General features: G+C 41.7%; 8 protein-coding genes and 3 long non-coding RNA genes across 30 annotated transcripts; 6 read left to right on the top strand and 5 right to left on the bottom strand.

Moving 5' to 3' along the window:
* Positions 1-17,826: 17,826 nt before the first annotated feature.
* Positions 17,827-46,340, bottom strand: LYPD5 (LY6/PLAUR domain containing 5). 2 transcript variants are annotated; one of them, XM_031659410.1, is made up of 5 exons: positions 44,961-46,340; positions 19,942-20,070; positions 19,053-19,229; positions 18,695-18,841; positions 17,827-18,164 (listed from the first exon to the last, which is right to left on the bottom strand). In XM_031659410.1, the coding sequence occupies exons 2-5, from the start codon at positions 20,003-20,005 to the stop codon at positions 17,929-17,931; spliced, it is 624 nt and encodes a 207-aa protein (XP_031515270.1). In that variant the 5' UTR covers positions 20,006-20,070; positions 44,961-46,340; the 3' UTR covers positions 17,827-17,928. The 2 variants fall into 2 exon arrangements, with proteins under 2 accessions (XP_031515270.1, XP_021786847.1); XM_021931155.2 differs by lacking the exon at positions 44,961-46,340 and adding an exon at positions 33,976-34,130.
* Positions 46,341-54,384: 8,044 nt separating this feature from the next.
* LOC103880115 lies at positions 54,385-54,966 on the bottom strand. Its single transcript, XR_640997.3, has 2 exons — positions 54,760-54,966; positions 54,385-54,554 (listed from the first exon to the last, which is right to left on the bottom strand). It is a non-coding gene; the product is annotated as an uncharacterized LOC103880115 (long non-coding RNA).
* A 92-nt stretch (positions 54,967-55,058) lies between these two features.
* ZNF283 (zinc finger protein 283) lies at positions 55,059-71,711 on the top strand. Of its 4 annotated transcripts, XM_021931153.2 has the most exons (8): positions 55,059-55,217; positions 55,586-55,750; positions 56,016-56,096; positions 59,027-59,090; positions 63,144-63,231; positions 65,369-65,448; positions 65,544-65,613; positions 69,757-71,711. In XM_021931153.2, the coding sequence occupies exons 6-8, from the start codon at positions 65,422-65,424 to the stop codon at positions 71,454-71,456; spliced, it is 1,797 nt and encodes a 598-aa protein (XP_021786845.1). In that variant the 5' UTR covers positions 55,059-55,217; positions 55,586-55,750; positions 56,016-56,096; positions 59,027-59,090; positions 63,144-63,231; positions 65,369-65,421; the 3' UTR covers positions 71,457-71,711. The 4 variants fall into 4 exon arrangements, with proteins under 4 accessions (XP_021786845.1, XP_017807965.1, XP_017807966.1 ...); XM_017952476.2 differs by lacking the exon at positions 65,544-65,613 and having other exon boundaries at positions 65,369-65,495; XM_017952477.2 differs by lacking the exons at positions 59,027-59,090; positions 65,544-65,613 and having other exon boundaries at positions 65,369-65,495.
* Positions 71,712-82,801: 11,090 nt separating this feature from the next.
* On the bottom strand, positions 82,802-99,750 carry ZNF180 (zinc finger protein 180). 2 transcript variants are annotated; one of them, XM_031659397.1, is made up of 4 exons: positions 99,649-99,750; positions 89,497-89,592; positions 87,707-89,069; positions 82,802-83,839 (listed from the first exon to the last, which is right to left on the bottom strand). In XM_031659397.1, exon 3 carries the CDS (start codon positions 88,570-88,572, stop codon positions 87,733-87,735), a length of 840 nt encoding a protein of 279 aa, XP_031515257.1. In that variant the 5' UTR covers positions 88,573-89,069; positions 89,497-89,592; positions 99,649-99,750; the 3' UTR covers positions 82,802-83,839; positions 87,707-87,732. The 2 variants fall into 2 exon arrangements, with proteins under 2 accessions (XP_031515257.1, XP_031515258.1); XM_031659398.1 differs by lacking the exon at positions 82,802-83,839 and having other exon boundaries at positions 87,408-89,069.
* Positions 99,751-100,772: 1,022 nt separating this feature from the next.
* LOC116271646 lies at positions 100,773-124,696 on the top strand. The gene is made up of 2 exons (XR_004180254.1): positions 100,773-100,847; positions 124,567-124,696. It is a non-coding gene; the product is annotated as an uncharacterized LOC116271646 (long non-coding RNA).
* ZNF45 (zinc finger protein 45) lies at positions 111,912-133,745 on the bottom strand. Of its 4 annotated transcripts, none has more exons than XM_017952473.2 (9): positions 133,110-133,745; positions 132,302-132,602; positions 130,509-130,587; positions 123,832-123,990; positions 123,668-123,740; positions 121,679-121,725; positions 119,102-119,228; positions 118,401-118,493; positions 111,912-114,481 (listed from the first exon to the last, which is right to left on the bottom strand). In XM_017952473.2, exons 6-9 carry the CDS (start codon positions 121,691-121,693, stop codon positions 112,665-112,667), a joined length of 2,052 nt encoding a protein of 683 aa, XP_017807962.1. In that variant the 5' UTR covers positions 121,694-121,725; positions 123,668-123,740; positions 123,832-123,990; positions 130,509-130,587; positions 132,302-132,602; positions 133,110-133,745; the 3' UTR covers positions 111,912-112,664. The 4 variants fall into 4 exon arrangements, with proteins under 4 accessions (XP_017807962.1, XP_009192927.1, XP_017807963.1 ...); XM_009194663.3 differs by having other exon boundaries at positions 112,410-114,481; positions 132,302-132,569; XM_017952474.2 differs by lacking the exons at positions 123,668-123,740; positions 123,832-123,990 and having other exon boundaries at positions 112,410-114,481.
* Positions 133,746-142,156: 8,411 nt separating this feature from the next.
* ZNF221 (zinc finger protein 221) lies at positions 142,157-155,302 on the top strand. Its single transcript, XM_003915678.5, has 5 exons — positions 142,157-142,468; positions 150,273-150,355; positions 152,484-152,610; positions 152,757-152,849; positions 153,329-155,302. The coding sequence occupies exons 2-5, from the start codon at positions 150,341-150,343 to the stop codon at positions 154,882-154,884; spliced, it is 1,791 nt and encodes a 596-aa protein (XP_003915727.5). The 5' UTR covers positions 142,157-142,468; positions 150,273-150,340; the 3' UTR covers positions 154,885-155,302.
* A 14,780-nt stretch (positions 155,303-170,082) lies between these two features.
* Positions 170,083-187,649, top strand: ZNF155 (zinc finger protein 155). 2 transcript variants are annotated; one of them, XM_003915663.5, is made up of 5 exons: positions 170,083-172,961; positions 176,225-176,324; positions 179,331-179,457; positions 179,626-179,718; positions 183,894-187,649. In XM_003915663.5, exons 2-5 carry the CDS (start codon positions 176,310-176,312, stop codon positions 185,273-185,275), a joined length of 1,617 nt encoding a protein of 538 aa, XP_003915712.2. In that variant the 5' UTR covers positions 170,083-172,961; positions 176,225-176,309; the 3' UTR covers positions 185,276-187,649. The 2 variants fall into 2 exon arrangements, with proteins under 2 accessions (XP_003915712.2, XP_031515250.1); XM_031659390.1 differs by having other exon boundaries at positions 170,083-173,077.
* LOC103880120 lies at positions 186,096-208,594 on the bottom strand. 3 transcript variants are annotated; one of them, XR_004180252.1, is made up of 3 exons: positions 208,382-208,594; positions 208,165-208,286; positions 186,096-187,018 (listed from the first exon to the last, which is right to left on the bottom strand). It is a non-coding gene; the product is annotated as an uncharacterized LOC103880120 (long non-coding RNA). The 3 variants fall into 3 exon arrangements; XR_641004.4 differs by lacking the exon at positions 186,096-187,018 and adding an exon at positions 203,088-203,545; XR_004180253.1 differs by lacking the exon at positions 186,096-187,018 and adding an exon at positions 205,448-206,523.
* Positions 189,827-199,128, top strand: ZNF230 (zinc finger protein 230). The gene is made up of 5 exons (XM_031659395.1): positions 189,827-190,942; positions 194,480-194,562; positions 196,281-196,407; positions 196,575-196,661; positions 197,752-199,128. Exons 2-5 carry the CDS (start codon positions 194,548-194,550, stop codon positions 198,945-198,947), a joined length of 1,425 nt encoding a protein of 474 aa, XP_031515255.1. The 5' UTR covers positions 189,827-190,942; positions 194,480-194,547; the 3' UTR covers positions 198,948-199,128.
* A 13-nt stretch (positions 208,595-208,607) lies between the features above and the next one.
* Positions 208,608-224,291, top strand: ZNF222 (zinc finger protein 222). 9 transcript variants are annotated; one of them, XM_031659392.1, is made up of 6 exons: positions 208,631-208,744; positions 210,621-210,699; positions 212,037-212,117; positions 217,864-217,990; positions 218,238-218,330; positions 222,934-224,291. In XM_031659392.1, the coding sequence occupies exons 3-6, from the start codon at positions 212,103-212,105 to the stop codon at positions 224,142-224,144; spliced, it is 1,446 nt and encodes a 481-aa protein (XP_031515252.1). In that variant the 5' UTR covers positions 208,631-208,744; positions 210,621-210,699; positions 212,037-212,102; the 3' UTR covers positions 224,145-224,291. The 9 variants fall into 9 exon arrangements, with proteins under 9 accessions (XP_009192937.1, XP_031515252.1, XP_009192938.1 ...); XM_009194674.4 differs by lacking the exon at positions 210,621-210,699; XM_017952490.3 differs by lacking the exon at positions 208,631-208,744 and adding an exon at positions 210,012-210,374 and having other exon boundaries at positions 210,621-212,117.
* Positions 224,292-226,059: the final 1,768 nt, after the last annotated feature.

The raw sequence follows: 226,059 nt of genomic DNA, 5'->3' as shown, positions 1-226,059 counted from the left end.
TTCCTTCTCTCCCTGTCACTGTCTCTGTCATTATGTCTGTCTCTGTGTTTGTCATTGCCTGTGTCTCTGTCATCCCGTCTCACTCTGTCTCCATCTCTCGGTCTCTAGGACCCTCTGTTTTTGTCTGTCTCTTGCTGAATCCATGTTTCTCTCTGTCTCTGTTTCACTCTCTCCCTGCCTCCTGGTCTCCTTCTGGGTCTCTCTCTTCGGGCCTCTCTATGCTTGTCTCTGCCTCAGTTTCTCTCTGTTGTTCATTGGCACAGCTATGGACAACCTCGTTCCTTCCAGTTCTACCCCAGCCCCACTCAGAGGCTGAGGGCCAGTGACCCAGAGACTGCAGCCACCCGAGGGTCAGAAGCCACTAAATAGAGAGCGCTCCAGCTGCGGCCATGCCATGGCATCTGTGCCCCAGTTCAGGCACTTGTGAAAAATGGAGACAGAGACTGACACAGAGGGAGAGAGAGAATCAGAGACACCTCGAGTCGTTCAGCCCAGGGAAGGAGGGGGGCATGTGTTAAAAAAAATCAAACAGACCCACAGGTGCAGAGAAACCGGAAAATAGAATCAAGACACGGAAGTTAGAGCACAGAAATTTTGTCTCCAAAGAGACTATGACTGAAAGAGAAAAACAGCAAAGGCTGGGCATGGGCATGCCTGGGTGGCAGTGATGGGGTTACAGTGGGAAGGGCACCTGCCTTCAAACTGCAGTCCTGGGATGCAGGGGTCAGTCCTAGGAAACTGCTTTGCTCCACAGCCAGCTGCTTCCAGCCCAGGGAGGGGTTAAGTGGGGAGGGAGAGGTGACTCAGGGCCCCAGGGCTTCTAGTGACTCACCGTTGGTCTCAATCCTAGAGTGGGGAGTGGAGGCAGAGAGGGGTTTGTGTAAAAGAGAGGGAGAGGGAATGGTAGGGGACCTCAAAATGCCTAAGAAGAGGGGTCCAGGAAGAAGAAGCTGGGGGCCTGGACTCCTGGGTCTGAGGGAGGAGGGGCTGGGGTCTGGACTGCTGGTCTGAGGGAGGAGGAGCTGGATCTGGACTCCTGGGTCTGAGGGAGAAGGGGCTGAGGCCTGGACTCCTGGGTCTGAAGGAAGAGGATATGGGGTCTGGATTCCTGAGTCTGAGGGAGGAGTGCTGGGGCATGGACTGCTGGTCTGAGGGAGGAGGGGCTGGGGTCTGGACTCCTGGGTCTGAAGGAGGAGGGGCTGGGATCTGGACCCCTGGGTCTGAGGGAGGAGGGGCTGGGGTCTGGACCCCTGGGTCTGAGGGAGGAGGGGCTGGGTCTCATGTACTGGAAGAACTGATTCCAGAGTCTCCAGGATTTTTCCTTGGCCTTGTCCCAGTTGCACCACCTCTGTCGCGCCCCATCTCCGGGCCTGGAAAGAACCCAGGTGCCTCGGGGCCCAGCAGGAAGGGCCCAGGGACAAAGAGTTGTTTAACTGGGCAGGCTGGTGAAGGAGAGTGAAGCGGGTGTCTCAGGCGGAAAGGTCATTCATCGCCCAGGGCTTGTGCAGGGAAAGGCAGGGCTGAGCCCTGGCGAAGAGATCCTGAGAGTCAGAGGTCAGTGGCGGCAAATCCTCCACCGTCATCTCTGGGACCTTGGAGCCTGGAAGCTCCAGGGCTTATAAATACTGTCACCTGGTGTTCACTTAGGGAACTGCAGGCACTCTCCCTGTCCTTGCCAGCATATAGCAAACACCTACTGAGAGCCAGGCACTGCTCAAGGAGTTGGCGATATGTAATGAACAAAAACAGACAAAATTCTTGCTCTTGTAGAGCTTCCAGGCTAAAGGAGGGAGACGTCGTGGTTCCATCAACCTCAATCTCTTCTTCGCTCTCAGTCTTCGTTTTTCTTTCTGTATCTCATTGTCTTTCTTCTTTCTTTCTTTCTTTTTCTTTCCCTTCCTTCCTTCCTTCCTTCCTTCCTTCCTTCCTTCCTTCCTTCCTTCCTTCCTTCCTTCCTTTCTTTCTCTTTCTTTCTTTCCTTCCTTCCTTCCTTTCCTCTTTTTCTTTCTTTCTTCTTTCTCTTTCTCTTCTTTCTTTCTCTTTTTCTTCTCTTTATTTCTTTCTTCTTTCTTTGTCTTTCTTTTTTTTTTTTTTTTTTTTGAGACGGAGTCTTGCTCTGTCGCCCAGGCTGGAGTGCTGTGGCCGGATCTCAGCTCACTGCAAGCTCCGCCTCCCGGGTTCCTGCCATTCTCCTGCCTCGGCCTCCCGAGTAGCTGGGACTACAGGCGCCCGCCACCTCGCCCGGCTAGTTTTTTGTATTTTTTAGTAGAGACGGGGTTTCACCGTGTTAGCCAGGATGGTCTCGATCTCCTGACCTCGTGATCCGCCCGTCTCGGCCTCCCAAAGTGCTGGGATTACAGGCTTGAGCCACCGCGCCCGGCCTCTTTCTTTGTCTTTCTTTTCTTTCTTTCTTTTTAATTAAAAAAACTTTTTTTTCTTTTGTCATAAAAACAGGTCTCACTATGTTGCCAGGCTGGTCTCGAACTCCTGGTCTCAAGCCATCCTTCTGCCTCGTCCTCCTAAGGTGCTGGAGTTACAAGTGGGAGCCACCACGCCTTGTCTTGCTTCTCTGTTTCTATCTCCTGGTCTTAGTCTCCAAGTGCACATTTTTCTCCTTTCTCCCTTTTTCTTCCTTTCTGCTTTTATTTTCTTCTTTGTATCTCTGTGTTCCTCACCAGTTAAAAAAAGTATGTATGTTATGTTATTACACAGAGACATACACCCGAATACTATATATAGTGTATGCAGATATGTAGTATAGTATATGGCATAGTATACAGATGTGTAGTGTATACAGATGTATATTATATACAGATATCTATATCTCACAATATGGGAGTCTAGAGACCTTGGTTTAAGCCTCGATGTGACCATTGCCTTTATTTATTTATTTATTTATTTGAGACAGAGTCTCGCTCTGTCACCCAGGCTAGAGTGCAGTGGCATGATCTTGGCTCACTGCAACCTCCACCTCCTGGATTCAAGTGATTCTCCTGCTTCAGCCTCCCAAGTAGCTGGTACTACAGACGTGCACCACCACACCAGGCTAATTTTTGTATTTTTAGTAGAGACAGGGTTTCACCATGCTAGCCAGGCTGATCTTGAACTCCTGTCCTCAGATGATCCACCTGCCTCAGCCTCCCAAAGTGCTGGGATTACAGGGGTGAGCCACCATGCCCGGCCTAACTTTATTTTTGTATGGAATATATCATATGTACAGCCTGGTTTAGAGACAAACCTGAGTTCAAGCCTAGTTGCCATCCATAGTTGCGTGCTCTGTGAAACTTGTAAAAGAGGGATTATGTTTCCTATGTGACAGGGCTGCTTGAGGCTTAGGTGAGAGAGGATGTCTGAAGCCCTAATACTGGGCCTGGTCTATGTTAAACTCTTGTGATACATTGTCTCCCAAGTTGCCTGCCAGTGACTTCTCCCTTCCCTGCACTGACAGGTGAAGAGATACAGTATGTTCCTTCTCCTTCAGTCTATCTGGCTCATGACTTGCTTTGACTAATAGAATGTGACAAATGGGACACTGGACCAGTTCCACGTCCAGTTATTAAGGACTCTAGAAGCTTCTGCTTTTGCACCATTAGAACTTAAAAACCACCATGCTGTAAGGAAGCCCAAGCTAATCACACGGAAAGGCCATGCAGGGATGATGAAGCTATCTTGGCTAAAGCCCCCATCCCACAGTAACAGAATGCTGTGGCCATGTGAATGACTTCAGGAGAGACCAGCAGAAATGCCCAGTCAACCCTCAATCATGAGATTGTTTATTTTAAGACACTAAATTTTGGAGAGGTTTGTTACACAGTAAAAAGTAGATTATTATACCCTTCTGTTCATTTCTGCATGTTTGAAGTTTACCATAATAAAAAATTATATACATGGGCCAGGCACAGTGGCTCATGCCTGTGATCCCAGCACTTTGGGAGGCTGAGGTAGGCGGATCATTTAAGGCCAGGAGTTCAAGTCCAGCCTGGCCAACATGGCAAAACCTTATCTCTACTGAAAACACACAAAAAAATTAGCCAGGCGTGGTGGTGGGCGTCTGTAATCCTAGCTACTCAGGAGGCTGCGGCATGAGAATCACTTGAACCTGGGAGGCAGAAGTTGCAATGAGCCAAGATCGTGCCATTGCACTCCAGCCTGGGTGACAGAGTGAGACTTCAACTAAAAAAAAAAAGTATATATATGAATATGTGTGTATATGTGAATAGATAATAAAATAATAAAATGTATAATGCAAATTGCACTCCATACACTGCAACTAGCATCATTTTGCTCCTAATTTTTTGCCTATGAGCCTTTCTTGGTCAATCTTGGCTTGTGTCTCAATTTTCCTGTCTGTCTTTCTCTTCACTTTCTTTCTGTGTGTCTATTCCTATCTTGTCAAAACTCCTCCCACCACTTTCCTCTGCATTTACTTTGCTTTACCACATTAGCCTTGTTGCTAATTCTCAAACATATCAAGCTTTTTTCTGCCTCTGGGTCTTAGCATTTTCTGTTCCCTCTTCCTGAATGCTTTTATCTCCACTCTCCTCATGGACCATTCCCTCACTTCATTCAGTTCCATGCTCAAATATATATATAAATTATAATATATATTATAATAATATACAATAATATATAATATTGGCCAGGCGCGGTGGCTCAAGCCTGTAATCCCAGCACTTTGGGAGGCCGAGATGGGTGGATCACGAGGTCAGGAGATCGAGACCATTCTGGCGAACACGGTGAAACCCCGTCTCTACTAAAAATACAAAAAAACTAGCTGGGCGAGGTGGCGGGCGCCTGTAGTCCCAGTTACTCGGGAGGCTGAGGCAGGAGAATGGCGTAAACCCGGGGGCGGAGCTTGCAGTGAGCTGAGATCCAGCTACTACACTCCAGCCCGGGTGACAGAGTGAGACACTGTCTCAAAAAAAAAAAGTATATATAATATTATATAACATATATAATATATAATAAAATAATAATATATTAATAATATATAATAATATAATATAAATATATAGTATATTTATATATTATATGTATTATATAATATATAATTATAATTTATATATAATATCTAAAATTTATATTATATATAAAATATATAAAAATTTATATTATTTATATTTATATTATTTAAATATACTATATATAAATATAGTATATTTATATTATTTATATTTCAAATATATATCATATTTATATTATTTATATTTATATATATTATTTATATTTATAAATTTATATTATTTATATATTCATATATATGTATTTATATTATTTATATATAATTTTTATTTCCTATTTTATTAAATTTTTTTGAGACAGGGTCTTGCTCCATCACCCAGGCTGGAGTACAGTGGCGCGATCTTGGCTCATTACAACTTCTGCCTCCCAGGTTCAAGTGATTCTCATGCCTCAGCCTGCTGAGTAGCTAGGATTACAGGCGCCCACCACCACGCCTGGCTCAAGTGATTATCCTGCATCAGCCTCCTGAGTAGCTGGGACTACAGGTACAAGCCACCACGCTTACCAAATTAAAAAAAATTTTCTACAGAAGGGGTCTTCCTATGTTTCCCAGGCTGGCCTTAAACTCCTGGACTCAAATAATCCTCCTTCCTCAGCCTCCTGAAGTACTGAGATTACAGGTATGAGCCACAGCATCCAGCCACTCTGCTCAAATATAATCTCTGCCTTAACTACCTCTTTAAAAATGGTCTCTTCCATCTCCCTTAATTATCCTGAATCTTATTTCACTACTTTATATTTTATCATAGAACTTATGACTATGTAAAATGATCTTATTTTATCTGTCTCATTGTTTAAGGACAGGAACCTTACCATCCTGTGTTCAGTGCCTGGCACATAGCAGATGCTCAATGAATATTTGTTGAAGGAATGCTCTTGTTCAATGATACTGATGGGCTTTTTTCGACTCTAGCCTCTTGTCCTGTTCCACACTGTTCTGGAGGGGGGCGAGATGGCATTTCTTCATTTCCCTGTCTTTTGTCCTCCATTAGTTGAGTTGCTGTCTGTGGTTCTGAGACCCAATACTATGGATCTGTCCTTGGTGCTGACCTGGACTTCCACTTCCACTTAAGCTAGGGAGGGTGGGGGAATCTTCGGAAGGGGCAAGGTTGTGTGTAAAATCTAGTCGTTAGATAATCATTACCTGCATTACCAGGAGAAGAGAGATGTCTGAGTTCCCAAAGAAGTGGGTATATGGGTCACTGTGAGTTAAATGGGTATTAGTTCTATCTATCTATTATCTACCTTTTCATATACACATACATACTCATATATATGTACATATATATTTATTATGGAGAATTTCAAACATATAGAAGTGAACAAAAGAGTATAATAAACCTCCATGTATCCATTTAACAAATACCAATTCGTGGTCAATTGCATTTCATATATGCTTCCATTTACTTCCTCACTTCCTATGTTATTTCAGTGTAAATCCTAGATATAATACCATTTAATTATATGTGGTATTTTAAATTGTTTTCTTTTTCTTTTTAGAGGTGGGGTCTCGCTCTGTCACCCAGGCTGGAGTGCAGTGGCCCAATCAGAGCTCACTGCAGCCTTGGCCTCCTGCCCTCGAGTGATCCTCCTGCGTCAGCCTCCCAAGTAGCTGGGACTACAGGCGCACACCACTGTTACTTTTAAAATTTTTAGTAAAGACAGGGTCTCTCTATGTTGATCAGGCTTGTCCTGAACTCCTGGCTTCAAGCAATTCTTGTACCTCAACCTCCCAAAGTGCTGGGATTACAGGCGTGAGCCACCAGGACTGACCTAAGATTGTTTTCTTTTTGTTGAGGTATGGCTTACACATCGCAAGTCTGCAGATCTTAAGTGTATGGATCAATTCAGTTAAACCTGTGTACGGACATGAGTGATCACCATCTCGATCAAGCTATCTCCATCATCATAAGAGAGATCACCATCTCGATCAAGCTATCTCCATCATCATAAGAGACTCTCTTGTGACCCTCCCAACTGATACACCAGAGATAGCCAGTATTCTGAATCCCTATCACCAAAGATTAAAAAGCTCTAATATGGATGTCCAAAGACCTGAGCTCTAGCCTTGTCTTTGCTTTTGACATTTAAAAAAAAAAAAAATAGACCGGGTGCCGTGGCTCAAGCCTGTAATCCCAGCATTTTGGGAGGCCGAGGCAGGTGGAATACCAGGTCAGGAGATCGAGAACATCCTGGCTAACGTGGTGAAACCCCGTCTTTACTAAAAATACAAAAAAAATTAGCTGGGCATGGTGGCGGGTGCCTATAGTCCCAGCTACTCAGGAGACTGAGGCAGGAGAATGGCGTGAACCCGGGAGGTGGAGCTTGCAGTGAGCCAAGATTGCACCACTGCACTCCAGCCTGGGCGACAGAGCCAGACTCTGTCTTAAGTTAATTAATTAATTAATTAATAAAATATACCTTATATGTAGAAAGTGCATAAAACATAGTGGTACATTTTGGACAAATGATATAGTGTGAACCTCCATAAAATCAAAGGCACACCAAGAGAAAATATTTGCATTCCCTGGAATCTCCTTATGCACTCCTTTATGATCAGGAACCCCCAACCTCCAGAGGAAACCACTATCATCACTTAGAAGGGACTTCTTTTTTTTTTTTTTTTTTTTTTTTTTATTTTTGAGACGGAGTCTCGCTCTGTCGCCCAGGCTGGAGTGCAGTGGCGCGATCTCGGCTCACTGCAAGCTCCGCCTCCCGGGTTCACGCCATTCTCCTGCCTCAGCCTCCCGAGTAGCTGGGACTACAGGCGCCCACAACCGCGCCCGGCTAATTTTTTGTATTTTTAGTAGAGACGGGGTTTCACCGTGGTCTCGATCTCCTGACCTTGTGATCCGCCCGCCTCGGCCTCCCAAAGTGCTGGGATTACAGGCGTGAGCCACCGCGCCCGGCCTAGAAGGGACTTCTAACTCCTTGTAGACCGTAACACTCATACTCTGGTTTCTCAGTTCCTCCTTCTGCCTCCAGCCTTTTAATCCTAAATGGCCCTTGACTCTGGAAGCCAGGAGGCATGAGAGGCCCTCTAACCATCCACCTCCCTGGTCTCCCTGTCTCCAATCTCACTCCCCTGGGTCTGTCTCCTGCATGGCCACAGGGAGAGCCTCGTGTCACCTGGCTTTGACCATGCCTCTCCCCTTCTCTATATCAGTCCATGGCTCCCCATTGGCTGTAGGAGAACATTCAGAAAGTGTTATCCCTGTTTGACATTGTAAGCCCCTCAGGGGCACTGCCACCTCTTCATTCACATCTTCCTCGCTTAAAAAATAAAATAGAGGCCGGGCGCGGTGGCTCAAGCCTGTAATCCCAGCACTTTGGGAGGCCGAGATGGGCGGATCACGAGGTCAGGAGATCGAGACCATCCTGGCTAACACGGTGAAACCCCGTCTCTATTAAGAAATACAAAAAACTAGCCGGGCGAGGTGGCGGGCGTCTGTAGTCCCAGCTACTCGGGAGGCTGAGGCCGGAGAATGGCGTGAACCCGGGAGGCGGAGCTTGCAGTGAGCTGAGATCCGGCCACTGCACTCCAGCCTGGGCGACAGAGCGAGACTCCGTCTCAAAAAATAAATAAATAAATAAATAAATAAATAAATAAATAAATAAAATAGAGCCTGTAATCCCAGCACTTTGGGAGGCCGAGGCGGGCGGATCACGAGGTCAGGAGATCAAGACCATCCTGGCTAACACAGTGAAACCCCGTCTCTACTAAAAATGCAAAAAAGTTAGCCAGGCATGGCAGCGGGCACCTGTAGTCCCAGTTACTTGGGAGGTTGAGGCAGGAGAATGGCGTGAACCCGGAAGGTGGAGTTTGCAATGAGACTCTGTCTCAAAAATAAATAAATAAATAAATAAAGACTGGGTCTCACTCTGTTGCCCAGGCTGGATTGCAATGGAGGGAACACAGCTCACTCCAACCTCAAATACCTGGGCTCAAGCAATCTTCCCACCTCAGCCTCTCTAGTAGGTGGGACCACAGGCACACACCATCATGCCCCACTAATATTTTTAGTCTTTTGTAGAGATGAGCTCTCACCATGTTGCCCAGGTTGGTTTCAAAGTCCTGGGCTCAAGTGTTCCTCCCACCTTGGTCTCCCAAAGTGCGGGGATTACAGGAGTGAGCCACTACTTCTGGCCTTCCTCACACTTTACACACATACCAAGTCTTTGTGCCTCCCACCTTTCCTACCTGGAATGCTCTTCCTCCTGCTTCTTTGCCAATTCCTACTTGTCATTTATGTTTCTTCTCAGGGATTCATTCCTAGGAGGATCCTTCCCTGGTCTTCCTCTCTGGAGCTCCCTTAGTCCCTCACATCTCATGTTTTTTCAACTGTGAGCCTCCTGGTTTGTGATTGTCTCTTTCCAGCCCAGAAGGGCAGGGCTTGATCTAACTCATTGCTAGGTCCCCAGCATCACCAACCCAGAAGAACGGGTTATAACTGTTTGCTGGATATTTGTCCCTGCAGCTCTCTGTCTCTTATGAGTTCCTGCTCCTGTCCTGTGGCCTCTCTGCCATTTAACAAGTGTTTCCTGTGGGCTTGGGGTGGGCTTGTCCCTCTGCCTGCATGCTGTTCCCAAGTCTGTTCACCTGGCAACCTCCTACTCGAACTCCTGGCCTCAAGCGATCTTCCTGCCTCAGTCTCCCTAATGTGCTGGGATTACAGGTGTGAGCCACCACACCCCTCATCATTACATCTAATACTCACTTGGAGAATTTTGCTTCCTGTCCGCAACAACTCTGAGCTCTGCTGGTTTGGGTCGAGTCTCAAATAAAGTATGCCTCCACCAGGGGGCGCAGCGGCTGGTCCACTGAGCTGGACGATGAGACAGCCATCTGGCCACTTGCAGGTCCTCTTGCCACTGAATCAAGAGGTAAAGAAAAGCATTACTCTATTTGCTAGGGCGATTGATCTCAATTACCAAGAGGAAACTGGGTTACACAGTGGGGCCAAGGAAGGCCATGTCTGGGACCCAAGTCATGCTCTGAAGCACCTGTTAGAACATCTATATTCATTAGTGAAAGCAACCAACCAACCAACCAAACAAAAGGTAGGACCACTGAGGATTTAGACCCACTGACCCCATGGAGGATTTAGACCTTTCAGGAAAACTGTTTTGGGTCATCTTGTTCAATAAAGACCACCAGCCAACTGAGGGCAAAGGAATTACATTCCACTAATTCCATTACTTGGCATGAGTAACGGAAGAGGTTAAACTTATCAACTATGGCCTTGTGACCAATTACAGAAATGCAATTACAGCTATGCATATTTTCTTCTTCTTATTTTTTCTTTTTCTTTTTCTTTTTTTTTTTTTGCGGAGTTTCATTCTTTCACCCAGGCTGGAGTGAAGTGGTGTGATCTCGGCTCACTGCAACCTCTGCCCCCTGGGTTCAAGCAATTCTCCTGCTTCAGCTTCCTGAGTAGCTGGAATTACAGGCACCTGCCACCATGCCTGGCTAATTTTTGTATTTTTAGTAGAGACGGGGTTTCGCCATGTTGGCCAGGCTGGTCTCGAACTCCTGATCTCAGGTGATCCACCCATCTCAGCCTCCCAAAGTACTAGGATTAAAGGCGTGAGCCACTGCGCCTGGCCACATATTTTCTTCTTTGTTCTCTTTTCTTGTTTCCTCCTTCCTTCCCTCCCTCCTTTCCTTCCTTCTTCCCTCCCTTCCATTACATTCATGTATTATCCATCTACTAATTTATTTTGACCTTGCCTCATCTTTCTCTTTATCAAGTGTTTGTAAATAAAAACTTTGTGAGTAAAATCCATCTTACTTCTCCATTGCTTCCCCCACTCCATCAATATCAGATATTTCTTGTGCATTGCAACTAGAAGACAACAATAATTAATTGTTGAGTGAGTAGTAAAAAATGGCTAAATATTCAAACAGATGACCATAGATCAAGAGTACAAAGAGATGTGTGTGACAGGGTAGGCAAAATGAATGACATGCAAACTTAAGTCCATTCAATCACAAAAATGTTACACATAATTTGGATAATTCGGGACCAATAAAGGGAATACAGACTATATTTTCTGGATCTATTCATTTATTATTTCTTTTATGTTCTTTTATGTAATATGTTGCATAAAATGCCCCAGTTCATTTGATAAGGTGATTAACTGAAGTCTTTACTCTTTTGCTCATTGGTTATAAACAAATTAATACTTTTAAGAAAGAAGCAGGCTCTTGTTTCCTCTTTGTTCCCCTATCCCCTGATACCACCACCATTTGCCTTTTCTTTTCTTTTCTTTTTAGAGATAGGGTCTTGCTATGTTGCTCAACCTGGTCTCAAACCCCTGGGCTCAAGCAATCCTCCCGACTTGGTCTACCAAAGTGCTGGGATTACAGGCATGAGCCACCATGCCTTGGTTCCATTTGCCTTTTCTACCCCAAGAAAGTATTTTAAGATCTTTAAAATGTGCATTGGAAATCATATGCATATAGAAAGAGCATAAATGCCAAGTGAACAGCTCAATGAATGCTCAGATGAATAAACACAATGGTCAGGCTCCTAGATACTCCTTTACCCCTCTTCCAGTTGCAACCGCCCCCAAATAGTCACTACTGTGACTTCTGATTGCATATTTAGTTTTGCCAACTGTTGTGATTTGCTTAAATGGAAACATACAGAATGTTCTCTTGTGTGTCTTTATTCTTTTGCTCAACATTTGTTTGTGAGATTCCTCCATGCTATTACATACACTTGTAGAGTGTTCATTCTCATTGCTGTGTAGTACTCTATTATGCAAATAGGCCACAAATTGATTTATCCACCCTACTGTTGATAGGTACTTGGGCTGTTTCTATTTTGTGACTATTATAAATTGTTCTGCTAGTACACGTCTTTTGGGAAAATGTATACACTAATTTATGATGGAGAGCTCTATCCAGGAGTGGAAATGCTGGGTCACAGTGTGGGTGCAGAGTCTGGTTTAGGTAGGTACTGAAAGATAGTTTTTGCAAGGGGTTGTTCTATTTTAAAACACACATACTACCTGGATGTGAGAATCCCAGTAGTTCCACATCCTCGCTAATAAATGCAGCTTTTAATTTTACTTTTAATTAAACTTTTGAGAGAGACAGCCAGGCTGGTCTCGCACTCCTGGGCTAAAGCAATCTTTCCGCCTCTGCCTCCCAAATTGCTGGGATTATAGGTGTGAGCCACTGTTTCCAGCAGGTGAAGGTTTTATTAGGCGAGTGCAAAAGTAATGGCGATTTTTGCATTGTTGGAATTTGCCATTTGATATCGGAATACATTCTTAAATAAATGTGGTTATGTTATACATCTTTTTTTTTTTTTTTTTTTTTTTTTGAGGCAGAGTCTTGCTCTGTCACCCAGACTGGAGAGCAGTGGCACGATCTAGGCTTACTGCAACCTCCGCCTCCCAGATTCAGGTGATTCTCCTGCCTCAGCCTCCCGAGTAGCTGGGATTACAGTGTGCACCATCATGCCTGGCTAATTTTTGTATTTTTAGTAGGGACAGGGTTTCACCATGTTGGTCAGGCTGGTCTCGAATTCCTGGCTTCAAGTGATCTGCCCACCTTGACCTCCCAAAGTGCTGAGATTACAGTTGTGAGCCACCATATCCGGCCTGTTATACATCATTTTAATGGGCATTTCTTGCTTTACGTTTTTTTGCTAATGACTTATTACTTGATGTTTATGTTTATTTTAGACTATGGAAATTATATTAGACAAAAAGCAAATTAGAGGGACTTTCTTATTTGAGTTCAAAATGGTCATGAAGCAGAGTTTGTTGAATCCTGAAGCACGTATTTTTATACTACAGGAATCAACAAACTTATTTCTTGTTGGCAAAAATGTGTTGATTGTAATGGTTCCTATTTTGATTCTTAAAGATGTGTGTGAGCCTAGTTATAATGATTCAGAATTCACGGTCCAGGCTGGGCATGGTGGCTCACGCCTGTAATCTCAGCACTTTGGGAGGCTGAGGAAGGTGGATCAACTGAGGTCAGGAGTTTGAGACCAGCTGACCAATATGGTGAAAGCACCACCCCCAGCACCTGCCCCTATTTCTACTAAAAATACAAAAATTACCCGGATATGGTGGCATGCACCTGTACATTCCCAGCTACTCAGGAGGCTGGGATAGGAGAATTGCTTGAACCCAGGAGGCAGAGGTTGCAGTGAGTTGAGATCATGCCACTGCACTCCAGCCTGGGCAACAGAGCAAGACTCCATCTAAAAAATAAATAAATAAAATAAAATTTATGGTCCAAAACCATAATTACTTTTGAAAAGTGTCTCCCTCTCTGCTAAGCACTCACGAAGGCATCTGGGTGGCGATACCCAAGCAGCTACATAGCTGAGTCCACATTTTCACTTGGACTCCCCATACTATGAGTTCTAAGACAGTCAGTGCACCCCTGTCCTGCTTAGTGAGAGCTGTCAAGTATAAGCTTTTAGAAGTTTTTGAATCACTCTCATGGCAAAGAACTGCCAATTGCTCATGTATTGCATCTCACAGGAGTCCCTGGCCACCACACCTCAGGGAGAATCTTCTGTCTCAGAAGTACAGTCATACACGGCCTAACAACTCCTCTGCCAATGTCGCACTGCCTTTATCATCACTGTGGCACCATAAGATTATAAAGAAGCTGGCCGGGCGTGATGGCTCACGCCTGTAATCCCAGCACTTTGGGAGGCTGAGGCAGGCGGATCACTTGAGGTCAGGAGTTTGAGACCAGCCTGGCCAACATGGTGAAACCCCATCTCTACTAAAAACACACAAAAAAATTAGCTAGACGCGGTGGCTCATGCCTGTAATCCCAGCTGCTCAGGAAGCTGCGGCAGGAGAATCGCTTGAACCTGGGAGGTGAAGCCTGCAGTGAGCCGAGATCGAGCCACCGTACTCCAGCCTGGGTGACAGAGCAAGACTCTGTCTAAAAAAAAAAAAAGAAGAAAAAGATTACCATAAAGCTGAACAATTTCTTTTTTTCCCCCTGTTCCTCAGGCTGAAACCTAGGAGTCATCTCAAGTACACCTCAACCAATATATCAGCAAGTCCTGTCTTCTCCACTAATAAAATCTATTCCCTGCAACCTGTAAAGGAGCAGCTAAATTAAAAATCCATTCATTTTCCAACTCCTTGCACTACCTCTGCCATCATGGGTACATCATCTCTTGCCTAGACTGGTACAGTAGCCACCTCACAGGTCTAGCTTCTATTCTTGCCACAGGGAAGCTTTTAAAATGTAAAGCACGTACAGAAGAGCACATGCTGTAGATTCCATTTGTATGAAGTTTAAAATAAGCAATATTGATCTATGATAGAAGTTGGAGTCATGGTTATCTTTGGGGTGGGAAACTGACTCTGAAGGGCTGTGAGGGAGGCTCTGGGGACATAGGCTGGAAATTTTCTACATCTTGACCTAGGTGGAGGTTATTCAGGTATGGAAAAATTGCAATTTATGCATTTTATTGTATATATTTTATGCCTCAATGAAAGTGTTATATAACATATATTACATGTAATTATATGTGCATATAATTATATACACATACAACATATATATACACACCTATATATGATTATGGCAGTCTTCTACTTCTCCAACACTTTTTTTTTTTTTTTAATTGAGACAGTTTCAGTCTGTTGCCCAGGATGGAATGTAATGGCATGATCTCAGCTCACTGCAACCTTTGCCTCCTGGGTTCAAGCGATTCTCCTGCCTCAGCCTCCTGAGTAGCTGGGACTACAGGTCCATGCCACCACGCCCGGCTAATTTTTGTATTTTTAGTAGAGATGGGATTTCACCATATTGGCCAGGCTAGTCATGAACTCCTGACCTCAGGTCGTCTGCCCACCTCAGCCTCCCAAAGTGCTGGGATGATAGGCATGAGCCACCACACTGGCTCCAACGCATTCTGTATTAGCCTTGGATTAACCAGAAAAACAGAAGCAGTAGACGATCTATGATACAATATTTATTGCAAAGAATTGGCTTATGTGGCCTGGCTGGGCAGGTCAGAAGGAGCAAGCTGGAATCTTAGACATGGGCTGAAGCAGCTGTCCATTGGTGCAGTTTTTTTTTTTTTTCTTCCTCAGAGAAGCCTCATCTCTGCTCCGAAGACCTTTCAGCTGATTGAGTCAGGCCTACTCAAATTGTCTAGAACAATCTCCCTTCCTCAAAGTCAACTGATTATGAACTTTAATCGCATCTACAAAATATCCTCACATCAACACACTGATTAGTGTTTGATTGAATAACTGAAACTGTCACCTAGGTAAGTTGACACATCAAACTGGCCATCCCAACTTCAGACCACATTTGCAATAAAATCCAAAATCTGGCTGGGCATGGTGGCTCACACCTGTAATCTCAGCACTTTGGGAGGCTGAGACAGGAGGATCGCTTGGGTCCAGGGATTTGAGACTAGGCTGGGCAGCATAGTGGGGCTCCATCTCTATAAAAAATACAAAAATTAGCAGGGTGTGGTGGCACACACCTGTAGTTCCAGCTACAAGGGAGGCTGAGGTGGGAGGATTGCTTGAGCCTGGGAGATTGAGGCCGCAGTGAGCTGATTGTGCCACTGCACTCCAGCCTGGGATAGATTGAGACCTGTCTCTAATAAATACACAAACAAAATCCAAAGTTTGCTTTGGATTGCTAGCCCATCAAAAAGGCTAGCTCCTTGAAGGTGGGAATTTCTGCCACTTTTGTTCCCTGCTGTATGCCCAACAACTGGAACAGCACCTTGCACATAGTAGGTGCTCAGTAAATGTGAAGGATGAATGAAGACATCCAGCTCCCCCTTGTATGTCAGGGTGTAAAGACAGCTGAAGCCCTTGTCATGTTGGCCTTACAGAAGCATAGGAGCAGAGCATTTCTGAATTGCCCACCTTCCCCCAAGGCTGCTTGCTGACATGGAGCGAGAAGATTGCTATGCACTTACTCTGAAAATTGCTTTCTCATTGTGCTTTGGGCATCTTGTCTGTAAAACAGGAACGTGTCTAAGTCCCTTCAGGCTGCTGTAACAAAATACCATAGACTGTATGGGTTACACATAACAGAAATTTATGTCTCACAGCTCCGGGAGTCTGGGAAGTCTACAATCAATGCACCAGCAGATTCGATGGCCGGTGAGAACCCACTTTCTTGCTTATAGGTACCTGCTGGCTGTGTTCTCATGTGGTGGAAGGGGCAAGGCAGGTCTCTGGGGCCTCTTTTATAAGGGCACTAATCCTATTCATGGAGACTCCACCCTCATGATCTCCCACCTCCCAGTAACATCATTTTGGTGATTAGGATTCAAAAGATGAATTTTGAGGAGCACAAACATTCAGACAATAGCAGGATGCAACTTACTTTTTTGCTTCCCTCACTGAGTTGCTGGAAAGATCAAGTGGCAAAAAGCATGTGAAAGAACATAGTAAAGCATGTGCACAGAGAACATGCTGAAGGATCCCATCTCTATGAAGTTCATGCACTTATGAAAGTGTCCTAGGCCGGGCGCGGTGGCTCAAGCCTGTAATCCCAGCACTTTGGGAGGCCGAGACGGGCGGATCACGAGGTCAGGAGATCGAGACCATCCTGGCTAACACGGTGAAACCCCGTCTCTACTAAAAAAATACAAAAAAACTAGCCGGGCGAGGCGGCGGGCGCCTGTAGTCCCAGCTACTCGGGAGGCTGAGGCAGGAGAATGGTGTGAACCCGGGAGGCGGAGCTTGCAGTGAGCTGAGATCCGGCCACTGCACTCCAGCCTGGGTGACAGAGCAAGACTCCGTCTCAAAAAAAAAAAAAAAAAAAAAAAAAAAAAAAAAAAAGAAAGTGTCCTGTACACCCTGTGTTCCTTCCTCCCTCAGACCTTTGTCCAGGCTGTCTCCTCTACCTAGAATGCCCTTCCTCTTGCTTCTTTTTGCCAGCTACTATTGATCCTTTAGGATTTTGCTCAAGGGTTAATTCCTCCAGGAAGTCTTCCCTGATCTTTACAGCTTGGAGAATTTCACCTCGCTGAACTTTGCCTTTTGTGTTTTTCTGTGAAGTTAATTGGCACTCGTGTTTGGGAGGTGGTGTTGCTTAGCAGTTCATGGGGCTGGGAATCTGGTTCTTGATTCTCTACTCACTAGATACACAAGCTCAACCAAGTGCTTTTGCCTTTCAGTTTGTTGACCTGTGACTTAGAGCTTATGACAGTAGCCCGCTTATACTGGGCCACTGCTGTGTCCCAGTACTAAATGTTAATCTTGTTGAATCCTCACCACAACTACTGTGAAGCAGTTCTTGTCATTATTTATAGAGTTTATGTTCACCTCCACCTTATAGGTGAGAAAATATTGGCACAGAGAGTTCAAGTAACTCGTCCATGGTCTCTGCAGGCTGAATGGTGGAGCTGGGATTTGAACCCATGCAGCTTAGCTCCAGAGCCTGGCTTAAGTAACTTGCTCATGGTCTCTGTGGGCTGAATGGCGGAGCCGGGATGTGAACCCATGCAGCTTACCTCCACAGGCTGGCCTACTAACTGTTAGGGCATACTGCTTATTGGGCCTCTCATGATGACACTAATAAAGACATCATTGTATAGCTCCCTCCTAGAGCTGCGACAAGCTCTGGAGGGAGAGCACAGGAAGCCGTGTTACGGGGTGCCTGGTGCTCAGTAAGTAACAGCTGTGATGAGAATTGCTCTTCATCAGGGCAGGACATGGCTGTTTTGCCCTCCCCTGGGATGCTGGTAACTGTGTCCAGTTTCTTCCAGTCCTGTTGACCAGGTTGGGGGGCACGAGGGAGGGAGAGATGAAAGGCCAGAGGGACAGGAGTGTAATTCTTATTTTAACATCATTTTCCAGTGAGCTATGTGATAGGGGCTGAAGCAGCAAGAAGGAGGTGTGTGAACCCTGTCCCCAGCATCCTGGAGGGGCAGTCTATGAGAGCCCCACCAGCAGGAGGACCGGGAGGAGCAGGGCCAGGACCTGTACTGCTCGGGGAGGAGTGGTGGCCAAAGCACTGTTGAAGGGCTGGATCATGGATTTCCTGTTGCAGAGGTGCCCCTCACAGCAGGAGCCCTGGAGGTCGATGGCTGTCCAGGGGCTGGTGGTGCCCTCAGTGGTGCAGGAGGGCCGGTGGCAGGTTCTGATGTACACAGGGACTGAGAAATTGCCTGGGGGTGGGCGGAGCAGTGAGGAGCCATCAGAACTGAGGGAGACAGCTGCACCTGAACTTCCACCTTGATGGCTAGGGCCATGCCTTGGTCCTCAGACTTGCTTCAGGTTTTCCTCCTAAGACCAGGGCCAGGCCTCCTCCCTCAGACCAGGGCCATGCCTCTTCCCTCAGACCCCAGGGCCATGCCTCCTCCCTCAGACCAGGGTTATGCTTCCTCCCTCAGATCAGGGCATGGCCTTCTCCCTCAGACCAGGGTCATGCCTCCTCCCTCAGATCAGGGTCATGCCTCCTCCCTCAGACCAGGGCCAAACCTTCTCCCTCAGACCAGGGTCATGCCTCCTCCCTCAGACCAGGGCCAAACCTTTTCCCTCAGACCACGGTCATGCCTCCTCCCTCAGACCAGGGCCTTGCCTCCTACCTCAGAGCAGGGCCATGTCTCCCTGTTGGGCCTGTCTGGTGTCACTACCCTCATGGTTGCCCTGCCTCCATATGTCTTGTCCAGGCCCTACCACCCTTTCAGCCCCTCACCGACTGTCATTCTGCCATTGCCCTGGAAGCAGGCCGTCTGGTCCTGGTGACACTGGACCCGTCGGGACTTGCTGATAGCGCAGTCATCCTGATGGACCCCGATACAGGCGTAGCACTCGGCGCCGCTGAGCGTCGGTGGGTCGGGTGCTGGCAAGAGAGGGTAGACACACACTCAGGCAGTGGTACCCTGGCACAGTCGTGCGGGCTGCGCACTGCGCCAGAGCCCGTGCCTTAGCAAGTCTAGGGGGCTGGGATCCTAGCGCGCCAAGAGAAGGCGCTCAGCGGAGGCGACGCCTTCCCCGAGGCTGCCGGTCCTCTCATCGTCCCGCCCGGAGCCCAGCCCCGCTCTCCCGCTCACCTTGGCTCAGGTTGGGGAGGGCGTCATGAGTCATGAGGTGGGCGTTGCACTTGTCAGTTGTGCAGCCGCGCACCACCGAGTAGTCTGGCGGCAGCGCGTCGGGGTTGGATTGCGTCTGGCCGGCAGGCGGCCCGGTCCAGCAGCCCTTCCGCACCAGGGTCACCGGCGCGCGATACCCTGGGGGCGGGATCGGGGCTCGTGCTCTGCTTCCCGAAACCCTTCTCCAGTCTCAGCGTTCTTCCTCCTCCCTCTACCCTTTTGCTTTCAGCTACACCTCCTCCCCTCCCTCCTTCCCTGCTTCCTCTCACCCCCAGACCTTTTCCCCGAGTTCTCTTCCTCCGCTCTTCCTTCCTGTGCTCCTCTCCCACCTTCTCTTCCTTGCTTCCCCATTGTCTCCTCCCCACACTGCTCGTCTCGTCCCTCATCCACTTTTTCTTTTGTGGGGCAGAGGACGGAGTCTCGCTGTGTCGCCAGGCTGGAGTGCAGTGGCGCGATCTCGGCTCACTGCAACCTCTGCCTCCCGGGTTCAAGCGATTCTCATGCCTCAGCCTCCCGAGTAGCTGGGATTTCAGGCGCCCGCCACCACGCCCCGCTAATTTTTTTGTGTTTTTAGTAGAGAGGGGTTTCGTCTTGTTGGCTAGGCTGGTCTCAAACTCCTGACTTCGTGATCCACCAGCTTGCCTCCCAAAGTGCTAGGATTACAGGCCTGAGCCACCGACCCAGCCCTCATCCACCCTTTTCTTTCTCTTTCTCCTCTTCTTCCTCTCCCTCCCCATCTTTCTATCTTTATCTTTTCATCTTCTGCCCAATTCCCCTCCCTTTCTTCTCCCTTCTCCCCCCTTTTTCCTCCCTAATCTCTCATCCCTGTCCCCCTGTTCCCGCTCCTCACCGGTGTCCAGAGACAGGATAGCCTCAAAACACTCGTGAGGACAGGAGATGCTGGGCAGCTTCATGGCCCTGAGGTCAAAGGGGCCAAAGTAGGTGTGCTCAAAACTGTAGCACTGCAGGCCTTGGGACCCTGGGGAGAAGGACATAGCGGAGTCAGTAGGGCCACTGTGAGCCTGTCCCAGGAACTCAGAGCTCCACTCAGCCAATGACAGGCACATGGGCCTGGCCCCTCTGCTCCCAGGGAAGTCGCGCCTTGAGAGACCACGTGCTGCTATTGCAGCTGGTCACAGCTGTGTCTGTCTCATGGCAGAGTAATGACTTCTCTGCAGCTGACAGTCCAGTTTTTTTCCCTCCAGGCCACTCCAGGTCTCCACCCTCCTCCAGGAAGCCCGCTCCCTATCTATGATTTAGAATAGGAAGGAAAAGTGATTCATTCTCACTCTGCCCATCCTTCCCCACACTTAACTCACAATGTGGACAGCACAGTAAGTGACCCCTGACGGGCAACGTGCACTCCAGGACAGGCAGAGTGACGTGTGGTCCTGTAGTGCCCTGCAAACTCACGCATCGGCCCCAGCAACACACAACACTGACATAAACACACAATAACAACATATACACAGGTTCATCCAGGTCTCAAAAATATACACAGAATATCCTGAATGTACCCAGGCAGAGTTTTACATTCCCACATGAAACAAGTATGCCCCTAGACCCTGCAATATAAACCCCCCTAACTAAGGCACAGCACTTCACACATGGAAAATCACACAGACACCAAAGCGTGTGTCTGTGAGGATGCTTGTGCATGTGTGATAATCATATCAACACAGAGAGGGACCAGATGCACGGAAAATCATACCCAGAGAGGTCCCAAATCACAGAAATACTGAGCACACAGACATAGAGATAAATATAGGCCTACAAATCACAGAAATACATAAACACAGACCCAGATACACAAAATTACACATGCATCTCTTTTACAAAGAAAGCAAACTCAGAAACAGACCCACAAAAGCGTTTGCTCAGACTAAGACTTTGAAACCTATACAGAGAAACACACAGAAGCACAGTGACCCACAGGACGTGCTGCACGTGGACACATACAGAAATCAAACTCTCCCATTGAGGAGCAGAAACACACAGATTTAGTTGTGTGCAGGAATAGCCTCCTTTCTACCTTTCTAATTCCCTGTCTTTGTAACCACTTCCATTCTGAAATGAGTATGTTCCTGTCCTAGTCCACAATGGGGTGGAGGTTGCCGGAAGATAAAGCCAGGGTTCCTGCCAGTTCTGGAAAGAGTCCTAAGGGTTCCCTGGAAATACCTTTGAATTGGGGGGTTGGGCAAGGAAGAGAAGAAAGGCTGGGATGGTGGGAAGAGAGACACCAGGAAAAATGACTGATGGGAGAAGAACAAAGGCAGGGAAGAGAAATGAAGATGACATAGTCTCCAGGCTCCCGCCCACCAAGACCCAGGAGTCCAGGCCCCCAGCCCCCTCCTCCCTCAGACTCAGGAGTCCAGGCCCCCAGCCCCCTCCTCCCTCAGACCCAGGAGTCCAGGCCCCCAGCCCCCTCCTCCCTCAGACCCAGGAGTCCAGGCCCCCAGCCCCCTCCTCCCTCAGACCCAGGAGTTCAGGCCCTCAGCCCCCTCCTCCCTCAGGCCCAGGAGTCCAGACCCCCAGCCCCCTCCTCCCTCAGACCCAGAAGTCCAGGCTCCCAGTCCCTCTTCCCTCAGATCCAGGAGTCCAGGCCCCCAGCCCCTTCTCACTACTGGATTCAGAAGTTTGGGTACCTGTCAGGCAGAGTGCAGCCCCAAAGAGGCAGAGCAGAATGACTCTGGGGACCCCCATTGCCTTTGCTGAGCTCCGCCACCTGGGACAGCTCCTCCCGCTGTGATGTGCTGCCTGGCTGGTTCTCCCTCCTGAGTCCTAAGCATCCTGGCCACCCTGCCTGGCCAGTATTTCTCCATCCCACCCTCCCTATGTGGGCGGATCTCTTCCTAGGTAATCGTGATGGAACCAGGGTGATCCTCAGTTGCTGGAGGCCTGTACTTCTGGGTCTGAGGGAGGAGGGAACTAGAAGTCTGGAACCCTTAATTTTGAATGATTGGTGTCTTGCTGGCCTTCTTCCTACACCCCTCCCAACACTCTGCTCTAATCTGAGGGTGGCACATATGGCCTTTTGACTTCCCTTCCCTCCCCCTACCCCAACACACACCACCCACACAGCTTCCAATCCTGGGGCCACTTCTCCACACCCAAAGACACATTCATCATCCCCTCCTCTAAGACTTCTCTCACCCCCAACTCCCCACTCATCCACACATCCTCAGCCTCCAACACCTCCCTGTCTCCCAGCCCTGATCAAACTAGGCTGGGCTAGCGTCTGTCTCCCCTAACAGGCTGTGAACTCTTCGGGGGCCTCCAGGAATGTCTAAGATATTTTTGTATGAGTGAGCGAATGAATCAATGAATGAAGACACAAACAAACAGAAAGGCACCAAGAGACAAGCAGGGAGAGATAGACACAAAAGAGAAACAGAGAGAGAGAGAGAGAGCGCGTGCCTTTGAGGAAGCAATTACACATGAGATGCAGAAAGACAGACAGCCTGGTGTGAACAGATGTGACTGTGTAGTCACACAGACAAACCAGAGGTGAAGAGGGTCACTGCAATAGACATGACATGCCCCCAAGGTGTTTCAGAAACATTTATTAAATGAATGAAATCAGGAAGATGGAGATACAGCAGACAACCAGAGGGACACTGTCCCCCGAGGACACAGACAGACCCATGTGGATGCTCAGACACTCAGCAGATGAGGAGGTCCAGAGGAGGCCCCAGCAGGTAGGTGGTGCTGGAGCAGAGACCCCAGGTTAGCACCTGCTGGTTTGTCTCACTTCTTGCTGCTTGGAGATGCTGCCTACTGGATCGGGCTCATCCACTAGCCACAGAGTGGGTGCAGTCATGTGCGGACACCTAGAATCTCAGACCCACATATGGATGGCAGAGTCCATGTAACGCTGGTGACCAAAAGAGCCTTAATGGTCTCCTCAGATCGACTAAACTTTAGACAGGTTTCTTCCTGACTCTCGGCCCTGGATCACACTTTTTGTAGAGTACTTACTTTAGAAAACTTGTGCAGTCATCCCTCAGTATCTGCAGGGTATTTGTTCCAGAGCTCTTATTGATAACAAAATCCAAGGATGCTCAAGTCCCTGATATAAAATGGTGTAGTATTTTCATACAAGCTACGTGCACCCTCCTGTATACTTGAAATTATCTCTAGATTACTTATAATAGCTAATATAAACAATATGCAAATCGTTGTTATGTCATATTGTTTTCTATTTCTATGGTTTTTTTGTTTTGTTTTTTGGTTTCAAAATATTTTTTATCCAAAGTTGACTGAATCCGTGGAGGTAGAACCTGTGGATGCAAAACCCCATGGACACAGAGGGCCAAATATAATTGCAGATTCTTTCTTTGCTCCCCCCACACCCCACTTTTTTTTTTTTTTGAGACGGACTCTCACTCTGTTGCCCAGGCTAGGCAGTGGCGTGATCTCAGCTCACTGCAAGTTCTGCCTCCCGGGTTCAAGTGATTTTCCTGCCTCAGCCTCCCGAATAGCTGGGATAACAGGCATGTGCCACCATGCCTAGCTAATTTTTGTATTTTTAGTAGATACGGGGTTTCAGCATGTTGACCAGGCTGGTCGCGAACTCCTGACCTCAAGTGATCTGTCCGCCTCAGCCTCCCGGATTGTTGGGATTACAGATGTGAGCCACCGCGCCTGACCTTCTCTGCCCATTTGAAATGCAGGCAAATCTCCTGGTCTCTTGCCAGTGTTACAACCCAGGAATGTCTTTTTCAAGGACCTGGGAATTATCCCTTTGAAATCATCAAGGGAGATAGCACCCCTATCTCCGAGTCTCTGTGCGAGGGTAGGAGCCTCACTTTGATAACTGACAATCAGGAAACCCAGATGGCCCAATCACAGAGAAAAACGTTTTCAGACTCAGGAATAACTCCATGTGATGGACACATCCCATTGACCCACCTCCCCCTATTGTCCTCCAGTACTTTTCCATTAACTTACCTAGGGCTTAAACACCCTAGCATGTTTGTTTCAGTGGAGTCGAGTTCAGTCTCTTTCCCTATTGCTCACCTTGAATAAAATCTCCCTTGCCTGTGTAATTCTTCTTTGACAGCAGCCACTGTGAACACTCACCAGGCTATGTCCTCCCTTACCCTTATCTTGCCAAATCCCTCCTCTTCCCATCAGGCCTCACTTCCCAGAACCTGTTTTGCATCCAAATTATTCTTCCTTCCTGATTCTCCAGTTTCTGCCCCAGGCTCTCAGTGGGGGTCTATCCGGACCAGGGCAAGGTTGTGCTCAGTGTCTCTAGAAAGTGGAGTCTGGCCAGGAAGGAGGATGGGTTTTCTGAAGTCCCCGTGGAAGGTGAAGGCATTGGAGGTCTTCACAGCAGTTTTCAGTTTCAAGGATTGAGGCTTACAGGGTAGGCCAACCAGTCTGGTGAGTGTGTGAGTATGTGAGTGCTGTGTGCACTTTTGATTCTGGTATCCTTTAGGTGCTTTTGGAGACTTTGAAGTGTCAGCTCCCCGTACCTTTGGGAGCATCTGTCTGGCTGTCCTCATCTGCCTGGTGTGTGAGTGTTCACGAGTCTGTTGAATGCCTTAGAATTTTGAATGTCTTAGACTGTTTTCAAGGATCTTCTGTTGCATTCCATCAGTTTCCATGCATGGTTCCATTTCCAATCATGTTTGCAAACATCTTGCCTCTCAAGAATTTTTTTCCATATTTGATTTTCATAAGCAGTTTACTAAATGTGGGTAGCTTCTAGGCTTTGTGGCCCAAATAGTTGAGAAATATTTAGTACTTCTTGCCTTATTTGAAATGATTCCATTAATCAAACAAGTCATAATTGTAATGCGTTTTAAGATATTATTCCCTAAATAACGTGGGTCATCCCTTGCTTCCAATCTTCATGTTCTGCATGAATGTTCTTCCAAACATTATCAGAATTGTGAATTTTCTTTTGGAACTCTAGTCATTACCTTGTCAAAAATTGGATCATTCAGATTGTGTGCCAATATATTCTTTTGTTATTTTGTTATTTTTATTTTTTGAGACCCAGTCTCACTCTGTCACCCAAGCTGGAGTGCAGCGGCACCATCTTGGCTCACTGGAACCTCCGCCTCCCAGGTTCAAGTGATTCTCCTGCCTCAGTCTCCCAAGTAGCTGGGATCACAGGTGCCTGCCACCATGCCTGGCTAATTTTTGTATTTTTAGTAGACACAGGGTTTCACCATGTTGGCCAGGCTGCTCTCGAACTCCTGACCTCAGGTGATCCACCCTCCTCGGCCTCCCAAGGTGTTGGTATTACAGGTGTGAGCCACCACACGCGGCCTCTTTTGTTGTTTTCACATACATTCTTCCTGCAGCATCAATATTTCTTTCTTTCAAATCAGATCTTAATTTTCTTTTACAGTTCAGTAGTATCAGGTGTATTCATGTTGTGCAATCAATATCCAGAACTTTTCATCTTGCAAAACTGAAACTGTTTACCCATCAAACAACTCTCCTTTCTTCTATCCCTCCTCCCCACACTCCCTGGCAAGCACCATTCTACTTTGTTTCTGTGAATTTGACTACTCTTGATCAGGGATCCCCAACCCCCGGGGCCTGGTACCAGTACCTGTTAGGAATGGGGTGCACAGCAAGAGGTGAGCATTGGGCAAGGCAGGGAAAACTCATCTGTACTTACAGCCTCTCCCCATCACTTGTACTACCATCTGAGCTCTGTCTCCTGTCAGATCAGTGACTTAGATTCTCATAGGAGCGTGAACCCTATCGTGAACTGCGCATGCAAGGGGTCTAGGCTGTGCATTCCTTATGAGACTCTAATGCCTGATGATCTGTCACTGTCTCCTACCACCCCTAGATGGGACCATCTACTGACAGGAAAACAAGCTCAGTGGGTCGGCTGTGGTGGCTCACATCTGTAATCCCAGCACTTTGGGAGGCTGAAGCAGGAGGATCACTTGAGGTCGGGAGTTCAAGATCAACCTGGTCAACATGGTAAAACCCCATCTCTACTAAAAATATAAAAATTAGCTGGGCATAGTGGGTGCGCCTGTAATCCTAGCTACTCAGGAAGCTGAGGCAAGAGAATCCTTGAACACAGAAGGCGGAGCTTGTGATGAGCTAAGATCACACCACTGATCTTGTTGCGATACAGCAAGACTCTGTCTCAACAAAACAAAACAAAACAAAACAAACCAAACCCAACAAGCTCAGGGCTCTCACTGATTCTACATTATGGTGACTTGTATGATTATTTCATCATATATTACAATGTAATAATAATATAAATAAAATGCACAATAAATGTAATGCTCCTGAATCATCTGAAACCCTCCCCCACCCCCCCGGTCCATGGAAAAATTGTCTTCCACACAATCGGTCCCTGGTGCCCAAGAGGTCGGGGACCACTGCTCTGGATAACTCATATAAGTGAAGTCATATAGTACTTGTCCTTTAGTAACTGGCTTATTTCATTTAGCATAATGTCCCCAAGGTACAACCATGTTGTATGCAGCATGTGTCAGAATTGCCTTCCTTTTAAAGGCTGAACAATATCCCATTGTGTGGATATACCACATTCTATTTATTCATTCATCCATCCATCAATGGACACTGGGGGTGTTTCGCCTCTGGGCTATTGTGAGTGATGCTGTTATGAATATGGCTGTACAAATATCTGTTTGGGACCCTGCTTTGAATTTTTTTTGGTTATTACATCAAATAATTTTGAATGTTGCACACTCTTATGGAACTGCCCCTCATCTCATTTTCTTTCTTTTCTTCTTTTTTTTTTTTTTTGGCAGAGTTTCACTCGTGTTGCCTAGGCTGGAGTGCAATGGTGCGATCTCAGCTCACTGCAACCTCTGTCTCCCAGGTTCAAGCGATTCTCCTGCCTCAGCCTCCTGAGTAGTAGCTAAATTTATAGGCAACTGGCACCATGCCCAGCTAATTTTTGTATTTTTAGTAGTGACAGGGTTTCACCACGTTGGCCAGGCTGGTCTTGAACTCCTCCTGACTTCAGGTGATCGCCCGCCTCGGCCTCCCAAAGTGTTGGGATTACAGGTGTAAGCCAATGCGCCCGGCCCACCCTCTCATTTTCAAATAATGTATGATAGCTGTGTTCACCTGTGTTGTTGCAGGCTGGGCTCTCCTGGGAGGCAGATTGTGAGGCTGAGATTAGTGTGCAGGACCTTGGGATCAACAGCTGCGAAAAGGAGGCAAAGGAAGCTGGATTTTGAGCAGAGGGCGAGATTGGGTCCTGATTCAGTCAAAACAAGGGTTCAGGGCCGGGAGCGCTGGGGTGGCCTGCCTGCAATCCCAGCACTTTGGGGAGGCCGAGACGGGCTGGATCACGCAGGTCAGACGATCCTGGAAGCACAGTGAACCCCTGTCTCTACTAAAAATACAAAAACTAGCCGGGCGGCGGCGGGCTTCGTGGTCCCAGCTACCGGGAGGCTGAGGCAGGAGATCGGCGGAACCCGGGAGGCGGAGGAGCTTGCAGTGAGCTGAGATCTGGCCACCGCGACTCCAGCCTGGGGCGACAGGAGCCAGACTCTGGGGTCTCAAAAATAAGGGTTCAGTGCACCCCAGGGGGAGGTCTGGTACTGGGCTTGTGGGCTCTGGTCAGCTGAGGCAATGTCCAAGGGGCTGACGTCAGAAGCAGTTGTCAGAGTCCTTCATTCTTGAAGAGATCTTGGTGGCAAATCACAGCATCCACACCACATTCTACTCATTTCTTTGCCTTAGTGTATTTTTCTCCGCCTCTAGTGTATTTTTTCCCACATGTTTGAAATAAAGATTAATTACAGAATCCTTTGAGATTAAACAAAGTTACATGATCTGGTCATTTATTCCTCAGTTGAAAAAATTGATGTGAAACAACTTTTCCGTCTATCGTTACTGTCTTTTGGAAGTTAAATGTTCTTTTTTTTTTGAGACAGAGTCTCCCTCTGTTGCCTAGGCTGGAGTGCAGTGGCGTGATCTTGACTCACCTCTGCCTCCCAGGTTCAAGTGATTCTTACGTTTCAGCCTCCAGACAGGCTGGGATTACAGGTGTCCGCCACCACGCCTGGCTAATTTTTATATTTTTAGTAGAGACGGGGTTTCACCATGTTGGCCAGGCTGGTCTTGAACTCCTGACCCCAACTGATATACTGGCCTCAGCCTCCCAAAGCACTGAGATTGCAGGCATGAGCCACTGTACCCAGCCTAATTCCTCTTATTTAAGGCAAATAATTTTTAAGAGTTTAAATTTAAGGGTTTGATATTTAAATATTCACATTTAAAGAGTTTAATATTTAAATTAGGTGGCTGGGTACCTGGATTGATGAAAAGAACATGTAATTAAAGGGTTCATTTATTCTCCATTTTTCCTGTCTTTCAGTTATTTCTTGAATTTTCTTTTCTTGGCTTACACAAAAGTGGAAGGAGTAAATTCATGGTCTATTCTGCTCAATCATTAACGGATCTGTGCTACATTCTGCCAAAATAGCAGCTGTGGAAATTTTTTCCCTTTGCAACTTTGTTTTTCTCAAAAATTCATTCAATGATCCACTTTGTTTCATAATAGCTTTCCATTTTCTGGTCCTGATTATTTTTCGTCCTTGATAGACATCAAATAAGGTTAATATTTTATCTTAGAATTTTAGCATCTTTCAATACTGTGTAGGTAACAAACCATTAAATTTTCATGAGTTTATTTTTATACTCATGAAATTTCTAAAGCAATAATAAACAACTACTATAATAATATAATTAACAGACTTGCATAATACTCTTTAATTTCAACCCACACACATTCTTTGTGGATGATTAATGGTAACTGGATATTAGTTTGTTGTGTTATTGTTGTTGCTTTGAGTCAGAGTCTCGCCCTGTCACCCAGGCTGGAGTGCAATGGCATGGTCTTGCTCACTGCAACCTCTGTCTCCCGGGTTCAAGTGATTCTCCTGCCTCAGCCTCCCGAGTAGCTGGGATTACAGGCGCCCGTCACCACACCCAGCTAATTTTTGTATTTTTAGTAGAGACGTGGTTTCGCCATGTTGGCAGGCTGGTCTCGAGCTCCTGACCTTGTGATCTGTCCGCCTCAGCCTCCCAAAGTGCTGGGATTACAGGCGTGAGTCACCGCGCCTGGTTGGATATTAGTTATTATACAGTGATTTGTGCCAAGTGAAAGGACTTGTAGATTTATTTATTTATTTATTTATTTAAGACAGAGCTTCGCTCTTGTTGCCTAGGCTGGAGTGCAATGGCGCGATCTCAGCTCACTGCAACCTTCACCTCCCGGGTTCAAGTGATTCTCCTGCCTCAGCCTCTGTAGCTGGGATTACAGTGACTGCCACCACACCCAGCTAATTCACTGGGCTAATGTTTTGTATTTTTAATAGAGACAGGGTTTCACCATGTTGGTCAGGCTGGTTTTGAAGTCCTGACCTCAGGTGATCCACCTGCCTCGGCCTCCCAAAGTTCTGGGATTACAGGCGTGAGCCACCATGCCTGGTCAGGACTTGTAGATTTAAACATAGAATTCAACAATTCCAGTCTGGTAGAGTAAAGAATTAGATGAAAATATGAACTGCAATATGAAATACTAAATACAGACAATGTGCTGGCACCATTAGGGACTTTAAAAAAATGTTCTGCATATCAAGTGGAAGAGCAGCTCATTGTTTAGAAGCACAGGCTATTTTAAATGACATAAAATCAACAGGTCTTTCCATTTCAAAACCAATGTCTCCTTAGTATATGGAAGTAGAATGGTAGCTACCAACCCTTTTGGAACAAGACACTTTACTGCCATCTGCTGGAACATAGTTGCAATAAATTGTAAATCACTTTTGCAGCCGGCAATAGAATACACAATACACAATAATTTTCAAAAAGTTGTTTTCAAAATAGTAAAGATGTCTGTGAAATGAATAGCACCTCCTTAGGTGTAGTGCTCTTGTGCAGTGCCCAACATGAACAACTGCACATGGTGATAGGAACATGGCATCTGCAAATAAAACTACATTTTTCCTTTCCAATCTTTATGCCTTTTTTTTCTTTTTCTTGCCTTATTGTATAGTGAATCCCCGGAGAATTTGAGGGACGATAATAGCTTTGATCTGAAAGATTTGGCGGACGAGACTATGATGACCGAGTATTTGAGGATCCTCTTCCTTCCAGTTTCTGACCTTAGCGAAGCATTATGTCGACGACTCTGAGGACGCCTTCCTTCCACCTATTCTTCCCTTTTCCTTCCTTTTTCCCTCCTCTTCCTCTTTCCTCCTCTTCTCGACTCACCAGTTTTTGTTCTTTTGGCAGAGACAGGGTTTCATATCAGCACAGGCTGGAGTCCCCAACCTCCGATTTCAAGTGATCCACTATTTCCAGCCTTCAGTGCTGGATTACAGACATGAGCCACTGGGCCTGACCTGGATCTTCACTTCTTTATAGAGATGGAGTCTCTCGGCCCGCACGGTGGCTCACGCGATGCAATCCTGCAGCACTTTGGGAGGCTAGGGCAGGTGGATCACCTGGGCGTCAGGAGTTCACACCAGCCTGACCCAACATGGGAGAAACCTCGCCTCTGCTAAAATACAAAATTAGTCTGCACGTGTGGCTTACGCCTGTAATCCTACTCTACTTGGGAGGCTGGAGAGACAGAAGAACTGCTTGAACTCCGAGGCTGGGAGGCTGTAATGAGCCGCAGATCGCGCCACTGCACTCCAGCCTGGGCAACAAGAGTGAAACTCCATCTCAAAACAACAAGCAAACAAGGCCGGCTGGCTCACGCCTGTAATCCCAGCACTTTGGGAGGCCGAGACGGGGCGGATCCAGGCTTCAGGAGGATCGAGACCATCCTAGCTTAACACGGTGAAACGCCTCGCCTCTACTAAAAATACAAAAAATTAGCCCGCGAGTGGCGATGCCTCTGTAGTCCCAGCTACCGGGAGGCTGGAGGCAGGAGAATGATGCAGGAACCTGGGAGGCAGAGCTTGCAGTGAACCGAGATCGCGCCGCAGCACGACTCCAGCCTGGGCGACTGAGCAAGCACCCGCCTCAAAAAAGTTCGGGCTGGGCGGGGTGGCTCACGCCTGTAATCCCAGCACTTTGGGAGGCCGAGATTTGGCTGGATCACAAGGTCAGGAGATCGAGACCATCCTGGCTGGACACGGTGAAACCCCGCCTCTACTAACAGCAGCAAAACCAGCCGGCTAGGCATGGGTTTCAGTCCCAGCTAATCGGGAGGCTGAGGCAGGAGAATGGCGTAGGTCCCAGGAGGCGGAGCTGTAGTGAGCCGAGTGGGCCACTGCACTCCAGCCTGGGCTTACAGAGCAAAGACCTGGCCTCAAAAAAAAAAAAAAAAAAAAAAAAAAAAGTTCATAAAGAATTATTAAATATCCTTTTAATTTTTATTTTATTTACAGCGAACAAGGCTCCTAAATAAAAGGTGAGAGGTGAATATTTTGAATCAACTTGATGTAAGCAATGTTTCACAGATTAACTTTGAAATATAAATGACATGGGGCTGGGTGCCATGGCTCATGCCTGTAATCCCAGCACTTGGGAGGCTGAGGCAGGAGTATTGCTTGAGCCCAGGAGCTTGACGGAAAAAAAAAAAGGATAACATGGAATAATTGAGAAATGTGACATCATGAAAATAAAGGCGGTTTTTCTAAATTTTATTGTAAACAAATTTAAAGGTGTGAAAGTGTTGAAAAATTAGCTCACTGGCTGGGTGCAGTGGCTCATGCCTGTAATCTCAGCACTTTGGAAGGCCAAGGTGGGCAGATCAGTTGAGGTCAGGAGTTCAAGACCAGCCTGGCCAACATGGCAAAACGCTGTCTCAACTAAAAATACAAAAATTAGCCGCATATGGTGGTGGGCGCCTATAATCCCAGCTACCTGGGAGGCAGAGGCAGGAGAATCGCTTGGACCCGGAAGGCAGAGGTTGTAGTGAGCAGAGATCGTGCCACTGCACTCTAGTAGATTGGGTACTCAGTAGTGGCGGTAACTTGATTAGTTTTGGTGAGAGGGAGCCTCTGCGTGGTGCCCTCCCGCAGTAATGAGTTTATGCAAGATCTGGTTGTTAAAGAGTCTGGAACCTCCACCGTCTCTCTCTTGCTCTGTCTTTTGCCATGTGACACACCTGTTCCCCCTTCGTCTTCCACCATGATTGTAAGCTTCCTAAGGCCTCACCAGAAGCAGATGCTGGCGCTATACTTCTTGTACAGTCTGCAAAACTGTGAGCCAAATAACTTTCTTTCCTTATAAATTACCCAGGCTCAGGTATTCCTTTATAGCAATGCAAAATGGACTAACATACAGGCATAGCTTTCATCCTTGCCACCACGGCCGCTCTGTTCATGAGACCATTGAAGCAGCATGGGACTGGCTGAGGAGATGGACAAACTTACTTTCATGGGATGAATCATCACTGTTGTTAAGAGCCTTCTTTGTGGAGGATTATTGTTTTTATTTATTTACTTTTTAAGACACAGTTTCACTCTGTTGCTCAGGCTGGAGTGCAGTGGTGCAATCTTGGCTCACTGCAACCTCCGCCTCCTGGGTTCAAGTGATTCTCTTGTCTCAGTCTCTTGAGTAGCTGGGATTACAGGTGCACACCACCATGCCCGGCTAATTTTTGTATTTTTAGCAGAGATGGGGTTTCACCATGTTGGCCAGGCTGGTCTCGAACTCCTGACCTCAAGTGATTTGCCTGCATCAGCCTCCCAAAGTTCTGGGATTATAGGCATGAGCGACTGTGCCCAGCCAAGGATTATTTTTTGTAGGCATTAGGATGAGACACATACATGTACGCTTTTTGTGTGTACGCCCATCAATTTATCCACATACTTCTTCCTAGACCTACTTGCCCCTGAGCTTCCAGTCTCATTCCTTACAAGATTCTGACCAAATAGAAAGCCATGGGCCATTTCCCACGAGCCCATGTATATCTGCACATTGGGCCACATCTCACTCCAATTTAAGTGCAGGGGCCAGGTGTGGTGGCTCAGCCTGTAATCCCAGCACTTTGTGAGCCTGAGGCAGGAGGATAGCTCGAGCCCAGGAGTTCAAAATCAATCTGGGCAACATAGGGAGACTCCACCTCTACAAAACATTTAAAACAAATTAGCTGGTGTAGTGGTGCACACCTGTAGTCCCAGCTACTGGGGAGACTGAAATGAAAAAATCACTTGAACCCAAGAGACTGAGGCTGCAGTGAGCTATGATCCTACCACTGCACTCCAGCCTGGGTAACAGAGAAAGACCTATCTCTAAGACACACAAACAGATGAAGTGAAGATCTCCAATCACAGCTCTGTACACCAGGATTTACCTTCACCACTGCCTGTAGGACCCACCTCTGAGTAGTGGTCCTATAATACGATAATTCAGGTTCAGCTTCCAAAATATATCAGTCATACTGATCCATCTATGAGCCAGACCTTTTCTTCCTTAATTTTCTACAGTAAAATCTTCATATGATGTCATGAATGTGAATTAAAGGAACAACATAGCTGCAACCAAGGCCAATGACATGAGAGTCTGAGCTGTCTGTGTAACTCTTTTGTGCCATCTAGATCTCTTACAATGAATTACTGCTGTGCCAAAATGACACTGTGATTCAGTGGGTTAGATACCCAACTCGTGACAGGTAGTTTTAGTCATATAGATACTTGATGTCCCGTGGTCAAAATCACAGACTCTATTAGTACTCAGCAGCTGGTTTTCAAATTGAAAGCACTTACATGCTGCATAATAATTGGACTTACTTCAGAACCTTACGGGCTGTAATTTTGCTTTTGTATCTTGCCAGAGACTCCACATAACAGCTCCAACCATCACAGATAGAGCTGACACCATCGAAATTGCTGATTCATGTGGCTCAGGGACAGAGAGATTGCATCACAGGCTTTACCTGCTGTAGAGCTCTCACCTGCTTTGAAACTCAGCAGCCTTCAAGTTTATCTGAAAAATGAGTCAGAACAATATTCCAGGCCAGGCATGATGGCTCACACCTGTAATTCCAGTACTTTGGGAGGCCAAAGTGGGGGGATTGCTTGAAGCCGGAGTTTGAGGTCAGCCTGGGCAATAGAGTGAGAACCTATTTCTAAAAAAAAAAAAGAAAAAGAAAAAGAAAAAGCAGTTTGAGACCAGTGTGGGCAACACAGGGAGACCCCTTCTTCACAAAAAATTTAAAAAATAGCTGGGCACGGTGGCATGTGCCTGTAGTCCCAGTTACTCGGGAGGCTGAGGTGGGAGGATCTACTTGAGCCAGGGAGGTCAAGGTTGCAGTGAGCTGTGATCGTGCCACTGCACTCCAGCCTGGGCAATAGAGCGAGACCCTGTCTAAAATGAAAACAAAACCAAAAACCAGCTATAAAACACACCTAGAACTATTTAAAAAAGAGAAAAAAAGAACACTATTCTGAAGTGTGATTTATATATGAATCATATAAATCTATATATTATACATATGCACACATCTATATACACCCATCTATTATTTTACTTTTAATTTAATTTAATTTAATTGTATTTTATTTTTGAGACAGAGTTTCACTTTGTCACCCAGGCTGGAGTGCAGTGGCGTGATCTCAGCTCACCGCAATCTCTACTTCCTGACTTCAAGCGATTCCCCTGCCTCAGCCTCCTGGGTAGCTGGGACTAAAGGCATGTACCACCATACCTAATTTTTGTATTTTTAGTAGAGAGGGGGTTTCGCCATGTTGGCCAGGCTGGTCTCGAACTCCTAACCTCAAGTGATCCACCTGCCTTGACCTCCCAAACTACTGGGATTCTAGGCGTGAGCCACCACGCCCCACCCTATCTATCGATCGATCAATCGATCTATCTATCTATCTATCATCTATCATTTATCATATATCTATCGCTTTCAAATGTCAAAGAGCCCTACCAAATTATGTGCCTCTCTATCAGTTTAGGAAGTGTGAGTTGTAATAACTTATTCTTTACCTTAAGGGAGATATTATGGCATGTCCCAGATGATTGGACTTCTAAAATCTTCATTGATGTGGTAGGTTAGTGAACTTTCATGAGGTTTATCTCCCTCTTTCTGTCACTCATTTGCATTACTATGGTTTCTACAGTGATTGCCACTTCCTGATCACCAGGTCCAATTAGATGATGTTATTGGTGGAATGAACCAGTGCTATGTTCTTCAGAATGTAAAGATGATCAAGGCCTCTGTGGACTACAACATAATGGAGATTAGGAGGGTTATCAGGAACCTGGGGCAAGATAGTGCTGCAGTCCTTACCATGCACACATGAATGGCTTTTGATTCTCCTAAATGTCAGAGATCAAGTAAAATACATTTGTCAGATCACTAAGCACATACTAAGAACCAAAAACTAGGTTGGTCAACTCCAGTAAAGATGTCACATTTGACACAGCAGCTGAAATTGGAGCTGCTATTTGTTTACATTTAAAGTAGTCACTATAAATTAGCTTTGGCCACATAATCAGTGATATGGTTTGACTGTGTCCCCACTCAAGTCTCATCTTGAATTGTAGCTCCCATAATTCCCACATGTTGTGGGAGGGACCCGGTGGGAGATAACTGAATCATGGGGTGGGGGATTCCCCCATGCTGTTCTCATGATAGTGAATAAGTATCATGAGAGCTGATGGTTTTATAAGGGGAAACCCTTTTTGCTTGGCTATCACTCTGTCTTTGCTGGCCGCCATGTAAGACATCCCTTTGCTCTCTCTTGCTCTTCTGCCATGATTGTGAGGCCTCCCCAGGCATGTGGAACTATGAGTCCATTAAACCTGTCTTTCTTTATCAGTTACCCAGTCTCGGGTATGTCTTTATCAGCGGTGTGAAAAAGAACTAATACAATCAGTAACCCCAAAACTTAGAGGCTTGAAATTACAAATATTATTTCTCACAATTCTGGGGGCTTTATGAGCATTTCTTTTGCTCTGGGCTGGTTTGGCTGCAGCTGGATAGTATAGTCAGGCCTCACTCAAATTTCTAATGGTTGGTTGGTTATTGTCAGGCAGGTGGGTATGAGGATAACTTGGCCTTATGTTTCTCATCATCCCTCAGTCTAGTTCAGGCTTGCTTGAAGTCATGGGAGCTGGGTTCAAAATGCAACAACAAAGCCATTTCCATTCAGTGAGCATTTTTCTTTTTTTTTTTTTTTTTTGAGACGGAGTCTCACTCTGTCACCCAGGCTGGAGTGCAGTGGCCGGATCTCAGCTCACTGCAAGCTCCGCCTCCCGGGTTCAAGTGATTCTCCTGCCTCAGCCTCCCGAGTAGCTGGGACAACAGGCGCCCACCACCTCGCCCGGCTAGTTTTTTGTATTTTTTAGTAGAGACGGGGTTTCACTGTGTTAGCCAGGATGGTCTCGATCTCCTGTCCTTGTGATCCGCCCATCTCGGCCTCCCAAAGTGCTGGGATTACAGGCTTGGGCCACCATGCCCGGCCCAGTGAGCATTTTTCAAACCTCTATACATGTCACATTTACTAATGTCTCCAAGAAAATCAAACGTACATGCCCAGATTCAAGGAGTGGAGAAACTGACTCCACCTTTGAAGGGAAGACCTGCAAAGTCATGTTGCAAAGAATATACACACAGGAATGGGAAGAATTTGTGGATTTTTTTTTTCAATCTACCACATCCACTAGCTTCAGTCATGCAGGTTTTTTGCAGGGGCCAAGTGAAATGAATGGGGATATGATAGGGACAAAGAATCCTGCATCCTCTTACTTTTTGATGATGACGCAATCTCTGTAATTCCTCCCACAACACAGTATTGAGTTTAAAGGGTTTCCATTTGGCCCTTTATACCATAAGGACTCTTTTTTTTTTTTTTTTTGAGACGGAGTCTCACTCTGTCGCCAGGCTGGAGTGCAGTGGCGTGATCTCAGCTCACTGCAATCTCTGCCTCCTGGGTTCAAGCTATTCCCCCGCCTCAGCCTCCCAAGGAGCTTGGATTACAGGTGCGCACCACCACACTTGACTAATTTTTTGTATTTTTAGTAGAGACGAGGTTTCACCTTTTTGGCCAGGATGGTCTCAATCTCCTGGCCACGTGATCCACCCGCCTCGGCCTCCCAAAGTACTGGGATTACAGGCATGAGTCACCGTGCCTGGCCCGTAAAGACTCTTACTTCACAAGTTAGGAAGCCACTATAATAGGTTCTACCAGAAGATGAGCATATCTATCCCAAATATATGTTAAAGGGTAGAGGAAAACAACCAAAGGGTGAGTTCATGGACTCACCGAACTCACTGTGAGATCAGACTTGGGCCAAACGTGGATAAGTAACAAGCTTAAAATCCTATCACAAGGATCTTGAGGGTCTCTCCTGGAAACACTCCTCTTAGCTTACATTCCCTACAGGGAGGACCCTAAGAAGTTTCTGTGCTATTATTTTATCAGCAGGTACAATTCCAGGGAGGCAGAAGCGAGGGAAAAGTATAGTGTGGTAGGGAAGGAGAGAACACTTGTATGAAGGTCTTACTGAGCTGGCCACTGCTTGCTATCACGTGCAATTGATGTTTAATTTTGTATTTTAAGACCATCTAGCTGAGGAGAAGAAGGGAGGTGAATTCATCCACTGGCTCCTATTACCTATTCATGAAAGGTTTGTCCCACAGACTATTAACTCCACTGTACTTCCAGGTCGCGTGTGAATAGTTCAATGGGTTCTGTAACCTCTCACGCATCAGCATCAACAGGAAAGCCCTAGGGCTTCAGACAAGTGGTGTCCATTGCAGGCATGAGGTTAGGCTCTGCTACTGCTTGTGCCCATGAAGAGTTGTTCCAAGTTCACGCAGGGATGTTGCTGTAGCAGTGAGTCAAGAGAAACAAATTTCCAGAGGCCCCAGGCACAGGTGAGGCTGAGAGGATCTGAAGTGACACATACGATGTGTCTGAACTCTTTCCTAATTCAACTCCTGCATGCAATTATCTGAGCCTGGTGATGATTAGAATTTAAATTCTAAACTACTGATGCTGTATCATTAATGACAAATTGTCTATTATTAAAAGTTTCTGTCTCCTCTTGTCAATTCTTTAAGTTACAGCTTTCTAGGAAATTGACCATTTCATCTCTTTTCAGATTTATTCTAATTCAAAAAATATTTTCTATTCTTGTGTAGTCTTTTTCTTTCTTAATATTATTTGTGCCTGTTCTCTTTTTTATTCATCTTTTAAAATAATCTATTTTTTAATGAACTCAGAAGTGGATCACTTCAAATAAGCAGTTGTTGGCATTTAGCCTCTATTGTATCAGTGTTTTCTATTTCTTTAATTTGTGCTTATTGCTGACTTCATCCAACTTTCTTTGTGTTTATTGTTATTCTGTTTTCTAACTTCAAGTTGGACATAGCCTTCCTTCTTTTCATTTTTCCCGTCTTCCTTTTCTTTGAGATGGAGTTTGCTCTGGTTGCCCAGGCTGGAACATAATGGCATGGTCTCAGCTCACTGCAACCTCCACCCCCAGGGTTCAAGCAATTCTCCTGCCTCAGACTCCTGAGTGGTCTAGGGGATTAGTGATTATTAGTTCTAGTGGGTTACAGTGACCGGTAGAACAGGAGGGATTGGCTTCCTTTTTTTGAAGGTGAACCGGATCTTTTCTGTCCTTTTTCTAAGCAGCCTAAATAACACATAACCAATAGGCACAATTTTCGTTGGCCTCTAACTCATGACCCACTAATCCCCTAGACCCCCGTTGGAAAAAAGGAGAACGTGTAACCCTGGAGATCGATGGGTCAGGGTTAACCCCCAAGCTGCCATTTTAGTTCAAGGGGAGGTCCACAGGCGCTCTCCCAAACCAGTGTTTCAAACTTTTTATGATGAGCTGAATCTGCCAGCACCAGAGCTTCCAAAAAAGACAAAGAACTTCTTTCTGCAGTTAGCAGAAAGTGTAGCTCATTTCCTCAATGTTATTTTCTGATATGTATGTGAGGGAACTACTATGGGAGACTGATGACCTTGGGAAGCCTGAGAGTTGGTGCCCACTGATCCAGTTCCTGACACAATTCCAGTTCAGAAGGCCCAAACTAGCAACCTCTGGGTCCTAAAAACTTCAATTATTGGACAATACTGTGTAGCTAGAAAAGGAAAAGACTTCACCATCCCTGTAGGAAAGCTCAGTTGTCTAGGACAGAAGTTGTACAACAGCACAACAAGGACAGTCACTTGGTGGGGTCTAAACCATACTGAAAATAATCCATTTAGTAAATTTTCTTTTTTTTTTTTTTTTTTTTGAGACGGAGTCTCGCTCTGTCGCCCAGGCTGGAGTGCAGTGGCCGGATCTCAGCTCACTGCAAGCTCTGCCTCCCGGGTTCATGCCATTCTCCTGCCTCAGCCTCCCGAGTAGCTGGGACTACAGGCGCCCGCCACCTCGCCCGGCTAGTTTTTTGTATTTTTTAGTGGAGACGGGGTTTCACCATGTTAGCCCATGTTGGGATGGTTTCGATCTCCTGACCTCGTGATCCGCCCGTCTCGGCCTCCCAAAGTGCTGGGATTACAGGCTTGAGCCACCGCGCCCGGCCCATTTAGTAAATTTTCTAAATTACAGACTGCCAAGGCTCATCCAGAATCTCATCGAAACTGGATGGCTCCCGCTGGACTATACTAGATATGTGGGCACACAGCCTATACTCAGTTACCTGATCAATGGGCAGGTAGTTGTGTCATTGGCACCATGAAGCCATCCTTTTTTCTACTGCCCATAAAGACAGGTGAGCTCCTAGGTTTCCCTGTCTATGCCTCCCAGGAAAAGAGAAGCACAGCTATATGAAATTGGAAAGATGATGAGTGGCCCCCTGAGAGGGTCATACAGTACTATGGGCTTGCCACATGGGCACAAGACGGCTCACAGGGATACCAAATCCCCATCCACATGCTCAATTGGATCATACGGTTGCAGGCCGTCTTACAAATAATCACTAATGAAACTCGTAGAGCTTTGACTGTTTTAGTCCGGCAGGAAACCAAATGAGAAATGCCACCTATCAGAATAGACTGGCCTTAGACTATTTGCTGGCAGCTGAAAGAGAAGTCTGTGGAAAATTTAACTTAACCAATTGCTGTCTACAAATAGATGATTAAGGACAGGTGGTCAAAAATATAGTCAGGGATGGCCAGGCGCGGTGGCTCACTCCTTTGAGTGATCCCAGCACTTTGGGAGGCCGAGATGGGCGGATTATGAGGTAAGGAGATCGAGACCATCCTGGCTAACACGGTGAAACCCCATCTCTAGTAAAAATACAAAAAAAATTAGTTGGGCGTTGTGGTGGGCGCCTGTGGTCCCAGCTACTCAGGAGGCTGAGGCAGAAGAATGGCGTGAACCCAGGAGGTGGAGCTTGCAGTGAGCCGAGATCACGCCACTGCACTCCAGCCTGGGTGATAGAGCGAGACTTCGTCTCAAAAAAAAAAAAAAAAAAAAAAATGCTGGGATTACAGGTGTGAGCCACTGTGCCTGGCTCCAATGACCCTATTTCTAAATAAGCTTATATTATAAAGGCCTGGGGAGTGGTCTTCAACACATGAATTTTGAGGGGACACAATTCAACCCTTAACAATAACCTTTTAAAAAGACCAAGAAAAAACAGAATGAAAAATGAAAAATAAACCCCATATAAGACTTTTGCTTTAGTTTAGGATGTATAATGACACAAAAGACCTTCTACCCCGTTGTAAAAATAAGAAAAATCTGGACAAAATAAAAGTCACACTTTTCTATGAAGGTAGATAGAAGTGGTAGAGGCAAATTAGCCTTAAGGAACTGAATTCCAAGATAAATGAGTCCTTCACAGGGATACAGCTAACATATCTGGGGCTGGACACTTGATCTGTGTATCTCTGATAGGCTGGTTATAGACAGAGAAGTTTTTGTAGGATTAACAAGAAAATAAGTTGATATTTGGATTGTAGTGTGGGCTGGTGGGATAGATCAGGTTCTGGATGAGCCCCAGACTTAAACACAGATCACTCAGGCAATCTGTGTTTATGTTGCTCAGGCTGCTTTTGAACTCCTGACCTCAAGTGATCTGCCCACCTTGGCCTCCCAAAGTGCTGGGATTACAGGTGTGAGCCACCACGCCTGGTGTGTTCACCAACTCAGAAGCTTGCTGAACCCCATCATTCAAGGTTTTTATGGAGGTTTCATTATGTAGAAAGGAGTGATTATAGCACTGGCCATCGGTGACCGAACTCAGTCTCCAGCCCTTCTCCCCTCCCCAAGTTGGAGTTGGGTGAGGCTTAAAGTTCTGACTCTTTGATCATATGGTTGGTTTTTCTGGTGACCAGACTCCAACCCGAAGTTATCCAGGCCCCTCTTATCCCCTCAACATGAGTCATCTCACTAGCATACAAAAGATAGTAAGTTCCAAGCTGAGTTTTAATAGCTTTGCACCAGAACTAGGGCTTAAGACTAAATATATATATGTGTATATATATGTGTATATATATGGCTCTCTCTATATATATACACATACACACACACACACACACACATATATATATATATTTGGCTGCCTCACAGTTTGTCATTAATTCTTTCAGAAATAGAAAGCTATTTCCAAATTTAAAAAAATAACAGAATTGTGGGGGAAGACTTTTCTTACAGTCATTAAGTGTGAGCAAATACATTGTACTGTGGATGGAAAATCATTTGACTGGTTAACACCTCTAAGTTCTTGACATTCATTAATGCAACTGGACATTTCACCGTCAAGATTTGCTATGAATAGCCTGATTCTGGTAAGATGGGATGAGGAATATATGCAAACACAGAATACTGTGTGGTACACTGGATACTTAATACCTGTGGTTATATTCTCCCCTTATTCATTGAATATTCAACTAAAATATCACTTTGAATATATAATCCTCACAAAATAGCCAATGAAATACTTAGTAGATGTTATTCATATATAATTACATTTTTTTCTTGGTCATTATTATTATTTTAAATTTATTTTAAAAATCTGTAGAGATGGGGGTCTCACTGTGTTGCCAAGGGTGGTCTTAAACTCCTGGGCTCCAGTGATCCTCCCACCTTAGCTTCCCAAAGTGCTGGGATTACAGGTGTGAGCCACTGTGCCTGGCCATCTTGGTTATTAATAATCATAATTTTGAATATCATTTAATGTTATGTCATATCCATTTTTTATTAGCCATATAATGTTCCATCCACAGATATAATACAATAATAACTGCTCAGTCTTATGTCACAGTTATACATGACAAAGTCATACAAACCGCACTCATACTTGTGAAAGTTGATCACAGGAATTGGGTCATTATTGTTATACCCAACTAAAACAGAGTAGAAAAGCCAGAGGGAAAAAGCACTCAGGGCATGTAACATTGCTGCAAGAATGTAATTCTCTGCAAGCCTGGCTGCTGAAGCAGTCCGCTGCAACCTATAACCTGTTTTATCTAATAGAGTCACAGCCTCCAGTGACTCTAATAGTTTTACTCACTGCTATCACTTATCAATCAAAACTTGCCAGCTCCCCCAAATTTTACTAGTGCCAGTGAACTTTCTCAAAGAGCAATACATAACATTTCTCTTTTTCTTTTTTTTTTCAGATGCAGTCTTGCTCTGCCACCCAGGCTGGAGTACGTTGGTGAAATCTCAGCTCACTGCAACCTCTGCCCCCTGGGTTCAAGCAATTCTTGTGCCTCAGCCTCCCAAGTAGATGGGACTACAGGCATGCACCACCATGCCTGGCTAATTTTTGTATTTTTAGTAGAGATGGGGTTTCACCATATAGCCAGGCTGGTCTCAAACTCCTGACCTCAAGTGATTTGCTCGCCTCTGCCTCCCAAAGTGCTGGGATTACAGGCGTGAGCCACCGCGCCCATCCACATTTCTCTTTTTAAAAATAAAACCTCTAACCTTTTCTTTGTTCTTTGGACATACCAAAGACCCCCTGGTCTGCATGTATACCCCAATGCAATTCTTTCTACCCAAATAAATTGTTTTAATTTCAGACATTAGTCTATATTTTGACTTTGACATACTAAAAGATACATATTCAGTAAGTCACAAAGCACCTCACATGTCAGTCATAGCCTCATCACCATTCAATCTGTCATAGACATATGCCCAGATCCTGTCATATCCACTCTCTCTCTCTCTTTCAAACGTATATCTGTCACAAACCACAGAGACATATCTTTGCCCTGATAATCATACAGACACCTACATGTACTCCATGTCTGTAACACACAAATCCACTTCAGACCTGTCACTCGTATGCATGCAATATGTTATGTACAGTCACAAAGACTCACTCGGGAATTGTCATGTGCAAAGGTACTCACACATAAGTGTGTCAGCATAGTCCCAGAGACACATATGCTGACTAGTCAGATGCTCAAAGACACACAGAATTCTCTTTCTTACACACATACAGACACACACAGAAAGCTAGCCCCGGCTTGCCTAAAGATGCCGTCACACATAGTATTTGTCAAACTGTGTGTACCATGATTCACACGTACATAAGAACTGTCACATAGTCATGTAAATACATTTTGGCCCTGTCACTTCCAAAGACACACACAAAACATGCACATACAAAAGTCTTCTACATAACGTCACAGACACATCTGGCCCTGTAACATGCACAGGTGCTAACCTTTCACATACTTTTCATATACTGTCATATCCATACAAGCTACCACCCAACAAACATGCACAATGCCTGTCACAGTCACAGAGACATATCCTGACTTGTCACACGCATAGGTCATGCACACACACACACTCATACCACATAGTCACAGAGACATACCTGAGACCTGTCACATACCATAGGACACATTACACCATCATAAAACCCCACTCCAGCTGTCACTCTACACACAAACCCACACACTTGTGTCACAGTCACAGATTTAACCCAGTCCTGCCATACACCACTTTCTTCTCTTTTGCACATACACACAGTTCATCACAGAGTCACAGAGAAACACACCTGCTCTGTCATGAGCACACATGCAGTCATGACGACATACCCTGGCCATTTCATGTGCACAGATGCACACACACACACCCCATTCCATGTGTCACACAAGACATCCCAGCCCTGGCATGTGCACTCTCATGCAGATGCAACGTCACCATTCGCACTGTAGGGCACATCCCTGGCTCTATCACGCACATAATATTGCACACACCCCCTACACCATGTCTGTCACTGCCATGGATGGTCCATCGCACGCAGCCAGGGAGACGTCCGACCTCGTTTTGCCCACCTCTGTTGGGAAAAGGGCTTGGGGATGCCTGCATAAACTGGCCATAAAAATATGGGACAATAAGTTGTGGAAAGCCACAAGAGGCCTCTGAGGAGGAAAGCCTCCTAATTGCTATTATGTTCCCATGCTCAGAGCAAGACCTGCTCTCTTATCTGTAAACACTGTGTTCAAGGAGAAAGGCACTCCTTTGAAGCACTGGAATGTGGCCAGATACGCCGGCTCCTAGTTAAGCCCACTCCCCACAGCTGCTCTCCGGTAAGTTAAAGAATAAATCAGTAGTTAAGTTTATGCTGCTTCAGCACAAACACCATTTACCTAAACCGTCATTGCTATAGATTAGGTGTATGACACACCGCCCGCCTTTCACCGTTTCACCCCTGAACATCTGCTTCTTAGATCTAAGTGACTGTATTCAATAAATAGTGTGGAGACCAGAGCTTGGCGCCTTTGCAGCCTCTGATTTGCTCTAGCTCCCTGGTTCCCACCTTCACGAACTCTTAACCTGTCTCTTCTCATGCCTTTGTCGCCACCGAACATCGGGTACCCTACGGGTGGTGTTGAGGCTGGTCCCCCACACACCCCTCTCCCTCAATTCTTTATACCCAGCCACACTGTCACCTTCTTCAGCGGCTCGCATTCACCTCAGTGCCTCTCCCATTCTCACCTGCACTGCCGACTGGAGTAGGAGTTCGCAACGCCCTCTGCGCCTCGTCCTGCTTCGACGTCTCCTTCCGAAACTACTTGCTTACACGCGGAGCCCAAGAATCACTAGGATGCGCAAAGCGCCTCAGGGGCCCACGCTCATTCGGCCCGGTGGCCTGTGGGAATTGTAGTCCAGGGCCGGAAACTCAGGAGACGCCGGAAACCCAAGTGCCTTGGGACGGCACGGCCCAGGGGTTTCTGGAAGTTGTAACCTGTGCTCCGAGTGCGAGTGCGCAGGCGCAGGAACGCTTTTGGGGAATCCCTTTAGCAGGGAGCCTATATTGAAAAGTGCGTGGGGTGGTGAGAGGCAATAAATTGGTAACGGAAACAGATGACATACTTCGTTTTCAGTTATCAAATTTCAAAAACTAAAAATGTGGATGGTACACAATATTGTTGAGAATGTGGGGAAATGAGAGCTTTCACACATAGTGGGTGGAAATGACTACAGCTCTTTTACAGTTTTGTGTAGTAGCATTTACAAAGTGTGAAAGCAAACCCCTAAGCAACCAGCATTTTTACGTACAAGTATCTAGCCTACGAAAATGCTGGCATGAAAGACAAAGATGTGGGTACAGTAATGCTTACCAAAGCCATGTTTGTAATACTGAAGAATTCAGTTCGTAATACTGAAGAACCTCAATGTTCGTTTTTTGAGACATTGTTAGTCTGTGCTGGCCAATATGATAGCTATTTGTGGCTATTTAAAATTAAATTTATTGAAATTAAATAAAATTCAAAATTCAGTTTCTTACTCACACTAGCCGTGTTTCAAAGGCTCATTAGCCAAGACAGCTAGTGGCTACTGTATTGGACAAGAGGGATATAAACATTTCTAATATCACAGAAAGTTACATTGAACAGTGCTGGGTTAGGTAATAATTCAACATTAAAAAGAATTAAATCTATAACTGACATGAAATGAAATAGAAGAATGTGTTGAAGTGGAAACGGCAAATGGCAGAATTATATAGATAACATGATCCCATTTCTGTGCAAAATAGCTGTGTCTTTATACATACATTCAGTGTACAGAAAAATCTGGAAGAATACCTGAAAATATTAACTTTGGTCATTTCTGTAGATAGGGAATGAGTAGGGGGACACTTTCATTTCTGACATTATTTATCATCAGTTGTTTGAATATTACAAACTACAACAATTAACTGAATATTGCTAAATCCAAATAAATATTTTTATTACTTATTTTGAAAGATTTTTGGCTGCCTTCTACTATCTCAGCAATGTACTCTTTCTTGAAATACTGAACTACTTTAACTTAATAGACCTCCCTCATTTCTATTTTATTTATTTTTCTTTTTTGAGACGGAGTCTCACTCTGTCGCCCAGGCTGGCCTGCAGTGGCGCGATCTCGGCTTAATGCAAGCTCCGCCTCCCGGGTTCATGCCATTCTCCTGCCTCAGCCTCCCGAGTAGCTGGGACTACAGGTGCCCGCCACCATGCCTGGCTAATTTTTTGTGTGTTTAGTAGAGACGGAGTTTCACCGTGTTAGCCAGGATGATCTCAATCTCCTGACCTCCTGATCTGCCCGCCTCGGCCTCCCGAAGTGTTGGGATTACAGGCATAAGCCACTGCGCCCGTCCCCATTTCTGTTTTACCTCCTCACTGAAAAGCATTAGAACATGTCTACAGCCGTACCACTCTGAATGCTCCCAATCTGGCCTGAAAAGCATTAGAACATGGAAGTACTTGAGTGACTAAAAAGTAAAACAATAAGAAATTGATTGTGGCTCAGAAATAGTGAAATCAGTTGGATCAGTTTAAAATCTCATATACATAAGTATTTTTTTAAACGTTTTTCTTTTTTACTTTGTAATTACAAAGGCAATGCATGCTTATTACATAAAATAAGAATATAGAACAAGTGCAATAACAGAAAAGATCCCTGTAGCCCATGGAGTGGTTGAAAATGGATGATTGCTAATGGGTATCGGTGTCTTTTTGGGGCAATGAAAATGTTCTAAAGTTGATCATGATGATGGTTGCATAGCACTTTGAATAAACTAGAAACTACTGAATTCGGCCAGGCACGGTGGCTCACGCCTGTAATCCCAGCACTTTGGGAGGCTGAGGTGGGTGGATCACGAGGTCAGGAGATCCAGACCTTCCTGGCTAACACGGTGAAACCCTGTCTCTATTAAAAATACAAAAAATTAGCCGGGCGTGGTGGCGGGCGCCTGTAGTCCTAGTTACTCGGGAGGCTGAGGCAGGAGAATGGCGTGAACCCGGGAGGCGGAGCTTGCAGTGAGCCGAGATAGCGCCACTGAGCTCCAGCCTGGGCAACAGAGCAAGACTCCGTCTTAAAAAAAAAAAATTAGCCAGGTGTGATGGCAGGCGCCTGTAATCCCAGCTACTCGAGAAGTTGAGGCAGGAGAGTCGCTTGAACCCAGGAGACAGAGGTTGCAGTGAACTGAGATCCCACCATTGGGCAACAAAAGCAAAACTGTCTCAAAGAAAAAAACCAGAATCTACTGAATTGTACACTTTAAATGGGTGAATTTTAGAGTATATGAATTATATCTCAGTAAAAGTATTACAGAAAAGCAGTCATCTGTGTTAACTAGTTAACCACCTGGAAAAATAAAGTAACTTCCATCTCTCACACATTAAAACAAATAACATTGGCAACATGCATAACCTAAAAATAGACTACCAGAGTACTTATCAAATTACAAATTGATGTTATTGTAATTTTGGTCTATAGGCATGACAGCCAAAACACAAATTATGAAGTAAATAGTTAGTAAATTATAGAAAATATAAAGTATGTTTCAGTAAACTTCCCTCCCTCACTCAAATTTAAGTAGCAAATAAACTAAGGGAAAATATTTCAGATACAACAAATAGATAATCAATAAATTTAAAACAAATCAACCTATAGATGAATACAAAAATGTATAGAAATAGGTAAAGAATATAGACTCTTAAAAGGAAAAATTGAAAATGACCAATAAATATTTGAATGCATATCTAAGCTTATGAGGAATAAAAGACATGGAACTATTAAAAAATAAAATGTTATCATTGGTTTAAGGACTGGGAAAGGGTCAAAACAATTGTAAATTTTAAGAAGATATTGATTCACAATACTTTTGGTGGGGGGAATCCACTTACAACCTTTCTGAGAGTAACTTTACATAAATATTTAAGAGAAGCATCTCTTTTAATTCAGGAATCCATTTCGAGAAATGTAGTCCACGAAAATCATTGAAACAGTGAAAAATGTATAAAACATTCTGTACAGCAGTGTTACCCAACCTTTTTGGCATTAGGGACCAGTTTCGTGGAAGACAGTTTTTTCCACAGATGGGAAGTGGGGGATGGTTTTGGGATGATTCAAGCACATTAAATTTATTGTGCACTTTTTTCTTTTATTATTATTATATTGTAAAATATAATGAAATAATTATACAACTCACCGTAATGTAGAATCAGTCTGAGCCCTGAGCTCATTTTCGTGCAGCTAGACTGTCCCATTCGGGGGTGATGGGAAACAGTGAGAGATCAGCAGAAATTAGATTCCTGTAAAGAGTGTGCAACCTACATCCCTCACATTGCAGTTCACAATAGGGTTTGTGCTCCTATGAGAATCTAATGCCATTACTGATCTGACAAGAGGTGGAGCTCAGGCAGTAATGCAAGCAATGGGAAGTGACTGTAAATACAGATGAAGTTTTACTCATTCACCCACCATTCACTTCCTACTGTGTGGCCCAGTTCCTGACAAGCCATGGACCGCTACCTGTCCGTGGCCCACAGGTTGGGAACCTTGGTCTATAGAAATATTTATATCAGGTAAAGCAGCAAAATATCTAAAGAAAAAACAAAAACATACAGGTAAATTAAATTTGATAATCCGTAAAATAAGTAACCATGATAATGTAGAATTACCTTGCTCAATATGGAAGAATATTCATAAGCTATTAAGAAATGAAAAATACCAGTTACATGAGAATATGCAAGGGGTGATTATAATTTTTGGGAAAAAAGATACACAAGGATAAACATTGAAATTTTAAGTATTTAAAAAGTTATATTCTGAAACTAATCGTGAACTAATTTTAGCAAATAGATAAACATTTTTCAACTCAATTTTCTCACCTTTCAATGGGATAATTACTACCACCATCTGGATTTTTTTTTTTTTTTTTTTTTGAGACGGAGTCTCACTCCGTCTCCCAGGCTGGAGTACAGTGGCGTGATCTCGGCTCACTGCAACTTCCGCCTCCTGGGTTCACGCCATTCTCCTGCCTCAGCCTCCCAAGTAGCTGGGACTACAGACGCCCGCCACCACGCCCGGCTAATTTTTTGTATTTTTAGTAGAGACAGGGTTTCACCACGTTGGCCAGGATGGTCTTGGTCTCCTGACCTTGTGATCCGCCTGCCTTGCCCTCCCAAAGTGCTGGGATTACAGGCGTGAGCCACTGCGCCCAGCCACCACCTGGATTTTTTAACAGAATAGTGACTAAGCCCTGAGACACTGAAACACAACCATCTCAGGTCAAAGCCTTATCTTAGCATTTTAATAGCTGGGAGACCATGGGCAAGCTTCTAGAAATTTGTGTGTGTTTCATTTATTCTCCTTGGCATACTCCAGTAGAACAATAATACCATATACAGATTTTTGTTGTTGTTGTTTGTTTTGGGCTTTTCGCTTTTGCTTGAATTAATTAATTCCTATGAATCATGTGTCAATGGGTCTGGTACTCAGGAAGCTCATATCTCCTCCAGGCTGCTGGACCAACCATGATTCTGTCACAAAAGTAGAAGGAGATGGCTGTTGGGTGGGATCCCACCAGTGATTGTCACACTGGGCACAATATCCTTCAGAGTTGAGGGAAAAAGAAAGACATCTAGATTTGCAGGGGGGTCAGTAATTATGCCAATCATCTAAGCTGCCTCAGAGAACTCTTAGAGGAGGAAATCCAGCCAAGTGATATTTATGAATCAGAACTAAGCTTTCATATAAGAGGACATGAAGTGGACACCAGAAAGTGATGCTTCCACACCTTTGATCCTCTTTCCTTTCCTCTCAAAGATTTCAAGCACTTTCCCCTCTCCAGGCCTTTGCTCTTGGAATTCTGTCTTCCCTTAAGACTTTGCCCTCAGTATTCATTCTCATTTTTCAAATTTCAGCTCAATTATTAGTTTATTTTACAGGTCTTCCTTACATCTAAATTTAAATCATGGTTACTCATCACTGGCCCTTGTCACTCATCACAGTGTGTAATTTTATGTTTGTTTATATTTGGATTATACTGTCCATTGGCCAAACAAAATGTCCATTAGAGCTCCCAGCCTCTGATTATTTGTCTATCCCAGAGCAGGAAAACTATGGTCCAGGGGCCAAATCTAGCCTGCTATCTGCTTTTCACAGTGAATGAGCTAAGAGTAAGAATGGCTTGTGCATTTTAAAAATATTTTTTAAAAAGATGAATAACATTTTGTGACTGGAGAATAATGAGATTTAATAATCTGAGGTCGCATCTCAAGGAACTAGAGAAGCAAGGACAAACCAAACCCAAACCCAGCAGAAGAAAGGAAATAACCAAGATCAGGGCAGAACTAAATGAAACTGCAACAAAAAAATACAAAAGAGAAATGAAACAAAAAGCTGGTTCTTTGAAAGGATAAATAAAGTTGATAGATCATTAGCAAGATTACCAAGTAAAGAAGAGAGAAAAATCCAAAGAAGCTCAATTAGAAATGAAGCAGGAGATATTACAACTGACACCACAGAAAAACAAAAGATTGTTCAAGACTACTGTACCAACAACAACAACAAAAAACTCCAAGACCAGACAGATTCACAGCTAAATTCTACCAGACATTCAAAGAAGAATTGGTACCAATCCTATTGACACAATTCCACAAGATAGAGAAAGAGGGACTCCTCTCTACGAAGCCTGCATCACCCTAATACCAAAACCAGGAAAGAACATAACCAAAAAAGAAAACTACAGACCAACATCCCAGGTGAACATAGATGCAAAAATCTTTAACACAATATTAGCTAACCGAATCCAGCAACCTATCAAAAAGATAATCCACCATGATCAAATGGGTTTCATACCAGGGATGTAGGGATGGTTTAACATATGCAAGTCAACAAATGTGATACACCACATAAACAGAATTAAAAACAAAAATCACATGATCATCTCAATAGACACAGAAAAAGCATTCAACAAAATCTACCATTCCTTTATGACTAAACTCTCAGCAAAACTGGCATACAAGGGACATACCTCAATGTAATAAAAGCCATCTATGACAAACCCAGAGCCAACATAATACTGAATGGGGAAAAGTTGAAAGCATTCCCTCTGAGAACTGGAACAAGACAAGGATGCCACCTCCCAACACTTTTTTTTTTTTTTTAACATAATACTGAGTGTCCTAGCCAGAGCAATCAGACAAGAGAAAGAAATGTAAGGCATCCAAATCGGTAAAGAGGAAGTCAAACTGTTGCTGTTTGCTGATAATAAGATTGTTTACCTAGAAAATCCTAAAGACTCCAGAAAGCTCCCAGAACTGATAAGAGAATTCAGCAAAGTTTCCAGATACAAAATTAATGTACACAAATCAGTAGCTCTTCTATACACCAACAGCGACTAAGTTGAGAATCAAATCAAGAATTCAACACCTTTTACAACATCTGCAAAAATAAAATAAGATAAAATACTTAGGAATATATCTAACCAAGTAGGTGAAAGACCTCTACAAGGAAACTTCAACACGCTGCTAAAAGAAATTATAGATGACACAAACAAATGGAAACAAATCCCATGCTCATGGATGGGTAGAATCAATACTGTAAAGATGATCATACTGCCAAAAGCAACCTACAAATTCAAAGCAATTCCCATCAAAATACCACTTTCATTCTTCACATAACTAGAAAAAACAATCCTAAAATTCATATGGAACCAAAAAAGAGCCTGCATAGCCAAAGCAAGACTGAGCAATGTAGGCATCCCATTACCTGATTTCAATCTATAAGGCCATAGTCACCCAAACAGCATAGTACTGGTATAAAAATAGGCACATAGATCAGTGGAACACAGTAGACAACTCAGAAATAAACCCAAATACAGTCAACTGATCTTCAACAAAGCAAACAAAAACATAAAGTGGGTAAAGGACACCCTATTCAACAAATGACACTGGGATAATTGACTAGTTACATGTAGGAGAATGAAACTGGATCCTCATCTTTTACCTTATACAAAAATCAACTGAAGATGGATCAAGGACTTAAATCTAAGACCTGAAACTAAAAATTCTAGAAGATAACATTGGAAAAAAACCCTTCTAGACATTGGCTTAGGCAAGGATTTTGTGACCAAGAACCCAAAAGTAAACGCAATAAAAACAAAGGGCCTGGGACTTCATTAAACTAAAGAGCTTTTGCATGGCTAAAGGAACAGTCAGCAGAGTAAACAGACACCCCACAGAGCGGAGGAAAATTTTCACAATCTATAGATCTGACAAAGGACTAATATCCAGAATCTACAAAGAATTCAAACAAATTAGCAAGAAAAAACTAACAATCCCATCAAAAAGTGGGCTAAGGACATGAATAGACAATTCTCAAAAGAAAATATACAAACGGCCAACAAACATAAGAAAAAATGTTCAACATCAGGGAAATGCAAATCAAAATCACAGTATGATACCATCTTACTCCTGCAAGAATGTCTATAATGAAAAAAAAATAGCTGTTATTGAGGATGTGGTGAACAGGGAACACTTCTACACTGCTGGTAGGAATGTAAACTAGTAAAATCACTATGGAAAATAGTGTGGAGATTCCTTAAAGAACTAAAAGTAGAACTACTATTTGATCCAGGTATCCCACTACTGGGTATCTAGAGGAAAATAAGTCATTATACGAAAAAGATACTTGTACACAGATATTTACAGCAGCAGAATTCACAATTGCAAAAATGTTTAACAACTCAAATGCCCATGAATCAATGAGTGGATAAAGAAACTGTGGTAGATATAGACAATGGAATACTACTCAGCCATAAAAAGGAATGAATTAATGGCATTTGCCTGGATTTATTTATTTTTTCTTTCTTTCTTTTCTTTTTTTTTTTTTTGAGACAAAGTTTCACTCTTGTCGCCCAGGCTGTAGTGCAGTGGCACTATTTTGGCTTGCTGCAACCTCCACCTCCCGGGTTCAGGCAATTCTCCTGACTCAGCCTCCCAGATGGCTAGGATTATAGACACCCACCAGCATGCCCGGCTAATTTTTGTACTTTTAGTAGAGATGGGGTTTCATCATGTTGGCCAGGCTGGTCTTGAATTCTTGACTTCAGGTGATCCAGCCGCCTCAGCCTCCCAAAGTGCTGTGATTACAGGTGTGAACCACCGTGCCCAGCCTGGAGACTATTATTCTAAGTGAAGCAACTCAGGAATGGAAAATCAAACATCGTGTGTTCTCACTCATAAGTGGGAGCTAAGGTGTGAGGATGCAAAGGCATAAGAATGACACAATGGACTTTGGGGACTCAGGGGGAAAGGGTGGGAAGGGGGTGAGGGATAAAAGACTAAAAATTGGGTGCCATGTATACTGCTTAGGTGATGGGTGCACCAAAATCTCACAAATCACCACTGAAGAATTATTCATGTAACCAAACACTACCTGTTCCCCAAAAACCTATGGAAATAAAAAATTTTAAAAAATCAAAAGATCCCCAAAATATTCAGAATAGTACTTGTGGGAGCCATTGAGCAAGTAACATGGGAAGAGAGGAGGCTGCTCCCACCAGTGGTTTTGGGGGTGGAGCAGATGCTGATGATAATGAAGTCCCAGATGGGAAATGGGAGTGGGTGCCGAGGAAAGCTCAAGGATCCTGCAGATGAAGACTCAGACCCACGATACTGGATGCGGCATCTATGCCACCATGGGAGTCAACCAGGGTAGTGGCCTCAGCTGAGGCAGGGGAAAAGCTGGGATCCAGGTGCTCTAGTCTTCTCTTGATAAGCAAGAGAGACCAGGAGGTGAGAGATGGCAGAGGATGAGACAGGTGATACCAGTGACCAGAAAGAGCCCCTAAAAGGTAACACTTCATTTTCTTTCTGTTAATGTCAAATTTTGCTTTAATATTTTTAGGTAATTCTTTTTTAAAAAAATATTTATATCCAAAGGTTCTTACCACACCAACTTCAGGCTCAATCTTTTCTCCCTAACCTCAGAATCAGTTAGTTGTCTCCTTTAAAACCTTTCTCTCTCTCTCTCTCACACACACACACACATACGAGAGAGAGGGAATATATAGTACTGTTTTTGGTGTATGAGTGTGTGCTTCAGAATAAATGGTTTCATACCCTACAAAAAAAGAATGAGATGCAAATTTTATAATCCATCAAGTTTTATTGGAACACAGCCACGCTGGATTGCTTCTGTATTGTTTATGGCCGCCTTTGCACTGCCATAAGTCTCCATGGTCACAATATCCACTCACGACCACTTGTTGTCTTTCAACAGCGGCATATAAAATCTCTAACACAGTTCATCTCACACCTAATGAAACAGACACACACAGGCATAAATTTAGAAACCATCCTATGAACATAAAGAGGTCCACGCAGGGTCCCAGACACCGAATCGAACTAACGAACTCCCTCAAAGCAAGACACACCCATCTGTTCAACTGCCAGACACTGTTTCAGGCGCTCGTACCCAGGTAAACTGGTAGTGTCGCGCAGGTCATTTCCAGGGACCTTACCCTGGATTCCCCTGCTCGCTCAGGTCTAAGTCCCCAGACACCCCAGTCCCATCTTCGGCTGTTCTAGACTCCAGAATGCGTTCCTTAGCGAAGGCTGAGAACCTTTTAATTCGCTCTCAGTCAACACCAAAGACCCTCAAGCAAAGGCTGGAGCTCCCAGCCATCTTCGGAAAAAGCGCCTTTGACTGGTGAAGCCGAGTTGCATGCTGGGAGCATTCCCCCCGTCCCGGTTCCAACTTCCGGAGACTATCCCGCTGTGGACTACATTTCCCAGAAGTCTCCGGGGCACATGTCTTTTAGGGGCGGGGCGAGTTTGCCGTCCAGAAACACTCCCGGTGGCTCCTCTCGCAGCCTGCGAGCGTTTCCAGGCTCTTGTTTCCCATCAGCCTCTGGGTCCAAACTAACCACGGGTCTCCGGGTCCTTTTCCGGTGTCCTTAAGGTTCTTGGACTCTGCATGGTGAGTTGGTCGTGTCCGTAAAAGTATTCAGCCCGGGTGAAGCTGGGAGGGCTCGGCTGGCTTTACCGGGGCCCAATTGGAACCGGCAGTGAGGGTGAGGGTGAGGGTGAGGGTGAGGGTGAGGGTGAGGGTGGGGGTGGTGGCATCGGGGGCGCTGGAGATGGGGAGGGCTGGGTCACGGACAGGGCGTGTCGTGTCCGGCACTCAAGCCTGTGTGCACGCGAGCGGCCGAGGGATAGTGTGTCTCAGACGGCGTGGCAGGGCCGGGGCGTGTCTCCGCGGAGGTGGGTGCAGTTGTGAATGTGTGACGGGGTGATGCGGTGCGTGGCCGTATTTTTAAGTGTGATTTGCTTGACCAAATGCTCTAGGTTCCCTTTAGCCTGTTTTTGGGCCTTCCACGGTTAAATGACTGCAAGAAAGAAGTCTATGCTAAGCCCTGTAAGGAACGTTTCAAGCAAGAAGGATGAGAATTTTAGATCTGGAAGTGTCCTCGCGACAGGATCTTGTCAAGACCTGATGGGGAAGTTCTAGAGGTAGGATTCCTACAAGAGGCGCCTCTAGGAGCTCTTTGGTGGTGAGCTAGCTACATGTTTCAGAGCCACTGAAACCAGACCTCTGTCCCCAAGAATTGCCCTCAACACAGAGACAGACTCTAGCCTGCCTTTTCGTTCCATTTGGTTTTGTGTGGATGAAGGCAGAAGTGGCCCTAGAGGGTATTTTGCTCTTGTTTTTTCTTTTTTAATTAAGTCTGTGACGCTCTAGAAATGCTAATGTCTCATGTTACTTTTTTCCCCCCAGTGCTGCTAGGTTGCCAGATTTCTAAGAAGGAGCTCGAAGAGGAGAAAAGGAGTTTGCGCATATTTAGAAATCAAGGTTCAGGTGAGGTTTTTTATACATACTTTTTTTATACATATACCTACAACTACCTTTGATTCTAGGTCATGAGAACATTTTCTTTCTTTGGCTTGAAAGATCTTGACTGGGTCTTCCCAGTCACATGACCTGCCATGCTGGTACATATTTCCGCCCGGTGGCCCCCTATTGTTCTTCTCCTCAATTCCTACCCATCTGTTCACATGGCAAATTGTTCAGATCCTTCAGTGCACTGAAGAGTTATAGAAAGGCACCTCTTGTAGATTGCTATTAGAGCATTATTTTAAACTATGATTATTTGAAGAGATTAGTATTTAGGTGGTGCTATATACAAACTTTTTTTTTTAAGTTTTCTGTAGTCATAATTAAAAAAATTTTTTTTAACTTTTTTTAGAGACAAGGTCTCACTCTGTTGCCCAGGCTGAGTGCAGTAGTAAAGTCATAGCTCACTGCAACCTTGGAGTCCTGGGCTCCAGTGTTCCTCTGGCCTTGGCCTCCCAGTGTGCTGGGATTGCAGGTGTGAGCCACGACGCCTGGCCCATAATCATGATTCTTAAAGCAAGGCAAAGTATGAGGGATTTTAAGTAAGGGAACGTTTCTGGCAGTATATGACAATGTTGTCTGCTTTGTGAGGCTTTTAGGGGTGGAAATATGATTGAGCTTTGAGCATAGGGATTTGTGATTTGCACCAACAAGAGTGGGGACTTTCAGATAATCTTTAGATAGAAGTCTGTAACATTGTCAAGCATGGCTTGTTTCAAGTCCAGCTTTGTGTGGCATGTAAGAAGCCGAACTATGTTGTAGTTAAAATTAAGGCTCTGGGGTCGGGCATGGTGGCTCACGCCTATAATCCCAGCGCTTTGGGAGGCCAAGGCAGGTAGATCACAAGGTCAGGAGATTGAAACCCCTTCTCTACTAAAAATACAAAAAATTAGCCAGGCGTGGTGGCGGGTGCCAGTAGTCCCAGCTACTCGGGAGGCTGAGGCAGGAGAATGGCGTGAACCTGGGAGGTGGAGGTTGCAGTGAGCCAAGATTGCACCACTGTACTCCAGCCTGGGTGACAGAGAGAGACTCAAAAAAAAAAAAAAAAAAAAAATTAAGGCTCTGGATCCAAAGTATCTGAATCCAAATCCTGGCTCTGCCTGTTGGTAGCTGTGTGAACTTAGATAATTGATTCAGGCCCTCTGTGCCACATCTATAAAATAGGGACAGAATAGTACCTACCTAATGGAGTTGTGATGATGTAAGATGAGTTATTATGTGTAAAGCTTCTTAGAGCAGTGTTATCCCCATGATATGGGCTTACTGAATATCGAGTTGCTATTATTGGGCTCTTCTAGATTATTTCCTGTCAACTTTTTATAGATTAGAGTAAGAGAAATATGAAGTTGATTGTGACGGGTGCTTGCAAATTAACAAAAAAGTGGGGGCTGAGTGCGGTGGCTCACACCAGTAATCCCAGCACTTTGGGAGGCCAAGGTGGGTGGATCACAAGGTCAGGAGTTCGAGACCAGCCTGGCCAGCATGGTGAAACTCCGTCTCTACTAAAAATACAAAAAATTAGCCGGGATGGTGGCGGGTGGCCGTAGTCCCAGGTACTTGGGAGACTGAGGCAGGAGAATTGCTTGAACCCAGCAGTTGGAGGTTGCAGTGAGCTGAGATCGTGCCACTGCACTCCAGGCTGGGTGACAGAGCGAGACTCTGTCTCAAAAAAAAAAAAAAAAAAAAAGCGGCCTTTTGCTGAAGCTGGAGTACAGTGGCATGATCATGGCTCACTGCAGCCTTGGCCTCCCAGGCTCAAGCGATCCTCCCACCTCAGCCTCCCTAGTACCTGAGACTACAGGTATGTGCCATGAAGCCTGGCCAGTTTTTGAATTTTTTATAGAGAGGGGATTTTACTATGTTGCCCAGACTGGTCTCGAACTCCTGGACTCAAGCAATCTACCTGACTCAGGCTCCTCAAGTGCTGGGATTACAGGTGTGAGCTACTGTGCCCAGCCTTAGGACAGGAAGTCTTAACCTGAGGTCTTCTTGTTCCATTGACAAGCTTCTAGGTGACCAAAACCCCTTGAAATCGAGACCAAATTTTTGTAAATATATGTAAATGTGTTTTTTTAAGTGGGCAAAGTGTCTATAATTTCATGAGATTATCAAAAGTGACCATGACCCAAAAAGATCTAGCTCCATTGTTCTGGAAAAAAGACTGCAATTGCTGGGAAGGAGCTTGAAAAAAATGAGTCCAGCTGGGTGCAGTGGCCCACGCCTGTAATCCCAACACTTTGGGAGGTGGAGGCGGGTGGATCACTTGACATCAGGAGTTAGACCAGCCTGACCAATATGGTGAAACCCCAGCTCTACTAAAATTACAAAAATTAGCTGGGCGTGGTGGTGTGGGCCTGTAGTCCCAGCTACTCAGGAGGCTGAGGCAGGAGAATCAGTTGAACCCAGGAGACAGAGGTTCCTGTGAGCCAAGACTGCGCCACTGCACTCCAGCCTAAGTGACAGAGTGAGACTCCATCTCAAAAAAAAAAAAAAAGAAAAAAAAATTAGTGTCCAGTAGAATGGAAATAGTCAAGTAAATTGTAGTATATCTAGTGATGGAATGATAGGCACCTAATAAAAATTAAGTTTATAAAGAATCAAAGGAAGGAAAAATATAAATGATGCAATTTTAAGCAATCATTATAGTTATAAACAAAAGTGCTCAAGAATATTGTGTTACCTGTCAATCCCATCTAATAAGACAGGGTTTTGGAAGACATATTTCAAGAATTACATCTAAAATGTTACTTTAATTCGTCATTCAGTGAAGAAGTGGAGAGGTGCAGCCATACTTATTGAGCATCTACTATGTACCAAATACTGTTTTGTTTATGCACGTTTATTTTCTTCCTCAGACTTTGAAGGTGGTCTATCTAATTTGTGTTGATTTACAGGAGAATCTTGACAGTGAACGTGTCTCATTACATTGAATAACAGCTACAGGATGTTCAAGAGCTGGTAGGTGTGAATTGTTTCAGGCCCACTGATTTTCAGTGTTGGCGCCATTTGTTCAGTTTTCTTCATGACTGAAATATATCCCTCCTGTCACTCAGTCTTTTACATTTGGAAATGTCTTTATAGTTCCAATTATGGAATTAATGCAGTCTTGGTCCAAAAAAACCTCAGCAATCTAGGAGACATATCGAGAAGGAAGCTAAAAATCGCATCCTCTAGAGTTAATCATTTTTAATGTTTTTTTTGTTTTGTTTTTTGTTTTCTTTTTTGAGATAGTGTCTCACTCTGTCACCCAGGTTGGAGTGCAGTGGTGCAGTGTCAGCTCACTGCAACCTCCACCTCCCAGGCTCAAGCGATCCTCCCACCTCAGAGGGAAGGTAGCTGGGACCACAGGTGTGTGCCACCATGCCTGGCTAATTTTTCCTGTTTTTGGTAGAGCTGGGGTTTCACCATATTTCCCAGACTGGTCTTGAACTCCTGAGCTCAAGCAGTCTGCCTCCTTTGGCCTCCCAAAGTGCTGGAATTACATGCGTGAGCCACCACACCCGGCACTTTGGAATATTTTTGTTTAAATCCTTTTTCTTTTAGCCTATGGGTCTGTTTTGTTTTTTGTTTGTTTGTTTGTTTTTTTCCTGCAGAATAAAATTATAGTAATTGGTGATGTAAATGAATTGAAGACTCTTTAGTTCTTAGTTTGAAAAAGAAACAACCGAGATCTAGGTTGTACATTAATTTTGAATATTTAGGAATAAGAGGGAAGTGCTAGTGATTCCCTTATTTGAAAACCTTCAAATATGCACAACTTCTGGGATTATAGAAATGTCATTTAAAAATGAATTACCAGGCAAAAAGGAGTTTTAGAATTATATTATTTTAAAGGTTACCTCGCCAGACAATGGCAATAATCTCCAATATAGAGCCATCTTACAAAAAATACATTTTACAGATAATATTTCCAAAGACAGGTGTAAATACCAGAAGGTAGAACGAGAAGGTTATGGTTGTAAATGTTTAAACCACCAATTTGTACAGAAGAGTAAGACTGAGCCTCTGGTTAAGTTCTCAGCTTGATACCTAATCGGGTTGTATTTTCTGATGCAGCTTAATGATGCTGAATCTCTATGTATCTTCTGGGAGGAAGTGGTATATTCCTCTGCATGTTTCTGAGAACCTGTTTTTCTCACATTGTTATTTAGGAAGAGTACAGGCTCAAGGCTGACCTGTGAAATTTGAGTTCATGTTATAAGAAAGCAGGTCTGAGAAGGACACGTTTTACTGTGAGCAAAAGAGAGTAGCATTAAGTTTCTTTGTTATAACAGGATAAGGGACAGTAACATTCTTCATTTTCTTTTCTTTTCTTTTTTTTTTTTTTTTGTGATGGGGTCTCACTTGTCGCCCAGGCTGGAGTGCAGTGGCGCGATCTCGGCTCACGGCAAGCTCCGTCTCCCGGGTTCACACTATTCTCCTGCCTCAGCCTCCTGAGTAGCTGGGACTACAGGCGTCCACCACCATGCCCAGCTAATTTTTTGTATTTTTAGTAGAGATGGGGTTTCACTGTGTTAGCCAGGATGGTGTCGATCTCCTGACCTCATGATCCACCCGCCTTGGCCTCCCAAAGTGCTGTGATTACAGGCGTGAGCCACCGTGCCTAGCCATTTTCAATAATAATGATGACAATGTGGGCAAGCCTGCTGGCTTACACCTGTAATCCCAGCACTTTGGGAGGTCAAGACAGGAGGATTCCTTAAGCTCAGGTGTTCAAGACCAGCCTGGACAACACAGTGAGACCCTGTCTCTACAAACAATTTTAAAAAATAATAATTAGCAGGGCATGGTGGCATGCACCTGTGGTTCCAGTTACTGGGGAGGGAGGCTGAGGTGGGAGGATCATGTGAGTCCAGGAGGTTGGGGCTGCATTGAGCCGTGTTTCTGCCACATCATTCCAGCCTAGGCAACAGAGCAAGACCCTGTCTCTGAAGAAAAAAAAAAAGACAACTTATAAACAATTATCGTATACCATTCAGTATTTTGTATGGATTTCTTACTCTTCTATAGTGAACACTTTTCTCACCCCTCTTATTGATGGGGAAAAAGAAGTGTTGAGAAATTGGTAACTATCAAGCTCAAATTCACATCCTAAAGGTCTGACACCAGATCTTTTATCTCAATTTCAACAGAAAATACCTCCCACATTATGTTAGTCACAAACCTGCCTGCCTAAGGAATTGATCATATGTGTCTTTCTTCATCAATGAATATGAACCAACACCATCATAACCAATGAGGGTATGGTGGGTCGCAATTTATTAAACCTTTTGTTTACTATTACCTAGTTTCTCATTTTTAGTGATCAGAAGTTATTTTTGGTTGAATATCCTTGTGTATTCCTCTTGTGTGCTTCTTTGTTCTTTAGCAATTTCTTAAGGATACATTTCTAGAAGTGAAGTTTTGGGTGAAGAATTTGCCCCAAATGCCTGACCCTGTAATACTTGTACTTAGGGGGTAATACAGTGTTTAGAAGACATAGGTGTTACCTTGGAGACCAAATATGCCTTGGGGTAAGTGTAAGGCAGTCAGCAGCCAGCAACGAAGGCCAGTAGGCAATCCAGGGGACCTGCTTTAGGAACTCATAGGAAGGTAGTTATAAGCAATACTGTTGAATCATGATCAAGCATTTGGAGGCAAATGGAATTTATTCTATAAAGTTTATACTACTACTGTTAGTTGCAAAGTGAGCCTAATACGATCAGGTGATTCAGCAGTTATCTGAAGGATACCATGTTTAAGACAGGTTCAGATACAAAATAAATCTATCAGTCAAGATAAGAAAAGCAGAATCAAAACCTCATTAATGGAAGGGGAACAAAAAAAAAAAAAATAGGCTGGCCACGGTGGCTCATGCCTGTAATCCCAGCACTTTGGGAGGCCGAGGCGGGTGGATCACGAGGTCAGGAGATCGACACCATCCTGGCTAACAGGGCGAAACCCCGTCTCTACTAAAAAATACAAAAAATCAGCTGGGCATGGTGGCGGGCACCTGTAGTCCCAGCTACTCAGGAGGCTGAGGCAGGAGAATGGCGTGAACCCAGGAGGGAAGTTTGCAGTGAGCCGAGATCGTGCCACTGCACTCCAGCCCGGGCGACAGAGCGAGACTCCGTCTCAAAAAAAAATAAAATAAAACCCCCAAAAAACAGAAATGAAAAGATGAAATTCCCCAACTTATGCTATGGATATATTAGTATTATTACACTAATATTATTCTATTAATATATCCATGGCATAACTTGGGGAATTTCATCCATTTTTTTTTTTTCTAGGCAAGACATAGGCATATGTAGAAATTATACAGTTTGTGTAATGCATGGCCATGGTTACAATGATTATGTGGATTACCTAAACAAAAAACATGATCATAATGAAAAGATAAATGTTATTAATATATACAGATATGTAATTTTATTTTTTATTTTTTGTTTTTTCTTGAGATGTATAACTTTCTAAACACTTTTTATCTGTTGATGTGATTGTCAGTCTTTCTGTATTGATATGTATGTATTTTATAAATGTAATCATACCATAAATCTCATAACCTCCTTTTTCTATTGAGTATATCTTATTTCCCTAAGTTAGCATGTACTCATTGCATGATGTTCCGTGTCATGAATATTACTGATATATGCATTGGAAAGTCAGCTTTTTGGGTTCCCGATGAATTCTTTATACATCCTGTCCAGCTCCCCTGTCTTGATGAGGACATTCTAGCTTGGACCATGACAGGTATTCCTGAGAGGTAGGAATGGAAAGAGGATGATCTGATCTCCTGGGCAGGACTGAATCGTCAGATCCCAGGTCCAGATTCACATCCTCAGAACCAGATACTGCCAGAAACCTCCCTGCTGAAGAACTTTGGGGTTTAGGTGGAAGTTTAGATTCCATAAATGGCACGTGGGGTGTGTAGCAGAAGCAGGCATGGAGAAGATAAGATCTTCTATTAGCGTAAGTCAGGATGGGATCACTGAGGCACACCTGGTTTAACACTTCGTTTTCCCTCCCCAGTTCTGGCTTTTCTGGATTCTGTGCTTCACCAATAGAGGAATCCCATGGAGTATTAATCAGTTCTTGCAATTCCAGAACCATGACTGATGTAAGTTGGTATTTTTCTCTCCATGAAATACTGTGATTTTCAGGGCGTGTGAATCTTTTTTTTTTTTTTTAAATTTTCCTAAAGCCTTCTCTCTGACAGAACTCCATCCCCGAACCCGCTTCTCAGTTCTTCCTATTCCAGTGGAGGATGGTGCCAAATAGCTTAGTGTCCTCCCCTTGTACCCCTCCCCTTTTTAATCAATGTCATATTCATTGAAGATGTTACTTAACATCTCCTGTGTTCCCAGTCTTCTAGTAAGAGCAATGATAGAGCAATGGAGTCTTCTGAGGGAAATACTTAAGCTTCTGTTAAGGATAATTCAAAGAAATACAGTTAAGAACACACTTTTACTTGTATGCAAAGAAAACCAATAGTGCATTGATTTCCTCCATCAAAGGCACCAACGGGAGTCATATAAAGGAGGAAAGGGAAGACAATGAAAGACTGCAGGGATTTTGAACACAGCACTATTTTTTAATTTAGGTGGTGATTTTAAAAGGTAGCTACCAAAGACACTCTGTTGTTAGACAGCTGGATGGTCACCCGGAAGAGTGATGTTAGTTGTTTATACATTCTCTGGGAGCACTTTCATGTTTAACCATCTTGACTGTCTTGGGTGATGCCTTTTGGTATCACCTCTGATTGGCCACATCGGCACCATTTCCCTTACCCGAGTTTCTCATTCCCATGTCAGGTCTGCGTGTGATTAGTTAGTGATGAGGGTCCCATCGGACCACATGCAAAACCTTGGAACTTCTCCATAGACCCAAGTTTTCCATAGAGATAAGATGGACTTTGGGGTTTCTTGGTCTCAACCTCGGTTTATGTGAAGTTGCATGTGTTGGGAGGCGCTTCAGATTAGAAAGAGGGGAGTTAGTGGTTCTTTCCAGGAGTTTCCTAAGAGATGAAGACCAGTGGTCTCTGGAGTCACCAAAGGACTCCATCACCAGTGGATTTTGAACCAGTTGACTTTGAAGTCATTTTGTCATCAACCAGGATGTGTAGGTCATGAGTGACATTTGTGTCATGTGCAACATCCTATATCAGTGTCCTCATGTGTCCTGTATCAGCATCCTCTAACTCAGGAACAAGTAACGTACTAAGCGAGGGGTAGTTGATAGTAACAGATAAGATGATGCCTAAGGTCTAGATGATAATATATTTCCACAATCAAGAAAATCTACAGAAGTTTTGTTCAGCCTATATGTACAGATATAATTGAGTGATTAAGCTCATATATTGAGAGGATAAAATGAATTGCAGCAAATAAAAAAATTGTTTATTCATCATTAGAAAAAATGCTTATGATGTAATCTAACAGTGATGTATTCGAGTCTTGTTGATAGTCCCTAATTTAATGGGAATCGGTTTTATAAAATAAAGATTTTGTAGTACATTTGGGAAAAAAGTTTTCATGTTTTCCTATTTCTTTCTTTGTTTTTGAGACAGAGTCTTGCTGTCACCCAGGCTGGAGTGCAGTGGTGCAATCTCGGCTCACTGCAACTTCCACCTCCCAGGTTCAAGCGATTCTTCTGCCTCAGCCTCCCAAGTAGCTGGGATTACAGGCATCTGCCACCACACCTGGCTAATTTTTGTATTGTTAGTAGACATGGGATTTCACATATTGGCCAGGCTGGTCTCGAACTCCTGACCTCAAGTGATTTGCCCGCCTCAGCCTCCCAAAATGCTTGGGATTACAAGCATGAACCATTGCACCAGGCCTTGTTTTTATTTCTTAAAGGGGAAAGATGGTGAGCAATTCACTTTTACAAATAATTTATGAGAAAGGCACATAGCACATAGTAAATATGCATGATGTATACATACATGCACTTTTTATTTAACACAGAAGAAACTGAGATTTTAAAAATATATTACCAGACAGGTCTGGATAGCTGAGTTATCTTATAGTATCCGGGAAGTTTTTTCTGCTGTAACAGGATTCTTCTAGAACATGTTGACATTCTGCTTTAGTCACACTGATTTTCTTGCTTTTTCCTACCTATATCAGAGGCTTTCAGCCTCCTTGATTGTTGTATTTCTCCCCCTCTTTGTAGTTTATCCTTCATACCCTCTTTTTCCCTCTTGGAAATGTTTTCTTTAATTTCACAAGTAATACATGGATTTTTGGTTTTAGGGGTTGGTGACATTCAGGGATGTGGCCATCTACTTCTCTCAGGAGGAGTGGGAATGCCTGGACCCTGCTCAGAGGGACTTGTACGTGGATGTGATGTTGGAGAACTATAGTAACTTGGTGTCACTGGGTAAGGTCATCTGCCTGAAATAATTTAGTCTCCTCTTTGCATCATCAGTTTTCTGCACTGGAAATTCCAGGGCTATCTTTGAAGAAACCAGGTGAATTTCTTCTCCCTCTTCCCAAGGGTATGTTTTTATACTTGCTGGGTTAGAAATGGGTTCGTTAAACACATTGATCTTCCCCATCCCTCAGTGAGCTTAACACCATTCTCGGGCCCTCGCTACAATCACCTCTCTCCTTTAATGGCCAAGGGGCTGGATTTGCATTATAGGACATTTATTTCGTAACCATTGTCAAAGAAACCAGATTTCATAAATTCTGCAAATACTATATCGAATGTCTACTTCTGGCCAGCGTTGTGCTGAGCACTATTCATTGAATCATGAACAAGTTTTGATAACTTGCCTATTTTCATGCAGTTTACTTTGTAGTAAAGGAGAAACATCAAATAAGTAAGTGAATAAATAAATAGTGTGTAATGAACCAAATTCTTTGGAAAAGGTAAACAGTGTAAGGGAATAGAAAATGATGGGGACTGACAGGGCTAATTTAGATAAGATGGTCAAGGAACGCTTTCTTGAACAGATGTTCAAGAATAGAGATATTCGAGCTATGTGAATATGTGGGAGAAGAACAGATCAATCACAGTGAACAGCAAATGCAAAGGCCCTGTTGTTGGAAAGGAACTTTACCAGAACTCTAGGGTAGAGTTATTAAAGGAATATGTACTAAGAAATTACGCCAGGGAGATAGGAAGGGGCCAGATAATATATTGTTTTGTTGTTCTTGTTTGTGGAATTTGGATTGTTTAGTCTCTTTCAGTTTGAAACCGTTCACATGTCTTTCCTTTACTTGCACATATGTCTGTGATGCTTTTGAAGATTACAGGCCAGTTATTTTGTACAGTGTTCCTCAGTTTGGGTTTGTTTGCTCTTTCTTCATGATTAGATTTAGAGTATGGATCTTTGGCAGGATTATCACAGAATCGATGCTGCATTCTTCTCCCTGCATTTTGTTGGGTAGTATGAATGATTTGTCATTACTCATGTTATTCACTCTGAGTACTTGATTAAGGTGGCGTCTGCTGGCTTCCTCTTTGTGCAGTTGCTTTTTTTCCCTTCCATAAGTATTTTATAGGGAGGAACTTTGAAACTATTAAATATTGTAGAACTGGGCACAGTGGTGGCTCAAACCTGTAATCCCAGTGCTTTGGGAGGCTGAGACGGGTGGATTGCTTGAGGCCAGGAGTTCGAGACCAGCATGGGGCAACATGGCAAAACCCCATCTCTTCAAAAAATACAAAATAATTAGCTGGGCTCTGGTAGTGCACACCTGTAGTCCCAGCAACTGGGGAGGCTGAGGTGAGTGGATTGCTTGAGCCTAAGAGGTTGAGGCTGCAGTGAGCTAAGATTGTGTCACCACACTCCAGCCTGGGTGACAGAGCAAGACCCTGTCTCAATCAATCAATAAATAAATATTGTGTTCCTCTTCAAACTTTCCATTTATTCATATGTTGGATTTCTAGTCAATGGGCTATATTCTGTTTTTTCTGTTATTTATTTTGAAGCTCAAAGTGTTGGCGCTTGTTCCAGATTTGGTCAGTGGGAATCCTTTCATGATATGGCTTTTTGGCATACTCTTTAAGTATTTCCTGATTTTCTGATAAACAAGGTGTCAGAGGTTCATCTTGTATGAAATTTCCCTGCTCTAGTTTTATAATCAGCTATTGCTTTGAAATGCTGGGTTACTTTAAGACAGATTTATAGTTATTATTTTATGCATTTGTCTTTTAAATCAACAAATCAAAAGTACAATAATACTAACTTTTATATTTACTCATGTAGTTACCATTACCAATGTTCTTTATTTCTTCTTATGGCTTCTAATTACTGTTTTGTGTCCTTAGCCTGAAACACTCCCTGTAACATTTCTTCTAGAGTAGGTCTACTGGCAGTCACCTCTTTCGGCTTTTGTTTTTTCTGGAAATGTCTTAATTTTACCTTTATTCTTAAAGGACAGTTTTTGCTGGTGTAGAATTCTTGGTTGACAGTGTTTTTTCTTTTGGGACTTTTCAATATACCATCCTACTACTTTCTGTTCTCCATGGTTTCTGATGAGAAATTAGCTGTTAGTCTTGTTGAGGATTCTTGTATGTGTTAGGCTTCTGCTTTCTTCCTGTGTTCTGAAGTCTTTTTGTCTTTGGGTTTCCATAATTTGACTATAATGTGTCTAGATATGAGTCTCTTTGGGTTTATCCTGCCTGAAGTTGTTGAGTCTCTTGCATATGTGTATTCCTGCCTTTTCTCAGATTTTGGAAGTTTTCAGACATTCTTTCTTCACATTTTTTTTCTATACTTTTATCTCTCTTCTTTTTCTGGGACTCTTAAGATGTGTATGTTGGTGTACTTGATGGTATCCCATCAATCCTTCCGGCTCTCTTCATTGTTCATTATTCCTTGTTTTTTTTTTTTTTTTTATGGAGATGGAGTCTTGCTCTGTCACCCAGGCTGGAGTGCAGTGGCGCAGTCTCGGCTCACTGCAAGCTCCGCCTCCCGGGTTCACGCCATTCTCCCACCTCAGCCTCCCGAGTAGCTGGGACTACAGGTGCCCACCACCACACCCGGCTAATTTTTTGTATTTTCAGTAGAGACAGGGTTTCACCATGTTAGCCAGGATGGTCTCGATCTCCTGACCTCGTGATCCGCCCGCCTCGGCCTCCCAAAGTGCTGGGATTACAGGCGTGAGCCACCGTGCCCGGCCCATTATTCCTTTTTTTTTTGCTCTTCTAGTGCAATAATTTCAAATGACTCATTTTCAAGTTTGCTGAATCTTTCTTCTGCTGAATCCACTACTGAAATTTTCATTTCAGTTGCTTTACTCCAGAATTTGTTTGGTTCCTTTTTTTTTTTTTTTTTTTATAATTTCTGTCCTTTTATTGATATTTTCATTTTGTTCATACATTGTTTTCCTGATTTCCTTTAGCTCTTGGTCCATGGTTTCTTTAGGCTCATTGAGCATATTGGATAGTTCATTCAATGTCTAGGCTTCCTCTGGAATGGTTTCTGTCAGATTCTTTTTTTCTTGTGAACGGGCACCTTATTTTCCTGTTTCATTGTATGCTTTGTAATTTTTTGTTAAAACTGGGCATTTTGAGTATTATAATGTGGTACCTCTGGAGATTCAATTTTCCCATTCCTCAGGCATGGCTGATTTCTGCTTGTTGAGGGCTGGAGCTGTCAGACTTTTTCAAACTCTTTTGGCAAATTGTATATTCCTTATTGTATGTGGTCACTGAAGTTTCTGTTCCATCATCTCTGCAGTCAGTTAGTACCAGACAAAGATTTACTTAAATATCTGGCTATAAAAAGGGGGAGAAGAAAAGGTCCATTAGCCCTTTAAATCTTCCAATAGATGCTCCTGGGGAAAGCTTCTGTGATTGATGGAGCTAAAATCAAGGCAGTCATCTGTGCTGGTCCCTCAAAGTAACACAAAACCCACCAAACTGCACAACCCTGAAGTTTTTGGAAGACAAAATCACACTGCCCACCCAGGTCCCAGCTGGCTGTTTCAGGAATACAGGCTGCTGCCCTCCCCACAGTTGTGGTGGGGCTGAGGAGTGAGGGATGTGATTAGCTGGTACACACCATACCTGTGAACTTTTCATACTATGTTACATTAAAATCATTGCACTTTGAATAATCTTTTATCCATGCATAATTTTTAAACATCATACACCAAATCCACCTGTTTCTACAAATAAAGTTGTATGGAACATAGTCTTACCCATTTGTTTATATGTTTACATATTGTCCATGGCTGCCTCGATAAAATGACAGAGTTGTGACCATTGAGTTGTTAAGACAAAAGAGTTGTTAGACAAAACAAAATCAGCCAAAGCTCATTATGATAAGAATTTGATTCCCATTAAGATACATACCTAGCAAGGGACACTAGATAACCACAACTGGGCACATAAGGGCTTGACTGATGGAAGCTGACATTTGGTTTGAGGCAACATCAGCATGGGAAAATGAGGGACTTGTTGAAGTGAACTTTGTGGAATCCTCCAGAAAACTATAAAATCAGAACATTGAGATCACAAGAGCTGCAAAATCAAGGCTAAGTTTGTTATTTAATAGGGGAGTGCCTTGATGCTCAGGAGTGAGTTCAGTAAAGTCACCTAATTTGTCTTTTATTTCTACTGTAGTTTGTTTTTTTTTTTTCCTAGTGAAGGAAATAAAATGTGTGGTTTTCTTGTTTTCTTTCAGATTTGGAGTCAACAACATATGAGACCAAAAAAATATTTTCAGAAAAGGATATTTTTGAAATAAATTTTTCCCAATGGGAGATGAAGGAAAAAAGTAAAACCCTTGGCCTTGAGGCATCCATCTTCAGAAATAATTGGAAGTGCAAAAGCATATTCGAGGGACTAAAAGGATGTCAAGAGGGATACTTCAGTCAAATGATAATCAGCTATGAAAAAATACCCTCTTACAGAAAAAGTAAATCTCTTACTCCACATCAAAGCATTCGTAATACAGAGAAACCCTATGTTTATAAGGAACGTGTGAATGCTTGCAGTCATGGCTCAAAACTTGTTCAACACAAGAGAACTCATACAGCTGAAAAACACTTTGAATGTAAAGAATGTGGGAAGAATTATTTAAGTGCCTATCAACTCAATGTACATCAGAGATTTCATACTGGTGAGAAACCCTATGAGTGTAAGGAATGTGGGAAGACCTTTAGTTGGGGATCAAGTCTTGTTAAACATGAGAGAATCCATACTGGTGAGAAACCCTATGAATGTAAAGAATGTGGGAAGGCCTTTAGTCGTGGCTATCACCTCACTCAACATCAGAAAATTCATATTGGTGTGAAATCTTATAAATGTAAGGAATGTGGGAAAGCCTTTTTTTGGGGCTCAAGCCTCGCTAAACATGAGATAATTCATACAGGTGAGAAACCTTATCAATGTAAAGAATGTGGGAAGGCCTTCAGTCGTGGCTATCAACTTACTCAGCATCAGAAAATCCATACTGGTAAGAAACCTTATGAATGTAAAATATGTGGAAAGGCTTTTTGTTGGGGCTATCAACTTACTCGACATCAGATATTTCATACTGGTGAGAAACCCTATGAATGTAAGGAATGTGGGAAGGCTTTTAATTGCGGATCAAGTCTTATTCAACATGCAAGAATTCATACTGGTGAGAAACCTTATGAATGTAAAGAATGTGGAAAGGCCTTTAGTCGTGGCTATCACCTTTCTCAACATCAGAAAATTCATACTGGTGAGAAACCTTTTGAATGTAAGGAATGTGGGAAGGCCTTTAGTTGGGGTTCAAGCCTTGTTAAACATGAGAGAGTTCATACTGGTGAGAAATCCCATGAATGTAAAGAATGTGGAAAGACCTTTTGTAGTGGGTATCAACTTACTCGACATCAGGTATTTCACACTGGTGAGAAACCCTATGAATGTAAGGAATGTGGGAAGGCTTTTAATTGTGGATCAAGTCTTATTCAACATGAGAGAATCCATACAGGGGAGAAACCTTATGAATGTAAAGAATGTGGGAAGGCTTTTAGTCGTGGCTATCACCTGACTCAACATCAGAAAATTCATACCGGTGAGAAACCTTTTAAATGTAAGGAATGCGGGAAGGCCTTCAGTTGGGGTTCAAGCCTAATTAAGCATGAGAGAGTGCATACTAATGAGAAGACTTATGGATGTAAAGACTGTGGGAAGGCCTTTGGTAGTGGCTATCAACTTAGTGTTCATCAGAGATTTCATACTGGTGAGAAGCTTTATCAATGTAAGGAATTCGGGAAGACCTTTACTCATGGCTCAAAACTTGTTCATGAGAGAACTTGTAATGATAAACCCTACAAATATAAAGAATGTGGGGAAGCCTTTCTGTGGACAACTTACTCAAATGAGAAAATTGATACCGATAAAACCTTATGATTGAAAGTTGTAACAGAACATTTTGTGTGTGTTTACAGACAACTCATCATAATAAGAACTCTTACTCTTGAGAAACCTTGTGAATGTAAGGGATGTGCAAAAGCCATTCGTTTCTGTGTATGGACAATTATCTTGCTATCCAGCAATTCATACTAGTGAGAAATATTCTGAATATAACTAATATGAAAAGGCCTTTAGACTTCTGTACACTTATTGGATATCAATTTATACTGATGTAAAATCATTTAAATGTAAGGAATGTGTGAAGATCTTTATTAATGACACAAAGTCTGATAACATCAGATAATTGGTATTTGTTAAAAAGGTTTAAATGGAAGGAATGTGGGAAGGACCTAAACTTAATTCAGTTCTTGCTGCACATCCGAGAATTCATACTGCTGTGTAATCCTATGCACATAAGGAATTTGGGAAGGCTTATAGACATAGTAAATATCCTAGAGTACATCAGAGAATTCATCAAAATGAGAAATCATTTGAATTAGAATTAAAGGAAGGCCTTTAGACAGATGCCACTCAAATTATTATCCAGAGACTGGTGCAGTCATAAAATTGTCATCTGTCAATCATGAGATAAATGTGGAAAGTGAGTAAATATTTGGAACTTTTATAGCAATTTGACATTTCCATAACATTCTTATTCTATTTTACAAAATTATCAGTCCATAAATGATTGAGAATTGAAAACAAAGTTTGTTCTCTTCCAGAAATAATTTTAGAGACAAGACTCACATTTTTCAAGACATGAGACAAGTCACGATATAATTTAATTTAAATAAGAAATTCTTCACTTGCACCTCTCTGATTAGAATAGCAGGACAGTCATACTATAGCAAGATTTGGCAAATGAGGGAATCAAAATTTTCTAATGCCTGTAACAGCATAAGATAATTTATACCAGATATGTTAAATGTACAGAAGCCTTCTAACACTATTCAATCTTTGTTAAACTTCAGTAAATTCATCCTAGAGAATAACTCTGTTAATGTAACAAATGTAGGAAAACCTTTATCCATGGCATATACCATACTGTCATCACCATTTCACCTCCATACTACCTGTAGGATGGTGAGCAAAATGCTTATCTTCTCTGGACATGATGTTTAAAATGCTGATGGTAACTAATAATGCTGTGATAGAGATTAGATGGATTTAGTATGCATCGTATACTTGGAAGAGTATCTGGTATGTAGCCTATGCTCAAAACATATTAGCTATTGTTCATATTGTCTTTATTATTATTATTACTACTGGTGAATTCTTAGGAGAAGCACAACCATTTGGAGGAATGAATTCAGAAAAGCTTCCTATAACCACTCATCCATTTGAATTTCAGATAGTTCATTCTGGGTAAGATCTAGTACAGTATGAAGAATTTGAGGGGATTTTAATTTAGAGTTTATCCCTTAAGCTGAGCTAAAAATTGAGACGTGACAAAACCCAGACTTTTGAAGAGTTTAGGAAAGCTGTTTTATAGAATGTCACACATTAGTTTCTTTCCTCATGGTGAAATTTGATATGGGCCTCTTCTTCACATTTCTCATAACATGAAGTTGGAAATAGAGGCTTAAGCATTTTTTACCAGAACACTTCATAGATGGTGATGTGTACTTCATCTTGCAGTACATCACAAGCAGATAGGATCCATTTCCCCCACTAGCACCAGTGCCAAGTTTGATCACTTACGATAACTACTAGAGTTGTCCGTTGTAAAGATCTATTATATACCTAATAGGATTGGTCAACCTTGATCAATGATCTTTGGAAATGTGTGATCATATGGTATGTATTTTACTTTTTTTTTTTTTTTTTTGAGACAGGATCTCTCTCTCTGTCACCAAGGCTGGAGTGCGGTGATGTGATTTTGGCTCACTGCAACCTCCACCTCTTGGGTTCAAGTGATTCTTGTGCCTCAGCCTCCCAAGTAACTGGGTCCACAGGTGTGCACCTGTGTGCTAATTATATTTTTAGTAGAGATGGGGTTTTGCCATGTTGGTCCAGGCTGATCTTGAACTCCTGGTCTTAAGCAATCCACCTGCCTCAGCCTCCCGAAGCGTTGGGATTACAGGTGTGAGACACTGCGCCTGGCTGTATTTTACTATTTGGAAATCACAGTGCGTCTTAAAATTGATGGCTTCTTGTAACCACTTTCAACCAGGTGGCTGTCATGATTTAGTGTTAGCATCAAGGCAGGTTAGTTATGATGAAATAGAGTGTGTGTTTATATACTCACACAGTTAGAAATTGACCCTTTTAAAAATTACGTCTTTTAAAAAATGTTAGTTCCATCAGAACTAATGCATTGATAACTAAATGTCTGTGGTTCATTGTCATAAGTCTACACCTGACCTCTCTATTTTGTGCACATAGGGAATTCGTAATATCACTGTTCAATCAGTCATTCACCCTCTAGTGATCATCATTCTACATGATTGCACTTTTTCAAAGGCATAAAAAGCCAACAGTTGCACTTTTAATAATCAACTGTAACACAAAGCAGAGTACTTTGGGAGTTTTAACAGGATATATTATTGGTAATTGGCTACTATGCCACTCCCTCTGGGTGCCACATTTGCCTGTTAACTAAGAAATGTAGACACGGTGCCTTATCCCAACATTTCTGAAATTATATCTCAAGGAATCACCAGTGCTTACTAGTCTTGAAAATGAAGGAGGATTTTATAGTTAAAGAAGCTAAAGAAGCTTATAAAGTAGCATCTACTAAATCCCCTCTTAAGGAACAAGCAAAAGCACTTCACCAGCTTATCAAAAGACTAAAGAGAAGAGAAAAAAAAAAGACTATTCCAGTGAAGAAAATGGTTGAACTTTGTTTAAACTGGTGTATGGCAAACTTCACTGTTGAAATACTGATTCCCATGACCTATTATCTTTGTAGGTGGGTGAAATTGCATTGGGAAATGCTGCTATAACCAAAAGATAATTTCACTCACCATGTCTGGTTGTTAGCTATGATGGAATAGCAGCATCATGCTCTCAGTTACAAGTGAACATCTTTGTTGTAGCTAAGTAGGGGTGACTCCTGAGTTTAATTAAATGCCATTTCACTATCTCTTTCTACAGTTGTATGGTATTTAATTTGTTAATGTGATGATTTATTCTGACAGATTCACTGACTTTTTCCCCTTTCCTGGATATTCCAGTTAGTCCCGGTATCCTTCTGATGCATTGCTTGATTTCATTTTGCCATTTTATTTAGTATTTTTGCATCTCATGAGTGACATTATATAGTAGTTTTCTTTGTTATTGTATTTTTGTTTGTTTTGGTATTGCAGTAGCCTGTTCTTTAATATTGTATGATCCTGTTGGGTTATTTTGTTTGATCCTTGACTACTTTTCTAGTTCCATCTGTTGCATTTTTTCTTGTCTTTTAATTCCTACTTCAGACATAACAGATTTATTGAGTGTTCAGCACAGTTCCTTTAAGGAGCCTTCATAGCCATGTAGTACTAGCCAAGATCCACATAAAAGAAGCATCCCAACATGGCCCCTTGTTGAAAATCCTTCATTATGTGTTCTTAAGAATAATGTGTTGGGAAGTCAGAACTTCCTTATAGGGCTGTTATGTTCATACTTGTACGTGTCTTTTGGAGCACACGTGTACACATTTCTTTCTGTATACACGGGGAGTGGAATTGCTGGGGTGTGGTCATGGATACGTATCTGTTCAACTTTTTAGTAAGTTTAAGTTCTTCTAAACAGTTTTCCAAACAAATGAACTGACTTATACTCTCACTAGCAGTATATCAATGTTCTGCTTTCTCCACATCTTTGATGAATACTTGACATCATCAGTTTAAAGAATATTTTCATTACTCTCACAGGTAATAGAGTGGCATTTGATTGTTGATAATTGTGGTTTAATTTTCCGTTTTCTGATTGTTGCCTATTTGTATATTCTTGCAACTTTGCTCCTTGCTCCGGGCATTGGATACATTTGATGTGTCTGTTTTTTACAGAGCCTCTGTTCAGTTTGGAGGACAACAGTTAATACCTAGGCCATGACATTCTCTCTCTCTGTGTGTGTGTGTGTGTGTGTGTGTGTATTCCCCACCAGACAGTGAACTGGTTTTGATGGCTGTGATGGAATCAGCTTTATCTTTGCATCTCCAGTTCCCAGTATGAACCATGACCCTTAGATGTTTGATTCAGTTAGGATACACTCAGTAGAAATTAAAATACCACAATGGGGCCGGGAGTGGTGGCTCATGCCTATAATCCCAGCACTTTGGGAGGCTGAGGCAGGCAGATCATGAGGTCAGGAGTTCAAGACCATCCTGGCTAACACGGTGAAACCCCATCTCTACTACAAATACAAAAAAAAAAAAAAAAAAAAAAAATTAGCTGGGCATGGTGACGTACGCCTTTAGTCGCAGCTACTGGGGAGGCTGAGGCAGGAGAATGGCGTGAACCCGGGAGGCAGAGCTTGCAGTAAGCTGAGATAGTGCCCTGCACACCAGCCTGGTGACAGAGCGAGACTCTGTCTCAAAAAAAAAAAAACAAAACAAAACCCACACTGGCTAGAACAATGAGGAAGTATATTGAATGATATAACATGCTTTCAGAGGGACAGTGGGCTCCAGATATTTTTGATTCATCAGCAAAATTAAATTTTCAGAGGCTCAGTTTCTCTTCCATTTTCCACTCTGCACTCCCCACTGTTGGCTGGCACCATGATGGCTGGCAGGCTTCCAGATATTACAAACAGACATGACAACATCCACAGAAAATAATAAGGGAGAGCATCTCCTGTGACAGGAACAAGGAAACATTTCCCATTAGCCAGCAGTGTACATCTGCTTTTAGTTGCTAAAATGGGTTATATGTAATTCCTGAAATAATCATTGGTATTACTTTAAATTAACCATAGACTCTGAAAGGTTTTATTTAAATAAAAAATCAGACTCTTAAGTTTCATTAGCTTTTTATATATATGTGAGACATAACAAGTGATCCTTTATTTTAAAAAGTAAAATTACAAATATGTATAAATTTCATAAGACAATTTAAATTAAATGTATATATTAAGACCACCAAACATAATTTCAGCTTTTTAGAGATTAATGTTAATTTTTTTTTTTTTTTTTTTTTGAGACAGAGTTTCGCTCTTGTTGCCCAGGCTAGAGTGCAATGGTGCAATCTCAGCTCACCGCAACCTCCGCCTCCCAGGTTCAAGCAATTCTCCTGCCTCAGCCTCCCTAGTAGCTGGGATTACAAGCATGTGCCACCATGCCCGGCTAATTTTGTATTTTCAGTAGAGACGGGTTTCTCCATGTTGATCAGGCTGGTCTCGAACTCCCGACCTCAGGTGATCTGCCCGCCTCGGCCTCCCAAAGTACTGGGATTACAGGTATGAGCCACTGCGCCCCCCTTAATGTTAATTTTTAAAAGCAAAAATCCTGAAATATAAAGTCTATATTGTTAGAACATTTACTAGGAATTTTTTGTGATGTAGAATATTATCTGATTGTAGATGTAGGGGACAGGGAAAATATTTTTGGTCTAACATTGTTAAGTATTTTTTCTTCCAGACTCAGAGGAGTCTACGCTTAATTTCTGGAATTCTGTTAGTTAACCTGACTGAGAAGGCCAAGATTTACAATGTGGAAATGAAACCAAGGTGTAATTGGAATTCGGGTGTGAAGGGGGCCAGCCCCTCCACAACCTGTGGGTGTTTCTCGTCAGGTGGGATGAGAGACTGAGAAAAGAAATAAGACACAGACAAAATACAGAGAAAGAACAGTGGGCCCAGGGGACCGGTGCTCAGCATACGGGAGGACCCGCGCGCCGGCTCTGGTCTCTGAGTTCCCTCAGTATTTATTGATTACTATCTCTACCATCTCGGAGAGGGGGATGTGGCAGGACAACAGGGTAATAGTGAGGAGAGGGTCAGCAGGAAAACATGTGAACAAAGGTCTCTGTGTCATAAATAAGTTTAAGGAAAGGTGCTGTGCCTTGATGTGCACGCACACAAACATCTTGGTGCAATAAAGAGCAGTATTGCCGCCAGCATGTCTCACCTCCAGCCCTAAGGCGATTTTCTCCTATCTCAGTAAATAGAACATACTATCGGATTTTACACTGAGACATTCTATTCCCAGGGATGAGCAGGAGACAGATGCCTTCCTCTTATCTCAACTGCAGAGAGGCCTTCCTCTTTCACTAATCCTCCTCAGCACAGACCCTTTACGGGTGTCGGGCTGGGGGACAGTCAGGTCTTTCCCTTCCCATGAGGGCATATCTCAGGCTATCACATGGGGAGAAACCTTGGACAATACCTGGCTTTCCTAGGCAAAGGTCCCTGCGGCCTTCCGCAGTGTATTGTGTCCCTGGGTACTTGAGATTAGAGAATGGTGATGACTTTTACCAAGCATACTGCCTTCAAGCACTTTTTTAACAAAGCACATCCTGCACAGCTCTAAATCCATTAAACCTTGAGTCAACATAGCACATGTCTCTGCAAGTACAGGGTTGGGGCTAGGGTTACAGATTAACAGCATCTCAAGGCAGAAGAATTTCTCTTAGTACAGAACAAAATGGAGTCTCTTAAGTCTACTTCTTTCTATATAGACGCAGTAACAGTCTGATCTCTCTTTTCCCCACAGGGTGAACATATTTACTCATTTTTTTTCTTTTTTTGAGACGGAGTCTCTCTCTGTCACCCAGGCTGGAGTACAGTGGCGTGATCTCACTGCAACCTCTGCCTCCTGGGTTCAAGCGATTCTCCTGCCTCAGCCTCCCAAGTAGCTGGGACTACAAGTGTGCACCACCGTGCCCAGCTAATTTTTTCATTTTTAGTAGAGACAGGGTTTCGCCATGTAGGCCAGGCTGGTCTTGAACTCCTGGCCTCAAGTGATCCACCTGCCTCCACCTCCCAAAGTGCTGGGATTACAGGTATGAACCACCACACCCAGCCTCAGTTCATTTTTACAGCACACATACATAGCACTAAATTCAACAGAAACAAAAATCTTATCTCTCACCTTTTCTGAAGCTATAAAATCATCCATTTCAGAGACGACTACACTTTCCAGCCTCTTCTGTGTTCTTGAGCAGATAGTCCATGTAAATAGCAGAGTACATTGCCTTAGAGTAGACATTCAAGATTTGAAAGTATTCCTTTAATATCTCATAATTCAGTGTTAGTCATATACCAGTGTCATTATGGATTTCATCAATAAAAATTTTGGTTCAATTTATTTTCACTGTACCCAAGTGTTTACTGTGGAGGAAGGGTCTGCAGTGTCCTTGGCCACATTTTAAAAATACGGTTCATTCTGAACTGTTTGCCCAGATCTCTGCCTGGTGCACAAGAGATATTGTGGCCTCCACCACCATCACCACTGGGATTCTCTTCACCTCTCTCCTCTACTGAATTTCTTGTTTTCTACTCATTCATTTTGGTGGAAAACCCCTTCCACTTGCTTTCTTTGAAGAGGTGACTTGGAAATAATTCACGTGGTTGAAAGGATTTTATTCTACCTTTCAGTTTTTGGTATCTCCCTATTATTGGCCAGCAGGTTCCTAGGCATGTTCTTTTCATAGTAGATGGCAGAAACACAAGAGACTGAGCCAAAGCATGTTTAAAGTATCTATATCCATTGTAATCCACCCAAATTCTGTGGACTAGACACATGGCCAAGCCCAACACCAATGGGGCAGGGATGAGCTCTGCCAAGGGCGGAGAGTAAGGGAAGAATTGTGGGCAAATACTCTAAGCTACCAGATTCATACCAACATTACTGGCATCACTGTGAGTCAACACATTCCACTGTGGGGGGCAACTGAGAAATAGTTAATGGTTTCATTGAGAATAGTTTATTCCCATGACTTCAGTCAACTGGAAAATGTAAACCTTTACTATAAAAATGTTCCCGGTTGGGCCGGGCGCGGTAGCTTACGCCTGTAATTCCAGCACATTGGGAGGCCGAGGAGGGCGGATCACAAAGGTCAGGAGATGGAGACCTTCCTGGCTAACATGGTGAAACCCCCTCTCTACTAAAAATACAAAACATTAGCCGGGCGTGGTGGTGGGAGCCTGTAGTCCCAGTTACTCGGGAGGCTGAGGCAGGAGAATGGTGTGAACCTGGGAGGCGGTGCTTGCAGTGAGCCGAGATCGCGCCACACTGCACTCCAGCCTGGGCGACAGAGCGAGACTCTATCTCAAAAAAAAAAAAAAAAAAAAAGTTCCTGGTTGTTACATGAATATATAAAATTTATATCTACTTTGTACATGTTTAACAATAGCAAAACAGTTGAGTAAATGATTCTATATTAATATTGCTTAAAATGAGTCTTATGGCTTGTAGCAGAATGATTAAAGTCACGAACTATGTCTGTTCATGAATAATTGTGGGGATAAAAACAGGAAGAAAGGAGAAAATCTGACCATTTTGGTTTGAGTGAGAAGGAGAAAGATTTTAGGAGAACATGTCTTGTCTATGCGTGTTAGTTTTGGAATTATTTCTACAGCTGCAGACTTCTAGAGATAATTTACAGTGAATGTTGGGGTGGTCATTCAACAGTGGAAAATCTGTGCGTCACTGCCCCATCTCCATAGTACAGCTTATTAAACTAAAAGCAAAGCAGTGTGCTCAAAGCAAAGCTAATTTTCTGTCTGTGCAAACTTGGGCACGATGCCTATGTATTCTGTCTACATTTCCTCTTGGGATGTTACTAAAAGTTTCCAGTCTGCATCGGGGACTCATATTACAAAAACCACATCCTCAATTTCTGTAATTTGTAGGTTAATGTTTTGGGTGGGGACATTTATCCTGCACACAGTCCTGTGCCAGGACAGAAACAGTCAAAAGTCAAGAACTGTACAATGAGCAGAGATTCAGGATCAACTAGAGGCTTTTTCTAGGGGGAAAATGCCCTCCAGTCTCTGAGGGGCATAAATGGTACAGGAATCAGACTCTTTTCTAAAAGAAGTGCAGTGATGTGTGTACCAGGGAATAGTGTGCTTTTAAGCTGCAGTTGTGCTTAAAAATTACTTTGCAAAATTGCAAATTGGCATTTAGCAGGAATGGGAATCTATCTTCCTTATAGAGGCTCTCTGAGATGCCTTCTGTCTGTATACACTTGCATTCCTGTATCCAACTGAAAAACAAAATTTTAAAGGGATTTGAAATATCCTTCTTTCTGTCCTTGATCCCTTATTATCTTTACAGAGCAATGGGATGAGGATGAGAGAGTTGGGAGTAACGATGACTCTCTGCCCCTGGGATTCAGGAAACGAATAATGGGTAGGTTTAGCGAGATAAGGATAAATAGGTATATAGAGGTGAAATTATTTTTCCACATAATTTCCCATAGCAACAGTGGCTCCAGGCCTTGTGTTCTAGAGAGAATGTCAGTGGGTTTTTTTGGGGGGGGGGCACAAACTTGGGGGTTTCAAATTTCATGATGAGATGGAAGCAAGATTAACAAGCTAATTTTATATTGGTGCATTATTTCTTTTGTTAGTTATTTAAGTGTCTCTAGTGCTAAGCCCCTCCAAAGGCTTCCAATCACAGTTGGAATCAAATTTAAACTCATCATTAATTCCTACAGGTCATACATGGTCTTGAGTACAGGATTCTGGCATTATTTCTGACTCCCCTCCCCTCACTGCCTGCCATGGTCTACTATACTCCATCCAGGATGAAGCATTTCTGTTCCTTAAAAAATAGCAAGCTATCTATCACTTGCCGGCCACTCTGTTGGAATGCACCTCCTCGGTTCTTCACAGGCTTCTTGTAATTCAGGTCTCTGCCCAAATGCCACCTGATTGAACAGGTCTTTCTTGACCACCCACTTGACTAGCCCCACCCTTCTGTCAGTTACACTCTTTCGGATTATTTAAAAAATTTTCCTCATTGCACCAAACACTAAGTGACATTCTTTTGTTTTATGTATTTATTTAATTTTTTGAGATGGAGTCTTGCTCTGTTGCCTGTGTTGGAGTGTAGTCGCATGATCTCAGCTCACTGCAACCTCTGTTCCCTGAGTTCAGCAGTTTTCCTGCCTTAGCCTCCCGAGTAGCTGAGATTACAAGCATGTGCCACCACGTCCCGCTAATTTTTGTATTTTTAGTAGAAATGGGGTTTCACCGTGTTGGTCAGGCTGGTCTTGAACTCCTGACCTCAAGTGATCACCTACCTTAGCCTCCCAAAGTGCTGGGATTACAGGCTTGAGCTACCGTGCCCGGCCAGGCATTCTTTGATTTTAAATAATGTGTCAGAGAAAGTGACATTATTTGTCCCCATGCTGATTGTCTACATTCTTGGTTATAAGTTCCACAGGATCAGGGAATATGCTTCTCTTGCTATCATTGTATCTCCAGTATCTAGAGAAATGTATGGCTCAAAGAAGATGCTCAAATATTTGTTAAAGGAATAAAAGAGAAAATGGATTGATTCATATTTAGACTCTAAATAGAGGTGGAGTACTGCTGCCTACTTTAGAGAATAAAACTCAAGGCTCTGAATAGTATGAGTTTCTCATATTTAGGGAAGGAAAATATGTGAGGACCAAAGTGGAGTTAAATGCACTGAGGAACCTAATACTTATAAGGATGCAATTTGGAATAATATTACTTCCTGGATTTAATTAACTTCTGGTAATTTGAATGTAGTGTGAAGGAATCAACCCTTATTCTTTGGTTCTGGAACTCACGCCACACAAAATAGTGCAGTGGTTGAGGGCATTGTCTTAGAGACTAAACCTCCACCACTTACTAGTAGTTTAATGTCTTAATCTCAAGTCACTTAATCTTTAGTATCTATAATAGAGATATAACAATAGTATAACTATGTCATAGCACTGTGGAGGGTATTATATGAGTGAAAACATGTAGCATGGTTAATGCACTGCCTGTAAGTTCTGTATAAAGGCTTCCCACAAACCTCTAGATCTGGCTTGCCAAGACTGTAAGTGGCATCCAAAAGGCATGGGCAAAAGCCCTGAATCCATACCTTTTCTGAAGTCTCATATTAGTTCTAATAATTTATCTGATGATTTTTTGGTGTGTTCTTAATTATATTATCTAAAATATTAATTTTATCGTGTTCTTTTTATGTATTTTCTTTCTCTGGCTTTATATATTTTTTTGAGACAGAGTCTTGCTCTGTTGCCCAGGCTGGAGTGCAGTGGTATGATCATAGCTCACTGCAGCCTCAAATTCTGGGCTCCATTGGTCTTTCCACCTCAGCCTCCCGAGTAGCTGGGACTACAGGCACAGGCCACCATGCCTGGCTGGTTTTTAAACTTTTTGTAGAGACAGGGTCTCCCTATGTTGCCTGGACTAGTCTCAAACTCCTAAGTTCAAGATATCCTCCTGCCTCAGCCTCCCAAAGTGTTGGGATTACACGCATGAGCCGCCATGTCTGGCCCTCTTTTTATTGCTTTAAAGCAGAGGTCCCCAAGACTGTTAGGAAGTGGGGCACACAGCAGGAGGTAAGCAGTAGGAGAGCAAGCAAAGTTCATCTGTAGTTATACCCACTCCCCATCACTCACATGACTAAGGTCCCCCTTCTGTCAGATCAGTGGAGGCATTAAATTGTCATAGTAGCATGAACCCTATCATGAAATGTGCATGCAAAAGTTCTAGGTTGTGTGTTCTTTATGAAAATCTAATGCCTGATGATCTGTCAGTGTCTCCCATCACCCCCAGATGGGACTGTCTATTTGCAGGAAATCAAGCTCAGGGCTCCCACTGATTCTACATTAAGGTGAGTTATATAATTATTTCATTATATATTATAACGCAACAGTAATAGAAACAAAGTGCACAATAAATGTAATGTGCTTGAGTCATCCCAAAACTATCCCTTCCCTGGCCCCAGAGCATGGAAAAATTGTCTTCCAGGAAATCGGTCCCTGGTGCCTTTAAAAAGGTTGGGAACCACTGCTTTAAAGTGTTGGACAGGAGCTCTACTACTAATTTAAAAGAAGCAGTAAGGAAGGACATTCTTGCTTTTTTTCCTGGTATGAAGTGAAATGAAATAGATTTCCCCAGTATTAATTTTTGCTAAAGGTTTTCTGACTATAACCTTGAATAACTCTTGTGAATGACAGAATTTCATTCTTTTTATGGCTTAGTACTCCACTGTGTATATATATACCACATTTTCTTTATCCATTCATTTGTTGTTGGACACCCAGGTTGATTTCATGTCTTGGCTATTATAAATAGTGTTGCAATAAATATGGGGATGTAGATATCTCTTGGATATATGGATATCCTGTCCTTTGATAAATGTCTGGGTGTGATTGCTGGACCGTGTGGTTACTTCTCTTCATAGGTTTTTTTGAGGAGCCTTCATACTGTTCTCCATAGTGGCCATACAAGGTTACATTCCAATCTGTCAAAGAAAAATTTCTGTTAGGTATGAAAAAATATTTCTATCACAATAGATGATACACCAGCTGTATTAGGTTAAAAATCTGAATTCCTTGAAATTTTAATGCAAGAGACTGATGTCTCCCTAACTGCTTTGCTCTACTGTATAAAGAGTATACCTATGAAGTATATACATGTAAATATTATGAATCATGACTACTTCATGGAACTGTTAAAAGACATAGAGGCCAGGCGTGGTGGCTGACGCCTGTAATCCCAGCATTTTGGAAGGCTGAGGTGGGTGATCATGAGGTCAGGAGATCGAGGCCATCCTGGCTAACACGGTGAAACCCTGTGTCTACTAAAAATACAAAATATTAGCCAGGTGTGGTGGTGGGCACCTGTAGTCCCAGCTACTTGGGAGGCTGAGGCAGGAGAATGGAATGAACCCGGGAGGTGGAGCTTGCAGTGAGCTGAGATCGCGCCACTGCACTCTAGCCTGGGTGATAGAGCAAGACTCTATCTCAAAAAACATAACAAAACAAAACAGAAATAGAGAACAATTTATCTTATGTTCTTTCCCAATGCTCACCTGTTTAATGGTGTAAGAGATTTACAAAGATTTCTTGTACTTTGAACTCCAGTTCAAGACTTCCTTTAAGGAAAGTTTCCCAAACATTTAATAATCAAGGAAAAAAAGACAGTGATTTTTTTTCTCACCAGTATCACATTGCGTATGAATAAACAAAATCTGAAACTCCAAGGAAAGGAAAAGCTTTTTTTGTGACCTAGTCAAAATAATAGGAACATTCATTGAAATGAAAACTTTTCACAGTGTAAGTTCATAAAAATGATTTTATATATTTTTCTAGTATGAATCAATATATAGAGGATTTTAACAGGACTCAAAAGCCTTGTGAAAAGATGCATGCAATGAAGAAATAGGTAATCTTAGTAAAGAAATAGGAACTATAAAAGTACTAAAGGAAAATTCTAGAACTGAAAAATGCAATATCCGAAATTAAACAATTTGATTGATAGGTTTGGCAGCAGAACTGAAATGATAGAAAAAAAGAATAAGTGAACTTGAAAATAGAGTAACAGAAGTTGTCCAAGCTGAAGAACAGGAAAAAATTACTGAAGATAAATAACAAAGACAGTGACCTGTGGGACAGTACCAAAAGACTTAATGTATGAGTAGAGTAAATGCAGAAAAAATATTTGAAGATATAATGGCCAAGAATTTCGGAATTTGGTGAAAGGCACATGTGTACAAGTTTCAGAGGCTCAGAGTATCCCAAGCAGAATTAACACAAAGAAAACCATACCTAGGCACATCGTACTCAAACAGCTGAAAACCAAAGGTAATAAGAAAATCTGGAAAGCACCCAGAGAAAAAGGACACATTACATACAGAGAAAAAACAATTCAAATGACTTCTTCTTGCAATCTATGGAGACCTGAAGACCGGAAGTCAGTGATTTATATATATATGAAACAATATATATCTCTTTACCTTTATAAGTATATATATGTGTGTGTATTCTTTGTGTGTGTGCGTATACACACATATATATTCATATATCTCCAAAAAACTGCCAACCTAGAATTCTATAGCTAGAAAAAATCCTTAAAAAATAAGGGCATTTCAATAAAAGAAACTATGAAAATTCATCACCAGCAGATATTCACTCCAAGAAATGCTAAGTTAAGTTCCTCAAACTGTAGGGAAATGACACCAGAGAAAAAGTCAGATCTCTGGAAAGAAATAAAGAGCATGGGAAATAGTAAATATATGGGTAAATATAAAAGATGAGGATTTTCATCTTAATTTCTTTAAGCAACTGGATGTAGCACTGTGTGCCTATAGTCCCAGCTACTCCAGAGGTTGAGGCAGGAGGATTGCCTTAGCCCAGGAGTTCAAGGCTATAGTGTGCTATATCACATCTGTGAATAGCCACTGAATTCTAGCCTGGGCAACATAGCAATACCCCATCTCTAAAAATAGAATACAGAAGACTGTTTAAATTTCCAACATGACTTTCCATGGATTACTTATTTAATTGCAAAGAAAAAATTCACCCATACAATGGAAGGAGCTGGTGGTCAATACATGAATCAAGGGATAAAACATAGTTTCACTTGTAGGCCACCTGACATTTTACAATATTAAGTACACAATACTATCTATGAAGTAGTCTTTTAAAAATATTTAATCTGAAACCTAATCAAGCCTCTAATCATAACCTCCAGGTCACAGTAAATATAGAGGACAAAGAAACAAGTTAATCACACCTTCGGAAACAATAAGACAAACACAGGATGTGCAACACTATTTAGGTCAAATCTAAAGTCTTTAAAAAGTCTATGTCACAAAATGATGAAGGGTAGGCTCTTGACTAAAACAGACTTAATAAGTCATAATCATATAAAATATATGAGATTAGTTTAGTTCTTGGCTTGTAAAAAAGCCAGTCTAAAAGTCATTATTTTAAAAATTGAAGAAATTTGCAAATGGAGTAAATATTTTAAGACATTATAGGGTTACTTAATTTTTTATGACAATAGTTAAGTAGACATCTAGAAGATTAATTTTGATCCTAGCAGTTGTACGTTGCTTTTTAGAGGTGAATGATACCTAAAACATTCGCTCAAAAAACAGGAAAAATTATGTATGTAATATATATATTCATGTGTAATAAGTATGATATATATGTCTATGTATATACATAGATATGAGACATGTATGGGTATATATGTATTTGTGTGTATATATGTGTTACTATATACATATAAAAAAGAGAGACATCAGATGTACTAAAACTAGGTGAAGGGCAAACAAGCCTTCATTGCACCACTGTAAACAGTTACCTTTTCTCTAAGTATGTAAATCTTAACATTTTCATAAACTTGGGGAAACTTTTCCAAGTTAATATCCGTCTTTTGGCTACCTAACTGCTCATTTCTAATTTATTTTAATTGTAGAGGATGTCAAATGTATGTTATCTGTATTACAAAATTTGTGAAAAAATTTCTTTAAACCACTCTCTATTTTTCAACAGCTATACTTTCATTATTCAATAAATACACAGTATTTATTCCAGCATTAATCTTCAGGGGTATGAATTTTGAATTTAAAAATTTCTCATTTAATATATTCTACAGGATTTTGTCCAGAAAAAATTATATGAAGTGATGATAGAACATTTTCAAAATATCACGCTCATAGGTCTTCCTTCTATAAAATTTATTTTTAGTAATTCTAACAATTATCATAAAAATAATATATTTAGTAAGCAAATACTATGTGCCAGATGCCTTTCCAAGTGTTTATATCCTATATTAACTAGTTTAATCTTCTCTATAGGCTGGGCGTGGTGGCTTACACCTGTAATCCCAGCACTTTGGGAGGCCAAGGCAGGTGGATCATGAGGTCAGGAGATCAAGACCATCCTGGCTACATGGCAAAACCCCATCTCTACTAAAAAAAATACAAAAAATTAGCCAGGCATGGTGGCGGGTGCCTGTAGTCCTAGCTGCTCTGGAGGCTGAGGCAGGAGGATGGCGTGAACCTGGGGGGCGGAGCTTGCAGTGAGCCGAGATAGTGCCGCTGCACTCCAGCCTGGGCAACAGAGTGAGAATCCGTCTCAAAAAAAAAAAAAATCTTCACTATAGCATCATAATAGTGACAACGGTAAAAGATGTGCCATGGCTAAAGGCTTTCCCTCTTATTACATTAAGAATCTCTCACCACGGTGAAATCTTTGATGTTGACTAAGTTGATAGCAATGACTAAAGGCCTTACCAGATTCTTTGCATTTGTGTGGTTTCACACCAGTATGAATTCTCTGATGTTGAGTAAGTCGATCACTACGATTAAATGCCTTACCACATTCTTTACATTCATAGGGTTTTTCACCAGTATGAATTCTTATGTTGAGAAAGATCTGAGATAGAACGAAAGGCCTTCTTACATTCTTTACATATATAGGGTTTCAAACCAGTATGAATTGTCTGATGATAAATTAGTTGAGAATTAAGTCTAAAGGTTTTTCCACATTCCTTACATTCATAGGGTTTCTCCCCAGCATGAATTGACTGATGTGTCTTAAGGTCTCTAACATGACTGAAGGCCTTCCCACATTGCTTACATTCATATGGCTTCAAATCAGTATGAATTATCTGATGTTGAATAAGATATGAATGAAGCTTAAAAGTCTTCCCACATTCTTTACATTCATATGGCTTCTCACCAGTATGAATTCTCTGATGCTGTGTAAGTTGAGAGCCTCTACAAAAGGCCTTTCCGCAATCCTTACAATCATAGAGTTTCTCACTACTATGAATTCTCTTATGTTTAAGAAGGCTTGAGCCCCTACTAAAAGCCTTTCCACATTCCATGCATTCATGAGGTTTCTCACCAGTATGATTTCTTTGATGTTCAACAAGTAGATAGCTGCGAACAAAGGCCTTTTCACATTGTTCACATTTATATGGTTTCTCACCAGAATGAATTTTCTTATGTTGGTAAAGACCTGAACGATGACCAAAAGCCCTTCCACATTCTTTACATTTATAGGGTTTCACACCACGATGAATTTTCTGATGCAGACACATATGTCGATATAATCTAAATGTTTCCCCACATTCCTTACATTCAAAGGGTTTCCAGCCAATATGAATTTTCTGATGTTCTGTAAGGTGAGAATAAAGTCTAAAAGACTTCCCACATTGCCTACATTCATAGGGTTTCATACCAGTATGAATTATCTGATGCTGAATAAGCTGTGAATAAAACCTAAAGGCCTTCTCACATCCATTGCATTCATAGGGTTTCAAATCAGTGTGGATTTTTCAATGTCTAATCAAATGCTGGGAAACTACAAATGCTTTTCCACATTCATTACATTCATAGGGTCTCACACCAGTATGGTCTCTCAGGTGTTCAGTAAGGTGTGACTATTTTCTAAAGCCCTTCTTATATTCCTTACACGCATATGATTTCTCTTTTGTGTTATTTCTCTGATGTAGGGGAAGGGATTTATGTTTTTTGAATATCACTTGACTAAAACATCCCACTTTAGGTCCCTATTGTCTCCCAAATTCAATTGTGTACCGTGGGTCATTTCTGAAAATAAACCTCATAAGGTTGAAGGTTTTCTTTCTTTTCAGTGTCTCCTGATGGTATGCATTTACCTCATAATTTCTTTTTTCTGAAGACAACTTGTCACTTTCAGTTGTGAAATCAAGGTCTGGAAGAAAATGAAAAAATAAATGCTATTTTCCAATAATAGGGGTAGGGAGAGGACATCTATATTAAAAATAGTGATAAACTAAAAGTATATCTGTTAGTAGTAAAAGAGTTTAGAAAATTCTAAAATACTGCCATGCAATTTTTAAAAGGCAAGAAGGGCTCAGAAAATTATGAAAGTGCACAGGAGGATGCAAGATTTATGAGTAGGCAAAGAAAAAGTCATTAGTTCACTGCTCTTGAGAGAAGACTGAACATACAGAAGATTGTGAAAATCAGTTCAAAAAAGGAGGGCAAATGAGGAGGAATGTGAAATAGGTTCCAAGAGACAGCTTTCTGAGATAGGAGGTTTCAGGATAAAAAATGAAAATATTACATGAATTAAAAAATCACAATATGTCAGAAAAGCAAAAGAGACATCCACTCACCTGGGCCATGGTTTTAGAAATGCTAGATCTCTTCAGGTATCCTCTACCAGAGAAGCAGAGTTCAGAGAAGCCAAAGCTAGGTAATCAAGGCATCACCTGCCAAAAGATACGTAACTTTACTGAAGAGATGATGTTTATAAGCAATAAGATACTGTCATTTTGCAGGCATTTAGTTGTCAGATTTAAAAGGTTGATGATGTACCACATATTAGTGGGGTTGTAGGGCAAAGTGCATTCTTATGGTGTCCTGTAGACTTGTGAAAATCAAGGGCATTAATACATGTAAGCAAATCTCCGCATAAGAAGAACTTAACCATGTAAGGTCATTTCTGAGACTCTGTCCAAAGGAAATAATTATAAAATGTGCTTGAAGATGTATAAAGGAATGTGATGATACATATTAGTTGTAATGAAAAAAGCTGGAGAAAAATCTAAAGACACATAGATGGGTAGTTAATTAAATAAACGACTGTGTATTCACATAATGGAAAATAAGGTAGATATTAAAAACCATTGTGTAGATCACTGGTTCTGAACAGGCAGTGAATTTGTTCTTAAGAGAACATTTGGCAATGCCTGGAGACACATTTGGTTGTCATAATGTAGGCAGAGGTGTTAAGGTATCTAGTGGGAAGAGACCAGGGATGCTGCTAAACAATGTACAATGCATGGGAAAGTCCCTAAAACAAAGAATTAGGTAGCCAAATATGTCAGCAGTGTCAAGGGTGAAAAACCCTGACGTAGACTCATTAAAGGAAGATAACATAATCCAGAGTCTCTATAACATATAATAGATTATGCCAACACATGATAACTGCTAAACATGAAAAAAACAGGAAAAAGTTACTAATGAGCAGGAGAAAACAAAATATCAACAGAAACAGACTCACAAAGAATCCAGATATGGGAGCTAGCAGACAAGGGCTTGAAAATGTGATTAACATGCTAAAGAAAAGAAAGGAAAAGATGAGCAAAATGGAGTAAATCAATAGAGTATCAGATCTGAAAAGACAATCACATGAATATTTTAGAATTATAAAATTAATTAAGAGCTTATTGGGCTGGGTGCAGTGGCTCATGCCCGTAATCCCAGCACTTTGGGATGCCAAGGCGGGTGGATCATTTGATGTCAGGAGTTTGAGACCATCCTGGACAACATAGTGAGATCCTGTCACTACTGGAAATACAAAAATTAGCCAGGTGGGCGGTGGTGGCTCAACCTGTAATCCCAGCACTTTGGGAGGCGAGGCAGACGGAGTACGAAGGTCAGGAGATGAGACCATCCTACAGAACCACAGTGAAACCCTCTACTAAAAAATACAAAAACTAGCCGAGGCTGAGGTGGCTGAGCCTGTGGTCCCAGCTACTGCAGGAGGCTGAAGGCAGGAAGAATGGTAAGCCAGGAGCTTGCAGTGAGCCAAGATCTTTCCCACTGCACACTCCAGCCTGGGTGACAGAGCCAGACTCCGTCTCAAAAAAAAAAAAAAAAAAATTAGCCAGGTGTGGTGGCACTCGCCTGTAATCCCAGCTACTTGGAAGGCTGAGGCAGAAGAATCACTTGAACTGGGGAAATGGGGGTTGCAGTGAGCTAAGATGGTGCCACTGCACTCCAGCCTGGGTGACATAGGGAGACTCCGTCTCAAAAAAAGCGCTTATTATGCAACATTAAGTCAAATTTACAATGATCTTTCTTTCAAAAAATCCTCTATGTTTATTATTATTATTTTAGAGATGGGGTCTTATTCTGTCATGACTGGGAAGTGCAGTATGATCACCTCTCCTGCAGCCAAGCACTGAATGAAGTGATCCTCACACCTCAGCTTCCCAAGTAGCTGGAATTACAAGTCTGAGGCAATGCACTGCGCCTCAAATTAACAACAATCTTATGCAGAGAGGGGAAAAAAACAGAACACAATTGAAAAGAAAAATTCAAGGAACAGTGAAAATGTGACACTGAACATCTAGAAGAAAATAAGAGAGAATGGGACAGAAAAATTATTTAAAGAAATAATGAACAAAAACATTCCAAAGCTCAGGAAATACCTTGATATATAAATAAAAAACTTGTCAAACCTAATCAAAATAAAATGAGGAAATTCACACCTAGAGATATCATAGTCAAACTGTTGAAAAACAACATTGAAAAACATAACTTAAAACCACATAGTTTTAAAAAAAAAAAGCTGTCAGCTATAAGAAAACAGTAAGAAAAATGGTTGACTTCTCAACAGAAACTATCATAGCCTAAAGAATGGAACGTATATCTTTAAAGTGCTGAAAGAAAAAAACTGAGAACTCTGAATTTTATACCCAGAGAAAAATTTTTCAGAAATAAAGGTGAACTAAATACTTGTTGAAACAAATGCTAAGAGAATTCTTTATCAATAGATCCACAATATAATACTAAAAGAAAGCATTAGGCTAAAGGAAAGTAATCCCAGATGGAAGCATGAATATGCAAACAAGCAATGAACAGCTGTAGATGGAGTAAAGACATGACTGATATGACTAAACAAATGAATTATTTAAAGCAATGAAAATAATAATGTTTTATGGGGCTTGTAATATAGGATCAAGGAATGACAATAAAAGCAAAAATGATGAGCAAGGAGGTTAATGGAGTTAACATATTAACCTCCATTAATGACTACTGAAAGGTCCTTGCACTATGGGGACTCTGTTAAAGACACATATTATATTATAATATCTCAGCGGCCAGGAGTGGTGGCTCACATCCGTAATCCCAGTACTTTGGGAGGCTGAGGTGGGTGGATCACCTGAGGTCAGCCTGGCCAACATGGTGAAACCTCGTCTCTACTAAAAACACAAAAATTAGCTGGGCTTGGTGGCATGCCTGTAATCCCAGTTACTTGGGAGTCTGAGGCAGGAGAATTGCTTGAACCTGGGAGGCGCAGGTTGCAGTGAGCCGAGACTATGCCACTGCCCTCCAACCTGGGCAACAGAATAAGACCCTGTCTCAAAAAATAAATACATAAAACAAAAGAATATACAAACATGTACAATTGAAAAACCTGATAGACGAGGCCAGGCATGGTAGCTCATGCCTGTAATCCCAGCACTTTGGGAGGCCGAGGAGGGTAGACCACCTGAAGTCAGGAGCTCGAGACCAGCCTGGCCAAGATGAGAAAATCTCGTCTCTTCTAAAAATACAAGAATGAGCCAGGCATGGTGGCGGGTGCCTGTAATCCCAGCTACTCGGGAGGCTGAGGCAGGAGAATTGCTTGAACTTGGGAGGTGGAGGTTGCAATGAGCCGAGATCGAGTCATTGCACTCCAGCCTGGGCAAGAGCGAGACTCCATCTCCAAAAAAAAAAAAAAAAACCCAAAACAACAACAACAAAAAATTGACAGAGGAGATGAAATGGAATAAAAAAAAAAAAAAACTGAATTTATACAAAAAAGTCAGGAAAAGAGCAATTTAAAAAATAATGAGACAAACAGAAAACATATAGCAAGATGGCATTCTTAAACCAAAGTAATTATAGTAAATGTAAATGAACTAACCATTGCAATTCAAAACCAATATTAGCAGATTAGGTTAAAAAGAAAAATAGGATCAATTAGGCTGCTTACAAGAAACGTTCTCTAAATGTAAAGACACGTGTGTTTAAAAACATGGAAAAATCTATCAAACAGTATTCAGAAGAAAACAGACATAGCTATACTAATAACAGATAAAGTAGATTTTAATGCAAGAAGTATTGTAAGTAATAAAGAGGGTCATATTCTGCAATTCAGCAAGAATACAATGGTAGGCCTATATTTGTATGTACCTAATAACATAGTTTCAAAAAATATAAAATAAATGTCAACAGAATTAAAGGAGAGACAAATTTGAAATTAAAGTTAGAGATTTCAACACTCTCTATTGGTAACTATGATAGGAACACCAAAAATAAATCCACAAAGGCATAAAAGTTTGAACAAGATTAACCAAATTAAACCAAATGAACATTATACTCCCAAACTGCAGACTACACATTCTGTTCAAATGATTACATCATATTTATCAGAATAACATTCTGTGCTATAAAGCATCTATAAATTACAAAGGATTAATGTAAAACAATGTATATTTTCTGAGCCTTTACAATTAGCTTAGAACTCAAAAAGAAGAGGTTCTCAAATATTTCCAAATACAGACAGACCATGGAGATATTGCTGGCTCGGCCCCAGACCACCACGATAAAGAGAATACTGGAGTAAAGTGAGCCACATGAATTTTTTGGTTTCCCAGTGCATAGAAAAGTTATGTTTATACTGTACTATTAAGTGTGTAATAGCATTATGCCTAAAAATTAAGGTACATACCTTAATTTAAATATACTTTATTGCTAAAAAATGCTAATGGTCATCTGAGCCTTCAGAGAGTCATAATCTTTTTGCTGGTGGAAGGTAATGCCTTGATGTTGATGGCTGCTGACTGATCAGTGTTGCTGAAGGGTGGGATGACTATGACAATTTCTAAAAATAAGACAGTAATGGGCCAGGTGCAGTGGCTTATGCCTGTAATCCTAGCATTTTGAGAGGCCGAGGTGGGTGGATCACGAGGTCAAGAGATTGAGACCATTCTAGCCAACATGGTGAAACTCTGTCTCTACTAAAAATACAAAAATTAGCCGGGCACGGTGGCTCATGCCTGTAATCCCAGCACTTTGGGAGGCCGAGGTGGGTGGATCACAAGGTCAGGAGTTCAAGATCAGCCTGGCCAACTTGGTGAAACCCTGCCTCTACTAAAAATACAAAAATTAGCCAGGCGTGGTGGCGGGCACCTGTCATCCCAGCTGCTTGGAGGCTGAGGCAGAGAATTGCTTGAACACGGGAGGTGGAGGCTGCAGTGAGCCGAGATCGTGCCACTGCACTCTAGCCTGGGCGACAGAGAGAGACTCTGTCTCAAAAAAAAAAAAAAATTAGCTGGGCGTGGTGGTGCACAGTTGTAGTCCCAGTTACTTGGGACGCTGAGGCAGAAGAAGTGCTTGAACCCGGGAGGCAGAAGTTGCAGCGAGCCGAGATCACGCCACTGCACTCCAGTCTGGGTGACAGAGCAAGACTGTCTTAAAAAAAAAAAAAAAAAAAAAAATAATGAAGTTTGCCACATCAATTGACTCTTCCTTTCCAAAAGATTTCTCTGTAGCATGCGATCCTGTTTGATAGCATTTTACTCAAAGGGAATCTTTTTTCAAAACTGGGGCCAATCTTTTCCAACCTTGTTGCTGCTTTATCAACTAAGCTTGTGTACTATTCAAAATTATTTGCTTTCATTTCAACAACATTCACAGCATTTTCACCAGGAGCAGATTCCATTTCAAGAAATCACTTTAGCTGCTCATCTATAAGAAGCAACTCCTCATCCATTAAAGTTTTATCATGAGATTGCAGAAATTCAGCCACATCTTCAGGCTCCATGCCTAATTTAAGTTCTCTTGCTATTTTTGCCACATCTGCAGTTACTTCCTCCACTCAAGTCTTGAACCCCTCAAAGTCATCTGTGAGGGTTGGAATCAGCTTCTTCCAAACTCCTGTTAAACATTTTGACCTCTTTCTATGAATCAGGAATGTTCTTAATGGCATCCAGAATGTTAAATCCATTCCAGAAGCTTTTCAATTCACTTTGCCTAGATCCATTAGAGAAATCACAATCTATGGCAGCTAGAGTTTTATGAAATGTATTTCTTAAAAAAATAAAACTTGAAAGTTGAAATTAATCCTTGATCCATGGGCTGCAGGGTGGATGTTGTGGTAGTAGGCATGAAAGCAAAATTTATCTTTTCCATACATCCCCATCAGAGTTCCCGGGTGACCAGGTGCAATGTCAATCAGCAGTCATATTTTGAATCTTTTTTTTTTTCTTTCTGAGCAGTGGGTCTCAACAGTGGGTTTAAAATATTGAGTAAACCATGCCATAAACAGATGTGCTGTCATTCAGGCTTTGGCACAACAGTCCCATTTCTAGAGCACAGGCAGAGCAGATTTAGCACAATTCTTAAGGGCACTAGGATTTTCAGAATGGTAAATGAGTATTGCCTTCAACTTACAGTCACCGGCTGCATTAGCCTCTAACAAGAGAGTCAGCCTGCCCTTTGAAGCCAGGCATTGACTTCTCTCTAGCTATGAAAGTCCTAGATGGCATCTTCTTCCAACAGAAGGCTGTTTTGTCTACATGGAAAATCTTTTGTTTAACGTAGCCACCTTCATCAATTATCTTAGCCAGATCTTCTGGACAACTGGCTGCAGCGTATACATCAGCACTTGCTGCTTCACCTTGCACTTTTATGTTATGGAGATGACTTTTTTCCTTAAATCTTATAAACCAAGCTCTGCTAGCATCCAACCATTCTTCTGTAGCTTCCTCACATCTCTCAGACTTCACAAAATTGAAGAGAGTTAGGTCTTTGCTCTGGCTTTGGCCTAAGGGAATTTTATGGCTGGCTTGATCTTTTATCTGGACCACTAATCTTTCTCCGTATCAGCAGTATCTCCATATGACTCGAGTAGCACTTTTCATTTCCTTCAAGAACTTTTCCTTTGCATTCACAACTAGACTAACTGTTTGGCACAAGAGGTCTAGCTTTTGGCCCATCTTGGCTTTTGACATGCCTTCCTCACTAAGCTTAATCACTTCTAGCTTTTGATTAAAAGTGAAAAATGGAGGACTCTTCCTTTCATTTGAACACTTAGAGGCCATTGTAGGGCTACTAATTGGCCTGATTTCAATATTGTTGTGTTTTAGGAAATAGGAAGTCACAAAGAGAAGAAGAGAGACAGGAATAGCTGGTTGGTGGAGCAGTCAGAAGACACAGAACATATATTCATTCAGTTCACCATCTTATATGAGTGTGGCTCATGGTGTCCCAAAGCAATTACAACAGTAACATCAAGGACCCTGATCACAGTCACCGTAAAAATAATGGAAAAGTTTTAAATACTGCTAGAATTACAAAAATGTGACACAGAGACAGAGCGAGCACACACTGTTGAAAAACAGAGACAATGTACTTGCTTAATGCAGGGTTACCACAAATCTCAATTTGTAAAAATTGCAATATTTGCAAAGTGCAATAAAGCAACATGCAATAAAATGAGATGTGCCTGTGTAAAACGGATGCTTCTAAATAGTTACTGGTCAAATAATAAATCAATGGAAGCTAGAAAATATTTTGAGTTAAATGATAGTGAATGTAAGATATATCAAAGCTTGGGAGATGCAGGTAAACCAATGTTTATGAAAACATAAGCTTTAAATATATGTTTTATCAAAATAGAAAGGCTGAAAACCAGTGATATACATCAAGAAGCTTGAAAAGGAAAAGCAAATTAAACCTATAGAAAGTATAACATACCAAAAGTAACGAATAACAGAAAAAACCCAGATATCCAATAAAGAAAAATCAATAAAGCCAAAGCTATTTCACTGAAGAGATTAATAAGAATAATAAACTTCTAGTTACACTGATCAAGAAAAAACTGCTAATATCAGGAATATAAAAGAAGATATCACTACATATTTTACAGGCATTAAAATCAGAATTGTATGAACTTCATAACTTTTTAATAAACTTGAAAATGTAGATGAAATGTTAAAATTCCTTGAAAACACAATTTGAACTGATATAAGAAATTGAAAATCTAAATATTGTTTTATTTATTAAAGAAATTAAATCTGTATTAAGGATCTTCTCACAAAAATGTCAGGCCAAGAGGATTCAGTGGCGAATTCTCCCAAACATTTAAGAAACGAAAAATGCCAATCATACTCAACTAGATTCCCCAAGTTTCCCCTACTCTCTGTGTTTCATAGAGTGCCTTGACCTCCCTGTGACCTGTTCAGTTGCATGTTTTCCCCTGTAGGTTTGAACCCAAGGCAAGGCCTTGAACATTCCTAGGCACTGGTGAAGTTGTGTAGGTTATGACCTGAAACAGTGAAAGATGAAAATGTGTTGCAAGCTAGCTGTGATCCTGAGCCAAATTTCTTAAGCCCTCATGTAAATTTCATAACCCAGCCCATTTATTGTGGACATACCTAAGCAGATAGGTCTTCGTTAAAATTAAGAACATCTATTTATAATAAGACATGATTAAGAAAGTGAATAAGAAGCCACAAGAACTCTTTCCTCTCTCCCTCTCTACCTCTCTCTCTCTCTCTCTCCCTTCCCCCTCCCCCTCCCTCCATTTCTCTCCTCCTCCCCGCTCCTTTTTATGTCTGTATACACACACAAAAGACTTGTGTTCAAAATACATTTATAAATTCCTACAAATCAATAGGAAAATGACAAATCAAATTTTAAAATGGGGAAAATAGTTGATTGACCCAAGAGTATATAAAAATAGGTAATATCATATGAAAAGATGTTAACATCATTATCAGGAAAATGTAAATAAAAATAACAATGAGATACCACTACACATGCACCAGGTTGGCTAAAGTTAAAATGTCTGACAACACGAAGTATTGGCAAGTTTGAGGAGCAACTGGACCTTATACACATTGCAGTTGGAATGTAAACTAGGTAACACGCCCTCCCTTTGGTATGTACCCAAGAAAAACAAAAACATATGTCCACACAAAGACTTGTAAAGGATGTTCACAGAAGTTTTATTCATAGTAGTCAAATACCAGAAACAACCTTATTTTGTCCAGCTGAACACTCAGCTGGAGTCACCCCATCATTCTCATGATGATAGGTTTGTAAATATGATTACATTTATAAAATATACGTATTTATCAATATAGAGAGAAAAACTGACATCAATAAGTTGAAAAAAGTATGGAAAACATAAACCTGTATATTAACTTACTTAATATTTATTTTACAGTCCTGGGTTTCTGCCTTTTCCTAAAAGTATATTTCATAAAATTAAACCTTTTCTTAAAAAAGCAACTATCTTACTTATTCCTATTTTTATTTATTCTTCCTTACTGGATACCAAGTCATTTGAGGATAGCAACTATATCTTTTTGTCTTGAGACGTAGTTAGATAGATTTCTGAATTTTTAACAGAGCAATCTTCTCTCTGAACAGGTGGGAAAAAATCCTCCCCGCCTTACCTTGTAAATATCTTCTGATCCGGAGGAAAAAGCTTAGAATACTCTAGAACAAAGGTCCTCTAAATATAGTCCCTGGGAACTTGTTACCAATGCAGATACTCGGCTGTACCTCAGACCTACTGAATTAGAAACTCTGCCGCTGGGGCCCAGCAAACTCTGTTTGAACAAGCCTGCAGGTGATTCTGATGCATCCTACATTTGAGAACCAACGCTGCTCTAAAAACTGCTGCTGTGTTTTATTGAAAGCTTTTACTTTATTTTCATCAGTTCCCATTACCTGAATCCACCCTATGATTCGTTTGCCTGTAGAAAAGTTATGTCAGTGTAAATCGGAGACTCTGATATTTTGTATGCATTACTGGTAGTCTCAAAGCTGCTTCCTATTATATATTCCTGATAGATGGGTTTATTTTACTTCTGTATCTATCCTCCTAATCACAGTGTCCTGCAAACAGTTGTTAAGACATCTTGTTCCATTTAATGTCACTTTGCATTTAACATCATTAGAATAAAAACTCTAAGGTGTAAGACCCATTTTCTTTCACTGAATTCTCACAGTTTGATCATATCCTGACAATGCTGCTATAGTCAGAATAATGTCTCTTCCCTGTGAACTCCCAAGACAGGTCATCTGAATTTCTCTAGTGGCCTTTCACATCAACTATCTTTCTTATCCCTAGTCTGATTTCATTTTCCTTACTGGATACCAAGTCATTTGAGGATAGTAACTATATCTTTTTGTCATTGTATCCCAACAAGTACAAGCATATGGTAAATATCTGATATTTGACTCACATTTTGAAACTAGGATTTATACTTAGGGAATGGCTATAAAAGGATGCAAAGATCTCTGCAAAATGGTGTTCATTATAGACTAGTTTTTAGTCAACAATTAGAAATATAATAGCTCGCAGTAGGCAAAATGTTAAATTATGAAGAGAAGGGCTTAAGGGCCCTGAAAGGAGGCTGTAATGGCATATTCACAGATATGTCACTGTTAGACAGGACATTTCCAAAGAGAAGAAAGGGTCTCCTGTCTTTAAAATTAAAGAGCATTTTACCAGTAATGAGGAAATATAAACTCACCTGGACTTTAGCTTTCAGATGTGTAACAAAAATTCTTTCCTCTTTCAGGATCTTTTTTTTTTTTTTTTTTTTTTTTTCAGAAGGGCAGCACTGGAAAAGAGAAGGCAATCATGAGACATCTGGGGTTTCTTGGATAGCACAGTAAGTTAGGAAATACCCTCAATGATCATACCTGCTCAGCTACTTCACTGAGCACAACCAGATGGGAAGAGAAGGGAAACTGGAACAGTGTTGACCTTCCCAATACGAGAGAGGCCAAGGTCATTGATGTCTAGGGTGGAACCTGTCTCTAATTCACAGCAGGTTCCTGGGCTGGAGCTTTAGAAAGGCTATAGTTACAAACATAGCTGGCTTCTCGGAGCTTCCAAGGGGGAAATATCCAGGAGGGATTCCCATTGCTGAGAACTCGTTATCAAGTCTTCTCAGAGCCTGCCTTGAGGCCGCAGCCAACTTCAAAAATCTCATCTCAAGATCAAGTCTGTGTTTTCTTGCTGGGATTCTTCCTGCCTCCATGGATTTGGCTTCTCTCTTTTATCTGCTGCAGATCCCAAGTGTCTGTGAGGCGACAGGGCTGAGGAATCTGCAGAGCCTAGAGCCTGGAGTCACAGTGACAATTCACACAGGTACACAACCCTGTTCATTCGTCTAACACATACACACACATACACAACACTATTCGTTCATCACACCCACCCCCCCACACACACACAACCACACAGTCTCTCACAGGCACACACAATCTCCTCCTCTGCTGCTCAAGAAGACAGGCCTGAAATTCCACTGAAACTCCAGGCATGACACCCCCGTCCACGCCCTGGGTCTTCCGGTCTTCAGCGCCTCTCACCCTCATCGCCGGTTCCATTCCAACCAGGGACTGTGGAAGCCTCCGCTGATTTCTTTTCTTTGGACACGATCTACTCACCACATAGGGCCTACAACCGCTCGGACACCGGAAAACGACCTAGAGCTCGAGGGCGATCCAAGCACGGTGACTTCTGGGAAATGTAGTCCATCTGGAATAACCATGTCCACGGCGCCCGCCATTCTGTAGACTATGCTCGGAGGGCGCATGCGCAACAGCTTGGCCCTCTGGACCGTTGGTTGACTTGCACTGTTAAGGGCTATGATTTCAGGTCGTCCTGCGTGTTTAGAGGAGGCGAGTGGAATCTTGAGTCTTGGCCGGAGAATGCAGAGCACGGGTATGCAGACCTCAAAGCCTCAAACCTGCGTGTGAGAGAAGGTGGCGAGCTCCAGAGTACGGTCCGCGGTTGGTACTCTAGGTGCGAGCTCTCTGAGAACAGGGGCTTTTGTTTTTCGCGCTCCCAGGTAGCGCCAGCGCCTATAGTAGCTCCAGGAGCACAGCAGGCGTTAAGTGTGCATTAGTTTTCCAGCAAGAATGCCTGTGTGTTTTGTATTTTCACTCTGTGACATTGTGGAATTCACTGCGTGAGACCATGAATGGGGTTGTATTCCTGATTATGGTTTATTTCTAAGTGTGTTACTTTGGACATAAAATGGTTTGTTTCAGACTTTGAGATTATGTAAATTTTTAAAGCCCTCTCCCTTCACTCCAACTCCCACTCTGAAATTTCCCATGCCCATTTGCCATCCTCTCACTTAAAATACGAATCTGGTTGATTTGTCTAAGGTGCATACTACTACGGCCTACTTATCCATTAGGCAGAATGGGCGAAGTACCAAGAGCCCACAGAAATGTTTTCTTTCAAAATAAGAAAATGAATTTTAAGGTCAAAGAAACTTAATATCGTAGTTTACTGGCGAGTGTATAAATTGATACAATCACTTTGGAAAACTATTTGGCAAGATCTGTTGAATTCGAATATATGCATTTGCTATAACCTAGGAGTTCCATTCTTTAACCCAAAAGTGTGTATACATATTCACCAAAATACGTGAATGGGGATGTTTGTGGCATTGTCATTTTAATTGGAATTGCATTCAATATATGGGTACTTTTCAGGAAACTTGGTATTTTAAACGTTGTGAAAAGGCTGGGTGTGGTGGCTCATGCCTGTAATCCTAGCACTTTGGGAGGCCAAGGTGGGTGGATCACTTGAGACCAGGAGGTCGAGGCCAGCCTGGCCAACATGGCAAAACCCCATCTCTAGTAAAAATACAAAAATTAGCCAGGTGTGGGGGCACGTGCCTGTAGTCCCAGCTACTTGGGAGGCCGAGACAGGAGAATCACTTGAACCCAGGAGGTGGAGGTTGCAGTGAGCCAAGATCGTGCCACTGCACTCCAGCCTGGGAGAAAGTGTGAGATTCTGTCTCAAAAAAAAAAAAAAAAAAAAAAAAGAAAGAAAGAAAGAAAGAAAAGAAAAAAAGAAAATTGAGAAGGGACTTCCAGGAAGATGGAATAGATGTACTTTTTTCTATTCATCCAATGAAGTACAATCAAAACCCTGGGCATTGGTTATTTAAAAAAAAAAAAAAAAAAAAGAGAGAGAGAGAAAAAGAAGACTGAGTGGTAGAGAAAAGGTAGACTGGTGCTGAGTTCCCTTGGTTTTCTTTGTGCCTCCTTTGTGCCAGACTTAAAGCCAAAGAAGCCAGCAGTCCCAGTACACCAATGGGCACAGACAAAAAAGTCCCAGCAAAAGCTTGCTCTCTTTAGCCAAAAGACAAGGAGGAGGGCAGCCTAGCAAGAAGGAAAACTTTTAGACAATTACTGCCATGCTCTAGTCAAACACCACAGGAAAAACCTTCACCACTATCCCCAGCATGCAAGCAAAGACCCATGCTTCCACTGTTGCCTGGAGAGTTAGGACTTTCCTCACCATACAGTGAGGAATGAGGCCACTCCCCACCCCTTAACCCAGTGCTAACAGTAGAAACCACATGGAGTGCAGTAATAAGGCACTCCGTTCCCTCCAAAGAAAGGTATCAGTGGAGGTCTAGTGGGAACTCCCATCCCTGCAACTAGTAATAAGCATCCCCGTGGGTATCAATGGAGGCTGAGTGGGAAATCTGGATTTCTGTCACCACTTCATAATAATGAGGCAGGACCCAATTCCCCTACCACAGTGATGTCAGAGGAGAGCAGGTGATATAAACTGAATTATGTACTCCACTCCCTGAGTTCATATGTTGAAGTCCTAACTCTCAGTACCTCAACATGTGGACTGTATTTGAAGATAAGGTCTTTAAAGAGGTAATTAAGGTTAAATGAGGTCTTTGGTATGGGCCCTAATCCAATATGATTCGTATCCTTATAAGAAGAGGAGATCAGGACACAGATACTCAAAGGGTGTGTGAAGGTAGCACGCCTCCCAGAAGAATATGGCCATCTACAAGCCAAAGAGAGAGGCCTCACAAGAAACAATACTGCTGACACTTTGATATCAGACTTCTACCCTTCAGAACTGTAAGGAAATTAATTTGTGTTGTTTAAGCTGCCCAATCGGTGGTACTTTGTTAGGTATTATCCAAAGCCTCACATCATAAAACCAAAAATGTTCAGTTCTAACAGAAAATCACTTATCACACCAAGAACTAGGAAGATCTCAAACTGAATGAAAAAGACTCAATAGAGGCCTACACTAGGATAGAAATATTAGAACTATTTGACAAGAATTTTAAAGCATCCACCTTAAAAATGCTTTAGACAGTAATTATGAACATGCTTGAAACAAATGAAAATATAGAATGGGTCTCAGCAAAGAAATCAAAGATATAAAGGAACAACAAGGAATTCTGAGACCTGAGAAATTTAGTAACCAATTAAAAACTTATTGGATGTATTCAGCAGAATGGAGAGAACAGAGGACAGAATCAGGAAACTGGAAGACAGAACAGTAGAAATGACCCAGGATGAACAACAGACTGGATAAAAGACCAAAAACACAAAAATGTGTAAAACTACACAGAAGTTGAAATAACAATTATAGTCAAACATAGCAACATTCTGCTGACACTAATTGATAGAATAGATGAAAAATGAATAAGGACAAAGAAAACTTGAACAATATTATCAACCAATTAAATGTAATTGACATAACATTCTGCCAAACAACAGCAAATTGCCCAATTTTTCCAAGTACATATGTCAAGATAGGCTATAACCTGGACCATACAACAAATCTCAAACGCTTTATAAGGATTCAAGTTATATAGAATTTGTTCTCTATTCCACAATGGAATTAAATTAGGAATCAATAACAAAAAGACAGCAGGAACTAAATAACCTTTTTTTTTTTTTTTTTGAGACAGAGTCTCGCTGTGTCACCCAGGCTAGAGTGCAGTGGTGCAATCTCAGCTCACTGCAACCTCCACCTCTTGAGTTCAAGCGATTTTCCTGCCTCAGCCTCCTGAGTAGCTGGGACTACAGGTGTAAGCCACCACACCCGGCTAATTTTTGTATTTTTAGTAGAGACAGGGTTTCACCATGTTAGCCAGGCTAGTCTCCAACTCCCGACCTCAAGCGATCTGCCCTTCTGGGCCTCCCAGAGTGCTGGGATTACAGGTGTGAGTCACCAGACCCGGCCAGCATTTCACAGTCAATAGGTCAAATACAATGAAATTAAAAATAAAAACAACATATGAAAACATATAGGATGTAGATAAAATAAGACTTCAAGGAAAATTTATAGCATTAAATGCCTGTATTAAAAGAGAAGAGTGTTTCAGTGACTAATACGGTTTGGGTTTCAGATGATATTCTTTTGCTTTTGTTTCTTAAGATAAACACTATTAGTCCATCAGTGACTGATATGGTTTGCATCTGTGTCCCCACCAAATCTCATGTCGAATTGTAATCCCCAGTGTTGGTGGTAGGGCCTGGTGTTAGGTGAATAGATCATGGGTGTGGAGTTCTCATGAATGGTTTAGCACTATCCCCCTTTGGTACTGTATAGTGAGTGAATTATCAGGAGATCTGGTTGTTTAAAAGTGAATGGCACCTCCTCCCTCGCTCTCCTCCTCCTGCTCCAGCCATGTCACTTGTGCCGTAAGAGCTCCTTGAGACCTCCTGAGAAGCAGAAGCCACTGTGCTTCCTGTACAGCCTGCAGCACTGTGAGCCAACTAAAACTCTTTTCTTTATAAATTACTCAGTCTTAGGGATTTCTTTATAGCAGTGTGAGAACAGACTAATATAGTGACCTAAGCTTTTACCTTAAGAAACAAGAAAAAAAGAACATCTGAAACCCAAAGTAGGCAGAAGAAAGGAAACAAACAAACAAACAAGACAGCGAGAGAGAGAGAAATCCATGAAATATGCATACCTGTTCATGATAAACAACACATTCAACAAATTAGAAATGGAAGAGAACTTCTTCAACATGATAAAGGGCATCTGTAAAAAACCCACAGCTAATATCATACTTAATGGTGAAAGACAGAGTACTAAGATCAGAGACAAGACAAAGATGTGCACTCTCACCACTTTTTTTTTTTTTTTTTGAGATGGGAGTCTTGCTCTGTTGCCCAGGCTGGAGTACAGTGGCGCGATCTCAGCTCACTGCAACCTCCACCTTCCAGGTTCAAAGGATTCCCCTGCCTCAACCCTGCCTACCCCTCCTGAGTAACTGGAATTACAGGCGCCTACCACCACGCCCGGCTAACTTTTGTATTTTTAATAGAGATGGGGTTTTACCATGTTGCCCAGGCTGGTCTTGAACTCCTGACCTCAAGTGATCTCCCTGCCTCAGCCTCTCAAAGTGCTGGAATTACAGGCATGAGCCACCATGCCTGGCCAACTCTCACCACTTTCATTTGATACACACTGGGGGTTCTAGCCAGGGCAACTAGGCAAATAAATGAAATAAGAGATATCCATATGGAAATGAAGAAGTAAAATGAAGTAAGGCTATATTTGCAGAGATGATTTTATACACATAAAGTCCTAAAGAAATAACAAAAAACTAGTAAGACTAGTAAATGAGTTCAGCAAAGTTACAGGAAGATAATATGCAAAAAAAATTGTGTTCTTACACACTAGCAATGAATAATCAAAAAAATGAAAGGAAAACAATTCCATGTACAATAGAATTTAAAGGAAGAAAATACTTAGGAATAAAGTTAACAAATGAAGAGGAAAGTTTGTACACTGAAAACTATAAAACATCATTGAAATAAATTAAAGATGACCTAAATAAAAGGAAAGACATCTGTGGTTCATGGATAAGAAAAGTTAATGTTAAGATCCAATCCCTCCCAAATTGATCTATGGATTCAATGCAATCCTTATCAATATCCTAGCTGGCTCCCCCCGACCACCACCACATCCAGAAATTGACCAGCTGATCCTAAATTCATATGGAGGCACAAGGGACCCAAAATAACCAAAACAACTTTAGAAAGGAAGAACCAAGTTGGAGGACTCAATTTCCCAATTTCAAAAGTTACTAGAAAACTACAGTGTGGTACTGGCATAAGGGTAGACATACAGATGAGTGGAATAGATTTCAAAGTCCAGAAATAAGTCCTGAAATTTATTGTCAATTCATTTTCAACAAGGGTGCTATGGCCATTTAGTAGGGGAAAGAATAGTCTTCTCAATAAATGATGGTAAGACAACTGGATATCTGTCTGCAAAGAAAGAATGAAGTTGGAATTCTACTTTATACCATACACAAAAATTAACTCAGATCACTGACATAAACATAGGAGCTAACACTATAAAACTCTTCAAAGACAACACAGGGGCAAATCTTCGTGAGTTTGGAATGGGCAGTGATATTTTAGATACACCAAAAGCACAAGCAAAATAATAAATAGGAGTATATCAAAATTAAACCTTTTTACTACAAATGATACCATAAAGTGACAAGATACCCACTAAATTGGAGACAATATTTGCCCATCATACGTATGACAATGGACTAGTATCTAGAATACAAAAACTCTTAGAACGCAACAATAATAATTAAAAAAAAAAACCAGATAATCCAATTTCTGGAAGTCAGTCCGATTTCTGGGAGGATCACTCCCATCCTCACAACAACAAAAAACTAAAGAAATTAATTTTTTCTGGATCTGTCAGATAATAGAGGTCAAAAGGCAAACCACAAGCCCTAAATCTGGAGAGAAAAGCAAATAGAGATCAGCTTACTTGGAGCAGGATCAAGTAAGACCATTTAGGCAGGGAAAGAATATTGGTAACTAAGTGTTACCAATAACACTGCTAATTAAGTATTACCAGCTAATTGGTAATATTTATTAGCAGTTTAATTAAGTATTACCAGCTAATTGGTAACTAAGTGTTGGTAACTGTTACTAATTAGCTGGTAACAAGTAATTAGCAATGTTATTGGTAGGAATGCTTAATTGGTAATTTAGAGAATTCATTGGAGGCTAGCTTCAAAAATCTTCCAGGGACCCAGTCTTAGGGGGAGCTTCACATTTTCATGGAATTTACCTCCAGTAATGCTATTAGGTTCTCATGGTGAATATACAAGAAAAATCTCATGTTTTGGAGGAGGATAAAAGTAACTATTTTGAAATACACTGAGAGTGTTCCATGTAACAAAGGACTGCTCTCCAAGGGAAATGACTTTATCAAATACTTATATAACTTGGGAGAAAGGCAATATGCCAACTCCTGCCCTCTTTAGCCTTCCTGTCTCACCTAAGGGGAAAACAGAAAGACTAAGAACTGCGTCTAAAGGTCACAGGCCAGGGACTCAGGCCTACTAAAAGACAGATTAAATCGTATGATTGTAGAACACTTCCCCTCTCCCCACACTTTACCACATATCAATAGGATTCTTGTGTAACAACAGGATAATAAAACTGAGAAGGCTGCAAGACACAGATTCTGTTTTTAAACTTCTTAGGGAAATTCAAAGACAACAGGGAGGGAAAAAGAAGGGACATGAGAGAAAAGTAAAACTGCAACCTCTGACACCTTCAGCTAAATCAAACATTAAACACAGCCCAACACCTAGCCAGATTAACATAAAACCTCACACTTAACTGAAGCTTCCACACTGCCTGCTATATAGCTGTCTACAGTCATGTATTTTCCTGTCCTGCACAATGTAATCACACTCTGCAAGAAGCTAAAGCTTACTGGCAGGCCCTTACTTATCTAGGTATATCCAAACCCTGATGAATGACAGCACACAGGGACCTACCATTGCCAATGACCTACTCTGCTGCATCAAGGAACTGCAGTAGATTTGTCCTTGTCCCATTCTATTGGCTCCTCATGTGATGCCCTTTTGGTGTAAGCCAATGCCCTATAAACTAGCCAACTTACACCCATTGGTGCCCCACCACTTAATTTCATCCTTTGGGTGAAATGACCCCCACACAAAAGCCTTTAAAACCATACCTCCCTTCATGCTTAACGCTTGGGACCTGGACATGATAACTACTCCCTATGGTCTCCACAGTGACCTCTACCACTGCATTAGCACCAGTCCCATTGTCCAGCAATCCATGCTTCACTCTGCACTATTCCTTCGTCATGACACCACATCCTACTTTCTTCAACTTGCCAGATAATACATGTGAAACAGCAACAGAACATGTCATCCAAGAAATAAAACTCCAACAACGCTGGGCCTGCCAGCAGGCGTCCCAATCTGGGTAACCACTCGTACAACTAATTTCCACACTCTTGGGAGGTATTTGATATCCATACTACTATCTAGTTGCCATCTTCTCTGGTCACCCTCCAGCTCCTTTACTTCCCCAGGCACTCCCTCAACCTCACCAAGGTTCTTCCTCATGAAATTTCCCTTCACAGTCCCACCTTTCCTGCCCTCTATCAACGATAGTATATAAAGCCATTGAAAGTACAAGGGTCTCACACGTATGCACTGGTGAATGCCCTTCCCATAAAAGGGGATACCAGGCCACCTTTTTATATATTATAAATTGGGCCTCGTCACAATCTCTGGTATAATAGGCATAAGTCTAGATCTTTTCAGTTCTGTAGCAGACTTCGTTCTTAGAGCTGCTAAATAACGTCACAATTCCTGGCAGACCATATATACCAAATAGCCCAAGATTTAGAAGCCCTTAATGAGATAAAGCTCTGTAGCTGTCATGGTAGTTGATAAAATACTGCATTAGATGAACTAGTGGCATCTCAGGGTGGCCCTCTGAAGGGAACCTCTGGCTGCGTGTAGGTCAATAAAAACAGGAAAGCTCTCCAGAATCATTCAATAGATAAACCAAAACAGTCAACGATGTTACTCAGTTACTAAAATGTAGCAAGAGTTTCTGAATCCCCATTTCTTCTCCTGACTGCCTCCTTCTGCCTGGATTAACATCATCTGGTGCCACATTATCTTACAGGGAGCTATCATCGTTGTTGGCCTAATTTTATTGGGTCAACTTTGCATATTTGGCCTCTCTCAAATGCAAGTTTATTTACAGGAAACCTGGGAGTTTGCTGCTAACCCAAACATCAGGGGTGAATTGTTAAGATTGGAGGAAACTTGGAGTTTGACTTAGTGCAAGCCACCTCTAGGCATCTCTTGCCTATGTCCAGTCTCCCTCACAATCCTGATAACGTTCACTTACTGCTCCACAAGTGCATATGCCCTCCACCACCTCTTTTAAACTCTGTGCTGGCAGGACATCCCCCTTTATAAACTGACTGAACACTGACTATTCTTTCTCTCTGTTTTGGACCTTTTTCTGGGCAGCCCTCCCACCCCTGTAATCATCTTTCTTTGATCATTCCAAAGGACTACTGTCAGGAGTTTTGACATACAAACCTAATCTTGGAAGGACTTTTGACATTCAAACCTAACCTTGGAAGAAGTTTCCCCATATCATAGTAGAGGGGTTGTAATAGGCATATAAATTGGGAGGGAAAAGCACATTTTTTTTTCCTTCTTTTTTTTTTGCAGATGACAGGATTGTCTACACAGAAAATCCCAAGCAATCAATAGAACAGCTACTTAAGGCCGGGCGCGGTGGCTCACGCCTGTAATCCCAGCACTTTGGGAGGCCGAGGCGGGCGGATCACGAGGTCAGGAGATCGAGACCATCCTGGCTAACACGGTGAAACCCCGTCTCTACTAAAAATGCAAAAAATTAGCCGGGCGAGGCGGCGGGCGCCTGTAGTCCCAGCTACTCGGGAGGCTGAGGCAGGAGAATGGCGTGAACCCGGGAGGCGGAGCTTGCAGTGAGCCGAGATCGCGCCACTGCACTCCAGCCTGGGCGACTAAGCAAGACTCTGTCTCAAAAAAAAAAAAAAAAAAAAAAAGAACAGCTACTTAAACCAATAACTAAGATTGGCAAGATCACAGGACACAAGGTCAACATAAAACAATCAACTGTATTTATATATATTGAAAAAGAACAATTGAAATTTGAAATTTGAAAAACAGTACTAAGTTAGAACCCCCAAAAAAGGAATGTGTAGGTATAAATCTAACAAAGTATGTGCAGGATCTGTAGGTTAAAACTACAAATTACTGAAGAAATAAGGGAGTCCTAAACAAATAGGCAGATACTGTGTATATGGTTTAGAACATTCTCAGTATTGCTAAAATGTCAATTGTCCCCAAACTCATCTATAATATTCATTGTAATCTCAATAAAAATCCCAGCAAATTATTTTTACAGATGACAAAGCTGATTCTGAAAATTATGGTAAGGCAAACAAATTTGATAGCCAAAATAAAATGAGTTGGAAGACTCACACTATCTGGTTTGAAGACATTATATACAGATACAAAAGTCAAGATGTGCAATATTTGGCAAAATGATAGACACATAAATCAATGAAACTGCACTGAGGCCAGAAAAAGACCCATACACGTATGGTTAGTGGATTCATAAAGGTGCCATGGCAATACTGAAAGAATAGTTAATTGGATTCTCATATGCAAATAGTGGACCTCCGTTATATAAAGGTTCACATCTTACATAAATACTAACTCAAATATATCATAGACCTAAATATAAAACCTGAAAACATAAAAGTTGTGATAAAAAAAGTGGGAGAAAAATCTTTGTGACCTTGGATTAGGCTGAGTTCTTTTATTTGAAACCAAAAGCACAATCTACCAAAGACAAAAAAGGAACTTCATTAAAAAAAAAATTTCTAGTGTGAAAAATACTGTTAATGGAATAAAAACACAAGTCACATAATGGTATACAATATTTGCAAAACACATAACTGACAAAGATATCTATCCAGAACATATAAAGAACTCTCAAAAATCAATAACAAACAACTCAGGTTTTAAAAAAATGGACAAAAGATTTGAACATATTTCACAAAAGAAAATAGGCATATGGGTAGCAAACAAGCAGTAAAGATGCTCAATGGCCATTAAGGAAATGTAAATTAAAACCAAAATGAAATCCCAGTATAAAACCTTTGAAATCCTAATAACAAAATAAAAACAAAACAAAACCCTGACATACCAATTGTTGGTGAAGTTAAGGTACTGGGACTTTCATACACTGGTAGTAGGAATGTAAAATGGTACAGTTATTTTAGAAAAGTCTGTCAGTTTTTCATAAATATACTGTTACCATACAACCCAGCAATTCCACTCCTATTTACTAAGACAAAAGAAAATGTGGATACACAAAACTGTTTGCAAATGTTGACAGCAGCTCTCTTCATAATCACTACAAACTGAAAACCCAAATATCCCACCAGTGATAAATGGATAAACAAACTGGCACATCCATATGACTACTATTCAGCAATAAAAAGAAATGACTTCTGTACTGATACATGCAACAAGACAGATGAGTCTCAGAAGCATTAAGTGAAAGGTGCCAGACTCCAAAGGAAACATACTCTAGGATTCCATTTATATGACATTCTGGTAATGATATAAACTATACAGATGGAAAATAAGTCAGTGGTTGACAAGGGCTGGTGATGGGGAGAGGGACTGACTAAACAGAACAAGCAAGTTTCAGGGCAGGGGGTGCTAGAACTGTTGAATGTCTTGATTGTGATGGTGGTGTTCATATGACAGCACTTGCCAAAATGCATAATGATACACTAGTCAGTTTCACTGTATATAAATTATTCCCTAATAATGTAAAAAAAGTCAGTTTCACTGTATATAAATTATTCCCTCATCTGTAAAAAAATAAGGTTAGCTTGTATGATTTTCATGGATGCCTTTTATGAAAAATTTTTTCATCATGAGTGGATGCTGAATTTTGTCAAATGTTTTCTCTGAATCTACTGAGATCATCATACATTTGATCATAAGAATCTAGATATAAGAGTACATACTAAATCCATAGGAAGCTCAGGAACAGACCTAAGTAATTTATGGTATAGAAATCATAATACTTGGCACTGGAGGTGGGATTGACTGGAAATGGGCACAAGAAAACTTTTTGGTTTAATAGACATTGTATACATGGATCTTGGTGATTATTACATTTGTCAAAATTCAGGAAGCCATAAACTTGAGACTTGTGCATGTTACTGCATGCAGATTACACCTCAATAAAGTACTGTTAACATACAAAATTTCTAGTTGCTAGCCAGAAACTGATCTCTGGACCCACTAACAAGCTGCAACCTTCTGTTTGATAAACACTCATCCACGAGACCTGCAAAAATGGGAAAATCAGGCCATATGACTAACTTATATATCTTCCAAGCATTGCAGAATTCTTCTTCTGAGTACAATTTTATAGAAACTTTTAAAGATAAATGTCAAATATTACTGAATTTCAAGTATGACAGTAATTTCAAATATTACTGAAAAATTACAATGTGTTAGGCACTGAAAAGGCAGAGTAGATTTGGCAGTCAACAAAGTCCCTACCCTCTTGGACCTTATATTCTAGTGGAATAGCGTTCAGCATTCCCATCTTAGTACTTCTGGTTTACTCCAGATCAGACTCATCCTTCCTGATCCTCTTGTCTGCATGTATCAGCTAATGGTCAGTGTTCTGAATGCAGTCCATATGTCTCCACTCTTGTGAGGTTTCTCTGCTGTGTGGTCTCCCAATCACTCGGCCGAACTACTGACTTTATAAAACAAATGTTTTGTCTATGATAGCTCTGATAATTAAAATATTTCAGCACCCATCTGAGATAGTAAAACATATTTTATCGAGTTTTCCTGTGTGAATCCTCTGATGAAGGAAAGTCCTTGTCACCCTCATCATCAGCATGGACTCGCTGATGAATGATAAGACTTGAGCTCCAACTGAAGCCCTTCCCACACTCCTCACATTTGTATGGTTTTTCTCCAGTGTGAACTCTTTGATGGGCTTGAAGGTATGAGCTCCAGCTGAAGACTTTCCCACATTCCTCACATTTGTATGGTCTCTCTCCTGTGTGGACCCTCTGGTGGGCCTGAAGGTACGATCTTTGCCTGAAGCGCTTATCACACACATCACATCGGTATGGTTTTTCTCCTGTGTGGACTCCACGATGTGCCAGAAAATTTGAGGCCCGACAGAAGCCCTTCCCACACTCCTCACATTGATAAGGTTTCTCTCCAGTGTGGCACCTCTGATGGGCTTGAAGCTGTGAACCTACACTGAAGCCTTTCCCACACTCTGCACACTGATATGGTTTCTCTCCAGTGTGGACTCTCTGATGCACCTGAAGGCTGGAGAACTGACTGAAGGCCTTACCACACTTCTCGCATTTATAGGGTTTCTCTCCTGTGTGGATTCTACAGTGTACATTAAGATCTGAGCTCCGACTGAAGCCCTTCCCACATGTACCACATTTGTAGGGTTTCTCTCCAGTGTGGCCTCTTTGATGGGCCAGAAGATTTGAGGCCTGGCTGAAGCCTTTGCCACACTCCTCACATTTATAGGGTTTTTCCCCTGTATGGACTCTAAAATGAATGTTAAAATCTGAGCTACGACTGAAGCCCTTACCACATGCATCACACTGATATGGTTTCTCTCCAGTATGGCCTCTTTGATGGTCCAAAAGATTTGAGGCCCGGCAGAAGCCTTTCCCACACTCCTCACATTTGTATGGTTTCTCTCCAGTGTGGCTTATCTGATGAGCCTGAAGGTGTGAACCCACACTGAAACCTTTCCCACACTCCTCACATTTATAGGGTTTCTCTCCTGTGTGGATTCTACAATGAATGTTAAGGTGTGAGCTGTAACTAAAGCTCTTGCCACAAGCATTGCATTTGTATGGTTTCTCGCCAGTGTGGATTCGCTGATGAGCCTGTAGTCGTGAACGCCAACTGAAGCTCTTCCCACACTCTTCACACTTATATGGTTTCTTTCCAGCGTGAACTTTCAGATGAACCTGAAGATACGATCTCTGACTGAAGCCTACCCCGCACTCCTCACATTTATAGGGTTTCTCTCCCGTGTGAACTATCAGACGAGCTTGACAATGTGAGCTTTTCCCAATGTTCCTCCCACACTCTTCATATTTGTATGGATTCTCTCCAGTGGGAACTCTCTGATGATGGTGAAGATGTGACCTCTGACTAAAACTCCTATAAGCTGCATCATCTGTGTATGATTTTGCTCTACTGTGGACTCTCTGATGGGCTTGAAGACTTGAAAAACGACGGAAGGCATTATCACATTTTTCACATTTGTAGGGCTTCTCTCCTGCATTAGCCCTTCGGTTAATTTGAAGATGAGGGCTCCAGCTGAAACTTTTCACACAATGTTCTCCTTTGTAGGGTTTTTCATCAGTGTGGACTCTGTGGTGAACTTGAAGATGGGAACTTTGATTACTGAATCCCTCGTCTTTATAGTGCAAATCATCTCGTTTTTCCAACTGACAGCCTGTTCTTTGAATGTTTACCACAGAATCTTGATACTTGGTTAACTCTCTTGTAATCTGTTGCCAGATCTGGGAGCAGAAAAATTCTTCATGAGACAGGTACCTTAATCCTACTTCTTGAAGAGTCTCCATCTCTTTTAGATTCTTGCCTCCTAAAAGGATAAAGAAAATTTGGAGATGGGAGCATGTGAATAATGTTTTGTTCCAAGATGTCAAGTTTATAAACTCAGGCCCACAGCCTAAGGCTTCATTGAACCAGGAGAAGGTTCCGTTTCTCATTATCATCATGTACATGTACCAAGACACCAAGAGGGAGTCATCAGGTTCTCATTCACTACACATTGATGAGACCTGCTTAGAATCACACTAAATTTCTGTGTGAGCTACCAGGTAAAAATGTGGTGGTTGCAGAACAGGAAACATGTTTCCTAAGAAATCTTTACCAAGAAACTGCACCTTACTAAAAGCCTAATTTTTTGCTATAGCAGATGTCTAATGAATAGCTTCCACAAAATTTGCCTACTGCATAGACATCTGAACAAAGTGGCCCTGTTCAAAATGTCTAGCAAAACTCCTACCATAAATTATCAAAAACCTTTGCCTGGGATTATTTCATTGGAAGTTTATTCCAAGATTGGGAGATTTTGAGGCACTGTGCTAGTTAGAAAGACATACATTTTTCAGAAAATACCTTATCACCTAAGTTAGGGTCCCCAACCCCTGGGCCGTGCACCAATACTAGTCCGTGGCCTGTTAGGAAATGGGCCACACAGCAGGAGGTGAGCAGGAGGCAAATGGCCATTACTGCCTGAGCTCCACCTCCCATCACATCAGTGGCGGCATTAGATTCTTATGGGACCGTGAATCCTATTGTGAACTGTGTGCGTGAGGGATCTGGGTTGCGTGCTCCTTTTGGGAATCCAACTGAGGTCTGATGATCTGAGGTAGAACAGTTTCATTTCAAAACCATCCCCCCGACCCCAGTCTGTGCAAAAACCATCTTCCAACAAACCAGTCCTTGATGCCAAGATTGGGGATTGCTGACCTACATACCTAAAGTTCAAGTGTAAACAGATAGTGGTCCTTTACCTCTTGCTAGGAAATATCCTCCATGAGAACACCTGGGAGAAGAGGTTTATGGTAATAACATACATTATTCTAAAACCTAATAGCAATTAAAGTTTCCATAACCACCAGGGGAGTTTCACCATGTTGGTCAGGCTGGTCTTGAACTCCTGATGTCGTGATCCACCCGCCTCAGCCTCCTAAAGTGCTGGGATTACAAGTGTGAGCTACCGTGCCTGGCCCTTTTTGTTTTTTTGAGACAGGGTCTCACTCTGTCACCCAGGCTGGAGTGCAGTGGCGTGAACCTGGCTCGCTGCAGCCTCAACCTCCTGGCTCAAGTGATTCTCCTGCCTTATCCCCCCAAGCTGCTGGGACTACAGAGGCACACCACCACACCTGGCTAATTTTTGTATTTTTTGTAGAGCTGGGGTTTCACCATCTTGCCTAGGCTGGTCTCAAGCCCCTGAGCTCAAGCTATCCACCTGCCTCCGTCTTTCACAGTGTTAGGATTACAGTTGTGAGTCCCCATGCCCGGCCCAGTGAGGCCTCTTTCCCACTCAATATGAAATAGTAAATTCTCCCCATCTACCTTACTCCCCTGGCAAGTTCCATTCACGTGTTTTGTTTTGACAAAGCACGTATTACCCTCTGACAAACTAAATATGTCCTTTATTATTTTTTATGTCTCTGTTGAACGGATGTTGCCATCCATGAGCACAAGCATTTTATATCATTCACCACTTTATCATCACCCAAGAGCTCCGCCTGACACACAGTGTTCAATAGATGTATTGAATAAAAGAATTCCCACTTGTCTTCTCTAGGAGACTTTGAGCCAAATTACAAAAGTGAAAGAACTTTTTCAAGTAAACTATGCCTAATGGGAAAGGGACTGGAAAGAGCGATTCTTCTGGGAGGTTTTAAGGTTTTACTGGATGCAGGGCTAAGCTAAGTGGATAGTGCTGATGAGAAAATCATGCTGATCACAAAATCATGGTAACAATTACCTAGGAAAAAAAAAATCGTAAGGCAGAAAAGTGGCCAGGGTATCTAGGGATTGATTGCTTCTAAAATTTTTGTTCTCTCATTGTTTTTGAAATTTTTCCTTTTTCAAGTAGGAGTCAATATTTAGAGCCTCGGGAATAATGTTGTCTCTGAAAGCAGACTATGAAAATGGATGGATGTAAATACATTTTTCTGTATGGATCACGCCATTGTTTTTCAAACTGAAGGCTAGGACTATTAGTTTGAAATAAATTCAGTAACTTGTGACAAGCATTAACAGAATAGAAAAATATTAGATGTGTTTTGTAAGCAGTAATGTATTTCTCTGCATAAATTATTGTTTAAGGCCACACACACACACATCTACCCATATGTGAATGTTTATATTATTTATGATATAAAATATATTTCTTATTGTAATTCATACTCAAAAGTTTGACACCTCCTAGCCTAAATGATTAAGAAAGGTATTAATTTCTTAAATAAATTGTTCAAATAGAAAGTTATATTGTAATAATGGAAATTTGGAAAACAGATAAATGTGTTTCCTTTAAGTTGAAGCCTACTTAGTTTGTCATGTCTGTATATATTTTGCAAGTTTTGACTTTTATGTTTATTTATTTTTTTTGAGATGGAGTTTCACTCTTGTTGCCCAGGCTACAGTGAAATGGTGCGCTCTAGGCTCACTGCAACCTCCACCTCCCAGGTTCAAGTGATTCTCCTACCTCAGCCCCCCGAGTAGTTGGGATTACAGGCGCCCGCCACCATGCCCAACTGAGTTTTGTATTTTTAGTAGAGACGGGGTTTCACCATGTTGGCCAGGCTGGTCTGGAACTCCTGGTCTCAGGTGATCCACCCACCTCAGCCTCCCAAAGTGCTGGGATTACAGGCATGAGCCACCATGCCTAGCCGCAAGTTTTCACTTTTAAATGTGACTTTTTTTTTGTTTTCCTGAGAATGTGTCAATTTGAGTAGGGCAATTTCCCTATTTTGCCCAGGTTATAATGTTTCTAATTGAAAATGATATGTTAGCCCCTTATTACAATGAAGAGAAAACTAAAATCTACCTTCTTTAGAATATGTTTATTTAATGGCTATCTTCTATAACATTTATTTGCTTAGTGGCTAATTTTGTAGATAATAAAGGCATTGCCATACATACCATATTTGAATAGGGATGTCTAAAATGAGAAGTAACATTCTTTTCTGTAACTCTCTTTGGAAGAGGGGGATGGTTGCCACAAAGAAAACTTTTAAAGGGAAAGACTTAAAAGCTATTCTCTAAATATTATTTTTTCCTTGTGTAAAGTGATTTTCTTTTATAGAGACTTGCCTCAAAAGTGGCTATGAGAATCTTTATTCTACAAAGTAGTTCTTCACCAAGTGAGCAAGATTCACTATTAATGGCTACAGGAAAGCCACAAGGGGGAAATGATACTCAATTTGATTACAACTAAAGCTAAGCTTTCATTAGATGTGGGTGCTGTGGTCTCAATGTGTGTGCCCTTGCCATTTGTATGCTGAAATCCTAACTCCTAAGGCATTAGGAAGGTGATTATGTCATAAGGGCAGATCTTTCATGAATAGGATTAGTGCCCTTATAAAAGAGGCCTGAGAGAGATTTCTTGCCCCTTCCATTTAAGGACGTAGCAAGAAGGTGCTGTCATTGGATAAGGAAGTGGGCCCTCAGCAGACATTGAATCTGCTGATGCCTTGAACTTGGACTTCCCAGCCCCCAGAAATGTCAGAAATAAATTTCTGTTGTTTATAAATTCCCCAGTCCATACTATTTTGTTTTAGCATCCTGAACAAACTAAGTGGGTTAATGAATACAGATCTTCATATATCCAAAAGCACCCAATAAATTAGAATTAGATTAGATATTCATCAGGGGGAAAAAACTGTTCTAGACTATGCCTTCATCACATATTTTTGTTTACCAACCTTGGAATATCTCCAAGACTAATAGAAAAAAGTCCAGCAGCCCCAGCCCCTCCTCACCTGAGGAGTTATCTCTCTGGGTTGCCATGTTCATCATCCACAGCTTTTCTTCTCTCTCTAACTGAGTTAGACCATCTGGTGTGGACTGATGCCCTGTGAAAAGGCAAGGACATAGGTTTATAATTAATACATTAGAGGCCAAAATTACTAAAAATTCTTGTCCTCATTTCATCGTCTTCAGGACATCAAAATTAGTGTTTTCCACACTTCTAATCATGACCCATTGGAGGAAGTATATTTCATGCAAAGACCCAAGATATGCAGATAGAAGTATAAATTACTAGAAAAAAAATATGTTTTCATCATACCCTCTCCATTGTCTCTCACATTCTTCTTGGCAACAGGACATAGTCTTTGCTGCAATGTGCAGTTATTGCCAAGTGCTCTGACATTTTCTACCCCATTTTATTTCATTAAAAAAACCAATGGTACAATTCATCAAATGTATATCATGACCCATTAATTGGAGATGACCACAATTTGAGAAAGTATAAAAGTGTATAGTTGTCATGCTGTCAAGTTATAGTTCATTAACAAAATACACACTTTTGCCAGGGGGAAAGACTAAAAATTCCAAATCTGTCTTATGATGGATGATTAGAAAACTGAAAACCAGTTCAAGAGCTCCAAAGCCCTGTATACCCAAGGACAGAGAGACACCAGAGGGAGACAATGTTCAGTCAGAGAATGCCTGTCCTCACCCACTGAGACCACATTCCTGAAGTTCTCCAGCATCACATCTCGGTACAACTTCCTCTGGGCAAGGTTCAGCAGTCGCAGCTCCTCCTCAGAGAAGACCACAGCCACGTCCTTGAATGTCACTGGCTCCTACAACATCAAACACACTCCACCTAAATCTTGCAATATAGGTCCGCTGGAAGACAGATAGCACTGAGAAATGTGAAAAAGATGTGTAGGGAAAGGTGCCAGATTCTTAAGAGACCATACTCAACTTTACTATCATATAGTTAACCATTCCATATAAAGTGTATTATATTTTAGAGATTTTTCCTTTTTATAATAAATGCTGTAAAGAACAACTTTTTACATAGATATTACCCACCTATTTTCTTAGGTAAGTTCCAAGAAGTGAAAAATCACAATGTCAGAGAATATGCAACTTCCAAATTACGATATATGACAGATCTTCTTTTCAATTTTTCCCTATCTTATCCTATCCCCAAGAGAAAGTAAATATCATTGATTCTCCATACCATATATAACATTGACTATAACTGACTTTTCCAAAATCCTAGGCACTCTGTTCAGTAAGAAACAACTTGGTTTTTTGGTGTGTACTTAATTAGTAAGATCATATTTTCATATATTTACTGGACATTTTTATTTTTCTTTGGTATCTTGCCTGTTACTGTCCTTTTATTGATATTCCATTTAGAGTTTTATCTTACAACTCTGTAAAATTTCTAGTGATGATTTTAAGTCTGTTTTTTTTAGCATATACGTTGTTGTTCACCTACATTTTGCTGGTGTTGTATAGCTTTGTGTAGAGGAGGGTTTCTCAAACTCAGCACTATTGCTTTTTCAGGCGGGATAGCTGTCTGCTGTGTGGGGGTGTCTAGGGCACTGTAGGGTGTTTTGCAGCATCCTTAGCTTCTACCTACTAGATGCTGGTAGCACCCCTGACCTGTGGTACCAAAAATGTTTCCAGATATTGCCAGGGGGTGGGGGCGGGGTGGTAAAATCACCCATGATAAAGAATCACTAGCATATCGTATAGTTTGTTTGTTTGTTTGAGACAGAGCCTTGTCTGTTCCCCAGGCTGGAGTGCAGTGGTAGCTCACTGCAATCTCTGCCTCCTGGGTTCAAGTGATTCTCGTGCCTCAGCCTCCCAAGAAGCTAGGATTACAGGCATGCACCACCATGCCAGGCTAATTTTTGTATTTTTAGTACAGATAGGATTTCGCCATGTTCGGCCAGGCTGGTCTCGAACTCCAGACCTCAAGTGATCCACCTGCCTCGGCCTCACAAATTGCTGGAATTACAGGTATGAGCCACAGGGCCCAGCCAGCATATCATATTGTTTTAATCATATAAACACTGTTCATCCCTGGAGCCCTGCACATTCAGGTGCCCTAAATGAATGACAGTGATCATAGAGAAGAAGAGGCCACTGGAGAGAGAATCAAGTAGAGGCAGTATTATCTGAGGCATCTTCCACTAACCAGGACAAGCTAGGCACCCACACAAAAAGGGCCAGGTCTGCTGAGTGAAGAGTTCTTTTCCTTTGCCTCTCTCTCTTCAATTAAGTAAAAATCCTGGAGTCTTTTGAAATCAGTTGGATCTCTGGTATCCTAAGTGAAACTAAACAACTTTCCACAATTCTACAATCTTGTTTCTTTGTAATTAAAATGCGCATGAGACCAAGTACTGCCTCATAAAGTTGGTATGAGGAATAAATACAGTAAGAAAAGTATCTGGTAAGTCCTCTTGTACTACTGGACTTCTAAAATTAAGTACATTATTACTTGAATAAAATAAGTTAACATAAGAGTAAAACAATACAGATCAGTAAATAAACATACATAGGGTACAACTCAGGCCTGGGTAAGAAAAATCTAGCTTTCTTACATGGAAATACCTAATAATGTTTTCTCTGATCAGAGATATCATGTTGCACGATGTCACATTTGAATCATTGATATACGAAATACCCAAAGTACCACATATCAAAAGTACTTTTTCAATATAGTGTTTCTATAACATTAAAAGTAAATAATAGCAAAACTCCTTCAAAGTGCTTTTTGGAAAAAAATGGTTATTTGTGGGAAAACTGGAGTAACCGTTTTCAGTAAAAATTCTAAACTACCTAAATGTTGATGAATGAGGAGAAAAGTTATTTCACACACACACCACAGAGTAACATCAATTCAAGGGACTATAAAAATATGCGGCAAATAATATTAATTAGAAAAGGTGTAACTTGAACATTTTATCTATACAATGCTTACAAATACACAGAATACATCTGAGGAAAAGAACATGGAAAATCAAAACAGTTGTTTTGTAAGGGAAATAGTAGGAAAATGAGAGATTTGTATTCTGTTACTGACTTTTCTATGCTTATTTATCAAATCATAAAGTCATAAAGTGAAGCAAGAAAAATTAACACAAAAGTAAAAAGCAGCAAGCATCTGGCACACAAGAGGTTCTTAAATGTCTACTGTTCTCCTTCATCTTCCTAACAAAAAGAATAAGGTGTGTGTAATCTTTCAGAAATGAGATGACAATTTTTATGGAGAAAGGGAGGTCCAACTCACCTTAGACTTCGTCATTTTGTCCTCCTCCTTCTGGAGAAGTGCCAAGTCTTAAGAGGGAAGGAGAAAACAAGGGGGAAGGAGAAAAAAGCCATGAGAGTTTGGCCAAGGATGTCACTAACCCACATAGCTGTTTTTTAAACATGAAATAGCAACAGTGTTCCTTCCTCAGGCTGGCTTGATGAACAGAGACTAGGCTGGATTCCAGATACTACTTGTCCCTCTGACTGTAAGACTCTGGCAAGCGAGTGACCTGCCTGACCACACATAGTGTGCCCCTAACATAGTATCTCCTTGTGGCTCTCAGGGTATGACTGATTCTAGGAAGAGTAGAAATTGAGAGTAAAATGCTCAGATTAAGAGTAACCTCTGGGGCCAAGTGCCTAGATTTATGGCATTGTTATTTGCTATGAAATCCTGGACAAATTATTAATATCTCTGTGCCTCAGTTCTTTCACGCATAAAATGAAGAGATTAACAATGAGAGAATTAACCTCATAGGATTGTTTATGAATTAAATGAGGGGAAAAGCTCAAAGAACATTTTCAGAGTACCTTACTTCTTAGCTGCAGAAAAGCATATAACATTCAGTAACATAAAACCTGTCCTCATTAATGGTTTCTACCAATATTTTTTTTTTTTTTTTTTGAGACAGGGTCTTGCTCTGCTGCGCAGGTTGGAGTGCAGCGGCACAATCATGAACTCATACCTGGGCTCAAGCGATCCTCCCACCTCAGCCTCCCAAGTAGCTGGGACCACAGGTGTGCACCACCATGTCCAGCTAATTTTTTGACTTTTTGTAGAGATGAGGTCTTGCTATGTTGCCCGAGCCGGTCTCGAACTCCTGAGCTCAAGTGATCCTCCTGCCTCAGCCTCCCAAAGTGCTGGGATTACAGGTGTGAGCCACCACACTCAGCCAATGAATTTTTTAGTAGAGGTTTGTGCTTTAACCTTGCCTTTAACCTCTGAAATACCTGTTATTCTCTCTTGGTTTCCCACACTTAATTTGAGGCTTTTGCAATAATACTTAAGATTACAGAGGTCCTTCCTATCCATAGTTTTGCTTTCTGTGGTTTCAGTTACCTGAAGTCAACTATGGTCCAAAAACAGGTGAGTAGAGTGCAGTAAGATATTTTGAGAGACAGAGAGACCATGTTGATAGAACTTTTGTTACAGTATTTTATCATTATTCTATTTTGAGTTATTGTTAGTCTCTTACTGTGCCTAATTTATAAATTAAGCTTTATCATAAGTATGTAGGTAAAGGAAAAACATAGTATATTGAGGCTTCGGTAATATCCGAGGTTTAAGTCATTCACTGGGGCTCTTGGAAGGTATTTGCTGTGGATAAGGGGGGACTACTGTACATAGATGACTGCTTTTTTGATAGTAAAATACGTAGCATAAAATTTACCATTTTAACCATTTAAGTGGTTACGTTCGGTAAGTACATTTACATTGTTGTGCAACCATCACCACCATCCATCATCAGAATTTTTTCTGTACCCATTAAGTAATAATTCCCCATTCCCCCTCCCAGCCCCTGATAACCACATTGTCTCTATGAATTTGACTATATGGACTGGTTTCTAAAAGGTATAAGACCCTGAAAAATTTGGCTGTGCATGGTGGCTTATGCCTGTAATCCTAGCACTCTGTGTCCAAGGTGGGAGAATTGCTTGAGGCCAAGAGTTCAAGACCAACCTGGTCAACAGAGCGAGACTCTATCTCTAAAGAGAAAGACAAAATCTAAAAAAAAAAAGACCTTGCAAAATTTACTTTAACAGTACGGCCTTAAAAAGATTATCACAGAGACAGAGGAAATTGAATAAAAAATCGTGACTCTGCAAGATTTATGCAGCTATAAAGTAGATAATCAATGTCACTGAAATTAACAAGCTACAGTAAGTACAGTAATAACAACAAAAATGGCGATGTTTAACATATGAAGAAGCTGGTCCATGATGTTTCATTAAGGTACTTCACACATACCTGTGAAGAACCTACTGTTGCATCAGTTGTGTGACCTTGGTCCAACCACCCAAACCTCTGTGCCTATGCTCAGCTAAAAGAAAGGAAATGAAAACAGGATGTTAATCATAGGATTACTGTGAGGAATCAATGAGTGAATTTATGCAATGCCCTTGGCATAATACCTGGCATTTTAGGGAGTTCTCAACAAATATGATGATGGCAATTGTATCCATTTAACAGGCGAGGAAGCTGAGGCTCGGTGAGGTCAAGAGGCAGGAACAGTACCTGAATCTGGCTTTCATACAAGAGCCACTATTCCAAATCTTGTCTCTCTGTTGCTTCTAAAGACAAAAATAAGCAGATGGGAATCTAAGGTTTCATGGAAGGAGAAATGAGGGCTCCAGAGTTAGGGGTAAAAGGCAGAGAAATGGAGATTGGACTCTGAAGCCAAGGGAGCTGCTTAAGGGAGTAGAGAACAGAGTTGTGAACAGTCTAGACTCCAGAACCAGCCCACCAGTACTGGAATACGGGCATCTCCAACTTGCTAGTACTTTGTGCTCTAATGTCTAATCTATAAATTGGATATAATAATAATAACTACCTCATAGGAAGATCAGTGAAAGTGACTAAGTATACATAAAACACGTGGAACAGTTTCTGGCACCTTAAACAATCAATAGAAGTTATGCATAAACCCATGCAGCTGCTTTACATGAAACAGTCAAGGAGCCCCTCCCTTGCTGCTGTGGACCAACGTCTGTGTCCCCTCAAAATTCTTATGTTGAAGCTCTAATGTGATGTTATTGGGAGGTGGGGCCTTTAGGAGGTAATTAGGTCATGAGGGTGAAGCCTCCATAATGGGATTGCTGTCCTTGTAAGAAAAGCAAGTAACCTAGCTCCTTCTCTCTTCCCCGCAGGAAGATACAAGACAATAGCTTCTGCAAACCAGTAAGAGTGGCCTCATTAGACACTGGATTTGCCAGTGACTTGATCATGGACTTCCCCGTCTCCAAGACTGTGAGTTATAAAGGTTTGCTGTTTAAGCCACCCAGTCTATGGTATATTTTGTTATAGCAGCACAAACAGACTAAGACACTCAGGGAGTCTGCAGCTTCACATGGCTTGATGATGGGGAAACATGGGCTGGATTCCAGATTCCACTTGACCCTTCAGGAGAGAGCCCCTGCACAGTGAAAAATGGAGTTCTCCTTGTAGCTCTCAGGGTATGATTCTGATTCTATGGAGGGTGGAAACAGAGTAAAATACCCAGATTAAAAGTTTAGTATTAGTTAATTACTGCTTCATTTATTAGTAAATTATTCTTAGTTCTCTCAGTTCAGATAGAAGAACCCTTACTACGGAAACGGGAAACATAAAACCTTCCAATCTTAGAAGAAATATTTATTTATTTTTCTGAAATGGAGTCTCACATTGTGGCCCAGTCTGGAGTTCAGTGGAATGATCTTGGCTCACTGCAACCTCAGCCTTCTGGTTCAAAAGATTATCCTGCCTCAGCCTCCCCAATAGCTGGGATTACAGGCACCCACCACCATTCTTGGCTAATTTTTTTTGTTTCTTTTGTTTCTTTAGTAGAGATGAGGTTTCCCCATTTTGGCTAGGCTGGTCTCGAACTCCTGACCTCAAGTGATCTACCCACCTTGGCCCCCCAAAGTGCTGGGATTATAGGTGTGAGCCACCACACCCAGCCTGAAATACTTTTAGAATTTGTAATTCACTTTGTTCTAACTCTATTATTTGCCCAGCAACCTCTTCTCAATAAGAATGTTTTGCAGGGGGTATATTTCCATTGCCTTGGGGAAAAAAGTGATAATAGCACATCAACCATCTGTCTTGTGATGAATGCTTATTCAGCTTTATATCCCAAGTACCTAAAACAGTTCCTATACAAAGTAATTGCCCAGCAGAAATGACTGAAAGAATGAATGAACCCACCATCAGACATGGAGATGCACATAGGAAGACTAGACTAGTTGGTCTAAGGTCTCTCTGAGTTGTATAATTCTGAGACTGACTCCAGTTGGGAGGATTTGGAGAGCAGGGATTTTATTTCCAAGTTTTTCCTCTAGGTCTTTCACAATATTTGCTGTCCTTGGGCAAGATCAAAGTCATTTTTGGAAGGAAAAGCATCTCTGGATTTTGTTAAATACATCTTAGGACAGTACTCTCTGCTCTTCAAAGTCAATGCAGCATGAGTCACTGTTACGGAACCTACAGAATGTGTCCCTTAAAATACTGAGAACGAACACTGTTTTACTGCCTGCATAATTAGCACTAGGCAGGTGAATTTATTACTACTTCATTAAATAGATGAGTTTATTAACTCAATGAAGACTTGTGGGAACCTTACTAAAAGAGATGCAATTCTCCAGCCTCAAGATGCTCACAGTCTAGTGATGAGGAAACTGGCAATTCCACTACACATGGCTAAATGCCAGAGTAGTGCACAGCATCCTCTGGCAGCATGAGGAATGGGCTCCTAAGCCCACACTGGAATGCAGGGGGTTCTACGCAAACGTGGCTTAATCTGAGCCCTGGAGGATGACTGAGCTGTATTAGCCAGAGAATCCAAATCACTATAAAACTCCCAGAGAACAAATGTCATGATGTGAAGACAAATAATAGGCAGAAAGAGATGGGACAGGAAGGCAGAATTCAAACCATGATGATGTTCAAGTCACAATATTATCTGCAAGTCAGCAGGAGAGCACTGAAGGACTTCCAGAAAGGAGAGTAAAAAGATTCCTTTTGGGTTAGAAACAGATTACTCTCTCAGACAGGAGGAGGCTTGATGGGGAGGAGGCTAGGGCCAAAGAGACTATTAGAAGAGCCACACTAAGAACCTCTTCCTTCTTTATTCAAATGTCACCACCTCAGAGTCTCTCTCTAGCCATCCCATAGATAATTTCGGTCTCCTAACTGCACCCCAACACTTCCTATCCCTCATCTCTGCTTAATTCTTTTCTCTAAGCCCTTATTCCTCTCTAACATCCTTCTAGATATTTACTTACTTATATGCATTACACCTGTCTAATGGGGAGTTTTGTTTCCTGCTCCATCCCCAACACCTACTATATTGCTACAAGCATTTGGAAGGAACTCAAAGATCTGCACAATGACTACTTTAATGATGTAATGAATAGTTGATAGATACACCATGTGATCAAGGCCTCATTATTTATCACCTGAACCATTCATTCCACATATAATCGTTGAAGGGTCTACTCTGTGCCAGCCAAGGGTCCTAGATGTGAAATATACAGCAGTGAACAAAGACCTTGATCTCACAAAGCTGATATTATAATGGGCCACGAGGGCATAACAAACCCCCAATATATAGTGAGAGACACTTTTAAGAACAAGAAGGCAGCGTAAAGAAATAAAAAGAGATGAAAGGAGGGGCTGTCACAGAACAAGTTTTTGTCATGAAAGATTTCTCTTATATTTGAGCAGAGACCTCAAATATAGGAAGAGAAAGCCATGTAGATATCTGATAACTGAAGGCATGTAATTCAGCCCTGAAGAACATAGAAATTTTTTTTTTTTTGTTAAAAAGCCATAGGTCTGGTATTTAGCAAAGACATAGAATCAACCTAAATGCCCGTCAACAGCAGTCTAGATAAAGGAAATGTGGTGCATATATACCATGGAATACTATGCAGCCATAAAAAAGATATCCTGGCTGGGTGCAGTGGCTCACACCTGTAATCCCAGCACTTTGGGAGACTGAGGCAGGTAGATCACCTGAGGTTAGGAGTATGAGACCAGCCTGACCAACATGGAGAAACCCTGTCTCTACTGAAAAAAAAAATACAAAATTAACCAGGCAAGGTGGTGAATGCCTGTAATCCCAGCTACTCAGGAGGATGAGGCAGGAGAATCGCTTGAACCTGGGAGGTCGAGGTTGTGGTGAGCTGAGATGGCACCATTGCACTCCAGCCTGGGCAACAAGAGCAAAACTGTCTCAAGAAAAAAAAAAAAAAATGTCCTTTGCAGGAAGATGGATGGAGCTGGAGGGCATTATTCTTAGTAAACTAACACAGTAACAGAAAACCAAATACCACATGTTCTCACTCATAAGTGGGAGCTAAATGATGAGAACACATGGACACATAGAGGGGAACAACAGATGCTGGGGTCTCCATCAGAGCGTGGAGGATCAGAAAAAATAACTAATGGGCACTAGTGACAAAATAATCTGTACAACAAACCCTCATGTCACAAGTTTACCTATATAACAAACCTGCACGTGTACTCCTAAACTTAAAAGTTCTGAAGGATGGGAAGTCTAAGATCAAGGCTCCAGCAGGTTGTGGGTCCAGTGAGGGCCTTTTTGCTGTGTTCTCACGTGGCAAAAGGGTAGGGGAAAAGGGGGACGGGGGAATGCTGTGTCTTCACATAGCAGAAGAACAAGGGAGGTGAACTCTCTCTCTGAAGCCTCTTTTATAAGGGCATTAACTCCTTCATGCCCTCATGACTTAATCATTTCCCAAAGGCCTCACCTCTTAATAACACCACAATGGGTATTAAGTTTCAATGTCTGGGGGACTCTTAGCCAGTAGCAGTTGGGGAATCCCTCCTTTACCAATGGGGTGAATAGGTGACCAGAACACCTGAATTACTAATAAAGAACACAGAGGTTCAAGCTCACAGAAGCAGTCTAGGGCCTGGGTCTTGTGATTCTGATGTGACCACAGTTCAAGAACCACTGCCATTATTCTACATTGCCTCTTAAAGAGTTGACGGAACTGTCCACGGGCACCCGGGAAGCTGGGGGCATGGCTCTGCCTGGCACTCAGGCCTACTGATTATCAGCTCCCTGCTTCTCTCCAGTGTAAGATGCCCCTCGAGCTCTCTCTAAGAGGAAAGAGCTGCAGAATGACTGGTAATGCTTCTGGAGGCAAATTCTCAGAGTGAAAGGGGAGGCTTCCCTTTCTCTTGGACCAGTGCTGTCCAAGAGAAATATAATGCAGGCAAGCTATTTGTGTAATTTAAATTTTTCTCATAGCTACATTTAAAAAGGTAAAATGAAGCAAGTGAGCTTAATTTCAACAATATATTTTCTTTAACCCAACATATCCAAAATATTATCCCCTCAACTTGTAATCAGTATAAGAATTACTGAGGGATTTTACATTCTTTTTTTCATAGTAGGTCTTTGAAATCTGTTGTGCCTTACGATTATAACATATCTCAATTCAGACTAGTCATGTTTCAGGTGCCAATAATAATATGTAGCTAATGGCTACACTATTGGATAGTGCAGGCGTAGACCTTTTTATTAAGGCAATATAGACCATAGAATCATCCCACAGGGACTCGCTAAGTTCAAAAGACAGCAAATTAGACTTAGTTATAGGTTTCAGCAATCACTATCATAGAAACTATACACATTTGTTTAAATATATAACAGAATTAAAGCATCCATAGAAAAAGCAGAAAGTGGGGAAGAAAAGAATACTTAAAAATATACCTTTGAGGCCGGGTGTGGTGGCTCACGCGTGTAATCCCAGCACTTTGGGAGGCCCAGGCAGGTGGATCACGAGGTCAGGAGTTCAAGACCAGCCTGGCCAAGATGGTGAAACCCCATCTCTACTAAAAATACAAAAAAATTAGCCAGGCATGGTGGCGGACGCCTGTAATCCCAGGTACTCGGGAGGCTGAGGCAGAGAACTGGTTGAACCCTGGAGGCGGAGGTTGCAGTGAGCCGAGATTGTGCCACTGCGCTCCAGCCTGGATGACAGAGCGAGACTCTGTCTCAAAACAAAACAAAACAAAAATATATATATATACACACACACACACACACCCCTTTGCTCCTTCAATAACTTGTTGCATTTTTCAATTTATCTGTAGAAGATGAAGGCCAGCTTTATAATACACAGAGGACTTACTACATGCGAGGCGCTACTTCAAACATTGTTACATATCTGTTCACAGAAACTTTACGAGGTAGTTATTAATATCATCCCTACTTAACGGGTAAGAAAACTGAGGCACAGAAAGTTCAAGTAACTTGCCCAAGGTTATTCAGTTACTGAGTGTTCCGACTTGCTACTGAAGTTTGATTCTGGCTCTGCCCCGCTGACTATGCCACCGGGTCATCTGTATAGTTAACTTGTCTGTGTTTGCTCTTCATCTTTAAAATCAGAATAAAATAGAACTGCCATAAAAAACAAATAAGCTAGTGCATGGAAACCACTAGAAATTCTCCAAGTCATAAGAAACACCCAACAAATGTCAGCAGTCCTTACCATAATCTCCATGTGATAAATATTAAACCTGGCCAGGCATGGTGGTTCATTCCTATAATCCCAGCACTTTGAGAGGAAGAGGCGGGCAGATCACTTGAGGTCAGGAGTTCAAGACTAACCTGACCAACATGCCAAAACCCCGTCTCTACTAAAAATACAAAAATTAGTTGGGCATGGTGGTGCACACCTATAATCCCAGCTACTGGGGAGGCTGAGACAGGAGAATCGCTCAAACCTGGGAGGTGGAGGTTGCAGTGAGCCAAGATCACACCACTGCACTCCAGCCTCGGCGACAGAGCAAGACTTTGTCTCAAAAACAAACAAACAAAAAAGACTGTACCTTAACAGTGGTTTGATTTGTCTTTAAGGCAGTTTGTTTTAGATATTATCCACAATTGTACAATATTATCCACAATTGTACTCAACTTTTGAATACTCTGAAAAAGCTGATGGATTCTACGGCCCATCAAACGTGAGATAATGGACAAGGACTATGGGTAATATTTCTATTTTGTTCTCTAATTGCAAGCTGTAGAACCCAAAATCCAGATGCCTGTTGGAGAGCTACATGAATCACAGTTACTCACTGAATAACTCCTCTTTGCAAACCTCTTGCTGGGTACTCTGAGAATATGATAATGTCCATGAAACAGAGGTCCTTGAAGTCTAATGGAAGAGAGATAAGAAACCAAGAGTTATATGCCAGTGGCAAGTGCAACTCCAAAAAAGCAAAGAAAATCAATCTTCTTCCTTTTCCTAAATTGCAACTCTTTCTAGCTTTCTCACATAAGTAGCATTCTCCTAGCTGCCAGAAGTCAAAAACCTTAGAGTTGCTGCTAATATCTATTATGGGCTGAATTGTGTGTGCCTCTCTCAAAATGTTAAAGTCCTAATGATCAGTATCTCAGAAAATAACTGTCTTTGGAAATAGGGTCTTTACAGAGGTGATGAAGTTGACATACAGCAATGGAGCTCAAGCACACAGAGGGGAGAGGCCTTATAAGATACCAAAACTGGCGACACCTTGATCTTGGACTTCTAGCCTCCAGAACTGTAACAAATACATTTCTGTATAATCCAACCAATTTTTAGTATTTTCTTATGGCAGCCCTGGCAAATGAATAGAATCTCCCCTCCCTTGGCCTTCATATATAAACAATTAATGAGGCCCGGCATGGTGGCTCACACCTGGAATCCCAACACTTTGGGAGGCTGAGGTGGGTGGATCACTTGAGGTCAAGTTTGAGACCAGCCTGGCCAACATGGAGAAACCCAGTCTCTACTAAAATACAAAAATTAGCCGGGCGTGGTGGCGGGCATCTGTAATCCCAGAGGCAGGAGAATTGCTTGAACCCAGGAGGCAGCGGTTGCAGTGAGCCAAGATCGCGCCATTGCACTCCAGCCTGGGCAATGGAGCAAGACTCCATCTCAAAAAAAGCAAAACACACAAAACACAATGAATGATAATTATTAGTTTTTAAGCCTTACTGACTGAACATCTGGGTTTGTTTTGAAATACTCAAGGGAAAAAAAAAGTTGGTGGGAGAGGCAATAAGATTAGCAAGGATGGAAGCAGGGTGACTGTATGTAAGAGTTCATTATATTTGGGTATGTTTGGATATTTCCATAGTCAAAAATAAGGGAGTAACAACCCACTATGAATAGTGTGATAACAATTTCATAAAACAGACAAAAACACATTAAAAACTGCTAAACAGAAATGCATTAAAATGTTAATAATAATCTATATCCTAGTATTAAGAAAATTGGTAATATTTTATATTTCTGTATTTTCTGCATCCTGTACAGAGAACATGCATCTCTATGATTATAATATGAACTACTAATATTGCTTAAAATTAAATTAAATGAGAATTCTTTCAAAATTTTATAAAGAAGTCCAAACTCAACCTTTCTTTCAAAATCTTCTACAGTAAAATTCCAACCTCCGTCCCCAACTTGATCTCAAATGGCTCCTCTGTAGCCAGTTTCCTATGCTTATTTATATAGATTATTTTATTTCCTAATTCTAAATTGGGATTTCAAACTGTGGGACCAAAGGTATTCAGATGTAAGGAACCCAATTCTAGGACACAAATCCCACTGTTCTTACTAGCACTGTGACATAGGAAAGTAAATTAGGCTCTCTCCATTTCCTCGTCTGCAAAATTGGTGTAACAACAGTACCCACATCACCTTTGTAAGGTGAACAGAACCCACAACACAAAGCCTTTGTGAAGGTTCACTGTGTTAGTTTTTATAAAGCCCTCAGAGTGATAGCACCCAATGTTTAGTGTGACTAATATTCATGTCACATTTTCCCCAATTACTCAATAACGGGACACTTCTGTAGCAGAAACATTTGCAATGAATGAAATACCTTCTTCCACTCGGAACAGAAGAGAAAGGTGAATGCTAGGTCCTGTCACAGTGGGGCTCTGCTGCTAGGAGCCAGGATGCTCTCTTTCCTCCTCTCCGCAGCATTCTTTCAGAAGCCAGAGCAGGGGAAGGAAAGGAGGCTGGGAGATTGCACGATCTTGTCTGAGATCCTGGAAAATCCACAGAAGATAACTCCAGATGCCACCTGTTGAGTGATGCACTCTTTCTTAAAAAACAGGTCAGAAATAGTCCAGGAACAGCCTCCTCTCCTGCAGGAATCAGAAAGGAGAGCCAGGCGCTTGCTGAAAAATGAATATTTTTAAGGTTGTTACCATAGTTTTAATATTAATAGCCAACATGTTGCCACATTCCTGTACTATTCTATACACATTTTACTTGTACTATATTACTAATTGTCAAAACAGATACATAAGGTTAATATTCCGTTTTGCAGAAGAGGAAACTAAGACCAGAAACTAAGCACCAAAAGATTAAGTTCCCACCCAACGTTATACCGCTAGGAAGCGACAGAGCTGTGGGAGGTGAGGGCAGGCGGGTCGGGCCGCTGAGAGCCCAGGAGACCCTCAGACGCCGCCCCATCCAGGTCCACTCCCAATCTGGGGACTCTCGAACCGCCCCAAACGCAGCGGCTCCGGATAGAGTAAGGCAATCAGCTGCCCTGCCATTCAACTCCGCCCTCCGCTGCTCGCCGCAGTGTCTTTTCCTGCTGACCGAAGAGCGAGCCCCGCTGATCCTACGACCAAGCCATAAAAGTTAAAACAGGTCGCGGGATCCCAAGGCTCACTCACCTCCACGAGAGGAATGAAGGCCGCGCTCTCAACCTCTTGCAGCGGAAGTGCCTGGGACGGCAGGGAGCTCTGGAACTACACTTCCCAGCATCCCCGGGAGGAACGGCAGCCGCTGCCCCGCCCCTCTAGGCGGAAGTGCCGGCTTCAACTCCCACGGCCGAATCGTATTTCCCAGAATCCCCGAGGGGAGCAGGCTTCGTGTTCTCGTCCTCAAGTAGCCGAAGTACCACCGAACCCACTGAGCACTGGGTTCCTATTTCCCCAGTAGAGCAAATAACAAAGCCACGCTTTCCCAGAGCGGAAGTGCCCCCAAAAGTCTGGACTACACATCCCAGAATCCTCTGTAGGGCTGAGCTTCCCGCCAGCCTGCAATTTTCCTTTTGCATTAGCAGGTGGAATCTAAGTCACTGCTTGTAGAGCTCAGCTTGCGTTTTCCTTTTGCCATTGTTCTCTTTTATACGTGACAGAAGTTGCAAATATGAAAAAAAGGAAATTGCAAAGGAATGGTATGTGTGAGCTAAAAACAGAGCTAATAAAAGAGGTGGCCAGAGCCGCCCTGAGCAACAAGCCTTTTTATTATATGGGTCTGGATTCATCTGTTATTAAAAATGCTCAAAAAAGGAGATGCAATCGTCCAGCAGGACATGAAACAAAAGCAGCAAAATTTTCCACTTTTCTTGCACTTAGTTGTCTTTCATTCTCAGGATACTGAAGAAAGTATATAGTATTGAATAGGGTCTACCCTATATAAAATCTTGAAAAAAATCAGATTAAGGAATCACATCACTTCTTGCTCTCAAAATCAGGATCTGTAAAGATGTCCTATGATTTGCCAAAGTGTCTATGTATATTCACTAAGGAGAGGGAGGTCAAGTGAGGGATTAAGACATGAAATGCAAAAAATACAGAAAGCTATACTATTCACTTTTCTCCTAGGTAGAAACTAAATATTTTTCTAACTTTATTATGGAAGGGTAAAAAACAAAAAATAGAAGTTGACTACATAGGAGTAGATGTAAACATTTGAACAATGTTCCATTTGGGCTGAGACAGGGGACCAGCAGGATGTGATTCCAAGACCAGATAAGAAACCTGCTGAAACTGGCAAGTGATAGAAAGCAACCTGTAAGTTCTCTTTGCTAGCTATCCGTATAAGACACTCCCACCAGCGCCATGACAGTTTATAAATGCTAGCTGTGGCCTGACCACTTTGGGCATATGTTCTCAGGGTCCTCTGAGGGTTATGTCCTGGGCCATGGATGCTTGCATTTGGCTCAAAATAATCTCTTCAGATATTTTACAAAGTTTCAGTCTTTCCATTGACAGAAGCTTTACTGTTACTGAAGTCAGCCTCCCTAAAAATTTGGAGGGTGGGGTTTTTAAAAGATAGTTTGGTGGTCAGGGGGCTAGGGAATGGGTGCTGCTGATTGGTTGGGGATGCAATTGGTTGGGGATGCAATCACAGGGATGTGGACCTCTTCTGGGTGGATGCCGCATGACTGGTAGAGTCAAGAATTGTGGGTCTGGGTGGGGTCATCTGGTCATCAAAAATGCAAAAACCTGAAAAGACATAGCAAAAGGCCAGTCTTAGGTTCTGCAATAGCGATGTTATTTATAAGGATAACTGGGGAAGTTGCAAATTTGTGACCTCCAGAATAATGATTGGTAATCATTTATCCCTACATCTTAGCAGAATTCAGGCCTCTCTCATAATCCTAAACTTGTGGCCTTTTATTAGTGCACGTGTGAGCAAAGGCTGCTCCTTTCCCAAATAATGCAAATCTAAAGAAAACTACCCTGAACATGTTTCTCCTATAAGTGTGTCTATATGAGATTTAAATATGTTACTTAAATTCAGATTCGAGAAAATAACCTTACTTAATCTTTGGATGTCATTGGACATTTGACAAACTCAATTTCCTCTAACATTATTACTACTAGAGGTAGTGGTACTGCTAATATCTTAAAATCCACTTTATTAAGTATAGTTTATCTTAAAACATACCCATTTTAAATAATAAAGTTCAATACATTCAATGAACGTGTACATTTGTGTAAAGCCACCACACTCAAGATATAGATATTTGCATCACACACCAAAAAGTTCTCGTTTGCCCTGCTATGATTGTTCTATCATGTCCCCAGCCCCAAGCATTAATCTGCTTTCTGTTATGAAAAATTGTTTTCCTGCCAAAGAATCTCATGCAAATGAAATCACACAACATGTACTCTGATGTGTCAAGCTTTTTTGACACAGCTTTTTTTTTTTTTTTTTTTTTGAGTTGGCCTCTCACTCTGTCACCCAGGCTAGAGTGCAATGGCACGATCTCGGCTCACTGCAACCTCTGCCTCCCGGGTTCACGCCATTCTCCTGCCTCAGCTTCCCAAGTAATTGGGACTATGTATGTTTGCCATCACATTCCGCTGGCTTTTTTTTTTTTTTGTATTGTTAGTAGAGACGGGGTTTCACAGTGTTAGCTAGGATGGTCTCAATCTCCTGACCTTGTGATCTGCCCTCCTGAGCTTCCCAAAGTGCTGGGATTACAGGCGTGAGCCACTGCACCCAGCCGCCACAGCATGTTTTTGAAATTCATTCGGGTTGTACTACTTGTTCTTACTGTTGAGTACTCTTCAATGATATGGATATGTCACAACTTATTAATCCATTTATTTCTTGATAAACATTTGGAATGCTTTCAATTTTTTGCTATTATGAGCAAAGCTGACGTGGACATTTCACAACAAGGAAATTCCCCTTTCATTCCTCCAAGATTTTCTTTCTTGGCTCAAGGTTTACTCTTTCAACAATACTGTAATAATTGGACACGTTTAGTCTTCCAGGACTTTTGCCTGTGGACTATTTTGTCTGTGGACTATTTTACCTACAGAACGTAGCAGAGGGTAATTCAGGATCTCAGGGTAGGAATTCACATTACCACTCCTGAAGTCGGGAACGTGAACTTTGCTATTCAGGGGGATGTTGGAGACGGTAGTCCAAGAGCGTGGAGGGGTCTTAAACATCTCCAACCCAAGACGGCGAGACAGTGGGAGGGGCTCTCCCTTGGCTTTCCAGGAAGTTTCCACAAGTTCCCCCGGCGTCCGGGGCACTTCCGCTCAGGTGGCTAGGGCAGGGGAGTTCTGGGAAGTGTAGTGCGCACGCTACTTGGAGTCTTAGGAACTTCCGCTCCTGGAGGGGAGGTTGCAGCCAATTTTTCCCTTATTGTGGTGTGTTGGTACAGCTTTTTCTACTCTTCCGAGGTTTTCCGGTAGGGCACAGCCATCAATTTAGGGGAAAAGAGTCAGGGGCCTTGGGAGGCGTTCCCCTTAACTGAACCTCTGAGCGTTTGGGTCGAGGCAAGGTCGTCCATTCCCTGGTGTTAAGGCCTCCCGCGTGTGTTGCTTAAACTCTGTTCCTCTGACTTTTTTTTTTCAATTCTCCTACCATCTACTCAGAGTGTTTTCACTTCTCCGTGGCCCTAGGAACTGTCTCCTTGTTATATTTGAGCTCTGGGATATTGCTGGTGATAATCTCAGTACTGTATATTTGTTTTTGGTTTTCTGTGAGGAGGAGTGAAACCGCATAGTGGGATGATAGTAGTGCCTTCCTAATAAGGTGGTTTGAGAATTAAAAGAGAAAGTACAAAATTTTTTTTTTTTTCCTAAAGCAGTCCTTGGGATGTGGTAAGTGGTTGTCTCTTTAATTTCCTGGGAACTGCTTAGTTTCCTGAACTCTGTGAACGTGACATTGCGTGAGAGGTCCATGTGTATTTGACTTGGCCTTTCTCTTTGATTCCTGTAGAGAGCGGAACAGTGTCTGACCCTTTTTTTTTTTTTTTTTTTTAATGAAGAGAGTTGCTCCCCGCATTGTTTGGGGGAGTAAGACGAAATGGGGGAGTAGAGATGGGAGAATATTTCTGTGTTTTCTCAAGAACAGAAGTCACTGTATTTCCCTGCTTTTTTTTTCTTTTCCTGACCTAGCTTCCCACAAGGGCTGCATTTCTTTTTCTACCATTGTCACTGAATGGTTCTGTTTGATAATTGTTAATGTTCTAGAAATTATGATGAGATGAAAACACCAAGGACTAGCCACTGCTAGCTATCAGATGTTGTGGGCTTTTTTTCCCCTCCACACTTTTATCATATCTATATCTTTATTTTTCCCCAAAGCATTGGAAATTAAGCCATAGAGATGGCATTTCCTTAGCCCTTAAAATTTAAGTATATTTTCTAAGAACAAGAACATTCTCTTTCATAATCAGTTTCATGATCAAAATCAGAAAATGGGTTATATTGATAACATATGTTATTTAACCTAAACTCCATGTTTAAATTTATTGTTTTCAATTTAATTTCCTTGTAATTGATTTTCCTCCAGTTTAGCCCACTTTTATGAATCGTTTTTAACTGTCACGTTTCTCCTGTCACCATTAATCTGGCATGACTCTTCAGCTTTCTCTTTTTGCTCATAGTGTTTTTGATACTATTTTAATGTATAGATATACTGCATTTTCTATATCAATAGTTATCAAAAGTAATACTATTTTTAATAGCCACACATAAAATCAAATACCTAGGAATCAACCAAAAAAGTTAAAGTTATTTATAATAAAAACTATAAAACACAGATTTAAAAAATTGAAGGGGACACCAAAAAATGGAAAACTGTCCCATGTTTATGGATTTGAAGAATCAGTAATGTTAAAATGTCTATACTACCCAAGCAATCTACAGATTCAGTGCAATCTATTAAAATACCAATGACATTCTTCATAGAAATTAAAAAGCCTCAAATTGATATGGAACCACAAAAAAATCCCAGAATAATCAAGGCTATCCTGACCAAAAAGAACAAAACCAACTTCAAATTATACTACAGAGCTATAATAACCGAAACAGCTTAGTACTGGCATAAAAACAGACACAGAGACCAATGGAACAGAACAGAGAACACAGAAACAAATCCACACACCTATGGATAACTAATTTTTGACAAATGTGCCAAGAACACATATGAGGAAAAGACAATCTCTTCAAGAAATGATGCTGGAAAAACTGGATATCCATATGCAGAAGAATGAAACTAGACCTCTATCTCTTACCACATAAAAAGCAAATCGGAATGGATTAAAAACTTAAATCTAAGATCTCAATCTATGAAACTAATAAAAGAAAACTTTGGGCTGGGCGCAGTGGCTCACGCCTGTAATCCTAGCACTTTGTGAAGCTTAGACGGGTGGATCACAGGGTCAGGAGGTCAAGACCATCCTGGCTAACTTGGTGAAACCCCATCTCTACTAAAAATACAAAAAATTAGCCGGGTGTGGTGGCGGGCACCTGTAGTCCCAGCTACTTGGGAGGAGGCAGGAGAATGGTGTCTGAGGCAGGAGAATGGTGTGAACCCAGGAGGCGGAGGTTGCAGTGAGCCAAGATCACGCCATTACACTCCAGCCTGGGCGACAGAGCAAGACTCCAACTCAAAAAAAAAAAAAGAAAAGAAACTGGGGAAAATCTGCAGAATATTGATCTGAGCAAACATTTCTTGATCTGTACAGTGCAAGCATAGGCAACCAAAGCAAAAATGAACTGATGGCATCACATCAAGTTAAAAAGTTTCTGGAAAACAAAGGATACAATCAACAAAGTGAAGAGGTAATGCACAAATGGGAGAAAATGCAAACTACCCATCTGACAAGGGATTAATAACCAGCATATATAAAGAGCTCAACTCTACAGAAAAAAATCTAATGATCTGATCAAAAATGGGCAAAAGATCTGAATAAACATTGCTCAAAAGAAAACACACAAATGGCAAGCAGGCATATGAAAAGATGGTCAGCATTATTGATCATCAGAGAAATGCAAATCAAAACTACCATGAGATATCATCTCACCCCAGTTAAAATGGCTTTTACACAAAAGACAGGCAATATAAAATGCTGGTGAGGATGTGGAGAACAAAAGAGCAAAAGGTATAAAACTCTTAGAAGAACCCATAAGAGTTGCCGAGACCAGCTTGGTTGGGGAGACCCTAACCCAGCGGTGCTGAAGGAATTAAAAACACACACACAGAAATATGGAGGTATGGAGTGGGAAATCAGGGGTCTCACAGCCTTCAGAGCTGAGAGCCTCGAACAGAGATTTACCCACGTATTTATTGACAGCAAACCAGTGATAAGCATTATTTCTATAGATTATAGATTAACTAAAAGTATTCTTTACGGGAAACAAAGGGATGGGCCGAAATAAAGGAATGGTCTCTGGCTAGTTATCTGCAGCAGGAGCATGTGCTTAAGGCACAGATATCTTATGCTATTGTTTGTGGTTTAAGACCACCTTTAAGTGGTTTTCTGCCCTGGGTGGGCCAGGTATTCCTTGCCCTCATTCCGGTAAACCCACAACCTTCCAGCGTGGGCATCATGGCCATCATGAACATGTCACAGTGCTGCAGAAATTTTGTTTATGGCCCGTTTTGGGGCCAGTTTATGGCCAGATTTTAGGGGCCTGTTCCCAACAGAGTAAATCTTGATTTTTTTGGCAATAAAATTTTAGATAGAACTATAAGCACAAGCAATAAAAGAAATACATAAATTTGACTTCAGTAAAATTAAAAACTGTACCCATAAAAGAACATTGTTAAGTGAAAAGACCATACAGTATGATGTTTAGTATTCAGGATATATTAAAGAAAACTTTTATGCTCAACAACAAAAATATAAACCAGCCAATTAAAAAATGCAGAAAACACGTGAATAAACATTCAGATATACAAACAACCAACAAGCATATGAAAAGACGCTCAACATTGGCCGGGCACGGTGGCTCACGCCTGTAATCCTAGCACTTTGGGAGGCCGAGGCAGGTGGATCACGAGGTCAGGAGATGGAGACCATCCTGGCTAACACGGTGAAACCCCGTCTCTACTAAAAATACAAAAAATTAGCTGGGTGTGGTGGTGGGCTCCTATAGTCCCAATTACTTGGGAGGCTGAGGCAGGAGAACAGCGGGAACCCAGAGGCAGAGCTTGCAGTGGCGGAGCTTGTGCCATTGCACTCCAGCTTGGGTGACAGACCGAGACTCCATCTTAAAAAAAAAAAAAAAAGATGCTCAACATCATTAATCACTAGAGAATGCAAATCAAAATAACACTGTGTTATCACTTCACAAGTACTATGATGTCTATCATTTGAAAATGGAAAATAAATATGGGCGAGAATGTGAAGAAATTCTCACATATTGATGGTTGGAACATATGGTGTGGCAATTGCAGTGGCAAACGGTTTTGTGGTTGCTCAAAAAGTTTAACATAGAATTATCATATCACTTCACTAATTCCACATCTAGGAATATATACAAAAGAAGTGAAGGCAGGTAGCGTAATAAATATTTGTACATCAATGTTCATAGTAACATTATACACAACCCAAATGTACATCAATGAACAATAAACAAAACGTGGTATAAAACATAACAGTATTGCCGGGCGCAGTGGCTCACGCCTGTAATCCCAGCACTTTGGGAGGCCGAGGCGGGCGGATCACAAGGTCAGGAGATCGAGACCACGGTGAAACCCCGTCTCTACTAAAAATACAAAAAATTAGCCGGGCGCGGTGGCGGGCGCCTGTAGTCCCAGCTACTCAGGAGGCTGAGGCAGGAGAATGGCGTGAACCCGGGAGGCGGAGCTTGCAGTGAGCCGAGATCGCGCCACTGCACTCCAGCCTGGGCGACAGAGCGAGACTCCGTCTCAAAAAAAAAAAAAAATAAAACATAACAGTATTATTTATCTTTAAAAATAAATTACCGATACATGCTATGATGTAGATGAACCTTTAAAATATGCTACTAAAGCAAAGTCAGACACAAAAGGTTACATATTGTGTGATTCCATTTATATGAAATATCCAAAATAGGTAATTCAGTAAGATGGAAAGATTGGTGGTAGCCAGTTGAGGCTTAGGGGCAATGGCAATGACCTGCTTACTGGGTATGGGGTTTTCTTTGGGGAGATGAAGATGTTTTAAACCTTAAGAGGTGTTGTTTTCACAGTGTTGTGAATGTACCAAATGTTACAGCCATTGAACTGTCCATTTTTAAATGGTTTGTTTTATGAATTACATCTCAATCAATAAAAATATTTAAAAAATTATAGATTACATTAAACTATTTTTTTGTGGCAAAAAAGCCATAAAACCAAAAGAAAAAATAGAGGGGCCGGGCACGGTGGATCACGCCTGTAATCCCAGCACTTTGGGAGGCTGAGGCGGGCGGATCACGAGATCAGGAGATCCAGACCATCCTGGCTAACACCGTGAAACACCGTCTCTACTAAAAATACAAAAAATTAGCCTAGTATGGTGGTGGGCGCCTGTAGTCCCAGCTACTCGGGAGGCAGAGGCAGGAGAATGGCGTGAACCCGGGAGGCGGAGCTTGCAGTGAGCCAACATCTGCGCCACTGCATTCCAGCCTGGGCGACAGAGTCAGACTCCACCTCAAAAAATAAATAAATAAATAAATAAATAAATAAATAGAAAAGATTTGCAAGAAAAATAATTATTTTACAAATGTATAAACAATATTTAAATAGTGAGGGAAAAGGCCAAAAAGCCATTAGTACAGTAGGCAAAAGGTTTGAACAATTTACCAAATAATAATAATGGCCTTTGGAAATATGAAAAGATGTTCTATTTGATTTACAATACAGGAAATGTAAATTAAAATTACATTGGCATACTATCAGTTTTAATCTCACATCATCAGGTTATACAAAATATTTTCCTCCTTTCAGTTCTCTACGATCCTCAAGCAGTAATTTCTTGTTAGTTCCTTGAAGATTTATCTCCACATTTGTTCACTCTCCAGTAATACTTCTGCAATAATTGGGGATATTTCGATCAGGAAATCATTGTTTATGTAATATTTTTGCTCGAAGACTCAAGAGAAGCGTAAGGACGACACTCAGTGCAGGCGTCCATATTACCACACAGGCGTTCGGGATGAGGGATTCCCTTCTCTGGGGACTTGGAAGAAGTGTGGTCAAGAAGCTCTGTATAGTTGCAACACTTCCCCCTGGAGGGTAAAACTGTGAACGTTTACTCCTTGGGCATTCTGGGAAGTGTCCAAACGGTCGGTGGAGTTGCGGGCACTTCCGGTCAGGCAGGCGGATCCGGGGAATTCTGGGAAATGTAGTCCAGCCGCTCTGTGGAGTCGCGGGAGCTAAGGCTGCGAGAGTTACCCTTTATTCTGTGATAGTTTGAGCTGTTCTGCGTCTCGCGGGCCCTACTGAATTTCCTGGACCTACTCGCGGAACCCTCAACGAGCTAGCGATAGATTTAGAGGAAAGGAAGCGCCGTCGGAAAGCAAAGGTTTGGAAGGGTGAGGGCGGCGGTTTGCGGTCCCAGCGGCAGAGGCTTCTTGCGTTTAGGGCTGTCCTAGCGTCCTGGGGGAGTTTGGGACTCGGTCCTGTCACGTTTCGCCTTATTTGGGGGTTTCTTGGGCTCTCAGCTCGCCCCATCCGCCTCCCTCCACTACTGGTGCGGGGCCGATTCTCCCGGTACAACGTTGGGGTGTTACTTAATCTCCCTGGGCCTCTCTGCTTTTCTTTAAATGGGGGATATTAAGACCTTCCTAATAGAATTGTCTTGGAAATTGAAAGAGGTAATATAAGAGCCTTAAAACAGTTTCTGTTACAGTGAATGGCGATCTCTTGTTAATTTCCTGAGAAATGGTCAGGTCCCTGGGGTGGTGTCAGAGCTCCAGCTGGCTCTTCTCTCTGATCCCTGCAGAACGCTGGAAAATTCTGGATATTCTCTGACCTCTTATTTAGGAAAAGAATGGGTATCTCCAATTTCCACAGAAGGATGGGAGGGTCTTGACTGTTTTGTCAAGAATGGTGACACAACCATGATATTTCGCAGCATTGTTTCCTCTTCCTGACTTCTCTAAAAGGATTGCTTGGAGGTAGATGGAGTAATTCCTTGACTACTGACAACAAAGTTCCACGCGAGTGTGACTTATCATTTTTCTTTTACAGTGACGTTCACATCTATTGTAGGATACTGTAATCGGGCATGGGCATTGATAAGAAAGTCTTAATTGCTATCTTCAATTCTAAGGGCTTTATACAAAGAAATTCATGTACACCACATGGTAGCTCTGTGGAGAGGTACTGCCATTTCGTCTATTAAAGATAAGAGTGAGACAAAGGGAGCAGGACTTATTTGCCCATAGTTGCCCAAGTAATAAGAAGTGGAGCTGGGGTTGGAACCTTTGCAGTCCAGGTCAGGGCCCAAGCTGATAATTTCTTGGATACATTCTCACTGAGGCAGAGGAACTAGCTGGAATCAGGTGGGGAAAGCAAGTTAGGACTTGATTGAAGGGACTTTGAGAGCAAGGCTCATGGACTTGGACTTCTCTAGGAGTCTTTTAAAACTTTATCAACTATTTTGTTTCACTTATTACACATATTTTGTATTTTTCTAGAACCATATTATGGAGCATTTAGAAATTACAGAAATATGACAAGAAAAAATGTTTAATTACCTCTGAATGCAGGCTATAAAGATAATAACCATTAAGCTTATTTTTATTTATTTATGTAATTCATTTTTTTTTTTTTTTTTTTTTTTGAGACGGAGTCTCGCTCTGTCGCCCAGGCTGGAGTGCAGTGGCCGGATCTCAGCTCACTGCAAGCTCCACCTCCCGGGTTCACGCCATTCTCCGGCCTCAGCCTCCCGAGTAGCTGGGACTACAGGCGCCTGCCACCTCGCCCGGCTAGTTTTTTGTATTTCTTAATAGAGACGGGGTTTCACCCTGTTAGCCAGGATGGTCTCGATCTCCTGACCTCGTGATCCGCCCGTCTCGGCCTCCCAAAGTGCTGGGATTACAGGCTTGAGCCACCGCGCCCGGCCTTATTTATGTAATTCATTTTTAAATTTTTTGAGACAGAGTCTTACTCTCGTCGCCCAGGATGGAGTGCAGTGGCACGACCTTGGCTCACTACAACCTCTGCCTCCCAAGTTCAAGTGATTTTCCTCCCTTAGTCTCCCAAGTAGCTGGAACTATAGGCGCACACCACCCCGTCTGTTAGTAAAGACGAGTTTTAAAATTTCTCCAAACTGGAGTAAATACAGCAAACTTATTTGAAACCCTTTAATATTGGGGGATCAGTAGAGGATCCCTTTGGTCCACCAAACCTTCAATATTACTGTGTTCAGACCTTTGTTTTAGCCTTATCAATTTCCATTTTATTTATTCCATTTCTTAATAAAACTGTTAAAAGTAAAAAATCTTAGATAAATCAAAGAGTTTAATTGAGCAAAAAACAATTTGCAAATCAGGCAGCCCCTGAACCAGAATAGATTCAGAGAAGCTTCAGTGCTACGGTGTGGTTGAAGAAGATTTGTAAACAGAAAAAGGAAAGTGACATTCAAAAAGTGGAAGTGAGAAACAGAAACAGCCAGTTTGGTTGCAGCTCAGCTTTTGCCTTATTTGATCCCTGTTTGAACAGTTGCCTCCATTTGATTGGTCAAAACTCAGTGATTGGCACAAGAGTAGGTTACAGTCTGTTTACTCTTCCAGTTAGGTTACAGTTCACTATATATGGATAAATCTTTTTTAATTTTTATTTTTGTTTTTTATTTTTTTGAGATGGAGCCCTGCTCTGTCGCCCAGGCTGGAGTGCAGTGGAGCGATTTTGGCTCACTGCAACCTCTACCTCCTGGGTTTAAGTGTTTCTCCTGCCTCGGCCTTCCGAGTAGCTGGGATTACAGGCACACACTACCACATCTGGCTAATTTTTAGTAGAGACGGGGTTTCACCATGTTGGCCAGGCTGGTCTCGAACTCCTGACCTCAGGTGATCCACCCACCTCGGCCTCCCAAAGTGCTGGCATTACAGGCATGAGCCACCATACCCCGCCTGGAGAAACCTTTATACCTAATTTAAAGTATGTAAGAAAGCAGCTTTAGGCTAAACTTATTTAACATAATGATTTGAAGATTTTCACCCTGTTGGAAGGAGTCCCATGACACTCTCTCTTTCTTCTTAGTTTCACCTTTATCATTGTTTCTAAATGACCTTTAAAAAATCTCTAGCTTTCTGGGATGAGTGCTTTGACGCTGCCCTCTGTCTTTTTCCTCTAGCTAATTAATGTAATCTTTTTGTTAACATCTTTAATATCCTTAAAGGGAAACTGAGACAGCAAAACTGATAAGGCTTCTAGGACTGTTGTTCAATTTTGCAAGAGTTAAGGTGTCAACCAATAAATAAAATCAACACTGAGCCACAAACAAAAGAAAAGATATTTTAAGTGGGGTCTTGTGAATTGCAATCAAGAAGTACAAATCTAGCAGTCAGCTAAATCATTTCCTGTTCTATCCAGGCAAGGTTGGGCAGGGGCTTATAAATGTTTACCGTAAGTTTATATATCTGGAAGGTCTTAGTACAGTCCATGATTCATGTCAGTTGGTTAGCAACTTAGGATGTCTTTCGTTGATGATCAATCTAGTTCAGCATAGCTGTTTCCCCAAGAGGTTCATGATCAGGCCATGTATAAACAATTCCAATCACATGCAGCTGGTTTTACAATTTGACCCAGTTACGTTAAAATCCATCTGGGTGTGTACATAACTGGGGTCCAACTCCACATGCCTCTTTTTATAAACTTCTGACGTAACCGTCTCCAATTTGGATTTTCTTTTTACAAAAGTCACATGGGGTACCCATGCAAAAGGGGCCCCCTTAGCCACAGCATTTACCATGACCTGGGTAAGAAGCATATTCAGAAGATGAATATCCCAGTCATCATATATTCAGTCCCACGTGGCTTGCATGCAGTGTATCGGCTGCATCATCTGGAGTATCCCACCCAGCATTTATAGGGTGAGTTGAGCAGTCCCCCTTTTCAGGGCAAGAAGACCTTACCATGCCTTTTATCCAGTTGATCAGGCTGGCTCTTCCCTTGGGAACAACCTGTTAACATTGGTAATGAGATTCAGGCAATGTGGTTAAATATTGAGTTTTTTCAAACACAAAATTTGAAGATGTCCACCTGGGAGGACACGGACTTCAAAAGATTGGATAAATGCTCTGAAGTGGAAGGGTTTGAGAGTCATTATGTAGGCAGGGTCTAGGAAGCTTAACAGGATGTCAGCATTTTCTATACAAGATTAATGCATAGTTAACAACAATTCGATAGCAGTGTTTCCTTTTATTGGGAAGAACGGATTTAACATTCTGCATTAGGGATGTAATAGTCAAAGGGGTCTTTTATCTCAGACAAAGAATCTTTTATCTTAGATGCTATCTGGTCTGAGCCAGGAACAAGAAAATAAAAAAGGAAGTTAAGAGGTCGAGCTCAGTGACTCAGTTTCCTTGGGGCCTACCAACTTTTAGAAGCCCCAAATAGATAAGACTATTGGTTTTCTTTTTTTTTTTTTCACATCTCCTGTGTGTTTGCATCAGATTTCACCATTTGTAATTGTTGCATCATGTATCACCATCTGTAATTGTTTCATAGTGAACTGTGGGTCCTACATAAACCCAAACATGCTCTTCGACTCTGCAACATTTAAAACCAAAGATGCTACTACTTAGTTTCTCTCACAATCTAGTTGAATAAAGGTTCCTTAGGAAACTACAAAATAAACAATTCTTTCACACTGTACACTGTAGTTTCAGTTTCTTGGTTTTACCCTTCCCACACATTGATTGACTTTTGGTAACCACAGGTCTTAGAGGTACTTACTGTTGTCCTGGCATAATTTTTCCCTTAGGGACAGCTTTGAGGCAAGTGGCTAAAGCTTAGATTCACTAAAATTCGAGCTTGGTCAAGCATCAGAATCCAACCCAGTTCTCTCTTTTAATTACATTTGATATAGTTTGGATGTTTGGTCCCTCCATATCTCCAGTGTTGGAGGTGGGGTCTAGGGGGAGGTGTTGAATCATGGTGGCAGGTCCGTCATAAATGGTTTGGTGCTATCCCCTTGGCGATGAGTGAGTTCCTTCTCAGTTAGTTCATGTGAGATCTGGGTCCTCCAATTTCTCTCTCTTGTTCCTGCTCTCACTTTGTGACATGCCTGCTCCTGCTTCACCTTCTCCCATGAGTAAAAGCTCGCCGAGGCCTCACCAGAAGCTGAGCACATGCCAGCACCACACTTCTTTTCCAGCCTGAAGAAATGTGAGCCAATTAAACCTCTTTTCTTTATAAATTACCCAGCCTCAGGTATTTTGTTACAGTGACACAGAAATGAACTCATACAGAAAATTGGTACTGAGGTGCAGTGCATTGCTATAAAGATACCTGAAAATGGGAAAGTGGCTCTGGAACTGGCTAATGGGCAGAGGTTGGAAAAAGTTTGGAGGGCTCAGAAGAAGATGAGAAGATGAGGGAAAGCTTGGAACTTTTATTTTTTTATTTTTTTATTTTTTTAACTTTTTCACTGAGCCATGGGAACTTCTTTCAGACTGATCAAGTGGTTGTGATCAAAATGCTGGTAGGGATATGGACAATGAAGTCCAGGCTGATGAGATCTCAGATGGAAATGAGGAAGTGATTGGGAACTGGGGTAGAGGTCACCCATGTTATGCCCTAGCAAAGAACTTTGCTGCTTTGTGTTCATGCCCTACAGATTTCTGGAAGCTTGAACTTAAGAGTGATAACTTAGGGTACCTGGCAAAAGAAATTTCTGAGCAGCAAAGCATTCAAGAAGTGGCCTGGCTGCTTCACTGCTTCAAACAGCCTACAGTTATATATAGAAGCAAAGAAATGACTTAAAGTTAGAATTTATATTTAAAAGGTAAGCAGAGTATAAAAGTTTGGAAAATTTACAACCTGGCCATTTGGTAGAGAAAGAAAAAGCATTTTTAGAAGAGTGATACATGTGGGCTGTGGAGCAACCACTTGCAAAAGAGATTTGCGTGACTAACAGAAAGCCAAGTGGTAATATGTAAGATAATGGGGGAAATGCCTGGAAGACATTTCAGAAGTCTTCAGGAAAGTCCCTCCCATTACAGGTCCAGAGGCCTAGGAGAAAAGAATGGTTCCAAGGGTCAGGCCCAGGGCCCCACTGCCCTGAGCAGCCTCAAGACACTGTGCCCTGAATCCGGCCACTCTGTCTCCAGCCTCAGCTCAGAGTGCCCCAGGCACAGCTTGGGTTGCAGCTCCAGAAGATTTAAGCCTTGATGGTTGTGGTGGTTTCCACATTGTGTTAAGGAAATGCAATGCATGATGCTCAGAATGCAAGCATGAAGGAGGCTTGGCAGCTTCTACCTAGATTTCAGAGGATGTATGAGAAAGCCTGAGATCCTAGTCAGAAGCCTGCCACAGGGGTGGAGCCCCCACAGAGAACCTCTACCAGGGTAGTGCCAAGGAGAAATGTGAGCTCCCCACAGAGTCCCCACTAGGGCACTGCCTAATGGATCTGTGGGAAGGGAACCACTGCCCTCTGAGAAGTGGTCCTGAAACCACTGCTCAGTCATGTCACTTGGCTACCCAAGGCTTTGGGAGTCTATCCCTTCTACCAGGATGTGGGACATGGAGTCAACGATTATGTTGGAGCTTTAAGAGCCTTGGCTGGAGTACAGTAGCACAATCCTAACTCACTGCAGCCTTTAACTCCTAGACTCAAGCTATCCTCCTGCCTCAGCCTCCCAAGTAGCTGGGATTACAGGCTCAAGCCACAGCACCTGACTCTTCATATGCTCTTTACCCAAATTTTCCAATTACTTACTTTTTGTATTTTGCTTTGTTAACACCCGTCAGCCAAATACCACTGGGAACAAACTTATAATGAGAAACAACTTATTGTAGCTTTCTGCAGCAAGGAAGCCCATATGCCAAGGTGATCATGGGGTGTCTTGGTAAGAGGCATTTAGGAAGGGCAGGCTATAGAGTTTCATATAACATGCTAGGTAATATTAGCTATAATATTAAATAATATCACTATTAAATACTAGATATCAATTAAAAGACCACCAATATTAGTTAATTCTGTTACCTATTAGGTATGGCTAGACACCATCATCTTTTCTATCCAAAGTCCCATATTTAAATTTGTTGTGCTTTTTAAAGTTCTTATAACTGTTTTCCCCCATCCCCCAATCCAAAGTCCAATTTTATGTACTGCTTTTAGGTGTCACATTTCTGTAATCTTCTTTAATCTAGAAAGATTCAACAACCTTTGTCTTTTTATTCTTGACATCCTTGAAGTATATAGGCAAAGTATTTTATAGAAAGATACTCATTTGGGATTTATGTATTTCATGTTTGGGTTCAGATTATGCATTGTTGGTGTGGATACCACAGAAGTGTTGAGGTGTCATAACAGGGGCCACATGATATCTGTTTTCCCTTCATTGGAGGTCTCAACTTTGTTCACTTGGCCAAGACGATGTCTTTCAGATTTTTCCACTGAAAGGTTGCTTTTTAATTAAATTTTGAAAGTAGAAATGTTTCTTATGGGAGATACATTATTAGTGGGCATTCTCCTGTAAAGATTAGCTTCCACTTCTCCCCAATTTATTCATCAGTTTTTTCAACTATAAATATTCTATCAATATGGACTCAGAATCCAGTTAAATAACATGTAGATTAACCATTATTATTTCCGACTTTATCGAGGTGTATTTTACATATCATAGAATTTACCCATTTCAGGCTTACAATTTAATAATCTTCAGGAACTTTGAAGAGTGGTATAACTATCATCACAATTCAGTTTAGATCATTTTTGCCCCCCAGTTGGACTCCTTATGCTTATGTACAGTTAAACCTCATTCTCACCTCAAATCCGGAGCAACCACTAACCTTTCTCTATATATACATTTGCCTATTCTGTATATTTTATAAAATTGAATTTTATAATCCATGGGGTTTTGTGACTGGCTTCTTTAACTTAGCATAGTGTTTCCAAGGTTCGTGCATGTTGTAGCATGAGCCAGTTCTTCACTCCTTTGAATTTCCAAATAAAATTCTGTTTGTATTGATATGCCATGATTTGTCTATTCATTTACCTATAGGAGGGCATTTTGCTTATTTGCAGTTTGGAGATATGAGTAATGCTGCTGCGAACATTCATGCACTAATTGAAAATACTTGTCTGTGTTGGTGGGCAGCATTCCTAGTCACCCTTTCATGTCTGTTTTTCTGCCTTTCCTGGCACTTTCTAGGCACGATTTCACCTTCATTTGAACTGCTTCATTCAGGACTCTGCAAATTCCCTGAAGTAGAAGGAAAAATGACCACATTCAAAGTGAGTAGGGCTTGCCTCTCTTGCTGTTAAAATTCCATCTTACTACTCATATTGTCACATTTTTATCTGTCTTGGGAAGACTCAAGGAGAACAACAAGGATTTGAGGGCATTTTGTTTGCCAGATGCTTCCTTTGTTGCTTTTGAGTTGACTTTCTATTTGGTTTTAGTTCTTGTTTTCTTATATAATTTCTTTTCCGCAGTAGAGAAAATAGTAGGAATGGATAATTCTTTCACTTCACTTCTTCTCTGATCACAAATTAGTTGTTATCTTATATTCTTCATCATGTACATTCTTAACTGTATTTGTGTTGATGACATACTTCTAATTTTAAATTGTGCTCATTTTACATAATATTATATAATTGGCATCATAGCCCCACTGAATTAATGTACCTTCTTGTTTTTAACTACCTCACACTCATAGACATTTAGGTGGTTTCGGAATTTTACTGTTTTAAGCAATACTGCTGTGACAGCTTTCCTATATATAACCCCTTCCCCCCAAAATTAATTCTGAAAACAAGATAGGATACTTTTGACATGTATCACACTGGCTGTTTTATAGATGATAGATTATTTCAACAGGGCACAGCACATCAGGCTCTGACTGCCACTTCCCACAAATATTGTTATTGGAGCTTTCACACAGGAAGGGCTAGATTCTGTGTTTGCCATACCTCAATCATACCTTGTATGCATGTTATTTATTGGTCTCTTCTTATTCTTATTCCTTTATGGAGTAAGCAGTTTTATCAAAGTAGTAGGTACCTTCATTTCAAATGTCCAATGATACTGGAAGATTGGCCAGTCACTGTGTTCTGTTACTATATTTATTCAGAGAAGCAGAATGCAGGTTTTGGTCTCTTGTTCCTCTTAAACTCATCAAATATGAGAAATCTGCTCAGATTCACACAGGCAACCAAGGTCAGGAATGTTAGCCATTCTGCTCATTTATAATCAAATAAGTGAGAATGATATTAATACAATGAATTCTTCTTCCTAATCAGATTACCAAAACCATGGGAATATTTACAACCTGCTCTGAACCATTATAAGGAGATTAAGGGTACTTGTGTTCACTGGAAAGAGTGGGAAGTAGGTAAAAAAATTTGGAAGAAAGTATGAAATTATGTGATCAAATTTTAAATGTATTTATTGACATTCTAATTTTCATTTGACATTTTAAATCAGGAGAATAAAGAGTATATAAAATTATTTTCTTTACAGGATTGATAATGAAAAATGTTTAATATGAAGTATTCATTATTTAAATAAAAAGAGATAATTTTTGCCCTGGAATACTATGCAGATATGAAACAAGATGAAATAAATAACAATAATGACAGTTATAATTAAAAATAATAAAAATAGATAATATTTATTAAATACTTAGTCTTTGCCACACAGTTTTCCCAATGCTATATATATTTCCTTCTTTAATCCTTGAGAAAACTATACCAGGTGAAAATCATTATACAGACAGGAAACTAATGCATGTAGGTGAGCTTGTCCAAAGCCACACGTCTAGGAAGGGACAGAGCTTTGGGATGTGCTCTGGGCATGATGGTTCCATATCATGACATTGAATGCTGCAACTAATGTATGTAGTTTGTGCCTTGAGAGTATAAAGGATGCACTGCATAGCTGTCCCACACAGGTCACCATAAACTTGTTAGTTTGACAGATATTAAAGAAAAGTTACAGCATCTACAGTTTGAGGATGAAAGGAAGACAACACAAGAGAGGAAGACAATGGACGTTATCAAAGTTGGGACTAAATTGCTAAATGTTACTGGGGCAATTGGCAACTCACTAAAACCTAAATACCTGAAGCCCAGGAGGCAGCATTTAGAGTCCTAGAGGGCTGGTTACAAGTAGACTCAATGAGTGCACAAAGTAAAAGTACAGGACTTCTTTTATATCATTGCACTTCTGATGGATCTCATGAAAATCAGTGTGTGTCATTGTCAGGATATAGGCAGAATGAGTGGGAAATCTGTATGTTGACCTACATCCCTCAAGATCTAGGACAACTTACCACACCTGTCCCCTTTGCCTACTTAGTGCCACCCTTCTTTGAATAATCGTTGGTCATAAGATTTAGGTTTTGTATGTTGGATATTTTAGGAGGCAGTGACCTTCAAAGATGTGGCCGTGGTCTTCACTGAGGATGAGCTGGGGCTCCTGGACCCTGCCCAGAGGAAGCTGTACCGAGACGTGATGCTAGAGAACTTTAGGAACCTGCTCTCAGTAGGTGAGGACAGACACCCAATGTTAGGCCCCAGGAGTGACTTTGTATTCCAAGTTTGAGTATGCATTGGGAATCTAAGTTTCCAGTAAATTTTCCCTAGATATTACCTACAATGGGTTGGAATTAAGCATGTCACTGCATGTTCACAGGGAATCAACCATTCCACCAAGATACTTTCCACTTCTTAAGGAAGGAAAAGTTGCGGATTATGAAGACAACAAGCCAAAGAGGAGGGAATTCAGGTCAGAACCAAGCAACTGTGCATCCTTGTACATGATTCTTCCATCTGTTTTACTTCTGTCCATGCCTATTTCTATCACCCTGGTCTAAATTCCCAAACTGCTTTCCTGAATTATTGCAACTGTCTTTCTTCTTTAAAGTTCCTTTGGGTTCATTATTCATGTTCATATTTTATTAGTTCCATAATTTATTATGCAAGATTTTAGACTGGGAAATTTACCAGAATTAGTAACAGGTTAAATATGTGTATGTTATTAATTATTTAATTCAGTGTTTTATTTCTACCAAGGATTTTATGTATGAGATGTGATGTGGTTCTAAATTCGTCTCTTGAAAACCAAAGACCATAGTGCACTCGGAAAACATGAACTTAATGTTTCCTGTATTCATTAAAGTTTAATGCCGTGTCCTAAGTGTGAAATCTTGAAAACATTGAATAGGGCTTCACTTGCCCACATATATTAATTCTGTGTCTTTTTAGGACGGAAGATCCAAATTGAGATGGAGACTGTTCCAGAAGCAGGACCACATGAAGAGTGGTCCTGTCAGCAAATATGGGAACAAATTGCAAGTGACCTAACCAGGTCTCAAGACTCCATAAGGAACAGCTCTGAGTTACTCATAGAAGGTGACGTCCTCTGCCAGATTGAGGCAGGACTATCTATAAGTCATGTGCAACAGAAATCTTACCAGTGTAATGAATGTAAACAGTCCTTTGGTGATGTTTCTGTCTTTGATCTTCATCAACAATTACACTCGGGAGAGAAGTCTCATACATGTGATGAGTGTAGAAAAAGCTTCTGTTACATCTCAGCCCTTCGTACTCATCAGAGAGTCCATATGGGAGAAAAACACTATAAGTGTGATGTGTGTGGTAAGGAATTTAATCAGAGCTCACATCTTCAAACTCATCAGGGGGTCCATACTGGAGAGAAACCATTCAAATGTGAGCAGTGTGGGAAAGGCTTCCATAGTAGATCAGCACTTAATGTTCATTGCAAGTTACACACAGGAGAGAAGCCTTATAATTGTGAGGAATGTGGGAAAGCCTTCATTCACGATTCACAGCTTCAGGAACATCAGAGAATCCATACTGGGGAGAAGCCATTCAAATGTGATATATGTGGTAAGAGCTTCCGTGTGAGATCAAGACTTAATAGGCATTCCATGGTTCACACAGGAGAAAAACCATTCAGATGTGATATATGTGGCAAGAACTTTCGTCAGAGATCAGCACTTAATAGTCATTCCATGGTCCACATAGGAGAGAAGCCATACAAATGTGAGCAGTGTGGAAAAGGCTTCATTTGTAGGCGAGATTTTTGTAAGCATCAGATGGTCCACACAGGAGAGAAACCATATAATTGTAAAGAATGTGGGAAGACCTTCAGATGGTCCTCATGTCTTTTGAACCATCAGCGAGTCCACAGTGGACAAAAACCCTTCAAATGTGAAGAATGTGGGAAGGGATTTTATACAAATTCACAACGATCTTCCCATCAGAGATCCCACAATGGAGAAAAGCCATATAAGTGTGAGGAGTGTGGTAAGGGCTATAAAAGGAGGTTGGATCTTGAGTTTCACCAGAGGGTCCACACGGGTGAGAGACCCTACAATTGTAAGGAATGTGGGAAGAGCTTTGGCTGGGCCTCCTGTCTTTTGAAACATCGGAGACTCCACAGTGGAGAAAAACCTTTCAAATGTGAAGAGTGTGGAAAGAGATTTACTCAGAGTTCACAACTTCATTCCCATCAGACATGCCATACTGGAGAAAAGCTATACAAATGTGAGCAGTGTGAGAAGGGGTACAACAGTAAATTTAATCTTGACATGCACCAGAGGGTCCACAGGGGAGAGCGACCCTATAATTGTAAGGAATGTGGAAAGAGCTTTGGCTGGGCTTCATGTCTTTTGAAACATCAGAGACTCCACAGTGGAGAAAAGCCATTGAAATGTGGAGTGTGGGAAGAGATCTCAGAATTCACAGCACCATTTACATCAGAAAGTCTATGTGGAAAAAAAGCCATACAGATGTGAGAAGTGTGGGAAGGGCTTTGGCTGGGCCTCAACTCATCTGACCCATCGATTTTCCACAGCAGAGAATAACCATTCAAACGTGAGAACTATGGAAAGAGCTTTGAACATAGATCCTATCTTAAAGACCAAGAAAAAAGTCCATGGTAGAGATAATCCATACAAATGTGAGGAGTATGGGATGTACTACCACAGGCACTTGACTTGATATGCATCAGAGGGTCCATATTGTAGAGAAGGCATGGAAGTTTGGGGAGATTGCCATGTGCTTCAGTTATGCCTCAAAGTCTTCAGCTTCATGAGTGTTCACTTTCAAGAGAAACCTTAGTAATGCAATGTCTGTGATAGTCTTCTCAACTACAAGCTCACCTGAGAGTTAACAATGGGAGAAACATTAAAAATTTGATACATTTGGTAAGCACTTCAGTTTGAGTTTGTATCTCATAGCTTATTACAGAATCCATGCTGATGATACATTTCATACAGTCTCAGGAGGGAAAATAGTTAAAGTCAGTGTTTCAGCCATAGTTCAGCATACCCATGTGGTTTTAGAACCACTGTAGCACAGAACTTTTGTAAGTTGGGGCTTCATTCAGAAGTTTGGCAATTGTAGTTATTCAAGAGACAGGCCTTAGAAAGAATAGGAGTTTGTTCTGGCATTTACAAATCTCTAATGATGGACATGTCAAAATTGATGTCAGCTAGAATGTAAACTGTATGTATCTTTGCTGCAGAATCTTCACAACCTTAACACTGACTGGAACTTTGTATGTGTGTTTGGTACATGTAAGAGATGTAGAAAGAGCTTTAGCTGGGCTTCATATCTTAGAAATGTCAGAGGTATGATATTAAAGGATCAAAAGGAGAAAACATATTTCAAAATTGTATCTAAAAGAGGAAACCTGAGATGGACCAAGATGGCCAATTAGAGGCAGCTGTGGTTCATGGTACTCATAGAGAGGAATGAAAATAACAAGTGAATTCAGTACCTTCAACTGAAATATCTAGATTACCTCACTGGGACTGACTAGGCAATCAATTCAGCCCACAGAGAATGAAGAAAAGCAAGGTGAAGTGATGGCCCACCTGGTGTGGCATGGAGCCAAAGGAACCCTCACCCCACCCAAGGGAAGCGGTGAGTGATTGTGTGACCCTGCCCAGGAAACCATGTTATTCAAAGATCCTTGCAACCCACGGGTCAGGATATGTCCCTGTGAGCCCATGCCACCAGGGCCTTGGGTTCAATACACAGAGCTGTGTGGAATTTTGGCAGAGCAGCCTCTCAGCCATACACAGAGACCCAGGAGGTTTACATGCTCCAGCCCCAGAATTCCTGGCAAGATGGCAGATTCATCTTTATACTCCTGTAGGAAGGGGGCTGAATCCAGGGAGTCAGGCAGCAACATTCTGTGGGCCCCACTTCCATAGCACCTCACAAAACCCACTGACTTGGAATTCCAACCAACCAACAGCAACAAGCTTCGGCCTGAAATAGGAGGGAGCTCCTGAGGGGAAGACTGGCCACCATTTCTGTGGTTCAGTCGACTCAGTGTTCCAGCCTGCCAGCTCTGGAGAGACCAGGTTGTCTGGACAAGGAGAGGATCCCCCTGCCAACACAGCACACATGCTTTGCCAGATCATGCCGAGACTGCTGCTTTTTTTTTTTTTTTTTTTTTTTAGCTAGAATATCACTCCGTTGCTCAGACTGGAGTGCGGTGGCATGCTCTTGGCTCTTGGCAACCTCCACCTGTTGGGTTCAAGCAATTCTCCTGCCTCAGCCTCCCAAGTAGCTGGGATTACAGTCAGGTACCACCACACCTCGCTAATTTTTGCGTTTTTCATAGAGACAGGGTTTCACCGTGTTGACCAGGCTGGTCTTGAACTTCTGACCTCAGGTGATCCGCCTGCCTCAGCCTCCCAAAGTGCTAGGATTACAGGCATGAGCCACTGCACCTGGCCCAGACTGGTTCTTTAAGTAGGACTCTGACCCATTCCTCCCCACTATATGGTGCCTCCCTTTGGGGGGGCTTTCAGTCACTTCAGCCAGGCTTATACTGACAGAAATCTAAACTCTGTCTGGGATGGAGCTCCCAGGAGAGAGGCAACCACTGTCTCTATGGTTCAGTTGACAAAGCTGTTCCAGCCTGCTCGCTTTGGAGAGTTCGGGCAATCTGGATGAGGAAGGGTCCTCCCCCAGCACAGCACACCTGCTGTACCAAAAGCAGCCAGACTGCTTCTGTAAGTAGGTCCCTGATCCTGTTCCTCCTGACTGGGTGAGACCTCCCAACAGGAGTCTCTAGACACCTCTTACAGGAATCTTCAGGCCAGCAACAGGTCAGTACCGCCCTGGGACAGAGCTTCCAAAGGAAGGAGAAGGCTGCCATCTTTGCTGTTTTGCAGCTTTCACTGGTGATACCTTAACACACAGGAAAAACCGAGGCAACTAGGGTCTTGAGCAGACCCCAGCAAACTGTGGCAGCCCTACAGTTGCTAACAGTCAGTGGCTTGACTGTTAAAAGAAAACAGGCAGAAAACAACAACAAGAACATCAACAAAAAGACCGCACAAAAACCCCATTCAAAGGTCACCAACCTCAAAGATTGAAGGTAGATAAGCCCACAAAGATGATGAAATCAACACAAAAAAATGCTGAAAACTCAAAAAGCCAGAATGCCTCTTCTCCAAATGACCGCAGCACCTCTCTAGCAAAGGCACGGAACTGGGTGAGGCTGAGATGACTGAATTGACAGAAGTAGGCTTCAGAACGTGGGTAATAATGAACTTTGCTGAGCTAAAGGAGCATGTCATAACCCAATGCAAAGAAGCCAAGAATCAATGATAAAACAATACAAGAGCTGATGACCAGAATAGCCAGTTTAGAGAGGAACATAACTGACCTGATGGAGCCAAAAACAACACAAGAACTTAACAATGCAATCACAAGTATCACTAGTAGAATAGACCAAGAAGAGGAAAGAGACTCAGAGCTTAAAGACTATCTTTCTGACATAGGCAGAGAAGAATAGAGAAAGAATGGAGAGTAATGAACAAAACCTCCAAAAAAATAATATGGAGTTATGTAAAAAGACCAAACCCCTGACTGACTGGGGAACCTGAAAGAGATGGGGATAATGGAAACAAGTTGGAAACATACTTTAGGATGTTATCCAGGAGAACTTTCCAAACCTAGCATGACAGGCCAACATTCAAATTCAGGAAATGCAGAGAACCCCAGTAAGATACTCCATGAGAAGATCAACCCCAAGACACATAATCATCAGATTCTCCAAGGTCAAAATTAAAGAAAAAATGTAAAGGGCAGTCAGAGAGAATGAAAGATCAGGTCACCTAAAAAGGGAAGCCCATCAGACTAACAGCAGACCTCTCAGTGGAAACCCTACAAGCCAGAAGATATTGGGGGTCAATATTCAGCATTCTTAAAGAATTCTTAGCCAGAATTTAATATCTGGCCAAAGTAAGCTTTATGTGCAAAGAAATAAGATCCTTTTCAGACAAGCAAATGCTGAGAGAATTCATCACCACCAGGCCTGCCTTGCAAGAGTTCCTGAAGGAAGCACTAAATATGGAAAGAAAAAAAAAATTACCAGCCACTACAAAAACACACTGAAGTACACAGAACCAATGACACCATAAAGCAACCACATAAACAAGTCTGCAAAATAACCAGCTAGCATCATGATGGCAGGATCACATTCCCATGTAATGATACTAATATCAAATGTAAATAGGCTAAATGCCCCAATTGAAAGACACAGAAGTGCAAGCTGGATAAAGAGCCAAGACCGATTGATATGCTGTCTTCAAGAGACCCATCACATGTGCAAAGACACACATAGGCTCAAAATAAAGGGATGGAGGAAAATTTATGAAGAAAATGGAAATCAGAAAAAAGCAGGAGTCACAATCCTAATTTTTGACAAAACAAACTTTAAACCAACAAAGGTAAAAAATAAATAAATAAAGCAAGGCATTACATAATGGCAAAGGGTTCAACAAGAAGAGCTAACTATTCTAAATATATATACCCACCCAATAGCAGAGGACCCAGATTCATAAAGTAAGTTCTTAGAGACCTACAAAGAGACTTAGACTCCCACGGGGTAATAGTGGGAGACTTTAATACTCCACTGACAATATTAGATCATTGAGATAGACAATTAACAAAGATATTGAGAACCTTAACTCAGCTCTGGATTGAGCAGACCTGATAGATATCTGCAGAACTCTCCACTCCAAAACAACAGAATATACATTTTTCTCATTGCCACATGGCACTTAAAAATTGATCACATAATTGGAAGTAAACACTTCTCAGCAAGTGCAAAAGAACTGAAATCATAACAGTCTCTCAGACCATAGCACGATCACATTGAACTCAAGATTAAAAGTTCACCCCCAAAAATTAAAATAAAAATTAAATTAACTCAGAACCACACAACTATGTGGAAATTGAATAACCTGCTTCTCAATGACTCCTGGGTAAATACTGAAATTAAGGCATAAATCAAAAAATTATTTGCAACTAATGAGAATAAAGACACAATGTATCAGAATCTCTGGGATGCAGCTAAAGAAGTGTTAAGACGGAAATTAATAGCACTAAATACCAACATCAAAATGCTAAAAAGATCTCAAGTTAACAACCTAACATCACAACTAAAATACAGAACCAAAAACAAACCCCAAAGTTAGCAGAATACAGGAAATAAGATCAGAGCAGAACTGAAGGAGATAGAGACACAAAAAATCTTTCAAAAATTAACAAATCCGGGAGGTGGTTTTTTGAAAAAAAAATTTAATAGACTGCTAGCTAAACTAATAAAGAAGAAAAGAGAGAAGAATCCAACACAATCAGAAATGATAAGGGGGATATCACCACTGACCTCACAGAAATACAAGCAACCATCAGAGAATACTATAATACCTCTCTGCACATAAACTAGAAAATCTAGAAAAAAAATGAATAAATTTCTGGACACATACACCCTCCCAAGGCTGAACCTGGAAGAAATTAAATCCCTGAATAGACCAATAATGACTTCTGAAGTTGAGGGCAGTAATAATCTACCAAAAAAAAAAAAAAAAAAAAAAAAAAGCCCAAGATCAGACAAATTTACACCTGAATTCTACCAGAGGTACAAAAAAGAGCTGGTACTATTTCTACTGAAACTATTCCAAACAATTGAAAAGGAGGGATTCCTCCTTAACTCATTTTTATGAGGTCAGCATCATCCTGATACCAAAACCTGGCAGAGATAAAAAAAAGAAATACATCAGGCTAGTATCCCCGATGACTATCAATCCAAAAATCCTCAAAATACTGGCAAAGTGAATCCAACAGCACATCAAAAAGCTTATCCACCACAATCAAGTTGGCTTCCTCCCCAGGATGCAAGGTTGGTTCAACATACGCAAATCAATAAATGTGATTCATCACATAAACAGAACCAAAGACAAAAATCACATGATTATCTCCATAGATGCACAAAAGGCCATTGATAAAATTCAGCATCCCTTCATGCTAAAAACTGTGTATACTAGGTACTGAAGGAACATACCTCAAAATAATAGGAGCCATAGATTACAAACCCACAGCCAATATCATACTGAATGGGCAAAAGCCGTAATCATTCCCCTTGAAAACTGGCACAAGACAAGGACCCCCCCACCCTTTCCCCACTTCTATTTAACACAGTATTGGAAGTTCTGGCCAGTCCAGACAGACAAGTGAAAGAAATAAAGGTATTCAAATAGAGAGGAAGTCAAAATATCTTTGTTTGCAGATGACATGATGCTATATCTAGAAAACCGGATCATCTCAGCCCAAAAGCTTAAGCTGATAAGCAACTTCAGTAAAGTCTCAGGATACAAAATCAATGTGCATAATCACTAGCATTCCTATACACCAACAACAGGCAAGCAGAGAGCCGAATCATCAATGAACTCCCATTCACAATTGCTACAAAAAGAATAAGATACCTTGGAATACACCTAACAAGGGAAGTGAAGGACCCCTTCAAGGAGAACTACAAGCCACTGCTTAAAGAAATCAGAGAGGACACAAATGGAAAAACATTTCATGCTCCTGGATAGGAAGAATCAACATTGTGAAATGGCCATACTGCCCAAAGTAATTTATAGATTCAATGCTATTCCCATTAAACTACCATTGACATTCTTCACAGATTTAGGAAAAAAACCTATTTTAAAATTCATATGGAACCAAAGAATAGCCCAAATAGCCAAGACAGTTCTAAGCAAAAAAGAACAAAGCTGGAGGCGTCATGCAACCCAACTTCAAACCATACTCCAAGGCCACAGTAACCAAAACAGCGTGGTACTGGAACAAAAGCAGACACATAGACAAATGGAACAGAACAGAGAACTCAGAAGTAAGACTACACACCTACAACCAACTGATCTTTGACAAACCTGACAAAAACAAGCAATAGGGAAATGGTTCCCTGTTTAATAAATGGTGCTGAGAGAACTGACTAGCCATGTGCAGAAAATTTAAACTGAACCTCTTCCTTACACATTATACAAAAATTAAGATGGATTGAAAACTTATAAAGCCCAAAACTAAAAAAACTCCAGAAGAAAATCTAGGCAATACCATCCAGGACATAGAGACAGGCAAAGTTTTCATGATGAAAACACCAAAGGCAATTGCAACAAAAGCAAAATTTTACAAATGGGATCTAATTAAACTAAAGAGCTTCTGCACACCAAAAGAAAGTATTATAAGGGTGAACAGACAACCTACAGAATGGGAGAAAATATTTGCAATCTGTCCATCTGACAAAGGTCTAATATCCAGAGTCTACAAGGAACTTAAACAAATTTATGAGAAAAAAAATTAAAAAGTGTGCAAAGGACATCAACAGACACTTCTCAAAAGAAGACATACATGCAGCTGACAAACATGAAAAAAAGCTCAACATCACTATCATTAAAGAAATGCAAATCAAAACCACAATGAGATACCATCTCACGTCAGTCAAAATGGCAAGTATAAAGTCAAAAAGAAGCCAGGTGCAGCGGCCCAAAGTGCTGTAATCTCACACTTTTGGGAGGCTGAGGTGGATGGATCACTTGAGGTCAGAAGTTGGAGACCAGCCTGGGCAACATGGTGAAATGAACCCGTCTCTACTAAAAATACAAAAATTAGCTGGATGTGATGGTGCAGGCCTATAATCCCAGCTACTTGGGAGGCCGAGGCATGAGAATTGCTTGAACCCAGGAGGCAGAGTTTGCAGTGAGTCAAGGCCATGCCACTGCACTTCAGCCTGGGCAACACAGTGAAACTGTGTCTCAAAAAAAAAAAAAAAAAAAAAAGTATAAAAGCAACAGTTGTTGGTAAAGTTGGGGAGAAAAAGGAATGCTTTTACATTGTTAGTGGGAGTATAAATTAGTTGAACCATTGTGGAAGACAGTGGGGCAATTCCTCAAAGATTTAGAGGCAGAAATACCATTTCACCCAGCAATACCATTACTGTAATATATACCCTCAAATTATAAATCATTCTGTTAGAAAGATACATGCACTTGTATGTTCATTACAGGACTATTCAAAATAAAGACATGGAGTCAACCCAAATGCCCATCAATGATAATCTGGTTAAAGAAAATGTCATACATATAGACCATGGAATACTATACAAACATAAAAAGAAATTAGATCATCCAGGACATGGATGAAGCTAGAAGCCGTTATCCTCAGCAAACTAACACAGGAACAGAAAACCAAACACTGCATGTTCTCACTTATAAGTGGGAGCTGAATGATGAGAACATGTGGACACATGGTGGGAAACAACACACACTGGGGCTTCCGGAGGGGTGGAGGGAGGGCGAACATCAGGAAGAATAGCTAATGGATGCTCAGCTTAATACCTAGGTGATAGATTGATCTGTGCAGCAAACCACCATGGCACACACTTACCTGTGTAACAAACCTGCACATCCTGCACATGTACCCCTAAACTTAAAAGTTGAAGGAAAAAAAATAGTATTAAAAAGGAGAAACCTTGCAAGACATAATTTATGGAAACATGAGTTGAAATGCAGGGTACACTCAGCACTGCCATCTATAACTTTATTTTGATTATTATCTTATTCCACTTGGCTCCTGGCTTCCCCTCATCCTCTGTTCTCAAGTCGGATTCTTATTATTTGGGACTCTGTCTAGTGTTCCATTGATTGTATACAGTATAAATTTAACAATCATTTGTCATTTTTTCTCACAATACAAGGTGAAAAGATTTTGTAATAACAGACCACTGCACATTGTACAATTAAATTTTTTCAACAGTTTTAAGGCAGGATTCAGAGTAAACTTTTTTTCTTTTTATTTTTAAGGAATAGAGACAGTCTCACCATGTTGCGTGGCTGGTCTTGAACTTCTAGGCTCAGGCAATCCTCCTACCTCAGCCTCCCAAAGTGCTGGAATTATAGGTATGAGCCACCACACCCAGCTCACAGTAACACTTCTAATGTGGCAGATGTAGTTACATTGACAAAAATTTTTCTAGTAAAGGCCAGGTATGGTGGCTCACTCCTGTAATCCCAGCACTTTGGGAAGCTGAGGTGAGTGGATCACTTGAGGCCAAGGGTTCAAGATCAGCCTGGTCAATATGGTGAAACCCTGTCTCTACTAAATATACAAAAATTAGCTGGTGTGGTGGTGTGTGCCTGTAATCCCAGCTACCTGGGAGGCTCAGGCATGAGAATCGCCTGGGCCTGGGAGGCAAAGGTTGCAGCGAGCCAAGATTGTGCCACTGTACTCCAGGCTGGCCAACAGAGCGAGACTTCATCTCAAAAAAAAAAAAATTCCTAATAAGTTTTGAATTGATCATGATTTGTGGTTCCGTGTTTCTATGCAGGCTTTAATATGACTGCCTTCTAATTGCTGTAGTATTTCTTTTATCAGACTTCTCAGGTAGAAGCTTTACCAAATTTGAAGGAAAATTTTTGGCAACCTTATTACTCAGTCTTCCCATCTCTATGAACTACCAAGAAAATTTGTTGGAGGTTGGTAATTTCATCATATGTATTCATTATTTGAGCAGGAGTAACATTTACATACTCTTCTTCATTGTTGGCCAGAAGAATACGTCTTTTGGAAAGTGGTATATGGCAGTAAGTATAAGGTACAACTGTTCGACCTGGAAATCATAGGATAGAAAATTACAACATTAAAACTCTGAAAATTAGTAGACTACACGGATGATGTCACTTCATTTTAAAATGGAAAGAACAAGTGTTCAACCACAGGAATTTGTGTGAAGTGCATTTATGCGTATAATAACACAAAGCCAGTAAAGTGATGAAATAGATGTACAATAAAAAAAGAAGAACATAATGTATGCCTTAGGAAATCCAATTGTAGTCTTCTAAGTGTCTTTGTGTTTTTGGGTTTGTTTATTTGGTTATTTTTAGTGTGTACGTACATCGTTTGTGAATGAATATTCTGACATTTTCCCTGGCAATGAGTATTTGCTGGAATTTTTCATTTTATAATTTTACACATTTTAAAATTTCTCATTGAACACCAATTTTACCAAAGCAGTTATGTGAACAAAAATTTGAAAAATTATTAATATTAATCACTTACCTATAAGGACTCTGAATAAGATTGCTCTACATTGTCATATGACAGTTCAAAATTAAGGAATAGGGATGTGGAAGTCATATTTCAAAATTAAAAAAAATGTATCTGGTCATTTGGATATACAGATTGATGAGTGTGGTCAACTGCCTTCATAACTAATGTGTGTGATTCTGCTTTAGGCATAAGTCAGGAAGCAAGCAAATCCTAGTGATAGAAATAATGCGGGTATATATGGTTATGGAGGTTAAAAAAACAGATTCTTTGAAGAACAGGTGTACATGATCAGGGAACTTAACACAACAGCAGCAGTCTCTTAGTGTGTGGAACCAGCTAGGACAAAGAGCTGATTTGGGTGCCAATTCATAGTTATACACCATGGTATAACTTAACTGTATTAGGTTAAAAGTCATTCTTCAAAGTGTCTAGTTGAGATTCATAAGCTTTTCATAATTAGTTTTCTAAATAATATCTTTTCATGATGCTGTATTCATGCTGTGCCAGTTTGGATAATAGATTGGAGGTCCCTAAGACTACTTCTGGGTTCTGTGATTTGCTAAAATAACTGAGAGTATAGTTGTACTTATAACAATATTACAGTGACAAGATACAAAACAGAATCTGTAAAGGGAAATGGCTCATCAGCAGTTGTCTAGAGGAAACCAGAAGCAAACTTACCAGGGTCCTCTCTGCATGGTGTTACATAAGACTTAACTCCTCCAGCATTGAATTGTGATACTACTTGTGAAATGTCTACAGTGGAAGCTCATTAGCAACCAGCAGCAAAGGTTCTTATTGAGATTGATTATATAGGTATCTGTCTAGTGCATACCAAGATTCCCAACTCTAAGAAGAAGAGCAAGTGTTCCCAATAAGTTGCACTGTAGAGTTTAGGCATGGTGAACCACTCTTACCCATTATTGAAAGGTGCTAACTCTCAAACCCCATGTTCCTTGACGCCAGCCAAAGGCCAGTGTTGTGAACAGCTCTTTTTAAAGTTAGCAGTCTGACTTGTGCCTGCTCTGTTAACTTTTTGTGCACATGGTATCAGAACAGTAGGGCCTGCAGTCTTGTGGGGTTTCCTTAAACTATCACCAGATAACATAATAGTTCATCTCTAAGGTATTTGTGAAAGAAAACTCATCAGATTACATTTTTAAATATTTGTTATAACAAAAAATATCATAGGTAGGCCTTCCATCTACCCTCTTGTGTGCCTGGGTCCTCAAATTGGTCACAAGATGACATTAACACCTGGGAGCAGTTGATTTTTTTTAATTGTTCATATTTCTGTCTCACACAGTGCATGAGTATTTGACTCCCAATAAAACTGAATATTGAATACCTAGCTTCATATGTAGTACCTGAGCTTTTGTGTGGCCAGTATTTCTTGCCACTTCTCAGCATGGACTGGATCCCTTTTATGTGTGTGACCCTGGCGAGTTGACCATGTTAACTTTGAAATTGGGTACACTGTTATAATTGGGAATAATTGCAGAGTCTCAATCTCTGTGTTTGAAAAATGAGGGACGCTTCCCAAGTTATTAATCTCTGACCATATCAGTAGGATATGCATTTAAAGGTTTGAGTTAAATGCCACAACATTTGTGGATTTTTTTTGATACACTATGACAATAACTTCCTGGATAGATTTGTTGTTGTTTTAAATTTTATAGTAAAAATACACTGATTTTACTTGCAAGAATAATGCCTAGACATTGGAAACAATCACGTTGGTACAGAAAAGTCTAAAAAGGAAAGTGGAAGATAGGAAGTATGAATATTTTGGTAAGGATAATTCAGCATATATATGCACATAGGTAACAATTGTATAGAATTTTACAAAACTAGGAACACACTAAGCATACTTGCTCCTAACAGGATTGTCCTAATTTGACACTAATGTTAAAGGCTGTATAAATAAATTGACCTCCAACCTCATTTCTACTCATTTCTACTGCCTGCTGTATCCTGGTGTACTGAATATTAATTTTTCCTTAAACAGTTTTCTGCTGATGAGGATCTGTGTGGTATCAATTTTAATTACAACATGCCTAGACTTCAGTCCCTAGTTATTTAATCAAGCACTAATATATATATATGGAATGCATTTTGTAGATACTTAGCCCATAATCAGTTGGCTTTGAGTAGGGATATTATGTGAGATAATGTCGGTGGGCCTGATGAATCGCTTGAAATTATTTAAAAGTAGAGCTGAAGCTTCTTTGAAAAAGAAAATTGCGCCTTTTAGTAGCATCTTCCTCCCATGAGTTAGTGTTCCATCTGAGCCATCCTGGGGTACAGCCATTCGGTTTTTGCAATTGCTTAGCCAGTCCCACAGTGGCATAAGAAAGTTCCTTGCAATAAATCACTTGTATATGTTATATTGATTTTATTACTGTCTTTCAACGCTGACCAAAAGATACTTTGTTCCAGAAATGGTTCTAGAGGAAGAGAATCTTAAGAATGAGTTTTCTAAATTAATTGTGTGTTTTCTCAAATTGGATTTCTCATCTGTTTTAGTTTAAAGGCACTATTGACTTTATTTCCAGTGGAAAATAGGGCATTGGTTGTTAAAACCACGACATGGTGATAAATATATGCCAAACATATTGGATAATCCCAAGCATATACCTATAGAAGGCATGATTCTGGATGACTATGAATTTGTTAGTTTAGGACATAATAGTCAAACAAAGGACTATAGTGGTATTTACTAGTTGCTTCTATTTGTGTTTCAGAAAGTGGGACAGAAAAAGATGAGGTCAAGGCATCAAATTGCAGCTCAACCAGAATAACCTGAAAGCTTCAGCCATTGTGCATGGCTTCTTAACCTTGTGTTGTTGATCTTGGCATTCATAGTAAATAACTTGATGGGAATTCTATTACACTGTTACTTGATTCGTACAGGCAGGAAGATTCTATTGCAGGTAAACAGAAATCCAACTGGAATTACCTAACAGAATCACATCACCCAAATCAATTCTAAGACATGTCCAGTTTACAAATCCACAATTGTTTCAATAATTGGGAGGTCAGTTCTGAATTAGGATGGACCTTGGTACATTGCAGAGTAATTCACAAGGCCCTACAACCATTAACCGGTGTGACTATGTAGTCAAAAGGAGAAATATTCAAACATCTTGGCAATGACTAACTCCTTATTGTGAAATGGCACATTTATATTTCGATGATTGGGCCTGGTGAGAAGGAAACAGGAAGGAATCTAGGCGTATTTGTAAGATACATACGTATCAGAGGGAAGAAATAAATCTTATAATAATTCATGGGTCTTTTGACTTGGTGAAATTTCCACAAGTTCTCTGATGTAGGCCTATTGAGATATCCCTTCTGGGTGTAGGTCAAGTAGCATATAGCCCTTCCTACAACCAAAAAACAGCATCACAACACCTAGTGGGCCACTAGAGCTATTGTATGCTACTTAATCCTCATTGAGGTGTGCTATTTTGCCTATTTTGTGTGACCTGAAAACATTTTGACTCACCCAAGATAAGTCTGTGCAGTGTGTCCCAGCTGCCATGTAAGTTTCTCTGCCATCAGGACCCTATGACCTAGAAGAGTCAAAAGTGATTAAAATGTTAATGAAAGATAGTGATGCTTGAGCCTTTGGCTGGCCCCACTTAGTAAATCAAAACACAGATACATAGGATTTGGGGGCAAAGCTCTGCCATTCTTAACATATACTTACAATTATTTTGAGATGCAGCTTTTGGTTTTGCTAGTGGCTTTAGTGGAGACAGAGCAATTAATCATGGACTACCAAATTAGCATGTGAGCAGAGATTTCCATCATGAATTGGGTGTTGTTGGCCCCTCCACGTCTTTTTTTAAAATTTTTACTATTACTTTTTTTTTTTTTTTTTGAGACAGAGTCTCACTCTGTTGCCCAGGCTGGAGTGCAGTGACGCGACCTCGGCTCACTGCAAGCTCTGCCTCCCGGGTTCACGCCATTCTCTGCCTCAGCCTCCTGAGTAGCTGGGACTACAGGCACCAACCACCACGCCCGGCTAATTTTTTGGGGTTTTTTTTTTTTAGTAGAGATGGGGTTTCACCATGTTAGCCAGGATGGTCTCGATCTCCTGACCTCGTGATCCACCTGCTTCAGCCTCCCAAAGTGCTGGGATTACAGGCGTGAGCCACCACGCCCGGACTGGCCCCTCCATGTCTTTAAATTGCATGTGCACATCAGCATTCCATTTGGAACCGGTATACATGAGATTGAGTTTGAGCAGTCCCCGTAGCTTCAGGTAAGTGATTCTAAGCCCATGGTCCCTAATCCTTTTACATTAACTTCAGAATGAGTGAACATGATAAGTTATATGAAATTATTGTTTTAGCAGCAAAATTAAAATGGAATTAATAAAAGTGAACAAAACCTAAGGGACATCGTGGACACCATCAGTTGGACTAATGTATGCATGATAGAAGTTCCAGATGGAGAGAGAGAGTCAGAAAGCTAATTCAAAAATAAATACATAAATAAAAAAAGGCTAAAACCTTCTCAAATTTGAGCAATATGAATCTGCAAATCCGAGAAGCCTAACGGACTTCAAAATGGATTAACCCAGATACACACACTGAAACACCTATAATAAAACTGTTGGAAGCCAAAGACAAAGGAGAACCTTGAAAGTAGCAAAACAGAACTAATTTGTCATGTACAAGGAATCTTCTACAAGATAATGAGTGGATTGTTCAGCGAACCTTTGAGGAAATGATATGTTCTAATATGCAGAAGAAAAAAAGTCTACTGAGGATTCTAAATTCAGTGAAACTGTCCTTCAAAAATAGGAGATAAATTAATAATCTGCCAAGAAATATGGTTTGGAACTGTGTCCTCACCCAAATCTCATGTTGAATTGGAGGAGGGACCTGGTGAGAAGTGATGGGACCATGGGCGCACTTTCTAATGGTTTAGCACCATCCCCCTAGTACTGTCTCATGATAGAGTTCTCACAAGATCTGGTTGTTTAAAAGTATGTAGCACTTCCCCCTTCATGTGCTCTCCCTTTCTCTCTCCTGTTCTGCCAAGATAAAGACATGCTTGCTTCCCCTTCATCTTCTGCCATGATTGTAAGTTTCCTGAGGCCTCCCAGTCTTGCTTTCTGTTAAATCTGTGGAACTGTGAGTCAATTAAACTTCTTTTCTTCATAAATTACCCAATCTCAGGTAGTTCTTTATAGGAGTCTGAGAATGGACTAATGCTACGCTATAGGACAACTGTAGTTAACAGTATATTATATCGTTTCAAATATCTAGAAGGAGGACATTGAATGTTCCCAATACAAAGGAATAATAAATGTTTGAGATGATGGATATGCAGATTACCCTGATCTGATCATTGTACATTATATGTATCAAAACATCATTATATGTCTCATGAGTAGTTATAAGTATTATTTGTCAATAAAATATACTACAATAAAAACTTTAAAGGTGTTAACATCTTAAATAAATAATAATTAAAAATTGAGAAGAGGCCAGGTACAGTGACTCATACCTGTAATCTCAGCACTTTAGAAGACTGAGGCGGGAGAATCGCTTGAGCCCAGGACTCCAAGACCAGCCTTGGCAACATAGCAAGACCTCGTTCTAAAAAAAAAATTGAGGAGAACAGACCAAAAAAACTCAACATAAAAATGGGTAATAGATTTGAACAATTTACAAGAAGAAAAATAATACTGACACAGGAAATATGCAAAAATGTTCCATGTTATTTAAAAAACAAGAAATGTAAATTAAAACTAAATTTAAATACACTTCTTACCATTTAATTGGCAAAACTTAAAAGATGCCGTAATAACACATTTTGTTAGCTAGTTTCAAGGCAAGAGTATATTTATACATTACTTCTGGAAATGAAAATGGTATGAAAAAATTAAGGCAACTTGACAATATGCAACAAATTATATTTCTATTAACATCTTCTCTTTTCAGTCCTGCTTTTTGGGATGTACTCTTCTGATATATCTTCAACAGGGATAATATATACATGTACAAGTGTATTTACTACAGCATTATTTGTAATAATAAAATATTGGAAGTCACGGAAATGCCCATAAATTGGAGCCCTGTTAAACAAACCACTCAATGGAATGTATTCAGTTTTAAAAATAAATTACTCTATATGACATGATTTCCAAGATGTTATTATGTGAACATAGAAGAGTTAGAAGTGTACTATCTTAACATTTAAGTAAAAAGGGAAAATAAGAAACACATCTATTCTGTTAAAAAAAAGCGATAATGAAAATAATAAAATTAGTTACATAAAAGTGTTAGGTGGCAACACCATGGAAGTGGTTTAGGGGTAGGAGGGAGGGGAGTGGCAGTTCTCTGAGAGTAATATGTGGTAGAGCATTGACTTATGGGAACATGTTAATGACTGACATACCCAATAATATAAAATCAAGAATGAGATTTCTTTGTAGATAAACGAGGAAAGTTAAAATCATAGAATAACAAATTAACCTAAATGTATTTCAAGTCAATGACATAAACAGTCTAAAGGTGAGGGCAAGAAGTAATTTAAGCAACTTATTAAACAGTACAGTATTTGACTATATATCCTCAGTCTAAACACAAAAAGAACTATAAAAAATGTTGAACTCTACTTTTGAGTTATTTTTTACAATGATATGAATTAGTAATTCTGACACTACGTGATGCATATGCAATGGTCTTAATGTTTGTGGCCTACCAAAATTCATATGTTGAAATTGTTACTCTCAATGTCATGGTAATAGGAGGTGGGGCCTTTGGAGGGTGATTAGGTCATGAGGGAAGAACATTCATGAATGGGATGAATACCCTTATAAAAAATGCCACAAGGAGCTTGTTTGTCACTTCAACCAAATGAACACAGCAATATGGTGCTACGTATGAACAAGAAAGTGGCCTTCTACCTGACACAAAATCTGCCAGTGCCTGGATCTTGAATCGCAGTTTCCAGATCTGTGAAGAATAGATTTCTGTTGTTTAAAAGCCAGGCAAGCTATGGTGTTTTGTGACTAAAAATATTGGTACTGTAACAAATACCTAAAAATGTAGCAGTCTCTTTGGAACTATGTAATGGATAGAGGCTAGAAGAGTTTTTACATGCATGCTAGGAAAAGCCTACAGTGCCGAGAATGGACTGATGAGGACAATTCTGGTTAGGGCTCAGAAATAGAGAATGAAAATGAAAACTGTAGAGAAAGCATCGATCTTGTTAGAGCATACCTAGGTGGTCACGATCAGAATGTTGGTAGAAATATGGACAGTAAAGGCCATTCTGAAGACCTCAGTCAGAAATGTTGAACATGTTACTGGAAGAGAAGAGAGCTTCTTGTTATAAAGGGAGGAAGAATTTGACTGAATTATATTCAGGTGCTAGTGTTTCATGGCAGGTAAAATTTGTGAATGATATAATTGAAGATTTATTCGAATTAATTTCTAATCAAAGTGAAGTTGCTGCTTGAATAATCTTGACTACCCATAGTAAAAGGCAAGAAGTGAGAAATGACTGAAATAAGTATTAATTAAAAGGGAAACATAACTAAAATTTATAAAAGTTTACAGCCTATCTACTTTGGGGGAAAAAAAAAAAAAAAGAAGGAAACCTGAAGGAAACAAGGGTATGGTTAAGCAACTAATTCATGAAATTAGTATGGATTGGCCATGTCAACTGAAGCCAGGACCTATTGTCCAAGACAATGGAAGAATGACCCCAAAGGCATTTCACAGATTATGGCAGCTTCTTTTCCCATCACAGGCCCAGAGTGCAAGGACCTGGGGGACAGAAAGGGCCTTTGATGCCAGATATACCCTAATATATTAGGCACAGTTTCCTGCCTACTACGATTGAGCGTGTCAATAAATTTTTGTCTCTTGTGGGGGCAGAATAGAGCAAGGATATAGCTGTATGTAACTGGTATAGAAATAGCATTCACTCAATTTTCAGAGAAGTGTTCCTCATACTGCTGTAGTCACTTTATCTAAAGAAAACCATGAAAAGTCTTCTTTTTTAGTTCAGAAGAATAGATATAGAACATGAGACTCCATTATTTTAAAATAAAAATATAGGTTGAAAGGCCAGAATTCACAGGTCCACCTGCTCGAGCCAAAATTCCCACGCCTCCACAGAGCAAATGGACTCCATTTCCCAAGATACACGCGAAACGCCTGCGAGAGTCCAGTTGCCCCGTGAATGCGCGGGAAATTTGACCCCCGCAGGCCTTTCGCGAGTATATTGAGGGGCGTGGGAATTGTGGCTCAGGCAGGAGGACCTATGAATTCTGGGAAGTGGAGTCCATTTGCTCTGTGGAGTCGTGAGAACTTTGGCTCAGGCAGGAGGATTCGGGGGATTCTGGGAAGTGTAGTCCAGACGCTCTATGGCCTAGCGGACACTTCCGGTCTCCGAGCAGGACTTTACTACTTTACTTAACAAGGTGGTTCGAGCCAACTCTGTGTCTTGCGGGTCTTTGTGAAAGTGAACTGTTATTGGGGGGCGCCTAACGACCTGGGGGTCAACTAAGGGGGCAAGAAGCCCTGGCGAAGACCTGAGGTTTGGAGATGCGGGGGACGAAGGGGGGTTTCGTTGCGGTCGATGGAGCCTTCTGGCGTTGGGGGCTGTACGCATGTCCACCGGAGGAGTTGTCGGGGGTTCGGTGGGCGGGGGAGAACCCTGTCTAGTCTTGTGTGCCTGTTTAGAGGGTTTTCCAGGTCTTTGACCTCGCTCAGTCCGCCTCCACCTTAAGTGTGCAACCTCTTTCTCGCAATATAACGTGGGGTGTTAATCTCCCTGCACCTCCTATTGCCGTTTTTTAAATGAGGATTTTAGGACCGTCCTGATAGAATTGTTTTAGGAGTTGAAAGTTGTGGTATAAAACAAAGCCTTAACAGTCCCTGTCACTTGGTGTCCTGTTAATTTCCCGCGAAGTGGTCAGGGCCCCGGGTGGGGTCAGAGCTCCAGCTGCCCTGGCCCTTCTCTCTGATCCCTGTAGCTGGATGGTCCCTGACGCCTCTGACCTCTTTTTAGGAAGGCGAGGGTTGCATCCACCTTTCACGAAGGGAGGGGAGCATTTAACTTGTATCCGGGACGGCGACGCAGTCAGGGTGTTTCACAGCTTTCTCTTTCCCCAGCCTGACCTTTCTAAAAGAACTGCAGGGAGGGATTTGGCTACTGAGGGCAAAGCTCTCTACACGAGTGGTCCTTGGCTTTTTTTCTTTTTAAAACAGTGTTATTTATTTTGTTAGTCTGTTGTTATTATTATTATTATTATTATTACTACTTGAGAACGAGGTTTGCTCTGTCGCCCAGGCTGGAGTGCAGCAGTGGCGCGATCTCGGCTCACTGCAACCTCCGCCTCCCGGGTTCAAGCGATTCTCCTGCCTCAGTCTCCCGAGTAGCTGGGATTACAGGCATGCGCCACCATGCCCAGCTAATTTTTGTATTTTTAGTAGAGACGGGGTTTCACCATATTGGCCAGGCTGGTCTCAAACCCTTGGTCCCAAATGATCCGTCCGCCTCGGCCTCCCAAAGTGCTGGAATTACAGGTGTGAGCCACCACGCCGAGCCGGTTTTTTTCTTTCACAGAGATGTTCACCTCAACCAAGAGTGTATAGGATGTATCCTTGGGCATGGGTGTTGATAATAATTAAGCCTTAATTGGTAACTTCATTCTAAGGGCTTTATGCCAATAAATACATTTACACCACACCGTGGCTCTGCGAAAAGTTATTGCTCTTTTCCCCCCCTTTTTTTTTGGAGACGGAGTCTCACTCCGTCGCCCAGGCTAGAATGCAGTGGTGGGATCTGGGTTCAATGCAATCGCCACCTCCCAGGTTCAAGCGATTCTCCTGCCTCAGCCTCCTGAGTCGCTGGGATTACAGGTGTGCACCGCCATGCCCGGCTAATTGTTGTATTGTTAGTAGAGACGGGGTTTCACCATGTTGGTCAGGTTGGTCTCGAACTCCTGACCTCGTGATCCGCCTCCCTTGGCCTCCCATAATGCTGGGATTACAGATGTGAGCCACCAAGCCGGGTCATTCTTTTCCATTTTAAATATGGGAGTGAGACACTGGGTGCATAGTTACCCAAGTAGTAAGAGGTGCAGCTGGAGTTGGAACCTAGGCAGTGTGGGTCAGAGAGCCTGAGTTGATCATCCCTTGGATACATTTTCATTGAGGTAGAGGAACTATCTGGAATCGATTGGGAAAAAAAGCTAGGACTTGACTGAAGGGACCTTGAGAGCAAGGCTCATGGACGTGGACTTCTGTAGGAGCCTTTTAAAATTTGGTCAACATTTTGTTTCACTTTTTATAAGGATTTTGTATTGTGGAACCATATCATTGTGGAACAGTTTAAAGTTAGATAAATATGTGGAGAAAACATGTTTTAAATTACCCATGAATCCAAGATGTAAAGGTGGTAACTGTCTGATACAAGTTATAGAACTTTCAGTTCTCCCCCATTTCCTTTTAGTCTGTCTTTATGTCTATTTGTATATTTATTTATAAGCATTTGAAAAATTGTTATAATATCTTATTGTGTTTTCCCATGTTTCTTTAACCATGGAAATTTTTTTTTTTTTTTTTTTTTGAGACGGAGTCTTGCTCTGTCGCCCAGGCTGGAGTGCAGTGGCCGGATCTCAGCTCACTGCAAGCTCCGCCTCCCGGGTTCACGCCATTCTCCTGCCTCAGCCTCCCGAGTAGCTGGGACTACAGGCGTCCGCCACATCGCCCGGCTAGTTTTTTGTTATTTTTTAGTAGAGACGGGGTTTCACCATGTTAGCCAGGATGGTCTCGATCTCCTGACCTCGTGATCCACCCGTCTCGGCCTCCCAAAGTGCTGGGATTACAGGCTTGAGCCACCGCGCCCGGCCAACCATGGAAATTTTTAAACACTGCTAATGGAGAATGAACTAGCAAACTACCATATTATGTCATGCTTATCCTTATTATTCCCATTGTTACCGTTCTTATGACTATTTCCTGATAGTTTAAAACCTTTCATTTTTGTATCATTTCAAAGCTATAGAAAAGTTGCAAAAATAGTTTAAGGAATTCTCATATACTCTTTACCCAAATTTGCCAATTGTTTACATTTTTTCCTGTTTTGCCATCATCACGATTCAGTTTAGACCATTTTCATCTCCCAACTGGGCTCTTTGTGCCCACTTAGAGTTAAAACTCATTTTCAGGCCGGACATGGTGGCTCATGCCTGTAATCTCAGCACTTTGGGAGGCCGAGGTGGGAGGTATAGCTTGAGCTCAGGAGTTTGAGACCAGCTCAGGCAACATAGCAAGACCCCATCTCTTAAAAAGTAAAAACTCATTCTCACCTCAAATCTGGAGCAACCACTAACTTATTTTCTCTATATATAACTGTTATCTGTTCTAAATATTTCATATAAATGGGATCATATAATCCATGGGTTTTGTGATTTTTATTTGGCATGATGTTTCCAAGCTTTGTGCATGTTGTAGCTTGAGTCAGCACTTCATTCCTTTAAATTTCCAAATAAGATTCCATTGTATGGCTATGCCACCATTTGCCTATCCATTTACCCAGAGGAAGGCATCTTGGTTGTGTGCAGTTTGGGGTTATTATGAATAATGCTGCTGTGATCGTTCATGTGCTAATTCACAACACACATCTGTATTGTTGGGTGTCATCCGTGGCAACCCTTTCATGTCTCTTTTTCTGCAGACCGTGGCATGTTTCAGGCAGGATTCCTCCTTCCTTCAAACTGCATCACTCAGGGGTCTGCAAATTCCCCAAAGTAGGAGGAAAAATGACCACATTCAAGGTGAGCGGGGCATGCCTCTCTTGCTGTTAAAATTCCATGTCACTACTCATATTGTCATGTGTTTTTCTCTGTCATGAGAAGACTCAAGGGGAAAATAGGCATTTGGGGACCTGTTGTGTGCCAGGTGCTTCCTTATCTCTTTTGTGTTGACTGCAGTTGTTTTTTTGTTTTGTTTTGTTTTGTTTTTTACCATTATTTATTTTATGGAGTATGAAAATTAGTAGAAATGAACAGTGCTCCCACTTCCTTACCTCCCCTCTCTCAAATTATCGATTTTTATCTTCTCTTGCTGTTTGTCACATACATTCATAACTGTATTTGTATTGATGATACACATCTAACTGTAAACTGTGCTCTTTTTATATGTTATATAATCTTCAATTTTTATGGTTACATCATATTCCTATTACATTGATGTATCTTTATAACTACCTCACGCTCATAGAATTATTTTAAGCAACAGTGCAGTGACAGCTTTCCTATCTATAACCTTTTCCCACAAAATTAATTTTGACAACCATATGCCATGTTAGCTCAATTTTGAAAGGGTATTTTTGATATGTACCACATTGGCTGTTGTACAGATAGAATATTTTAACTGGGCACAGAACAACAGGATATAACTGCTGCTCCACACAAATATTGTTGGAGTTTTCAGACTGGAAGAGCTAGATTCTGTGTTCTCCTTGTCTCAGTCATACTTTCCGTGTGCTTCATTTACTGGTCTCTTCTAATTCACTTATGTGGTAAGCAGTTTAACCAAAGTAGTGGAAAACCTTCATTTAAAATGTCCAGTGATACTAAGATTTGCCAGTCACTTGTGTTCTGTTACTACGTTTACTCCTCAGAGCAGCAGAATGAGGAGGTTCCCGGTCTCTTCTTCTTCTTAAACAGGTGAAATATGAGAAACCTGCTCAGGGGTACACAGGCAACCAAAGGTCAGGAGTGTTAGCCATTTGGCTCAAGTGAAAAAGAGAGACAAGGAGAGAGACAGAATTCTCCATTGAGCAACCTGTGCCCTGTGGTGTGGGTGTCAGGAGTGCCCTGTTGAGTGATGGTGTCCCTAGTGGTGCTGCTCCTCCCTGTCCCTACTTGGTGTGACTTCTTGTCACATGTCACTCTGACATGGCATCTACTCCAAGCACTGAAGTACACTGATTACCATAGTTGTTATAGAGAATCTTTAAATCCCTTATGGCAAAAGATGCCTCACACAATGTTACCAGAAGAAATAATGACCTGGGGCAGAAATGTTTGCCACATGGACACCTAAAGAAAATAAAATTCAAAATCAAAACCTTGAGCACAGAATAAAGGAAAAACTCCAAACAGATAGGAACAAAGGACACTAAAAGGCCAGTGTAAAAGGAAAACTAGCGATGTCCAATAACGTTCAAAAGTGATGGTTTTCATTTATAATAAAATAAATGAGAATAATAGAACGAATTGTTCCCCCAATCAGATTACCAAGACTGTGGGAATATTTATAACCTGCTCTTGGCCATGATAAAGAGAAGCAAAGTACTTGTATTCTGTTCAAAAATTATGGAGGTAGGTAAAAAACTAGGAAGAAAGCATGCAGTTATATGATCACAGTTCTAAATGTGCTTATTTTTTGATGTTTTAATTTTCATTTGAAATTATTATTTTAAACAATAAGAGAGGAGACTAAGATGTTCTTACATCTTACTACATCATTACTTAATGATCTCTTCACAGGATTGATAATGGAAAATATGTAAAATTAAATATTCTTTATTGTAGCTAAAAGCAGGTCATCAGTTCTCTGGAATAATATGCAGCCATGAAATAGATAATGCTAGTAACAACAGTAAAAATGATTCTAGCTAATGTTCATTAAACACTTAGTCAGTGGCACAGATGTTTCCAAATGCTATGTGTTTCCTTGTTTAATCCTTTAAAATACTGTGCCAAATAAGGACTATTATTTAGAGAGGAAACTAGTTCTTGTAGGCAAACATGTCTAAGGCCACACAGCTAGGAAGGGGCAGACCCTTAGGATGTGCAATGATGCATTCTGGCTTCTGATCAGGACACTGAGGGCTGCAATTAACATTTGTGGTTTGTACCTTGAGAGTAGAGGACACACTACATAACTGCCGCACACAGCTGTCCACACAAGTACTGTGGAGTAGGTTCACTGTGCACTGATTATCAACTTGTGTGAGTCCTGTGAGACAGAACACGATCTCATTCAACAGATTACGTGAAGCAGATTTGTTACCACAGATTGGCAGCAAGGGAGCACAGAAGTATAGGACATACTGTGAGGTGGCCATCCAAGGCTGAAGAAAACTTCCTGGGGTGGGTAGAATCTTGACCCCATTTCCACCAGAGCAGAGGTACCCCAGAAGGCAGCCCACCCCAGGTTATATACCTCAGGGGCAACACGACTTACTGGGCACTTTCTCTCTAACTCAAGACGTTATCTTCCATAGGAAGGACAGGAACATTACATTACTAGCATGTTCTATGTTTATTCTTCAGAACTATAAGCAAGAAAGAATGATTCAAGGCCACCCTGAAAATTACCCACAGTTACCTAAAACTTGTTAGTTTAGCAAATACTAAAGAAAAGCGATAGCAACCAGGGTTTGAATATAAGAGAGGACAATAGGCCTTACCCAACAAGGTTGGAACTGAATTGTTTAATGTTGCTGGGGCAGTTGGCAAGATTTGTTGAACCTATATATGGGAAGCCCAGAATGCAGCATGTAGAGTCCTACAGGGTTACACACAAGTAGACTCGATGAGTGCACCGAGTAAATGTACAGGACTTCATCATTGCACTTCTGGTGGAGTTCAGGTAAATCAGTGTATGTCATTGTCAGGATATAGGCAGAATGAGTGGGAAATCTCTAAGTTCACCTACTTCTGTCAGTATTGAGAACAGCTTTCCACTCATCCCCTTCCCTTGCTCAATGCCGCTTCTCCCGCAGTAGTCCTTGGTCATAAGATTGAAGTTATGTCTTCTTGATGTTGTAGGAGGCAGTGACCTTCAAGGATGTGGCTGTGTTCTTCACTGAGGAGGAGCTGGGGCTACTGGACCCTGCCCAGAGGAAGCTGTACCGAGATGTGATGCTGGAGAACTTTAGGAACCTGCTCTCAGCAGGTGAGCACGGGCATCTTTTGTAACAGAACATCAGGCCTCAGGAGTGGCTTTGTACCTTAGAGTGTTCAAGTTTGAGTGTGCATTGGGAATCTAAATTTCCAGTAAATTTTGCCTAAATATTACCCCAGAATGTGTTGGGATTCAGCACGTGACCTTACCTATTCACAGGACATCAACCATTCCACCAAGATACTTTCCACTTCCTAAGGGAAGAAAAGTTTTGGATGATGGAGACAGTAACCCAAAGAGAAGGGAATTCAGGTAAGAACTAAGCATCTGTGTGTCCTTGTACGTGACTCTCCTACCTGTCGTGCTTCTGTCCGTGCCCATTTGCATTGCTCTAATGTAAATGACCACATCTCCTTCAGGATTATTACAACTGCCTTCCAGTTGGTGGCCCTGTTCCCACCCTTCCCACCCTAATATCTATTCTCATGGCAGCCAAAGCGATCCTTAGGAAATGGAAGTCAGATTGTCATTCCTTTCCTCAAAAGCTTTTATAACTTCTTATTTTTATTAATGTTACAACCTCTTTAAGTGCATCTTAGAGACCTATGTGGTCTGCTCTTCATCCCATTCTGCCTCTCTGACTACATATGTCCTTTCCCTCTTTCTCCATCATTTCCAGCCACATTTCTTCCCTGCTGTTTCTGTCCTGCCAAGGACACTGTATTGCCTGTTGTGGTAACCAATGGCCACAAACTTAGTGGGCTAAACAAAAATATTTATTATCTCTCTGTTCGTTAGGCCTGAAGTCTGATACATTTCACTGGGCAAACATCAAAGCATCCCTAGGGCTTTGTTCCTGCCTGGATGTTCTCGCAGGGAAAGCTTCACTTTGGTTTACCAGCGTCTAGGCACTGTCCACACTCCCTAGCTCTTGTTTCACGTCTCCATCTTCAAAGGCAGCTACTTTGCATCTCTGACCATTCTTCCATAATCCCATTCCCTCTGCCACTCTTCCTAAGCCTCTGCCCTCTACCTTTCAGGTCCCTTGTGATTGTATTAGTCACTCCTGCATAATCCAGGATGATCTTCCTGCCTTCTGCTTAGGTGACTGATGACCTTTATGGCCTCTGCCATTTTAATCCCCCTTGCTGTGTAACATAATAGGAAGGCTGACTGTATGTTGCTCAACAGATTTTTTGGCCTGCTGATTGCTGCTTATCCAATTCTGACTTTCTTAGGTTCCCTTGACATGATTGGTTTTAGGTGTGTACAACTGACCCACGTCCCATGGAAACTTCTAAGCATTGTTTTTATGACCACATTGAGTAAGATGCCTTCCTTGAGACTTACACTGGAACTTTCCATAGGGAGCATATTTATATCTGGGAAGAAATTCTTTTTGAATGAGGGTTTCCAGCTACATTTCGTTCGAAAGATTTACCCATCTGCAGTCCATTTGCCTTTTCCAAAGTCTATATGCACTTCACTGGCCCCAGATTTCTCCTTCTTACTAGAAGGGGGAAGAATGAGGATGAGGGGACACAAGTCATGTAGCTGAACATTTACTTTATTTCTGGCCCTCTTTCTTCATAAATATGTATATTTCTGCATCTTTGTGTCATACAAATTTTGTCAAAAACATTAAAGGATAGATTTTACACAATTTTTTCTTGGTTTTTATAGATTTAGTGCTGTATTTTGAACTGGTGAACTTTATGACCTGGTAGGAATTGGGAAACTGCCTTCTCAAACTAGAAACATCCTGAAGATTCTCCTTTCTCCCTAAAGACCTCTTATTTATTTAATTTATTTTTGAGATGGAGTTTCGCTCTTGTCGCCCAGCCTGGAGTACAATGGCGCGATCTTGGCTCACAGCGACCTCCGCCTCCTGGGTTCAAGTGATTCTCCTGCCTCAGCCTCCCAAGTAGCTGGGATTATAGGTGCCCACCACCACACCTGGCTAATTTTTGTATTTTTAGTAGAGGTGGGGTTTTACCACATTGGCCAGGCTGGTCTCAAACTCCTGACCTCAGGTGATCCGCCCGCCTCGGCCTCCCAAAGTGCTGGGATTACAGGCGTGAGCCACCATGCCCAGCCAAGACCTCTTATTTATAAGTGACAGTGTATTAAATATATCCGTGTACTACTATATACCAGTAGGTACACGCGTACCTATTAATCCTTTCCAAGATTCAACCTTTGCAACTTGACTTTCCCTTGGAAGAATTTACTTAATTCAGGACTTGGTATTAGCCTGACAAATTTTTGAATGTTTTTGTGAGTATGAGCCATAGTAAGAAGCACATGTTTCCATATAACCCGGACAAACATTTTTCATGCCTGTAGATGTGTACAAGTGACTCTAGGAGGCATTTCATGGAATGATCACTTTCCTGCTTGTCATGATGCTGTGATAATTTACATTCTAGTTCTTTTTTGTAAACGTTTATTGCAGAGTTTAACTGTATTTCATAGCTCACTAATGTGTAGTCTTCAATATAAAAAGTTATAAAGTCCTATTTATCTGCATCATAGGCTTTCTTTTCATTCCATGTGATTCTTCACATTTTTGATTGTCTGATCAGGAACATCTCCTTTGTGGACCCCTGGAAGGACAGCCTTTCAGATTCCCCTCAGAACTGCAGTTGTCTGTCCCTGTACTCTTTGAGATAACCAAGTTACTGTCCATATCAATACAGAAAAGTAAGATTAAGCATTTTACATATGCTGTGCAAAATTCTTGTGCAGGGATACTATTTTGAATATGTACATAGAAACACTACAAGGTGTTTGATGTTTAACATTGTGAAGAGTTCAACCAACTACAAAATTTACTGAGACGTTTTACAGAGAACTGCTCTAACTTCACACCAACTGCAAATTTGGGAGGTTTTCAAAACTACCTTCACATTCAATAATTTTCTAAACTCTCAGAACTCACTGAATACTTTTATTCTCACTGACTGATTTTTACAGGGAAAAGATGTATATTATACTTAGAGAAAAACCAAATAAGACAGGGTCCAGATGAGAAGAACCAAATGTGGACCTTCTATTGTATTCTCTTGGCAGAGTAGGATGTGTTACATTCCCAGTATTAAGGTATGACTTAGACTCAAAGTATTGTCAGTCACAGAAACTCACCTGAGTGCTGGGATCCAGAGTAATTATTGGGTCTCCATTACAGAGCCATTATTGGTTGATTGATTCCTAGGTGGTTAATCAGTCTCCTGGTCTGCTAACTCTCTGTGACCTAAAGCTCCACCTTAAATCACATTGCTGTTATTTCTGACATGGAGAGGAGCATCTCCCACCCCCAAGCCCCCAAAGGATTTGCCAGCTATAACCGTAAATTATATTGTTTCACTATGCAGAGTGATCCATTGTTTGCCCTCAAGCCAACCAAGACACTCTCCTGAGGTATGACACTTCAGGATCCTAGAGATTACCTCTCAGATGCTGAAGACGAAGTCCCAACTTCTTTTTGGTTAGGTTAATTTTTTTTTTTTTTTTTTTTTTTTGGGCAGAGTCTCACTCTGTCTCCCAGGTTGGAGTGCAGTGGTACGATCTCAATCTCAGCTCACTGCAACCTCTGCCTTCCAGGTTTAAGCAATTCTCCTGCCTCAGCCTCCTGAGTAGCTGGGACTACAGTCATGTGCCACCACGCCTGGCTAATTTTTGTATTTTTAGCAGAGACAGGGTTTCAAGGCCAGGCTGGTCTTGAACTCCTGACCTCAAGTGATCTGCCCACTTCAGCCTCCCAAAGTGCTGGGATTACAGGTGTGAGCCACTGCACCCAGCATTTTTTTTTTTTTTTTTTTTTGAGACAGGGTCTTGTTCTGTCACCCAGGGCTCACTGCAACTTCCACCTCCCAGGCTCAAGCAATCTTTCCACCTCAGCCTCCCAAGTAGCTGGGACTACAGAGTATGCCACCACTCCTGGCTCATTTTTGTAGTTTTAGTAGAGACAGGGTTTCACTATATTGCCCAGGCTGGTCTCAAACTCCTGGACTCAAATGATCAATCTCAAAGTGCTGGGATGACAGGTTTGAGCCACCGCACCTGACCTAGGTTAACTTCTTTATAAGGATATACAGCATAAACACAAATATACAAAGTATTGATTATGTTATTGCTTTTCCTTAAAGTTCCTTTTGATTCATATTTCATTATGTACATAAATTTTTATTTTCATAATTTATCACGCAAGACTTTAGACTAGGAAATTCATTAGAAATAGTAACAAGTTAAATGTATATCATATTTTAAAATTAAGTCTCTTGTTTCTATCAAGGATTTTACATGTGAGACATGATGTGGTTCTGAATGGGCCTCACGCAAACCAGAAATCAGGGTGTACTTGGAAAACACAAACTGAACGTTCTCTGTATTCATTGAAGTTTAATGTCATGTCCTAAGTGTGAAACCTTGAGAGCACTGAATAAAGGCTTTATGTGCACACATCTCTTAAATCTGTGTCCTTATAGGAGGCAAGATCCAAACTGAGTTGGAGTCTGTTCCAGAAGCAGGAACACAGGAAGAGTGGTCCTGCCAGCAAATCTGGGAACAAATTGCAAAAGATTTAACCAGGTCTCAGGACTCTATCATACATAATTCTCAGTTCTTTGAAAATGGTGATGTCCCCTCCCAGGTTGAAGCGGGACTGCCCACAGTTCACATAGGACAGAAACCTTCCCAGGGTGGGAAGTGTAAACAGTCCTTCAGTGATGTTTCCATCTTTGATCTTCCTCAGCAGTTATACTCAGGAGAGAAGTCTCATACATGTGATGAGTGTGGAAAAAGCATCTGTTACATCTCAGCTCTTCATGTTCATCAGAGGGTCCACATGGGAGAGAAACTCTTTATGTGCGATGTGTGTGGCAAGGAATTTAGTCAAAGCTCACATCTGCAGACTCATCAGAGAGTCCACACTGGAGAGAAACCATTCAAATGTGAGCAGTGTGGGAAAGGTTTCAGTCGTAGATCAGCACTGAATGTTCATCATAAATTACACACAGGAGAGAAACCTTACATTTGTGAGGCATGTGGGAAGGCCTTCATTCATGATTCCCAGCTTAAGGAACATAAGAGAATCCATACTGGGGAGAAGCCATTCAAATGTGACATATGTGGTAAGAGCTTCCATTTTAGGTCAAGACTTAAGAGCCATTTCATGGTTCACACAGGAGAAAAACCATTTAGGTGTGATACATGTGATAAGAGCTTTCATCAGAGATCAGCACTTAATAGGCATTGCATGGTCCACACAGGAGAGAAACCGTACAGATGTGAGCAGTGTGGAAAAGGCTTCATTGGTAGGCTAGATTTTTATAAGCATCAGGTGGTCCACACAGGAGAGAAACCATATAATTGTAAAGAATGTGGGAAGAGCTTCAGATGGTCCTCATGCCTTTTGAACCATCAGCGAGTCCACAGTGGAGAAAAAAGCTTCAAATGTGAAGAATGTGGGAAGGGATTTTATACAAATTCACAACTGTCTTCCCATCAGAGATCCCACAATGGTGAAAAGCCATATAAATGTGAGGAATGTGGGAAGGGCTACGTTACTAAGTTTAATCTTGACTTGCACCAGAGGGTCCACACGGGAGAGAGACCTTATAATTGTAAGGAATGTGGGAAGAGCTTTAGCCGGGCCTCAAGTATTTTGAATCATAAGAGACTCCACTGCCAGAAAAAACCATTCAAATGTGAGGACTGTGGAAAGAGGCTTGTACACAGGACATACCGTAAAGACCAGCTGAGAGACTACAGTGGGGAAAACCCATCCAAATGTGAGGATTGTGGGAAACGCTACAAGAGGCGCTTGAATCTAGATATACTTTTATCGTTATTTCTAAATGACACATAATTATTCATATTTATGGGGTACAATGTGGTTTTAATGTGTGCATATAATTTATAGTGATCAAATCAGTGTAATTGGTGTATCTATCACCTCAAATATTTACCATTTCTTTGTGTTGGAAAATTCAAAATCCATTTAAGAGGAGTTAGTAGACAGCAAGGGAAGGGTCCCTGGAGAGCCCCCACCGCATGGGTCAGTGCCTCATCCCCACATAACATAAAAAGCAGCCTGGGGAAGAAAATCAAGCTACAGGCACGGATAAGGGAACTAGCACAGGGGATTGTGCCTGGAGACACGCCCATGGCTGCACAGATAGAAGAACCTCCAGCTCACTCAGGTAAAAACTCGCACAAACCTCCGGCTCACTCAGTTAAGGGAACAAGACCTGACACAGAAATGCCTTTGTCCTTTGTATAATCAGCAGGCTCCCAGGAAAAAGTTTCTTCTTTTATGGGCATGAACATAGTGGGTTTCAGTAGGTTCAGACTGGCACTTTCCTTTGTGGAAAAGGAAAAGCCCAGCCTCTATAAATCATCGCTTCAGCTCCTGATTGGTCCCAGGCCAAGCTGAATAGCCCTTATGAATCATCACTTCAGCTCCTGATTGGTCCCCGGTCAAGCTGAATAGCCCTTATGAATCATCACTTCAGCTCCTGATTGGTCCTGGGCCAAGGTCCCAGACCAAGCTGAATCACACTTTCTCCAGGACAGCCCGCAGGCTAAGCGCATTCCTTCCCCTTCTCAGTCCATAAAAACCCCAGATCCCAGCCTCGTAGTGGGCAACTTATTTGGGTCCCCATCTCCACTGTGGAGGGCTTTTTTTCTTTCACTTTTTAAACTTTCACTCCAATTTCACCCTTGTGTCCGTGCTTCTTAATCATCTTGGACATGAGATTAAGAGCTCCGAGTGATACATCACAAGAGAGACTGCTACAGTGTGGTGCATTTGTGAGACTACAACACATTATTAGCAATTTGTAAATAATTGTTGATGATAGTCACCTTTAGTGCTGCAGAACAGTATAAATTCTTCCTCTCTACCTCTTTTGTATCTGTTAGCCAGCCTTTGGCCATCTCACCTACCTCCTACACTTCCTTGCCTCTACACCCACTGTTCTACTCTGTACTACGAACTCAGATTTTTTTAACTTCCATATGAGTGAGGTCAGTATTTCTCTTTCTTTGCTTGGCTTATATGACTTAATGATGTCCTTGAAAACTCATCCATGTTGCCACAAATGATAAAATTTTGTTTCCTTGTTATGTCTAAAGAGGATTCCATTGGGTATATATGCCACCTTTTCTTCATTCATGTATTGATAGACACTTAGGTGGATTCCATATCCTGGCTTTTGTGAGTAGTGCTACAATGAACCTGGGAGTGCAGCTATCTCCTCGACATACTGATTTCCTTTCATTTGGATATACCAATAGTGGAATTGCTAGATCACTTGAATTTATTAGGCTTCAGAAGCTCCACATGGGAGAGAAACTATAGAAGTATGGGGAGGGTGGTATGTGCTTCATTCAGGCCTCAAGTCTTCAACTTTAGAGTGTCCACATTGGCGAGAAGCCTCAGTAATGTATGTAATAAAGTTTTTACTCAGTTTTCATGACTACAATCTCACCTAAGCATTCACAAAGGGGAGAAACATTAAAATCTAAGGCACATAGAAAGCAGTTCCCTTTGAGTTCGTATCTTGTAATTTATCACAGAATCCATGCTGATGATACATTTCATCCAGTCCTGTAGGAGAAAAACATTTAAGTTAAAACCTTTTTCAGCCATAGCTCAGCATACCCCAGTGGTCCTGGGACTGTCATAGTGGAGAACCCTTGTTAAGTTGTGCAGTAGGGCTTCAAACAAAAGTTTGACAGTTACAGTTATTCAGGAGGCCGGCCTTAGAATAAGAGTTCATTCATGCATTTACAAAACTCTAATCATGAACATATCAAAGTTGATTACCACTAGAATGTCAGCGACATGTGTTTTCTGCTGTATCTTCACAACTTTTAACACTGATTATCATTTTGTGTTCACTGTGTGTTAAATGAATCAAAAGGAGCAAACATGATGTTTTAAAATTGTATCTAAGAGAGGAAATATACAAATAATTCAGGGACACCTGAGTTGAAATGCAGAGTACACTAAATACTGCAGTTCACAGCATTATTTTGATAATATCTGTTCCCACTTGGTTCCTGTCTTCCCCTCCTCCTCTATTCAGAAGTTGCATTCTTAGTATTGTGGCTTTGTGTAGTGTTCCATTGGTTGAATACAATATAAATTCAACAATAATTTGTATTTTTTCTTACAGGCTGAAAACATTGTAATAAATTCAATAAAACATCTTAATAATTTCAAAAGTCTAATACCATAAAAGTCTTTTCCAATTATAATCTAGATCGCAAAAACTGAAATTCAGTCACATCATGAAAAGTGGAAAATTCACAAGTATGTGGAAACTAAACAACACACTCTTTTTTTTTTCATACTTTAAGTTCTAGGGTACGTGTGAACAACGTGCAGATTTGTTGCATACGTATACATGTGCCATGTTGGTGTGCTGTACCCATTAACTCGTCATTTACATTACATATATCTCCTAATGCTATCCCTCCCCTCTCCCCACACCCTACAACAGGCTCCGGTGTGTGATGTTCCCCATCCTGTGCCCAAGTGTTCTCATTGTTCAATTCCCACCTATGAGTGAGAACATGCGGTGTTTGGTTTTCTGTCCTTGCAATAGTTTGCTCAGAATGATGGTTTCCAACTTCATCCATGTCCCTACAAAGGACATGAACTCATTCTTTTTTATGGCTACATAGTATTCCATGGTGTATATGTGCCACATTTTCTTAATGTAGTCTATCATCGATGAACATTTGGGTTGGTTCCAAGTCTTTACTATTGTGAATAGTGCCTCAATAAACATACGTGTGCATACAACACACTCTTAAATAATATGTCAGAGTAAATCAGGAGTGAAATTAGGAAATACTGGAGACAACTGAAAATGAAAACAATGGCCCAAACTTTTGGAATGAGGCAAAAGCAGTAGAAGGAGGGAAATTTATACCTACAAATGCTTATACTAAAAAAGGAGAACTGACATCCATAGCCTAATTTTATTTTCATGAACGAGAAAGAGAATCTTACAGAAAGTGATTAGGAGGGAAATAATAAAGATTAAAGTATTAATAAATAAAATAGAGAAGAAGAATACAAAGAAAATCAACCAAACCAAGAGTTGGTTATTCTGAAAGACTAACAAAATTGTGAAAACTTTAGCAGGACTGACTAAAAAATAAAGACTCAAGTAACTAAAATCAGAAACAAAAGTGGGGACATTATTACCAATTTTTACAGAGGTGAGCCACAGCGCCCAGCTGGATGTTTGTATATGGTGTAAGGGAGGGGACCAGTTTCAATCTTCTGCATATGGCTAGCCAGTTATCCCAGCAGCACTTATTGAATAGGGAGTCCTTTCCCTGTTGTTTTTGTTAGTGTCATCAGTGACATGGTTTGGATGTGTCCCCACCCAAATCTCAGCTTGAATTGCATCTCCCAGAATTCCTATGTGTTGTGGGAGGAACCCCACAGAAAGTCAGAATTATTAATTAAAAGGGAAACAGAACTAAGAATTTTAAAAATTCACAGCCTATCTACTTTGGAAAAAAATTAGAAAGCCTGTTCTGGATAAAACAAGGATAGAGATAAGCAATTGATTTATGAGATTAGTTTGGATTGGTCATGTCAACTGAAGGCAGGACCTGCTGTCCAAAACACTAGAAGAATGACCCCAAAGGCATCTCAGAGATCATAGAGGCTGCTTCTCCCATCACAGACCCAGAATGCAAGGACCTGGGGAGCAGAAGGGACCTTTGATACCAAGTGCCCCTAGGCTCAGTTCCCTGCATGCTAAGATTGAGTGTGTCAATACATTTTATCTTTCGGGAAGGCAGAGTAGATCAAGGATACAGCTATAACTGGCTTATGAATAGTGATCACTCAATTTTCAGAGACTGGATGTTTGGCATCATAAGGTTGGCACAGTCACCTTGTTTTTGTGTCTAAACAAAATTATGAAAAGTTTTTAGTTTAGAAAAATAGATAAAAAACAGTAGACTCCATTTTTTTAAAAGAAGAATACTGATTTATAGGCCAATGTATGTTTATAGGGAGAAAAAATCAGGTTACCTTCAAAAGAACAGGTTTTTAGATGAATTGTTTCCTAATTTAGCTTTATACTATTATTTTTTAAACCAATGCCAGTTTTTAAATTGCTAACTATAATAAAGAAATTATGTTTCACCAAGAAATAGGAAGAAACTTAAGAAAAAAATTTTTAATTATTGAGGTATCTGTTGCCTAGGCTGGAGTGCAGTGGTGGCCTCATAGCTCACTGCAGCCTCACTCAAACTCCTGGGCTTCAGCAATCCTCCCACCTCAGCCTCCTGAGTACTTGGGACTTGTAGTCCCAAGATCAGGCCACCACGCCTGGCCACTTAAAAAAAAAATTATAGAGATGAAGTCTCCCTGTATTGCCCTGGGGGGTCTCCAGTTCCTGGGCTCAAGGGAACGTCCTGCCCAGGCCTCCCAAAGGGTTGGCGTTACAGGTTTGAGTCACTGCACTCGGCCAGGAAGAAACTCTTAATAAAACATGCTCCCTCACCTATAGAATTTTCCCGTTTTACTGCATTTACAATTTCAATGTAAGACTGATATCAATGCCTAGCACTTCATCAGTCATTATTGCTCTGAGGTACTGAGCAATTCACTACATTCGCTGAAATTTGATGTTTCTACATCTAAGGAGAAATATGAATACCATGAAAAGTTTATGGGAAGATAGCTATTCCATGACGACACCGCTTCTCCACTGGTAGTTGTGATCTCAAATGGGGGTGGCTTTTCCTGCCAAACCAGTGGTCCCACAGCTTCTGGAGTAGCGGCTGGTGTTTTCATGCTCCTCATTGCCCCTGCCAAACCATTCCACCTGGCTCATCCTTTAAACCCTTAGTTTTAACCTCCCATCGTCAGGTTATCCTAATCCTTGAAGACTTGATCTCCTCGTTTGTTCTCTTCCCAATAACACTCCTGTCATCGTGGGAGGCGTTTAGACTTCAGGAATTCCTGTCTATACAATATTTTGGTTCAAAGACTCAGGGAGAGAGAAGGACGACTCACAGGGTCACAGTCCACATTCCCCTCCAGGCGCTCAGAGATATGGGATACGTTTCCGGTGGGCATTGCGGTGTGTGTAGTCAACGACCACCGCGGAGTCCAACACTTCCTGCTGAAGAGTGAGCTTATAGACATTTTCCATTCGCATTGGAGGAAGTGGAGTCCAGACACATTCTGAGCCGCGGGCAGGTTGGCGCAGGCGGGTGGACGAGTGAATTCTGGGAACTGTAGTCCATCAACTTCATGGAGCGGAGGTTTGACGCCGGCGGTTGAACTGGGGAATTCTGGGAAGTGGAGTCCAGACGCTCTGTGGAGGCGCGAGCAGTTCCGGTCTGTGAGCCTGCGGTTGCTGCTTAACCGCGTAGTTTGAGCCATTTCTGCGTCTGGCTGGCCCTTCTGAACTTGTCACCTTTGCCTGGGGTCGCAACGACCGGATGATCGATGATCCAAGCAAGGGAAAAGAAGCCTTGGCGGAGAGCGGAGGTTTGGTGGGGCGGGGAATGGGGTTTTGTTCCCGTCTACGAAGCTTTCTGGGATGGGAGTGCTGTGCTCGCATCCCGGGGGGTGGAATTGGCGGGATCCTCTGTGCCCTGCTCTGAGCGTTTCCAGAACTTTGACCTCGCTCAGCCTGCCTCCCTCCACCCTACGTGTGCGACCTCTTTCTCGCAGTATGACGTGGAGTGTTACTCAATGTCCTTATACTTTCCATTGCTATTTTTTGTAATGGGGACCTAGAATCGTTTTTGGGAACTGAAAGAGGTAACGCAAATGAGAACCTTAAAGCAGCCCCTGTCACTTGGTGACTGGTGGTCTCTTTTTAACTTCCCGAAGAGGTCAGGTCCCCGGGTGGGGTCATAGCTCCAGCTGCAGGGGCCCTGGTCCTTCTCCCTAATCCCTGCAGGACGCTGGATGATCCCAGGAGGCCTTCTGACCTCTTTTTAGGAAAGCCAGAATTGCGTCCGCCTTCTGCGAAGGGCGGGGAGCATTTAACTTTTATGGGGGACCGCGATGCAGTCAGGGTATTTCACAACTTTCGCCTTCCCCAGACTGACCTTTCTAAAAGAGCCGCAGGGAGGGGACTTCTTGGCTACTGAGGGCAACTCTCTATGTGATTGGTCCTTGACTTTTTTCTTTTACAGAGATGTTCACCTCAATGGAGAGTGTGTCCTTGGGCATGGGTGTTGATAATCATTAAGCCGTAATTGGTAGCTTCATTCTAAGTGCTTTATGCAAATAAATTTAGGCCACACTGGGGCTCTGTGAAGTATTGCTTTTCCCAATTTTAAAGATGAGAGTGAGACACAGGGTGCATAGCACCCAACTAGTGAGAGGTGGAGCTGGGGTTGGAACCTAGGCAGTCCAGGTCAGAGCCTGAGTTGATCATCTCTTGGATACATTCTCATTGAGTCAGAGGAACTAGCTGGACTCGTGGGGAAAGCAAGTTAGGACTTCATTGAAAGAACGTTGAGAGCAAGGCTCATGGGCTTGGACTTCTAGGAATTTTAAAAATTTTTTCTCAACTATTTTGTTTCACGTTTTCCAAGTATTTCGTATTGTTGTGGAACTGTATCATTGTGGACCAGTCTGAAATGCGAGAAATGGGAGTAGAAAAAGTTTTTAAATTACCCATGAATCCAAGATGTAAAGATAGTAATTGTTAAGCTTCTAATTGATTTCTTTTTAGTCTTTCTTTGCATCTATTTCTCTATTTGTTTATAAACATTTTTAAAAATTGTTATATTTTAATGTATGTCTTTATAGAAAATTTTAAATACTGCTAATAGAAATAAACTAGTGAGGCTGGTTGCGGTGGCTCATGCCTATAATCCCAGCATTTTGGGAGGCCAAGGCAAGTGGATCATTTGAGGTCAGGAGTTTGAGGCCAGCCTGGCCAACATAGTGAAACCCCATCTCTACTAAAAATACAAATATTAGTCGGGCGTGGTGGCACATGCCTGTAGTCCCAGCTACTCCAGAGGCTGAGGCAGGAGAATTGCTTAAACCCGGGAGGTGGAGGTTGCAGTGAGCCAAGATCACGCCATTGCACTCCAGCCTGGGCAACAGAGTGAGACTCAAAAAAAAAAAAAAGTATAAACTAGTGAACTGCCATATTATATCATGCTCAATTTTATTATTCCCATTATCCTTATAACTACTTCCTGATATTTAAAATATTTTCATTTTTATATCATTTAAAAGCTATAGAAAAGTTGCAAAAATTGCATAAGGAGTTCTCATATACTCTATCCAAATTTGCCAATTGTTTACATTTTTCCTGGTTGCTTTGTTGATGACCATCAGCCAAATACCACCAGTAACATAACTAACCAGAGACAGCTGACTATAGCTTTCTGCAGCAAGGAAGCCCACATACCATGGTAAATGTGGGGTGTTTTGGTAAGAGGTATTTAGGAAGGGATGGTATAGGGTTTCACATAACATGCTAGATAATATTAGATATTAAATAATATTGTTATCTATTACATATCAGATCTGTTAAAAGACTACTAGTAGTTGTAGTGTTACTCATTAGATAGTGGTTGGATAGCATATTACCTGACATCCTGTTATCTAATTTGTAGTTACATATTTAAATTTGTTCAATTTTTCATTTAAAGTCCTATGCCAGGCACGGTGGCTCATGCCTATAATCCCAGCATTTTGGGAGGCTAAGGGGGTGGATCACCTGACGTCAGGAGTTCGAGACCAGCCTGGCCAACATGGTGACACCCTGTCTCTACTAAAAATATAAAAATCAGCCGGGTGTGGTGGCACACGCCTGTAATCCCTGCTACTCGGGAGGCTGAGGCAAGAGAATCACCTGAACCCAGCAGGCGGAGGTTGCAGTGAGCTGTGATCACACCACTGCACTCTAGCCTGGGTGACAGAGCAAGACTCCATCTCAAAAAATAAAAAAATTAAGTCCTTATAACTGTCCCCTGCTCCACCCTTCACCTGCAATGCCATTCAAAGTCAAGTTTATGCATTGTCTTTAGTAGTCACATTCCATAGTTTCTTTAGTCTGGAAAGATTCCACAGTCTTTGTCTTTTATAAACATGTTTTTTTTTTTTTTAATAGGAAAGTTATTTTGGGGAAAGTTATTTTGGAGAAAGATGTTCATTTGGAGTTTGATATATTTCATGTTTAGTTTCAGATTGTGTATTGTTGGTAAGGATATCGCACAAGTGATGAAGTTTCCTCTTTATTGCAACATAACATGATGTTGGTTTGTCCCTTCACTGGTGATCTCAACTATGTGCACTTGGCCAAGATGATGTCTTTCAGATTTGTCTGCTATAAAGTTACCTTTTTTTAAAAAACTAAAGTTTCTTATTGGAAGATACATTATTAGTGAGCATTCTACTAAAGATGAGCTTCTGGTTCTCTTCATTTATTCATTTGTTTGTTTAACTATAAATCTGCCAACAATATGGACTCAGAATTCAGTCTTATGAAGGTAAATGACATGTGGATTAGCAATTTTTTTTCAACTCTGTTGAGGTATATTTTACATAAAGCATTCACTCATTTCAGGAGTACAGTGATTTTTAGGAACTTCGTAAAGTGGTGTAACCATCATCATAATTCAGAGTCCCCCAGTTGGACTCTGTGCCCATTTACAATTAAACCTCATTCTCACCCCAAATCTGGAGCAACCACTAGCTTACTTTTCCTCTATGTATACATTTGCCTATTCAGACATTTCATATAAATGGAATCATATAATCTATGGATTTTTGTGACTGGCTTCTTTCTCTTAGCATGTTTCCAAGGTTCATGCATGTTGTAGCATGAGTTGGTCCTTCATTCCTTTTAATTTCCAAATTAGATTCCATTATATGGATATGCCATGATTTTTCTATCCATTTACCCAGAGGAAGGCATTCTGGTTGTGCACAGTTTTTGGGTTAGTATGAATAATGCTGCTGTGATCATTCATAATACATGTCCATGTTGCTACACAGCATCCCCAGCCACCTTTTCATGTCTCTCTTTTTACTGTTTCTGGCATTTTCCAGGCACGATTCCACCTTCCTTCATGCTCCATTACTCAGGACTCTGAAGATTTCAAAAAGTAGGAGGAAAAATGACCATGTTCAAGGTGAGTAGAGCTTACCTCTCTTGCTATTAAAATTCCATCTTATTGCTCATATTGTCATACATTTTTCTCTGTCTTGGGAAGACAAGACAGAGAAGGAGGAAAAGGGCATTTGGGACCTGTTATGTGCCAGTTGCTTCCTTTGTCTCTTTTTTGTTGGCTTCGCATTTGGTTTTTGGTTTTTGGTTTTTGTTTTGTTTTTTACCATTACATTATGGAGTAGAAAAATTAGTAGGAAAGAACAGTGCTCCCACTTCTTTACCTCCTTGCTCTCAAATTAGCCTGTTTTTTCTTCTTGTGCTGTTCCTTGTAAATTTGTAACTCTATTTGTATTGATGATGGAGTTCCTTGTGTCAAGAGTATGCTATACACCAAGATAACATGTCCTTCTGGTTTTATTCATACTTGTCCATCAGATAGTTAGTCCCCCTTTCTGTGGAGGCCTGTATCACACATGTTGGCTCCATCCCTCTTAGATGCCCCAGGGACCCTCTGACCCACTTCACCCACTTCCTGAGTCCTCTGGCCCTAGGAATGAGCTATTACTTAAGGTGTCTCAATCAGCGGATCATGCAGCAAGCTCCTGTGTTTCCATATTCTGTCCTCTCTGTCTCAGTCCATGCAGCCAGCTCACATCTGTGGAGGGGTGGCCTGTGTCCCGCTTATCATTCTGTCTTCTTTATAAATCATCAAGCTGCTGTCCAGCCAGCGTGTACCCCCAGGCTGCCATCACTGCACTGGGCTAATTGCCCAGGATATAAGTGCTCCCCCTTTGCCGGTCCAGAGTTCTGTCAAATTGGACCCTGCTGGCTGCACCAATTCCATGGAACAGGTTCACTAGTTACAGACTTGGCAAGCCCACCATGAGAGAGCACACTCATATATGACAAATTACATAAAGCAGATTTATTACATATAGGTAGCAAGGGGCAACAGAAGCCTATGATCCACTGTGAGCCAGTCCCCCAAGGCTCAAGAAAGCTGCCTAGAGTGGGTGGAGTCACGACTGCACATGCCCCATTTGCACCATTACTGAGCCACCCCAAGAGGCAGCCTGTCCCAGGTTATATGCCTCAGGGGCAACATTACTTACTAAGCAGTTCCTCCCTAACTCAAGATACTATCTTTTATGGATTGGACTAGGACCAAAGAAGGTATAAAAATAAAAAATAAAAATAAAAAGATGTTATCTTCCCTAGGAAGGACATTGCATAACTAGCATGTTTATGGTTATTCTTGAGACCTGTAAACAAGAAAGTGGGGAGAATGGATCCAAGGCCACTTTGAAAATAGTTACTTAAAACCTGTTAATTTGGCAAATACTAAAGAAAAGTGATAGCATTCAGGGTTTGGGTCTGAGAGAGGAGGACAATAAGCCTCAACAAACAAGGCTGAGACTGAATTGCTCATTGTTGCTGGGGCAACTGGGGCAATTGGCAAGATTCATTGAAACCTATATAGGTGTAGCCCAGGATGCACCATTTGAAATCCTAAGGGGTTACTTACAAGGAGACTCAGTAAGTGCACAAAGTAAAAATACAGGCAGTCTTTTTCATGATTGCACTTCTGGTGGAGCTCAGGAAAATCATTGTCAGGATACAGACAGAATGAGTGGGCAATCTATAAGTTGACCTCCACTTCTCTTCTCCGCCTGCTTGATGCTGCTCCTCCCCGAGTAGTCCATGGTCATAGGATTGAGATTATGTATCTTGATGTTGTAGGAGGCAGTGACCTTCAAGGATGTGGCTGTGTTCTTCACTGAGGAGGAGCTGGGGCTGCTGGACCCTGCCCAGAGGAAGCTGTACCAAGATGTGATGCTTGAGAACTTCACAAACCTGCTGTCAGTGGGTGAGCATAGGCACCCTCTGTAATGGAACATCAGGCCCCAGGAGTGGCTTTGTATCCTAGAGTATTCAAGTTTGTGTATGCAGTGGGAACCTAAATTTCCAATAAATTTTACCTTGATATTACCTAGAATGAATTGGGATTAAGCACATGACTTTGCGCATTCACAGGGCATCAACCGTTCCACCCTTTCCACTTCCTAAGGGAAGAAAAGTTTTGGATGATGGAGACAGCAACCCAAAGAGAGGGAAGTTCAGGTAAGAAGCAAGCAACTGTGCATCCCTGTACATGACTTGCCCATTTGTTTTACTTCTGACTGTGCCCACTTACATCACCCTGATCTAAATTGCCCATTCTCTTTCCTGGTTTATTATAACCCCTTTCTGGCTGTTTTTCCTGTTCCCTCCCTTCCACCCTGACATCTATTTTCCTCAAAGCAGCCAAAATGATCCTTGGGAAATGCAAGTCAGTTTTCCACTCCTTGGTCCAAAAGCCTGTATGGTTTCTTAATGTTATTAAAGTTACAACCTCTTTATTGGCTTTTAAAGACCCTGTGGTCTGTTCTTCATCCCCTGCTGCCTCTTGACTACATCTGTCCTCTCCCCCTTGCACCATCTTTTCCAGCCATGTTGTCCTCCCTGCTGTTTTTCTGTCCTGTCACGGCCACTATATTCCCTGTTGCTGGTAACAACAGACTTCACAGATTAAACAACAAACATTGTTGTTCTTTCTGACATGGGAGGATGGTCTCCCACCCCTCACCCTGGAAATGAGTGGCCAGCCACAACCCTAAATCATATTGTTTCACTATCCAGAATGATCCAGAATTGGCACCCTAACAAAAAAAGTCACTCTCCTCCAGCATGATATGTCAGGATCCTAGAGATTACCCCTCAGATGCTGAGGACAAAGTCCTGACTTCTTTTTACTTAGGGTAACTTCTATATAAGGATATATAACATAAACACAGACATATAAACTATTGATTTTGTTATTGCTTTTCCTTAAATTTCCCTTTGATTTATATTTCACTATGAACATTTAGTAATTTATCATGCAATTTATCACGCAAGATTTTTGACCAGAAAATTCCTTAGAAATTGTAACTAATTAAATGTATATATTATATCAATTTTTTAATTGAGTCTATTACTTCCATCAAGGATTTTACCTATGAGATATGGTGGGGTTATAAATTGGTCACATACAAACTAGAAAACAAGATGCATGGGGAAAACATAAACTGAACATTCATTAAAGTTGAATGCCATATCCTAAGTGTGAAATCTTAAAAACAGTGAACAAAGGCTTCATTTGTCCACATCTCTTCATTCTGTGTCCTTATAGGAGGCAAGACTGTTGTGGAAGCAGGACCACATGAAGACTGCCCTTGCCAGCAAATCTGGGAACAAACTGCAAGTGACTTAACCCAGTCTCAAGACTCCATCGTAAATAATTCTCACTTCTTTGAACAAGGTGATGTCCCCTCCCAGGTTGAGGCAGGACTATCTATAATTCACACAGGACAGAAACCTTCACAGAATGGGAAGTGTAAACAATCCTTCAGTGATGTTGCCATCTTTGATCTTCCTCAGCAGTTACACTCAGGAGAGAAGTCTCATACATGCAAGGAGTGTGGAAAAAGCTTCTGTTACATCTCGGCTCTTCGTATTCACCAGAGAGTTCACTTGAGAGAGAAACTCACTAAGTGTGACATGCGTGATAGGGAATTCAGTCAGAGCTCATGTCTGCAAACTCATGAGAGAGTCTACACTGGAGAGAAACCATTCAAATGTGAGCAGTGTGGGAAAGGCTTCAGATGTAGAGCAATACTTCAAGTTCATTGCAAATTACACACAGGAGAGAAACCTTATATTTGTGAGAAATGTGGGAGGGCCTTTATTCACGATTTCCAGCTTCAGAAACATCAGAGAATTCATACTGGGGAGAAGCCATTCAAATGTGAAATATGTGGTAAGAGCTTCTGTCTTAGGTCAAGTCTTAATAGGCATTGCATGGTCCACACAGCAGAGAAACTGTACAAATCTGAGGAGTGTGGAAAAGCCTTCATTGATAGGCTAGATTTGCATAAGCATCAGATGATTCACACAGGACAGAAACCATACAATTGTAAAGAATGTGGGAAGAGTTTCAGATGGTCCTCATATCTTTTGATTCATCAGCGAATCCACAGTGGAGAAAAACCATACAGATGTGAGGAGTGTGGGAAGGGCTACATTAGTAAGTCAGGTCTTAACTTGCACCAGAGGGTCCACACTGGAGAGAGACCTTATAATTGTAAGGAATGTGGGAAGAGCTTTAGCCGGGCTTCAAGTATTTTGAATCATAAGAAACTCCACTGCCGGAAAAAACCCTTCAAATGTGAGGATTGTGGAAAGAGGCTTGTACACCGGTCATACTGTAAAGACCAACAAGGAGACCACAATGGAGAAAACCCATCCAAATGTGAGGACTGTGGGAAGCGCTACAAGAGGCGCTTGAATCTGGATATAATTTTATCATTATTTTTAAATGATATGTAAGTTGTACACATTTATGAGATATGGTATGAAATTTTAATATGTGTATATAATGTGTAATGATCAAATTGATGTAATTACTGTATTACCTTAAACATTTACCATTTCTTTGTTTTGGGAAAATTCAAAATCCGTTGTTCTAGCGATTTGAAAAGAAACAATAAATTATTGTTGATTATAGTCACCTTTGGTGCTTTAGAACACTAGAATGTATTTCTCCTATCTAGCTGTACTTATGTATCGTGTTACCCAATCTTTGGCTATCTCACCTAACCCCTACACTTCCCTGCTTCTAGAACTACTGTTTTACTCACTACTTCTATGAAATCAACTTTTTTAGCTTCCATATGTGTGTGAGGACAGTTGGTATTTATCTTACTTTGCTTAGCTTATATTGTTTAACATAATGTCCTCCAAAGCTCATCTGTGTTGCCATAAATGACACAATTTTGTTTTTTTTTAATGCCCAAAGTGTATTCTATTGTATATGCCACCTTTTCTTCATTTATCTATTGATGGATACACAGGTGGGTTCCATATCTTAACTGTTGTGAAGAATAGTGCTCCAATGAACATGGGAGTGTACATATCTGTTCCACATACTGATTTCCTTTGCTTTGGATATACTCAATAGTGGGATTGCTAGATCACTCAAATCTTATGCTTCAGGGGCTTGACATAAGAGCAAAACTATGGAAGTGTGACTAGGGTGGTATGGCCTCATACCACCTCAGGCCTCAAGTCCTCAACTGCACCAGAATGTCCACGTTGGACAGAATCCTTAGTAATAAGGTGTGTGATAAAGTCTCTGCTCAGTTGTCTATAATCTCATCTGAGAGTTCACAAAGGAGCAAAACATTAAAAAGCGGCATATGGTAAGCACTTCAGTGTATGTTTATATCATAATTTATCACAGGCCATAATGGTGATATATTTCATCCAGTCTTGCAGGAGAGAAAACATTTAAGTTAAATTCAGTGTTTCACCATAGCTCAGCATACTCCCATCATCCTGGGACCATCGTAGTAGAGAACTCTTGTAAATTGTGCAGTAGGGTTGCAAACAGAACTTTGACATTTACACTTGTCATTCAGGAGAAAGGCCTTAGAATAAGTGTTTGTTCACACATTTACAAAACCCTAATGATGAACATGTCAAAATCGATGACCACTAGAATGTCAACTACAGGTACTTTGTTTTCTGCATCTTCAGGACCTTAACACTGATTAGCACTTACGTGTTTAGTATGTGTTAAATGACTCACAAGGAGAAAATACAATATTTTAAAATTATATCTAGGAGAGGAAATCTACAAAAAATAATTCAGAGACACCTGAGTTAAAATGCAGAATATACTCAGTACTGCAATCCAAAGCATTATTTTGGGTAATATTACCCTATCACGCTTGGCTGCTGGCTTCCCCTCATCCTCTGTTCTGAAGTTGGATTTTTACTACTCGTGGCTTTGTCTAATGTTCCATTGGTTGCATACAATATAAATTCAACAATCATTTGTAATTCTTCTCACACTACAGGCTGAAAATGGTTTGTTAACTTGGCAATAACAGTCCACTGCATATTTCACAATTACATTTTTTCAACAGTGTTAAGGCAAAATTTATAGTAATTTTACATGGCAGATGTAGTTACATTGGAAAAAACTTCCTCAGTTCTGAATTCACATGATTTCTTGTGTATTTTCATGCAGGCTTTGATATGATGGCCTTCTAATTGTGGTAGCATTTATTTTATCAAACAACTCAGGTAGAAGCTATGCCAATTTGACAATTTTTGGAAACCTAACCTAATATTCTCTTCCTATCTCTATGAAATACTAAGAGAAACCTATGAGAGTTTGGTAATTTCATCAAATGTATCCATGATTGGGGTAGGAGTGACATTTACATGCTTTTCTTTATTGTTGGCAGTAAAAATAAGTCTTTTGTAAGCAGGGTATATCAGAATGTATAAGGTACAAGTGTTTTACCTGGAAATGATGGGATAGGAAATTATCATTATGATGTTAAAACTGTGAAAAGTAGAAAACCACATGGATGATATCACCCCATTTTAAAATGGAATAAGTATTCTACAAGAATTTATGTGAAAAGCATTTATTCCTATAACATGAGACCAATAAAATGATAGCACCAGACATACAGTAAAAGGAGAAAAACATAATGTGAGCTTTGTGAAATCAGACTGTAACCTTCATAACATAATCAAATATCTTTGTGTGTTTCTGAGACTTTTTAATGTGTATATACGTAATTTGTGAACAAATATTCTTTCCTCTGGCAATGAATATTTGCTGCTGGTATTTTTCCATTTTATAATTTTATGCATTTTTAGATATCTCAGTGAACATCAGTTTTATCAAAGCAGTAAATTTTGTTCAATAAATTTGCAAACTTATTAATGTTAATCACTTAACCTATCAGGACTCAGAATCTCAGAATAAAATTGCTCTATATTGTCATATGATGTAGTTCACAATGACTACGGTCCCAGAAGTAATTTCAAAATGAAATATTCTCTAGTTGAGCCAGGCGTGGTGGCTCACGCCTGTAATTCCAGCACTTTGAGAGGCTGAGGCTGGCGGATCATGAGGTCAGGAGATCGAGACCATTCTGGCTAACACAGTGAAATCCCATCTCTACTAAAAATACAAAAAATTAGCCAGGTGTGGTGGTGGGAGCCTGTAGTCCCAGCTACTTGGGAGGCTGAGGCAGAAGAATGGTGTGAACCCAGGAGGTGGAGCTTGCAGTGAGCTGAGATCATGCCACCACACTTCAGCCTGGGCAACAGAGCTAGACTCCATCTCAAAAAGAAAAAAAGAAAGAAAAGAAATATTCTCTGGTTCTTCGAATATGCAGATAAATTGATGAAGTCTGGTTAACTGTCTTGGTAATTAATCTTTAGGGATAAGTCAGGGAGTGTGCAAATACTGGAGATCCTGCCCAGTGCCCAGGCACAGCTGATTTATCAAGACAGAGAATTCACAATAGAGAAAGAATTTAATACACAGAACTGGCTAAATGGGAGACAGGGTTTTATTATTACTCAAATCAGCCTCCTTGAAAATTTGGAGGCTAAGGTTTTTCAAAGATAGTTTGACAGGCAGGGGGCTAGGGAATGGGTGCTGCTGATTGGCTGGGGATGTTAAAAATGGTCCTTGGGCACTAAGTCCACTTTTGGATGGGGGCCACAGGACCAGTTGAGTCAAGAATCATGGGTTTAGGTGGGGCCATCAGGTTGTCAGAAATGCAGAAGCCCGAAAAGACATCTCAGAAGGCCCGTCTTAGTTCTACAATAGTGATGTTATTTACCGGAGTAATTGGGGAAGTTGCAAATTTTGAGACCTCTGGAATAACAGCTGGAAATCAGAATAATGGCTGGTAATCCTTTACATATATTATCTTAGAATTCAGGCCCCTCTCATCCTCCTAAACTAGTGGGGCCTTTCAATCGTATTACAAAGGCAGTTTAGTTTGGGGGGAGGGCTATTATCATTTAAACAATAAACTAAATTCCTCCCAAAGTTAGCTTAGCCCATGCCCAGGAATTACCAAGAGCAGTTTGGTGGTTAAAAGCAAGATGGAATTGGTTAGATGAGATCTCTTGCACTGTCATAATCTTCTCACTGTCAAAATTTTTGCAAAGGTGATTTCAGAGATTGAAATAGATATACGTATGTTGTGAAGGTTGTTTGTTTTTTGTCTTTTAAAGCAACAGATCCTCACCTGAGGTCAGGAGTTCGAAACCAGCCTGGCCAACATGGTGAAACCCTGTCTCTACTAAAAATACAAAATTAACTGAGTGTGGTGGCACATGCCTATAATCCCAGCTACTCAGGAGACTGAGGTGGGAGGATCACTTGAAACCAGGAGGCAGAGGTTGCAGTGAGCCAAGATCATGCCATTGTACTCCAGCCTGGGTAACAAAACTCCATCCCAAAAAATTAAAAACAAACAAACAAACAAAAAAAAAACCAGATCCTTTGAAAACCAGAGGTGTATGGGCAGGGAACATAGCATGACAGCAGCAGAGCTTCTGTTGCTATGGATCCAGTTAGAACAAAGACCTGGTTTGGATGCCAATTCAGAGTTATACACCATGGTGTTGACAAAAAGAGTCAAACTCTATAAAATATAAAGAGATTTATTCTGAGCCAAATATGAGTGACCAAGGCCTGTGACATAGCCATAAAAGGTCCTGAGAACATGTGCCCAAAGTGGTTGGGTTACAGCTTGGTTTTATACATTTTAGGGGGACAGAAGTTACAAGCAGACATCAATCAATACATGTATACATTGATTTGGTCTGGAAAGGCGGGACAACTCGAAGTTGGCCATGGAGGTGCTTCCAGGTCATAGGTGGATTCAAAAATTTTCTCATTGGCAACTGGTTGAAAGAGTCATCTAAAGTCCTGGAATCAATAGAAAAGAGTGTCTGGATTATGATAAGGGGTTCTGGAGACCAAGGTTTTTATTACACAAATGAAGCCTCCAGGTAGCGCTTCAGAGAATAGATGGTAAATGTCTCTTATCAGGTGGAAAACAGTGCCAGACTCTTTAGTGAATTCTCTTCTAGAGAGAGACCTGGAAAAGGAAGAGGAATGTAGATTTTACAAAATGAATATACTAAGTATGCTAGATTCTAACAAGATTGTTCTGATTTGACAATATTAAAGGTTTTGTTAATAAATTGACTTCCAATCTCATCTTTAATATCTGTAGTACTCTTGTGTACTGAATATTATTTTTTTCATTAAACAGTTTTCTGTAGATTCTGAGGAAAAGATACAAAAAATTTTTGAAAAACTCAAAAGGCAGTTTTCTGCTGATGAAGATCTGTGTGATAATTGATTTTAATGGATTTATAGTGCATATAGTCCCTAGTTATTTAATCAAGCACTAATATAGACATTGTGATGGTATTTTGTAGATATTCAGCCCATAATCAGTTGGTTTGAGTAGGGATATTATGCTAAATACAGGTAGGCCTTATCCATCACTTGAAGATCCTTTAGAATAGAGCTGAAGCTTCTCTGAATGAAAAAATACCACACCTGCTGGTGGCATCTTCCTCTCATGGGTTAGAGTTCCATCTTCACCTTTCTGGTGGCCAGCCATATGCATTTTGGAATTGCTTAGTGATGTGGTTTGACTCTGTGTCTCTACCCAAATCTCATGTTGAATTGTGATCCTGAGTGTTGGAGGTGGGGCCTGGAGGGAGGTGATTGGATCATGGGGGTGGTTTCTAATGATTTAGCATCATCCCCCTAGTGCTGTCTTTTGATGGAATTCTCATGAGATCTGCTTGTTTTAAAAGTGTGTAGCACCTCCTCCTGCTCTCATTCTCTCCTGCTCTGCCATGGTAAGATATGCTGGCTTCCCTTTCACTTTCCATCATGATTGTAAATTTCCTAAGGCCTCGTAGCCACGCTTCCTGTACAGCCTGCAGAACTGTGAGTCAATTAAACCTCTTTTTTTCATAAATTACCCAGTCTCAGGTAGTTCTTTTTTTTTTTTTTTTTTTTTTTTTTTTGAGACGGAGTCTTGCTCTGTTACCCAGGCTAGAGTGCAGTGGTGTGATCTCGGCTCACTGCAACTTCCGCCTCCCAGGTTCAAGCAATTCTCCTGCCTCAGACTCCCGAGTAGCTGGGATTACAGATGTGTGCCACCATGCCCAGCTAATTTTTGTATTCGTTGTAGAGACGAGATTTCACTGTGTTGGCCAGGCTGGTCTCAAACTCCTGACCTTAGGTAATCCACCTGCCTTGGCCTCCCAAAGTGCTGGGATTACAGGTGTGAGCCACTGCACCTGGCCAGGTAGTTCTTTATAGCAGTGTGAGAACAAACTAATAGACTTAGCCAGATCCACAGTGCCAAAGGAGAGTTCCTTGCAATAATTGCTTGTATATGTCATACTGATTCTGTTTCTCTGGTTGAATGCTGACCAAAAGACATTTTGCCCCACAAGAACTTCCAGAGGAAGAGCACCCTAAGGATGAGTTTTCTGAATTGATTGTGTTTTCTAGAATTGGATTTCTACTCTTACTAAATTTAAGAGCACTATTGACTATTTCCAGTGCAACATAGGGAACTGGTTGTCAAAGGCATGGTGTGATAATATGCCAAATATCATATTGAATAATCCTAATAAAATGCCTATTGGAATGATTCTGGTTACCATGAATTTGTTAGTTTAGGACACAGTAGACAAACTTTTCAGTATAGTATATTTCCTGGATGCTCCTACTGGGGCTTCAGAAATTAGGAAAGAAGGCCAGGCACCGTGGCTCACGCCTGTAATCCCAGCACTTTGGGAGGCCGAGTAGGGTGTATCACAAGATCGAGACCATCCTGGCTAACATGGTGAAACCCTGTCTTTACTAAAAATACAAAAAAATTAGCCAGGTGTGGTAGCATGTGCCTGTAGTCCCAGCTACTTGGGTAGCTGAGGCAGGAGAATGGTGTGAACCCGGAAGGCAGAGCTTGCAGTGAGCCAAGATCACGCCACTGCACTCCAGCCTGGGTGACAGAGCGAGACTCTGTCTCAGAAAAAAAAAAGAAGAAGGAAAGAAGAAGATGAGGTCAATCACTTTGCAGGGCTTAACTTCGCCTTGTTGATCTTGTTATTCATAGTAAATAAATTGATGGGAAATCTATGATACTGTCACTGGGTTTGTATTGGCAGAAGAGTTCTATTGCAGGGGAAGAGAACTCTAACTGCAACCACCTAACATTGTCACAGCTCTCAAATCAATTCCAAGACATGTCCAGTTTACAAATCCACATTCACTTATATAAAGGGGAGGCCAATGTTAGATGAGTATGGGCCCTGATACATTTCAGAGTTTTCCACAGGAAACCATGGCTATAAACCTGTGACTGAGTATATAAAAGGAGAAATAATCACTCTTTTGGGCAATGACTGAATCTTCATTGTCAAATGGCACATTGATACGATGATCAGACATGGTGAGGAGAAAGTAGGAACTACTAGGCATATTAGTAAGACACATGCATGACAGAAAGAAAGAATAAATCCTATAAATATTCATAGGCCTTCCATTTTGGTAAAATTTCCATAGGTTCATTGATGTGGGACTATTGAGATATCCCTTCTAATGTATAGGGCAAGAAGCATATGGTATTCCTACAACCAAAGTGTCACAATGTCTAGGGGCCCTCCTTGGCTACTGGATGCTACTTATTCCTCATTGGGATATGCTACTCTGCCTTTTTTGTCTGACCCCAAAACATTTTGCCTCGACTAAGATACGATAAGACTGTGTAATGTGTCCTAGCTGCCATGTAAGTTTCTCTACCCCTAGGACACTATGGACCAGGATTTTCAAAAGTAATTGAAATATCAGTGATACAGAATGACGTTTGGAGCCATCAACTGGTCACATTTGATGAATCAAACCACAAATGGATGAGATTTTGTAGCAAAGCCCAGTCATCCTCTACATATACTTACTCTTTTTCTTTTTGGTAGAGACAGGGCCTTGCTTTGTTGCCCAGGCTGGTCTCAAACTCCTGGCATCAAGAGATCCTCGTTCTTCAGCCTCACAAAGCAATGAGTACAGGTATGAGCCACCAACCCCAGCCTACTTACTCTTCTTTGGAAAAGCAGCTTGTGATTTTGCTAGTGGTCTTAAAAGAGACAGAGCACTTAACCATAACCTACCAAATTAGCATGTGCGCCAAGCTTTCCATCATGAATTGGGTGCAGTTGGTCATTCCTTGTCTTTAAATTTTATGTGCACATTGGTATCCCATTTGTAAGTGGTATATATATGATTGGGTTTGAGTAGGCTCTGAAGCCACAGATAAGTGTATCATGACCCCTACTCCTACTACATTACCTTCAGAATGAGTGAACATGAAGACAAGTCCTATGAATTACTGTGTCACAGCAGCAAAAAGAAATGAAGTGATTAAAAGTAAACAAAGCCTAAAGGACCTTATGTGCATTATAGGTGTCCCGGATAGAGAGAAAGAAAGCCAAGAGAGCTTATTTACAGAAATAAAAGCTGAAAACTTCTCAAATAAGAAAAACACATTATTCTGTAAATCCAAGAAGTTCAATGCATTTCAAGTAAGATAAACACAAAGAGACCCAACTGAGGCATATTATTAAAAAATCATTAGAAACCAAAGACAAATGAAAAATTTGACAGCAGCAAGTCCAAAGTCACTTGTTATGTACAAGACGTCCTTAACGAAGATGTCAGCAGATTTCTCAGCAAACATCTGAGACGAGATGATATATTCTTTGCTAAAAACACATACACACACATACACACACACACGTCTATTGAGAATTCAACATTCACCCAAACTGTCCTTCAAACTTGAGAGATAAATCTAGTGAATGGGTAGACAATATGTATAGACATAATATATGACATCACTTGTACAAACTGGGGAGAGGGTGAAGCTGTGAATGAGTAGTATTTTGCACGTGATTGAAGTTAAGCTGGTATCCATGGGCGACAGAGTGAGACACTGTCTCAAAAAAAAAATTAAAGAAGGCACAAATAAATGGAGATATATCCATTATTAATGGATTGGGTGACTTCATATTGCAGGGATGTCAATATCTATATCTATAGATTCAATGCAATCCTTAATCACAATAACATTTTTCTCAGAAATTAAAAAATCCACCTAAAATTCATGTGAAATATCAACGGATACTCTCTCCTCTCCCACGGTCATATCTTAGACCTCGTCATTTTCTAGCAAATATTTCTCCATACTAATTTGCAGCACTACTTTTCAACAACTTTGTTTTTTTTTTGTTGTTGTTTGTTTGTTTTTTGAGACGGAGTCTTGCTCTGTCGCCCGGCCTGGAGTGCAGTGGCCGGATCTCAGCTCACTGCAAGCTCCGCCTCCCGGGTTCACGCCATTCTCCTGGCTCAGCCTTCCGAGTACCTGGGACTACAGGCGCCCGCCACCTCACCCGGCTAGTTTTTTGTATTTTTAGTAGAAACGGGGTTTCACCATGTTAGCCAGGATGGTCTCGATCTCCTGACCTCGTGATCCACCCGTCTCGGCCTCCCAAAGTGCTGGGATTACAGGCTTGAGCCACCGCGCCCGGCTTTCCAACAACTTTGACTTGTATTTCCACCTCGTCCCACCAGCATGCTAGCATCAGTAACATTAGAACTTCGCCAATACCTACAGTCCACTGAGATGATTACCTTTTTACTCTTGTAACTCCTTCTCTCCTCACAGCCTGCCAACCACATCTCTTGTCAGGAGAGGAGCGCTCACTTCTCCTAATGTCTCACTTCCCAGAATTGTGTCCCATGAAAATTTTTAGCTAGATGAAGGCAGAGAAAGGAAATATTTGATTTCTTAGGCTTTATGGAAGCGATAGGAATGGCAATAGGGGTTTGGAATGGAGACTGCACGCACCAGTCAACAGGGTGTGTCCTCAATAAGTAGTGGGTAAAGGACATTTACTGAGATGCTATCTCCAACTCCTCTTCAGGAAAGTTTGCTGCAGAGTTAGAGTGACAGAGTCCAGATGCTCTGTTTGAGTCGCGGGCCCTTTGTCTCAGACGGGCGAGTCCGGGGGATCCTGGGAAGTGGAGTCCAGACGCTCTGTGGAGGCTCGAGCACTTCCGGTCCCCAACTGTGACGTCGTTATTTCACTTCCATAGTAGTTTGAGTTATTTCCATATCTTGTGAGTCCTTCCGAATGAGTCTCCTTTGCTCGGGGCTCGCAACCACCCAATGATCGATTCAGGAGAAAAGACGCCTGGGCGGAGAGCAGAGGTTTGGAGGGGCGAGGGCGGGGATTGCCGCTCCAGTCCGCTGAGCCTTCTGGTCTCTGGGGGCTGTGCTAGCGTCTCAGGGAGTGGGATTGGCGCGGCCCTGTGTGCGCTGCTTTGACCTCGCTCAGACCGCCTCCCTCCTCCCTGCTTGTGCGGCCTCTTTCAGTGTGGCGTGAAGTGTCACTTAATGTCTGTTTATCTTCCATTGCTGTTTTGTTGTGTTGTTGTTTGTTTGTTTTGTAACGGGACTTTTCGGACCCTCCTAGTAGAACCGTTTTGGGACCTGAAAGAGGTAACACAAATGAGAGCCTTAAAAGCAGTCCCTGTCCCTCGTTGTCTGATGGTCTATTGTTAATTTCCCACGAAGCCTGTCAGGTCCCCGGATGGGGTCAGAGCTCCAGCTGCCGGGGCCCGGACCCTTCTCCCTGATCCCTACAGGACGCTGGACGATCCCTGACGCCTTCTGACTTCTTTTTAGGAAAGCGAGGGGAGCATTTAACTTTTATGGGGGACCGCAGAACGGTCAGGGTGTTTCACAGCTTTGTTTTCCCCGAGCCCGACCTTTCTAAAAGAGCAGGAAGGGGACTTCTTGGCTACTGAGGGCAAACCTCTACGTGAGTGATCTTTGGCTTTTTTCTTTGACAGAGATGCTTACCTCAACCAACAGGGTGTAGGATTTGTCCCTCGGGCATGGGTGTCGATAATAATTAAGCCTTAATTGGTAACTTTATTCCAAGTACTTTATACCCCAAAATACATGATCTCCACAGTGGCACTGTGGAGAGGTACAGCCTTTTTAATTTTAAAGATAGGCGTGAGACACAGGTGGAGCAGGGGTTGAAACCTAGGCAGTCCAGGTCAGCCTGAGTTGATCATCTCTTGAATGCATTCTCACTGAGGCAGAGAAACTAGCTAGGAACAGGTGGAGAACATACCTTAGGACTTGACTGAAGGCACCTTGAGGCAAGGCTTAGGGGCTTGGACTTCTGTAGGAGTTTTTGTTTGTTTTTGGTTTTTTTTTTTTTTTTAGTCTTATCTACTATTTTCTTTCTTTCTTTTTCTTTTTCTTTTTTTCTTTTTTTGAGAGGGAATCTTGCTGTCCCCCAGGCTGGAGTGCAGTGGCGTGATCTTGGCTCATTGCAACCTCCGTCTCCCAGGTTGAGCGATTCTCCTGCCTTAGCCTCCCAAGTAGCTGGGATTACACGCGCCCGCCACCACGCCCAGCTAATTTTTTTTGTATTTTTAGTAGAGATGGAGTTTTACCATGTTGGCCAGGCTGGTCTCGAACTCCTGACCTCAGGTGATCCACCCGCCTTGGCCTCCCGAAGTGCTAGAATTTCATTCACTTTTTAACTAATATTTCATATTGTTGTGGAGCCATTTTATTATGGAGCATTCAGAAACTACAGAAATTGGAATAGAAAAAAATTTTTAAGTCCCCTTGAATCCAGGACATAAAGACAGTAAATGTTATGTTTTGAATGCATTTCTTTGTAGCCTTTCTTTTTGATCAAAATTATTATTTATATTTTATTTGTAAACATTCTAACAAAATTCTAATATTATAAATGTGTTCCCCTTATCTGTTTAACTATGGAAACTTCCAGACACCACCAAGACAGAATTCACTAGTAAGCTTTCAAGTTGTGTCATGGTCATTCTTATTAATCTCATTGTTATTATTCCTATGATTGTTTCCTGATATTTCAAAACATTTGATATTATTTTAGAGCTATAGAAAAGTTGCAAAACAGTATAAGAAATTCTCGTGTACTCTTCTTTTTGAGGGGGGTGTGATGGAGTTTTGCTCATGTACTCTTTAGCCAAATTTGCCAAGTGTTTACATTTTTCTTGTTTGCTTTTTTCATGTCCATCAGCCAAATACCACCAGGAACATACTTGCAACTAGAGACAGCTGATTGTAACTTTCTGCAGCAAGGAAGCCCACATACTTGGGTAATCGTGGGATGTCTTGTTAAGAGGCATTTAAGAAGGGCTGGTGTAGCATTTCATATAACATGCTAGATGATAGTAGATATTATATTAAATAATATTGTTATCTGTAATTTATCAGATCTGTTAAAAGACTACTAATACTATAGCGTTATTTTTTACATAGTATTGGATAGCATATTATCTAACACCATGTAATCTAATCTGCAGTTCCATATTTAAATTTGTTCAGTTTTTCATTTGAACTTTTTATAACTGCCCCCTTCCCCACTCTCCATCTCTATCCCCAAAGTTCAATTTTGTGTATCATCTTTAGCTGTCACATTTCCATAGTTGTCTTTAGTCTGGAAGGATTCCACATCCTTTGTCTTTTATGTGCATTGTTGTTTGAAGAGTATAGGCAAGTTGTTTGGGAGAAAGACATTCATTTTTAGCTTGTCTGATATATTTCACCTTTAGATTCTCCATTATTGGTGAAGATACCACAAAAGTGTTAAGGTATCCTTTTCAATGGAACATAACAGGGTCAAATGATATTCGTTTGTCCCTTCTTTGGCTTTTCAACTGTGTTGGCTTAGACAAGATCATGTCTTTCAGATTTGTCCACTGTAACGTTACTTTTTAAAAAATTATTATAAAGTTTCTCATAGGGAAATATATTATTAGTGGACAGTCTGCTGTAAATAGGAGTTTCCATTTCTCCTTCATTGATTCATTCATTTGTTGAACTATAAATATTCTATCAATATGGATTCAGAATCCAACCTTATTTATTTTAATGATATATAGATTACAATTATTTTTTCCAACTCCAGTGTATTTTACATATCATAGCATTCATCCATTTCAGGTGTACAATTCAGTGACCTTTAGGGACTTTGTGGAGTAACTATCATCGTAGTTCAGTTTAGATCTTTTACATCCCCCAGTTGGACTCTTCATGCTCATTTAATTTAAACTTCCTTCTCACCTCAAATCTGCCTCAACCACTAATCTACTTTCTCCATATATACATTTGCCTATTCTGGACATTTCATCTGAATGGAATCATAGAATCCATGACTGACTTCTTTCACTTGACATAATGTTTCCAAGCTTCATGTATGTTGTAACATGAGTCAGTATTTCATTCCTTTACATTCTAAATAAGATTTTGTTGTATGGATATGCCAAGATTTCTCTATTTACCCATACAAGGGCCTCTTTGTTGTGTGCAATTTTGGGTTAGTATGAATAATGCTGCTGTAAGCATTCATGTGCTAATTCACATCCATATTGTTGGGCAGCATCCCTGGCCACCCTTTCATGTCTCTCTCTCTGCCTTCCATGGCACGTTCCAGGCACAATTCTTTCTGCTCGAACTGCGTAACTGAGGACTCTGCAAATTCCCTGAAGTAGGCGGGAAAATGATCACATGCGACGTGAGTATGGCGTGCCTCTCTTGCTGTTCAAATTTCATCTCACTACTCATACTGTCATGTGTTTTTCTCAGTCTTGGAAAGACTCAAGGAGAACAACAGGCATTTGAGGATCTCTTCTGTGCCAGGTGCTTCCTTCTTTTCTTTTTTTTTTTTTTTTGAGATGGAGTTTCGCTCTTGTGGCCCAGGCTGGAGTGCAATGGCGTGATCTCAGCTCACCGCAACCTCCGCCTCCCAGGTTCAGGCCTCAAGTAGCTGGGATTATAGGCATGCACCACCATGCCCGGCTAATTTTGTATTTTTAGTGGAGACGGGGTTTCTCCATGTTGGTCCGCCTGGTCTAAACTCCCGACCTCAGGTGATCTGCCCGCCTTGGCCTCCCAAAGTGCTGGGATTACAGGTGTGAGCCACCAGCCCAACCACTTCCTTTTTCTCTTTCGTTATCATCAGTGGGACACCTCTCATTCAAGTAGTCAAATGAGTGTGGTGCAGCAAAGCACCAGCCCACTATGGCTTTGTTTGTTTAGGTTGTGTGATTATGCTGCCATGTACCAGTTACCATAGGGCACCTCCAGCTTGCTCTCATGTGGCAGGTGCCAGGTCCTCACTTGGTAAGCCAGGGCTTGGGTTCTGTTGGCGGACACTGTGATGTGACCAATGCTGGTGTGGTTTACCATAGTCAAGACCGGAGGGTCACTGTGGTTGGTGACAGAACAAATCCAAAGCAGATCAGGTGACCTGAAGTGGCCACAGCTTGGGAGAACCTGAGTGTGCTGTGCTCTGCCACCACATCCTTGTGGAAACAACAGATTGACAGATGTTGGATAGGCGGAGGGCTGAGGTGGTGCAGTGACCCAGTCTGTCTGTCCCTGCCCTGAGGCTACTACCACTGCAGACATCCATTCCCCTGGTTGCTTGGCCCAGACCTTCGTGCCTCAGTTGTTCAGTCAGGAAGGGAGCCCATGTCCTGTACAAAAAGACATGCCTGCTAGTGACACCCACCCAAATGGAAAGCTCAGTAATCTTCAGCACCATTAGAGGGACCCTAACACCCTGGTGTTTCATGGTCTCATCCTTCAACCCTCTGAGATCCCACAGAAGTCTGGGATTTCTAGGGAAGCATTGCCTCCAGATGAGAGTCAGGGAGAGCTTTGTCTGGTACTGTGGTGACCTGAATTGCGAACCATACCAGAATGTGTACTCTAAAAGGAAAAAGAATGGATGAGAACACTGAGATTGGGGTCTCAGAGGCACAGCCTAATCAGGCTGCTGCCATGTCTGCCTCCACCTCCGCTTCCACCAAGCTCAGTATTTCTAAGCACACGTGGCAGTGAGTTGTTTCCTTGGGACTGGTGTGCAGAGTGTAGTGTCCATGTTACCCTAGTCAGACAGGAGTACTGTCCTACTAGCAGGCCATGGGAATGTCTGTCCCTTCAGTGATTTTATTTTATTTTATTTGTATTTATTTTTTTGAGTTGGAGTCTCGCTCTGTCGCCCAGGCTGGAGTGCAGTGGCATGATCTCAGCTCACTGCAAGCTCCGCCTCCTGGGTTCACGCCATTCTCCTGCCTCAGCCTCCCGAGTAGCTGGACTACAGGTGCCCGCCACTACGCCCGGCTACTTTTTTGTATTTTTAGTGGAGATGGAGTTTCACCGTGTTAGCCAGGATGGTCTGGATCTCCTGACCTCGTGATCCGCCCGTCTCGGCCTCCCAAAGTGCTGGGATTACAGGCGTGAGCTAACCATGCCCGGCCTTTCAGTGATTTTATGAGCCACCTGTTCTATGGTTCAGTAGCTCCATTGGCCTGCAGGTGACAGGGTGCATGCCAAGTTCATCATATTTCATGAGAGAGCACCCATTGTTTTGCATGGTCAATGAAGGATATTCCTTGGTCAGAGTGAAATTCCATGAGGTGTTCGAAAACACAATATCAGTTCTTCTCAAGGACAGCTGTGGTAGTCCCAGTGTTCATGAGTGACATATATTTATCCCTCCTAGGCAGCAAGCTATTGCCATGCTTTTTGTCCACACACAGTGTACCCAGTCAGTAGCCATACTCCCGACCAGATGGCTGGACTGCTGACAACAACCCAGAGTTCATGAAAATGTAGCAAGATATGGTAGTAGCAGTTGCCTGCATTGCAGTCACCACTGCATGTAGTTTGGTCCATCAGGCAAAAGGGCCATGTTCAGTCTCAGCCTTAAGATAGCCATTCACTGGCCAGATGCTGGTCACAGCCGAGTGGAGCCTGTCTCCTTGTTGTTTCGCAGAGCTGTCTGTAAACCATACTGTACCATCAGTAGGCACATCTGAATCTGGGGCCCCAGGTAGCCCCAGGAGGTGCCAGAACCCCCCTTATGGGTCATTTGGTCTCTGCTGTTAAGCTAGCCATTTGTTCATACAGCCTCCTGGGTCTGATCTTAAATGTACCATTTCCCCTTTTTTTTTTTTTTTTTCCTGAGAAAGAGTCTCGTTCTGTTGCCCAGGCCGGAGTGCAGTGGTGTGATCTTGGCTCACTGCAACCTCCGCCTCTTGGGTTCAAGCGATTCTCCTGCCTCAGCCTCCCCAGTAGCTGGGATTACAGGCGCCCACCACCACACCTGGCTGATTTTTATATTTTCACTACAGATGGGGTTTCACCATGTTGGCCAGGCTGGTCTTGAACTCCTGACCTGAGGTGATCATCCGCCTTGGCCTCCCAAAGTGCTGGAATTACAGGAGTGAGCCACCGCACCCAGCCGAATGAACCATTTGCCTATGATAGTAGAGCTTTACCACGTATCAAATGGAGCCTGCCCAACTTTATGTGTAGGGTGAATAAGGGCCCAGGTTGAGAATGGGCAGTTTACGTCACATGTGTACTCCAGCGATAAGATGCACTGTCCCCATCAGTGCCCAATAGCAAGCAAAGAATTGCCATTTATACAAGCATCCCTTGTGGCTGCCTTAGGCAACATATCCAAAATTTCAGAGACTGGTGCACCTCAGTGTCAACGTTTTGTTTTCACAGACTCTAGTCAGTACACATGCAGATTATGGACCTTGTACCTTCATTGGACTAGCATGTTCTGAAGGTGTAAAGGCATGTCTGGGCCTTGGCTAGTTGAATGGCTTCCAAGGCCTGCTACTACAAAGGGTCCCATTCAAAGTTGATGGCTTTGCCACTCAGTGTCTATGGGGCTAAATGAACACCAAGTGAGCTATGTGCTTTCTGCAGTACCCAAAGGCCTATCGGCTGATGAGTCTCCATTCCATTAGTGGGTGCTGACACGGTTAAGACTTTTTGCTTGCCTGTATCTGGGATATTTGTTTGGCTTCCCATCCATGTGACACTGGCATTCAGCCTTCCATAGTCGGCTGTTCCTCTCCATGCCCTGGAGGTCTGTCTGACCAGCTAAAAAAGTAGGCTGTTAGTTACATTTTGACCTGGTTGGTGTAACATTTTTCTCTGTGGCAAGTAATTCCTGAACTAATGAAGTAATGTGTTGTTCTCCACTAAGCATGCAGCAGTGCTTTTGCTGAACCCACCGGGGCTTGGGTGGCTTAGGTGGTAGGCAGGAGTGGATATGCCCCACTGTTATGGTTCAAAAATTACATGCAAGGACACATATCCCCTGAGGCAGCGGTGATGTTCTGTGTCTGAACAGCCCAAATGCCACCGCTTCTAATACACTCAGCAGTGGAAACCACAATCACTGACACCTGAAGTAGCCCAAAGGATTCACCCCCAAACATAAGCACCACAAGCAGACAGGCATCATGAGTCACTGAGTTCTTCCTAAAAGCTTTGATGTCATTAGTTTCATTTTTCCCCTAAGAAATATTAATATTTGAATTCCTCCCTCTCTTTTTCCCTCTTTTTTTTTTTTTTTTTTTTTTTTTTTTTTGTGAGGCAGAGTTTCACTCTTGTTACCCAGGCTGGAGTGCAGTGGCGCGATCTCAGCTCACTGCAACCTCCGCCTCCTGAGTTCAAGCGATTCTGCTGCCTCAGCTTCCCAAGTAGCTGGGATTACAGGCATGTGCGACCATGCCAGGTTAATTTTGTATTTTTAGTAGAGATGGGGTTTCTCCATGTTGGTCAGGCTCGTCTCAAACTCCCGACCTCAGGTGATCCGCCTGCCTCAGCCTCCCAAAGTGCCAGGATTACAGGCATGAGCCACCGCACCCGGCCTTCCCTCTTACCTTGATAGGAATGGTGAAGACCCAGAGACCGGGCTCCATCCCTAATTGTGCTGTTCTTTTTGGGATAGAAAAATCTGTCGTCCCTCACCAACAATCCGGGATAGCCAAAATAGCATGTCCTTATGATATTGCCTATACCTGTCCTGCAGATCGTGAGTCTCTCTTTCTCGGAGGCCCACATCATGCTTACTGGCTCCCTTCTTCTTAGCTGCCTCAGAGACTTTCTGATAACCCACTTCACCCACTTCCAGAGCCCTCTGGCCCCAGGAATATGCGATTACTTAAAAGGCCCACAGTCAGTATATTACACGCCATGCTCCCCTGTTTTCATTTGCCATCCTCTCTTTCTGAATCCATGCAGCCAGCTCACATCTATAGAGGGGTGACCTGTGTCCCACTTATCACTCTGTTTTTTTCCATAAATCATGCAGCTTCTTTCCAGCTCCTGTGCCCCCAAGCTGCCATTACTGCCCTGGACCACAAGCTGGGGGGCATTATGCTCCCCCTTTGCTAATGCATGGTTCTGTTGGACCAGACCCTGCTGTGCCAATTCTGTGGAGCAGGTTCACGGGTTACCAATGTACATGAGTTCAGTAGAAGAGTACACTCAATACATGACTAATTACATAAAGCAGATTTATTGCTTACAGGTAGGCAGCAAGGGAGAACAAAAGCCTGCAGTTCCCTGTGAGCCAGTCCCCCAAGGCTCAAGAAAGCTGCCTGGAGTGGGTAGAGTCTGAATTGCAAGCGCCCCATTTGCAGCTCAGCCGAGGCACCCCAAGAGGCAATGTGTCCTGGATTATGTGCCTCAGGGGCAATATAGCTTACTGGGAAGTTCCTCCCTCACTTGAGATGTTATCTTCCCTAGGAAGGACACGTACATTGCATTTGTAGCACATTCTATGGTTATTATTGAGAGCTATGAGCAAGAAGGTGGGCAGAGTCAATCTAAGGTAATACTGAAAATTGCCCAGTTACCTAAAACTTGTTTGTTGGGCAAATAGTAAAGAAATGTGATCGCATCCGGGGTTAAAATATGAGAGAGAACAATGAGTGTTATCAAACCAGGTTGGGACTGAATTACTAAATGTTGCTGGAGCAATAGGCAAGATTCATTGAAACTTTTATATATATATATGAAGCCCAGGATGCAGCATTTAGAGTTTTAGAGGGTTACTTATAAGTAGACTCAATGAGCGCACAAAGTAAAAATATAGGACCTCATTTTCTTTCTATTCTTTTTTGTCTGTTTGTTTTTGAGACAGAGTTTTGCTCTTGTTGCCCAGGCTGGAGTGCAGTGGTACAATCTTGGCTCACTGCACCCTCTGCCTCCCAGTTTCAAGTGATTCTCCTGCCTCAGCCTCATTTTCATCATTGCATTTCTGGTGGAGCTCAGGAAAATCAGTCATTGTCAGGACACAAACAGAATAAGTCGTAAATCTGTAAGCTGACCTGTGTCTCAAGATCCAAAACAACTTTACACTTGTCCCTTGTGCCAGTGCAATGCTGCTGTCTACCAATAGTCCTTGGCTATAAGATCGAGGTGACATCTGCTTGATGTTGTAGGAGGCAGTGACCTTCAAGGACGTGGCTGTGGTCTTCACTGAGGAGGAGCTGGAGCTGCTGGACCCTGCCCAGAGGAAGCTGTATCGAGATGTGATGCTGGAGAACTTCAGGAACCTGCTCTCAGTGGGTGAGGACAGGCGCCCTCTGTAATGGAATGTCAGACCCCAGGAATGGTTTTGTATCCTAGCGTTTTCAAGTTTGAGTGTGCAGTGAGAACCTACATTTCCAGTAAATTTTGCCTAGCTATTAGGTTGGTGCAAAAGTAATTGTGGTTTTTGTCATTGGAAGTAATGGTACACCGCAATTACGTTTGCACCAACATGATATTACCTTGAACGTGTTGGGATTAAGCATGTGACTTTGCCTGTTCACAGGGCATCAACCATTCCATGGAGATACTTTCCACTTCCTAAGGGAAGAAAAGTTTTGGGTGATGGAGACAACAAGCCAAAGAGAAGGGACTTCTGGTAAGAACCAAGCAGTTGTGTGTCCCTGCATGTTATTCCTGTCTGTTTTAGTTCTGTCCATGCCCATTTCCAGCATTTTGGGGTAAATGGCCGAACCTGTTTGCTGGATTATTACAACCTCCTCCTGCTGATGCCCCTGCTCCAACCCTTCCCACCGTGCCATCTGTTCTCACGGTAGCGAAAGTGATCCTTAGGAAATGGAAGTCACATTGCCATTACTCAGCTCAAAAGTCTTTCTGGCTTCTTGTTTTTATTAGTGTTACAACCTCTTTAAGTGGCTTTTGTAGACCCTGTGATCTGCTCTTCATCCCACACTGCGTGACTGCATCTCCTGTCCTCTCCCACTTGCTCCATCTTTTCCAGGCACATTGTCCTCCCTGCTGTTTCTCTATCCTGCCAAGGACGTCGTATTGCCTGTTGTGGCCAGTGATGTAAAACTCAGCAGATTGAACAAGAAACACTTATCTTTCTCTTTTGTAGGCCTGAAGTCTGACACATCTCACTGGGCAAAAATCAAGCTGTCTTAGGGCTTTGTTCCTTTCTGGATGTTCATGGGGAGAAGACTTCATTTTGGTTTACCAGTCTCTAGGCACTGTCTACACTCCTTGACTCTTATTTCCTTTCCTCCATCTTCAAAGGCAACTACATTGCATCCCTGACCATTCTACTATAGTCATGCTCCCTCTGCCACTCTTCTTATGCCTTCCTCTTTCAACTTTCAGGCCCCTTGTGATAGTATTCATCAATCCTGCATCATTCAGGATGACCCTTCCACTTTCTGCTTAGCTGGCTAGTGACCTCAATGACATCTTAATCTCCCTTGCTGTGGAACATAACATGTTCATAGGTTCTGAGGACTGGATGTAGACATCTTTCAGGAATGATTATTTTCTCTACCACAAAAGATTCTGCCTCCAAACCCTCACTTGCTCTTCTCTCTGATTGGAATACACTGTCCCCACAAAACTTACTGATCCCTCTTTTAGTTTATGCAGCTCTCTGCTCAGTTTTAATATCATAGGAGAGGTCGTCTCCAAGCACCTTATTGAAAATACTATCCTATCTTTACTCTTCTTGGCCTGCATGTGTTGCGTCTCATGTATTTTTGTCTACAGATAGATCACCTCTCCCCTTTACAATGTAGTCTCCTGAAGGTATTTATCTGTTTCTTTCTTTCTTTTTTTTTTTTTGAGACGGAGTCTTGCTCGGTAGCCCGGGCTGGAGTGCAGTGGCCGGATCTCAGCTCACTGCAAGCTCCGCCTCCCGGGTTTACGCCATTCTCCTGCCTCAGCCTCCCGAGTAGCTGGGACTACAGGCGCCCGCCACCTCGCCCGGCTAGTTTTTTTTTTTGTATTTTTAGTAGAGACGGGGTTTCACGGTATTAGCCAGGATGGTCTCGATCTCCTGACCTCGTGATCCGCCCGTCTCGGCCCCCCAAAGTGCTGGGATTACAGGCTTGAGCCACCGCGCCCGGCCATTTATCTGTTTCTTTATGACTGCGTCTTCAGCACCTAGAATACTCCTGGTACATGGCAGGTATCTGTAAATATTTGGTATTCTTGTGAATGAATTAATGGATGAGAGGCCTTGACTGTCTGTAAGAATCATGGAGATAGCTAATAAGTGACAGATATACCAGAGTGAATGTTATATAGTCATGCCTTGGTAACCATGGGGTTTTATTCCAGGGCCCCCTTGTGGATACCAAAAGCCAAGGATGCTCAAGTCCCTTCTACATGTAAAGTATTTGTGTATACCCTACGCACATCCTCTCATATACTTTAAGTCATGTCTAGATTAGGTATAACACCAAATGCAACGCCTACCCATTGCTTTATTCACATGGATTCAATGTATAGGACTCAATGTGAGAAATTCACGTTTTGCTGTGTGGAACTCTGTGGAATTTTTTTTTTTCCAAATACTTCTGATGCACTGCTGGTTGAATCCATGTATGCTGAACCAGCAGATATGGAGGCTGACTGGATGTTGCAGGACAGTTTTTTTTTTTTTTTTTTTTGTCTGTGTATGGCTGCTTGTTCAATTTTGACTTTCTTAGATTCTCTTGACATGGTTGGTTTTCTGTGTGTTCTGTTGACCCACATCCCGTGGAAACTTTCAAGCATTTTCATGACCACACTGAGAAACATGCCTTCCATGGGGCTTACCCTGGAACTTTCCTTAAGGACCATGTTTATGTCTGTGAGAAATCCTTTATATCTGTGAGCTGAATGTTGCTTATATTTCTGTATGTTTTTCTTCAAAAAATGTGGTGTCTATTTCTATATCTTTATACAAATTTAATTTTACAGAAATTTTTATTGATATTTACAGAGGAATATAAATTTTACAGAAATTTTTATTTATATTTACAGAGATAGAGTGTTGTATTTTCATCTGGTGAACTTTATGACCTGAAAGGAATTGGGAAACTGCTCTCAAAATAGAAACCTCCCAAAGGATACTCTCCCTTCTCTTTAGAGACTGCTTATTTATAAGTGACAGCATATTAAATATATCCATGTACTACTGTGTGCTGACAGGTACATACTTACCAATTAATATTTTCCAAGATTCTTTCCATTGGAAAAATTTGGAAGTTATCTTTCCGTTGGAAAAATTTACCTAATTCAGGACTTGGTAGTATCCTGACAAAGTTCTAAACATTTTGTGAGCATGAGCCATAGTAAGAAACACACCTTTCAATGTAACCCAGACAAACATTTTTCATGTGTGTAGATGTGTGTGAGTGGCTTTAGTAAGCAATTCATGTAATGCTGCAATAATTTTCATTCTAGTTCTTTTTTTGTAAATGTTTATTGTGGGTTTTAACTTTATTTCAGCTCATTGAGGCATAGTCTTGAGTATAAAAAGTTATAAAACCTGTTTACATCATAGGCTTTCTTTTCATTCCACGTGATTCTTAACAACTTTGGTTGTCTGCTCAGGAGCATCCCCCTTTGTGAACCTCTGGAAGGACAGCCTTTCAGATTCCCCTCAGAACTACAGTTGTCTGTCCCTGTACTCTTTCATATAACCAAGTTACTGTCCATATCAAAACAGAAAAATAAGATTAAGTGTTTTTATACATGTGTAAAATTATTGTGGGGGAATACTTTGAATGTATAGATATTAAACACTCTGAGGTGTTTGGTGTTTAGCATTGTGAACAGTTCAACCAACTGTGAAGTTTAGTGGGACATTTTACAGAGGACTGCTCTCACTTCACATCAAGTGAACATTCGGCAGCTTTTCAAAACTATCTTCATGTTTAGTAATTTGCTAGAAAGACTCTTAGAATTCACTGAATGCTTTTATCCTCACAGTTACTGATTCTTACAGGGAAAACATGCATATTATAGTTAACTAAGATGAGAAACCAAATAAGACAGAGTCCAGGGAAGTACCAAATCCTTATTTTCTATTGTATTCTCCCAGTAGAGTGGAGTATGTTACATTGCCAGGATTAGCATGTGACTTAGACACAGATAACTCCCAATCAGGGAAACTTACCTGAGTGCTGGGATCCAGAGTAATTATTGGGGCTCCATTACATAGCCATAATTGGTTGGTTGATTCCCATGTGGTTATTTAGTCTCCTGGTTCACTGATTCCCTGTGAGGTAAAGCCCCTCCATGAATCACACTGATGTTCTTTCTGATGTGAGGAGGACCACCCGCCATGCGCCAAAGGAGTGGCCAGTCACAACCCTAAATAATATTGTTTCACTATCCAGAGTTACCCAGGTTTTACCTTCAAGCAAAGAGACTCTCCTCAGGCATGACACTGCAAGATCCTCTCAGATGCTGACAACGTCCTGGCCTCTTTCAAGTTAGGTTAACTTCTTTGTAAGGATGTATGACAGACAAATATATAAACTATGTATTCTGTTATTGCTTCTCCTTAAAGTTCCTTTGGATTCATATTTCACTACGTATGTAATATTTTAGCTTTATGATTTACCACACAACATTTTAGACTCACTAAAAAATTCACTAGAAATAGCAATAAGTGAAGTGTATATATTAATTTTTTTAAACAAGTATTTTATTTCTATCCAGAATTTTACATATGAGACATGGTGTGGTTCTAAATTGGTCTAATGCAAACCAGAAACCAGGGTGCGTTTGGAAAACAGAAAATGAATGTTCATTAAAGTTAAATCCCACATCCTAAGTGTGAAGTCTTGAAAACACTGAACAAAGACTTTACTTGTCCACATGTCTTGTTTGGTGTTTTTTGTTTGTTTGTTTCTGTTTTTTGTTTTTGTTTTTTGGTTGTTTTTTTGAGGCAGAGTCTTACTCTGTTGCCCAGGCTGGAGTGCAATGGCCTGATCTTGGCTCACTGCAACCTCTGCCTCCCAGGTTTAAGCAATTCTCCTGCCTCAGCCTCCTGAGTAGCTGGGATTACAGGTGCATGCCACCATGCCTGGCTAATTTTTGTATTTTTAGTAGAGATGGGGCTTCAACATGTTGGCCAGGATGGTCTCGAACTCCTGACCTCATGATCCACCTGCCTCGGCCTCCCAAAGTGCTGGAATTACAGGTGTGAGCCACCGTGCCCGGCCTACTTGTCCACATGTCTTAATTCTGTGTCCTTATAGGCAAGATCCAAACTGAAATGGAGACTGTTCCAGAAGCAGGAACACATGAAGAATTTTCCTGCAAGCAAATTAGGGAACAAATTGCAAGTGACTTAACCAGGTCTCAAGATTCCACCATAAATAACTCTCAGTTATTTGAACAAGATGACGGCTCCTCCCAGATTGAGGAAAGACTATCTACAGTTCACACAAGAGAAAAACCTTCCCAAGGTGGAAAGTGTAAACAGTCCTTCAATGATGTTTCCATCTTTAATCTTCCTCAGCAGTTATGTTCAGGAGAGAAGTCTCATACCTGTGATGAGTGTGGAAAAAGCTTCTGTTACATCTCAGCCCTTCATATTCATCAGAGAGTCCACATGGGAGTGAAATGCTATAAGTGTGATGTGTGTGGCAAGGAATTTAGTCAGAGCTCACGTCTGCAAACTCATCAGAGAGTCCACACTGGAGAGAAACCATTCAAATGTGAGCAGTGTGGGAAAGGCTTCAGATGTAGATCAGCACTTAAAGTTCATTGCAAATTACACACGAGGGAGAAACCTTATAATTGTGAGAAATGTGGGAAGGCCTTCATGCACAATTTCCAGCTTCAGAAACATCAGAGAATTCATACTGGGGAGAAGCCATTCAAATGTGAAACATGTGGTAAGAGCTTCTGTCTTAGGTCAAGTCTTAATAGGCATTGCATGGTTCACACAGCAGAGAAACTGTACAAATCTGAAAAGTATGGAAGAGGTTTCATTGATAGGCTGGATTTGCATAAGCATCAGATGATTCATATAGGACAGAAACCATATAATTGTAAAGAATGTGGGAAGAGCTTCAAATGGTCCTCATATCTTTTGGTCCATCAGCGAGTCCACAGTGGAGAAAAGCCATACAAATGTGAGGAGTGTGGGAAGGGCTACATTAGTAAATCAGGTCTTGACTTCCACCATAGAACCCACACGGGAGAGAGATCTTATAACTGTGATAACTGTGGGAAGAGCTTTAGACATGCTTCTAGTATTTTGAATCATAAGAAACTCCACTGCCGAAGAAAACCATCGAAATGTGAAGACTGTGGAAAGAGGCTTGTACACCGGTCATACTGTAAAGATCAACAAAGAGACTACAGTGGAGAAAATCCATCCAAATGTGAGGACTGTGGGAAGCGCTACAAGAGGCGCTTGAATTTGAATATAATTTTATCATTATTTTTAAATGACATATAAGTTATACATGTTTGTGGAGTGTGAAATTTGATACATGTATATAATGTATATAAATGTATGCTGATTAAATCAGTTTAATTTGTGTATCACCTGAAACATTTATGATTTGTGTTGGAAAAATTAAACATCTGTTTTTTGGATTTGAAACAAGTTACTGTTGATTATAGTCACCTATAGGGCTGTAGAACATTAGAAGTGAAGTAGTGAGGAGTTTTTTTGTTTTTGTTTTTGTTTTGTTTTGTTTTGTTTGAGATGGAGTCTCACTCTACGCCCAGGCTGGAGCACAGTGGTGCAATCTTGGCTCACTGCAAGCTCTGCCTTCCGGGTTCAGGCCATTCTCCTGCATCAGCCACCCGAGTAGTAGGGACTACACGTACCCACCACCAAGCCCAGCTAATTTTTTGTATTTTTTAGTAGAGATGGGGTTTCACTATGTTAGCCAGGATGGTCTCAATCTCCTGACCTCGTGATCCGTCCGCCTCATCCTCCCAAAGTGCTGAGTAGTGCGGAGTTTTGAATAAAGTTACAGGATCAAGGGCCAGGGTTCTAGAGAGAGGAAAAGAGAGGGAGAGAGATTTTTCTTGGGACTGGAACCCGAATGAACTTAGTCCAGGGGAGGGGTGCAGTCCCTCCCACTGCTTGCCAGGTTGATCAGGCCTGCAAAGTCAACCGTTTCAATTCATCCTGCATGGATATCTATTCAGGTGACTTGGATCAGTAAGACAGGGAAACTTTCCACCCATTCCTCATGGATGTCTATTCAGGCAACACAAGCCAGTAAGGATTAGGAAAGGAGAGGCAAAGCACCCTGAGTGAGAAAAAAGATAGGAAGCGGAAAAGAGAGAAAGAAAAAAGGGAAGGGATTGACTGGGCATTGTGGCTCATGCCTGCAATCCCAGCATGAGAGGCCAAGGCGGGCAGATTGCTTGAGTGTAGGAGTTTAAGACCAGTCTGGGCAACATGAGGAAACCCTGTCTCTAAAAAATACAAAAATTAGCTGAGCATGATGGCACATGCCTGTAGTATCAGCTACTTAGGAGGCTGAGGAGGGAGGATCATTTGAGCCTGGGAGGCAGAGGTTGCAGTGAGCTAAGATCACATCACTGCACTCTAGCCTGGGTGACAGAGTGAGACCCTGTCTCAAAAAGAAAGAAAATCATTGGTAGGGTGAGGCGGTCCCAATCCCTCTTGGACTGAACAAAGGAGGACAAACACGGGAATAAAGATAAAGACAAAAGAGTATATTTGGAAGAAGGGGTCAGGAGGCTCCTTGCTTCTAGTGAACCAGGGCCATGAGCTTCTAGATCCCTTTGTATTTATTTAGCAAAGGAGATAGGGAGAAGGAGGTGGTTGTCAGTCAGCTGCTTGACTTGGTGCAGGCCTGTACGACTGCATTCTCTGAACAGTAGTCTCCAGATGTTCCAGTAGATAACCTCAAGGAGCACAGCACCAGGGAGTGTTTGAACCCAACAAACCTTCTGGCGGCAGGCGCAGATGTGAGTGTGCTCACATCCTGCATTCATGATAAACAGTGTGCTGTTTGATCATATAGCCTTACTGGAGTGCTGAGTTGGTCATGATCCTCTGGCTTTCGGCTCTCTACAGCAGAGGCAGAGGCAAGGAGGTCCATGAGGCTGGAGAAAGCCACCTGTTGTGGTAACACTGAATCAAAAGTTCAGTCAGGTGATTTTCAGTTGTGAAGAACTCTTGTCCAGCAGTCCTGTTAGCTCACATGTCTCCCCCTCAGGGAGAGAAAGGCCCTCCCCCATGTCCCATGATCCTAGACAAATCCACAAAGAATATGCCACCAACCACAGGTTCCTGGGCTCTCTGCAACAGAAATTGAAATGAGGCTGAAAGGGTTTTCCCAGACGAGCTTTCGTTGGAGCTTATGCCAGGACATAAGGGAGGCAGC

This window comes from Papio anubis, chromosome 20, assembly GCF_008728515.1.
Source record: "Papio anubis isolate 15944 chromosome 20, Panubis1.0, whole genome shotgun sequence".
Lineage (NCBI taxonomy): Eukaryota > Metazoa > Chordata > Mammalia > Primates > Cercopithecidae > Papio > Papio anubis.
Note: the sequence above shows the minus strand (reverse complement) of the source record. Positions and strands in the feature narration are given on the sequence as shown.

Excerpts from the sequence above, each read along its gene's own strand:
- LYPD5 (XM_031659410.1), bottom strand. The coding sequence starts at position 20,005 with ATGAAGCTGCCCAGCATCTCCTGTCCTCACGAGTGTTTTGAGGCTATC. Across the intron at positions 18,842-19,052 it reads CCTCCCCAACCTGAGCCAAG|CACCCGACCCACCGACGCTC; the intron begins GTGAGCGGGAGA and ends CTCTCTTGCCAG. Across the intron at positions 18,165-18,694 it reads CAATGGCAGAATGACAGTCG|GCAATTTCTCAGTCCCTGTG; the intron begins GTGAGGGGCTGA and ends GCCCACCCCCAG.
- ZNF283 (XM_017952476.2), top strand. Across the intron at positions 63,232-65,368 it reads ATTCCAGAACCATGACTGAT|GGGTTGGTGACATTCAGGGA; the intron begins GTAAGTTGGTAT and ends TTTTGGTTTTAG. Across the intron at positions 65,496-69,756 it reads TAGTAACTTGGTGTCACTGG|ATTTGGAGTCAACAACATAT; the intron begins GTAAGGTCATCT and ends GTTTTCTTTCAG.
- ZNF180 (XM_031659397.1), bottom strand. The coding sequence starts at position 88,572 with ATGAAACCCTATGAATGTAGGCAATGTGGGAAGTCTTTTAGACTTTAT.
- ZNF45 (XM_017952473.2), bottom strand. Across the intron at positions 118,494-119,101 it reads CAGGAATGTGGTCTCAGTGG|GGCATCAGTCCACACCAGAT; the intron begins GTGAGGACAGGC and ends GCCTTTTCACAG. Across the intron at positions 114,482-118,400 it reads CCAGAGAGATAACTCCTCAG|GAGGCAAGAATCTAAAAGAG; the intron begins GTGAGGAGGGGC and ends TTATCCTTTTAG.
- ZNF221 (XM_003915678.5), top strand. Across the intron at positions 152,611-152,756 it reads TAGGAACCTGCTCTCAGTAG|GGAATCAACCATTCCACCAA; the intron begins GTGAGGACAGAC and ends GCATGTTCACAG. Across the intron at positions 152,850-153,328 it reads CCAAAGAGGAGGGAATTCAG|GACGGAAGATCCAAATTGAG; the intron begins GTCAGAACCAAG and ends GTGTCTTTTTAG.
- ZNF155 (XM_003915663.5), top strand. Across the intron at positions 179,458-179,625 it reads TAGGAACCTGCTCTCAGCAG|GACATCAACCATTCCACCAA; the intron begins GTGAGCACGGGC and ends ACCTATTCACAG. Across the intron at positions 179,719-183,893 it reads CCAAAGAGAAGGGAATTCAG|GAGGCAAGATCCAAACTGAG; the intron begins GTAAGAACTAAG and ends GTGTCCTTATAG.
- ZNF230 (XM_031659395.1), top strand. Across the intron at positions 196,408-196,574 it reads CACAAACCTGCTGTCAGTGG|GGCATCAACCGTTCCACCCT; the intron begins GTGAGCATAGGC and ends GCGCATTCACAG. Across the intron at positions 196,662-197,751 it reads CCAAAGAGAGGGAAGTTCAG|GAGGCAAGACTGTTGTGGAA; the intron begins GTAAGAAGCAAG and ends GTGTCCTTATAG.
- ZNF222 (XM_009194673.3), top strand. The coding sequence starts at position 208,703 with ATGATCGATTCAGGAGAAAAGACGCCTGGGCGGAGAGCAGAG. Across the intron at positions 208,745-217,863 it reads CGCCTGGGCGGAGAGCAGAG|GAGGCAGTGACCTTCAAGGA; the intron begins GTTTGGAGGGGC and ends TTGATGTTGTAG. Across the intron at positions 217,991-218,237 it reads CAGGAACCTGCTCTCAGTGG|GGCATCAACCATTCCATGGA; the intron begins GTGAGGACAGGC and ends GCCTGTTCACAG.